Below are 288,358 nucleotides of genomic sequence, written 5' to 3' on the forward strand. Positions count from 1 at the left end.
CCAAAGCTGGACCAAAGCCTGAAACTGAGTGATTATACTGCAAAGGAAATGGTCACTAGAAGCGGAAATGCCTTGAAAATTTGGTGGATAAGAAGGATGGCAAAGTGAACAAGGGTATATTTGATATACATGTTACTGATGTGTACTTTACTAGTGTTTATAGTAGCCCCTGAGTATTTGATACTTGTTCGGTTGCTAAATATTAGTAACTCGAAACAGGAGTTACAGAATAAACAGAGACTAGTTGAGGGTGAAGTGACGATGTGTGTTGGAAGTAGTTCCAAGATTGATATGATCATCATCGCACACTCCCTATACTTTTGGGATTAGTGTTGAAACCTAAATAAATGTTATTTGGCATTTGCGTTGAGCATGAATATGATTTGATCATGTTTATTGCAATAATTGTTGTTCTGTTTACATGAATAAAACCTTCGATGGTAATACAACCAATGAAAATAGTTTATTGGATCTCAATCGTAGTGATACACATATTCATAATATTGATGCCAAAAGATGCAAAGTTAATAATGATAGTGCAACTTATTTGTGGCACTACCGTTTGGGTCATATCGGTGTAAAGTGCATGAAGAAACTCCATAAAGATGGATTTTCAGAATTATTTGGTTATGAATCATTTGATGCTTGCGAACCGTGCCGTTTGGGCAAGATGACTAAAACTCCGTTCTCCGGAACAATGGAACGAGCTACTGATTTATTGGAAATAATACATACCGATGTATGCGATCCAATGAGTGTTGATGCTCGTGGCGAGTATCGTTATTTTCTGACCTTCACAAGATGATTTGAGCAGATATGAGTATATCTACTTAATGAAGCACACGTCTGAAACATTTTAGTTCAAAGAATTTCAGAGTGAAGTGAAGAATCATTGTAACAAGAAAATAAAGTTTCTATGATTTGATCGCGGAGACAAATATCTGAGTTACGAGTTTGGCCTTCATATAAAACAATATGGAATAGTTTCACAGCTCATGCCACCTGGAACACCAGCATTATGGTGTGTTCGAACATCGTAACCGCACTTTATTGGATATGGTGCGATCTATGATGTCTCTTATCGGTTTACCACTATCGTTTTGGGGTTATGCATTAGAGACAGCTGCATTCACGTTAAATAGGGCACCATCTAAATCCGTTGAGACGACACCGTATGAACTATGGTTTAGCAATGAACCTAAGCTGTCGTTTCTTAAAGCTTGGGGTTGCAATGCTTATGTGAAAAAGTTTCAGCATGATAAGCTCAAACCCAAATCGGAGAAGTGCGTCTTCATAGAATACCCAAAAGAGACTTTTGGGTACACCTTCTATCACAGATCCGAAGGCAAGATCTTTGTTGCTTAATATGGATCCTTTCTAGAGAAGGAGTTTCTCTCGAAAGAAGTGAGTGGGAGGAAAGTAGAACTTGATGAGGTAATTATACCTTCTCCCTTATTGGAAAGTAGTTCATCACAGAAATTAGTTCCAGTGATTCCTACACCAATTAGTGAGGAAGTTAATGATGATGATCATGAAACTTCAGATCAAGTTGCTACCAAACCTCGTAGGTCTTCTAGAGTAAGATTCGCACCAGAGTGGTACGGTAATCTAGTTTTGGAAGTCATGTTACTAGACCATGATGAACCTACGAACTATGAGGAAGCGATGATGAGCCCAGATTCCGCGAAATGGCTTGAGGCCATAAAATCTGAGATATGATCCATATATGAGAACAAAGTATGGACTTTGATTGACTTGCTCGATGATCAGCAAGCCATGTTAAATAAATGGATCTTCAAGAGGAAGACGGACACTGATAGTAGTGTTACTATCTACTAAGCTCGACTTGTTGCGAAAGGTTTTCGACAAGTTCAAGGTGTTGAATACAATGAGATTTTCTCACTCGTATCGATGCTTAAGTCTGTCCGAATCATGTTAGCAATTGCCATATTTTATGAAATCTGGCAAATGGATGTCAAAACCGCATTCCTTAATGGATTTTTTAAAGAAGAGTTGTATATGATTCAACCAGAAGGTTTTGTCGATCCGAAAGGTGCTAACAAAATATGCAAGCTCCAGTGATCCATCGCTGGACTGGTGCAAGCATCTCGGAGTTGGAATATACGATTTGATGAGTTGATCAAAGCATATGGTTTTATACAGACTTTTGGAAAGGCATGTATTTACAAGAAAGTGAGTGGGAGCACTACAGTCTTTCTGATAAGTATATGTGAATGACATATTGTTGATCGGAAATGATGTAGAATTTTCTGGAAAGCATAAAGGAGTTTTTCAAAGAAAGACCTCAGTAAAGCTACTTACATATTGAGCATCAAGATCTATTGAGATAAATCAAGACGCTTGATAAGTTTTTCAATTAGTACATACCTTGACAAGATTTTGAAGTAATTCAAAATGGAACAGTCAAAGAAAAGAGTTATTGCATGTGATGCAAAGGCGTGAAGTTGAGTAAGACTCAAAACCCAACCATGGCAGAAAATAGAAAGAGAATGAAAAGTCATTCCCTATGCCTCAGTCATAGGTTCTATAAAGTATGTTATGCTGTGAACCAGACCTATTGTATACCTTGCCCTGAGTTTGACAAAGGAATACAATTTTGATCTAAGAGTAGATCACTGGACAGCGGTCAAGAATATCCTTAGTGACGAATAAGGAGATGTTTCTCGATTATGGAGGTGATAAAAGAGCCCGTCGTAAAAAGTTACAATGATGCAAGCTTTTACACCAATCCAGATGACTCTAAGTCTCAATCTGGATACATATTGAGAGTGGGAGCAATTAGCTAGAGTAGCTCCGTGCAGAGCATTGTGGACATAGAATATTTGCAAAATACATACGACTCTGAATATGACAGACCCATTGACTAAACTTCTCTCACGAGCAAAACATGATCATACCTTAGTACTCTTTGGGTGTTAATCACATAGCAATGTGAACTAGATTGTTGACTCTAGTAAACCCTTTGGGTGTTGGTCACATGACAATGTGAACTATGGGTGTTAATCATATACAGATATGAATATTGGTGTTAAATCACATGATGATGTGAACTAGATTATTGACTCTAGTGCAAGTGGGAAACTGAAGGAAATATGCCCTAGAGGCAATAATAAAGTTATTATTTATTTCCTTATATCATGATAAATGTTTATTATTCATGCTAGAATTGTATTAACCGGAAACGTGATACATGTGTGAATACATAGACAAACTTAATGTCACTAGTATGCCTCTACTTGACTAGCTCATTAATCAAAGATGGTTATGTTTCCTAACCATAGACATGTGTTGTCATTTGATTAAAGAGATCACATCATTAGGAGAATGACGTGATTGACTTGACCCATTCCGTTAGCTTAGCACTTGATCGTTTAGTATGTTGCTATTGCTTTCTTCATGACTTATACATGTTACTATGACTATGAGATTATGCAACTCCCGTTTACCGAAAGAACACTTTGTGTGCTACCAAACGTCACAACGTAACTGGGTGATTATAAAGGAGCTCTACAGGTGTCTCCGAAGGTACATGTTGGGTTGGCGTATTTCGATATTAGGATTTGTCACTCCGATTGTCGGAGAGGTATCTCTGGGCCCTCTCGGTAATGCACATCATTATAAGCCTTGCAAGCAATGTAGCTAATGAGTTAGTTACAGAATGATGCATTACGGAACGAGTAAAGAGACTTGCCGGTAACGAGATTGAACTAGGTATTGAGATACCGACGATCGAATCTCGGGCAAGTAACATACCGATGACAAAGGGAACAACGTATGTTGTTATGCGGTTTGACCGATAAAGATCTTCGTAGAATATGTGGGAGCCAATATGAGCATCCAGGTTCCACTATTGGTTATTGACCGGAGACATGTCTCGGTCATGTCTACATTGTTCTCGAACCCGTAGGGTCCGCACGCTTAAGGTTTCGATGACAACTATATTATGAGTTTATGAGTTTTGATGTACCGAAGGAGTTCGGAGTCCCGGATGAGATTGGGGACATGACGAGGAGCCTCGAAATGGTCGAGACGTAAAGATCGATATATTGGACGACTATATTTGGACTTCGGAAAGGTTCCGAGTGGTTCGGGTATTTTTCGGAGTAACGGAGAGTTACGGGTATTCGCTGGGGAGTATATGGGCCTTATTGGGCCATACGGGAATAGAGGAGAGAGACCAAAAGGAAGGAGGCATGTGCCCCCCCCCCCTCTGGTCCGAATTGGACAAGGGGCGCAGCCCCCTTTTCCTTCTTCCTCTCCCCCTCTTTCCCCTTCTCCTACTCCAACAAGGAAGGCGGGAGTCCTACTCCCCTTGGCGCGCCCCCTCCTAGGCCGGCCGTCCCCTCCCTTCTTGCTCCTTTATATACGGGGGCAGGGGGCACCTCTAGACACAACAACAATTGATCCCTTGGATCTCTTAGCCATGTGCGGTGCCCCCCTCCACCATAGTCCACCACGATAATATCGTAGCGGTGCTTAGGCGAAGCCCTGCGACGGTAGAACATCAAGATCGTCACCACGCTGTCGTGATGACGGAACTCTCCCTCGACACACGGCTGGATCAGAGTCCAAGGGACGTCATCGAGCTGAACGTGTGCTAGAACTTGGAGGTGCCGTAGTTTCGGTGCTTGATCGGTCAGGCCGTGAAGACGTACGACTACATCAACCGTGTTGTGCTAACGCTTCCGCTTACGGTCTACAAGGGTATGTAGACAACACTCTTCCCTCTCGTTGCTATGCATCACCATGATCTTGCGTGTGCGTAGGAAATTTTGAAATTACTATGTTCCCCAACACGTGCTACTGCTATTTTCCTTTCAGCAGCTCGTTTGGCTATCACGCGCTACTGCTAAGTAGCAGTAGCGTTGTATTTTGAGCAGCGCTGCTGGTAAGTTTCTGTGTATAGGCTTTTCCCTAGTAGTGATATGCCGCGTGATGTGATATGGCCAAAAAGGATGTGATGAATGAAATATATGTGATGTATGAGATTGATCATGTTCTTGTAATAGGAATCACGACTTGCATGTCGATGAGTATGACAACCGGCAGGAGCCATAGGAGTTGTCTTAATTTATTGTATGACCTGCGTGTCATTGAATAACGCCATGTAATTACTTTACTTTATTGCTAAACCGTTAGCCATAGTAGTAGAAGTAATAGTTGGCAAGACAACTTCATGGAGACACGATGATGGAGATCATGATGATGGAGATCATGGTGTCATGCCGGTGACGATGATGATCATGGTGCCCCGAAGATGGAGATCAAAAGGAGCAAAATGGTATTGGCCATATCATGACACTATTTGATTGCATGAGATGTTTATCATGTGTTTACATCTTATTTGCTTAGAACGACGGTAGCATAAATAAGATGATCGCTCACTAAAATTTCAAGAAAGTGTTCCCCCTAACTGTGCACCGTTGCGAAAGTTCGTTGTTTCAAAGCACCACGTGATGATCGGGTGTGATAGATTCTAACGTTCGCATACAACGGGTGTAAGCCAGATTTACACATGCAAAACACTTAGGTTGACTTGACGAGCCTAGCATGTACAGACATGGCCTCGGAACACAAGAGACCAAAAGGTCAAACATGAGTCGTATACAGGGGCGGAGCCAGAAAATTTGGCCGATGGGTTCACCTATTAGCTTATTGTGAGGATTGGGTAAAGTCATTGTAACAAATAGAGATATGATACTCACTGCAAGCCATATTAATTTTGAGAGTACCGATCCATATTAATTGATGCTGGCTTACTACGAAGTTACCAACATCAATTGATATGAACCAGATGGAGTACAATATTACACATAGTATTTACATTAAAAATTGAAGAGTGCAAGACGTACCAGTTTGATGAAATTATAGAACACTTGTTTAAATTTTATAAATAGACTTACAAAAATAGCTCCCTAGCTTTAGGACCAACTTCTCAACTTCCAGAAAAGATTGAAAAAACACACACATTAGTTTGACAAGTTTCAAGTAAACTACCATCAAGCGAAAGATGCATGTAAATTTACTCACATTTCAAAGTGTGCCCTTCGGATCTTTAATAATCTGGAAAAAAAATAGTTTATCTATGCATAAAAGGCTTTGGGAGATCATATAAATTAATTTCTCAGAATAGAAGGTTTGGGGAATTAATCGCAATAAAGCTATCAAAGGAATTTAAAGCACCTACATCTGGTGGGTAGGCTTGAAGTACTTATACATCATTATCTGAATCCGATGATGATCAATTTCTATTTGATAAATATTCGCACCATACCCTAGGTCAATCAAAGTTCAGAGGAAATATAGTTAGAAAACTAGGGCAAAGGTTAATTTCGTGCTAGGATAAGACCTGCACAAGAAGGACGATGTGGTCTCATTACCTTCAGTTTGGATTTCAATTGCCGGCCGCTGCTGACGGCTGACCTGGTGTTCTCAGCTACTCGGCTTGCCGCTGGCCGTCGGTGATCCAGCGCCGCCATGCGCGAACATAGAGACGAGAGACCAAGAGACGATGTAAATCGGGGAATAGATCGTTAGCCCATCCAGCCTACTTTGTGGATGGTACGGTATCCCATTTACTTACTGGCTTTTTTTATCTGTACTTACAGGCTTCTTTTGTTCCTATATAGAAAAAAAAGGTTTGAGCTTCTGGTTGGGCTACTGTTATATAAAAGATTAATGGGCCAAAAGGCTTCTCGCTCGCGTGTTCCAGTTTCGATGGGTTCAACCGTACATTTGTATTGGGTTCATACAAGCGATCGCATCTATACATGTACGTGACATGGAAAACTCGTTGGGTTCAGCTGAACCCAACGCCTACACGTTGGCTCCGCCCCTGGCCGTATAGTAGATACGATCAACATGAAGATGTTCATCGATGATGACTAGTCCGTCTCACGTGATGATCGGACACGGCCTAGTTTACTCGGATCATGTATCACTTAGATGACTAGAGGGATGTCTATCTGAGTGGGAGTTCATCAAATAATTTGATTAGATGAACTTAATTATCCTGAACATAGTCAAAAGGTCTTTGCAAATTATGTCGTAGCTCGCGTTTTAGTTCTACTCTTCTATATATGTTCCTAGAGAAAATTTAGTTGAAAGTTAATAGTAGCAATTATGCGGACTGGGTCCATGAACTAAGGATTCTCCTCATTGCTGTGCAGAAGGCTTATGTCCTTAATGCACCGCTCGGTGTGCTGAACCTCGAACGTCGTCTGTGGATGTTGCGAACATCTGACATACACGTTTTGATGACTACGTGATAGTTCAGTAATGTTAACGGTTTAGAATTGAGGCACCAAAGACATTTTAAAACGTCGCGGAACATATGAGATGTTCCAAGAGCTAAAATTGGGATTTCAGGCTCGTGCCCATGTCAAGAGGTGTGAGACCTCCGACAAGCTTCTTAATCCTGCAAACTAAGGGAGAAAAGCTCAGTCGTTGAGCATGTGCTCAGATTGTCTGAGTACTACAATCGCTTGAATCGAGTGGGAGTTATCTTCCAAATGAGATAGTGATGGTTCTCCAAAGTCACTGCCACCAAGCTACTAGAGCTTCGTGATGAACTATAACATATCAGGGATAGACATGATGATCCTTGAGCAATTCACGATGTTTGATGCCGCAAAAGTAGAAATCAAGGTGGAGCATCAATTGTTGATGGTTAGTAAAACCACTAGTTTCAAGAAGGGCAAGGGAAAGAAGGGATACTTCATGAAACAGCAAATCAGTTGCTGCTCTAGTGAAGAAACCCAAGGTTGAACTCAAACCCGAGACTAAGTGCTTTTGTAATGAGGGGAACGGTCACTGAAGCAGAACTACCCTAGATACTTGGTATATGAGAAGGCTGGCAAGGTCGACAGAAGTATATTGGATATACATTATATTAATGTGTACTTTACTAGTACTCCTAGTAGCACCAGGATATTAGATACCGGTTCGGTTGCTAAGTGTTAGTAACTCGGAATAAAAGCTACGGAATAAATGGAGACTAGCTAAAGGTGAGATGACGATATGTGTTGGAAGTGTTTCCAAGGTTGATGTGATCAAGCATCGCATACTCCCTCTACCATCGATATTGGTGTTAAACCTAAATAATTGTTATTTGGTGTTTGCTTTGAGCATAGACATGATTGGATTATGTTTACCGCAATACGGTTATTCATTTAAGGAGAATAATGGTTACTCTGTTTATTTGAATAATACCTTCAATGGTCTTGCACCTAAAATGAATGGTTTATTGAATCTCGATCATAGTGATACACATATTCATGCCAAAAGATATAAGATAGTAATGATAGTATCACATACTTGTGGCACTGCCATTGGAGTCATATTGGTATAAAACACATGAAGAAGCTCCATATTGATGGATCTTTGGACTCACTCATTTTTGAAAATATTGAAACATGTGAACCATTTCTATTCGTATATATGCATGAAGAAATTCCACACAGATGGATCGTTTGGACTCACTTTATTTTGAATCACTTGAGACATGCAAATCATACCACATGGGCAAGATGACTGAAAGCCTCGTTTTCTGTAACATGGAACAAGAAGGCAACTTGTTGGAAGTAATACATTTTGATGTGTGCAGTCCAATGAGTGCTGAGGCACGCAGTGGATATCGTTATGTTCTTACTTCACAGATGATTTGAATAGATGCTAAGTATATTTACTTGATGAAACACAAGTCTGAATTATTGAAAGGTTCAAGTAATTTCAGAGTGAAGTTGAAGATCATTGTGACAAGAGGATAAAATGTCTATGATATGATCATAGAGATGAATATCTGAGTTGCGAGTTTGGTACACAATTAAGACATTCTGGAAATTGTTTCACAACTAATACCGCCTGGAACACCGTAGTGTGATGATGTGTCCGAACATCATAGATGCACCCTATTGGGTATGGGGCATACCATGATGTCTCTTATCAAATTACCACTATCGTTTATGGGTTAAGCATTAGAGGCAACCACATTCACTTTAAATAGGGCACCACGTAATTCTGTTGAGATGACACCGTGTGAACTATGGTTTAGAGAAACCTAAGTTGTCGTTTCTTAAAAGTTTGGGGCTGCGATGCTTATGTGAAAAAGTTTCATGCTGATAAGCTCGATCCCCAAGCGGATAAATGCATCTTCATAGGACACCCAAAACAGTTGGGTATACCTCCTAATTCAAATCCGAAAGCAAAAGTAATTGTTTCTAGAAATGGGTCCTTTCTCGAGGAAAAGTTTCTCTTGAAAGAATTGAGTGGGAGGATGGTGGACACTTGATAAGGTTATTGAACCATCACTTCAACTAGTGTGTAGCAGGGCACAGGAAGTTGTTCCTGTGGCGCCTACACCAACTGAAGTAGAGACTTATGATAGTGATCATGAAACTTCAGATCAAGTCACTACCAAACCTCGTAGGTCGACAAGGATGCGTACGACTTCAGAGTGGTACGTAATCCTGTCTTGGAGGTCATGTTGCTAGACAAAAATGAACCTACAAGCTGTGGAGAAGCGATGGTGGGCCTGGATTTCGACAAATGGCTAGAGGCCATAAAATCTGAGAGAGGATCCATGTATGAAAACAAAGTGTAGACTTTGGAAGAACTACTTGATGGTCGAAAGGCTATTGGGTACAGATGGATTTTAAAAGGAAGACGAACAATGATGGTAAGTGTCACTATTAAGAAAGCTCGACTTGTCGCTAAGATGTTTTCCGACAAGTTCAAAGAGTTGACTACGATGAGACTTTCTCACTCGTAGCGATGCTAAGATTCTGTTGGAATTATATTAGCAGCTACTGCATTATTTATGCAATCTTGCAGATAAGATCTCAAAACATTGTTTCCTCGACGATTTTCTTGAGGAAATTTTGTATGTGATACAACCAGAAGGTTTTGTCAATCCTAAAAGATGCTAACAAGTATGCAAAACTCTAGCAATCCTTATAAGGACTGGAGTAAGCATCTCGGAGTTGGAATATACACTTTGATGAGATGATCAAAGATTTTGGGTTTATACAAAGTTTATGAGAAACTTGTATTTCCAAAGAAGTGAGTGGGAGCACTATAGAATTTCTGATGAGTATATGTTGTTGACATATTGTTGATCGGAAATGATGTAGAATTTCTGGAAAGCATATAGGGTTATTTGAAAAGTGTTTCTCAATGGAAAACCTGGAATAAGCTACTTGAACATTGAGCGTCAAGATCTATAAGGATAGATCAAAAACGCTTAATAGTACTTTCAAATGAATACATACCGTGACAAGATTTTGAAGGAGTTCAAAATAGATCGGCAAAGAAGGAGTTCTTCGCTGTGTTATAAGGTATGAGTATTGAGTAAGACTCAAGACCTGACCACGGCAGAAAAAAGAGAAAGGACGAAGGTCGTCCCCTATGCTTTGGATGTAGGCTCTACAGTATGCTATGCTGTGTACCGCACCTGAAGTGTGCCTTGCCATGAGTCAGTCAAGGGGTACAAGAGTGATCCAGGAATGAATCACAGGACAACGGTGAGACTTATCCTTAGTAACTAATAGACTAAGAAATTTTCTCGATTATGGAGGTGGTAAAAGAGTTCGTCGTAAAGGGTTACGCCGATGCAAACTTTGACACTAATCCGGATGAATCTGAGTAGTAAACCGGATTTGTATAGTAGAGTAGTTATTTGGAATAGCTCCAAAGAGCGCGTGGTAGCTGCATCTACAAGATGACATAGAGATTTGCAAAGCACACACGGATCTGAAAGGTTCAGATCCGTTGACTAATAACCTCTCTCACAAGCGAGATATGATCAAACCCCATGGGTGTTGATTCATTACAATCACATAGTGATGTGAACTAGATTATTGACTCTAGTGCAAGTGGGAGACTGTTGGAAATATGCCCTAGAGGCAATAATAAAATGATTATTATTATATTTTCTTTGCTCATGATAATTGTCTATTGTTCTTGCTATAATTGTATTAACCGGAAACCGTGATACATGTGTGAATACATAGACCACAACATGTCCCTAGTGAGCCTCTAGTTGACTAGCTCGTTGATCAACAGATGGTCATGGTTTCCTGACCATGGACATTGGATGTCATTGATAACGAGATCACATCATTGGGAGAATGATGTGATGGACAAGACCCAATCCTAAGCATAGCACAAGATCGTGTAGTTCGTTTGCTAAGAGCTTTTCTAATGTCAAGTATCATTTCCTTAGACCATGAGATTGTGTAACTCCCGGATACCGTAGGAGTGCTTTGGGTGTACCAAACGTCACCAACGTAACTGGGTGACTATAAAGGTGCACTACATGTATCTCTGAAAGTGTCTGTTGGGTTGGTACGAATCGAGACTGGGATTTTGTCACTCCGTATGACGGAGAGGTATCTCTGGGCCCACTCGGTAATGCATCATCATAATGAGCTGAATGTGACTAAGTAGTTGGTCACGGGATCATGCATTACGGAACGAGTAAAGTGACTTGCTGGTAACGAGATTGAACGAGGTATTGGGATACCGACGATCGAATCTCGGCAAGTAACATACCGATTGACAAATGGAATTGTATACGGGATTGATTGAATCCCCGACATCGTGGTTAATCTGATGAGATTATCGTGGAACATGTGGGAGCCAACATGGGTATCCAGATCCCGTTGTTGGTTATTGACCAGAGAACGTCTCGGTCATGTTTGCATGATTCCCGAACCCGTAGGGTCTACACACTTAAGGTTTGGTGACGCTAGAGTTGTTATGGGAAATAGTATGTGGTTACCGAAGGTTTTTCGGAGTCCCGGATGAGATCCCGGACGTCATGAGGAGTTCCGGAATGGTCCGGAGGTGAAGATTTATATATGGGAAGTCCAGTTTCAGGCGCCGGAATGGTTTCGAGGGTTATCGGTATTGTACCGGGACCACCGAAAGGTGTCCGGGGGTCCATCGGGTGGGGCCACCTGCCCCGGGGGACTTGATAGGCTGAATATGGGAGGGAACCATCCCCTAGTGGGCTGGTGCGCCCCTCCCCAAGGGCCCAAGGCGCCTAGGGTTGAAAACCCTACGGGAGGGGGGCGCCTCCACCTTGCTTGGGGGCAAGCCTCCCCTCCTAGCCGCCCCCCCCCCCCCCCTCTAGATGGGATCTAGAGGGGCCGGCCCCCTCTCCCCTTCACTCTATAAATAGAGGGGGTGGGAGGGCTGTAGCACCCTTGTTTTTGGCGTAGCCCCTCCCTCCTTCAACTATTCATCCTCCTCCGTAGTGCTTGGTGAAGCCCTGCAGGAATACCACGAGCTCCACCACCACCATGCCATCGTGCTGTCGGAGTTCTCCCTCAACTTCTCCTCTCCCCTTACTGGATCAAGAAGGAGGAGGCGTCCCCGGGCTCTACGTGTGTTGAACGCGGAGGCGCCGTCCGTTCGGCGCTAGGTCGGATCTTTCGTGATTTGGATCGCCGCGAATACGACTCCATCAACTGCGTTCTAGTAACGCTCCCGCTTAGCGATCTTCAAAGGTATGAAGATGATCATCCTCCCCCTCTCTTGTTGCCAGAATCTCCATAGATTGATCTTGGTATTGCGTAAAAAAAATTGAATTTGTGCTACGTTCCCCAACATCGGCATCTTCGGGCATGCATTAATCTTGACGTGAAGCTTCTTCGAAACTTGCATGGGGTGGACGCATTGGTCCACTGTCTTTTACATGTGACATGGTCACCACCGTTTTCGCTCCTCGTTGCTCGCACGAAGGGCATGCGCTCCATGCCTCAGAGTGAGAGGGCAAGCGACCCGTTTCATCAATAGTGTTGTATGTTCGGTGCAACATCGTCCAATGGTTTGCTAAAAGGATGCGCAGTTTCGTTTCTGGTCGGTGGTCTTGGTTGCCTACTGTTAGGTGTGGCTACTCCGGTTTTCTGCTTGATTTTGATTTGATGTGTTCTCATTACTTTCTTGGATGTTGTTTCTATTGGCATGCTTTCTCATCACCTTGTATCGATTTGGCCGTTTGTGCTTTATTTATAGAGGGCGAAAGTCTGTTTCGAGATCTTTTCGCTTTTCAACATCTTCGACCAAAGTGAAGTACGAAGCAGAGTTTTGCTATACCTAGAGACTAATCTTTTAAAGTTAACTTGTGAGATGAGAGGGTGAGGCCTGCAACGTAATTCAGGGGTAATTAGTGAAAACTTAGGGGAGGGATTAATCTCCCGTGGGAAAATCATCCACAAGTATAGGATTTTCAAGTATAACAAAAGTGAGATGACCGTTTCCTTTTTTTTCATGTAAAATGATAACTTTTTCCGTACGGCCAAGCAAAGCCGCATTGCGAACCAACCAGTGGTTGGGTGGTTAGGAGGACATCGGCATCCTCAACCAGCAAGGTTCAAGTTTTAGAGTTGACATTAGTGCTCGCACTTTTCTTGATTTATTTTAGGCTTTCCGGGTCGACTACAAGGTGTTCGTGGTGACTTCGTCAATCTCAAGATGTTATATCTACTCAGTCTATCAGAGATGCTCATAAGGTAAGGTGTGTGCGTGCATTTATATGAATGAGTGTATTCTCGTGTATGTGAGCAACTTTGATTGTGTCGTGTTAAAGAAAACAAAGCCGGATTCCAAATAATCGGGCAGAAGTTCTCCACGTGGCTTTAAATTTCCAGTTTTGCTAGAACTCATCTAGATGAGATATAATTTGGTCTCATTCATTTTTTATAGCCATTGGATATGATGCTATAAGATGCGTGTGTGCTGACGTGGGTTGTATCTGTTCTTTCTTTAAAGTGAATGAGACCAAATTATATCTCATCTAGATGAGTTCTAGGTATTCCCTTAAATTTCACCCAACATTAGTAAGTTGATGTGTTGTGTGACAATCTGCGTCAATCGGAACGATAGTAAGCAGAGGCCTTGACACGGTCACATCTCACATGGCCAAGTAAAACCTGCTTTCTCCGGGTTCATACCTCCCTTTCCATCCTTCTCCACAAGACTGGTCATCTCCACCGGCGGTCCATCGTCCTCTGAACTCACCTCACCGCGTATGCATATATCGGATCAGAGCAACCAACCAGAGGAGACATGTCAAGGATGGCAATCAGCGTACTGCTTCTCCTGATCGTGCTGCATTTGCTGCTGGTGGCGGAGGGGTCGGCTCAGCGCGTGGCGCTGCCGGGGTGCCGGGACAGGTGCGGCAACATCACCGTCCCCTACCCCTTCGGCATCGGCGCAGGCTGCTACCGCGACAGCCAAGGCGGCTTCCAGCTCGAGTGCCACGACGACTCCGGCCGCTCCCCTCCTCGCCTTACCGTCTACGGTTACAACCACCGCCTGGGAGCCCTCTCCCTCGCGTCCGGCGAGGCCCGCGCCTACCTCAACGCGACGAGGGAGTGCTACGACTCCACGGGGGGATCCGTGGACCGGGACACCAGCAGCACGTACATGGCCCTCATCGGCAGCGTCTACATCTTCTCGTCCACCAAGAACCGCCTCGTCGCGCTGGGCTGCCCCAACCTCGGCTACTTCGTCGACGGCGCCGGCTACTACGTCAGCGGCTGCATGTCCGTGTGCCGGCCGTCCCAGAACGCCCTGCCGGGCCCGTGCACCGGCGTCGGGTGCTGCCAGAGCGAGATACCCCCCGGCATCAACTACTTCGAGCCGTACCAGCGCAACTTTCCGCCGGGGCAGAATGGCAATTCTGATTCTGCCTTCATCAACAACGCCACGTCGTGCCACTACGTGTTCCTCGTCGACACCGAGTGGTTCAACTACACCAACCAGGTCTTCCTCAACCGCACCGACAACTTCGACGTGCCGGTCGTGCTCGACTGGGCCGTCCGGAACGTCGGGAACTGCAGCGCCGCGAGGCTCAACGCCACTGACTTCGCCTGCCGAAGCGTGCGCAGCGAGTGCTTCGACGTCACCAATGGCCCCGGGTACCGGTGCAGCTGCTCACAGGGCTACCAAGGCAACCCGTACCTCGACGATGGATGCACAGGTACACATGATTCCTGAGACAGGTCACACAACGTCGGCAAATAATAATACTTCTGAAGTACTGAACTGTCGTGGTCTGTTAGTAGATTTGTGATTTTCCTGATCATATGTTGAAATTGCTTTGCAAACTGAAGACATCGACGAGTGCCAACTGAAAGACGCGTGCCACGGAGTCTGCACAAACACGCAGGGAAGCCATACATGTCGATGCCCTGCCGGGACTAGTGGAAATGCCACCAGGAAGGATGGCTGCCAGTCAATGGACAGGTTCACCTTAGCTCTGAAGGTCGTTACAGCCTTACAGGTAACTTTTTAAAGACAAGTTCACCTTACCTTTTTGCAAACTAAAGACATCGATTGATGGATGCAACATATTCCACTTATCTAGTTCTTGCAAACTGAAGTTCTTTTTTATTTTTTTATTTCTTTTTTGAACAAGAGAGGGATCCCGAAGGATCCCGAACTATTTATTCAGATAAAGAGAAGTACAACGTCTTACACAAAGGACCCTGAAGAAACAACAAACGACGAACAAGTCCTAGGACTTTTGCAAGAAGGACCTCAACCTAAAGATGGAAAACGCGATCAGGTCCACATCGTTCTCAGCGGATACACCTCGCCATCGCCGGGGACGAGACCACTTGGGGCGACGAGGGAGCCATAGCAACCAGCCATGGCGACCGCCGGAACGAAGAACTGCCTCCCAAATGGCTACAAGGCCGGGAGGAATGGAGATGGCCGCCCTTCGGCCAGAAGAAGCAGCAGAATGACGGCGACAACCGGCCATCGACCGCCACAGCAGGCGCCAGCTCCCCCACCGCAATAGCTGCTGCTGTTGAGCTCGAACCCGATCTGACATCTTCAGATGACCGCTCCTCCCAAGCTCCCGCTCCATCACCGCAACGGCTTGAAGAAACCGGGAGAATCGGCTGGCCTTCCTCCAGATCCGGGGCACGAAGACGACGCGCTTATTTAGAGAGCTAGCACCAGAAACATCATCTCCCCTTCGCCACCACCATGGGAGAAGAGCAGAAGATGTCACCGGCGACCACCAGGCGCTGCGCGCAAGCGGCGGTGGATTGCGCTCCATCGGCATGACGCCAAACACCGGCACAAGGCCAAACTCCACAAAGGAAACACCTAGACTAGGCCAACTATTTACAACAGAGCGCCGCGCACCTCTCCCATCTCCTTCCCGATCCAGGATCGGGCCGGGCCCGAGTCGCTCTCGTGGTCGCCTCTCTCGAACAGTAGAGAGAAAGGGGTAGAAAGGACAACCCCCCCCCCCCCCCCCCCCCCCCTCACTCGGTTGAATCAAAAACCGAAGTTCTTTTTTATGGATGCTTCTTCTTGGATATCTAAACTAATGATGCAGTATGCACGGTATCATGTTTAGGAGTCGGCGTCGGGGTGTTCTTGTTGGTGTTCACGTGCTTCTGGCTCTACTTGGGGCTGCAGAAGAGAAAACTCATCAAGGCAAAGCAGAGTTTCTTCGAGCACAACGGTGGCGTCATCCTACAGCAGCAGATTCGTTCCTACAGTGACGCTGCCGGGGGAGGCGGCGTCGGTTTCAAGATATTCTCGGAAGAGGAGCTCAAGAAGGCGACAAACAACTTCGCCGCTGATCAAATCCTTGGTCGCGGTGGCCACGGTATTGTCTACAGAGGTGTTCTGGAGGACAAAACCATAGTTGCCATAAAAAATTCCAAGATGATGGAGGCGACCGAGGCCAAGGAGTTTGCGAGGGAGATGCTCATCCTCTCCCAGATCAACCACCGGAACATCGTCAAGTTGCACGGTTGCTGCCTCGAGGTGGAGGTGCCGATGCTTGTCTATGAGTACGTCTCCAACGGCACCCTCTACCACTACATCCATGGCGGCGAGGGCCTCGACACCAACAAGGCACTCGACACCCGCCTTCAGATAGCAGCGGAGTCTGCCGAGGCCCTGTCATATATGCACTCGTCGGCCTCGCCCCCAATCCTCCACGGCGATGTCAAGACGGCAAACATCCTACTCGACGGCACCCTCACCGCCGAAGTCTCCGACTTCGGGGCGCCAAAGCTACAACCAAGTGATGAGGCTGAGATTGCAACACTGGTGCAAGGGACCTGCGGGTATCTGGACCCAGAGTACCTCATGACATGCCAGCTCAAAGACAAGAGTGACGTTTATAGCTTTGGTGTTGTTCTGCTTGAACTCTTGACAGGGAAGAAGGTGTTGTGCTTTGATGGGCCAGAGGAGGACAGGAGCCTCGTGTCCCGATTCACGACGGCCGTGAAAGCCGACCAACACGACCAGGCCCGGCCCTGAGGGGGGCGGGGGGGGGGGGTGCGGCCGCCCCGGGCCCCCGAAATCCAGGGGCCCCTCCCCCAGGGTGTGTATGCAGGTAGCCTGTGGGCTTGTGCTATGGGCCGTGGCCAGGCGTGGACGCCGGAAGATCTAGCGACGGCTTTGTATTCCTTTCTGCTTTTGCGATTCAATTCCTTCCTATTCCATCACATAGCCATCCTCAAATCATGCGCCATACCTAATTCCAACCGGCATACACCGCCGCCGCCAGTTCACGAAAAATGAAGGAGGGGGAGAGATGCGGAGTAGCCGTCGTCCTGTTCGTGATAACAAACTTGCGTTCCTGCTCCTTTTCTCCTAATTTCGTTTCTATTTCTGATCGGCAGTACGTGGTCTCGCCGATTTCTATTCTGAGGCTTCCCAATCGTGCGAGTGTCCAGCCAGTATTCGTACGCGCTTTGCTCTCCTACCTTTGTGCGCTAGACAAGCACACGCACATCATCGTTGATCCGTGGAGCTCTGGAGCCAGATGCAAACGAGTACACATCGCTGAACGCCCGATCGCCGATGACGCCGACCCATCCGAGGTACTATATTATATTGCCGTTCTCTTTTCGCTACTCTATATATGTAAATTACTAATTAAGTATTTTATCCCTCATATACATGATGCATTGCTCGCATCCTTGAATCATCAACATCAACATCGGTGGAATAATGTTAGTGTTCTTGAGCGTACAGTTAATTCATTGGGGGGCACATGCATAATCTACTAGTGTCGATGAACATCCAGTTTTGCCTTTTTCTCTATTATAAAGATTCTAAAATTCATTTTGACAGATGGTATAATGCTAAAAAAAGATTCTAAAATTCACTTGCCAGATGGTATAATGCTATGGAGATTTTTAAGAATGTCACTGAATTTAATTGTTATCCTAATGTCTCAGGTTTTTTAGAGAATTTCTCTGTTGTATATTGCATCTTATTAACGGTGGCATCAGTTGAACGATGAAGCTTTTCAAAGTTAAAATTATCGAGGAACTATTTGAGGTCAAGAATGACTAATGAGAATTTAAATGGCTTGGCATGTATATGCACCAAGAAGAAATCATTGGAAGAGATTGACATGAACCCCATCACAAGTGACTTTGCATGGAAAAATTATACAAGTTTTTAAGGTATTTAATTATTTCACTTGTATATTGTTTTGGATGGGTTTCAGTGTTCATACGTAAATTTTCATATGTAAATATATTCATTATTATTATATGTTATTTATACTAAGGGCCCCGAATTTTAGTTTCGCCCCGAGCCCCCGAAATATCAGGACCGGCCCTGAACACGACGAGCTACTTGATGACCAGGTGAGAACAGAGATGGGCCCAGAAGCGTTGGAAGAAGTAACACACCTTGTGATGCATTGTGTGAGCATGATCAGGGAGGAGCGTCCATCGATGAAGGAAGTTGCTGAGAAACTGGAGCCTCTAAGGAGGTACCAACGACACCCATGGGGTCAGGCTGGTGCCGATCCGGAGGAGGGGCAAAGCTTGCTTGGCGAAGAGCAACAAAATGATACGTTCAGACCGCAAGATGTTCTTGATCTTGAAGAGGGTAGTACATATACTTTACTTTTAGCTTCTAGCAAAAAAAATGTAGAGCTTTCAATTTGTAGATTGTTCCAATGTTTGGTGGGGACACGTTTTAAAGTTGTACACAAATGTGTAAAATCTTATGGATGAAACAGCATAAATGTAAATTACTTCAATTAGAAAATAATGTTTTTTTTGCGAGAACAGAAGAGCATGTTGATTAACAAAAAAGAAATGCAACTGAAATAACAGATAGAAATGTTCCAAACAAAAAACCAGTTGTAGCGGATGTGCTCCTCAGGAGTAACATAACGGGCCCAAAATCACGCGAGGCCATATGTCAATGCGCAGCCCAAGCCCAATCCTTTGGTCTGGACAAAAGCGAGCGCATGCACATTGATATGGCGGGCAAGTCTACGAAATCATTAATTAAGGAATACTCGTTGCGACAAGTGGCGCGCTGCATGTGCGCCACTTGTCGCAACATGAGAGTTTCCTCATTTATCATAGATCCGTTTATTCAAAATGTTTTATCTCTTAAACCGCGCGTCCAAATCTCGAACCGCTTTCTCCGTTGGATTCTTCGCGTCGAGATCATCAAAACTAGATCCCATGTTGATAGGTTTTGACGAATTTTTTTTTCACGAAAAAAATCGGACGAAAAAACCGAACCGGGAGCACGGGTTTTTCCCTTTCCGAAAGAGGCATGCCCGTGCCTCTGACGAAATCACAACTGTGCCTCTCACGGAAGCAAAACCGTGCCTCTCGCAAAAAAAAACAGAAAACAATTTTTTTTTTCATTTCCGAGGAGGCACGACCGTGACTCTCGCGAAAGCACAACCGTGTCTTTCGCGGAAGCAAAACCGTGCCTCTTGTGAAAGAAAGAAAAAACAGAAAATGCATTTTTTTCTGTTTCCAAGAGGCACGGCCGTGACTCTCGCAAAAGCACAACCGTGCCTCTCGCGGAAGCAAAACCGTACTTCTCGCGAAAGGAAAAAAAATAGAAAACACGTTTATTTTTCCATTTTCCAAGAGGCACGACCATGCCTCTAGCAAAAGCATGACCGTGCCTCTCGCGGAAACAAAACTGTGACTCCCGCAAAAGAAAAAGAAAAAGAAAATGCGTTTTTCTGCGCAAATTTTTTTTTGAATTTTTTTTTGTCAAAAGCTAGGAAAACCAAAACATCGAAAAAAAACCAGAAAAAAACCGTTTAAAAAGCGGAAAACGCGTGCGAAAAAATTAAAAAGAAAATCCGGAGGGATCGCCCAGAGCGCGACATTTGGCAAATCGCTGAGAGCACGCCAAGTGGCGCTGATCGTTGCGAGGCTTCCGAAGGAGCACTCGTTAATTAGTTGCTCTCGCAACTCTATGTCTATCTTTAGCGAGATCGAAGCCGAGCTCGTCTATAGGGGTGCCAGTAGTGGTCCGGTTTATAGGCCTTGTGGTTTCATCATATTTGACGTCATACACGTGTTATTATTATTATTATTATTATTATTATTATTATTATTATTATTATTATTATTATTATTATTATTATTATGAAAATACCGAATACTTGTATTATTAAAGGAATAATTTAGTTAATTTTTTCAAAGTGATCATCGCTAAAAAAATGTTCATGCATCATAAACAATGTCTGCTCAACTTTTGGAAAATGTTTACGCAACTCAAAAATGTATGTTACTTTTTTAAAAATGTTCTAACGTTAAAAAAGTATATACATGACATTCTGCAAAATGGTATGCATTATAAAAATGTTCTTGCAATTCAAAAAATGTTTCGTACCATATTTTATATTTAAATTTGTTCACATGTTTCAAAAATATGTTCGTGACATGTCAAAAATAATCTTTATATATTGTAGAAAGTGTTTGCAGAGTTGAAAAAAAAATCATCTCATTCATTATAATATTTCAAGGTGTATTTGAAAAATATTTAACACATATTCAACAAAATGTTCAAAACATGTATTTGAGAAAATGTTAATCATGTATTGTTTTTTCCATGTGTTAATATGTATTTGGAAAATGTTAAATGATATGTTTTAGATGTATACTAAAAATGTACAATTTGTGTGAAAAAAAAAGACATCAAATCATATATTTGAAAAATAATATCATAAACGTGTACAAAAAGAAAAGTCGTTACAGGTAATATCATGAAAGTCGTTACAGGTAATTTCATAAAGAAAAGTTCATCTTAGCTTTGCAAACTGGAGACACCGATCAATGGATGCGACATATTCCACTTATCCAGTTCACCTTAGATTTGCAAACTAAAGTTCTTTTTTATGGATGATGCTTGGATATCTAAACTAACGATGTAGTATGCATTGTGTCGGGGTGTTCTTGTTGGTGTTCATGTGCTGCAAAAGAGAAAACTCGTCAAGGCAACGCAGAGCTTCTTTGAGCACAACAGAGGTGTCATCCCATAGTAGCAGATGCGTTCCTACAGTGGCGCTGCCGGGGGAGGTGATGGCGGTTTCAAGATATTCTCGAAAGAGGAGCTCAAGAAGGCGACAAACAACTTCTTCGCTGATAAGATCCTTGGTCACGGTGGCCATGACATTGTCTACAGAGGTGTTCTGGAGAACAAAACCATAGTGGCCATCAAGAAGTCCAAGATGATGGAGGTGACCGAGACCAAGGAGTTTTCGAGGGAGATGCTCATCCTCTCCCAGATCAACCACCGGAACCTCATCAACCTGCATGGTTGCTGCCTCGAGGTGGAGGTGCCCATTCTTGTCTACGAGTACGTCTCTAATGGCACTCTCTACCACTAGTCCATGGTGGCGAGGGCCTCGACGCCCGTCTTCAGATAGCAGTAGAGTCTGCCGAGGCGTTGTCTTATATGCAGTCGTCGGCTTCACCCCCAATTGATGTAGGGTAGAACCCTAGACGCCCGATCTTTCACATTTGGAGGGAATCCTACCAAGAACACGAAGAACACGAGAGGGAAAACGAGGGGAACACGAGAGAAAACACAAGAGAATCACTTAAACCAACGAGATCCGGTCACACATATGCTAGATCCTCGAAACACAAAGAGATACACGGTCCGAATCCAACAAAGGACGATACAAGTGGCGGTAGTTCATCTCCGTGAGGAGGTCTTGAGGGTCATCCCATGAATGGGGTCTTGAATCCAAGATGGATCTTGTCCGAAGAGGCTGCGGTCTCTCACGAGGAGTAGATCCGTATGGATGAGCAAAGCTCTATCTCAAATGAGCTAAACCTATGCTAACCCTAACTAGGAGGAGGGGGTGGTCTATTTATAGTCTAAGCCACGAAGTGGTAACACTACTAGGGAAAAGGCTAGCAGCAGCGCGGGTTTTTAGGCTATCAGCAGCGCGGACAGCCGCGCTACCAATAAGGCGCTACAGCTAACTGTTACTAGTAGCGTGGGCTAAACCCGCGCTACTACTAAATGATTAGTAATAGCGCGGGTGCACCCGCGCTACTACTAAGCTAACACCCACACTACTACTAACCTAACTACTAGTAGCGCTCACTTTTAACCCACGCTACTACTAACAATTCAGGAATTAAAAAAAATAAAAGTTAGATGTGGTATTCATGAATGGTAATACGTCCATTGCAAAGCAAACCAACGTCACAGAACCATCTCAGGATTCCATTTAACATCAGACACACAACCATCATCGAAGTACCTCCCCTAGTGGTCCACCACCAACCTAAACAAATCACTTCTCTAGATGTATCTACCAAGGCTTGGAGTTCAGACGCCAATGTACCCGAATCCTCCTTCCCCCGGACGATGGCGTCGAGGACCTCCACCTCGAAGACCTCCGGTGTCAAAATCACCTGGACGTTCATCTGTTCGACGTGGCCACCGTGCTTCACAGCAACGCCCACTGGGCCACGCTAGTCAGCGTCGATCACCCCTGCGCCCACGTCGGGAAAGTGAAAACTTGTTAGTACGCAAATTGCATCAGTTAAACTAATCATATATTACAATTCACAAGACCCATTAAGTTAAGATTCCTTATCATCTAGCAATTTAAAGGGGCTCATGCCGAATATATATGCTTAATTCCTCAGTTCTTATTCAAACTAAATATATAGATTTGGCAAATGCATAGAAAAACATAAAGTCCAAAAGAAACACAGAAATGCATATGTGAACTAAATTACTTTGTGTCTTAGCAGATTTCTTGTTAGGTTATTCACTATATATAGTACCACATCAGGCAGGGTGATGTGTTTACTTCGCGCCGCAATGTTTGGCACCAAGTTCAGTCTTGGAAGACAAATACAATACATTGCTGGGCGGGACAAGGCAAAGAAAAATACAGAAATTTGTAGTTACTAAATCATTAGCATTAATCAGTGCCTTCTGTCGCGGGGGTCATGTGTCAACTGATTTCAAGTATGTTCTTGCAAGCTACAAAGATGTTAAGAATTACTTGTAATCTCGTTTTTGCAAGCCACAAAGTTGTTCAGAATTACTACTTATCTAGTAGTACAAATGTTGAAAACAGATTATGAACTAGTCCAGACTCTACATACACGTATGTGATGAGCATTGAAGCATTCACTCTCCCAGGCTGTTTAGGATCATCAACCTAGTGGATGTCGTCCGGTAATAGAGGAAGTGCATCCTATATAAGGCACCCAACAAAAAGCTAAGTGACGGTTACTGTTTTCTCAGGCAGCGTGTACAAATTTAACAAAAATGAAAGTGCACTAGCACTATAGAGTCCGGTATATCCAGTTGCTAGGGCAAGTACACAGTTACGCTCAAATATTTTGAATTAAATAACCTATCTGGCCGGTAGCACCATCTCAAATTAACCAACTTGGAAAGACACGAGCACGTGTAGCAGCAGTTTTGTTTGGTTCGAGAGAGGCCATCCACTTTCCAGTGTGTAGAGGGTTAGCAGCATTTTGGTTCATTGACAACTTGACATGCAGCAGAACCAATAGTGGTCATGAACTGGAGCTTGGGAAGTAGCATCAGAGCATGCAGGCGTTGACGATTGAAGGTTGGACAAGACACATGCTACCACCGGCGTCTGGTGTCTAACAAAGTTTATGTAGCCAGAGCGCTATTCCCGCAACACAAAAACGCTATAGCGCCCGCAATATCGCTCTGACACACGCAATAGCGGATGAATCATGCCAAAGCCGCTATATCATAACGCAACACAAAAGAGATCGCGCTGGGGGAGTGCTACCGCAATAGCGGGGGTAGCAGCCGCTATTTGAAACCTTGAATCACACTAAACTGAATCCTAATGAGCCCTTGTAAGCGTGAGCGTTGTAAATGCCAGATTTGCTGCCAATCTGCCTGGTTACTAGTCGTAAACGTGTACCCCTAATCTACAAAGTTCCGATCCTAACTAGCTGAAAAAGATTCAGTTGAGAAGAAGCAGAGGAGGAGGAGTTGATTGTCAGTCAGACTCAGAGCGTGGCGGTACCTTGGCCGAGGGTGAACCTGAATGGGGCGTCGCGATCCCGGCTGGAGTCGAACTTGGTGCCGTCCGCCAGCGTCCCTGTGTAGTGCACTGCGGGACAAACGAGGAACCAAGTCAACGCCCAAGTCAACCCAATCGAACCCATCCACGCCGGAGAAGCAGCGAGCGAGGAGGGCGCGTTACCTTCAACCTCGTCGCCGGCGCCGGGGAGCTGCGTCCCCTCCCCCTCCCTGACCAGCCTCTTCCGCAGCCCCTCCTTCCCGATCCCCCTCTCCTCCCCGCCTTCATCGCCGCGACGGCGTACCGCTCGTCGACCTCCTCCTACTCCTCCGCAGGGGCGGGGGCCGTGCCGGCGTAGAGGCTCTTCATGGCCTCCTCGTCCTCGTCATCGCCGGATCCGGCCATGGCGTCGTAGCCACCGGCCCCCGGGAAGCTGGCCATGCCGTTTGGAGAGGAGAGGAGGTGGAAGGAGGCCGCAGTGGAGGGGATCTGGATCGGGGCCGCGGTGGAGGAGGAGCTGGCGCCGCGGCGGGCGGGCACGTGCGCGGCGGAGGGGGCGGGGGCGGGCAGCGGCGCGAGACGGGGAGCGATGGGTGCGCGGCCGCCAATGTGGCGCACGCGGCGGGGGCCATGGGGGATGACGGATGGAGGAGAGGAGGTAGAAGGGAGGCCGGCGGCGAGTGAGTTGGGAGAGGAGAGGAGGTTGGGGATTCGGGCTGTGTGTTTTTTTTTCTGAGACAGATGGGGGGTTGGTGGTGTGGGACGGTTGGTGGGGTGGGAGTGTGGACCGGGTCGGGGTGGACACGCTTATTAGTAGCGTGGGGGTCTTACCTGCGCTACTACTACTTACTTACTAGTAGCGCCGGTTTATACCCCTCGCTACTACTATGGCCTATCCCGGGGGTATTGTTGGAGACCATTTAGTAGCAGCGCGGGTTTATAACCCTCGCTACTACTATCAACTTAGTAGTAGCGCGGTTTTTATACCCCCGCTACTACTAATTAGCAGTAGCGCCCATTTTTAAACTGCGCTACTGATAAACTTCTGTGTATAAGGTTTTTCCTAGTAGTGTAAGTGGGAAAGGGATACATGGGCCCTTGGCCTGTTCACTGTGCACAGACAAGCACTGGATGTCCGGGCTGGGGGCCGGATGTCCGGGGCTTCACGACGGGCCGGATGTCCAGGCTAGGAGGCCGGATGTCCGGGCGGGCAGGGTCCAGCTTCTGTGATGGGGCGCCGGATTTCTGGATTTCCGGGCGCTGGGCCGGATGTCCGGCGACTCGCGACGGGCTGGATGTTCAGGCTGACTTGGCCGACTCTGGTGCTCTCTGGATAGAAGAGAGCCGGATTTCCGGGCGTTGGGCCGAATGTCTGGGCCTGGCCAGATGTCTGAGACATGGCTGGATGTCCGGCTGCTGTAGCAGCTGACTCTTCTTCCTTCTCCTTCCTTCGCTCCCGCGCACACAGGGCCTTGGTCCTTGGGCTCTCCATGATCTCCTTGGGTGTACCTGATGAAGGAAATATGCCCTAGAGGCAATAATAAAGTTGTTATTTGTATATTTCCTTATATCATGATAAATGTTTATTATTCATGCTAGAATTGTATTAACCGGAAACTTAGTACATGCGTGAATACATAGACAAATAGAGTGTCACTAGTATGCCTCTACTTGACTAGCTTTTTAAATCAAAGCTGGTTAAGTTTCCTAGCCATAGACATGAGTTGTCATTTGATGAACGGGATCACATCATTAGAGAATGATGTGATTGACTTGACCCATTCCATTAGCTTAGCACTTGATCGTTTAGTATGTTGCTATTTGCTTTCTTCATGACTTATACATGTTCCTATGACTATGAGATTATGCAACTCCCAAATACCAGAGGAACACTTTGTGTGCTACCAAACGTCACAACATAACTTGGTGATTATAAAGGTGCTCTAAAGGTGTCTCTGATGGTGTTTGTTGAGTTCGCATAGATCGAGATTAGGATTTGTCACTACGATTGTCGCAGAGGTATCTCTGGGCCCTCTCGGTAATGCACATCACTATAAGCCTTGCAAGCAATGTGACTAATGAGTTAGTTACGGAATGATGCATTACGGAACGAGTAAAGAGACTTGCCGTTAACAAGATTGAACTAGGTATTGGGATACCGACGATCGAATCTCGGGCAAGTAACATACCGATGACAAAGGGAACAATGTATTTGTTATGCAGTTTGACCGATAAAGATCTTCACAGAATATGTGGGAGCCAATATGAGCATCCAGGTTCCGCTATTGGTTATTGGCTGGAGACATGTCTCGGTCATGTCTACATAGTTCTCGAACCCGTAGGGTCCGCACGCTTAACGATCAGTGACATTCGGTATTATGAGTTTATGTGTTTTGATGTACCGAAGGTAGTTCGGAGTCCCGGATATGATCACGGACATGACGAGGAGTCTAGAAATGGTCAAGACATAAATATTGATATATTGGATGGCTATGTTTGGATATCGGAATGGTTCCGTATGAATTCGAGCATTTATCGGAGTACCGGGGGGTTATCGGAACCCCTTGGGGAGTCAATGGGCCTTATTGGGCCTTAGTGGAAAGGAGGAGGAGGCGGCCAAGGTGGGGGTGCGTCCCCCCAAGCCTAATCCGAATTGGGAGGGGGGCCGACCCCCCTTTCCTTCTCTCCTTCTCTCCCTTCCTTCCGTCTCCTACTCCAACTAGGGAAGGGGGAATCCTACTCCCGCCGGGAGTAGGACTCCCCCCTTGGGTGCGCCTAGGAGGCCGGCCCTCTCCCCCTCCTCGACTCCTTTATATACGGGGGAGGGGGCACCCCATAGACACACAAGTTGATCATTGGTCTCTTAGCCATGTGCGGTGCCCCCCTTCACCATAATCCAGCTCGGTCATATCGTTGCGGTGCTTAGGCGAAGCCCTGTGTCGGTAGCATCATCATCACCGTCATCACGCCTTCGTGCTGACGAAACTCTCCCTTGACACTTTGTTGGATCGTGAGTTTGTGGGACGTCACCGAGCTGAACGTGTGCAGATCGCGGAGGTGTCGTACATTCGGTACTAGGATCGGTTGATCGTGAAGACGTACGACTACATCAACCGCGTTGTCATAACGCTTCCGCTTTCAGTCTACGAGGGTACGTGGACAACACTCTCCCCTCTTGTTGCTATGCATCACCATGATCTTGCGTGTGCATAGGAAAATTTTGAAAATCCTACGTTCCCCAACAGTGGTATCTAAGCCAGGTTTATGCGTAGATGTTATATGCATGAGTAGAACACAAGTGAGTTGTGGACGATAATCTTCATACTGCTTACTTTGATTCGGCGATATTGTTGGATGAAGTGGCCCAGACCATCATTACGCGTATGCTTACGCGAGGCTGGTTCTACCGACGTGCTTCGCACACTGGTGGCTGGCGGGTGTCAGTTTCTTCAACTTTAGTTGAATCGAGTGTGGCTATGCCCGGTCCTTGTTGAAGGTTAAAACAACACATACTTGACGAAAAATCGTTGTGGTTTTGATGCGTAGGTAAGAACGGTTCTTGCTCAGCCCGTAGCAGCCACGTAAAACTTGCAACAACAAAGTAGAGGACGTCTAACTTGTTTTTGCAGGGCATGTTGTGATGTGATATGGTCAAGACATGATGCTAAATTTTATTGTATGAGATGATCATGTTTTGTAACAGAGTTATCGGCAACTGGCAGGAGCCATATGGTTGTCGCTTTATTGTATGCAATGCAATCTCCCTGTAATTGTTTTTTACTTTATCACTAAGCAGTAGCAATAGTCGTAGAAACAATAGTTGGCAAGACGACAACGATGCTACAATGTCGATCAAGGTGTCGCGCCGGTGACTATGGTGATCATGACGGTGCTTTGAAGATGGAGATCAAAGGCACAAGATCATGATGGCCATATCATATCACTTATTTTGATTGCATGTGATGTTTATCTTTTACGCATCTTATTTTGCTTAGCTCGACGGTAGCATTATAAGATGTTCTCTCACAAAATTTCAAGGTACAAGTGTTCTCCCTGGGTATGCACCATTGCGAAAGTTCGTCGTGCCGAGACACCACGTGATGTTCGGGTGTGATAAGCTCTACGTTCACATACAACGGGTGCAAGCCAGTTTTGCACACGCAGAATACTCGGGTTAAACTTGACGAGCCTAGCATATGCAGGTATGGCCTCGGAACACTGAGACCGAAAGGTCGAGCGTGAATCATATAGTAGATATAATCAACATAGTGATGTTCACCATTGAAAACTACTCCATATCACGTGATGATCGGACATGGTTTAGTTGATTTGGATCACATGATCACTTAGATGATTAGAGGGATATCTATCTAAGTGGGAGTTCTTTAGTAATATGATTAATTGAACTTTAATTTATCATGAACTTAGTACCTGATAGTTTTTTTCATGTCTATGTTGTTGTAGATAGATGGCCGTGATGTTGTTCCGTTGAATTTTAGTGCGTTCCTAGAGAAAGCTAAGTTGAAATATGATGGTAGCAATTACACGGACTGGGTCCGTAACTTGAGGATTATCCTCATTGCTGCACAGAAGAATTACGTCCTGGAAGCACTGCTAGGTGCAAGACCCGCTGCAAGAGCAACGCCGGACGTTGTGAACGTTTGGCAGAGCAAAGCTGATGACTACTCGATTGTTCAGTGTGCCATGCTTTACGGCTTAGAACCGAGACTTCAATGATGTTTTGAACGTCATGGAGCATATGAGATGTTCCAGGAGTTGAAGTTAATATTTCAAGCAAATGCCCGGATTGAGAGCTATGAAGTCTCCAATAAGTTATATAGCTGCAAGATGGAGGAGAATAGTTCTGTCAGTGAACATATACTCAAAATGTTTGGGTATAACAATCACTTAATTCAACTGGGAGTTAATCTTCCTGATGATAGTGTCATTGACAGGATTCTTCAATCACTGCCACCAAGCTACAAGAGCTTCGTGATGAACTATAATATGCAAGGGATGAACAAGACAATTCCCGGGCTCTTTGCAATGCTAAAAGCTATAGAGGGAGAAATCAAGAAGGAGCATCAAGTGTTGATGGTCAACAAGACCACCAGTTTCAAGAAAAAGGGTAAAGGGAAGAAGGGGAACTTCAAGAAGAACGACAAGCAAGTTGCTGCTCAAGTGAAGAAACCCAAGTCTGGACCTAAGCCTGAGACTGAGTGCTTCTACTGCAAAGGGACTGGTCACTGGAAGCGGAACTGCCCCAAGTATTTGGCAGATAAGAAGGATGGCAAGGTGAACAAAGGTATATGTGATATACATGTTATTGATGTGTACCTTACTAATGCTCACAGTAGTGCCTGGGTATTTGATACTGGTTCTGTTGCTAATATTTGCAACTTGAAACAGGGACTACGGATTAAGCGAAGATTGGCTAAGGACGAGGTGACGATGCGCATGGGAAATGGTTCCAAAGTCGATGTGACTGCAGTCGGCACGCTACCTCTACATCTACCTTCGGGATTAGTTTTAGACCTGAATAATTGTTATTTGGTGCCAGCGTTGAGCATGAACATTATATCTGGATCTTGTTTGATGCGAGATGGTTATTCATTTAAATATGAGAATAATGGTTGTTCTATTTATTTGAGTAATATCTTTTATGGTCATGCACCCTTGAAGAGTGGTCTATTTTTATTGAATCTCGATAGTAGTGATACACATATTCATAATATTGAAGCCAAAAGATGCAGAGTTGATAATCATAGTGCAACTTATTTGTGGCACTGCTGTTTGGGTCATATTGGTGTAAAGCGCATGAAGAAACTCCATTCTGATGGACTTTTGGAATCACTTGATTATGAATCACTTGGTACTTGCGAACCATGCCTCATGGGCAAGATGACTAAAACTCCGTTCTCCGGAACAATGGAGCGAGCAACAGATTTGTTGGAAATCATACATACTGACGTATTTGGTCCGATGAATATCGAGGCTCGCGGCGGTTGAGGGAGTCCAGGATTAAGGGGTCCTCAGACAGCCGAACAATATACTTTGGCCGGACTGTTGGACTATGAAGATACAAGATTGAAGACTTTGTCCCGTGTCCGGATGGGACTCTCCTTTGCGTGGAAGGCAAGCTTGGCAATTTGGATATGTAGATCTCCTTCTTTGTAACCGACTCTGTGTAACCCTAGCCCCCTCCAGTGTCTATATGAACCAGAGGGTTTAGTCCGTAGGACAATAACAATCATAATCATAGGCTAGCTTCTAGGGTTTAACCTCTACAATCTCGCGGTAGATCAACTCTTGTAATACTCATATCATCAAGATCAATCAAGCAGGAAGTAGGGTATTACCTCCATCAAGAGGGCCCAAACCTGGGTAAACATCGTGTCCCCCGCCTCCTGTTACCATTAGCCTTAGACGCATAGTTCGGGACCCCCTACCCGAGATCCGCCGGTTTTGACACTGACATTGGTGATTTCTTTGAGAGTTCCACTGTGTCGTCGTGATAAGGCTTGATGGCTCCTTCAATCATCTTCAACGACGTGGTCCAGGGGGAGGTTTTCCTTCCCGGACAGATCTTCGTCTTCGACGACTTCGTACTGAGGGCTAACTCGCTTGGCCATCTGGAGCAGATCGATAGCTACGCCCCTGGCCATTAGGTCAGGTTTGGATGCTTGAATTATACTGTCGACATCCGCGGAGACTTGATCTTTGACGGATTCGAGCCCGTGTCAGGTGTGCCGAACAGTCACGACGAGCATGACTTAGATCTGCCATCGGACACTGTTCAGGGGATCGCACCTGCGGCGGCCCCGAGAATCAATCCGGAGCATATTGTGCCATCCGAGGACGGGTGGATGGACCCTGCCACGGAGGCCGCACACTCATCAGCCTTGGAGCCGAACACTGACCCCACCTCCTATGAGGCCGGTATCATCGGACCCTCGGACTCGTCTCCGGCTACAGAATCCGAACCGCGTACGTCCGTGCCTATCGAATCTGATTGGGCACCGGTCATGAAGTTCACCTCCGCGGATATCTTTCAGCACTTGCCCTTGGGTGATGTGCTAAATTCATTAAGGTCTCTCTCCTTGTCAGGAGACTCTTGGCCGAACTATGTCCGGCTCGAGTGGGAAGTGGACGACGAAGAAATTCGTTCCCCACCCACCACCCACTTAATAGCCACTATTGATGAATTAACCGACGTGCATGACTTCAACTCCGAAGACATTGACGGTATGGACGACGATGTAGGAGAAGAACAGGAACCACCGCCTATAGGGTGCTGGACAACCACCTCATCATATGATATATACATGGTGGACACCCCCAAAGAATGCAATGGCGATGAGGCAACAGAAGATAATCCCCTGGAGAAGCAATCTAGGCACCGGCGTCATAGGCGCTGCTCCAAGCCCCGCCATAGCAAAAATAGTGATACCGGCACAAGAGATGATAACAATCCAGATGGTGCCGAAGACGAAAACAATCCCGCCTAGCCAGGCTTCGAGCAGGCCGGGCAAGAAGATGGGAAAGCTAGCCCTAAGGAACAGGTAACAGATGGAGAATCAGAGGATGATAATTACATAACTCTCTCTGAAGACGAAGTGAGCCTTGGCGATGAAGAATTCATCGTACCTGAGGATCCCGTTGAGCAGGAGCGCTTCAAGCGCCGGCTTATAGCCACTGCAAAAAGCCTCAAGAAAAATCAGCAACAGCTTCAAGCTGATCAAGATCTGGTAACTGATAGATGTCCCAAGGTCCTGGCTGCCAAGGAATACAGACTCGAGCGCCCTACCAAAAGTTACCCAAAGCACAGGTTGCTACCTCAACTCGAGGAGGAGGCATTAAAGCCCACACTACCAGCGCATGATGCGGCTGACCGGCCACCCCGTGGCCGAGATAGAGTGGCGTACCAGCCCGAAGTCAAGACCGCACCCCGTCGCCAATCAAACAATAATACTAAGGCCTGGGGCTACACGAAGGACCTGCGAGACGTATTGGAAAACAAAGCAGGGCAGTCAAGATCGATCTACGGATCACGGGGGCGCGCCACAACGCGTGACGATGACCGTCACGCCGGATACAATAAACAAAAGTCTAGTCGAGCCAAGTACAATAGACCAGACTCATTTGAACTACGTCGAGATGTAGCCCAGCATAGAGGCGCCGCACACCCCCTATGCTTCACTGATGAAGTAATGGATCATGAATTCCCAGAAGGGTTTAAACCCATGAACATTGAATCATATGATGGCACAACAGACCCCGCGGTATGGATTGAAGATTTTCTCCTACACATTCACATGGCCCGCGGCGATGACCTACATGCCATCAAGTACCTACCACTTAAGCTCAAAGGACTGGCTCGGCATTGGCTGAAAAGCCTGCCAGCAAGCTCCACTAGCAGTGGGGAGGACCTGGAAGACGCATTCCTTGACAACTTCTAGGGCACTTACGTGCGTCCACCGGATGCTGATGACTTAAGTCACATAACCCAACAGCTCAGAGAGTCAGCTAGGAAATTCTGGACTCGGTTCCTAACTAAAAAGAACCAAAATGTCGACTGTCCGGATGCCGAAGCCTTAGCAGCCTTCAAGCATAACATCCACGACGAATGGCTCACCCGACACCTCGGCCAAGAGAACCCAAAGTCCATGGCAGCCCTCACGACACTCATGACCCGCTTTTGCGCGGGCGAGGACAGCTGGCTGGCTTGTAGCAACATCACACCAAAAAAACTCCGATGATTCAGACGCCAGAGATAGCAACGGCAGGCCACGACGCAATGGACACAAGCGTCGCAACAATGGCGACAACGCCGAAGACACGACAGTCAATGCCGGATTCAAAGGCTCTAAATCCGGACAGCGGAAAAAGCCATTCAAAAGAAACAATCTGGGCTCGTCCAGTCTGGACCGCATACTTGATCGCTCATGTCAAATTCACGGCACCCCCGCTAAACCAGCCAACCACACCAACAGAGAATGCTGGGTGTTTAAACAGGCTGGCAAGTTGAATGCTGAAAACAAGGAAAAGGGGCTGCATAGCGATGATGACGAGGAGCCCCGGCCGCCGAACACAGGAGGACAGAAGAAATTCCCTCCCTAGGTGAAAACGGTGAATATGATATACGCAACCCATATTCCCAAGCGGGAACGGAAGCGTGCACTAAGGGACGTCTATGCGATGGAGCCAGTCGCCCCAAAGTTCAACCCATGGTCCTCTTGTCCGATCACTTTCGATCACAGGGACCATCCTACCAGTATCCGTCATGGCGGTTCGACCGCATTAGTCCTCGACCCCATCATCGACGGATTCCATCTCACGCGAGTCCTTATGGACGGTGGCAGCAGCCTGAACCTGCTCTATCAGGATATAGTGCGCAAAATGGGCATCGACCCCTCAAGGATCAAGCCCACAAAAAACCACCTTCGAAGGTGTCATACCAGGTGTGGAGGCCTGTTGCACGGGCTCAATCACACTGGAAGTGGTCTTCGGATCTCCGGACAATTTCCGAAGCGAGGAGTTAATCTTCGACATCGTCCCCTTCCGCAGTGGCTATCATGCACTGCTCGGACGAACCGCATTTGCCAGATTCAATGTGGTACTGCATTATGCATACCTCAAGCTCAAATTGCCAGGACCTCGCGGGGTTATAACAGTTAATGGAAACACAGAGTGCTCGCTCCGTACGGAGGAGCACACTGCAGCCCTCGTGGCAGAGGTACAAAACAACCTTCTTAGGCAAACATCCAATTCGGCGATAAAGAACCCGCACACCGTCAAGCGAGTCCGGAGTACCCCGCAACAGGATCATCCGGCACGTCCAGAGCTCTACTAGCAATTTGGCCTCCATCCTAGTCCCAGTCAAGCGACGAAATTTGTGCCGCGTGTACATAACTACGCACTTAAAATACCATGGGCATAGGCGGAGGCACGACTATGACACGACCCACAATGCGGTTCGACCCCCCAGGATTCACGCATCTTTACACCTTTTTTCTTTCAGGCCCCTATCTTTGGGAGGCTCTTCCGATAGACCGACTATCGGACCCATAGCGGTACGGACACACCAAGAAGACAAGAAGCTTTGGCGTACAAGGAAATCCTCAGGTGGTCTCTGATAACGATCGTTATACCTGTTTTACATACCAGCACACAGCTCGCTCCTGGTCAGGATGTGTCAAACAGTCCTATTTTGCTTATCGCACTACTTGTATACGTACGCTTTGACGTATTATTTGAATAACAAGGGAAAATAATGTACAGCGTCAACTTACTATTACATTTATTTACCCCTTTCCTTTACTGCTTATTTATTGCACCCGTGCACTTTGCTACGTCCGGCTCGCCAGGGGCTTCAGTGTACCCCATAACACGGCAAGAAATGTACGAACACTTTCGACAGTGCGGCACCCCGAACTTATAGCATTATATGCATCAGCTCCGAATCAAGTCTTGGGTCAATAGTTGGGTTTGCCCGGCTCCCATGTTTTGGCACCTTACGTTCCGCTATATCGGCTAAGGTAGCACAGGGGGAACTACTACGATTGTGTCCCGGTTCATCCAGACGAGCACCTCAGTAGAGAAAGCCGAAAACTAACTATCATGATGAGGCGAGAGCTGGTCGCTGTTCGAGAGGTCTCAAATCCTTAAAGATTTTTTCCGCTTCAAGCGAGGAATTGGCCTTGTCCGATTTAGGTGTGTATAGTGCCCCAAGTTCGGCCTTCCGAAAACTAGGGGCTTCGCCAAAATTTAAAATTGTAGACTTCTATGGCCAAGTGAGAGTGATAAAGTTGTATAGTCTGATTGCCTTGTTCGCTGTGCTAAACACCTCCTTAAAAGGACCAAAAATTTGGATAAAGAGTGTTTATATTTACCCCAAACACCCCAGTACTAGTTACATGGGGGCAGAAGCCGACGACTGTCCAACTCTCAAGATTTTATAAACAGCCGCACAGAAGGTAATATTTTAAATTAACAAGTGCCGTATAGCGCACATGAACTCGTTTTCATATTACATGATGATATGAGTACGTTCATTCAAATATTACATCCTTAGCACATTCATCCGCCACAAGGCGGGCACCCTTAATGATATTGTCATAGTACTGTTCGGGGTGGCCATGCTCCTTGCCCTTCGGTGGCCCCTCTGTCACCAGCTTCTCGGCATCCATCTTCGCCTAGTGCACTTTCGAACGGGCCAAGGCCCTGCGTGCACCTTCAATGCAGACGGACCGCTTAATGACTTCAAGCCGCGGACAGGCATTTACCATCCGCTTGACAAGGCCGAAGTAGCTGCCGGGCAGGGGCTCGCCAGACCACAGCTAGACTATGAGGTCCTTCATGGCCAGTTCGGCCGCCTTGTGAAGTTCAACCAGTTGCTTCAGCTGGTCGCTCAAAGGCCTCGGATGTTCGGCCCAAATATACTGGGACCAAAACAACTTATCCATCGAGCTCCCTTCCTCAGCTCGGTAGAACTCTACGGCATCAGAGATGCTTTGCGGCAGATCTAGGAATGCTCCTGGAGAGCTTCGAATTCGGGTAAGTAAAAGGAAAGTCTCCTTCACATGCTTGCTTTGCATAATGAATTCCTTACCCGCCGCTATCTTCTTGGCTGCCTCAATCTCCTGGAGGGCCTTCTGGGCTTCGACCTTTGCGTCTTGCACGCTCTGGAGGGCCTTCGCAAGCTCCGACTCTTGCGTCTTGGAGTCACGCTCCAAGGACTCGAATTTTTTGATGAAGTCCTGGACCTCATCAACCCGAGCCTCTTGTTTTTCAAGCTCGGTGCGCTCCTTGGCCGCTTTGTCTTCGTCCTCGGACAACTCCTTCTTAAGGGCCGCCACTTTGGTCGTGGCCCCTATTATATACATGATGCTTCTATTAGCGTCAACATTTTTTCCTTTATATGACATTCAGATGGGGTATCACTTACCTTTGTTCTCCTCGAGCTGCCCCTTCACGAGGCTGAGCTCTTCCTCGGCCCGCCCTAGGTCCCGCTTCAGTCCGGAGACCTCCGTAGTACGGGCGGCAATGGCCGGTAGCAATGCATGCTTATTCACATAGACATAATATGATTAGACTCCTGTGGAGGTTATTTGATCCTCTGTTCGGCCTTTCTTTCCGAACACCAAATAGAGCATCAGGGGCTACTGTCTACACTGTGATATTTTCTCATAATTTAATTACTTACCTCAAAGCCTATTAGGAGGCTGGCGCAGGCTTCGGTCAATCCACTTTTGGCGGACTGAACCTTCGGAATCACCGTACCCATAAGAGTACGGTGTTCTTCATCAATGGAAGCGCCTTGAAGCATTTCCAGCAAGTTGTCCGATGCCTCTGGATGGACAGAGGTCATCGGCACAGGCGGCTCGCCCCCCTTAGCGAGGGGCTGCCTGCCTAAAACCGTAACCACGGGAGGTTCTGGCACAATATCTGGCTAGGGGTCAAGCTTGCTGCGGCCCCCTCATTAGAATCCATGGGGACCTCCCCCCCCCCATGTGCCCGGCATCGGGGGTTTCGCCTTGAGGCACCTCCAGAACTATCTCCCCCTGACCCGGTATCCTCTGAGACAACACTTCGGTGTCATCCGCGGGCCGGGGGGTGGAGGCCGTCGGGAGCGAATCGCTGTTCATCGCCGACGAGCTCAAAGACCCATCTGAGGAGGATAGGTCGATGTGGGCTTTGGACGGACTGCACAAACATATTTTAACATGATAAGAAGCCATAAAGCTAAACATGCCAGAAGTATTATGGTATCCAGATACTTATGACTTCGCCAGGGGCTTGTCCCTGGGTAGCCACTCCTCGTCGCTATAGGCGGCTGTTGCGGAGTGGTCCGGAGGGAGGGTCCTTCCCTTCTTGGACCCTTCGGCCTCTCCGGACAGGGCAGCCTTCCTTTTCTTCCCCCCCTCGGTTTGGGGGAGGGGGTTTTCCTCTTCCTCCTCCTTGTTTTCATTGGAGGAGTGCGCCTTGGTGTCTTCGGACAATGAGTCCGACACCACCTTGCGCCGGAGACCTTTCCTGGTCCCCATGGCCATCTTCTTGGCCTTCTTCTCCGGCACCTCATAGGGCCCCGAAAATAGCATCTCCGTTAGGAGAGCCGTCGCTGGATCTTCGGGCAGTGGATCTAGGCAGTCGATCCACTTTGTTGTCGCCACCCGGTCTTGTCAAGATCGGTGGGAAGGCTTAAATTCCTTTCGCGAATATACTAGGGGAAGGAGCATCTTGTAAAACGTAGAGAACTTACTGGATTGGCGGGGCGCTTTGCGCTGAGGCCGCGATCTTCGGTAATGGGAGGAGGTACCTCGGCGGCCTTGAAAAGCACCTTCCAGACGTCTTTGTGCATCATGTCGAAGAGCTCTCGCAGCATCTGGTGTTCGTCCGGGTCGAACTCCCACATATTAAATGCCCGTCTTTGACATGGGAGGATCCGGCGGAAGAGCATGACCTGGACCACGTTGACAAGCTTGATTTTCTTGCTTATCATATTCTTGACGCAGTTTTGGAGTCTGGTCAGCTTCGTTGGCTCACCCCAGGCTAAACCCTTCCTTTTCTAGGAGGTAAGCCGCATGGGGATGCCAGATCTAAATTCGAGGGCCGCCGCCCAGTTGGAGTCGCGCGGCTCGGTGATGTAGAACCACCCCGATTGCCACCCCTTCACGGTCTCCACATAGGAGCCTTCGAGCCAAGTGACGTTGGGCATGTTGCCCACCATGGCACCTCCGCACTCCGCTTGCTGACCGACCACTATCTTCGGCTTCGTTGAAGATCTCCAGCCACATGCCGAAGTGGGGCTTGATGCGGAGGAAAGCCTCACACACGACGATAAACGCTGAGATGTTGAGGATGAAGTTGGGGGCTAGATCATGGAAATCCAGACCATAATAGAACATGATCCCACAGACAAATGGGTGGAGGGGAAATCCCAGTCTGCGGACGAAGTGGGCGAGAAACACAACCCTCTCGTGGGTTCCGGAGTAGGGATGATCTGCCCTTCGTCCGGGAGCCGGTGCGCGATGTCTGCGGCCAAGTATCCGGCCTCCCAGAGCTTCGTGATGTCCTCCTCCGTAACAGAGGAGGCCATACACTTGCCTCCCGCTCCGGACATGTCTGGAATGGCTTTACGGAGAAGGTGAGAACTTGGGCGCTGGAGCTTGATATCTCTCCAACGTATCTATAATTTTTGATTGTTCCATGCTATTATATGACCCCTTTTGGATGTTTATGGGCTTTATTTTACACATTTATATCATTTTTGGGAGTAACCTACTAACCGGAGGCCCAGCCCATATTGCTGTTTTTTTTTTCCTATTTCAGTATTTCGAAGAAAAGGAATATCAAACGGAGTCCGAACGGAATGAAACCTTCGAGAGCGTGATTTTTGGAACGAACGTGATCCGGAGGGCTTGGAGTGCAAGTCAAGAAGCTCCCGAGGACCCCACAAGATAGGGGGCCGCGCCCCCCATAGGGCATGCCCCCCTGTCTTGTGAGCCCCACGGGCGGCCACCGACGTACTTCTTCCTCCTATATATACCTACGTACCCCGAAAACATCCAGGGGCACCACGAAACACAATTCCCACCGCCGTAACCTTCTTTGTCCGCGAGATCTCATCTTGGAGCCTTCACCGGCACTCTGCCGAAGGGGGAATCGACCACGGAGGGCTTCTACATCAACATCCTTGCCCCTCCGATGAGTTGTGAGTAGTTTACCACAGACCTATGGGTCCATTGTTATTAGCTAGATGGCTTCTTCTCTCTTTTTGGATCTCAATACAATGTTCTCCCCCTCTCTTGTGGAGATCTGTTCGATGTAAACTCTTTTTGCGGTGTGTTTGTCGAGATCCGATGAATTGTGGGTTTATGATCAAGTTTATCTATGAATAATATTTGAATCTTCTCTGAATTCTTTTATGTATGATTGAGTTATCTTTGCAAGTCTCTTCGAATTATCGGTTTGGTTTGGCCTACTAGATTGGTCTTTCTTGCCATGGGTGAAGTGCTTACCTTTGGGTTCAATCTTGCGGTGTCCATACCCAGTGACAGAAAGGGTTGCAAGGCACGTATTGTATTGTTGCCATCGAGGATAGCAAGATGGGGTTTATATCATATTGCATGAGTTTATCCCTCTACATCATGTCATCTTGCTTAATGTGTTACTCTGTTCTCTGTGAACTTAATACTCTAGATGCAGGCAGGAGTCAGTCGATGTGTGGAGTAATAGTAGTAGACGCAAGCAGGAGTCGGTCTACTTGTTATGGACGTGATGCCTATATACATGATCATGCCTAGATAATCTCATAACTATGCGCTTTTCTATCAATTGCTCGACAGTAATTTGTTCACCCACCGTAATACTTATGCTATCTTGAGAGAAGCCTCTAGTGAAACCTATGGCCCCCATGTCTATCTCTTATCATATTTGCTTTCAATATACTTTTATTTGCATCTTTACTTTTTGCATCTATATTATAAAATATCAAAAATATATTTATCTTATCATACTATCTTTATTACATCTCACTTTCGCAAGTGGTCGTGAAGGGATTCACAACCCCTTTATTGCGTTGGTTGCGAGTTCTCAGTTTGTTTGTGTAGGTGCGTGGGACTTTTGAGGAGCCTCCTACTGGATTGATACCTTGGTTCTCAAAACTGAGGGAAATACTTACGCTACACTTGATGCATCACCCTCTCCTCTTCGAGGAAAATCAACGCAAGCTCAAGACGTAGCAAGAAGGATTTCTGGCGCCGTTGCCGTGGAGGTCTTCGCTCAAGTCAAGACATACCAAGTACCCATCACAAACCAATCTCCCTCGCATTTACATTATTTGCCATTTTCCTCTCGTTTTCCTCTCCCCCACTTCACCCTTGCCGTTTTATTCGCCCTCTCTTTCCCAATCTCATCCTCTCTTTTTCGCGTGCCTTTTTCTGTTTGCCGTGTGTAGTTCGTTTACCTTGTCTTTATGGCTAGTCCTCCTATCCTTATCCTCACTCCCGAACAAGAAATTCTTAATTTTAAGCAAAGGGAGAGAGAAAGTTTAAAAGATGCTTGGCATAGAATTTGCAATGCCCAATATAAAGCTACCAGGAAGCTTGCTACTTCCATTCTTCTCTGCGATTTTTATGTAGGCATTACTCCTTGGAATAGATGTGTTCTTGATATTTCTACCGGAGGTGATTTTATGGGTAGCCATACGTTTGATGCTTATAATGCTATGTTAGATTTGTTTGGCCCACCACCTCTTTTGGTTAATGGAACGGTTTTAACTCTAGAGCATGTGATGCAACGGCTTGATATTATCGAAAATAAAATTGCTGCTATTGAGTTGATTGAAAATTTGGATAAAAAGATTCATAATCACATTACCCAATTTGGATCTAGGGTTGGAGCTACTTTGAAAAATCTTAAAGAAAAAGAACCTATAGTCAATGAAAAAATAGATCTAGACTCGGCTAGAATCGGTAAACTTGAGGATATGATTACAAACTTAGGTTCCGCGTTTTCCCCCATGAAAAACACTCCAAAACCCCCTACTAAAACTGCCAAGTTTATTTATGTTCCTAAAAATAAGGGTGAATCTTCTAAGGGAGACGCGGATCTCAAATCCATTTGTGTTCTCCCCAATTGTCTCTCTATCATTAAGGAACCTTTTGCTACCAATGAATTTCTTGAATTTTTGCCTAAAGGTTTAGCCATTACTAAAAAGGGAGAGATCCCTAGAGATCACAATCTCTCTACTTATGAATTTAGTGCCAAAGATGGCACTCGTTAGATCTATCTTCAATTTTATGCCTAGCTAGGGGCGTTAAACGATAGCGCTAGTTGGGAGGCAACCCAATTTTTCTTTATGTTTTTCGCTTTTGCTCCTGTTTAGTAATAAATCTTGCATCTACTCTCTGTTTAGATGTGTTTTTATCTATTAATTAGTCTTTGTGCCAAGTAGAACCTATAGGATAACCTACGATGACAGTTGATTTGATTCTGCTGAAAAACAGAAACTTTGTGCTCACGAGCAAAAAATCAATAAATCACAGAAACGTGCTTTTGCATTGATTCTTTTTGATGCTGATCAATAAACAAAATTTCCAGTACGTCTTATTTTGGTAGGATTTTTAGAGTTCCAGAAGTTTGCATTAGTGATAGATTGCTACAGACTGTTCTGTTTTTGACAGATTCTGTTTTTCGTGTGTTATTTGCTTATTTCAATGCATCTATGGCTAGTAAATTAGTTTATAACCCATAAGGAAGTTGGAATACAGTATGTTTAACACCAAATTAAATAAAGAATTAGTTCATTGCAGTACCTTATGTGGTGGTTTTGTTTTCTTTCACTAACGGAGCTTATAAGATTTCCTGTTGAGTTTTGTGTTGTGAAGTTTTCAAGTTTTGGGTAAAGCTTTTATGGACTATGGAATAAAAGGTGGAAAGAGCCTAAGCTTGGGGATGCCCAAGGCACCCCAAGATATTCAAGAATAGCCAAAATCCTAAGCTTGGGGATGCCCCGGGAAGGCATCCCCTCTTTCGTCTTCGTTCATTGGTAACTTTACTTGGAGCTATATTTTTATTCGCCACATGATATGTGTTTTGCTTGGAGCGTTGTGTATTATATTAGTCTTTGCTTTTTAAGTTTACCACAATCATCTTTGCTGTACACACCTTTTGGGAGAAGCCTATTTGATTAGAATTTGCTAGAATACTCTATGTGCTTCACTTATATCTTTTGAGCTTGATAGTTTTTGCTCTAGTGCTTCACTTATATCTTTTAGAGCACGGTGGTGTCTTAATTTTGAAGAAATTGCTAGTCTCTCATGCTTCACTTATATTATTTTGAGAGTCTTTTAGAACAGCATGGTATTTGCTATTATCATAAAGTTGGTCCTAGAATGATGAGCATCCAAGTTGGGTATAATAAAAACTATCATAGGAAGTGAATTGGATGCTATGATCAACTTGATACTTGATAATTGTTTTGAGATATGGAGGTAGTGATATTAAAGTAATGCTAGTTGTGTGATTACAAATTCAAAGAATGCTTGTGTTGAAGTTAGCAAGTCTCGTAGCATGCACGTATGGTGAAAGTTGTGTAACAAATTTGATACATGAAGTGTACCTGGCTTGTGCATCCTAATGAGTGGCGGTCGGGGATGAGCGATGGTCTTTTCCTACCAATCTATCCCCCTAGGAGCATGCACGTAGTACTTGATTTTTTGATGACTTCTAAATTTTTGCAATAAGTATATGAGTTCTTTTGACTAATGTTGAGTCCATGGATTATACGCACTTTTACCTTTCCACCTTTGCTAGCCTCTTCGGTACCGTGCATTGCCCTTTCTCACATTGAGAGTTGGTGCAAACTTCGCCGGTGCATCCAAACCCCGTGATACGATACACTCTATCACACATAAACCTCCCTATATCTTCCTCAAAACAGCCACCATACCTACCTATTATGGCATTTCCATAGCCATTCTGAGATATATTGCCATGCAACTTTCCACTGTTCCGTTCATCATCATCATGACATACATTACTTTTGTCATATTGCCATTGCATGATCATGTAGTTGACATCGTATTTGTGGCAAAGCCACCATGCATTATTTTTCATACATGTCACTCTTGATTCATTGCACCATCCCGGTACACCGCCGGAGGCATTCATATAGAGTCATATCTTGTTCTAGTTTCGAGTTGTAGTTCTTATGTTGTAATCAATAGAAGTGTGATGATCATCATTATTAGAACATTGTCCAAAGAAAAAAAAAGAAGAAAGGCCAAAAAGAAAAAAAGAAAGTCCGAAAAATAAAAAAAAGAAAAGAAAAAAAAGGGGAAAATAAAGAAAAAAGAATAAATAAATAAATAGGGCAATGTTACTATCTCTTTTTCCACACTTGTGCTTCAAAGTAGCACCTTGTTCTTCATGTAGTGAGTCTCATATATTGTGCTTCAAAGTAGCACCATGTTTTTCATATAGTGAGTCTCATAAGTTATCTTTTTCATACTAGTGGGAATTTTTCATTATAGAACTTGGCTTGTATATTCCTATGATGGGCTTCCTCAAATGCCCTAGGTCTTCGTGAGCAAGCAAGTTGGATGCACATCCACTAGTTTTGTTTTGTTGAGCATTCATTTATAGCTCTAGTGCATCCGTTGCATGGCAATCCCTACTCCTCATGTTGACATCAATTGATGGGCATCTCCATAGCCCGTTGATTATCCTCGTCAATGTGAGACTTTCTCCTTTTTTGTCTTCTCCACACAATGTGGCGCCCCCGATTCAATCGTACACTAATCATACACGCAAACGTGTACGATCAAGATCAAGGACTCACGGGAAGATATCACAACACAACTCTAAAATATAAATAAGTCATACAAGCATCATAATACAAGCCAGGGGCCTCGAGGGCTCGAATACAAGTGCTCGATCATAGACGAGTCAGCGGAAGCAACAATATCTGAGTACAGACATAAGTTAAACAAGTTGCCATAAGATGGCTAGCACAAACTGGGATACAGATCGAAAGAGGCGCAGGCCTCCTGCCTGGGATCCTCCTAACTACTCTTGGTCGTCGTCAGTGGCCTGCACGTAGTAGTAGGCACCTCCAGTGTAGTAGTCGTCGTCGACGGTGGCGTCTGGCTCCTGGACTCCAGCATCTGGTTGCGACAACCAGGTAGAAGGGAAAGGGGAAAAAAGAGAGAAAAGCAACCGTGAGTACTCATCCAAAGTACTCGCAAGCAAGGAGCTACACTACATATGCATGGGTATATGTGTAAAGGGCCATATCGGTGGACTGAACTGCAGAATGCCAGAATAAGAGGGGGATAGCTAATCCTGTCGAAGACTACGCTTCTGGCAGCCTCCGTCTTGCAGCATGTAGAAGAGCGTAGATTGAAGTCCTCCAAGTAGCATCTCCAAGTAGCATCTCCAGTAGCATCGCATAGCATAATCCTACCCGGCGATCCTCCCCTCGTCGCCCTGTGGAAAAGCGATCACCGGGATGTCTGTGGAACTTGGAAGGGTGTGTTTTATTAGGTATCCGGTTCTAGTTGTCATAAGGTCAAGGTACAACTCCAAGTCGTCCTGTTACCGAAGATCACGGCTATTCGAATAGATTAACTTCCCTGCAGGGGTGCACCACATAACCCAACACGCTCGATCCCATTTGGCCAGACACACTTTCCTGGGTCATGCCCGGCCTCGGAAGATCAACACGTCGCAGCCCCACCTAGGCAAAACAGAGAGGCCAGCACGCCGGTCTAAACCTAAGCGCACAGGGGTCTGGGCCCATCGCCCATAGCACACCTGCACGTTGCGAGGGCGGCCGGAAGCAGACCTAGCCTAGCAGGCGTTCCAGTCCAATCCGGCGCGCGCCGCTCCGTCGCTGACGTCTGAAGTGCTTCGGCTGATACCACGACGCCGGGATACCCATAACTACTCCCACGTAGATGGTTAGTGCGTATAGGCTCGTAGCCAACTCAGATCAAATACCAAGATCTCGTTAAGCGTGTTAAGTATCCGCGAACGCCGAACAGGGCCAGGCCCACCTATCTCCTAGGTGGTCTCAACCTGCCCTGTCGCTCCGCCACAAAGATCCACACAGAGGGCCGTCGGGACAAAGGTCCTTTCAGCCCCCAATCCGTGAATCACTCGCGGGTACTCTTCGAGCTGACCCGACTTTAGTCACCATCTGTATAGTATGTATGCATGAATAATATATACCCGTGATCACCTCCCGAGTGATCACGGCCCAATAGTATAGCAAGGCAGACTGACAAGAATGTAGGGCCAATGATGATAAACTAGCATCCTATACTAAGCATTTAGGATTGCGGGTAAGGTATCAATGACTGTAGCAACAATGACAGGCTATGCATCAGAATAGGATTAACTGAAAGTAGTAACATGCTACACTACTCTAATGCAAGCAGTATAGAGGAGAATAGGCGATATCTGGTGATCAAGGGGGGGGGGGCTTGCCTGGTTGCTCAGACAAGGAGGGGTCGTCGGTGATGTAGTCGACCACAGGGGCATCAGCATCGTCACGGGGTCTACCGAAGAGAAGAGGGGGGAAACAGTAAATACATAGCAAGCAAGTGCATAACAGGACAACAGGCAAAGCTAGACATGTTCTAACGCGGTATGAGGTGATACTGGTGAAGGGGGGAAACATCCGGGAAAGTATTCCCGGTGGTTTTGCGTTTTCGAATAGGTGGAACGGAGGGGGAAAGTTGTGTGTTTGCTATGCTAGGGATGTGTGGCGGACGAACGGGTTGCGTATCCGGATTCGTCTCGTCGTTCTGAGCAACTTTCATGTAGAAAGTATTTTCATCCGAGCTACGGATTATTTTATATTAATTTTTAAAGATTTTAAATCATTTTCTAGAAATTAGCATAATTAAATTAATTTAGAAATTGCAATTATGATGTCAGTATGACATCAGCATGATGTCAGCAGGACCAAAGGTTGACTAGGTCAACCCTGCAGGTGGGTCCCGTATGTCATAGGTACAATAACCTAATTAATCTATTAATCAGTTTAATTAGTTAATTAGGTACCTAATGTTTAATTAGTTTAATTAAACAGGATTGATTAAGTTAATTAAGTCAATTAATTAATTAACATTTTATTTACTTATTATTTATCTATTTATTTTTAAGTTCTTTTTTTAATCGTTCTGGGGCGGGGCCCCCTTGTCATAGGCCCCTGGGGGCCTAGCGGGTCGGGCGTGCTACGGGCATGCGAGCGCAGGGGCGCTAGCGGGGCCATTGGGGCCACCGGTCAGCGACCCAGCGGGTGGCCCCGGGCGGTGCCATGTAGGTAGGTGCCGGAGAGAGCTCCGGCAAGCCTCTCCCGCGGCGGCACTTCACCGGAGATGGCCGGAAACGCGGTAAAGGGGGTCTCTGGGCCTGTGGTTTGGACCTATGGGTGCGGTCCGGCATCGTGCATGTGATGGTGACGACGGCCGGCGCCGAGGACGACCGGAGCATCGCTGGCTTTGAGCGAGGCGGATGGCCAGTGCGGGCGACGAAGCGCTGGCTGGCGCGGAGCTGCAGCGCGGGGCGAGGAGCAGCGCAGCACGGGGCGACGAGCACTCGCGCCTGGGCACGCGCGGGGCGCGTCCAGGGTGCGGCCGAAGGGCGCGGGCACGACCATGGTGAGGTGAGCGAGGTACAGAAAGGAGCCCGGACGCGGGGGGTTTTAACGACGGGAGTAGAGAGGGGGAGTAGGGGAGGAGGCGGCTCACAGGGGCCGGACGGGGAGGGCAGCGGGCTTGGGGTGGATGGAATGGCGCCGGCGAGGAGGCATGGTCGAGGCGGCGTGTCTTGATGCGGGCCATCGGGTGTCGAGGTGGTCGATGGGGACGACGGCGTCGGGGGAGGCAGACCGGCGAGGAGGCGTGGTCGAGGCGGCGTGAGGAGGAGACGAGGAGGCGGCGGATTCGTGGCGGCGCAGGGCTCCAGCGATGTGGTACTCTCGGCGGTGTCAGGGGACAACGCAGGCGGCTGCGGCCATGGGCGCGCAGGGGACGAGGGCGGGAGGGGAGGAGGCGTGCGGGGACGGGCGACGGGGTCAGGCCTCTCCCCGATCCAGATGGGATCGAGAGGAGTGGGGGGAGAGGGAGTGGCATCATGGGGAGGGGAAGTGGGTGACGGGGTGGTTAGGGTTTCGGGGGGAATGGATAAGGGGAGGGGGGTGGCCGGTTGGGCCTGCGCCCGAATGGGCCGGCCAACTAGGCCAGTAGGCCGTGGGAGGGGGTTCCCTCTTTTTGTTTTGTTTTGTTAGTTTCTTTCTTTTATTTATTTTCCCTTTCTGTTTTTATTTATTTTAAAATACTTAGGCAGTTTATAAAATTGTGTTTATTACACCATATTGACTTATGTAAAATATGGCATCTCCCAAACACTTTTGTTTTAAATTTTGAAAAACTTTTATTATTTGCTTTGATTTTGAAATTTGAATTCGAACGGGATTGAATCATCGCGAGGTTTACAACAGTAAGAGTGGTGATGAGGCATCATTAGCAGAGGTTACTGTAGCTTGATTATCCGGGCGTCACACACAATCCCCATCATCATATTCTATTCCACCCATAGTGCTATATCCATGGCTCACGCTCATGTATTGCGTGAAGGTTGAAAAAGTTTGAGATTATTTAAGTATGAAACAATTGCTTGACTTGTCATCGGGGGTATAGAAGTTGGGAACATCTTTGTGTGACGAAAATGAAGCATAGCCTAACTATATGATTTTGTAGGGATGAACTTTCTTTTGCCATGTTATTTTGAGAAGACATGATTACTTTGATTAGTATGCTTGAAGTGTTACTATTTCTTTTATCAATATGAACTTTTATTTTGTATTCATTTGGATCTGAACATTCATGCCAAAAATAAAGAAAACTATATTATGAATTATGCTAGGTAGCATTCCACATCAAAAATTCTCTTTTTATCATTTACCTACTCGAGGACGAGCAGGAATTAAGCTTGGAGATGCTTGATACGTCTCCAACGTATCTATAATTTTTGATTGTTCCATGCTATTATATTACCCCTTTTGGATGTTTATGGGCTTTATTTTACATATTTATATCATTTTTGGGACTAACCTACTAACCGGAGGCCCAGCCCATATTGCTTTTTTTTGCCTATTTTAGTATTTCGAAGAAAAGGTATATCAAACGGAGTCCAAACAGAATGAAACCTTCGGGAGCATGATTTTTGGAACAAACGTGATCCGGAGGGCTTAGAGTGCAAGTCAAGAAGCTCCCGAGGACCCCACGAGATAGGGGGCCACGCCCCCCTATAGGGCACGCTCCCTATCTCGTGGGCCCCTCGGGCGGCCACCGACGTACTTTTTCCTCCTATATATACCTACGTACCCCGAAAACATCCAGGGGCACCACGAAACACAATTTCCACCGCCGTAACCTTCTGTATCCGCGAGATCTCATCTTGGAGCCTTCGCCGGCACTCTGCCGGAGGGGGAATTGACCACGGAGGGCTTCTACATCAACATCCTTGCCCCTCCGATGAGTTGTGAGTAGTTTACCACAGACCTACGGGTCCATAGTTATTAGCTAGATGGCTTCTTCTCTCTTTTTGGATGTCAATACTATGTTCTCCCCCTCTCTTGTGGAGACCTATTCAATGTAAACTCTTTTTGCGGTGTGTTTGTCGAGATCCGATGAATTGTGGGTTTATGATCAAGTTTATCTATGAATAATATTTGAATCTTCTCTGAATTATTTTATGTGTGATTGAGTTATGTTTGCAAATCTCTTTGAACTATCAGTTTGGTTTGGCCTACTAGATTGGTCTTTCTTGCCGTGGGAGAAGTGCTTAGCTTTGGGTTCAATCTTGCGGTGTCCTTACCCAGTGACAGAAAGGGTTGGAAGGCACGTATTGTATTGTTGCCATCAAGGATAACAAGATGGGGTTTATATCATATTGCATGAGTTTATCCCTCTACATCATGTCATCTTGCTTAATGCGTTACTCTGTTCTTTGTGAACTTAATACTCTAGATGCAGGCAAGAGTCGGTCGATGTGTGGAGTAATAGTAGTAGACGCAAGCAGGAGTCGGTCTACTTGTTATGGACGTGATGCCTATATACATGATCATGCCTAGATAATCTCATAACTATGCGCTTTTTTATCAATTGCTCGACAGTAATTTGTTCACCCACCGTAATACTTATGCTATCTTGAGAGAAGCCTCTAGTGAAACCTATGGCCCCCACGTCTATCTCTTATCATATTTGCTTTCAATATACTTTTATTTGCATCTTTACTTTTTGCATCTATATTATAAAATATCAAAAATATATTTATCTTATCATACTATCTTTATTAGATCTCACTTTCGCAAGTGGCCGTGAAGGGATTGACAACCCCTTTATTGCGTTGGTTGCGAGTTCTCAGTTTGTTTGTGTAGGTGCGTGGGACTTTTGAGGAGCCTCCTACTGGATTGATACCTTGGTTCTCAAAACTGAAGAAAATACTTACGCTACACTTGATGCATCACCCTCTCCTCTTTGAGGAAAACCAACGCAAGCTCAAGACGTAGCAGAGCTCGAGAGTGCGAGAATGGATGAGCGAAGGAGGAAGAAGGCATGGGTGAAAAAGGGGAATCTCTATCTCTTTATAAAGGCGGTAGAAACTGTGCGCCTCCCCACTTGCCCGTTAAATCGCTTATTCCCCAAGCGCCACGATTGATGGCGCAGTTGGGTTACCCACGCCCGTATTGATGAGAATCCCGCGATAAGGGGACACGATCTCTGCTTCGACAAGATGTGTCAAGGAAACTGCCTCGCAATATGTGCAGTAGCTGGTTGTGAAAAACGGCTCGAATAATGACCAGGTCGTGGCGTGATGTCACGCTATGAGAAGTTGTCAGCAGATTAGATTTGTGGAATATTGTGCTCTCTACGGTGGTATGTGGAATTTGTTTTGCAGATCCGGACACAATTCTTGTGTTCAAAATCTTCTATGGAGTATTCTGAGAAGGAACCCGCCTTGCAATGCCGAAGACAATCTGCGCACCAGACTCATCGTCATTGAAGCCTGGTTCAGGGGCTACTGAGGGAGTCCGGGATTAAGGGGTCCTCGGAGAGCCGGACTATATACTTTGGTCGGACTGTTGGACTGTGAAGATACAAGATTGAAGACTTCGTCCCGTGTCCGGATGGGACTCTCCTTTGCGTGGAAGGCTGATACGTATCTGATACGTCTTCGTCGTATCTAATTTTCCAAACACTTTTGCCCTTGTTTTGGACTCTAACTTGTATGATTTGAATGGAACTAACCCGGACTAACGCTGTTTTCAGCAGAACTGCCATGGTGTTGTTTTTTGTGCAGAAAATAAAAATTCTTGGAATGTCCTGAAACTCCAGGGAACACCTTAGAAAAAATAAAGAAAAATCCTCGCAAAATATGAAGACCAGGGGGCCCACACCCTGCTCACGAGGGTGGGGAGCGCCCCCCTGGGCGCGCACCCCTACCTCGTGGGCCCCCTGGTGGCCCTCCGACGCCAACTCCAACTCCATATATTGGCTTTCAGGGAGAAAAAATCAAAGAGAAGAAATCATCACGTTTTACGATACGGAGCCGCCGCCAAGCCCTAATCTCTCTCGGGAGGGCTGATCTGGAGTCCGTTCGGGGCTCCAGAGAGGGGATTCGTCGCCGTCGTCATCATCAACCATCCTCCATCACCAATTTCATGATGCTCACCGCCGTGCGTGAGTAATTGCATCGTAGGCTTGCTGGACGGTGATGGGTTGGATGAGAGTAATCGAGTTAGTTTTGTTAGGGTTTGATCCCTAGTATCCACTATGTTCTGAGATTGATGTTGCTATGACTTTGCTATGCTTAATGCTTGTCACTAGGGCCCGAGTGCCATGATTTCAGATCTGAACCTATTATGTTTTCATGAATATATGTGTGTTCCAGATCCTATCTTGCAAGTCTATAGTCACCTACTATGTGTTATGATCCGTCAACCCCGAAGTGACAATAATCGGGACCACTCCCGGTGATGACCATAGTTTGAGGAGTTCATGTATTCACTATGTGCTAATGCTTTGTTCCGGTTCTCTATTAAAAGGAGGCCTTAATATCCCTTAGTTTCCAATAGGACCCCGCTGTCACGGGAGGGTAGGACAAAAGATGTCATGCAAGTTCTTTTCCATAAGCACGTATGACTATATACGGAATACATGCCTACATTACATTGATGGATTGGAGCTAGTTCTGTGTCACCCTATGTTATGACTGCTACATGATGAACCACGTCCGGCATAATTATCCTTTGCTAATCCGGTGCCTACGAGTTTTCCATATACTGGTTTACGCTTATTTACTTTTTCGTTGCCACTGTTACAATCATTACAAAATACCAAAAACATTACTTTTACTGTCTTTAATTTTGTTACCGTTACCGCCACTATCATATTACTTTGCTACTAAACACTTTGCTGCAGATACTAAGTTTCCAGGTGTGGTTGAATTGACAACTCAGCTGCTAATACTTGAGAATATTCTTTGGCTCCCCTTGTGTCGAATCAATAAATTTCGGTTGAATACTCTACCCTCGAAAACTATTGCGATCCCCTATACTTGTGGGTTATCAAGACTATTTTCTGGCGCTGTTGCCGGGGAGCATAGCTCTATTCTTTGAGTCACTTGGGATTTTTATCTGCTGGACACTATGAAGAACTTGAAAGATGATCGAACTACTATTTTGCCCTCAACTACGAGGGGAGGTAAGGGGCTGCCATCTAGCCTTGCACTAGATTCTCCTTATGTTATGAGTAAGTTTGCGACACCTAAACCTACTACTGCTATTGATTCTGATATGTCGCATGTTATTGATGATGCCTCTTCTGCTATGCACGATACTTATGATGAAACTACTTCTATGCTTGATACTACTGTGCCACTTGGTGAATATCTTGAAGAGCAAATTGCTAGGTTTAGAGGAAGGGAAATTATTGAACCTAAACACGATGATGTTAGTGATGATGAACCTATGCCTGCTATTCTTGAGGGTTATCTTTTTGATGCAGAATCTTCTGCAACTATTTTTGCTTGCCAGGATAGATATGAACTTAAGAGGTTGCTAGTTAAATGGAGTATTCTATCTCTTAGAGATAGAATGAGACCCGACCCTACTTTTGCTACTTCACCTATCTGTGTTCCCGATAAGGATTATTATGATTTTTCTGTTGATCCAGATATAATTACTTTGGTTGAATCTGATCCTTTTTATGGCTATGAATCTGAAACTGTTGTGGCACATCTTACTAAGTTAAATGATATAGCTGCCCTGTTTACTAATAATGAGAGATCGCACTACCTTTATTTACTTAAGATATTTCCGTTCTCATTAAAGGGTGATGCTAAGATATGGTATAACTCTCTTGATCCTAGTTGTGTGCAAAGTCCCCAGGATATGATTTATTACTTCTTTGCTAAATATTTCCCCGCTCATAAGAAACAAGCTGCTTTGCGGAAAATATACAATTTTGTGCAAATTGAAGAAGAGAGTCTCCCACAAGCTTGGGGGAGGCTTCTCAAGTTACTTAATTCTTTGCCCAATCATCCTCTTAAGAAACCTGAAATATTTGATATCTTTTATAATGGACTAACTGATGCTTCCAGAGATTACCTGGATAGTTGTGCTGGTTCTCTTTTCAGGGAAAGAACACCGGATGACGCTGAAATTCTTTTGAATAATATGTTGGCAAATGAAAATAATTGGGCACCTCCCGAGCTACCTCTTGAGCCAGTTCCTGAGCCAATTACTGAACCTATTCCTAAACCAACTCCAAAGAAGAGAGGTGTTCTATTTCTCAGTCCCGAAGATATGCAAGAGGCAAAGAAATCTATGAAAGAAAAAGGTATTAAAGCTGAAGATGTTAAGAATTTACCTCCTATTGAAGAAATACATGGTCTTAATTTACCGCCTGTTGAAGAAGTATATGATCTCAATTACTTATTTAATGAAGAACCTCCCGATATCCCGACACAGGTAGTAAAGGTAAATTCTCTCTATAGATATGATAAAGCTGAAGTCCCTCCTACTAAAATTGCTAGTCAGTGCTTGGATGAGTTTGATGACTTTATGTTTAAGCAAGACAACTTTAATGCTTATTTTGGTAGACAATTAAAATAGAATACCTTTACGATTAAACGCTTGAGTGATTATATGGCTGATATTAGAGGTGAACTTAAACTTGTTAGCAAGCATGCTTCTATGGTTACCACTCAAGTAGAACAAGTACTTAAAGCTCAGAAAGAAGTGCTTGATGAAATGAATAGTAAGAAAAATGATTATGCTGTTAGAGTGGCTACTAGAACTAGTAGAATGACTCAAGAACCTTTGTATCCTGAAGGCCACCCTAAGAGAATCGAGCAAGATTCTCAGAGAAACAATATTGATATACCTAGTTCCTCTAAAAGGAAGAAAAAGAAAAATGATAGGACCTTGCAAACTTCTAGTGGACGTATCACTAAACCACCTGAGAATCCAAATGATACCTCTGTTTCTGATGCTGAAACACAATCAGGTGACGAACATGAACCTAGTGATAATGTTAATGATAATGTTCATGATGATACTCAACCTAGTAATGATATTGATGTAGAAGTTGAACCTGCTGTTGATCTTGATAACCCACAATCAAAGAATCAACATTATGATAAAAGAGATTTTGTTGCTAGGAAACATGGTAAAGAAAGGGAACCATGGGTTCAGAAACCCATGCCTTTTCCTCCGAAATCATCCAAGAAAAAGGATGATGAGGATTTTGAGCGCTTTGCTGAAATGATTAGACCCATATTTTTGCGTATGCGATTAACTGATGTGCTCAAAACAAATCCTTATGCTAAGTATATGAAGGATATTATTACTAATAAAAGAAAGATACTTGAAGCTGAAATTTCCACCATGCTTGCTAATTACACTTTTAAGGGTGGAATACAAAAGAAACTTGGAGATCCCGGAGTGCCTACTATACCATGCTCCATTAAAATAAATTATGTTAAAACTGCTTTATGTGATCTTGGAGTCGGTGTTAGTGTTATGCATCTCTCTTTATATCGTAGACTTGACTTGAATAAGTTGACACCTAATGAAATATCTTTGCAAATGGCTGATAAATCAACTGCTATACATGTCGGTATTTGTGAGGATGTGCCTGTTGTAGTTGCAAATGTTACTATTTTAAAGGACTTTGTTATTCTTGATATTCCCGAGGATGATAGTATGTCTATTATTCTTGCAAGACCTTTCCTTAATACTGCAGGGGCCGCTATTGATTGCACCAAAGGCAATGTCACTTTTCATGTTAATGGCAATGAGCACACGGTACACTTTCCGAGGAAACAACCTCAAGTTTATAGTATCAACTCTATTGGAAAAGTTCCATCGATTATATTTGGAGGTTTCGAATTTCCTCTCCCTACTGTTAAGAAAAAGTATGATATTCTTATTGTTGGTGATTTTCATATCCCGTTGAGGTAACTTAGTGTTATTCGAAATTTCTCCGGTTCCGGGATTATTCGGAATGAGTTTGTTAACAAGACTTGATCAACCTTGTTAGTGGGTTCATTTTGATGATCACGAGATGGATGAAACTAGAAGCACAACTTTATGTACCCTCTTTTTTATTTTCTGTTATTTAGTAGAAATAAAGTAAAATAGTATTTTTCTGTCTGTCTCCTGACTTATCCGTGCAATATAAAAATATCCCGAAAATAAAAGTCCTCAGAATGCCATGCCAATTTAATATGATTTTTTTGGGAATATTTCAGAATTTACTATGCAAAAATTACTACGGGGGGAGCTGCCACCTGGCCACGAGGGTGGAGGGCGCGCCCTACCCCCCTGGGCGCGCCCCCTTCCTCGTGGGACCAAAGTGGCCCTCCTCCACTTATTCCTGCACCCATCTTCTTCCTCTGCCTCACACAAACACGAAAAACCAACTCAAGCACGAGTTCCAGCCCCCGTTGCTGTGATTTTCGATCTACTTGCTCAAAGCATCTCTCGCAAAACTGCTTGGGGAGATTGTTCCTTGGTATGTGACTCCTCCATTGGTCCAATTAGTTTTTGTTCTAGTGCTTTATTCCTTGCAAATTTGTGCTGCATAGGTGACCATGTTCTTGAGCTTGCATGTCAAATTTATATGGTTCCAAGTAGTTCCAATGCTTTTTATAGGCCCTAGGCACTTATGGGAGTTGTTGCTATCAATTTTATTGAAGATGGTTCACTTTTATTTGAAGTTACTAAAAATTTCAGAAATTTTTCAGAGGAAACAATATGTTTAGGAGGATGTTCCAAGGTGGTCCTTCAAGGAAGCAAGGTCCCAGGCCTGCAATACGTGATGCTGACGAGGAACCACCAAGAGACGCTTCTGTGAGGCCCTGTGAACGGCCGTCAGAAAATTTTATGAATCAAGTGGGAATCAAAGAAGAATTTAGCGCATATTTGAGTAACGCCGGTCTTGAGGACTTTGAAGCTAACAAATGCCCCCAGTATCATGATCTCACAAGTTCATTTGTGAGGAGGTTTGAGTTTTCAACTTCGCGAAATTCTCTTACAGTCATGTTTGACCTTTATAACAAATCCTATACCATGGACTTAGAGGATTTCACTTCTGCTTGCAAACTTCCATCATGGGGTAATGTCAGGGATCCCCCTAAATCTGAATATAGAGACTTTCTTGCTAGAATAACTGTGGGGGAACCTTGAGATATAACAAAAGCCACTTTAGGGAGCATTCACTTTCCTGCTATACATTATCTTGCTCTCTTTATAGGTAGATGTATAAATGCTAAGGATGAAGCATGTCACATGTGTGTCCCTAATCTCAGCATTCTCAGGAGTGCTGTGTTAGGAGACCAATCTTATCATTTGGGAGCCATTATAGCTCGCAGGTTGCATCAGAATAGACACAGCAGAGATTTCTTTGGAGGAATTTATGCAACCCGCTTAGCTAATTTTCTTGAGGTAGACATTTGTGAGGGTGACATGGAGTTACCCCCTTCTTATTTAGATTTCGGTTCTATGGTTTCCCACCAGTTTGTTGAGAGGACTGAATCACCTCTCCAGTATCGACTAATCTTTGACAGACGTCATGTAGTCCATATTGCTCTTCCTGCTCCCGCTTTATTTGATTCACAGGCAAAAAGAAGACATATTATTACCAGAGAGGAGGCATATGAGTACGAAAGGAGAGTGGAGGCTGCTCGACTCCACGCTACAGCTCAGGCGGCGATAGCCGCTGCGTCACAGTATGACCCCAGCTTCACCTATGGATATCCGCCAGGCCATCCGTGGCAATAGACCAACTTAGGCCAAAAGCCTAAGCTTGGGGGAGTACGTATTTCCCACCGACATTACATTTATGTTCACACACACTCATTGCTAGATGTCGATGCTCATACTTTTTCATTGTATTATCCATGCTAGTTTAAATTTCTTCTTCCTGCCTACTTCTTGTGTGTTTGTTAAACTTTTAAGAAAAATCAGAAAAAAAAATAGTGAGTTTACTTTTCATGCTTTTAGTAGAATTAAAAAGAAAACCCAAAAATATTTCCTGTTCTTCTTTTACTTGTTGGGAGCTTTCCCGTGTAAATAGTTTTTATTTCTTTTCCTTTCTTTGGGGGTCGAGAAGACCATATTGAAAATGCTTAGTGGCTCTTATATGCATGATTGTTTATTTAAACTTAGAGCTCATATTACTTGTCTTCTCTCTTGAGTTGAATGCTTGCAAATTCCAGCTTGGTCCAATGCACGTGCACTCTTATTATTATACACACCGTTCGGTCGTGCAAGTGAAAGGCAATGATGATGATATATGATGGACTTATTGGGAAGAGAAAAGCTGGTATGAACTCGACCTCTCTTGTTTTTGTAAATATGATGATTCATCGTTCTTGATTCAGCTATTATGAAGTAAACATATTTGCAATGACATTTAGAGATTATAGTTGCTTGTGCCATGCTTGATTAGCTATGAGTTATAATGGTTTACCTTGCGTGCCAACATGCTATTTGAATGATTATGATGTGGTATGATGAGGTGGTATCCTCCTTTAAATGTATTGAGTGACTCGACTTGGCACATGTTCACGCATGTAGTTGAATCAAATCAACATAGCCTTCACGATATTGTTCATGGTGGATTATATCCTACTCATGCTTGTACTCGGTGTGAATTAATTTTAATGCATGTTTACGACTGTTGTCGCTCTCTCAGTTGGTCGCTTACCAGTCTTTTGCTAGCCTTCACCTGTACTAAGCGGGAATACTGCTTGTGCATCCAAACTCCTTAAACCCCAAAGTTATTCCATATGAGTCCCTACTTATATGCGGTATTTACCTGCAGTTCCAAGTAAATTTGTATGTACCAAACTCTAAACCTTCAAATAAACATTTTGTTTTGCATGCTCGAATAGCTCATATGTCAACTAGAGCTGTCCTTATCTTCCGTGTTAGGCGGGTTATTCTCAAGAGGAGTGGACTCCGCTCCTCATTCACGAGAAAATGGCTGGTATCTGGGATGCCCAGTCCCATCCTTTATGTAAACTAAATCAAAATAGTTGCAAACAAAACTCCCCATGGGACCCGATGAATGTTGGAGGCACTCGTTGTTTCGAGCAAGCCATGGATTGATGCTTGTGGAGGAAGGGGAGTATAAACTTTACCATTCTGTTTGGGAACCGCCTATAATCTGTTTAGCATGGAAGATATCGTCGTCTTTTAGTTGTTATGTTGACAATGAAAGTATGCCGCTCAAAATATAATTTATCTCTATTTCAAAATCGAGCTCTAGCACCTCTACAAATCCATGCTTCCCTCTGCGAAGGGCTTATCTATTTACTTTTATGTTGAGTCATCACCCTTCTTATTATAGAGCACCCACTGGAGAGCACACTATCGTTTGCATTCATTATTATTGGTTTATATTGGGTATGAGTTGACTGGATCTCTTTTACCATAAATTACAATGTTTAGTCAGTCCTTGATCTTTAAAGGTGCTCTACATTTATGTTCTGCGGTCTCAGAAAGGGCTAGCGAGATACCATTTTGTTATATCATGTTATGATTATTTTGAGAAAGTGTTGTCATCTGAGTTTTGCTATTATGGCTCGCCAGCTGATTATGCTATTGATATGAGCAATTGTGAGACCTACGTGTCATTGTGAATATGGTTAGTTCATAATGATTGCTGAGACTTGAATGCTGGTTTTTCATGTTTACAACAACAAGAGCGAACAGAGTTTGTAAAAGTTTTTCTTTTTCTCTTTCAGTTTGTCAACTGAATTGCTTGAGGACAAGCAAGGGTTTAAGCTTGGGGGAGTTGATACGTCTTCGTCGTATCTACTTTTCCAAACACTTTTGCCCTTGTTTTGGACTCTAACTTGTATGATTTGAATGGTACTAACCCGGACTAACGTTGTTTTCAGCTGTAACACCCACAATGCGGCTATATCTCCCACGTGTCGAAGCACGACTTAGAGGCATAACCGCATTGTAGTTTTGTCGCAAGAACATTCATCTTCACACAATCCCATGTAATGAACAAGACTGGGATAAAGTGTTGGCTTACAATCGCCACTTCACACAATGAACATAAATAAATCATACATCATTCAGAGTACACACACATAGTCCGACTACGGACAAAGCCAAAAGAAAAGAAGATAACCCAACTGCTAGATCCCCGATCGTCCCAACTGGGATCCACTACTGATCATCAAGAAAGAAAACATAGCAACAACTAAGATCTTCGTTGAGCTACCATCTAAGCTCGGTTGCATCACCTGTACTGGTATCATCGGCACCTGCAACTATTGTGATAGTATCTGGTGAGTCACGAGGACTCAGCAATCTCAAAACCCGCGAGATCAAGACTATTTAAGCTTATGGGAAAGGAAGGGGTAAAGTGGTGAGGTTGCAGCAGCGACTAAGCATATGTGGTGGCTAACATACGCAAATAAGAGCGAGAAGAGAGCAAAAGGAACGGTCGTGAACTAGCAATGATCAAGAGGTGATCCTAAACTCCTACTTACGTCAAACATAACCCAAAACCGTGTTCACTTCCCGGACTCCGTCGAAAAGAGACCATCACGGCTACACACACGGTTGATGCGTTTTAATTCGGATCTGGTGTCAAGTTATCTACAACCGGACATTAACAAATTCCCATCTGCCTATAACCGTAGGCACGGCTTTTGAAAGATTATACCCTGCAGGGGTGTCCCAACTTAGCCCATGACAAGCTCTCGCGATCAACGAAGGAATAGACCTTCTCCCAGGAAGACCCGATCAGACTCGGAATCCCAGTTTACAAGACATTTCGACAATGGTAAAACAAGACCAGCAAAGCCGCCCGATGCGCCGACAAATCCCGATAGGAGCTGCACATATCTTGTTTTCAGGGCAACACCGGATGAGACTAGCTACGAGTAAAACCAGCCCTCAAGTTTCCCCGAGGTGGCCCCGCAGGCAGCTCAGTTCGGACCAACACTCGAAGGAGCACTGGCCCGGGGGGGGGGGTTAAAATAAAGATGACCCTTGAGTCTGTAGAACCCAAGGGAAAAAGGCTTAGGTGGCAAATGGTAAAACCAAGGTTGGGCCTTGCTGGAGGAGTTTTATTCAAAGCAAACTGTCAAGGGGGTCCCATAAATCACCCAACCGCGTAAGGAACGCAAAATTCGGGAACATAACACTGGTATGACGGAAACTAGGGCGGCAAGAGTGAAACAAAACACCAGGCATAAGGCCGAGTCTTCCACCCTTTACCAAGTATATAGATGCATTAATTAAATAAGAGATATTGTGATATCCCAACATAAACCTGTCCATCATGGAGCAATCTTCAACTTCACCTGCAACTAACAATGCTATAAGAGGGGCTGAGCAAAGCGGTAACATAGCCAAGCAACGGTTTGCTAGGAGGGTGAAAAAGGTTAGAGGCTGACATGGCAATATGGGAGGCACGGTAAACAAGTGATAGGTAGTGTAGCATAGCGATAGAACGGAGCAACTAGCAAGCAAAGATAGAAGTGATATCGAGGGTAATAGTCATCTTTCCTGAAATTCCGATAGGAAGAAGAACGAGTCCATGAAGAAGACAAACGGACGTAGTCGAACGAATCCTCACAACTCCGGAACGAAACCGAAGCTAACGAGAGAAGCAAACCGGAAAGAAGCAAACAATATGGTAAACACACAAGCATAAACATGTCATGATGCACAAACAAGTATGATGCATGTCCGGTTTAATGAGGCATGGCATGGCAAAGTGCAACAAACAATACTACAAATTAAGTGGAGCTCAATATGCAACGAGCTGCATATTGACGGAACACCACATCAATTATTTAGTTCTCTCTTGTTTAAGTTACCAAACAATATTAAATGTTGTTAAGCATGGCAAGAGGTGAAGCATAATTGAACTAACTATTTAGGCAAGTTTAAATGAGGCCGGAAATAAGAAACAACAATTCCGGAAAGTCCCCATGTCATATAGTATTTAAAGCAAACACAGTTTAAACATTTTAAATGTTGTTATCATGATGCGGATGACATATGCAAGTTTTGCAATTTTTATGAAAACGTTAACATGAGCATGATATGAAGCATTTGGTCACCATGGCGGAACGAAAAAGGTGCCACGGCGGTGAAACAAAAATGGTGCCATGGCAACATATCCAAAAATGATGCCACGGCAACATATCCGAAAATGATGCCACGGCAACATATTGGTTCCGATAGCTCATGGAGATACCGGTGCAAATGGAGACGTGCGGATGTGCGCAACATGCAAGATGGTGGGGTGCTCCCAGATTCCGGGTTCCCTCGGGACGGCGGCAATGGCAAACGAGGAACATGCACGAAACAAACGGGCACAGTGCAAACATATCATACAACTCATACATGCAAGGGCATCTCATCGCGGTCGTCTCGGGTTATACCTTTGAAGCGTTCAAACGGGACAGTTCGCGTTTCGTAGAGGGAAGTAGTCGTTCACGGGCCGACGGTAGTGGTACATCTCGTAGGCGTTCACGGGCAATAGTGGAGGTAGACGTTCACGGGTCGTCGTGGGAAGTAGTCGTACACGGCGTAGTGGAAGTAGTCGTACTCGTGTCGACGGTAGTGGTACATCTCGTAGTGGAATTAGTTGTTCATGTCCCGTGGATGTTCGGGGTCCACGGGGTCTTCGAGGGTCGACGGTAGTTGAAGTAGTGGTACACGGCGGCGGCGGTAGTGGTACACGTTTTCGTAGATGTTCAGGTCGACGGTAGTGGTACACGCGACGTCGGGGAACTTGTCGGTCCGGTCTTGGCGGTGTAGATGTACACGGCAAACGTAGTGGAACTTGGCGGTCCATGTACTCAAACTTGGCGCGTCCAAAGGGGATGACCGGCTGGGCTGCTACTCCGGTTGGCGTGACAGCGAGGCAAAGGAGCTCGTGCTCCTTGGCAACGGGAGGCTCGGGGCATGAGCAGGGTCGAAGAGGGCCGAGGCAGGAAGGCGATGCAGGGGCGACGACCGCGGGACTTGGCGTGTGGAGGAGGCTGGTTCCGAGCGGGACTGGCCTGGACAAGGCCGGAGGTCGGGGAGGGAGCGGCCGATGGCGGCCGGACCAGGAGTCGAGGCGGCGTAGCTCCTGCTCGGCGTGGAGGACGACGAGGAGGAGGGTTGAGGGCGGAGGTGGAAGGCAAGGCGCAGTGGGGGACCTGCAAGGCGGGAGAAGGTGGAGGATGGAGCAGGTCCGGCGAGGTGGAGGCGCAGTGCAGCGGAGCACGGCGTGGCGACCATGGACGACGGTGAGGCTCTGCTCCTCTCTGCGTGTCGCAGCGCAGGAGGAGGACGATGGGCAAAAGGGATCGAGAGGAGGGGGGGTCGAGCGATGGGAGGTCGAGTGCGGGCGAGCGGAGATGGGGCGGCGTCGGGCGCACAGGGCGAAGAGGCAGATGCGGGCGAGCGAAGGGGATCGAGGACTGGGGCTGCGAGAGGATCGGGCGCAGGGCTCTCCCTGTCGATGTGCATGCGCGAGGGGAACGAGAAGAAGGTGGCGGCGCTGGCAGGGAGGGGACGAGAGAACGAGAGAGAGAGATGTGTGGGGGCTGGGCTAGGGTTAGAGGCGGCTGGGCCTTGGGCTGGGCCTTAGAGGTTAGGAAGGCTGGCCTGGCTGCAGGGCTTCTTCTCCCTCTCTTTTATTTTCTGAAAATAGAAAATAAATCAAGGAAGAAAAGTAGAAGAAAGGAAGGTAGAAATAGAATTTTGGGCAAGGGGATTATTTTCCCGGACTCGCAAAAATAAGCTCAATCCAGGAAAAATAGAAAAGAGGCACGAATGCAAGATTTAAATTCAAACTCATTTGAATTTAATTCAAATGGGTTTGAACTAGGACTTGATGAAAGGAAGGTCCAAAAATGTTCGGATTTTTGGTGGAGCTCCGGAAAATGATGAAATAATTATTGGCAAGGTTGGAGACCAAACTTGAAGCAGAAAAGGAACAAAATTATTTTGCAAGTGTGTGTTGGTGATTTCCGAAATAAAGAAATATTTAATATAGCTCCCTAAATATCGGGAGGGTATGTTATAAAGAGAAGTCATCCTTCCCTCGATTTAAATGGACCAAAGATCCATACGATTTTATTTAGTTGAGTTTTAAAAATTAAATGGCATGATGGCATGATGACATGATGCAATGCAAAAATAAAAGAGCAAACACAAAAGAAACACACGGCGAAACTCGGAATAGCTGGAAGTCTTCTGAAGCACCGGTCTCGGGGCGTTACATCAGCAGAACTGCCATGGTGTTGATTTTTGTGCAAAAAATAAAAATTCTCGGAATGTCCTGAAACTCCACGGAATACCTTAGAAAAAATAAAGAAAAATCCTCGCAAAAGATGAAGACCAGGGGGCCCACACCCTGCTCACGAAGGTGGGGGACGCGCCCCCCTGGGCGCGCCCCCTACCTCGTGGGCCCCCTGGTGGCCCTCCGACGCCAACTCCAACTCCATATATTGGCTTTCGGGGAGAAAAAAACCAGAGAGAAGAAATCATTGCGTTTTACGATACGGAGCCGCCGCCAAGCCCTAATCTCTCTCGGGAGGGCTCATCTGGAGTCCGTTCGGGGCTCCGAAGAGGGGATTCATCGCCGTCGTCATCATCAACCATCCTCCATCACCAATTTCATGATGCTCACCGCCGTGTGTGAGTAATTGTTGGAAATATGCCCTAGAGGCAATAATAAAAGTATTATTATTATATTTCCTTGTTCATGATAATTGTCTTTTATTCATGCTATAACTGTATTATCCGGAAATTGTAATACACGTGTGAATACATAGACCACAATATGTCCCTAGTGAGCCTCTAGTTGACTAGCTCGTTGTGATCAACAGATGGTCATGGTTTCCTGGCTATGGACATTGGATGTCGTTGATAACGGGATCACATCATTAGGAGAATGATGTGATGGACAAGACCCAATCCTAAGCATAGCACAAAGATCGTGTAGTTCGTTTGCTAGAGCTTTGCCAATGTCAAGTATCTCTTCCTTTGACCATGAGAGCGTGTAACTCCTGGATACCGTAGGAGTGCTTTGGGTGTATCAAACGTCACAACGTAACTGGGTGACTATAAAGGTGCACTACAGGTATCTCCGAAAGTATCTATTGTTTTATGCGGATCGAGACTGGGATTTGTCACTCCGTGTAAACGGAGAGGTATCTCTGGGCCCACTCGGTAGGACATCATCATATGCGCAATGTGACCAAGGAGTTGATCACGGGATGATGTGTTACGGAACGAGTAAAGTGACTTGCCGGTAACGAGATTGAACAAGGTATCGGTATACCGACGATCGAATCTCGGGCAAGTAAAATACCGCTAGACAAAAGGAATTGTATACGGGATCGATTGAGTCCTTGACATCGTGATTCATCCGATGAGATCATCGTGGAACATGTGGGAGCCAACATGGGTATCCAGATCTCGCTATTGTTTATTGACCGGAGAACGTCTCGGTCATGTCTGCATGTCTCCCGAACCCGTAGGGTCTACACACTTAAGGTTCGATGACGCTAGGGTTATAAAGGAAGCTTGTATGTGGTTACCGAATGTTGTTCAGAGTCCCGGATGAGATCCCGGACGTCACGAGGAGCTCCGGAATGGTCCGGAGGTAAAGATTTATATATAGGAAGTCCTGTTTCGGCCATCGGGACAAGTTTCGGGGTCATTGGTATTGTACCGGGACCACCGGAAGGGTCCCGGGGGCCCACCGGGTGGGGCCACCTGCCCCGGGGGGCCACATGGGCTGTAGGGGGTGCGCCTTGGCCTACATGGGCCAAGGGCACCAGCCCCAAGAGGCCCATGCGCCTAGGGAACCCTAGAAGGAAGAGTCCTAGGAGGGGAAGGCACCTCCTAGGTGCCTTGGGGGGGAGGGAATCCTCTCTTGGCCGCCGCACCAGATGCCATTTGGAGGCTGGCCGCCGCCCCTTGGGGTGGGAAACCCTAAAGGGGGCGCAGCCCTCCCCTTCCCCTATATATATGAGGCCTAGGGGCTGCCCATAACACGCGATTTGATCTCTCGTTGGTGCAGCCCTGCCCCTCTCCCTCCTCCTCTTTTCCCACGGTGCTTGGCGAAGCCCTGCGGGATTGCCACGCTCCTCCACCACCACCACGCCGTTGTGCTGCTGTTGGATGGAGTCTTCCTCAACCTCTCCCTCTCTCCTTGCTGGATCAAGGCGTGGGAGACGTCACCGGGCTGTACGTGTGTTGAACGCGGAGGTGCCGTCCGTTCGGCACTTGATCATCGGTGATCTGAATCACGACGAGTACGACTCCATCAACCCCGTTCACTTGAACGCTTCCGCTTAGCGATCTACAAGGGTATGTAGATGCACTCCCCTTTCTACTCGTTGCTGGTCTCTCCATAGATAGATCTTGGTGTTACATAGGAAAATTTTTGAATTTCTGCTACGTTCCCCAACAGTGGCATCATGAGCTAGGTCTATTGCGTAGATTCTTTGCACGAGTAGAACACAAAGTAGTTGTGGGCGTTGATGTTGTTCAATATGCTTACCGTTACTAGTCCAATCTTGTTTCGATGGTATTGTGGGATGAAGCGGCCCGGACCGACCTTACACGTACTCTTACGTGAGACAGGTTCCACCGATTGACATGCACTTGGTGCATAAGGTGGCTAGCGGGTGCCAGTGTCTCCCACTTTAGTCGGAACGGATTCGATGAAAAGGGTCCTTATGAAGGGTAAATAGCAATTGGCATATCACGTTGTGGTCTTGCGTAGGTAAGAAACGTTCTTGCTAGAAACCCATAGCAGCCACGTAAAACATGCAAACAACAATTAGAGGACGTCTAACTTGTTTTTGCAGGGTATGCTATGTGATGTGATATGGCCAAAAGGATGTGATGAATGATATATGTGATGTATGAGATTGATCATGTTCTTGTAATAGGATTCACGACTTGCATGTCGATGAGTATGACAACCGGCAGGAGCCATAGGAGTTGTCTTTATTTTTTGTATGACCTGCGTGTCATTGAAGAACGCCATGTAACTTACTTTACTTTATTGCTAAACGCGTTAGCCATAGAAGTAGAAGTAGTCGTTGGCGTGACAACTTCATGAAGACACGATGATGGAGATCATGATGATGGAGATCATGGTGTCATGCCGGTGACAAGATGATCATGGAGCCCCGAAGATGGAGATCAATGGAGCTATATGATATTGGCCATATCATGTCACAACTATATAATTGCATGTGATGTTTATTATGATTATGCATCTTGTTTACTTAGGACGACGGTAGTAAATAAGATGATCCCTTACAAAATGTCAAGAAGTGTTCTCCCCTAACTGTGCACCGTTGCTACAGTTCGTCGCTTCTAAACACCACGTGATGATCAGGTGTGATGGATTCTTACGTTCACATACAACGGGTGTAAGACAGTTTTACACAGCGAAAGCACTTAGGGTTAACTTGACGAGCCTAGCATGTGCAGACATGGCCTCGGAACACGGAGACCGAAAGGTCGAGCATGAGTCGTATAGTAGATACGATCAACATGAAGATGTTCACCGATGATGACTAGTCCGTCTCACGTGATGATCGGACACGGCCTAGTTGACTCGGATCATGTGATCACTTAGATGACCAGAGGGATGTCTATCTGAGTGGGAGTTCATAAGATGAACTCAATTATCCTGAACATAGTCAAAAGACCTTTTGCAAATTATGTCGTAGCTCACGCTATAGTTCTACTGTTTTAGATATGTTCCTAGAGAAAATATAGTTGAAAGTTGAAAGTAGCAATTATGCAGACAGTAGATAGCTTATGTCCTTAATGCACCGCTTAGTGTGCTAAACCCCAAACGTCGTTTGTGGATGTTTCGAACATCGAACATACACGTTTTGATAACTACGTGATAGTTCAGTGAAATGGTTTAAGTAGAGGCACCAAAGACGTTTTTGAAACGCCGCGGAACATATGAGATGTTTCGAGGGCTGAAATTGGGATTTCAGGCTCGTGCCCATGTCAAGAGGTATAAGACCTCCGACGATTTTCTTAGCCTGCAAACTAAGGGAGAAAAGCTCAATCGTTGAGCTTGTGCTCAGATTGTCTGAGTGCAACAATCACTTGATAGTGATGTTTCTCCAAAGTCATTGCCACCAAGCTGCTAGAGCTTCGTGATGAACTATAACATATCAGGGATAGATATGATGATCCTTGAGGTATTCGCGATGTTTGACACCGCGAAAGTAGAAATCAAGAAGGAGCATCAATTGTTGATGGTTGGTGAAACCACTAGTTTCAAGAAGGGCGAGGGAAAGAAGGGATACTTCATGAAACGGCAAATCAGCTGCTGCTCAAGTGAAGAAACCCGAGGTTGAACCCAAACCCGAGACTAAGTGCTTCTGTAATAAGGGGAACAACCACTGGAGCAGGATTACCCTAGATACTTGGTAGATGAGAAGGCTGGCAAGGTCGATAGAAGTATATTGGATATACATTATGTTAATGTGTACTTTACTAGTACTCCTAGTAGCACCAGGGTATTAGATACCAGTTCGGTTGCTAAGTGTTAGTAACTCGAAATAAAAGCTACGGAATAAAACGGAGACTGGCTAAAGGTGAGCTGGCGATATGTGTTGGAAGTGTTTCCAAGTTTGATGTGATCTAACATCGCACGCTCCCTCTACCATCAAGATTAGTATTAAACCTGAATAAGTGCTCTTGCACCTAAAGGAATGGTTTATTGAATCTTGATCGTAGGGATACACATTTTCATGCCAAAAGATATAAGATAGTAATGATAGTACCACTTACTTGTGGCACTGCCATGTAAGTCATTATGGTATAAAATGCATGAAGAAGCTCCATGTTGATGGATCTTTGGACTCACTCATTTTTGAAAAGTTTGAGACATGCGAACCATGTCTATTGGTATATATGCATGAAGAAACTCCATGCAAATGGACCGTTTGAACTCACTTGATTTTGAATCACTTGAGATATGCAAATCATACCACATGGGCAAGATGACTGAAAAGCCTCGTTTTCAGTAAGATGGAACAAGATAGCAACTTGTTGGAAGTAACACATTTTGATGTGTCCAATCCAATGAGTGCTGAGGCATGCAGTGAATATCGTTATGATCTTACTTCACAGATGATTCGAGTAGATGTTGAGAATATTTACTTGATGAAACACAAGTCTGAATTATTGAATGGTTCAAGTAATTTCAGAGTGAAGTAGAAGATCATTGTGACAAGAGGATAAAATGTCTATCATATGATCACAGAGATGAATATCTGAGTTACGAGTTTTGGCACACAATTAAGACATTGTGGAAATTGTTTCGCAATTAATACCGCCTGGAACACCATAGTGTGATGGTGTGTCCGAACATCATAGTTGCACCCTATTGGATATGGTGCGTACCATGATGTCTCTTATCGAATTACCACTATTGTTCATGGGTTAGGCATTAGAGACAACCACATTCACTTTAAATAGGGCACCACGTAATTCAGTTGAGATGACACCGTATGAATTATTGTTTAGAGAAACCTAAGTTGTTGTTTCTTAAAGGTTTGGGGCTGCGACGCTTATGTGAAAACGTTTCAGGATTAAGCTCGAACCCAAAGCGGATAAAATGCATCTTCATAGGACACCCAAAACAGTTGGGTATACCTCCTAATTCAGATCCGAAAGCAATATGGATTGTTTCTTGAATCGGGTCCTTTCTCGAGGAAAGGTTTCTCTCGAAAGAGTTGAGTGGGAGGATGGTGGAGACTTGATGAGGTTATTGAACCGTCTCTTCAACTAGTGTGTGGCAGGGCACAGGAAGTTGTTCCTGTGGCACCTACACCAATTGAAGTAGAAGCTTATGATATTGATCATGAAACTTCGGATCAAGTCACTACCAAACCTCGTAGGACGACAAGGACACGTACTACTTCGGAGTGGTAAGGTGATCCTGTCTTGAAGGTCATGTTGCTAGACAACAATGAACCTACGAGCTATGGAGAAGCGATGGTGGGCCCGAATTCCGACAAATGGTTAGAAGCCATGAAATCCGAGATAGTATCCATATATCAGAACAAAGCATGGACTTTGATGGACTTGCCCGATGATCGGCAATCCATTGAGATAAATGGATCTTTTAAGAAGAAGACGGACGTGGATGGTAATGTCACCATCTATGAAGCTCGACTTGTGGCGAAGTGTTTTCCGACAAGTTCAAGGAGTTGACTACGATGAGATTTTCTCACTCGTAGCGATGCTTAAAGTCCGTCAGAATCATGTTAGCATTAGCTGCATTTATGAAATCTGGAAGATGGATGTCAAGACAAGTTTCCTTACTAGTTTTCGTAAGGAAAGGTTGTATGCAATACAATCAGAAAAGTTTTGTCGATCCTAAGGATGCTAAAAGGTATGCTAGCTCCAGCGATCCTTTTATGGACTGGAGTAAGCATCTCGGAGTTGGAATGTACGCTTTGATGAGATGATCAAAGATTTTGGATTTATACAAAGTTTATAAGAAACTTGTATTTCCAAAGAAGTGAGTGGCAGCACTATAGAATTTCTGATGAGTATATGTTGTTGACATATTGATGATCAGAGATGATGTAGAATTTCTAGAAAGCATATAGGGTTATTTTGAAAGTGTTTTTCAATGGAAAGCCTGGATTAAGCTACTTGAACATTGAGCATCAAGATCTATAAGGATAGATCAAAATGCTTAATAATACTTTCAAATGAGCACATACCTTGACATGATCTTGAAGGTGTTCAAGATGGACCAGTCAAAGAAGGAGTTCTTGCCTGAGTTGTAAGGTACGAAGTTAAGACTTAAAGCTCGACCACGGCAGAATAGAGAGAAAGGACGAAGGTCGTCCCCTATGCTTAAGACGTAGGCTCTTCAGTATGCTATGCTGTGTACCGCACCTGAAGTGTGCCTTGCCATGAGTCAGTCAAGGGGTACAAGAGTGATCCAAGAATGGCTCACAGGACAGCGGTCAAAGTTATCCTTAGTAACTAGTGGACTAAGGAATTTTCTCGATTATGGAGGTGGTAAAAGAGTTCGTCGTAAAGGTTACGACGATGCAAGCTTGACACCTATCCGGATAGCTCTGAGTAGAGAGACCGGATACATATAATGGAGCAATAATTTAGAATAGCTTCCAAGTAGAACAGTTGTTTGGAATAGCTCCAAATAGAGCGTGGTAGCTGCATCTAGGAGATGACATAGAGATTTGTAAAGCACACACGGATCTGAAAGGTTCAGACCCGTTGACTAAAACCTCTCTCACAAGCAACATGATCAAACATAAAACTCATTGAGTGTTAATCACATAGTGATGTGAACTAGACTACTGACTCTAGTAAACTCTTGGGTATTAGTCACATGGCGATGTGACCTGTGAGTGTTAATCACATGGCGATGTGAACTAGATTATTGACTCTAGTGCAAGTGGGAGACTGTTGGAAATATGCCCTAGAGGCAATAATAAAAGTATTATTATTATATTTCCTTGTTCATGATAATTGTCTTTTATTCATGCTATAACTGTATTATCCGGAAATCATAATACACGTGTGAATACATAGACCACAATATGTCCCTAGTGAGCCTCTAGTTGACTAGCTCGTTGTGATCAACAGATGGTCATGGTTTCCTGGCTATGGACATTGGATGTCGTTGATAACGGGATCACATCATTAGGAGAATGATGTGATGGACAAGACCCAATCCTAAGCATAGCACAAAGATCGTGTAGTTCGTTTGCTAGAGCTTTGCCAATGTCAAGTATCTCTTCCTTTGACCATGAGAGCGTGTAACTCCTGGATACCGTAGGAGTGCTTTGGGTGTATCAAACGTCACAACGTAACTGGGTGACTATAAAGGTGCACTACAGGTATCTCCGAAAGTATCTATTGTTTTATGCGGATCGAGACTGGGATTTGTCACTCCGTGTAAACGGAGAGGTATCTCTGGGCCCACTCGGTAGGACATCATCATATGCGCAATGTGACCAAGGAGTTGATCACGGGATGATGTGTTACGGAACGAGTAAAGTGACTTGCCGGTAACGAGATTGAACAAGGTATCGGTATACCGACGATCGAATCTCGGGCAAGTAAAATACCGCTAGACAAAGGGAATTGTATACGGGATCGATTGAGTCCTTGACATTGTGGTTCATCCGATGAGATCATCGTGGAACATGTGGGAGCCAACATGGGTATCCAGATCCCGCTGTTGTTTATTGACCGGAGAACGTCTCGGTCATGTCTGCATGTCTCCCGAACCCGTAGGGTCTACACACTTAAGGTTCGATGATGCTAGGGTTATAAAGGAAGCTTGTATGTGGTTACCGAATGTTGTTCGGAGTCCCGGATGAGATCCCGGACGTCACGAGGAGCTCTGGAATGGTCCGGAGGTAAAGATTTATATATAGGAAGTCCTGTTTCGGCCATCGGGACAAGTTTCGGGGTCATCGGTATTGTACCGGGACCACCGGAAGGGTCCCGGGGGCCCACCGGGTGGGGCCACCTGCCCCGGGGGGCCACATGGGCTGTAGGGGGTGCGCCTTGGCCTACATGGGCCAAGGGCACCAGCCCCAAGAGGCCCATGCGCCTAGGGAACCCTAGAAGGAAGAGTCCTAGGAGGGGAAGGCACCTCCTAGGTGCCTTGGGGGGGAGGGAATCCTCTCTTGGCCGCCGCACCAGATGCCATCTGGAGGCTGGCCGCCGCCCCTTGGGGTGGGAAACCCTAAAGGGGGCGCAGCCCTCCCCTTCCCCTATATATATGAGGCCTAGGGGCTGCCCATAACACGCGATTTGATCTCTCGTTGGTGCAGCCCTGCCCCTCTCCCTCCTCCTCTTTTCCCATGGTGCTTGGCGAAGCCCTGCGGGATTGCCACGCTCCTCCACCACCACCACGCCGTTGTGCTGCTATTGGATGGAGTCTTCCTCAACCTCTCCCTCTCTCCTTGCTGGATCAAGGTGTGGGAGACGTCACCGGGCTGTACGTGTGTTGAACGCGGAGGTGTCGTCCGTTCGGCACTTAATCATCGGTGATCTGAATCACGACGAGTACGACTCCATCAACCCCGTTCACTTGAACGCTTCCGCTTAGCGATCTACAAGGGTATGTAGATGCACTCCCCTTTCTACTCGTTGCTGGTCTCTCCATAGATAGATCTTGGTGTTATGTAGGAAAATTTTTGAATTTCTGCTACGTTCCCCAACAGTAATTGCATCGTAGGCTTGCTGGATGATGATGGTTTGGATGAGATTTATCATGTAATCGAGTTAGTTTTGTTAGGGTTTGATCCCTAGTATCCACTATGTTCTGAGATTGATGTTGCTATGACTTTGCTATGCTTAATGCTTGTCACTAGGGCCCGAGTGCCATGATTTCAGATCTGAACCTATTGTGTTTTCATGAATATATGTGTGTTCTAGATCCTATCTTGCAAGTCTATAGTCACCTAGTATGTGTTATTATCCGGCAACCCCGAAGTGACAATAATCGGGACCACTCCCGGTGATGACCATAGTTTGAGGAGTTCATGTATTCACTATGTGCTACTGCTTTGTTCCGGTTCTCTATTAAAAGGGGGCCTTAATATCCCTTAGTTTCCAATAGGACCCCACTGCCACGGGAGGGTAGGACAAAAGATGTGATGCAAGTTCTTTTCCATAAGCACGTATGACTATATACGGAATACATGCCTACATTACATTGATGAACTGGAGCTAGTTCTGTGTCACCCTATGTTACGACTGCTACATGATGAACCACATCCGGCATAATTATCCATCGCTAATCCGGTGCCTACGAGTTTTCCATATACTGGTTTACGCGTATTTACTTTTTCGTTGCCACTGTTACAATCATTACAAAATACCAAAAATATTACTTTTACTGTCTTTATTTTTGTTACCGTTGCCACCACTATCATATTACTTTGCTACTAAACCCTTTGCTGCAGATACTAAGTTTCCAGGTGTGCCTGAATTGACAACTCAGCTGCTAATACTTGAGAAAATTCTTTGGCTCCCCTTGTGTCGAATCAATAAATTTGGGTTGAATACTCTACCCTCGAAAACTGTTGCGATCCCCTATACTTGTGGGTTATCAGTATCCAACGTATCTATAATTTTTGATTGTTCCATGCTATTATATTACCCCTTTTGGATGTTTATGGGATTTATTTTACATATTTATATCATTTTTGGGACTAACCTACTAACCGGAGGCCCAGCCCGTATTGCTGTTTTTTTGCCTATTTCAGTATTTTGAAGAAAAGGAATATCGAACGGAGTCCAAACGGAATGAAACCTTCGGGAGCGTGATTTTTGGAACGAACGTGATCCAGAGGACTTGGCGTGCAAGTCAAGAAGCAGCCAAGGCGGCCACGAGATAGGAGGGCGCGCCCCCTATCTCGTGGGCCCCTCGGGCGGCCACCGACGTACTTCTTCCTCCTATATATACCTACGTACCCCGAAAACATCCAGGAGGCAGCCGAAACACAATTGCCACCACCATAACCTTCTGTATCCGCGAGATCCCATCTTGGAGCCTTCGCCGACACTCTGCCGGAGGGGGAATCGACCATGGAGGGCCTCTACATCAACATCCTTGCCCCTCCGATGAGTTGTGAGTAGTTTACCACAGACCTGCGAGTCCATAGTTATTAGCTAGATGGCTTCTTCTCTCTTTTTGGATCTCAATACAATGTTCTCCCCCTCTCTTGTGGAGATCTATTCGATGTAATCTCTTTTTGCGGTGTGTTTGTCGAGATCCGATGAATTGTGGGTTTATGATTAAGTTTATCTATGAATAATATTTGAAACTTCTCTGAATTCTCTGATGTATGATTGAGTTATCTTTGCAAGTCTCTTCGAATTATCAGTTTGGTTTGGCCTACTAGATTGATCTTTCTTGCCATGGGAGAAGTGCTTAGCTTTGGGTTCAATCTTGCGGTGTCCTTACCTAGTGACAGAAAGGGTTGCAAGGCATGTATTGTATTGTTGCCATCGAGGATAACAAGATGGGGTTTATATCATATTGCATGAGTTAATCCCTCTACATCATGTCATCTTGCTTAATGCGTTACTCTGTTCTTTGTGAACTTAATACTCTAGATGCAGGCAGGAGTCGGTCGATGTGTGGAGTAATAGTTGTAGATGCAGGTAGGAGTCGGTCTACTTGTTATGGACGTGATGCCTATATACATGATCATGCCTAGATAATCTCATAATTATTCGCTTTTCTATCAATTGCTCGACAGTAGTTTGTTCACCCACCGTAATACTTATGCTATCCTGAGAGAAGCCTCTAGTGAAACCTATGGCCCCCGGGTCTATCTCTTATCATATTTGCTTCCAATCTACTTTTATTTGCATCTTTACTTTTTGCACCTATATTATAAAATACCAAAATTATATTTATGTTATCTTACTATCTCTATCAGATCTCACTTTTGCAAGTGACCGTGAAGGGATTGACAACCCCTTTATCGCGTTGGTCGCGAGTTCTCAGTTTGTTTGTGTAGGTGTGTGGGGCTTTTGAGGAGCCTCCGACTGGACTGATACCTTGGTTCTGAAAAACTGAGGGAAATACTTACGCTACTATTGCTGCATCACCCTCTCCTCTTCAAGGAAAACCAACGCAAGCTCAAGATGTAGCAAGAAGGATTTCTGGCGCTGTTGCCGGGGAGGTCTTCGCTCAAGTCAAGACATACCAAGTACCCATCACAAACCCATCTCCGTTGCATTTACATTATTCGCCATTTGCCTCTCATTTTCCTCTCCCCGCCTTCACCCTTGGCGTTTTATTCGCCCTCTCTTTCCCAATCTCCTCCTCTCTTTTCCGCTTGCCTTTTTCCGTTTGCTTGTGTGTTGGATTACTTGTTGCCATGGCGCAAGATAATAACAAATTGTGTGATTTCTCGAATACCAATAATAATGATTTCCTTAGTACTCTGATTGCACCTCTTAATGATGTTGAGTCTTGTGAAATCAATGCTGCTTTGCTGAATCTTGTTATGAAAGATCTATTCGCCGGCCTTCCTAGTGAAGATGCCGCTACTCATCTAAACAACTTTGTTGATTTTTGTGATATGCAAAAGAAGAAAGATACGGATACCAATATTGTCAAATTGAAGTTATTTTCATTTTCTCTTAGAGATCGTGCTAAAGTTTGGTTTTCGTCTCTGCCTAAAAATAGTATTGATTCTTGGAACAAGTGCAAAGATGCTTTTATCTCTAAATATTTTCCTCCCGCTAAGATCATCACTCTTAGGAATGATATTATGAATTTTAAATAACTTGATCATGAGCATGTTGCCCAGTCTTGGGAAAGAACGAAATTGATGCTTCGCAATCGCCCTACTCATGGTTTGAATTTATGGATGATCATACAAAAATTTTATGCTGGTTTGAACTTTGCTTCTAGAAATCTCTTAGATTCGGCTGCGGGAGGCATGTTTATGGAAATCACATTAGGAGATGCTACAAAACTTCTTGATAATATTATGGCTAATTATTCTCAATGGCACACCGAAAGATCTTCTAGTAAAAAAGTGCATGCTATAGAAGAAATCAATGTTTTGAGTGGAAAGATGGATGAACTTATGAAATTGATTGCTACTAAAAATACTCCTCTTGATCCCAATGATATGCCTTTGTCTTCCTTGATTGAGAATAACAATGAATCTATGGATGTGAATTTTGTTGGTAGGAATAGTTTCGGAAACAATGCTTATAGAGGAAACTTTAATGCTAGACCTTTCCCTAGTAATTCCTCTAATAATTATGGAAATTCCTACAATAATCCTTATGGTAATTTTAATAATATGCCCTCTGATTTTGAGAATAGTGTGAAAGAATTTATGATTTCTCAAAAGAGTTTTAATGCTTTGCTTAAAGAAAAATTGCTCAAAGTTGATGATTTGGCTAGGAACGTTGATAGACTTTCGCTTGATGTTGATTCTCTTAAACTTAGATCTTCTCCTCCTAAGCATGATATCAATGAGTCTCTCAAAGTAATGAGAATTTCCATTGATGAGTGTAAGGAAAGAACTGCTAGATTGCGTGCTAAAAAAGATAGCTTTATAAAGGCGTGGTCTTCTACTTTCCATGAAAATAATGATGAAGATCTTAAAGGTATGATGCGTCTCCTATTAGATCTATGTTTTTCAATATGAATTTTGATGATTATGGGACTGATGATGAATCAACTTTGCCTAGAAGGCGTCCAAAAACTGAGTCTTTAGATCTTGATGCTAAATTTGGTAAAAGTGAGATTGGAGAAGTCACAACTTCAAATAACATTGAACCTACTATCTCGGATTTCAAGGAATTTGATTATGATAATTTTTCTTTAAAAGGTTGTATTTCCTTGTTGCAATCCGTTGTTTATTCTCCTCATGCTTATAGTCAAAACAAAGCTTTCACCAAACATATTGTTGATGCCTTGATGCAATCCTATGATGAAAAACTTAATTTGGAAGTTTCTATACCTAGAAAACTTAATGATGAGTGGGAACCTACTATAAAGATTAGAATTAAAGATTATGAGTGTTTTGCTTTGTGTGATTTGGGTGCTAGTGTTTCCACGATTCCGAAAACTTTATGTGATATTCTAGGTTTCCATGATCTTGATGATTGCTCATTAAATTTGCACATTGCGGATTCCACCATTAAAAAGCCAATGGGAAGGATCAATGATGTTATTATTGTTGCAAATAGAAATTTTGTGCCTGATTTTATCGTTCTTGATATAGATTGCAATCTTTGTTGCCCTATTATTCTTGGTAGACCTTTCCTTAGAACGATTGGCGCGATTATTGATATGAAGGAAGGGAATATTAGATTCCAATTTCCATTAAAGAAAGGCATGGAGCACTTTCCAAGAAAGAAAGTCAAATTACCTTATGAATCTATCATGCGGGCTAATTATGAATTTAGTGCCAAAGAAGGCACTCGTTAGATCTATCTTCGCTTTTATGCCTAGCTAGGGGCGTTAAACGATAGCGCTAGTTGGGAGGCAACCCAATTTTTCTTTATGTTTTTTGTTTTTTCTCCTGTTTAGTAATAAATCTTGCATCTACTCTCTGTTTAGATGTGTTTTTATCTTTTAATTATTGTTTGTGCCAAGTAGAACCTATAGGATAAACTATGATGATAGTTGATTTGATTATGCTGAAAAACAGAAACTTTGCGCTCACGAGAAAAAAATCAATAAATCACAGAAACGTGCTTTTGCATTTATTCTTTTTGCTGCTGATCAATAAACAAAGTTTCAAGAACGTAATATTTGTTTTAGAATTTTTAGAGTTCAGAAGTTTGCGTTAGTTACAGATTGCTACAGACTGTTCTGTTTTTGACAGATTCTGTTTTTCGTATGTTGTTTGCTTATTTTGATGCATCTATGGCTAGTAAAATAGTTTATAAACCATAGAGAAGTTGGAATACAGTAGGAAACCAAAATAAATAAAGAATGAGTTTATTACAGTACTTTATGTGGTGGTTTTGTTTTCTTTCACTAACCGAGCTTATAAGATTTTCTGTTGAGTTTTGTGTTGTGAAGGTTTCAAGTTTTGGGTAAACCTTTTATGGACTATGGAATAAAGTGTGGCAAGAGCCTAAGCTTGGGGATGCCCAAGGCACCCCAAGATATTCAAGTATAGCCAAAATCCTAAGCTTGGGGATGCCCCGGGAAGGCATCCCATCTTTCGTCTTCGTTCATTGGTAACTTTACTTGGAGCTATATTTTTATTCGCCACATGATATGTGTTTTGCTTGGAGCGTCGTGTATTATATTAGTCTTTGCTTTTTAGTTTACCACAATCATCCTTGCTGTACACACATTTTTGGAGAAGCCTATTTGATTAGAATTTGCTAGAATACTCTATGTGCTTCACTTATATCTTTTGAGCTTGATAGTTTTTGCTCTAGTGCTTTACTTATATCTTTTAGAGCACAGTGGTGTCTTAATTTTGAAGAAATTGCTAGTCTCTCATGCTTCACTTATATCTTTTTGAGAGTCTTTTATAACAGCATGGTATTTGCTATGGTTACAAAATTGGTCCTAGAATGATGAGCATCCAAGTTGGGTATAATAAAAACTATCATAGGAAGTGAATTGGATGCTATGATCAATTTGATACTTGATAATTGTTTTGAGATATGGAGGTAGTGATATTAAAGTCATGCTAGTTGGGTGATTATGAATTTAAAGAATGCTTGTGTTGAAGTTAGCAAGTCCCGTAGCATGCACGTATGGTTAAAGTTGTGTAAGAAATTTGAAACAGGAAGTGTACCTGGCTTGTGCATCCTTATGAGTGGCGGTCGGGGACGAGCGATGGTCTTTTCCTACCAATCTATCCCCCTAGGAGCATGCGCGTAGTACTTGATTTTTGATGACTTCTAAATTTTTTCAATAAGTATATGAGTTCTTTTCACTAATGTTGAGTCCATGGATTATACACACTTTTACCTTTCCGCCATTGCTAGCCTCTTCGGTACCGTGCATTGCCCATTCTCACCTTGAGAGTTGGCGCAAACTTCGCCGGTGCATCCAAACCCCATGATACGATACGCTCTATCACACATAAACCTCCTTATATCTTGCTCAAAACAGCCACCATACCTACCTATTATGGCATTTCCATAGCCATTCCGAGATATATTGCCATGCAACTTTCCACCGTTCCGTTTATCATCATCATGACATACTTTACTTTTGTCATATTGCCATTGCATGATCATGTAGTTGACATTGTATTTTTGGCAAAGCCACCATGCATTATTTTTCATACATGTCACTCTTGATTCATTGCACCATCACGGTATACCGCCGGAGGCATTCATATAGAGTCATATCTTGTTCTACTTTCGAGTTGTAATTCATATGTTGTAATTAATAGAAGTGTGATGATCATCATTATTAGAGCATTGCCCAAAAAGAAAAAAAAGGAAAAAAAAGAAGAAAGGCCAAAAGGAAAAAAGAAAGGCCCAAAAAAAGAAAAAAAAGAAAAAGAAAAAAGAAAAAAAGAAAATAAATAAAAAGGGCAATGTTACTATCTCTTTTTCCACACTTGTGCTTCAAAGTAGCACCTTGTTCTTCATGTAGTGAGTCTTATATTTGTGCTTCAAAGTAGCACCATGTTTTTCATATAATGAGTCTCATAAGTTGTCTTTTTCATACTAGTGGGAATTTTTCATTATAGAACTTGGCTTGTATATTCCTACGATGGGCTTCCTCAAATGCCCTAGGTCTTCGTGAGCAAGCAAGTTGGATGCACACCCACTAGTTTTCTTTTGTTGAGCATTCATTTATAGCTCTAGTGCATCCGTTGCATGGCAATCCCTACTCCTCATGTTGACATCAATTGATGGGCATCTCCATAGCCCGTTGATTATCCTCGTCAATGTGAGACCTTCTCCTTTTGTCTTCTCCACACAATCCCCATCATCATATTCTATTCCACCCATAGTGCTATATCCATGGCTCACGCTCATGTATTGCGTGAAGGTTGAAAAAGTTTGAGATTATTTAAGTATGAAACAATTGCTTGGCTTGTCATCGGGGGTATAGAAGTTGGGAACATCTTTGTGGGACGAAAATGAAGCATAGCCTAACTATATGATTTTGTAGGGATGAACTTTCTTTTGCCATGTTATTTTGAGAAGACATGATTACTTTGATTAGTATGCTTGAAGTATTACTATTTCTTTTGTCAATATGAACTTTTATTTTGAATCATTTGGATCTGAACATTCATGCCACAATAAAGAGAATTACCTTATAAATTATGCTAGGTAGCATTCCACATCAAAAATTTCTTTTTTATCATTTACCTACTCGAGGACGAGCAGGAATTAAGCTTGGGGATGCTTGATATGTCTCCAACGTATCTATAATTTTTGATTGTTCCATGCTATTATTTTACCCCTTTAGGATGCTTATGGGCTTTATTTTACACATTTATATCATCTTTGGGACTAACCTACTAACCGGAGGCCCAGCCCGTATTGCTGTTTTTTTGCTTATTTCAGTATTTCGAAGAAAATGAATATCAAACGGAGTCCAAACAGAATGAAACCTTCGGGAGCATGATTTTTGGAACGAACGTGATCCAGAGGACTTGGAGTGCAAGTCAAGAAGCAGCCGAGGCGGCCACGAGATAGGAGGGCGCCCCCCCCCCCTATAGGGCGCGCCCCTGTCTCGTGGGCCCCTCGGGCGGCCACCGACATACTTCTTCCTCCTATATATACCTACGTACCCCGAAAGCATCCGGGAGGCAGCCGAAACACAATTTCCACCATCGTAACCTTCTGTATCCGCGAGATCCCATCTTGGAGCCTTCGTCGGCACTCTGCCAGAGGGGGAATCGACCACGGAGGGCCTCTACATCAACATCCTTGCCCCTCCGATGAGTTGTGAGTAGTTTACCACAGACCTACGGGTCCATAGTTATTAGCTAGATGGCTTCTTCTCTCTTTTTGGATCTCAATACAATGTTCTCCCCCTCTCTTGTGGAGATCTATTCAATGTAATCTCTTTTTGCGGTGTGTTTGTCGAGATCCGATGAATTGTGGGTTTATGATTAAGTTTATCTATGAATAATATTTGAATCTTCTCTAAATTCTTTTATGTATGATTGAGTTATCTTTGCAAGTCTCTTCGAATTATCAGTTTGGTTTGGCCTACTAGATTGATCTTTCTTGCCATGGGAGAAGTGCTTAGCTTTGGGTTCAATCTTGCGGTGTCCTTACCCAGTGACAGAAAGGGTTGCAAGGCACGTATTGTATTGTTGCCATCGAGGATAACAAGATGGGGTTTATATCATATTGCATGAGTTTATCCCTCTACATCATGTCATCTTGCTTAATGCGTTACTCTGCTCTTATGAACTTAATACTCTAGATGCAGGCAGGAGTCGGTCGATGTGTGGAGTAATAGTAGTAGATGCAGGCAGGAGTCGGTCTACTTGTTATGGACGTGATGCCTATATACATGATCATGCCTAGATAATCTCATAATTATTCGCTTTTCTATCAATTGCTCGACAGTAATTTGTTCACCCACCGTAATACTTATGCTATCTTGAGAGAAGCCTCTAGTGAAACCTATGGCCCCCGGGTCTATCTCTTATCATATTTGCTTCCAATCTACTTTTATTTGCATCTTTACTTTTTGCATCTATATTATAAAATACCAAAAATATATTTATCATATATTGCTATCTCTATCAGATCTCACTTTTGCAAGTGGCCGTGAAGGGATTGACAACCCCTTTATCGTGTTGGCTGCGAGTTCTTAGTTTGTTTGTGTAGGTGCGTGGGACTTTTGAGGAGCCTCCTACTGGATTGATACCTTGGTTCTCAAAAAACTGAGGGAAATACTTACGCTACTATTGCCGCATCACCCTCTCCTCTTCGAGGAAAACCAACGCAAGCTCAAGACGTAGCAAAGGCAAGCTTGGCAATTTGGATATGTAGATCTCCTTCTCTGTAACCGACTCTGTGTAACCCTAGCCCTCTCTAGTGTCTATATAAACCGGAGGGTTTAGTCCGTAGGACAACAACAATAATAATCATAGGCTAGCTTCTAGGGTTTAGCCTCTATGATCTCGCGGTAGATCAACTCTTGTAATACTCATATCATCAAGATCAATCAAGCAGGAAGTAGGGTATTACCTCCATCGAGAGGGCCCGAACCTAGCTAGGTAAACATCGTGTCCCCCACCTCCTGTTACCATTAGCCTTAGATGCACAGTTCAGGACCCCCTACCCGAGATCCGCCGGTTTTGACACCGACAACGGTATCATTATTTTCTCACCTTCACAGATGATTTAAGCAGATATGGGTATATCTACTTGATGAAACATAAGTCTGAAACATTTGAAAAGTTCAAAGAATTTTAGAGTGATGTGGAAAATCATCGTAACAAGAAAATAAAGTTTCTACGATCTGATCGTGTAGGAGAATATTTGAGTTACGAGTTTGGTCTTCATTTGAAACAATGCGGAATAGTTTCTCAACTCACGCCACCCGGAACACCACAGCGTAATGGTGTGTCCGAACATCGTAATCGCACTTTATTAGATATGGTGCGATCTATGATGTCTCTTACTGATTTACCGCTATCATTTTGGGGTTATGCTTTAGAGACAGGTGCATTCACGTTAAATAGGGCACCATCTAAATCCATTGAGACGACGCCATATGAACTGTGGTTTGGCAAGAAACCAAAGTTGTCATTTCTGAAAGTTTGGGGCTGCGATGCTTATGTGAAAAAGCTTCAACCTGATAAGCTCAAACCCAAATCGAAGAAATGTGTCTTCATAGGATACCCAAAGGAAACTATTGGGTACACCTTCTATCACAGATCCGAAGGAAAGATATTCGTTGCTAAGAATGGATCCTTTCTAGAGAAGGAGTTTCTCTCAAAAGAAGTGACTGGGAGGAAAGTAGAACTTGATGAGGTAACTGTACCTGCTCCCTTATTGGAAAGTAGTTCATCACAGAAATCAGTTCCTGTGATCCCTACACCAATTGTGAGGAAGCTGATGATAATGATCATGAAACTTCAGATCAAGTTACTACCGAACCTCGTAGGTCAACCATAGTAAGATCCGCACCAGAGTGGTACGGTAATCCTATTTTGGAGGTCATGTTACTTGACCATGACGAACCTACGAACTATGAGGAAGCGATGATGAGCCCAAATTCCGCAAAATGGCTTGAGGCCATGAAATCTAAGATGGGATCCATGTATGAGAACAAAGTGTGGACTTTGGTTGACTTGCCGATGATCGGCAAGCCATCGAGAATAAATGGATCTTCAAGAAAAATACTAACACTGACAGTAATGTTACTGTCTACAAAGTTCGACTTGTTGAGAAAGGTTTTCGACAAGTTCAAGGAGTTGACTACGATGTGACATTCTCACTCGTAGCGATGCTTAATTCTGTCCGAATCATGTTAGCAATTGCTGCATTTTATGATTATGAAATTTGGCAAATGGATGTAAAGACTGCATTCCTGAATGGATTTCTGGAAGAATACTTGTATATGATGCAACCCGAAGGTTTTATTGATCCAAAGGATGCTAACAAAGTGTGCAAGCTCCAGCGATCCATTTATGGACTGGGGCAAGCCTCTCGGAGTTGGAATAAACCTATTGATAGTGTGATCAAAGCATATGGTTTTATACAGACTTTTGGAGAAGCCTGTATTTACAAGAAAGTGAGTGGGAGCTCGGTAGCATTTCTAATATTATATGTGGATGAAATATTATTGATTGGAAATGATATAGAATTTCTGGATAGCATAAAAGGATACTTTAACAAGAGTTCTTCAATGAAATACCTCGGTGAAGCTGCTTATATATTGGGCATTAAGATCTATAGAGATAGATCAAGACGCCCAATTGGACTTTCACAAAGTACATACCTTGATAAAGTTTTGAAGAAATTCAAAATGGATCAAGCAAATAAAGGGTTCTTGCCTGTGTTACAAGGTGTGAAGTTGAGTCAGACTCAATGCCCGACCACTGCAGAAGATAGAGAGAAAATGAAAGATGTTCCTTATGCTTCAGCCATAGGCTCTATCATGTATGCAATGCTTTGTACCAGACCTGATGTGTGCCTTGCTATTAGTTTAACAGGGAGGTACCAAAGTAATCCAGGAGTGGATCACTGGACAGTGGTCAAGAATATCCTGAAATACCTGAAAAGGACTAAGGATATGTTTCTCGTTTATGGAGGTGACAAAGAGCTCATCGTAAATGGTTACGTCGATGCAAGTTTTGACACTGATCCGGATGACTCTAAGTCACAAACCGGATACGTGTTTTTATTGAATGGTGGAGCTGTAAGTTGGTGCAGTTCTAAGCAAAGCGTCGTGGCGAGATATACGTGTGAAGTGGAGTACATAGCTGCTTTGGAAGCAGCAAATGAAGGAGTCTGGATGAAGGAGTTCATATCCGATCTAGGTGCCATACCTAGTGCATCGGGTCCAATGAAAATCTTTTGTGACAATATTGAAGCCATTGCCTTGGCGAAGGAATCCAAATTTCACAAGAGAACCAAGCACATCAAGAGACGCTTCAATTCCATCTGTCATCAAGTGTCGGAAGGGGACATAGAGATTTGCAAGATACATACGGATCTGAATGTTGCAGACCCGTTGACTAAGCCTCTCTCACGAGCAAAACATGATCAACACCAAGACTCCATGGGTGTTAGAATCATCACAATGTAATCTAGATTATTGACTCTAGTGCAAGTGGGAGACTGAAGGAAATATGCCCTAGAGGCAATAATAAAGTTGTTATTTATATATTTCCTTATATCATGATAAATGTTTATTATTCATGCTAGAATTGTATTAACCGGAAGCTTAGTACATGTGTGAATACATAGACAAACAGAGTGTCACTAGTATGCCTCTACTTGACTAGCTCGTTAATCAAAGATGGTTAAGTTTCCTAGCCATATACATGAGTTGTCATTTGATGAACGGGATCACATCATTAGAGAATGATGTGATTGACTTGACCCATTCCGTTAGCTTAGCACTTGATCGTTTAGTATGTTGCTATTTGCTTTCTTCATGACTTGTACATGTTCATGTGACTATGAGATTATGCAACTCCCGAATACCAGAGGAACACTTTGTGTGCTACCAAACGCCACAACATAACTGGGTGATTATAAAGGTGCTCTACAGGTGTCTCTGATGGCGTTTGCTGTGTTGGCATAGATCAAGATTAGGATTTGTCACTACGATTGTCGTAGAGGTATCTCTGGGCCCTCTCGGTAATGCACATCACTATAAGCCTTGCAAGCAATGTGACTAATGAGTTAGTTACAGGATGATGCATTACGGAACGAGTAAAGAGACTTGCCGTTAACAAGATTGAACTAGGTATTGGGATACCGACGATCGAATCTCGGGCAAGTAACATACCGATGACAAAGGGAACAACGTATGTTGTTATGCGATTTGACCGATAAAGATCTTCACAGAATATGTGGGAGCCAATATGAGCATCCAGGTTCCGCTATTGGTTATTGGCTGGAGACATGTCTCGGTCATGTCTACATAGTTCTCAAACCCGTAGGGTCCGCACGCTTAACGATCAGTGACGTTTGGTATTATGAGTTTATGTCTTTTGATGTACCGAAGGTAGTTCAGAGTCCCGGATATGATCACGGACATGACGAGGAGTCTCAAAATGGTTGAGACATAAAGATCGATATATTGGATGGCTCTGTTTGGATATCAGAATGGTTTCGGATGAGTTCGGGCATTTACCAGAGTACCGAGAGGTTATCGGAACCCCCAGGGAGTCAATGGGCCTTATTGGGCCTTAGTGGAAAGGAGGAGGAGGCGGCCAAGGTGCCCCCCCCCCCAATCCCAATCCAAATTGGGAGGGGGGTCGGCCCCCCTTTCCTTCTCTCCTTCTCTCCCTTCCTTCCCTCTCCTACTCCAACTAGGGAAGGGGGAATCCTACTCCCACCGGGAGTAGGACTCCCTCCTTGGGTGCGCCTAGGAGGCCGGCCCTCTCCCCCTCCTTCACTCCTTTATATACGGGGGAGGGGGCACCCCATAGACACACAAGTTGATCATTGATCTCTTAGCCGTGTGCGGTGCCCCCCTCCACCATAATCCACCTCGGTCATATCGTTGCGGTGCTTAGGCAAAGCCCTGCGTCGGTAGCATCATCATCACCGTCATCACGCCGTCGTGCTGACGAAACTCTCCCTCGACACTCTGCTGGATCGTGAGTCCATGGGACGTCACCGAGCTGAACGTGTGCAGATCACGGAGGTGCCATACGTTCGGTACTAGGATCGGTTGATCATGAAGACGTATGACTACATCAACTGCGTTGTCATAACGCTTCTGCTTTCAGTCTACGAGGGTACATGGACAACACTCTCCCCTCTTGTTGCTATGCATCACCATGATCTTGCATGTGCATAGGAAATTTTTGAAATTACTACGTTCCCCAACACCTGAGTATGCACAAGGTCCGTGCTTGAGGTAGCATCCATGTCTTACATGCGGAAAGGGAAGATTCGAAAAGGAGCGAGTTCACCTTAGGTCCAATGGCGTATGCTTGAGGTCTCAACATGTAGGCACTTGGGGCTTGTGGAGTAGTCGTGGTGTACATGGGGATGATCGTAGGATGCTCCGCATCATCTTCCCTCCCTTGGGAAAGATCCGACCTCGGATCGAAAACCTCATCACCATGGAAACGGTTGTCGTTGACGGACTTGTAGTCGGATGGAGTTGAAGACATTGCGCAAGCCAAGTACTCCAAGGTGTCTCCGAAGTGGTATACATGCAAAAAGAGCAAACACAAGCGACACTCGGAAATACAATGGTTAGTGCACACAAGGTGTCCATCAAGTAAGTATGAGTCTGGTCGACAAGATTGTTTGTGATAAAGCGCATGAAGGTTATCAAGATGGTATAGAATGATATGCAAAGCATTCATGGAAGGAAAAACATTCATTGTGCACACAAATGTGTGAATATGAGCAATGCAACCATTGTGCAAAATGATGCCATAATGGGACGGTGTATCAAAAGCATGAACATGGTAATTGGTGCTCAATGTGAGTATGTGATCATGCAATTGATAGTGGGCAATGTGATCATTATGGATGAATATGCCATCGAGGTATATCACAACAAATTTGCTAAGGAAATGCACAAGCTCATATATCATGGATGGCATGGAATTTGATGCAACAAGCCAAGCATATTGTGAGTCAAACCATGCATAGGGTGCAAATTTGCGGTGAGTGTGATATGTCCATCGAGCATGGCATGTGGAAGCACAATCAACAAATATGGAGGTGTGAGTGCAATGTGCCAAAAGGAGTGTTGATGTACCAATGCTCGATGTCGTGGCAAGAGTGGAAGTCCGAAGGTGCATCCAATAAGTCCGAGCGCTCCTCAATGTAAAGGTCCATAGAGCCAATCTCCAATGTTGCTCCTCCATTCGCGAGATGTATCATGTAGACAACAAGAAGGAAACAACAATGAAAGAATGACCCATCCAATATGTGTACTTGAGGATGGCTCAAAGGGAAGGAGTTCACCTTATGAATGTTCCCGAAGATGTTGGATTTGCACATCATGTATGCCTTCACATAACCAATATGTTTCATGACGGTAATGCCTTGTGAATCCTTCAAAATGAAAGAACATGACAAACACTCGGAAAAACAAATGAGGTTAGCAGGAGTGCAAAACCTATCATTCGTGTGGTAAGATACCCAACAAGTGTATGCATCATGCTCATCATAATAAAGGACAAGGGAGCATTTCATAGTATGGAGGCATATGATGCAAGAACAACTAAATACATAGGCTCAAGTAAACAAACATGCTTCACAAGTAATATGTCCAAGTCTCCACGATCAATAAGCATAAATGCAACTATTGGAGGCAAGTGACAATGAGCAAGATATATCATGTGAGAGGCATGAGCATATATGTCATCAACCCAAGAAAGCGAGTAAGAGTGGAACATGTGTGATGCAACATAACAAGCAATCATAGTGATCAAGTCAAGCAAGCTAGTAGTGTGAAGATGCAACCTACTAGAGGGAATCATGGCAAGCATGTCATGTGTGCAAATAGTGGGCGTGAATAATGCACATGTCATAGCACAAGCATGAAAGCAAGATATGAGAAAAATATCATCAATGTATTGGTGAGAGGCCATATGTGAATAGCAATGGGACATCATGACTCTCCCAACACAACAAGCATCAATAGCATGGGGCACAAAGAGATCATGGCAATAGCTACTAGTATCTCCACCAAGCATGCAAATACACATAGAAGTAGCATAATGGTGAATCATGGGTAGATGCAAGCAAGGGTCACACTTGCATGGCAAAATCATGTAAAGAGGCATAACATGCAAAGTGAACACGATAGTATGGGCATAATGTGACAAGGGGTAAATAGCCCATAGCCGTGTGAGAGCCAAGTAGAAGAGATGTGTGTAGTCTTTGCGTGAAGGGAATAGTGGTAAGGATAATCCACGGGATCCCAAGTCATCATTGCTCTCAAGAGCTCGTTTCGTCAACTCTTGGGATTGAGAGGTTGACGAGTATATGTGAGTACCTACACAAAACAAAGACAAAGGGAAAATTGTGTGTGCATGGTATATGTACACATCATCCATCATGATGCGCACGTGCTTGTGTTGGTTAGCACAAAATATCCAATGCTCAAATAAATGAGATGCGTGATATATAAACATGTCATCCATCACGAGAGGTTTGTTATTATGTATGACATAATGGAGACTCAAATTGTGTAATGCATCGCGAGCAATATCTAGAGCATTGTTATTCATGGAATGCATATGGTGCACACAATCATGGGAATCATGCAAAGTATGGAATGCATCAAAATCTCCTAATATGTATGAGAAAACTATGGGGGTCTCCTCATGAGCATTAATGGAAACATCACATGGAGAATATTGACAACATCCAAAACAATGCATATTCAAAACAATGTGATCATGGAATGTCATAGTAGATTAATTGCGCAAATCATGTAAAGGAGGCATGGCAATATCATCACAAGAGAAACAAAAGCCAATGACCATCATCTCGTCATCTATGCCATAAGTGCAAATGGGATTTATTTTAATGGGGCATGCATAGTTACTATGTTGAGATTGAAATGATGCAATATGGGAGATCTCACTCATAGCATATGACAAGTTTAATGGATTGTCAAACATGATGTGACCAAAAGAATTTTCACATGATATCCTATGGAGCATAGCATCACAACTAGGCAACTCAACATGCTCATCATCATATTTATCATAAATAGGTAAGTCAAGACATGTGGAAGTTGCACTAGCATGAAGCATGGGAATAGGTGGGTCAACATCATGCAAGCAATCATTGTCAATGTAGTCCACTGGTGGGACAAGAGAAGCACCATCACCTATGTTACCTTTGGAGCATTGCTCATGTGTTGTAGGTGAGGTGCCGAAGATCCACTCGGTGTCATATTCATCTTGATGGAACCATGTGGGGGTGCATCTTCGTCCACGATGGCCATCATCGTCTCCTTTGGAGGGATGGACTCATCGAGGATAGGCATGTCGTCATGTAGGAGACCTAGCACCAAAGAAGAAAACACACTAGGAGTAGAGGTTAAGTCGTTAGAAATCATAGTGGCCTCACATGTCGTGTCAACTACCTCACTCGCTAAGTATTCTGGCTCACTCACTCCCTCAAGGATGCTCTCACTCATATGGTTGATGGAGCCACTCAAATGGCACTCAACCTCACATAGGATGTGTGGAATTCTCTCATGTGTGGGGATAGTGGTGGTCACACTCATCCTCTCATAGGAAATGCTCTCAATGTCATATATGGTGGAGTCACTCATGTCACTCATGTGGTGTGGCTCTCCTCACATGGCACTTGGGGCATCTCGACATATGTGGGTGCCGGAGAGATGTGGGTGCAAATGTCTCCATGCTCAACTCTTATCGCCGCCGTGGTTGAAGGGATAGTGCCATGCTCAACCTTCTTGTAACCGTCTTGGTGTTGGAGGCCATATGATGTGGCACCTCGTAGCTCGTCTCCATGACCGAAGGTAATTTCCCATGCTCGGCCATCTTCCTTGAGGGGCTTCCAAAGATGGAAGTGTCGCCCTCACTTGTAGGTGGTTGCCTTGGACTTGATGAAGTCGTTGTAGGCATACCCGTGGGAAGTAGGCAAAGATGCCATACGTCCAAAGGCGAAGATGCCTTGATAGCACTTGGCGAAGATGCCGAAGTGGTTGGTGTAGTCGTAACTCCGTCTTGGTGGTGCTCGTCTCGCGGTCTTCTCTTTTGCTCATGAAGCTTCGACAAGTAGGGCTTTTTGGGACTTGTGCATTTGCCCTTGTGGAGCGTCTTCATGATGATGATGTCGTTGTCATGCTTGAGCTCGTAGTAGATGTCATTCGTCGTCGTCGTGCACATGTTGCTTGGAGGTGACTTTCCCTTCATGACGATGTTGATCACGATCGTGATGGTGGTCGCCATGTAGATGTGGACGTGGACGAATTGCGCTTGCATCGTTTTCGCGCTCCGAAGACTTGTGGCTTGAACGTCGCTGCCTCGAAGATGACGAAGGGGAAGAAGACTTGATCAAGGCCCTAATCTCCTCCATCCTTGCATCTTGCTCCTCTTTTTGTGCGGAAAGCTTCTTGTCGATGTAGTCCCTTTTCCTTGCTTCGGAGTGACGAATGTCGATGGAGATGTTCTCGATGCGCTCTCGCAATCTTGATTGTGCACCTTGTATTTGTCGTTGTAGATTGAAGATGGGCACTTTGGTGATGTAGTTGTTCGCGTCGTCATTGTTGTCGAAGACCGGAGATGAAATGCCTTTCCTATCCATCACAAGACTCGAACAGATATGAGTGGGAGAAAGGAGAGAACTATACCAAATGTACCTTGACCGATGTTGAAAATGGATCAATGATCACTCAATGATGTAACAAGGAAATAGCACAATTTGTACTAATCTCGTTAACTTCTCACACCTACACAAATAAGGCTTTTGGTGGATCTCGGTGAGGATAGTGGCACAAAAAATTTGATGCAAAATGTTAGCAAGAGTCAAAAATGTTGAAAGAGATTCACAAATTCACAAGTGAAACAAATGGACCAATAGCAATATGGGTGGCACACGGAAACACACACACGGATAGATAAATGGGGTCGTGCAACCAAGGAATGAGCACAAAATGTGGAATCCACAGAAAACACTCGTGTTGCACAACTCAAGAGAGACGCTAGCACGATTGCTCAATAGGCGGATACGACACTTGTGCAAAACTATAAGATGCAAAATGTAGCAACTTATATCCCAAGTATGCTATGTATATATGGTTCCCGGTGTTTCTCACAAGATGATCCAAGATGATCGGATATGACAATCTTATATGCAATGTGGTATGATGCTATGACACTTGCTTACAAGCTTCTTTGCTCTCTTTCTTTTGCTTACAAGCTTTTCTTTTTCTTTTTCTTTTTTTGTATGGCCACTTTTGCACCAATGCACAAACCAAGATAGCAATAGTGTATATGCAGGAACAAACTTATGACACAAAATATGATATGATAGCAAGATGATACCAACATGACATGGTATATATGCAATAAGAGGTGTAGACCAATGAGCACTAATGTGCACAAGTAACGTTGCCGGCAATACTCAATGGCTAGTCTCGATAGGCAAGTGACGCAAAATGGGCTAGGGGTTAACAATGCAATTGCAAGGGTAATATACAATGGTTTCGTTGAGGTTACCATCCTTGTTGATGATGAGAGGCGGTGTTGCCGATGTCGAACCGTCCCTAATTAGCAGAAACACCTTAGGAAACAGAAAAACCACAAACTCAAAATCTCCAAAGGCAAAATGTCAAATGGAGGTAGCGGAAAAGCGGTGGTGGTTTGCACTCGGCAATGCGGAAGTGGAGTGATGGGCTATACACGTGTCGGAGTTGAAGTTGTCGTCCCTAAGTAGCCGAAACACCTTAGGAGATACAAGCCACAACTCAAACAAGCTCAAACAAAATTGGGTTAAGTTGGGTTGTCGGAAGTGTATGGTGGGCAAGGTTATGTGGAAGTGGAGGTGTTCGTTGATGAAGAAGCAACCATCCCTAAGTAGCCGAAACACCTTAGGAGACTCGAATCACTACTCAAGCAACCACTAAAGCTATATGAATCAAAATGGGTTAGGTTGCGGAATGCTATGGTGGTTATGCGGATGATATGGTGGAAGGCCTAGGCAAAGATGCCAATGTTCCAAAAAAATTGATGGAGTCAAATGATGATGGTAGTATTTTTGTGGGATGGGGGATGTCAATAGCTTCAAAACGAGCTAAAGAACGTCAAAATCGGACACCGGATGAATTAGTTATGGTCAAAACGGTGAAACACGGAAGGCTGAAATGCCAGGGGTCGGACATCCGGGGGTGGGAGCCGGATATCCGGGGGTTAATGTCTAGAACCGTGCGGATTTTGTGCTCTAGGAGCCGGATGTCCGGGGTGGCTGGATGTCCGGGGGGTCGGGCCGAATGTCCGTGCTCCAAATCCGAGAATGAACTCGAGGAACTCGATTTTGGGGCGGAAATTGATGATTTCGGGGGCAAAATTGGAGAGATTTCGTTGATCGAAAGTGGGGAAACTTGGGGGAAAGATATATCCACTAGTAACACAATGAATCCACGCATCAAAATCAACAAAACTTCATTTCACCAACAAATCACAAAAAAAGTTGGGGCTATTTTTGGTGGGGTTTTTGAATTTAGGCAAGAACACGCAAAATTAGGCTAGAAAAAGAGGGGGTAGGGGCTCCAAATTCATGATCAACCTTGCTCTGATCCAAGATGATGTAGGTTAGAACCCTAGACGCCCGATCTTTCACGTTTGGAGGGAATCCTACGAAGAACACAAAGAACACGAGAGGAAAAACGAGGGGAACACGAGGGAAAACACAAGAGAATCATTCAAACCAACGAGATCCGGTCACACATGCTAGATCCTTGAAACACAAAGAGATACACGGTCCGAATCCAACAAAGGACGATACAAGTGGCGGTAGTTCATCTCCATGAGGAGGTCTTGAGGGTCATCCCATGAATGGGGTCTTGAATCCAAGATGGATCTTCTCCGAAGAGGTCGTGGTCTCTCATGAGGAGTAGATCCTTATGGATGAGACAAGCTCTATCTCAAATGAGCTAAACCTATGCTAACCCTAACTAGGAGGAGGGGTGGTCTATTTATAGTCTAAGCCACGAAGTGGTAAGTGGGAAAGGGATACATGGGCCCTTGGCCCGTTCACTGTGCGCAGACAGGCGTCGGATGTCCGGGCTGGGGGGCGGATGTCCGGGGCTTCACGACGGGCCGGATGTCCGGGCTGGGAGGCCGGATGTCCGGGCTGGGAGGCCGGATGTCCGGGCTGGCAGGGTCCAGCTTCTGTGATGGGGCACCGGATTTCCGGGCGCTGGGCTGGATGTCCGGCGGCTCGCGACGGGTCGGATGTCTGGGCTGACTTGGCTGACTCTGGTGCTCTCTAGATAGAAGGGAGCCGGATTTCCGGGCATTGGGTCGGATGTCCGGGCCTGGCCGGATGTCCGGGACATGGCTGCATGTCTGGCTGCTGTAGCAGCTGACTCTTCTTCCTTCTCCTTCCTTCGCTCCCGTGCACACTTGGCCTTGGTCCTTGGGCTCTCCATGGCCTCCTTGGGTGTACCTGAGTATGAACAAGGTACGCGCTTGAGGTAGCATCCATGTCTTACATGCGGAAAGGGAAGATTCGGAAAGGAGCGAGTTCACCTTAGGTCCAATGGCGTATGCTTGAGGTCTCAACATGTGGGCACTTGGGTCTTGGGGAGTAGTCGTGGTGTACATGGGGATGATCGTAGGATGCTCCGCATCACCATTCCTCCACGACGATGTCAAGACGGCAAGCTTCCTGCTCGATCGTAGCCTTTACCGCCATTGTCTCTGACTTTGGGGTATCGAAGCTAGCACCAAGTGATGAGGCTGAGATTGCAACATTGGTGCAAGGCACATACGGGTACCTGGACCCGGAGCACCTCATGACATGCCACCTGAGGAATAAGGGTGGTGTGTATAGCGTTGGGGCCATTGTTCTCAAGGTCTTCACAGGGACGAAGATGCTCTGCTTTGATGGGCCAGAGGAGGACATGAGCGCCGTGTCTCGATTCGCAATGGTCATGAAAATGGGCCAACACGACGAGCTCCTTGACGGCCAGGTTAGAGCGGAGATGGCCTCCGGGGCGTTGGAATAAGTAACGCACCTCATGATGCGGTGTGAGAGCATGATCAGGGAGGAGCGTCCGTCGATGAAGGAAGTTGCGGAGAAGCTCGAGGCATTGAGGAGGTACCAACGGAACCCATGGGGTGAGGCTGGTGCTGATCCGGAGGAGGAGCAAAGCTTTGGCAGGGATCAACAACGTGATATGAATTATAAGTTGAGATCGCAAGATGTTCTTGATCTTGAAGATGGTTGTGCATACACTTTTAGCTTGTAGTACTTTTTCTGCTAGAGCTTTTAGTTTGTAGATTGTTCCAATGTTTGGTGAGGACTCTATCTAAATCAACACAAATGTGTGATGTCTTTTGGATGTAATAGTAGAAATGTAAATCAATTCCATTCTCGTCTACAGCGATGCTTCTTCAACAACAGTTCTAACAAAGTATTTTCAGGAGAGAAGCAGATTGTACTTCAAGAGAACAAAGAGATAGAAGAACAGAAGGAACATGTTGAGCACAACAATAACATTTAGTAGCCAGTTGTTAGAGAAACTATTCATCGAAATATCTGTATTACAGAAAAAAAAGATATAATACTTTAATTTTACAATGCGAATAGAGATATATGAGAAGCGATACACGGTTGCGAATATAAGAAATAGAACCCCAAATTTCTAAATCTTTACATAGATCGGCGGCCCACAAACTGCGTGCCCTAAATCCCGTCGTTTGTATTGTGTTAAAAAAACGGTAATGATAACTTCCGGACGTTCGGGAGTTAAGCATGGCAACCAGAACAGGTTTAGATGGCAAGTTTAGTTTGTGTGAGATTAGGGAAACATGGCAATTTTCTGACAAAAAAACGAAAAAGGACGAAGTTGCCATCCCATATGAACTAAAGTTTCCATGTAAAAAACGTTCGAGACGAAATGCTCAATATCCGAACTGTTCGGGAGTTATTGGATTCCTAAAAAAATCACGCGGGGAGGCTGAAACAGACCTGACCGTAGCATGTTGAAAAATCTACGCAACATGAAAAAGCGTAAATTGACTGACCTGACACGCCAACATTTGACGCTAAGTGGCCCAATCGGGGTGTCTGGCAACGAACCCAACTGCTCAAGCTGTTTCCTCAGAAAAAACTGCTACTGCTCAAGCTGTGTGAGCCAGATCCGGTGACCCTCGTTGTTCCAACATCTGTTAGAGCTCTGTGTCACGAACTCGAGCTTAAGGTGTTCACGATGCTCCGGAGGAAAGAGACGCAGGGAAGCAGAGTGCAGAAGGCTGAGATGCTCGCGAGGGAAAGTAGGAGGAAGAGGTCAGAATGGCAGGTGGTTAGGGACACATCGGGGGAGCAGTTGAGACGAAGCAGAGTGTGAGACAATTTGGGTCAGTTGCCAACTTGGGGTGGAATATTGGTCCACTTGACAACTTGGGCGAATCAACAATGCGGGCACGCCATGGAAGACCTGCCAAGTCAAGCCTACGTGGTCTCCTCTCCCAGTTCGGTACATGCATCTATCTCCTTCCTCCCTTCTTGGCATGATCCTAGTCGAGACTGGTCACTGGTCGTCGCCTTCCATCAATCGTCGGTCCATCAATCATCGTTCACTGAACTAGCCAATGTGTAAGTGTATATAGTACTGTGTATCGGAGCAGAGCAACCAACGAGAGAGAAAGAGGAGCATCTCGAGAATGGCGACCACCGTAGTGCTGCTGCTGATCCTACTTCACTTGCTGGTGGCGAAAGCGACGGCGGCGGCTCAGCGGCAGCTGCCCGTGGCGCGGCCGAGGTGCCGCGACAGGTGCGGTAACATCACCGTTCCCTACCCCTTCGGCATCGGCGCGGGCTGCTACCGCGACGAAGCCGGCGCCAACAGCTTGCGCTTCGAGCTCGAGTGCGACGACGGCCGCTCCCCTCCGCGCCTCGTGGACGCCAACCAAAAGAACCAACTCGCGGACCTCTCCCTCGATGCCGGCGAGGCCCGCGCCTACCTCAACGCGACACGCCACTGCTACAACTCCACAGGGGGGTTCGCCGGGCGGAACACCAACAAGGCGTACATGACCCTGTTAGGCACCCCCTTCCTCTTCTCGTCCACCAAGAGCCGCCTCGTCGCGCTCGGCTGCCCCAACCTCGGCTACTTCGTCCATGGCGACGGCTACTACGTCAGCGGCTGCATGTCCGTGTGCCGCCCCTCGCAGGAAGCCATGCCGGGCCCGTGCACCGGCATTGGGTGCTGCCAGAGCGAGATACCCCCCGGCCTCCATTTTTTCGAGCCTACCATTCGCAACTTTCCGCGGGGGGGTGAGGACTTCTCCTTCTACTCCAACAGCACGCCGTGCCGCTACGTGTTCCTCGTCGACAAGGAGTGGTTCAGCTACACCGATCGCGTCTTCCTCAACCGCACCGACGACTTCGATGTGCCCGTCGTGCTCGACTGGGCCATCCGGAACGTCGGCAACTGCAGCGCCGCTAGGCAAAACACGACGGACTTCGCCTGCCGAGGTGGGGCGCGCAGCGACTGCTTTGACGTCGCCAATGGCCCCGGGTACCGATGCAACTGCTCCCAGGGCTACGAAGGCAACCCGTACCTCGACAATGGATGCATAGGTAAACATTCTGAATTTCTGATTCATTACATGTCACACGACTGTGTTCAGTTACTTAGTAGTAGATTTGTAATTTGTCTGATCAAATGTGTTGAAACTGCATTGCAAACTGAAGATATAGACGAGTGCGAACACAAAGAAAATTACTCTTGCTACGGAGTCTGCACAAACACAATAGGGAGCTACACATGCCAATGCCCTCCGGGTACTAGTGGAGATGTCAAAGTCAAGAGTGGCTGCCGGCCAGATGACAAGTTTACATTAGCTCTGAAAGTCGTTACAGGTAACTTCTTGAAAACAACTTCACCTTAGCTTTGCAAACTGAAGATATCAATAATGCAACATATTTCACGCTTGTATCGTTGGCTCTTCCTGCAATTTATTCTCGGGGGTCCTTTTCTACAAATGGTGTTCTTCCTGGAGATCTAAACTAATGATGGAGCATAGGTGTCAGCGTCGGGGTGTTCTTGTCGGTGTCCATGTGCTTCTGGCTCTACTTGGGGCTGCAGAAGCGGAAGCTCATCAAGGCAAAGCAGAGCTTCTTCGAGCACAACGGAGGCGTCATCCTGCAGCAGCAGATGCGTTCCTATAGTGGCACCGCAGGAGGTGGCGGTGGCGGATTCAAAATATTCTCCGAAGAAGAGCTCGAGAAGGCGACCAACAACTTCGCCGCCGATCAGATCCTCGGGCGGGGCGGCCATGGCATCGTGTACAAGGGTGTCCTCGAGGACAAGACGGTGGTGGCCATCAAGAAGTCCAAGGTGATGGAGGCGACCGAGACCAAGGAGTTTGCGAGAGAGATGCTCATCCTCTCCCAGATCAACCACCGAAACGTCGTCAAGCTGCACGGCTGCTGCCTCGAGGTGGAGGTGCCAATGCTGGTCTATGAGTACGTCTCCAATGGCACCCTCTACCACTACATCCATGGCGGTGAGGGCCTCGACAATAACAAGGCACTCGATACCCGCCTTCGGATAGCGGCAGAGTCTGCGGAGGCGCTGTCATATATGCACTCGTCAGCCTCGCCCCCGATCCTCCACGGTGATGTCAAGACGGCGAACATCCTGCTTGACGACAACCTCACTGCCAAAGTCACGGATTTCGGGGCGTCGAAGCTGGCACCAAACGACGAGGTTGAGATTGCGACATTGGTGCAGGGAACTTGCGGGTACCTGGACCCGGAGTACCTCATGACATGCCAGCTGACGGACAAGAGCGACGTGTACAGCTTTGGCGTCGTTTTGCTGGAGCTCCTTACAGGGAAGAAGCCGATCCGCTTCGACGGGCCAGAGGAGGGAAGGAGCCTCATGTCCGGGTTCATGACAGCAGCGAAGGTTGGTGGACACTACGAGCTCCTAGACAACCAGGTGAGAAATGAGATGGGGCCAGAGGCATTGGAAGAAATCACACACCTCATGATGCGATGCGTGAGCATGAGCGGCGAGGAGCGACCGTCGATGAAGGAAGTTGCCGAGAGGTTGGAGGCGTTGAGAAGGTACCAGAGGCACCCATGGGGCCAGGCTGGTGCTGGTGATCCGGAGGAGGGGCAAAGTTTGCTTGGTAGAGAGCAACAACGTGATGTGAATTATAAGTTCAAACCGCAGGACGTGCTTGATCTCGAAGAGGGTAGCACATACACTTTTAGCTTGTAGATTTTTTTTTGCAAGGCCTTTTAGTTTGTAGATTGTTCTAATGTTTGGTGGGACTCCTTTCAAGTCTGACACAAATTTGTAAACTATTTTGGATGTACCTCCCGAAAAAACTGTATCTCGCTCCTGTAGTCCTGTGTCGCTTGTGGGCGACACCGGATACACTTCAAACACGTTTCAATCTCTTAATTTCACTCAATATATTTCAGTGTGTGAAATAGCTTATTTGTGAAGTTGCTATCTTCAGTGCGTGCAACTGATGTTTTGTGGAATATACTGAACTTGAAAATGATATTTGTGTAGCTGCTTATTTCAGTACATGTTTAATGAGTTTGCGTATTTCACTCATTCCCATTTCAGTTATATTACATAAATCTCAGCTTCTTGAAATGAGTGAAATTAGGTTTTTGAAATGAGAAAAAATAGATTTTTGAAATGAGTGAAATTAGCTTTTGAAAATAACTGAAACATGCTTTAAATTGAAATGAGTGATAAATCTATTCTGAAAAAGACATAAATTAGGTTTTACAAATGAGTAGTTCTACTATTTATTTGAGATGGATGAAATTATTATTTTAAATTGGTGAAATCAATCATTTAAATTAGTGAAATTAGTTTTATGAAATGAGTGAAATCGGTCTTTGAAATGAGCAAAATTAGTTTTCCAAAATAGTAACCAGCAAGACAAGCCTGCCTATTTTCTCCCGGTTCGATATGCATGCCTCTCGTGAACTCCATCACCAGTCCACCATACACCAAACTCCATCGCCCCGTATGCAGTATGCTACTCCCTCTGTCCCATAATATAAGAACGTTTTTTACAGTTGGGATGAGCAGAGCCAGCAACCAGAGAAGAACATGTTGAGAATGGTGACCACCGTACTGATGCTGGTCGTGCTGCACTTGATGGTCGTGGTAGCAGCGACTCAGCGGCAGTCGTCGCCCATGGCGCTGCCGGGGTGCCCCAACAGGTGCGGCAACGTCACCGTCCCCTACCACTTCGGCATCGGCGTAGGCTGCTACCGCGACCTCGGGGGCTCCCAGCTCGAGTGCGACCACTCCGATTCGGGCGGCTCCCCTCCGCGCCTCACCATCTACGGCTTCAGCAACCGCCTAGCGTGACGGAGGGAGAAGAAGCTATAGGATTCAACAGACTTTAGTTAGCTCTGCGGCCGAGGATATATACAGTTCACAGAGTGATCGTGTGTCACTACCAGGGCCGATTGTGGGCTAACATCGTGCCCCACTACTCACGCGCGTGCACTGACCAAAGGGCGTGCCACATACGCAGATAGCAGATTATACATAGGTATACTATACGTACACTCTAACCCCCTGCAATCTTGGGGTCGGCCGGCGCGACACAAAGACTGGGCCGGAACTGAGGACGAGGACCGATCCACCGGCGTCCGCGGTGCCGAAGCGTGTTCTGCGTCTCCGTGACAAGCACACCGGCTCAAGACGATCCAGCAAGGCCTATCAGGGAATGTCTGAAAAAATAGAAAAGGGAAGGGGCGGGAGCTCGGACGAGCTGTTAATAGCAATTGCAGCGAAAGACGACGAGAAAAAAGATGTGAATTATACAAACTGAAAAAAGAATGAGAAACGAGTGGATGCTGCTGGGACAGAGACAAGAGGCGGTCGGGGCCCACCAGCATGTGCGTCGTGGGTGCTGCGCACGCGACCGGCGCGACGCGCGGCCGGTCAGCCGGTTTAGCATTAATGGGCCCACTTGACAACCGAAGACCAGCCAAGTCAAGCACTCGAGCCTCTACTCTCGCCTCCTCTCCTTGCACCATTCACGGAACTCGCCCCGTATGCACATCGGAGCAGAGCAAGAGCAACCAGCCAGAGAAGAGCATTTCATGGATGGCGAGCACTATACTGCTTCTCCTGATCGTGCCGCATTTGCTGGGGGCGGCGGCGGCGACAGCTCAGCGCGTGGCGCTGCCGGCCTGCCGGGACAGGTGCGGCAACATCACCATCCCCTACCCCTTCGGCATCGGCGCCGGCTGCTACCGCGACGAGGGCTTCCAGCTCGAGTGCAACATCTCTGGCCCCGGCAGCTCCCAGTCGCGCCTCACCATGTTCGGTTACAACCACCGCCTCGGTGCTGTCTCCCTCGCATCCGATGAGGCCAGCGCCTACCTCAACGCGACGAGGGAGTGCTACAACTCTACTGGCGGGCTCCTTGACCGGAAAGACACGTACATGTCCCTCGGCGCCAGCCCTTACCTCTTCTCCGACGCCAAGAACCGCCTCGTCGCGCTTGGCTGCCCCAACCTCGGCTACTTCATCGACGGCGCCGGCTACTATATGTCAGCGGTTGCATGTCCGTGTGCCGGCCGTCTCAATACGCCCTGCCGGGCCCGTGCACCGCTGTCGGGTGCTGCCAGAGCGCGATACCTCCCGGGATCAGCTTCTTCGAGCCCCACCTGCGCAACTTCCCGCCGCAGCAGGAAGACAACTCCGCCTTCATCAGCAACGCCACGTCGTGCCACTACGTTTTCCTCGTTGAGGCGGACTGGTTCAGCTACAGCGACCGTTTCTTCCTCAACTGCACCGACGACTTCACTATGCCCCTCGTGCTCGACTGGGCCGTCCGCAATGTTGGGAACTGCAGCGCTGGCAGGCGCAACGCCACCGACTTCGCCTGCCGGAGCACGCACAGTGAGTGCTTAGAGTATCTCCAGCCGCGCCCCCAACAGACCCCAGGATGACTTTTTGGACGCCGGCGCCGAAAAAAAACCCAGCCGTGCCCCCAAGACGCCAAAATCCGCCGGCTCGGCCCATTTTTTAGCCCGGCGATTCCAGGCCGAACCCAACGCGCTAGGGGGTGCTCGGGGGCTCCGGCGGAAGGGAAAAACACGCCTGGGCCACACTGTCTGGCGAAAAGTCAAGGAAATCATTCAGATTCGCCTCCCCACCCCAGCGCGCTCGGTCACCACTCCTGCCGCCCCCCCCCCCCCCGGCCACCGCCCAGCACCGCTAGATAGGCCATTCCCCGTCGGAAAGGAGAGAAGTTTTCGCTGCGGCAACCTCTTCACCACCTTCCAGGTGAGTTGTTCAGTGCCCCGGCCACGTAGGGCGGCATACCGGCGGCTGTGCGCCTACGACGCCCGCCAGGTGTTCGGCGATTTGTCTGCCCGGCCCAACGATGGACTCGGAAGACGAGGAGGCGCTTGCGGCGTTGCTGGAGGAGGAAGCCGAAGCTGATGTCTAGGAGGAGGAGCATCTCATGGTCCTCGTCGCCCTCGCCGGCCTGCTCGCGAGCAATGAAAAGCCGTGGCAAGGTGGCTCGGCGCCGGGGCGGCTGAAAGCAAAGAACCGACATCGTCTGGAAGGCTACTGCATGCTCTACACCGACTACTTCACCGATGCTCCATTGCACGGGGAGAAAACATTTCGGCGTCGTTATCGGATGAGCCGAAAGCTTTTCCTCGAGATTGTGAATTCCACCCGGGAGTTCGACAGCTACTTGAAGTGAAGAAGGATTGCACCGACGCACTTGGATTCGCCTCAATCCAGAATTGCACGACAGCTATGAGGATGCTTGCATATGGAGCTTCTGGTGATTCACTCGATGACTATGGGCACATGGCCGAGTCCACGACCATTGAGTGTTTCTACAAGTTCTGCAGGGCAATGGTGGCAGTGTTTGGACCGTAATACTTGCGATCACCCAATGCTGAAGATACTGCTCGGATCCTAGCACAGAGTGCGGCAAGAGGATTTCCTGGGATGTTTGAAAGCATCGACTGCATGCATTAAAAATGGAAGAACTATCCATTTGCTTGGCAGGGGATGTATAAAGGTGCCAAAGGCGGTTGCAGTGTGGTACTTGAGGCGGTGGCCACACAGAACCTCTGGATTTGGCACTCTTTCTTTGGGATGCTAGGAACTCACAATGACATCAACGTCCTACAGTGCTCCCCTGTCTTTGCCAAGCTTGTTGAAGGTCATTCTTCTCCGGTGAACTTCGAGGTCAATGGGCGGCACTACAACAAAGGGTACTACCTAGCTGATGACATCTATCCGAGATGGTCTACATTTGTGAAGACTATCTCAAACCCTACGCCAGGAGGCAAGAACTCACACTTTGCGAAGCTTCAGAAGGCTTGCAGGAAGGATGCCGAGCGGGCATTTGGTGTGCTCCAATCTTGATTTGTTGTTGTCCGGTACCCTGCTCAGACCTGGTCGAAAGATCACATGTGGGAGATCATGACTTGTTGTGTCATCTTGCACAACATGATCATTGAGAGCGAGCAGGAAGAGCCAGTGTTTGACATTGTACCATATTACAGGCAGGGTCCTCTTGCGCAAGTTGATTACCAGCTACCAGCAACCTGGACTATCTTCCTCAATATGCGCCAGGAGATCCGAGACTCACAGGTGCATCAACAACTGCAGCACGATCTGGTGGAGTACCTATGGAGACTCAAGGGCAACGCCTAGCTCGATGTGTGATGAAATAAGAGTTTTCATTTGTTGAGCTTAATTTGTATTGAATTATTTACCCAACAACGGCGAACAATGGCCAATTTGCGCCGATATCGGGCCGTTTTGTCGCTGAAACTGGGCCGAAAAGCAGGCGCTTTGCAAAACAGATGGGCCGATATCGGTGCTTGGGGACGACCTGGGGGGCGGCGACTGGGAACCCAATTGTCCCCAGCGCCGATTTTTGCGCCGGCTCGCCCCCAGGCGACGATTTTCAGGCCTCCTGGGGGGGGGCAACTGCTGGAGATGCTCTTAGACGCCACCAAAGGCCCTGGGTACCGGTGCAACTGCTGGAAGGGATACGGCGGTAACCCCTACCTCGATGGTGGATGCCAAGGTATACGTCCCGATTCCTGAGTTCTGACACGAGCCACAAAATACCCGCAAAAACTAATGCTGAAATCTTGTCTTCTATTACAACAATTGTGATTTGTCTAAACAAATGTTGAAGTTGCCTTGCAAACTGAATACATCAATGAGTGCCAACTAAGAACGTCTCTAGTCGATTCTCATAACTTAGATTGCTCGTAGTTAAAATTTAAAAGTATCATACATTAATATCATATAAATGTGACATATTATACTACCTTAAAGGCTTAAACTGCAAAATTGTCTTACATTAAATTACCGAGAAAGTAGCTTCTTTATTTCATCTTAGAGCTTGTGCAATGGTTGTTGGTTTATATGCATACAATGATACAACCTTACTTTCACTCTTCACTTATTACATGCCATGTCATAGACAAAATCTATGTGAAAAATTTAACAACAACCATCTCACGACTATTCGAGATGCCGATAGATTCAAAGACATGTCTCCAAAGAAGTGTAGATTTTCAAACCCGGAGGGTAGGCGACATGGTGTCCGTTGGATCCGGGCCATGCGCAGAACTAATCTACTACTTGAACATAGCCTGTAGACTAACATTTTTTGGTTTTACATTTGCATGCATTGTTTTGTCGGCCCGTGAACCTGGTCGTAGAATGGAGCAAGTGTGTGCGTTTTCTGAATTTTTTGCATATATAGACGCTGCGGGTCGGACACTAGGTAGTAGAACAAAGGAAGTGGGCTTATACATGCTTTTGCATGCTCAGTTTCGACAGTTAAATTCAGAAATATGATATGATGTTCAGTTTCGACAATTTTATAGTAAGTTTAGTTTGATTGCCCCATTTTAGGTCAGATGTTGGAGACGGCGTCTTGTTGTGCCAAAAAAAGTTGTTTTCGTGCCCAATTACAACACCCTGTTAGTATTAGGAAAAAGCCTAATAGCAGTTTGGGGTAATGGACTAGTAGCCACCCCACGCTACTACTACGTCAACTAGTTGCAACGCGGGTGTCACCCATGTTACTACTAGTTATCTGTAGCGCGGGTCAGTTACCCCGCGCTACTACTAACTAACTAGGAATAAAAAAATCCATCCATGGATGTTGCTGCTATTGGGCATCATCGTCCTCTCCATCCACGGCTAATGCTGGTCCTAGAGGAGATGAAAAGTCGTCCATGGTGATAGTGCTTCCCCACCCAACTTGTCCCCACACCTATCCTTTGCTGCTTCTTCAAAAGAAGAGAAAACGATTAGAGGAGGGGGAGGGAGGGAGAGAGAGAGAGAGAGAGAGAGAGAGAGGAGTAGGAGGAGCAACTCGCTGGTAGCCGACGGAGTTGGAGCCGACACCCGAAACCCTAGATGACGCCTGGGACCTCATGTCCTCATGAGGCATTGTCCTGACGAGGAAGGGCAAGTGGTTGCGTCCATGGCGGATCTAGCAATCGCCATGGACGACGCTCCGCTGGATCTCTCTCTCCTTCTAGCAGCGGAGAAGGAGGAGGAAGAAGGAGGAAGGAAGGGGGTTGCGGTGGGAGAGGAGGTCGACGAATTTGGGGGAGACGCCGAGGTGCGAGACCGGTAGTGGCAGTGGGTGAGGAAGGGCATCGCGGGTGGGAGAGAGAAGGCGAATCGAGGGAGTGTGGGTTTGGGCTTGGGCCTTCGCGCACTATGTGTACACATGTGTTGGTTAGCCGATAGTAGTAGCGTCGGGTTTATATCCCACTCTATTACTATGGCCTGTCCCGAGGGGCACGGTGGAGACTACTTAGTAGCAGCATGGGGTCTATACCACCCGAAGGGGGAGGGGGGCACGGTCGAGACCACTTAGTAGCAGCGTGGGGTTTATAGCTCGTGCTATTACTATCAACTTAGTAGTAGTGTGGGGTCTATACCCTGCACTACTACTAATTAGTAGTAGCACGGCCCATATACCTATCGCTACTGCTAAGCATCTATCTATAAGGTATTTTCTAGTAGTGTGTTTTCGTGCCAAAAATAGGGCAGCTATCGAAGATGCATAACATTTCTAGCTAGTGTTGCTTGGGAATATTGTGTTTGTTTGAATGTTTTTCTTTCAATTCCCAACTTACCAACGGGTCCTTCTCTTGCAGATGTTGACGAGTGCCTTGATAAAAACATTTGTGATGGGACCTGCCACAATGCCGTCGGAGACTTTGTTTGTTGCCCTCACAAAGAAAAGTATGATCCAAAGAAAATGCAGTGCACCACATCCAAACCGAAAAATCTCATCATAGCCTCATAGGTACATACATACCTTGCCATTTATATTTGATCATAGGTACATACAGCCGAAACTTATGGGGTATATGGTTACACATTTGCACATCGAGTAATAAGAATACTGGTTCACCTCCAGCCTCCTTAGCCGCTTGGTGTTCCTAGCCGTTGGATCTGCGCGCTTGATGGAATCTGAGCCGTCGGATTGAGCCCTGGAGTGACCTCGTCCGTAGGATAAAAATAAGTTACGGCTGGAATGAACAGTTTCACGAGGACCGTGCCACCGCGCGGAAATAGCCTGCCCCGCCGGGGACATTTTCATCATTTCACGCTTATGCGTATAAAATGCAGCCGCTCCCGTGGAGATGACCTAGCCGCCTCTCTCTCCCGCACTCGCGCAGCCCCTCGCCTCTTCCTCCCCCTCCTGCCCACTCGCTCGATCCGCCGTCACCACCTCGGTCGCCGGCCGATTCCGGCCGCTCCGGTGAGCTCCGGCTCCGCCCAACACACGCACGACTGCTCCTCGATGAGCTCTACCACCTTCACCGCGCCGATCTACTTTTCCTCGCCTCCTGTGGTCGCCCCTTCGATTTCCCCCGCTAGGGTTTCAGTGGTGGAGGTGGACCTCGCCTCCGGCGACCGCCTGCTCGTTGCGCCGGTCATCTCCGCCCCCGTCAAGGTCGCCCCTCGGAGCTGCTCCTGATCCACCGGGGGAGGCGAGGAGCACCGACAGACGAGGACCGTCATGGCCGGCGGACTGCTGGTCGTTGATCCGGCGCTTCGGCCTCCCACAGCTTCTTCGACCACTACTCCCGACGAGGACCTGGCCGAGGTATTCCCTCCTCTCCTCTCCTTCCGTCCCCTGCGCAATTATAAGTGCTTAAGAAAATCTGGTGATGGGAACGAGCGGGAGGTGGGCAGTTGTGTGGTGTTGTTGTGGTGAGAGACAGAGAGAGATTGGGAAGCAGCATGTTGTGAGAGATCGAGGGATGAGAGACGCTTACGCTGGGATTGGGGTTTCTACTGATTAGCTATTCCGAGTCCTGGAAGTAGCGGGAAGCTGCTGTTTTATCGACTGTTGCTATAGCAGAGGGATGAATCACTGGGTTATATCCCCACCTTCCACAGGTTGCTGAGATTAATTCCAAATCCGAATTGCCCCTGCCCCTCCTGCAATCTCCTGTTAAGCACACTTGATTTCACAACAGAATATGGACATTTTAATTTTAGAAGATAGGTATGCTACATATCCTATGGTTACTGAGCACAATATATATGCTTATATAAATATTGTTAATTGAAATATTGTGCTCCCAGTTTATGCATATGAAAATTTTCGACAATTTTATTTTTTCTGGACATCGGGCAGACATATATTATGATCAAGTTTGATGGTGTTCAACATAGTTCTGTATGCACTTGACTTCTCTCTGTTTTGGCTCTTGATTTTTGTCCCGGTTCATATCAAACCAATATTCGCATATAGGTTGGTGAGATTATGTCTTGCTTAGAGATGGTCTTTTTGCTGGGGATCTTGCGGCTGCTAGCCGTCCCTTGAGATCCTTATTAATTATGTTTAAAATGTTAGTTTTGTGGATACTTCTACCACTGCATTAATCTTGTGATTTTAGTCCAACCCCCGCTGAGATTTAGAACAGATCAATGATGTGAAAGTAGAATGTGGGCAGGTCGACTCAAGCTTACCATCCATATCTATAAGTAAAACTAGTGGTCGGGGCGCCACCTGGTGGCGCCGCCTGAGGGAAGTTGGGGCGGTGTCAGGTTGGGAAACGCCTCTTCCACTTTCTTGTTTGTATGAAGGCGTGTTATTTCATCACTCAAAGTACATGCATAGTTAGTATTGGTACGTGCAAGTATCTAAAATTTTAAGATGGATATTTACAAAAGCAACTCACTCAAAGAATGTATTCTTAGAGGTTACATGACATCTTCTCGTCAAGAGGAAGACGGGGAAGTCGTGCAACTCAATGATGTCTGCCCAATCAATCTGTCAAGGAGGTTGGATGTCGATGGCAACTGGTGACCATCACTCGATCGATCCCTCGAGGAGGGTGGGCGTCAAGGGCAGGTGGCCATGGATCTGGCCGGAGAAGCGCCTCCTCCTTTGGCCGCCATGGAAGAACACCTCTTCATCCTAATCTAAACTCTTTAAAACAAATCTCCCAATAGTTCAGACATTATGCAAAGTGCTCTAGAACAAAAACCAAGTAACATCTAAGTATAGTGCAAAAATAGTTTCAGTCATTGAGATGTAATTATCTCAATTATGTGTCAAAGTAGTCTAGATACCTGTCTCGGAAACAGGGTCAAAGACCATGGTACAAACAACTTGTCAGTACATAGATCATAACATCAAACACACAAACGCCACCAAATAAACATGGGAAGATCAAATAGTTCTTCTAAAATTAGTGTGTTGCTTAACAAATAGTCAAAGAATGTAGCAAACTAACAAGGAATATGTCACTAATTGACAAAAATTTCTCTGCGTAATGTTAAATGCATATGCAACAGATTGATATCTACGGTAGGATGAAAGACCAAAGAAAAATAAATAATCTTAGCGAGTTCATATAGAAGATGTGAATCCAACATACAAAGAAAATATTAGTACATGGTAATATTACGGTCTAATAGATCCGACTCCGTATAAGAGAGCATGGGAATGAAAAGAACAGAAGCTTTATAAAATTCCCATCAGGGATGATCCCACAGAAGTTATTTTGCAGATGGAATAGGTGCACAGGCAATAAAATATATAGATTTCAAAAGTTTTTGGTGTTTTATTGAATGCCATATATCCTTCTAAAGCTACATAATTATCTTATCTACACTCTGAACAAGTTCTCAAGGAAACAATGGCTAAACGTAGCAGCAACTATAAACTAACCAATACAAGGAAGATGATCCAAAGAAGAGCTCTTCAAATTCTGTTTCGAGCAGCAAGGGCAATATGGCAGAACTGATCTTCTGAAGATACTTCCAAATGAATTGGGTGTGTGGCTTTGTCACCTTGGTGAATCATCTAAATTTTAAACAGAAGAAATGATATTTACATCACTGCTGTACAAGATCTAAGTTTTATCAGAGAAGCATGTTACTACATAACCATCCAATGCAAGGCAATAAATGACAATAACATAACAACAACCTCTTATTGGATAGAAAGAAAATAATATGCTAATGGTGCACTAACAAAATCTCTTATACCATTTGGATATTACAAGGAACAACCAGTGGTTGTACTACAGACTTCACAAAAAATGGCAATATGGGATATGCATCCAAACGACCATTGTTGGAAAGAAGCATATATACACATTTAAGTGGGCAAATGACATACAAACAATTGTATGGATACACGCGGACAGAGATGGGAAAAAGGTAAGGATCTGATCCCATGCCAGCATTTCTGTCATCTATGTCCTCGAAAGAAACGAACGGGACTGCAGCAGCTAGCTCACTGGAAAAAGAATAATCGCGTCCAACATAGATGTAAGCATAGCCGACACACATGCACAAAAGAAGATCAAGGGATAGAAGAATCAGCAACCTGTAAACCCAGGTAGCAAGTTGCAGAAAGATCATCACCTGCAAATAAGAAACTGGAGCACCAGAGCAACCAGATTAGTCAAAAATCTAATAGAAAAGGACTAAAATAATGAGCTCCGAGAACAATGGTAAAGAAATAATCATTTTAATTAATTCATGACGTTCAATATACAATGTGTGCCTTAAATCGTATAATAATGTAGAAGCCAGAGAACAACGGTAAATAAATAATCATTCTAATTACTTCATGAAGTTCAATATATCATGTGTGCCTTAAATCGTATAATAATGTAGAAGTAACTACAACCGAGAGGAAGACAAGACACACCTTGGGATAGAAGATGAGCTCCGAGCATTCGTCCTAAACCAGTGACATCATAAGTCAAATTAGTAGAAGCATGACTCAAAATATGCAAATCCAAGTGTATCAGCGGTAGAATGTAGGGCATAAAAAATAACACTACGATTCCACGATGTTGCTACCTAGAGCAATTGGATCAAACATAGTTTGCGGAAAATTATCTCATCTAGGAGACATCCGCCATAAATACTTGCTGATTGATGTTCTTCCAATTCATAATACGAATGCATGCCCCATAAACACCTGTAGGTCATTATCAAGATCAGGCCATTAGACCATTTAAGCATCCTTCATGGACAAGTGGAAGTCAAAACTACAAACAATTCAGAAAATCAAGACGCGGTTTAAGGAAGGGAGAGATGAGGTCTACCGTTTATTCAGAGTGTAATTATTGACCTGTTGCTATCTATCCATCTAAAATGATCTGTAATTAAGATGAAAATGCATTAGAATCATTTTGACCCAATCGATGCATCAAGTAGCGGTCAGACTTCATAGAACGCAGAAAATGAATATATAAGTGTCTAAAAGTTAATGTACCATTTGTACTGGTACTTCAAATTGGACTAATAGGCGAAATGTTCGACGACATAAGACTGCAGATAAGTGTTTCAAACCAAAATGAACCTGCAAATCAATACCAGCTGGCAGGTGGCGACAAACGTACCAGAGATCTTGACCCATGTAGCTAGAGCCTCATGGATTTCTGATTGGAAAGTCGATCTCCTCCACGGAATATCTCATCACTTTTGTATGATGTAACCCAAAGATTATGCTTTAAAAATCCAGCTCGTCTCTGGAACTTTGCCTCTGGCAGGCAGAATGGCAGACAATTTGAACCAGGTATGAGCTTGTAACCTGTTGGCTGCCCAGTACGATTTACGGTCCTTGTGTTCCTTACCTGATCAACATGCAAAGAACATCTTATCAAAGCAAAATATATAGGCAACAACGTAACAAAAAAGTTAAATATCCAAATTCTTTATGTGTGGTTCAGAGACGGAAAATAACAGACTGAGATGTCGCACATGCCCTCATACATACACACATGCTTGTGAGTGATCAATAACTGGAAAAGGAAAGACTGTTTAGCACGCATACTGTTCCTTTTCTGTCTTCTCAAAACCTTATTGGCAAGGGAACAAAACCTAAAAGAGGATCCATGAGTATATTTTGACTTGCTTAATGTTTATGATGATAGCAATTACTTGCAGCTTATCAAAAAAGAGATGAAATACAAGCATAGAACTTGGATGTCCCTCCCATCCAGAAGGTGTGCTGCAATAACACAACCTTCATAATCGATCTTGTCTCGTACTGCCCCGATTTTATTATAGCAATAGCAAAAAGATGGCAGGGCAGTACCATAAAAAGGCAGCGGCAAGCAAACCATTTTGCAATTCAGATGAAAAGGAAACATTAGCAGCTGTTTGCAGAGCAGTATCCACAGCAGAGGGAACAAATTCAAAAGTTCTGTACAGTGCACAATCCTCAGCAAGGCTCTCTCCCTACCTGCTCAATCTGATAATAGCAACCCCTCGACCCTCCACTCTCAGTTTCATATCAGATCAAGAGAGAGAGGACACACCTGGGAAAGAGCGCACACGGACAAAACCCACGCCAGCCCTCTAATCCGTCACCGAGGGGTTGCCTCCTGTTCAGGTCAGGCGAAAAGAACGACCGTCCAAGTGGCGCACATCTGTCAGATAAACCAATTAGAAATATTATCTTCCTGCATCACCTCTTACATATCCTCTGTTGAGTTAATATAACATAACTAATGATGGCACGTCATTGCTACCTTGCAAAGGACAGCTCCCAAAGCCAAATGTCAAGAACTTGCAACGCCTCCTGAGGTGCTTCTGCGTGCTTCCCGGCCACAAACATCCCAAACTTAATCACCACCTTAAATTTCCTCTACCGCATGAATCAAAAGGAAAAGAAAAATACATTAAGAACACTGAACACATACAAACCAGCCGGGGATAAAATATTGATTGTGAAATAGTTGACCTCTGGGAGTCAGAGCCATCATCATCGTCAAGCAGAGTGATATGAAACTCTTTGGCAGTGAAATGCAACGGGTCTGCCGTGTACATGCTCTTCCTGCCATCGTACACCGGCAGCCCCCCGCCGAGATAAGACGCCCTATGCAGGTTCACCGGCTTGTTGATCACTGCTCGGCTGAGGACGCGCGCAATGTGACTTCGAGCTCACCGAAATTTCCTTTTTCATTCCAGAACTTGTACCAATTGTGTCAGCAACATTTCAAGTGCACTTATAACTCGCATAGAAAGGAGATAAATATGTTTTACAGAATCAATGGTACATAAAGAAGCATGCCCAGGAAATGCATGCACACAACTTTCATGCCTGGAGAGATCAGTTGTCCTATCAACCTGTGCAGGTGCAAAACGAGTCAGCGAGTAGATATGAACTGAATAATGCTTAAAAATGTAACCAAAACAAGGCCCTAACTATAACACAGGTTATGACAGGAGTATGTACAATAACAATTTGAAGGAGTCAAGTACATGCAGTAGAAAATTCGTATATTGGAACAGTAAATCTTCTTTCTAAAAAAGTGAACTTGTAATGTGGCCAGCCTATCCACAATCATGGACGGCAGTACATTATATTTTGAAGATGAGCCAGAAACACATTAAAAATCAGACTTACATCAATATCCTTGGCTTTCATACTCTTTGGTTTCACCAGGTTTGTATTGCCAATCTCGATGACACCTACGCAGTGCCTTTCTGTTTCTGATAAAGTAAAAACAGAAGCAGATTGTCACGTAAAATAAATAATGTATACGTTGAAGGACTGAAGGATCTAGATAGAGTTCAATGTAAGTTTTTCAGGAAGAGAATAACTTCGGTCTTCTCAACCTCTTCATCGCTTTCCTCCTCAATTGACTCTTTCCTTCTGTTAGATACCTCTTGCTTTTGTTTGGTTTACAAATACAAGCGTAGAGCCAAAACACGCATATATGAGATAGTCTAGTTAAACTGATCTTACTGATATTGTAATTGGGAAGAAAATGATGCATGCAAACCTTCTTAGAAAAGGTCTTTGGACGATCTGCTGAAGTACCAGCCTCTGCATTCAGTTTCACATGAAAACTATTGAGAAGAGATTTGCAAAAGGACCAATTCATAGGTACCCCCTCCGATCCGTAATCCTTGCTGTCGTTTTAGTTCAAAACAACGACAAGAATTATGGAACGGGGGTAGTACAAAATACTGAAAGGAGAATAAAAACTGTTCCAGCGGATGGTGCTTCATTTGTTTAGGAAAGTAAGTGCAGCAAAGCAGGAACATCTACTTGTTCTAATATAATTATCGTGCAGCAACACAATGCAAGCATAACGTCAGATTTCCACCTTAATTTCAACTTGGGCAAAGTGTTGACGGTTTTCACCTACTATTGAAGTTGCCAAAACCATGCCCCAGGATTACAATGTTCCAGTTTACAGGAATCTTCACAAGAGCATACACAGATAAATAGGAACATTTACCCACAGAGAACATTGCAAAACTAATATACCCACATTGCACAATGAATCTGAATGGAAGATTAGGAGACACACGCACACGCATGCACACATGATTTTCTTTAGGACAAGAGAGTGTTGCTGATTAATCATGGGGATAATAGAAGAACAAGAAACACACATCGTAGAGGTGGATGTCCTTGTCCAGCAGTTGGGCGATGAAATGGTTGGGCATGACCAGGTGCTTGGTGCCTAAGCTGCCCTTGCCCGGCTGGAGGGGGAACCATATCACCTTCGTCAATGCTGGAATTACGGTCTGGCCGGTGGAAGCCTTGGCTTGCGCAGGCACAGGCACGGCCGGCAGCGGCTCCGAAGGGTGTGTCTGCGTCGGCCGCGGCGGCGAGTGATGAGGAAGCTCTTCCATTGCTTGCGCAGCTCGGGAGCCATACGGCCCAACGGCGGCAGCAGAGGAGGGGGCGGTCTCGCGCGTCAAGCAATACAGAGAGACAGAGAATGTGAGGATTGGGAACTCACCTTGCCTGATGCCCTCTCGACTTCTCCCTCTGTTGCTGTTTCCGGCGGTTCACGCTCATGGGCCAACAAGGAGGAAGGGACGGAGCGCAGGCCGAGGGCGGAGGAGATGGAGCTCGGGGGGAAGACGGAGGGCACGAGCGTGGGGGAGGGCAGCGGCGGCGGTGGTAACACTAGCAGGGAGGAGTCGCTCGCCCAATCCGACGCTCGAGGAAATTATGTTTTGTTTCTTTCTTCGTTCGCTCGATATAAGAGCAAGGATAATAACAGCGTCGACAGCCGGCTGTAAGCCTGTGCCATATCATCAAAGAGCCAGCTTAAAGCCGAGCCATATAATAGGCTAGCTATACATCGGCTGTTAAGTGGGCTTCATTAAAGCTTTGAATTATTAGTTCTTTAAGCTGGGTATAAACACGATTGGGTGGAATCTCCTAGCGTCGGCCTAGCGCCAGCGGTGTGAGCTGCAAGCCGGCTGCTCTGCTCGTACTGCTTGCTATAGCCGGGCGACTGCAGGAGAGCCCGCTCCATTCTCTTTCCTGCTTTCTCTCTCTGCCACGTAGGATGTGGATGAGCTGGCAAATGCTATAGCCTGATGAGTAAGCCTTATTATACATGCTCTAAAGTGCGCCTCTCTCGTCATTGGCTGCGCCGCTGTGATGATGTGGCATAGACGAGGGGGCGCCATTTGCGCGACGCTAAATGTGTTCGATGTGATGTGTTCATTTATTTTCTGGGTTTCCAAGCATGGAAGCACATTTTTTCAGTCATCTTTTGTTTAGCTCCATTCTATTTTTTACCACATACTATATGTTGATTAATCCTATATGTTTTCTTGTGCAGGGTGCTCAAGGGGCTCGGCCAAGTCGGATGCCAGGTGGTGCGCGCAGCCGAGGAGCGCCAGCCGCTGGCGCTTGATGTGGCGCTCCCCCCGTCGCTACCGCTCGTTCGCGGCTCCTCCCCCCCCCCACCCCAACGGATCGCGACCGAGCCTTCCTTGTGCCAGCCCCTCGTGGCCATGAAGGGTGGCTGAGCCATCGGGAGCGACGGCGGCGGCCTGCTGCGGACGCTGCTGTGGCTCCCTCTTCTTCATCGATGGCTTCTACCTGTTTGTGTCGACGACATGTACATCCTGTCCTCCCCGTGCTTCTGCTTGCCCGGGACGCAACTCTTTGGTGTGCTCGAGAAGGTCTGTCTTCTCCCAGTTTCTCTCTCTAATCCCCAGTGCTCACACTTGGTCTACTCTTGTCTTGTAGATGTGCAAGAAGAAAAGGGCCACTGGATTGTACAGGAGGAACGGGATGCTGTTCTCTGCTACTCGACCTAGCCTTGCTGCTCGACCACACTCGACCTAGCCTTGCTGCTCGACCACACTCGACCTAGCCTTGCTGCTTGACCACATTGCCCCTGGTAAGCTCGTTGCTCTCCCTCCTCCTAGATTCATATGTGTCTGCTACTAAAACAAAAGTCACCACCGATTAGCCTAGCACATGCCACTATTTATGTAGTTAATTGCTGCACTCAACTTTTTTACATGGTTTCTTAATCCTGGTTCGGCTCAATTCATTGATTCAGGCAGATCATGGAGACCGGTTCCTTGTCTGGATCCTGCTAGGCTTTAGGTTTTTTTGTTCATATGCATACGGATTCTAGGTGCTTTTGTTCTTTTCTTTGTTTTGTTTATTATCTTTTTTGGCTTTATACCAATAGCCTGCTGATTTGTTGGTTTGTCCTGCTCGTCCTGTATCGTGATATTGAGGCATGTAAGTTTCAGTTTAATCTGGTCCATTTGAGTTAGGCTGCTTAATTTTTGTCCGCTTGGCCTGCTTGTTTCGGGCTGTCATATTTAGGTTCATTTACTATGTTAATTATTAGCTCCTTCGGATTGTTTTATTTGATGGATTTTGGATGTACGTGTCTTTGCTACCTATTCAGTCAATGAACTGCTCGGCTTAGTTTCTTTGGGCATGTGCTTTATATAACTGATGGTAGGCGTCACTCTGGATTGTAGAAAACATGATAAGAGCATGGAGATGGATTGCTGCATATATATGCTGCCCACTCTGCCATTTTCTTGATCATGTGTGTAAATTTGAGCCACTGGTTTCATATGTCCTTTATTGTTGTTCCTTTTAATCTTCAGATGAGATAGAACATTCTGGTTGTGCTCTATTAACATGCTTGGATTTTGTGTGTGTTTTGCAGAAAACATGGTAAGGGCAAGGATGGATTTATGCAAATTCACGTCGTTGATGCGGGATCGCGCCGGCCCTCCCTTGTGCTAGCCAGCCATCAGGAAGCTCCTGGTGGTGCTCCTGGATGTGCTATGCATCACCTCATCCTCGTGCTCATCGGTGGGACGATGCAAGGCGCAACTCCAATGCAGCGGCGTGGATGTGCGGTGTAGGAAGCGGTTCCTCGCCAGCTGGATGGCGTTCAGGCGCAACCCCGGCGCCCACTGAGTACTGCCTCGGCTACAACCTCCCTCGGTGAGCTCCATCTTCCTCCTGCTCTGCTTCGGCTACTGCATGGGACATGGCCAGGGCTACGATGATCAGTTATGGCTGGTATAGGCATGCTCTCGAGCAATTGTGGCACTTGTGGGTATTAATTTGGATCCCCCTCATTTCTTTGAGCCATTTTGATCACGTTCTTATTTTAGTGGCTCTGTCCTTGGATGGTCATTTCTGATGAGTGATAACCAGGGCAGTTTCACCGTCGTAAGAACATATTGATCTGGTGATCCATCGAGAAAGAAGAAACGAAATACCTCACCTGGCTCCTCAGAGCTCAGACACTTTCGGCCGTCGGATCGGTTTCCTGATGCGATTCTGGCTGCCGGATCTCGCTCCGGATTGATCTCGGCCGTAAGATCGAGCCCGAGCTCCTGTAGCCACAAATAGTTACTCCTACGGTGAGATATCTCGTGCCACCACGTTTGAATCATGTGCCCCATTGGTCGGAAGCCATTCTTGCTAGGGCGATGATGATTAGCCGTGGCTGAAATAAGTGTGCCTTTGAGCAATCGAGGCACCTATGGGTATCAAGTTGGATCCTCCTCCTTGTCTCTAGAATCCTTTTTGATCCTTTGATACTTATTGTTCTGTCCTTGGATGGTCATTCTTGTTGAATGATAACCAGGGCAGCTCCACTGTATAAACAGATTAATATGGTGAAAGAGATGATGGGGGTAGATTATATGATCGAGGAAAGGCGAATCTGAGCCCACTATGCATTGAACCCTGAACCCTTCTTATTTGTATTTAAAGGTGTTGCTTATTTATGCTCCAGTGTTTATAGTTGTCTTATGTAAAGATTTCTTCTCTCTCATACCTTTGATATTTTATTATTTGTTGTTGGTCCTTGATCTAATCTGGTTAAGAGTAAGTTGCACTTTGTTATTCTAGGATAAGCGATGGTTCAGGGTCCTACTTATTTCGGATTATCCTGACTATATGCTTGAATAGAAAATCTACGATGTCTCAGGCATGTAAATCTAGCTCTTTTAGGCTTATCCTAACCATCACCACCGGACTCGCGGGCTATGCCTACGGCTGCCGTCGGCATATCCCCGTCGGCGTAGATCACGTCAGCGTAGATGTGTCAGACCGTTGGCGTAGTATAGCCGTCGGCATAGGAGCATATACCGACGGCCGTGGGAGAGCCGTCGGCATAGTTTAGCCGTCGGCGTTGTTTTCTGTCTGACGGCAACGGATGGCGCCGTCAACAGCGCTGGCGATTCAGGGGACGACACGTGGCGCAGGTATGCTGACGGCTAGGCCGTCGGCATAGATTTCCATCTATGCCGACGGCCTAGCCGTCAGCATACCTGCGCCACGTGTCGTCCCCCGGCTTCTCATGGCGGCAGGGCTATGCCTACGGCAAAGCCGTCGGCATAGATGGAAATCTATGTCGACGGCTTTGCCGTAGGCATATCTCTGCCACGTGGCAGCTCCTGGTAACTCCTGGGCGTATATATGCCGACGGCTTTGCCGTAGGCATAGTTTTTTTATTTTTTTTTCTTTTCCCTGTTTTCTCTTTTCCAATTCATTTGACAGCATTTCAAAACAGAACAATATGAAATTATGCAGAAATATGACAATTCATCATGTGAACATACTCAAGTTCATCTAAACATACTCAAGTTCACCATCATCATCTAAACATACTCAAGTTCATCACATCATCTAAAGATCATCACCGATGGAAGTTCATGAACATAAAAGTAGTGCAAGACATGAAACATGATAAAAGTAGGAATATGAAAGGCATGGCGCGATGGCCACATGCACGGAATCATCAAGCAAGAGCACCCCCGCCAAAACCACCACCTCCGCCAAAACCACCACCACCACCTCCGCCAAAACCACCACCACCACCTCCGCCAAAACCGCCATCGCGACCACCACCACTCTGCCAGATCGGAGTGACTGGGGTCGACGGAGCAGGAGTCGAGCCACCGGTCCCCTGCATGTTTCAGAAAAGATTCTAACGGTAAATATGATATGATAGTGTTTCATGAACGAGAACTAGTTTGCTAGTAGTTAGGCAAATGTACTAACCGGACCATCACTGCCTAGTGCCACCCATTCATCGAACGTGGGCACGTGTGGGGGTTCTCCCGCAGGTGGTGGTGGGGGTCCCATTTGTGGTGGATCCGTGCGGTTAGTCCAAGACGCCAACATAGCCTGAATGTTAGTTAAACAAGCAAACTAGAAGATCAGAAGGAATGAAAGTGCAAAATTTTAGGTTGGTTTTAAGAGGGCAAAACTAACCGTCATCATCTGACGGTTGTAATCATCGTTTGCCTTCACTCGTTTCAAGTACTCCCGCACCTCGAGATTCCTATGCTCGACAAACTCCTTATATGCCTACATAATTTAGGTTGTTTCTAAGTGAGCAATGCTGAAAATAAACTGAGAATGCAAGATAGAAAAAGATAAAGAGGAAGTACTTACAGCATGCTGGCGGGCTAAGGGAGTCTATGAACGCCCCGTACTCTCTAACTGGCTCGGGTTGCTAGCCCGAGGCCGTGTGTACGAGATCGAAGGAGTGATCAAGCCATCGAAACACGGATACCGGCCATTCTTCTTCCCCTGGATGGCCACCACCGCTGTGTCGTCGATCTGAGACTGGGCGACCTCAGCAACAGGAACATCCGGATGCAACTCCTGATAGTGATGAATGTAAGACCCCAGGTGCTCCTCGGTCTTGCCGTAGTACTGGCTCTCGCCCTCCTTGCGATGACTCCGCTCGCGGGCCAGCTTCCACGACTCCATGTCTGAGAGCGGCCTCTTCAACTTGTCCTCCTACAACGTCAAATAGAAGTCAGCCATACATAAGAACATGACGTAAAGAAGAACAAAAATGCATCATGCACATAGATATACCTTCATGGCCTTGAAGCCCCAGTGGTTCCTGTTTCCTTGGCCGTGTGTCCCGTCGTCTACACGGTTAGCCCGGGCCTTGATGCTCTTGGCAGCAAACTCTGCATCGGCGCCGAGCCACCTATCCACCAAACTCGCCCATCCGTCATGCCTTCCGTAGCACCAACGAGGAACAACCTATGCAAATTTTGGAAGCATGACATGTGAGCACGAAACATATAGTTGACTGCTTGAAACAATGAAAAGTTAGTAATAGTTACCATCATGAACTGCTCCTTGCTCAAGGTAAGTCGTAGCTTCTGCGCTTGAGTTTTGGGCATCTTTTGTTGCAGGTAGTAGTGGTAGTACTGCGAGACGGCAACCCAGCGCACCTCGTACTGCAACTGACGAGCTTTCTTCTTCGCAGCCGCAAGCAAGACCACGTCGGCTCTGGCCTTGTGCTCGTCAAGAACTCTATAGAGTTGCTGCAATCATGCAAAAACCAGAAGTAAACAAGGCATGAGTTGAGTGTTTCAATGATAAACTATGAACGAAACTGAAGACAAGTGATTCAGAAGAGAACTTACCCAAAATTTGGTGATCACGACCTTAGCGGTCGTCCCGTACTCCACGTTGCTGCAAGCCTCGTAGTGGGCCCAGCTCATGGCCAAAACCCGCTGCTGCGGGTCCCTGTCTGGCCGCATACTATTGTAATGATCATTAAAAGAACTTACATTTTCTAGAACCCATATGAATCATCACTATTGTAATCTATTTGTGGACCGGTCTCATCATCACTATCACGCATATCTTCTTCGTTGTCTGACGGAGGTGGAGGCTCTTCCTCATCGTCAGCGTCTTCATTTAACTTTTCAAGCATAATTATGTCTCTTTGATTCACAACTGCCTCACCATCAATCCGTGCGTCGTCGTCGTTTGGGTCCAGGTCAACATAACCCAAGTCATCATCCTCGTTGCTTCGGACCACGTCATCATGTTCCTCTTGACAGAACACTCCCTCGTATGTCATGGGGTTTATGTTGTAGTAATCATCATCGTTCGGGTCCGGTAGCTTACCATGCGGCGACACCTTGAACACAACTTCCCAACCCTTTAGGTACTCTTTCTGGCATGGGTAAGGCAGATAATATACTTGTGTGGCCTGGGTAGCAGCGATAAAGAGATCAGCTCCGGCATAGACGGTTGATGGTTTAACTTCAACTAAACCAACAGAAGGCGTATGTCTCAGACCCTTTTTGGGGTCGAACCATCGGCATTTGAACACAATGAGACTTAGGTGTTCGCGGCCACGTTTGAATGTAAGCTCGTATATTTTTCCTACCCTTCCGTAGTAATCTACTTTATTATCTCCTTCAGTGAAGACTCCGGTATTTATGGTTTTGGGATCAGGCCGACTGTTCTGGTGCTCCTCTGCATGGAAGCGATACCCATTCACATCATACTTTTCGCATGTCATGATGACGGGATCAAAACCCATAGAAACCCATCTCAATTCTTCATCCATTGATCCGGTCGGATCATTTCCCTACAAGTTTAATTGAAATTATAGGGTGCATGAGTTTAATTGAAATTATAGGGTGCATGAGTTTAATTGAAATTATAGGGTGCATGAGTTTAATTGAAAGTGTGAAAATTTACTTTCTCCATGAACCACGCAACGAAATTTTTCCTTCCATCAGCACCCTTTCGGAGAAGAGCAAGTGCCTCCGCTTTAGTAGGAGGCAGCATTCCTGTCCATTCTTCTTCAACGAATCGACTACAATAAGAAAAGCGGTATAAGAACTAGGCAAAGTGAACATAACGAATTGACTCAAAGAATGGTGCTAAGGTATTACCTCATCCACTCATCCTCAACTTCCTTGATGTTGTGCAAGATATAGAACATGACATCCTCCCACTCATCTCGTGGCATGAGATAAGGTTTCGAGCATCCAGCCCTACCACCTTGCCCGATGAATAGAGGCAACTTGGGTTTATACTTGGGTTCTTCTGTATTGTATCGGGACACCTTATTGTGCAACGTGGGAACATGGTCCGGATAGTAGGTTGTCCTGAGGTCTGCCACCTCCTCTAGGATAACTGCCTCAGCTATGGAAGCTTCAATCTTAGCTTTGTTTCCACATTTCTGTCTCAGATGCTTGTTCTGTCTCTCAGGGCCATACTGCCAACGATTCTGCACAGGGCCCCCCAACAATACCTCGTTCGGGAGGTGCAAAATGAGATGTGTCATCGGAGTAAAGAAGCCTGGTGGGAAGATCTTCTCTAGCTTGCATATCAACTCTGGCGCCTTCTTATGCATTTCTTTTATCTTCTCAGGACATACTTCTTTAGCACAAAGCGTGCGGAAGAAATGGCTTAACTCCGCAAGCACACGCCAGACACGCTCGGGAACATAGCCCCGAACCATCACCGGCATAATCCGCTCAATCCATACATGATAGTCATGACTCTTGAGCCCGGTCACTCTGCCCGTTGAAAGATTGACCCCCTTACTTATATTCGACGCATAACCATCAGTGAACTTCACGACGTGTTTCAGCCACTTGAATACCTCCATCTTATGATCCTTTTTAAGTACGAAGTCAGCATCTGGCTTGAACCAAGATTTTCGACTGCCTGTGGGAGGCTGCATGTGTAGACGTGGTCTATCACAAATATTCTGTTGATCAACTCTAGCATTAACATTATCCTTTGTCTTATCAGGAATGTTGAGGATCGTGCGAAAAAGGGACTCTGCGACATTCTTTTCGGTGTGCATCACGTCTATGTTGTATGGAAGTTTGAGGTCCTTAAAATAGGGAAGCTGCGTGAAGGGGGTAATGTGAGTCCAGTTGTGCGTCTCACCATATCCTTCAAAAAATTTCCCTTTACCTTTCCCTTTTCCTTTGCCCTCGCCCTCGTCTTCGCCTGTGGCTTTGCCTTTGCCTTTGCCTTTGCCTTTCCCTTCACCTGCAGGCTTAAGAGCTTTCAGCTAAGCAAGCACATCCGCACCAGAAAACATTGGAATCTCGTTTACTTCATGGACAACTTTGCCTTTTGTGAAGTTCTTCTTGTCTTCCCTATCAGGATGGTCTGGAGGGAGGAACTGTCGATGCAGGTCAAATGCAACATACTTGCCACCCTTCTTCAGCCAAATGAAAATCAAGGCCTGCATGCACACTGGGCAAGGCATCTTTCCACTTGTACACCATCCGCAGAACAAGGCATAACCGGGAAAGTCATGCATGCAATATTGTAGCCAAACTTTCATCAAGAAATTTTTCTGCAGATGTCGGTCGTATGTCAACCTCGGGAAGTACCAAGAATGGTGCAAATCATCCACCAACGGCTGCATAAACACACTCAAATTCTTCCCCGGATATTCAGGCCCCGGAATTATAAGCGACAGGAACATGGTCTTGCGTTGCATTATGGCGCCTGGAGGGAGATTCAGCGGAATAACAAATACGGGCCAACAGCTGTATGGATTAGACGACATACCATATGGATTGAACCCATCACCTGTTATAGCAATTCTGACATTCCCAGCCTCGGTTGCTTCCTCCGGGTACTCTATATCGAATGACTTCCATGCTTCACCTCCTGATGGATGTACAATTTTTTTTGGATTGTACCTTTTCCCTTCCTTGTGCCACTTCATCATTTTGGCAGACTCCTCGGTGATGAAAAGGCGCTGCAGTCTTTTTATAAAATCAAGATACCGAAGAACCTTCACAGGGATTTTTAGCTGCTGCTTCTGATCATGCTTATCGACCACCTCAATATACCGAGAGGAACCGCACTTCCTACAGTACTTGTCATCCGCATACTCATGCCTAAACAAAAGGCAATTCTTTGGACAAACATGTATTTTCTCATAGTCCATCGAGAGCGCCTTCATGATTTCCTTCGTACCGTACATGGTTTTCGGCAGTTCATGGCCCTCAGGCAGGCTGTTAGCCCATACTCCCAGAAATGCTTCGAAGCAACCTCGGCTACAGCCGTACTCAGCCTTGACTGCCATCAGTTGCGATATGGCATCCAACACAGACAGCTTGGCACCCTCATAGAGAGGTTTCTTTGACGAGGCCAAGATTTCCAGGAAGGCCTTTGCGGTTTCCTCCGGCTCCTCCGGTTCATTCGCTGAATGTGACAGAGGTGTCGGTTGTGCAGCAAAGACATCATCTAGCATGTCTCTAACCCCATCGTCCTCATAACCAGCGACGCGTTGTCGTATCACATCCTCTCTACCATGGTCCCGCTGGGCAAAGTTTATCGGCATATTAAAGTTGGGCATAAATCCATGCGTGCGAAGGTGCTTAGTCATCTCACTCTTATCTCTGCGAATACGCCTCTTACATCTGGCACACGGGCATTCTGGCACCATCCTCATTGGACTACGGAATATCTCTTTCAAAAACACATCAGTTTTCTCGACCCACTCTGTTGTTACTTGATTCCGACGGAAAAACCCACTATACATCCACTGATTATCTGCTATCTCTGCTTTATTGGAAGCCACACAACAAAATTAAGGATTCATTTAAATTACTCACATCAATATTTTATTTTTTACAAGGTTGACGAGAAACGACATTTAATCCACCTACATCTCTAATAGGTAAAGATGGGTCCTAATCCCACCCGAGAATGTGTAGATTGAGTACATTGTCCATGCTCTACCCCATTCCGAGACAAAATTTCGGCAGCACCTCCCCACTGTTCTCCAAATACACGTCTCGGCAAAATGTCGAGAGAATGTGCATCCGGAGAACAACAGGGAGGCGCCACCGAAATCCTGTCTCGGAACGGGGTAGAGCATGAACAACGTACCCAATCTACACATCCTCGGGCTGTCCGTGGAAAGCGCTGGACAATCCGAAAGAGCTGCGGTGATAAATATGCAATTGAATGCATATTTATCGATGCAACCCTTTCGGACGGGATACCTAGGTTACGCGACTTGACGTGAAAATTTAATCTAGTGACATGAAAAAAAAGTGGACGAGGTCATGGAATTGTTGCTCACCCTCCGATGTAGTCGATCAAAGGAGACGGACGATCGTGGACCAACACCTCCAACATCGACAATCACTCCACGAAGATGGAACACCACAAATCCTGTTAATTACACCGAGTGAAAAAAATTTAGGTCATCACCTCACATTAAGCATTGACACTTTTAACTATGAAAAAAAATCATGTTTCGTCAAGTGTCAAATTTTGTCCTTCAATTTTTTTGCAACATCATCATGATTAAATAACCACTGATCATATCATAATTTTGCAGCACATCTCACATAGCTACTTAACATTAAGCACTGACACTTAAAACTATGAAAAAAAAATCTTATTTTGTCAAGTGTCAAATTTTGTCCGGTTCAATTTTTTGACAAGATCATCATAATAAAAATAATCACTCATCTTATACCAATTTTAGAGCACATCTCAAATGACAAGATCATCATGATAAAAATAATGCAAACTAACAACCTAACATCCTAACATCCAACATTCAACTATATATCAACCTAACAACCTAACATCTAACATCTAACCTAACAATCTAACATCCAACATCCATCCATGCATTCATTCATCCATCCAACAGTAGAAAAAAATGGAAAAAAATGAAAAAAAAACGTAGCTCACCGAGAGGGGCGTGGCAGGGGGCGAGGCGGTGGAGGGGATGGTGAGGCAGGGGCGGTCGGGGACGGGAGGGACGGTGCCGGACGGAGCCGCGACCGGCTCTAGGAGCCGCGGCCGGCGGGGTCGGGAGAGGCCGGGGCGCCGGGGTCGGGGGAGGCCGGCGCAGTGGTGGGGTCGGGGAGGCCGGTGCAGCGCGTGGTCAGGGGAGGCCGGGGCGACGGTGGGTGGAGACGGCGGCGTCGGCCGGTGTGGAGGCGGGGGCGGCAACGCGGCTGTGGAGGCGGGGAGGGCAGCGGGCGTGGTGGAGGCGGGGAGGGCGGCGGCGGCAGGGGGAGGTGGAGGCGGGGAGGGCGGCGGCGGCAGGGGAGGTGGGGGGTGCGGCGGCGGCGGCAGGTCAGGGTGGGGGGTGCGGCGGCGGCGGCAGGTCGGGGTGGAGGGTGCGGCGGCGGCGCAGGTCGGGGTCGGGGGGTGCGGCGGCGGCAGCTAGCTCGGGGTGTGGGGAGACAGTGAGTGGATGGGGGGTAACGCGAGTGGATAAGGTCAACTATGCCGACGGCTAAGCCGTCGGCATAGCTCAGGGCGCCACGTGGCACCTATGCCGACGGCTTAGCCGTAGGCATACTTTTTTTTCTTTTTTATTAACCACGTCACCGATCCGCCTACAAGCTTCCCTATGGCCGCAGCTTTGCCGTCGGCATATTTTTATTTTTTACTTTTCTTATTTTGTATAAATTTTATAATGTTTTCTTATTTTTTATAAATGTTTTAATGTTTTCTTATACATATTTTTTACATGCAGAACATTATTTAAGATGTACCATACATTTTCTTTAATGATTTGAAACATTATTTTTAATGACATGATCTTTTTTATATTGTACAACAATTTTCTAAAATATCACGTATATTTTTTTCTATGGTCTCGTGAAAGGTGATACATAGGAGAGCAACTGACTGAGGGGTACCGTTACCGAGTGCCTGATCCGGTAACTATGCGAGTGCCTCATCCGTCTACTACCGTGTCATCGTCGTCCGTTAAGGGGGGCCACGCCCCGGAGACGCGTGCCGCCTCTTCGGACATGCCACCGCACCACACTGCATGTATGAGGGCCCGGTGCGACGCTCCGGTGGCATTGCTACCCCCCAGGGCCCCCGACCCGCCTAACCCTGTAGCGTTTGACCACGGGATCTAGCCCTTTGACTTTGCACGGACGGGATTTGACCAGTGGACCTCTCCACCCGGTTGTGTTAGGTCAGCTCAGAGGGACACCTGGGAGCAACATTCGGGCCAAACCGACAGCTACATCCCCTCCGTGTAAACCCGATGCGTCCGTTTTCCCCCTTCAGGTGACGGCGGCGGCGCCGTCCGTGAGGGGGGGCACACCCGGACACGTGTGCCGGGCGTTTGCAACCACCATAACACTTCCAAACACATGAGAGGCTGCCTACGCAAGATTTGGTGGCATGCTAGCCCCCGGAGGCCGCCGGCCACAGCCGTAGACGCGCGAAGGGCAATCCGCGTAGAGGGGATTTTTCGGATACTTCTCCATCACCAAAAAATATTAAAAAAATATTATCGTTCCTATAGCACATGTGCACACGTCGTGCAAAAAAAACTCATGATTTTATCGCGCTCCGAGTATTTAATAATATTCACGCCGCATCGTTACCGCAGAATGGCCACTATCGTGTCATCGCCGTCCGTTAGGGGGGGCCACGCCCCGGAGACGCGTGCCGCCTCTTCGGACATGCCACCACACCACCCCGCATGTATGAGGGCCCGGTGCGACACTCCGGTGGCATTGCTACCCCCCCCCCCCCAGGGCCCCCGACCCGCCTAACCCTGTAGCGTTTGACCACGGGATCTAGCCCTTTGACTTTGCACGGACGGGATTTGACCAGTGGACCTCTCCACCCGGTTGTGTTAGGTCAGCCCATAGGAACACTTTGGAGCAACATCCGGGCCAGACCCACAGCAAGATCCCCTCCGTGTAGACCCGACGCGTCCGTTTCCCCCCTTCAGGTGCCGGCGGTGGCGCCGTCCGTGAGGGGGGCCAAACCCCGGAGACGCGTGCCGCCTCTTCGGACATGCCACCACACCACCCCGCATGTATGAGGGCCCGGTGCGATGCTCCGGTGGCATTGCTACCCCCCAGGGCCCCTGTCCTGCCTAACCCTAGAGCGGTTGACCACGAGATCTTGCCCTTTGACTTTCCACGGACAGGCTTTGAACAGTGGACCTCTCCACCCGGTTGTGTTAGGTCAGCTCAGAGGGACACCTGGGAGCAACATCCGGGCCAAACCGACAGCTACATCCCCTCCGTGTAGACCCGATGCGTCCGTTTTCCCCCTCCAGGTGACGGCGGCGGCGCCGTCCGTGAGGGGGGGCACACCCGGACACGCGTGCCGGGCGTTTGCAACCACCACAACACTTCCAAACACATGAGAGGCTGCCTACGCAAGATTTGGCGGCATGCTAGCCCCCGGAGGCCGCCGGCCACAGCCGTAGACGCGCGAAGGGCAATCCGCGTAGAGGGGATTTTTCGGATACTTCTCCATCACCAAAATTTATGAAAAAAATATTATCGTTCCTATAGCACATGTGCACACGTCGTGCAAAAAAAAACTCATGATTTTATCGCGCTCCGAGTATTTAATAATATTCACGCCGCATCGTTACCGCAGAATGGCTACTACCGTGTCATCGCCGTCCGTTAGGGGGGGCCACGCCCCGGAGATGCGTGCCGCCTCTTCGGACATGCCACCACACCACCCCGCATGTATGAGGGCCCGGTGCGACGCTCCGGTGGCATTGCTACCCCCCCAGGGCCCCCGACCCGCCTAACCCTGTAGCGTTTGACCACGGGATCTAGCCCTTTGACTTTGCACGGACGGGATTTGACCAGTGGACCTCTCCACCCGGTTGTGTTAGGTCAGCCCATAGGAACACTTTGGAGCAACATCCGGGCCAGACCCACAGCAAGATCCCCTCCGTGTAGACCCGACGCGTCCGTTTCCCCCCTCCAGGTGCCGGCGGTGGCGCCGTCCGTGAGGGGGGCCAAACCCCGGAGACGCGTGCCGCCTCTTCGGACATGCCACCACACCACCCCGCATGTATGAGGGCCCGGTGCAATGCTCCGGTGGCATTGCTACCCCCCCAGGGCCCTTGTCCTGCCTAACCCTAGAGCGGTTGACCACGAGATCTTGCCCTTTGACTTTCAAAGGACAGGCTTTGAACAGTAGACCTCTCCACCTGGTTGTGTTAGGTCAGCTCAGAGGGACACCTGGGAGGAACATCCGGGCCAAACCGACAGCTACATCCCCTCCGTGTAGACCCGATGCGTCCGTTTTCCCCCTCCAGGTGACGGCGGCGGCGCCGTCCGTGAGGGGGGCACACCCGGACACGCGTGCCGGGCGTTTGCAACCACCACAACACTTCCAAACACATGAGAGGCTGCCTACGCAAGATTTGGCGGCATGCTAGCCCCCGGAGGCCGCCGGCCACAGCCGTAGACGCGCGAAGGGCAATTCGCGCACAGGGGATTTTTCGGATACTTCTCCATTACCAAAATTTATGAAAAAATATTATGGTTCCTATAGCACATGTGCACACGTCGTGCAAAAAAAACTCATGATTTTATCGCGCTCCGAGTATTTAATAATATTCACGCCGCATCGTTACCGCAGAATGGCTACTACCGTGTCATCGCCGTCCGTTAGGGGGGGCCACGCCCCGGAGACGCGTGCCGCCTCTTCGGACATGCCACCACACCACCCCGCATGTATGAGGGCCCGGTGCGACACTCCGGTGGCATTGCTCCCCCCCCCCAGGGCCCCCGACCCGCCTAACCCTGTAGCGTTTGACCACGGGATCTAGCCCTTTGACTTTGCACGGACGGGATTTGACCAGTGGACCTCTCCACCCGGTTGTGTTAGGTCAGCCCATAGGAACACTTTGGACCAACATCCGGGCCAGAGCCACAGCAAGATCCCCTCCGTGTAGACCCGACGCGTCCGTTTCCCCCCTCCAGGTGCCGGCGGTGGCGCCGTCCGTGAGGGGGGCCAAACCCCGGAGACGCGTGCCGCCTCTTCGGACATGCCACCACACCACCCCGCATGTATGAGGGCCCGGTGCGATGCTCCGGTGGCATTGCTACCCCCCAGGGCCCCTGTCCTGCCTAACCCTAGAGCGGTTGACCACGAGATCTTGCCTTTGACTTTCCATGGACAGGCTTTGAACAGTGGACCTCTTCACCCGGTTGTGTTAGGTCAGCTCAGAGGGACACCTGGGAGCAACATCCGGGCCAAACCGACAGCTACATCCCCTCCGTGTAGACCCGATGCGTCCGTTTTCCCCCTCCAGGTGACGGCGGCGGCGCCGTCCGTGAGGGGGGCACACCCGGACATGCGTGCCGGGCGTTTGCAACCACCACAACACTTCCAAACACATGAGAGGCTACCTACGCAAGATTTGGCGGCATGCTAGCCCCCGGAGGCCGCCGGCCACAGCCGTAGACGCGCGAAGGGCAATCCGCGTAGAGGGATTTTTCGGATACTTCTTCCATCACCAAAATTATGAAAAAAATATTATCGTTCCTATAGCACATGTGCACACGTCGTGCAAAAAAAACTCATGATTTTATCGCGCTCCGAGTATTTAATAATATTCACGCCACATCGTTACCGCAGAATGGCTACTACCGTGTCATCGCCGTCCGTTAGGGGGGGCCACGCCCCGGAGACGCGTGCCGCCTCTTCGGACATGCCACCACACCACCCCGCATGTATGAGGGCCCGGTGCGACGCTCCGGTGGCATTGCTACCCCCCAGGGCCCCCGACCCGCCTAACCCTGTAGCGTTTGACCACGGGATCTAGCCCTTTGACTTTGCACGGACTGGATTTGACCAGTGGACCTCTCCACCCGATTGTGTTAGGTCAGCCCATAGGAACACTTTGCAGCAACATCCGGGCCAGACCCACAGCAAGATCCCCTCCGTGTAGACCCGACGCGTCCGTTTCCCCCCTCCAGGTGCCGGCGGTGGCGCCGTCCGTGAGGGGGGCCAAACCCCGGAGACGCGTGCCGCCTCTTCGGACATGCCACCACACCACCCCGCATGTATGAGGGCCCGATGCGATGCTCCGGTGGCATTGCTACCCCCCGAGGGCCCCTGTCCTGCTTAAGCCTAGAGCGGTTGACCACGAGATCTTGCCCTTTGACTTTCCACGAACAGGCTTTGAACAGTGGACCTCTCCACCCGGTTGTGTTAGGTCAGCTCAGAGGGACACCTGGGAGCAACATCCGGGCCAAACCGACAGCTACATCCCCTCCGTGTAGACCCGATGCGTCCGTTTTCCCCCTCCAGGTGACGGCGACGGCGCCGTCCGTGAGGGGGGCACACCCGGACACGCGTGCCGGGCGTTTGCAACCACCACAACACTTCCAAACACATGAGAGGCTGCCTACGCAAGATTTGGCGGCATGCTAGCCCCCCGGAGGCCGCCGGCCACAGCCGTAGACGCGCGAAGGGCAATCCGCGTAGAGGGGATTTTTCGGATACTTCTCCATTACCAAAATTAATGAAAAAATATTATGGTTCCTATAGCACATGTGCACACTCGTGCAAAAAAAACTCATTATTTTATTGCGCTCCGAGTATTTAATAATATTCACGCCGCATCGTTACCGCAGAATGGCTACTACCGTGTCATCGCCGTCCGTTAGGGGGGGCCACGCCCCAGAGACGCGTGCCGCCTATTCGGACATGCCACCACACCACCCCGCATGTATGAGGGCCCGGTGCGACGCTCCGGTGGCATTGCTACCCCCCCATGGCCCCTGACCCGCCTAACCCTGTAGCGTTTGACCACGGGATCTAGCCCTTTGACTTTGCACGGACGGGATTTGACTAGTGTACCTCTCCACCCGGTTGTGTTAGGTCAGCCCATAGGAACACTTTGGAGCAACATCCGGGCCAGACCCACAGCAAGATCCCCTCCGTGTAGACCCGACGCGTCCGTTTCCCCCCTCCAGGTGCCGGCGGTGGCGCCGTCCGTGAGGGGGGCCAAACCCCGGAGACGCGTGCCGCCTCTTCGGACATGCCACCACACCACCCCGCATGTATGAGGGCCCGGTGCGATGCTCCGGTGGCATTGCTACCCCCCCCAGGGCCCCTGTCCTGCCTAACCCTAGAGCGGTTGACCACGAGATCTTGCCCTTTGACTTTCCACGGACAGGCTTTGAACAGTGGACCTCTCCACCCGGTTGTGTTAGGTCAGCTCAGAGGGACACCTGGGAGCAACATCCGGGCCAAACCGACAGCTACATCCCCTCCGTGTAGACCCGATGCGTCCGTTTCCCCCTCCAGGTGCCGGCGGCGGCGCCGTCCGTGAGGGGGGGCACACCCGGACACGCGTGCCGGGCGTTTGCAACCACCACAACACTTGCAAACACATGAGAGACTGCCTACGCAAGATTTGGCGGCATGCTAGCCCCCGGAGGCCGCCGGCCACAGCCGTAGACGCGCGAAGGGCAATCCGCGTAGAGGGGATTTTTTGGATACTTCTCCATCACCAAAAATTATGAAAAAAATATTATCGTTCCTATAGCACATGTGCACACGTCGTGCAAAAAAAACTCATGATTTTATCGCGCTCCGAGTATTTAATAATATTCACGCCGCATCGTTACCGCAGAATGGCTACTACCGTGTCATCGCCGTCCGTTAGGGGGGGGCCACGCCCCGGAGACGCGTGCCGCCTCTTCGGACATGCCACCACACCACCCCGCATGTATGAGGGCCCGGTGCGACGCTCCGGTGGCATTGCTACCCTCCCAGGGCCCCCGTCCCGCTTAACCCTGTAGCGTTTGACCACGGGATCTAGCCCTTTGACTTTGCACGGACGGGATTTGACCAGTGGACCTCTCCACCCGGTTGTGTTAGGTCAGCCCATAGGAACACTTTGGAGCAACATCCGGGCCAGACCCACAGCAAGATCCCCTCCGTGTAGACCCGACGCGTCGTTTCCCCCCTCCAGGTGCCGGCGGTGGCGCCGTCCGTGAGGGGGGCCAAACCCCGGAGACGCGTGCCGCCTCTTCGGACATGCCACCACACCACCCCGCATGTATGAGGGCCCGGTGCGAGCTCCGGTGGCATTGCTACCCCCCAGGGCCCCTGTCCTGCCTAACCCTAGAGCGGTTGACCACGAGATCTTGCCCTTTGACTTTCCACGGACAGGCTTTGAACAGTGGACCTCTCCACCCGGTTGTGTTAGGTCAGCTCAGAGGGACACCTGGGAGCAACATCCGGGCCAAACCGACAGCTACATCCCCTCCGTGTAGACCCGATGCGTCCGTTTTCCCCCTCCAGGTGACGGCGGCGGCGCCGTCCGTGAGGGGGGGCACACCCGGACACGCGTGCCGGGCGTTTGCAACCACCACAACACTTCCAAACACATGAGAGGCTGCCTACGCAAGATTTGGCGGCATGCTAGCCCCCGGAGGCCGCCGGCCACAGCCGTAGACGCGCGAAGGGCAATCCGCGTAGAGGGTATTTTTCGGATACTTCTTCATCACCAAAATTTATGAAAAAAATATTATCGTTCCTATAGCACATGTGCACACGTCGTGCAAAAAAAACTCATGATTTTATCGCGCTCCGAGTATTTAATAATATTCACGCCGCATCGTTACCGCAGAATGGCTACTACCGTGTCATCGCCGTCCGTTAGGGGGGCCACGCCCCGGAGACGCGTGCCGCCTCTTCGGATATGCCACCACACCACCCCGCATGTATGAGGGCCCGGTGCGACGCTCCGGTGGCATTGCTACCCCCCAGGGCCCCCGACCCGCCTAACCCCGTAGCGTTTGACCACGGGATCTAGCCCTTTGACTTTGCACGGACGGGATTTGACCAGTGGACCTCTCCACCCGGTTGTGTTAGGTCAGCCCATAGGAACACTTTGGAGCAACATCCGGGCCAGACCCACAGCAAGATCCCCTCCGTGTAGACCCGACGCGTCCGTTTCCTCCCTCCAGGTGCCGGCGGTGGCGCCGTCCGTGAGGGGGGCCAAACCCCGGAGACGCGTGCCGCCTCTTTGGACATGCCACCACACCACCCCACATGTATGAGGGCCCGGTGCGATGCTCCGGTGGCATTGCTACCCCCCAGGGCCCCTGTCCTGCCTAACCCTAGAGCGGTTGACCACGTGATCTTGCCCTTTGACTTTCCACGGACAGGCTTTGAACAGTGGACCTCTCCACCCGGTTGTGTTAGGTCAGCTCAGAGGGACACCTGGGAGCAACATCCGGGCCAAACCGACAGCTACATCCCCTCCGTGTAGACCCGATGCGTCCGTTTTCCCCCTCCAGGTGACGGCGGCGACGCCGTCTGTGAGGGGGGGCACACCCGGACACGCGTGCTGTTTGCAGAGCAGTATCCACAGCAGAGGTAACAAATTCAAAAGTTCTGTACATAGCACAATCCTCAGCAAGGCTCTCTCCCTACCTGCTCAATCTGATAATAGCAACCCCTCGACCCTCCACTCTCAGTTTCATATCAGATCAAGAGAGAGAGGACACACCTGGGAAAGAGCGCACACGGACAAAACCCACGCCAGCCCTCTAATCCGTCACCGAGGGGTTGCCTCCTGTTCAGGTCAGGCGAAAAGAACGACCGTCCAAGTGGCGCACATCTGTCAGATAAACCAATTAGAAATATTATCTTCCTGCATCACCTCTTACATATCCTCTGTTGAGTTAATATAACATAACTAATGATGGCACGTCATTGCTACCTTGCAAAGGACAGCTCCCAAAGCCAAATGTCAAGAACTTGCAACGCCTCCTGAGGTGCTTCTGCGTGCTTCCCGGCCACAAACATCCCAAACTTAATCACCACCTTAAATTTCCTCTACCGCATGAATCAAAAGGAAAAGAAAAATACATTAAGAACACTGAACACATACAAACCAGCCGGGGATAAAATATTGATTGTGAAATAGTTGACCTCTGGGAGTCAGAGCCATCATCATCGTCAAGCAGAGTGATATGAAACTCTTTGGCAGTGAAATGCAACGGGTCTGCCGTGTACATGCTCTTCCTGCCATCGTACACCGGCAGCCCCCCGCCGAGATAAGACGCCCTATGCAGGTTCACCGGCTTGTTGATCACTGCTCGGCTGAGGACGCGCGCATTGTGACTTCGAGCTCACCAAAATTTCCTTTTTCATTCCAGAACTTGTACCAATTGTGTTAGCAACATTTCAAGTGCACTTATAACTCGCATAGAAAGGAGATAAATATGTTTTACAGAATCAATGGTACATAAAGAAGCATGCCCAGGAAATGCATGCACACAACTTTCATGCCTGGAGAGATCAGTTGTCCTATCAACCTGTGCAGGTGCAAAACGAGTCAGCGAGTAGATATGAACTGAATAATGCTTAAAAATGTAACCAAAACAAGGCCCTAACTATAACACAGGTTATGACAGGAGTATGTACAATAACAATTTGAAGGAGTCAAGTACATGCAGTAGAAAATTCGTATATTGGAACAGTAAATCTTCTTTCTAAAAAAGTGAACTTGTAATGTGGCCAGCCTATCCACAATTATGGACGGCAGTACATTATATTTTGAAGATGAGCCAGAAAGACATTAAAAATCAGACATACATCAATATCCTTGGCTTTCATACTCTTTGGTTTCACCAGGTTTGTATTGCCAATCTCGATGACACCTACGCAGTGCCTTTCTGTTTCTGATAAAGTAAAAACAGAAGCAGATTGTCACGTAAAATAAATAATGTATACGTTGAAGGACTGAAGGATCTAGATAGAGTTCAATGTAAGTTTTTCAGGAAGAGAATAACTTCGGTCTTCTCAACCTCTTCATCGCTTTCCTCCTCAATTGACTCTTTCCATCTGTTAGATACCTCTTGCTTTTGTTTGGTTTACAAATACAAGCGTAGAGCCAAAACACGCATATATGAGATACTCTAGTTAAAGTGATCTTACTGATATTGTAATTGGGAAGAAAATGATGCATGCAAACCTTCTTAGAAAAGGTCTTTGGACGATCTGCTGAAGTACCAGCCTCTGCATTCAGTTTCACATGAAAACTATTGAGAAGAGATTTGTAAAAGGACAAATTCATAGGTACTCCCTCCGATCCGTAATCCTTGCTGTCGTTTTAGTTCAAAACGACGACAAGAATTATGGAACGGGGGTAGTACAAAATACTGAAAGGAGAATAAAAACTGTTCCAGCGGATGGTGCTTCATTTGTTTAGGAAAGTAAGTGCAGCAAAGCAGGAACATGTACTTGTTCTAATATAATTATCGTGCAGCAACACAATGCAAGCATAACGACAGATTTCCACCTTAATTTCAACTTGGGCAAAGTGTTGACGGTTTTCACCTACTATTGAAGTTGCCAAAACCATGCCCCAGGATTACAATGTTCCAGTTTACAGGAATCTTCACAAGAGCATACACAGATAAATAGGAACATTTACCCACAGAGAACATTGCAAAACTAATATACCCACATTGCACAATGAATCTGAATGGAAGATTAGGAGACACACACACACGCATGCACACATGATTTTCTTTAGGACAAGAGAGTGTTGCTAATTAATCATGGGGATAATAGAAGAACAAGAAACACACATCGTAGAGGTGGATGTCCTTGTCCAGCAGTTGGGCGATGAAATGGTTGGGCATGACCAGGTGCTTGGTGCCTAAGCTGCCCTTGCCCGGCTGGAGGGGGAACCGTATCGCCTTCGTCGATGCTGGAATCATGGTCTGGCCCGTGGCAGCCTTGGCTTGCGCGGGCATGGGCTCGGCCGGCGGCGGCTCCGAAGGGTGTGTCTGCGTCGGCCGCGGCGGCGAGTGATGAGGAAGCTCTTCCATTGCTTGCGCAGCTCGAGAGCCATACGGCCCAACGGCGGCAGCAGAGGAGGGGGCGGTCCCGCGCGTCAAGCAATACAGAGAGACAGAGAATGTGAGGATTGGGAACTCACCTTGCCTGATGCCCTCTCGACTTCTCCCTCTGTTGCTGTTTCCGGCGGTTCACGCTCATGGGCCAACAAGGAGGAAGGGACGGAGCGCAGGCCGAGGGCGGAGGAGATGGAGCTCGGGGGGAAGACGGAGGGCACGAGCGTGGGGGAGGGCAGCGGCGGCGGTGGTAACACTAGCTGGGAGGAGTCGCTCGCCCAATCCGACGCTCGAGGAAATCATGTTTTGTTTCTTTCTTCATTCGCTTGATATAGCAAGGATAATAACAGCGTCGACAGCCGGCTGTAAGCCTGTGCCATATCATCAAAGAGCCAGCTTAAAGCCGAGCCATATAATAGGCTAGCTATACACCGGCTGTTAAGTGGGCTTCATTAAAGCTTTGAATTATTAGTTCTTTAAGCTGGGTATAAACACGATTGGGTGGAATCTCCTAGCGTCGGCCTAGCGCCAGCGGTGTGAGCTGCAAGCCGGCTGCTCTGCTCGTACTGCGTGCTATAGCCGGGCGACTGCAGGAGAGCCCGCTCCATTCTCTTTCCTGCTTTCTCTCTCTGCCACGTAGGATGTGGATGAGCTGGCAAATGCTATAGCCTGATGAGTAAGCCTTATTATACATGCTCTAAAGTGCGCCTCTCTCGTCATTGGCTGCGCCGCTGTGATGATGTGGCATAGACGAGGGGGCGCCATTTGCGCGACGCTAAATGTGTTCGATGTGATGTGTTCATTTATTTTCTGGGTTTCCAAGCATGGAAGCACATTTTTTCAGTCATCTTTTGTTTAGCTCCATTCTATTTTTTACCACATACTATATGTTGATTAATCCTATATGTTTTCTTGTGCAGGGTGCTCAAGGGGCTCGGCCAAGTCGGATGCCAGGTGGTGCGCGCAGCCGAGGAGCGCCAGCCGCTGGCGCTTGATGTGGCGCTCCCCCCGTCGCTACCGCTCGTTCGCGGCTCCTCCCCCCCCCACCCCAACGGATCGCGATCGAGCCTTCCTTGTGCCAGCCCCTCGTGGCCATGAAGGGTGGCTGAGCCATCGGGAGCGACGGCGGCGGCCTGCTGCGGACGCTGCTGCGGCTCCCTCTTCTTCATCGATGGCTTCTACCTGTTTGCGTCGACGACATGTACATCCTGTCCTCCCCGTGCTTCTGCTTGCCCGGGACGCAACTCTTTGGTGTGCTCGAGAAGGTCTGTCTTCTCCCAGTTTCTCTCTCTAATCCCCAGTGCTCACACTTAGTCTACTCTTGTCTTGTAGATGTGCAAGAAGAAAAGGGCCACTGGATTGTACAGGAGGAACGGGATGCTGTTCTCTGCTACTCGACCTAGCCTTGCTGCTCGACCACACTCGACCTAGCCTTGCTGCTTGACCACATTGCCCCTGGTAAGCTCGTTGCTCTCCCTCCTCCTAGATTCATATGTGTCTGCTACTAAAACAAAAGTCAGCACCGATTAGCCTAGCACATGCCACTATTTATGTAGTTAATTGCTGCACTCAACTTTTTTACATGGTTTCTTAATCCTGGTTCGGCTCAATTCATTGATTCAGGCAGATCATGGAGACCGGTTCCTTGACTGGATCCTGCTAGGCTTTAGGTTTTTTTGTTCATATGCATATGGATTCTAGGTGCTTTTGTTCTTTTCTTTGTTTTGTTTATTATCTTTTTTGGCTTTATACCAATAGCCTGCTGATTTGTTGGTTGGTCCTGCTCGTCCTGTATCGTGATATTGAGGCATGTAAGTTTCAGTTTAATCTGGTCCATTTGAGTTAGGCTGCTTAATTTTTGTCCACTTGGCCTGCTTGTTTCGGGCTGTCATATTTAGGTTCATTTACTATGTTAATTATTAGCTCCTTCGGATTGTTTTATTTGATGGATTTTGGATGTACGTGCCTTTGCTACCTATTCAGTGAATGAACTGCTCGGCTTAGTTTCTTTGGGCATGTGCTTTATATAACTGATGGTAGGCGTCACTCTGGATTGTAGAAAACATGATAAGAGCATGGAGATGGATTGCTGCATATATATGCTGCCCACTCTGCCATTTTCTTGATCATGTGTGTAAATTTGAGCCACTGGTTTCATATGTCCTTTATTGTTGTTCCTTTTAATCTTCAGATGAGATAGAACATTCTGGTTGTGCTCTATTAACATGCTTGGATTTTGTGTGTGTTTTGCAGAAAACATGGTAAGGGCAAGGATGGATTTATGCAAATTCACGTCGTTGATGCGGGATCGCGCCGGCCCTCCCTTGTGCTAGCCAGCCATCAGGAAGCTCCTGGTGGTGCTCCTGGATGTGCTATGCATCACCTCATCCTCGTGCTCATCGGTGGGACGGTGCAAGGCGCAACTCCAATGCAGCGGCGTGGATGTGCGGTGTAGGAAGCGGTTCCTCGCCGGCCGGATGGCGTTCAGGCGCAACCCCGGCGCCCACTGAGTACTGCCTCGGCTACAACCTCCCTCGGTGAGCTCCATCTTCCTCCTGCTCTGCTTCGGCTACTGCATGGGACATGGCCAGGGCTACGATGATCAGTTATGGCTGGTATAGGCATGCTCTCGAGCAATTGAGGCATTTCTGGGTATTAATTTGGATCCCCCCTCATTTCTTTGAGCCATTTTGATCACGTTCTTATTTTAGTGGCTCTGTCCTTGGATGGTCATTTCTGATGAGTGATAACCAGGGCAGTTTCACCGTCGTAAGAACATATTGATCTGGTGATCCATCGAGAAAGAAGAAACGAAATACCTCACCTGGCTCCTCAGAGCTCAGACACTTTCGGCCGTCGGATCGGTTTCCTGATGCGATTCTGGCTGCCGGATCTCGCTCCGGATTGATCTCGGCCGTAAGATCGAGCCCGAGCTCCTGTAGCCATGAATAGTTACTCCTACGGTGAGATATCTCGTGCCACCACGTTTGAATCATGTGCCCCATTGGTCGGAAGCCATTCTTGCTAGGGCGATGATGATTAGCCGTGGCTGAAATAAGTGTGCCTTTGAGCAATCGAGGCACCTATGGGTATCAAGTTGGATCCTCCTCCTTGTCTCTAGAATCCTTTTTGATCCTTTGATACTTATTGTTCTGTCCTTGGATGGTCATTCTTGTTGAATGATAACCAGGGCAGCTCCATTGTATAAACAGATTAATATGGTGAAAGAGATGATGGGGGTAGATTATATGATTGAGGAAAGGCGAATCTGAGCCCGCTATGCATTGAACCCTGAACCCTTCTTATTTGTATTTAAAGGTGTTGCTTATTTATGCTCCAGTGTTTATAGTTGTCTTATGTAAAGATTTCTTCTCTCTCATACCTTTGATATTTTATTATTTGTTGTTGGTCCTTGATCTAATCTGGTTAAGAGTAAGTTGCACTTTGTTATTCTAGGATAAGCGATGGTTCAGGGTCCTACTTATTTCGGATTATCCTGACTATATGCTTGAATAGAAAATCTACGGTGTCTCAGGCATGTAAATCTAGCTCTTTTAGGCTTATCCTAACCATCACCACCGGACACGCGGGCTATGCCTACGCCCAGGGCCGTCGGCATAGGTCCATTGCCGTCGGCATAGATCTATGCCTACGGCTGCCGTCGGCATATCCCCGTCGGCGTAGATCACGTCAGCGTAGATGTGTCAGACCGTCGGCGTAGTATAGCCGTCGGCATAGGAGCATATACTGACGGCCGTGGGAGAGCCGTCGGCATAGTTTAGCCGTCGGCGTTGTTTTCCGTCTGACGGCAACGGACGGCGCCGTCAACAGCGCTGGCGATTCAGGGGACGACACGTGGCGCAGGTATGCTGACGGCTAGGCCGTCGGCATAGATTTCCATCTATGCCGACGGCCTAGCCGTCAGCATACCTGCGCCACGTGTCGTCCCCCGGCTTCTCCTGGCGGCAGGGCTATGCCTACGGCAAAGCCGTCGGCATAGATGGAAATCTATGTCGACGGCTTTGCCGTAGGCATATCTCTGCCACGTGGCAGCTCCTGGTAACTCCTGGGCGTATATATGCCGACGGCTTTGCCGTAGGCATAGCTTTTTTTTTTCTTTTCCCTGTTTTCTCTTTTCCAATTCATTTGACAGCATTTCAAAACAGAACAATATGAAATTATGCAGAAATATGACAATTCATCATGTGAACATACTCAAGTTCATCTAAACATACTCAAGTTCACCATCATCATCTAAACATACTCAAGTTCATCACATCATCTAAAGATCATCACCGATGGAAGTTCATGAACATAAAAGTAGTGCAAGACATGAAACATGATAAAAGTAGGAATATGAAAGGCATGGCACGATGGCCACATGCACGGAATCATCAAGCAAGAGCACCCCCGCCAAAACCACCACCTCCGCCAAAACCACCACCACCACCTCCGCCAAAACCACCACCACCACCTCCGCCAAAACCGCCATCGTGACCACCACCACTCTGCCAGATCAGAGTGACTGGGGTCGACGGAGCAGGAGTCGAGCCACCGGTCCCCTACATGTTTCGGAAAAGATTCTAACGGTAAATATGATATGATAGTGTTTCATGAACGAGAACTAGTTTGCTAGTAGTTAGGCAAATGTACTAACCGGACCATCACTGCCTAGTGCCACCCATTCATCGAACATGGGCATGTGTGGGGGTTCTCCCGCAGGTGGTGGTGGGGGTCCCATTTGTGGTGGATCCGTGCGGTTAGTCCAAGACGCCAACATAGCCTGAATGTTAGTTAAACAAGCAAACTAGAAGATCAAAAGGAATGAAAGTGCAAAAATTTAGGTTGGTTTTAAGAGGGCAAAACTAACCGTCATCATCTGACGGTTGTAATCATCGTTTGCCTTCACTCGTTTCAAGTACTCCCGCACCTCGAGATTCCTATGCTCGACAAACTCCTTATATGCCTACATAATTTAGGTTGTTTCTAAGTGAGCAATGCTGAAAATAAACTGAGAATGCAAGATAGAAAAAGATAAAGAGGAAGTACTTACAGCATGCTGGCGGGCTAAGGGAGTCTGTGAACGCCCCGTACTCTCTAACTGGCTCGGGTTGCTAGCCCGAGGCCGTGTGTACGAGATCGAAGGAGTGATCAAGCCATCGAAACACGGATACCGGCCATTCTTCTTCCCCTGGATGGCCACCACCGCCGTGTCGTCGATCTGAGACTGGGCGACCTCAGCAACAGGAACATCCGGATGCAACTCCTGATAGTGATGAATGTAAGACCCCAGGTGCTCCTCGGTCTTGCCGTAGTACTGGCTCTCGCCCTCCTTGCGATGACTCCGCTCGCGGGCCAGCTTCCACGACTCCATGTCTGAGAGCGGCCTCTTCAACTTGTCCTCCTATAACGTCAAATAGAAGTCAGCCATACATAAGAACATGACGTAAAGAAGAACAAAAATGCATCATGCACATAGATATACCTTCATGGCCTTGAAGCCCCAGTGGTTCCTGTTTCCTTGGCCGTGTGTCCCGTCGTCTCCACGGTTAGCCCGGGCCTTGATGCTCTTGGCAGCAAACTCTGCATCGGCGCCGAGCCACCTATCCACCAAACTCGCCCATCCGTCATGCCTTCCATAGCACCAACGAGGAACAACCTATGCAAATTTTGGAAGCATGACATGTGAGCACGAAACATATAGTTGACTGCTTGAAACAATGAAAAGTTAGTAATAGTTACCATCATGAACTGCTCCTTGCTCAAGGTAAGTCGTAGCTTCTGCGCTTGAGTTTTGGGCATCTTTTGTTGCAGGTAGTAGTGGTAGTACTGCGAGACGGCAACCCAGCGCACCTCGTACTGCAACTGACGAGCTTTCTTCTTCGCAGCCGCAAGCAAGACCACGTCGGCTCTGGCCTTGTGCTCGTCAAGAACTCTATAGAGTTGTTGCAATCATGCAAAAACCAGAAGTAAACAAGGCATGAGTTGAGTGTTTCAATGATAAACTATGAACGAAACTGAAGACAAGTGATTCAGAAGAGAACTTACCCAAAATTTGGTGATCACGACCTTAGCGGTCGTCCCGTACTCCGCGTTGCTGCAAGCCTCGTAGTGGGCCCAGCTCATGGCCAAAACCCGCTGCTGCGGGTCCCTGTCTGGCCGCATACTATTGTAATGATCATTAAAAGAACTTACATTTTCTAGAACCCATATGAATCATCACTATTGTAATCTATTTGTGGACCGGTCTCATCATCACTATCACGCATATCTTCTTCGTTGTCTGACAGAGGTGGAGGCTCTTCCTCATCGTCAGCGTCTTCATTTAACTTTTCAAGCATAATTATGTCTCTTTGATTCACAACTGCCTCACCATCAATCCGTGCGTCATCGTCGTTTGGGTCCAGGTCAACATAACCCAAGTCATCATCCTCGTTGCTTCGGACCACGTCATCATGTTCCTCTTGATAGAACACTCCCTCGTATGTCATGGGGTTTATGTTGTAGTAATCATCATCGTTCGGGTCCGGTAGCTTACCATGCGGCGACACCTTGAACACAACTTCCCAACCCTTTAGGTACTCTTTCTGGCATGGGTAAGGCAGATAATATACTTGTGTGGCCTGGGTAGCAGCGATAAAGAGATCAGCTCCGGCATAGACGGTTGATGGTTTAACTTCAACTAAACCAACAGAAGGCGTATGTCTCAGACCCTTTTTGGGGTCGAACCATCGGCATTTGAACACAGTGAGACTTAGGTGTTCGCGGCCACGTTTGAATGTAAGCTCGTATATTTTTCCTACCCATCCATAGTAATCTAATTTATTATCTCCTTTAGTGAAGACTCCGGTATTTATGGTTTTGGGATCAGGCCGACTGTTCTGGTGCTCCTCTGTATGGAAGCGATACCCATTCACATCATACTTTTCGCATGTCATGACGACGGGATCAAAACCCATAGAAACCCATCTCAATTCTTCATCCATTGATCCGGTCGGATCATTTCCCTACAAGTTTAATTGAAATTATAGGGTGCATGAGTTTAATTGAAATTATAGGGTGCATGAGTTTAATTAAAAGTGTGAAAATTTACTTTCTCCATGAACCACGCAACGAAATTTTTCCTTCCATCAGCACCCTTTCGGAGAAGAGCAAGTGCCTCCGCTTCAGTAGGAGGCAGCATTCCCGTCCATTCTTCTTCAACGAATCGACTACAATAAGAAAAGCGGTATAAGAACTAGGCAAAGTGAACATAACGAATTGACTCAAAGAATGGTGCTAAGGTATTACCTCATCCACTCATCCTCAACTTCCTTGATGTTGTGCAAGATATAGAACATGACATCCTCCCACTCATCTCGTGGCATGAGATAAGGTTTCGAGCATCCAGCCCTACCACCTTGCCCGATGAATAGAGGCAACTTGGGTTTATACTTGGGTTCTTCTGTATTGTATCGAGACACCTTATTGTGCAACGTGGGAACATGGTCCGGATAGTAGGCTGTCCTGAGGTCTGCCACCTCCTCTAGGATAACTGCCTCAGCTATGGAAGCTTCAATCTTAGCTTTGTTTCCACATTTCTGTCTCAGATGCTTGTTCTGTCTCTCAGGGCCGTACTGCCAACGATTCTGCACAGGGCCCCCCAACAATACCTCGTTCGGGAGGTGCAAAATGAGATGTGTCATCGGAGTAAAGAAGCCTGGCGGGAAGATCTTCTCTAGCTTGCATATCAACTCCGGCGCCTTCTTATGCATTTCTTTTATCTTCTCAGGACATACTTCTTTAGCACAAAGCGTGCGGAAGAAATGGCTTAACTCCGCAAGCACACGCCAGACACGCTCGGGAACATAGCCCCGAACCATCACCGGCATAATCCGCTCAATCCATACATGATAGTCATGACTCTTGAGCCCGGTCACTCTGCCCGTTGAAAGATTGACCCCCTTACTTATATTCGACGCATAACCATCAGTGAACTTCACGACGTGTTTCAGCCACTTGAATGCCTCCATCTTATGATCCTTTTTAAGTACGAAGTCAGCATCTGGCTTGAACCAAGATTTTCGACTGCCTGTGGGAGGCTGCATGTGTAGACGTGGTCTATCACAAATATTCTGTTGATCAACTCTAGCATTAACATTATCCTTTGTCTTATCAGGAATGTTGAGGATCGTGCGAAAAAGGGACTCTGCGACATTCTTTTCGGTGTGCATCACGTCTATGTTGTATGGAAGTTTGAGGTCCTTAAAATAGGGAAGCTGCGTGAAGGGGGTAATGTGAGTCCAGTTGTGCGTCTCACCATATCCTTCAAAAAATTTCCCTTTACCTTTTCCTTTTCCTTTGCCCTCGCCCTCGTCTTCGCCTGTGGCTTTGCCTTTGCCTTTGCCTTTGCCTTTCCCTTCACCGGCAGGCTTAAGAGCTTTCAGCTGAGCAAGCACATCCGCACCAGAAAACGTTGGAATCTCGTTTACTTCATGGACAACTTTGCCTTTTGTGAAGTTCTTCTTGTCTTCCCTATCAGGATGGTCTGGAGGGAGGAACTGTCGATGCAGGTCAAATGCAACATACTTGCCACCCTTCTTCAGCCAAATGAAAATCAAGGCCTGCATGCACACTGGGCAAGGCATCTTTCCACTTGTACACCATCCGCAGAACAAGGCATAACCGGGAAAGTCATGCATGCAATATTGTAGCCAAACTTTCATCAAGAAATTTTTCTGCAGATGTCGGTCGTATGTCAACCTCGGGAAGTACCAAGAATGGTGCAAATCATCCACCAACGGCTGCATAAACACACTCAAATTCTTCCCCGGATATTCAGGCCCCGGAATTATAAGCGACAGGAACATGGTCTTGCGTTGCATTATGGCGCCGGGAGGGAGATTCAGCGGAATAACAAATACGGGCCAACAGCTGTATGGATTAGACGACATACCATATGGATTGAACCCATCACCTGTTATAGCAATTCTGACATTCCCAGCCTCGGCTGCTTCCTCCGGGTACTCTATATCGAATGACTTCCATGCTTCACCTCCTGATGGATGTACAATTTTTTTTGGATTGTACCTTTTCCCTTCCTTGTGCCACTTCATCATTTTGGCAGACTCCTCGGTGATGAAAAGGCGCTGCAGTCTTTTTATAAAATCAAGATACCGAAGAACCTTCACAGGGATTTTTAGCTGCTGCTTCTGACCATGCTTATCGACCACCTCAATATACCGAGAGGAACCGCACTTCCTACAGTACTTGTCATCCGCATACTCATGCCTAAACAAAAGGCAATTCTTTGGACAAACATGTATTTTCTCATAGTCCATCGAGAGCGCCTTCATGATTTTCTTCGTACCGTACATGGTTTTCGGCAGTTCATGGCCCTCAGGCAGGCTGTTAGCCCATACTCCCAGAAATGCTTCGAAGCAACCTCGGCTACAGCCGTACTCAGCCTTGACTGCCATCAGTTGCGAGATGGCATCCAGCACAGACAGCTTGGCACCCTCATAGAGAGGTTTCTTTGACGAGGCCAAGATTTCCAGGAAGGCCTTTGCGGTTTCCTCCGGCTCCTCCGGTTCATTCGCTGAATGTGACGGAGGTGTCGGCTGTGCAGCAAAGACATCATCTAGCATGTCTCTAACCCCATCGTCCTCATAACCAGCGACGCGTTGTCGTATCACATCCTCTCTACCACGGTCCCGCTGGGCAAAGTTTATCGGCATATTAAAGTTGGGCATAAATCCATGCGTGCGAAGGTGCTTAGTCATCTCACTCTTATCTCTGCGAATACGCCTCTTACATCTGGCACACGGGCATTCTGGCACCATCCTCATTGGACTACGGAATATCTCTTTCAAAAACACATCAGTTTTCTCGACCCACTCTGTTGTTACTTGATTCCGACGGAAAAACCCACTATACATCCACTGATTATCTGCCATCTCTGCTTTATTGGAAGCCACACAACAAAATTAAGGATTCATTTAAATTACTCACATCAATATTTTATTTTTTACAAGGTTGACGAGAAACGACATTTAATCCACCTACATCTCTAATAGGTAAAGATGGGTCCTAATCCCACCCGAGAATGTGTAGATTGAGTACGTTGTCCATGCTCTACCCCATTCCGAGACAAAATTTCGGCAGCACCTCCCCGCTGTTCTCCAAATACACGTCTCGGCAAAATGCCGAGAGAATGTGCATCCGGAGAACAACAGGGAGGCGCCGCCGAAATCCTGTCTCGGAACGGGGTAGAGCATGAACAACGTACCCAATCTACACATCCTCGGGCTGTCCGTGGAAAGCGCTGGACAATCCGAAAGAGCTGCGGTGATAAATATGCAATTGAATGCATATTTATCGATGCAACCCTTTCGGACGGGAGACCTAGGTTACGCGACTTGATGTGAAAATTTAATCTAGTGACATGGAAAAAAGTGGACGAGGTCATGGAATTGTTGCTCACCCTCCGATGTAGTCGATCAAAGAAGACGGACGATCGTGGACCAACACCTCCAACATCGACAATCACTCCACGAAGATGGAACACCACAAATCCTGTTAATTACACCGAGTGAAAAAAATTTAGGTCATCACCTCACATTAAGCATTGATACTTTTAACTATGAAAAAAAATCATGTTTCGTCAAGTGTCAAATTTTGTCCTTCAATTTTTTTGCAACATCATCATGATTAAATAACCACTGATCATATCATAATTTTGCAGCACATCTCACATAGCTACTTAACATTAAGCACTGACACTTAAAACTATGAAAAAAAATCTTATTTTGTCAAGTGTCAAATTTTGTCCGGTTCAATTTTTTTGACAAGATCATCATGATAAAAATAATCACTCATCTTATACCAATTTTAGAGCACATCTCAAATGACAAGATCATCATGATAAAAATAATGCAAACTAACAACCTAACATCCTAACATCCAACATTCAACTATATATCAACCTAACAACCTAACATCTAACATCTAACCTAACAATCTAACATCCAACATCCATCCATGCATTCATTCATCCATCCAACAGTAGAAAAAATGGAAAAAAATGAAAAAAAAACGTAGCTCACCGAGAGGGGCGTGGCAGGGGGCGAGGCGGTGGAGGGGATGGTGAGGCAGGGGCGGTCGGGGACGGGAGGGACGGTGCCGGACGGAGCCGCGACCGGCTCTAGGAGCCGCGGCCGGCGGGGTCGGGAGGGCCGGGGCGCCGGGGTCGGGGGAGGCCGGCGCAGTGGCGGGGTCGGGGGAGGCCGGTGCAGCGCGTGGTCAGGGGAGGCCGGGGCGACGGTGGGTGGAGACGGCGGCGTCGGCCGGTGTGGAGGCGGGGGCGGCGACGGGCTGTGGAGGCGGGGAGGGCAGCGGGCGTGGTGGAGGCGGGGAGGGCGGCGGCGGCAGGGGGAGGTGGAGGCGGGGAGGGCGGCGGCGGCAGGGGAGGTGGGGGGTGCGGCGGCGGCGGCAGGTCGGGGTGGGGGTGCGGCGGTGGCGGCAGGTCGGGGTGGGGGGTGCGGCGGCGGCGCAGGTCGGGTCGGGGGGTGCGGCGGCGGCAGCTAGCTCGGGGTGTGGGGAGACAGTGAGTGGATGGGGGGTAACGCGAGTGGATAAGGTCAACTATGCCGACGGCTCCCGTCGACATAGCTCAGGGCGCCACGTGGCACCTATGACGACGGCTTAGCCGTAGGCATACTTTTTTTTCTTTTTTATTAACCACGTCACCGATCCGCGTACAAGCTTCCCTATGGCCGCGTGCCGCCTCTTCGGACATGCCACCACACCACCCTGCACGTATGAGGGCCCGATGCGATGCTCCGGTGGCATTGCTACCCCCCCCCCCAGGGCCCCCGACCCGCCTAACCCTGTAGCGTTTGACCATGGGATCTAGCCCTTTGACTTTGCACGGACGGGATTTGACCAGTGGACCTCTCCACCCGGTTGTGTTAGGTCAGCTCAGAGGGACACCTACGAGCAACATCCGGGCCAAACCGACAGCTACATCCCCTCCGTGTAGACCCGATGCGTCCGTTTTCCCCCTTCAGGTGACGGCGGCGGCGCCGTCCGTGAGGGGGGGCACACCCGGACACGCGTGCCGGGCGTTTGCAACCACCACAACACTTCCAAACACATGAGAGGCTGCCTACGCAAGATTTGGCGGCATGCTAGCCCCCGGAGGCCGCCGACCACAGCCGTAGACGCGCGAAGGGCAATCCGCGTAGAGGGGATTTTTCGGATACTTCTCCATCACCAAAAAATAAAAAAAAATATTATCGTTCCTATAGCACATGTGCACACGTCGTGCAAAAAAAACTCATGATTTTATCGCGCTCCGAGTATTTAATAATATTCACGCCGCATCGTTACCGCAGAATGGCTACTACCGTGTCATCGCCGTCCGTTAGGGGGGCCACGCCCCGGAGACGCGTGCCGCCTCTTCGGACATGCCACCACACCACCCCGCATGTATGAGGGCCCGGTGCGACGCTCCGGTGGCATTGCTACCCCCCCCAGGGCCCCCGACCCGCCTAACCCTGTAGCGTTTGACCACGGGATCTAGCCCTTTGACTTTGCACGGACGGGATTTGACCAGTGGACCTCTCCACCTGGTTGTGTTAGGTCAGCCCATAGGAACACTTTGGAGCAACATCCGGGCCAGACCCACAGCAAGATCCCCTCCGTGTAGACCCGACGCGTCCGTTTCCCCCCTCCAGGTGCCGGCGGTGGCGCCGTCCGTGAGGGGGGCCAAACCCCGGAGACGCGTGCCGCCTCTTCGGACATGCCACCACACCACCCCGCATGTATGAGGGCCCGGTGCGATGCTCCGGTGGCATTGCTACCCCCCCAGGGCCCCTGTCCTGCCTAACCCTAGAGCGGTTGACCACGAGATCTTGCCCTTTGACTTTCCACGGACAGGCTTTGAACAGTGGACCTCTCCACCCGGTTGTGTTAGGTCAGCTCAGAGGGACACCTGGGAGCAACATCCGGGCCAAACCGACAGCTACATCCCCTCCGTGTAGACCCGATGCGTCCGTTTCCCCCCTCCAGGTGCCGGCGGCGGCGCCGTCCGTGAGGGGGGGCACACCCGGACACGCGTGCCGGGCGTTTGCAACCACCACAACACTTCCAAACACATGAGAGGCTGCCTACGCAAGATTTGGCGGCATGCTAGCCCCCGGAGGCCGCCGGCCACAGCCGTAGACGCGCGAAGGGCAATCCGCGTAGAGGGGATTTTTCGGATACTTCTCCATCACCAAAAATTATGAAAAAAATATTATCGTTCCTATAGCACATGTGCACACGTCGTGCAAAAAAAACTCATGATTTTATCGCGCTCCGAGTATTTAATAATATTCACGCCGCATCGTTACCGCAGAATGGCTACTACCGTGTCATCGCCGTCCGTTAGGGGGGGCCACGCCCCGGAGACGCGTGCCGCCTCTTCGGACATGCCACCACACCACCCCGCATGTATGAGGGCCCGGTGCGACGCTCCGGTGGCATTGCTACCCCCCAGGGCCCCCGACCCGCCTAACCCTGTAGCGTTTGACCACGGGATCTAGCCCTTTGACTTTGCACGGACGGGATTTGACCAGTGGACCTCTCCACCCGGTTGTGTTAGGTCAGCCCATAGGAACACTTTGGAGCAACATCCGGGCCAGACCCACAGCAAGATCCCCTCCGTGTAGACCCGACGCGTCCGTTTCCCCCCTCCAGGTGCCGGCGGTGGCGCCGTCCGTGAGGGGGGCCAAACCCCGGAGACGCGTGCCGCCTCTTCGGACATGCCACCACACCACCCCGCATGTATGAGGGCCCGGTGCGATGCTCCGTGGCATTGCTACCCCCCAGGGCCCCTGTCCTGCCTAACCCTAGAGCGGTTGACCACGAGATCTTGCCCTTTGACTTTCCACGGACAGGCTTTGAACAGTGGACCTCTCCACCCGGTTGTGTTAGGTCAGCTCAGAGGGACACCTGGGAGCAACATCCGGGCCAAACCGACAGCTACATCCCCTCCGTGTAGACCCGATGCGTCCGTTTCCCCCTCCAGGTGCCGGCGGCGGCGCCGTCCGTGAGGGGGGGCACACCCGGACACGCGTGCCGGGCGTTTGCAACCACCACAACACTTCCAAACACATGAGAGGCTGCCTACGCAAGATTTGGCGGCATGCTAGCCCCCGGAGGCCGCCGGCCACAACCGTAGACGCGCGAAGGGCAATCCGCGTAGAGGGGATTTTTCGGATACTTCTCCATTACCAAAAATTATGAAAAAATATTATCGTTCCTATAGCACATGTGCGCACGTCGTGCAAAAAAACTCATGATTTTATCGCGCTCCGAGTATTTAATAATATTCACGCCGCATCGTTACCGCAGAATGGCTACTACCGTGTCATTGCCGTCCGTTAGGGGGGACCACGCCCCGGAGACGCGTGCCGCCTCTTCGGACATGCCACCACACCACCCCGCATGTATGAGGGCCCGGTGCGATGCTCCGGTGGCATTGCTACCCCCCCAGGGCCCCCGACCCGCCTAACCCTGTAGCGTTTGACCACGGGATCTAGCCCTTTGACTTTGCACGGACGGGATTTGACCAGTGGACCTCTCCACCCGGTTGTGTTAGGTCAGCCCATAGGAACACTTTGGAGCAACATCCGGGCCAGACCCACAACAAGATCCCCTCCGTGTAGACCCGACGCGTCCGTTTCCCCCTCCAGGTGCCGGCGGTGGCGCCGTCCGTGAGGGGGGCCAAACCCCGGAGACGCGTGCCGCCTCTTCGGACATGCCACCACACCACCCCGCATGTATGAGGGCCCGGTGCGATGCTCCGGTGGCATTGCTACCCCCCCAGGGCCCCTGTCCTGCCTAACCCTAGAGCGGTTGACCACGAGATCTTGCCCTTTGACTTTCCACGGACAGGCTTTGAACAGTGGACCTCTCCACCCGGTTGTGTTAGGTCAGCTCAGAGGGACACCTGGGAGCAACATCCGGGCCAAACCGACAGCTACATCCCCTCCGTGTAGACCCGATGCGTCCGTTTCCCCCTCCAGGTGCCGGCGGTGGCGCCGTCCGTGAGGGGGGGCACACCCGGACACGCGTGCCGGGCGTTTGCAACCACCACAACACTTCCAAACACATGAGAGGCTGCCTACGCAAGATTTGGCGGCATGCTAGCCCCCGGAGGCCGCCGGCCACAGCCGTAGACGCGCGAAGGGCAATCCGCGTAGAGGGGATTTTTCGGATACTTCTCCATCACCAAAAATTATGAAAAAAATATTATCGTTCCTATAGCACATGTGCACACGTCGTGCAAAAAAAACTCATGATTTTATCGCGCTCCGAGTATTTAATAATATTCACGCCGCATCGTTACCGCAGAATGGCTACTACCGTGTCATCGCCGTCCGTTAGGGGGGGCCACGCCCCGGAGACGCGTGCCGCCTCTTCGGACATGCCACCACACCACCCCGCATGTATGAGGGCCCGGTGCGATGCTCCGGTGGCATTGCTACCCCCCCAGGGCCCCCGACCCGCCTAACCCTGTAGCGTTTGACCACGGGATCTAGCCCTTTGACTTTGCACGGACGGGATTTGACCAGTGGACCTCTCCACCCGGTTGTGTTAGGTCAGCCCATAGGAACACTTTGGAGCAACATCCGGGCCAGACCCACAGCAAGATCCCCTCCGTGTAGACCCGACGCGTCCGTTTCCCCCCTCCAGGTGCCGGCGGTGGCGCCGTCCGTGAGGGGGGCCAAACCCCGGAGACGCGTGCCGCCTCTTCGGACATGCCACCACACCACCCCGCATGTATGAGGGCCCGGTGCGATGCTCCGGTGGCATTGCTACCCCCCAGGGCCCCTGTCCTGCCTAACCCTAGAGCGGTTGACCACGAGATCTTGCCCTTTGACTTTCCACGGACAGGCTTTGAACAGTGGACCTCTCCACCCGGTTGTGTTAGGTCAGCTCAGAGGGACACCTGGGAGCAACATCCGGGCCAAACCGACAGCTACATCCCCTCCGTGTAGACCCGATGCGTCCGTTTCCCCCCTCCAGGTGCCGGCGGCGGCGCCGTCCGTGAGGGGGGCACACCCGGACACGCGTGCCGGGCGTTTGCAACCACCAGAACACTTCCAAACACATGAGAGGCTGCCTACGCAAGATTTGGCGGCATGCTAGCCCCCGGAGGCCGCCGGCCACAGCCGTAGACGCGCGAAGGGCAATCCGCGTAGAGGGATTTTTCGGATACTTCTCCATCACCAAAAATTATGAAAAAAATATTATCGTTCCTATAGCACATGTGCACACGTCGTGCAAAAAAAACTCATGATTTTATCGCGCTCCGAGTATTTAATAATATTCACGCCGCATCGTTACCGCAGAATGGCTACTACCGTGTCATCGCCGTCCGTTAGGGGGGGCCACGCCCCGGAGACGCGTGCCGCCTCTTCGGACATGCCACCACACCACCCCGCATGTATGAGGGCCCGGTGCGACGCTCCGGTGGCATTGCTACCCCCCCAGGGCCCCCGACCCGCCTAACCCTGTAGCGTTTGACCACGGGATCTAGCCCTTTGACTTTGCACGGACGGGATTTGACCAGTGGACCTCTCCACCCGGTTGTGTTAGGTCAGCCCATAGGAACACTTTGGAGCAACATCCGGGCCAGACCCACAGCAAGATCCCCTCCGTGTAGACCCGACGCGTCCGTTTCCCCCCTCCAGGTGCCGGCGGTGGCGCCGTCCGTGAGGGGGGCCAAACCCCGGAGACGCGTGCCGCCTCTTCGGACATGCCACCACACCACCCCGCATGTATGAGGGCCCGGTGCGATGCTCCGGTGGCATTGCTACCCCCCCCAGGGCCCCTGTCCTGCCTAACCCTAGAGCGGTTGACCACGAGATCTTGCCCTTTGACTTTCCACGGACAGGCTTTGAACTGTGGACCTCTCCACCCGGTTGTGTTAGGTCAGCTCAGAGGGACACCTGGGAGCAACATCCGGGCCAAACCGACAGCTACATCCCCTCCGTGTAGACCCGATGCGTCCGTTTTCCTCCTCCAGGTGCCGGCGGCGGCGCCGTCCGTGAGGGGGGGCACACCTGGACACGCGTGCCGGGCGTTTGCAACCACCACAACACTTCCAAACACATGAGAGGCTGCCTACGCAAGATTTGGCGGCATGCTAGCCCCCGGAGGCCGCCGGCCACAGCCGTAGACGCGCGAAGGGCAATCCGCGTAGAGGGGATTTTTCGGATACTTCTCCATCACCAAAAATTATGAAAAAATATTATCGTTCCTATAGCACATGTGCACACGTCGTGCAAAAAAAACTCATGATTTTATCGCGCTCCGAGTATTTAATAATATTCACGCCGCATCGTTACCGCAGAATGGCTACTACCGTGTCATCGCCGTCCGTTAGGGGGGGCCACGCCCCGGAGACGCGTGCCGCCTCTTCGGACATGCCACCACACCACCCCGCATGTATGAGGGCCCGGTGCGACGCTCCGGTGGCATTGCTACCCCCCAGGGCCCCCGACCCGCCTAACCCTGTAGCGTTTGACCACGGGATCTAGCCCTTTGACTTTGCACGGACGGGATTTGACCAGTGGACCTCTCCACCCGGTTGTGTTAGGTCAGCCCATAGGAACACTTTGGAGCAACATCCGGGCCAGACCCACAGCAAGATCCCCTCCGTGTAGACCCGACGCGTCCGTTTCCCCCCTCCAGGTGCCGGCGGTGGCGCCGTCCGTGAGGGGGGCCAAACCCCGGAGACGCGTGCCGCCTCTTCGGACATGCCACCACACCACCCCGCATGTATGAGGGCCCGGTGCGATGCTCCGGTGGCATTGCTACCCCCCAGGGCCCCTGTCCTGCCTAACCCTAGAGCGGTTGACCACGAGATCTTGCCCTTTGACTTTCCACGGACAGGCTTTGAACAGTGGACCTCTCCACCCGGTTGTGTTAGGTCAGCTCAGAGGGACACCTGGGAGCAACATCCGGGCCAAACCGACAGCTACATCCCCTCCGTGTAGACCCGATGCGTCCGTTTCCCCCTCCAGGTGCCGGCGGCGGCGCCGTCCGTGAGGGGGGGCACACCCGGACACGCGTGCCGGGCGTTTGCAACCACCACAACACTTCCAAACACATGAGAGGCTGCCTACGCAAGATTTGGCGGCATGCTAGCCCCCGGAGGCCGCCGGCCACAGCCGTAGACGCGCGAAGGGCAATCCGCGTAGAGGGGATTTTTCGGATACTTCTCCATCACCAAAAATTATGAAAAAAATATTATCGTTCCTATAGCACATGTGCACACGTCGTGCAAAAAAAACTCATGATTTTATCGCGCTCCGAGTATTTAATAATATTCACGCCGCATCGTTACCGCAGAATGGCTACTACCGTGTCATCGCCGTCCGTTAGGGGGGGCCACGCCCCGGAGACGCGTGCCGCCTCTTCGGACATGCCACCACACCACCCCGCATGTATGAGGGCCCGGTGCGATGCTCCGGTGGCATTGCTACCCCCCAGGGCCCCCGACCCGCCTAACCCTGTAGCGTTTGACCACGGGATCTAGCCCTTTGACTTTGCACGGACGGGATTTGACCAGTGGACCTCTCCACCCGGTTGTGTTAGGTCAGCCCATAGGAACACTTTGGAGCAACATCCGGGCCAGACCCACAGCAAGATCCCCTCCGTGTAGACCCGACGCGTCCGTTTCCCCCCTCCAGGTGCCGGCGGTGGCGCCGTCCGTGAGGGGGGCCAAACCCCGGAGACGCGTGCCGCCTCTTCGGACATGCCACCACACCACCCCGCATGTATGAGGGCCCGGTGCGATGCTCCGGTGGCATTGCTACCCCCCAGGGCCCCTGTCCTGCCTAACCCTAGAGCGGTTGACCACGAGATCTTGCCCTTTGACTTTCCACGGACAGGCTTTGAACAGTGGACCTCTCCACCCGGTTGTGTTAGGTCAGCTCAGAGGGACACCTGGGAGCAACATCCGGGCCAAACCGACAGCTACATCCCCTCCGTGTAGACCCGATGCGTCCGTTTCCCCCTCCAGGTGCCGGCGGCGGCGCCGTCCGTGAGGGGGGCACACCCGGACACGCGTGCCGGGCGTTTGCAACCACCACAACACTTCCAAACACATGAGAGGCTGCCTACGCAAGATTTGGCGGCATGCTAGCCCCCGGAGGCCGCCGGCCACAGCCGTAGACGCGCGAAGGGCAATCCGCGTAGAGGGGATTTTTCGGATACTTCTCCATCACCAAAAATTATGAAAAAATATTATCGTTCCTATAGCACATGTGCACACGTCGTGCAAAAAAAAACTCATGATTTTATCGCGCTCCGAGTATTTAATAATATTCACGCCGCATCGTTACCGCAGAATGGCTACTACCGTGTCATCGCCGTCCGTTAGGGGGGGCCACGCCCCGGAGACGCGTGCCGCCTCTTCGGACATGCCACCACACCACCCCGCATGTATGAGGGCCCGGTGCGACGCTCCGGTGGCATTGCTACCCCCCAGGGCCCCCGACCCGCCTAACCCTGTAGCGTTTGACCACGGGATCTAGCCCTTTGACTTTGCACGGACGGGATTTGACCAGTGGACCTCTCCACCCGGTTGTGTTAGGTCAGCCCATAGGAACACTTTGGAGCAACATCCGGGCCAGACCCACAGCAAGATCCCCTCCGTGTAGACCCGACGCGTCCGTTTCCCCCCTCCAGGTGCCGGCGGTGGCGCCGTCCGTGAGGGGGGCCAAACCCCGGAGACGCGTGCCGCCTCTTCGGACATGCCACCACACCACCCCGCATGTATGAGGGCCCGGTGCGATGCTCCGGTGGCATTGCTACCCCCCAGGGCCCCTGTCCTGCCTAACCCTAGAGCGGTTGACCACGAGATCTTGCCCTTTGACTTTCCACGGACAGGCTTTGAACAGTGGACCTCTCCACCCGGTTGTGTTAGGTCAGCTCAGAGGGACACCTGGGAGCAACATCCGGGCCAAACCGACAGCTACATCCCCTCCGTGTAGACCCGATGCGTCCGTTTCCCCCTCCAGGTGCCGGCGGCGGCGCCGTCCGTGAGGGGGGCACACCCGGACACGCGTGCCGGGCGTTTGCAACCACCACAACACTTCCAAACACATGAGAGGCTGCCTACGCAAGATTTGGCGGCATGCTAGCCCCCGGAGGCCGCCGGCCACAGCCGTAGACGCGCGAAGGGCAATCCGCGTAGAGGGGATTTTTCGGATACTTCTCCATCACCAAAAATTATGAAAAAATATTATCGTTCCTATAGCACATGTGCACACGTCGTGCAAAAAAAACTCATGATTTTATCGCGCTCCGAGTATTTAATAATATTCACGCCGCATCGTTACCGCAGAATGGCTACTACCGTGTCATCGCCGTCCGTTAGGGGGGCCACGCCCCGGAGACGCGTGCCGCCTCTTCGGACATGCCACCACACCACCCCGCATGTATGAGGGCCCGGTGCGATGCTCCGGTGGCATTGCTACCCCCCAGGGCCCCCGACCCGCCTAACCCTGTAGCGTTTGACCACGGGATCTAGCCCTTTGACTTTGCACGGACGGGATTTGACCAGTGGACCTCTCCACCCGGTTGTGTTAGGTCAGCCCATAGGAACACTTTGGAGCAACATCCGGGCCAGACCCACAGCAAGATCCCCTCCGTGTAGACCCGACGCGTCCGTTTCCCCCCTCCAGGTGCCGGCGGTGGCGCCGTCCGTGAGGGGGGCCAAACCCCGGAGACGCGTGCCGCCTCTTCGGACATGCCACCACACCACCCCGCATGTATGAGGGCCCGGTGCGATGCTCCGGTGGCATTGCTACCCCCCCAGGGCCCCTGTCCTGCCTAACCCTAGAGCGGTTGACCACGAGATCTTGCCCTTTGACTTTCCACGGACAGGCTTTGAACAGTGGACCTCTCCACCCGGTTGTGTTAGGTCAGCTCAGAGGGACACCTGGGAGCAACATCCGGGCCAAACCGACAGCTACATCCCCTCCGTGTAGACCCGATGCGTCCGTTTCCCCCTCCAGGTGCCGGCGGCGGCGCCGTCCGTGAGGGGGGGCACACCCGGACACGCGTGCCGGGCGTTTGCAACCACCACAACACTTCCAAACACATGAGAGGCTGCCTACGCAAGATTTGGCGGCATGCTAGCCCCCGGAGGCCGCCGGCCACAGCCGTAGACGCGCGAAGGGCAATCCGCGTAGAGGGGATTTTTCGGATACTTCTCCATCACCAAAAATTATGAAAAAAATATTATCGTTCCTATAGCACATGTGCACACGTCGTGCAAAAAAACTCATGATTTTATCGCGCTCCGAGTATTTAATAATATTCACGCCGCATCGTTACCGCAGAATGGCTACTACCGTGTCATCGCCGTCCGTTAGGGGGGGCCACGCCCCGGAGACGCGTGCCGCCTCTTCGGACATGCCACCACACCACCCCGCATGTATGAGGGCCCGGTGCGATACTCCGGTGGCATTGCTACCCCCTAGGGCCCCCGACCCGCCTAACCCTGTAGCGTTTGACCACGGGATCTAGCCCTTTGACTTTGCACGGACGGGATTTGACCAGTGGACCTCTCCACCCGGTTGTGTTAGGTCAGCCCATAGGAACACTTTGGAGCAACATCCGGGCCAGACCCACAGCAAGATCCCCTCCGTGTAGACCCGACGCGTCCGTTTCCCCCCTCCAGGTGCCGGCGGTGGCGCCGTCCGTGAGGGGGGCCAAACCCCGGAGACGCGTGCCGCCTCTTCGGACATGCCACCACACCACCCCGCATGTATGAGGGCCCGGTGCGATGCTCCGGTGGCATTGCTACCCCCCAGGCGAAGGGCAATCCGCGTAGAGGGGATTTTTCGGATACTTCTCCATCACCAAAAATTATGAAAAAATATTATCGTTCCTATAGCACATGTGCACACGTCGTGCAAAAAAAAAACTCATGATTTATCGCGCTCCGAGTATTTAATAATATTCACGCCGCATCGTTACCGCAGAATGGCTACTACCGTGTCATCGCCGTCCGTTAGGGGGGGCCACGCCCCGGAGACGCGTGCCGCCTCTTCGGACATGCCACCACACCACCCCGCATGTATGAGGGCCCGGTGCGACGCTCCGGTGGCATTGCTACCCCCCAGGGCCCCCGACCCGCCTAACCCTGTAGCGTTTGACCACGGGATCTAGCCCTTTGACTTTGCACGGACGGGATTTGACCAGTGGACCTCTCCACCCGGTTGTGTTAGGTCAGCCCATAGGAACACTTTGGAGCAACATCCGGGCCAGACCCACAGCAAGATCCCCTCCGTGTAGACCCGACGCGTCCGTTTCCCCCCTCCAGGTGCCGGCGGTGGCGCCGTCCGTGAGGGGGGCCAAACCCCGGAGACGCGTGCCGCCTCTTCGGACATGCCACCACACCACCCCGCATGTATGAGGGCCCGGTGCGATGCTCCGGTGGCATTGCTACCCCCCAGGGCCCCTGTCCTGCCTAACCCTAGAGCGGTTGACCACGAGATCTTGCCCTTTGACTTTCCACGGACAGGCTTTGAACAGTGGACCTCTCCACCCGGTTGTGTTAGGTCAGCTCAGAGGGACACCTGGGAGCAACATCCGGGCCAAACCGACAGCTACATCCCCTCCGTGTAGACCCGATGCGTCCGTTTTCCCCCTCCAGGTGCCGGCGGCGGCGCCGTCCGTGAGGGGGGGCACACCCGGACACGCGTGCCGGGCGTTTGCAACCACCACAACACTTCCAAACACATGAGAGGCTGCCTACGCAAGATTTGGCGGCATGCTAGCCCCCGGAGGCCGCCGGCCACAGCCGTAGACGCGCGAAGGGCAATCCGCGTAGAGGGGATTTTTCGGATACTTCTCCATCACCAAAAATTATGAAAAAAATATTATCGTTCCTATAGCACATGTGCACACGTCGTGCAAAAAAAACTCATGATTTTATCGCGCTCCGAGTATTTAATAATATTCACGCCGCATCGTTACCGCAGAATGGCTACTACCGTGTCATCGCCGTCCGTTAGGGGGGGCCACGCCCCGGAGACGCGTGCCGCCTCTTCGGACATGCCACCACACCACCCCGCATGTATGAGGGCCCGGTGCGACGCTCCGGTGGCATTGCTACCCCCCAGGGCCCCCGACCCGCCTAACCCTGTAGCGTTTGACCACGGGATCTAGCCCTTTGACTTTGCACGGACGGGATTTGACCAGTGGACCTCTCCACCCGGTTGTGTTAGGTCAGCCCATAGGAACACTTTGGAGCAACATCCGGGCCAGACCCACAGCAAGATCCCCTCCGTGTAGACCCGACGCGTCCGTTTCCCCCCTCCAGGTGCCGGCGGTGGCGCCGTCCGTGAGGGGGGCCAAACCCCGGAGACGCGTGCCGCCTCTTCGGACATGCCACCACACCACCCCGCATGTATGAGGGCCCGGTGCGATGCTCCGGTGGCATTGCTACCCCCCAGGGCCCCTGTCCTGCCTAACCCTAGAGCGGTTGACCACGAGATCTTGCCCTTTGACTTTCCACGGACAGGCTTTGAACAGTGGACCTCTCCACCCGGTTGTGTTAGGTCAGCTCAGAGGGACACCTGGGAGCAACATCCGGGCCAAACCGACAGCTACATCCCCTCCGTGTAGACCCGATGCGTCCGTTTTCCCCCTCCAGGTGCCGGCGGCGGCGCCGTCCGTGAGGGGGGGCACACCCGGACACGCGTGCCGGGCGTTTGCAACCACCACAACACTTCCAAACACATGAGAGGCTGCCTACGCAAGATTTGGCGGCATGCTAGCCCCCGGAGGCCGCCGGCCACAGCCGTAGACGCGCGAAGGGCAATCCGCGTAGAGGGGATTTTTCGGATACTTCTCCATCACCAAAAATTATGAAAAAAATATTATCGTTCCTATAGCACATGTGCACACGTCGTGCAAAAAAACTCATGATTTTATCGCGCTCCGAGTATTTAATAATATTCACGCCGCATCGTTACCGCAGAATGGCTACTACCGTGTCATCGCCGTCCGTTAGGGGGGGCCACGCCCCGGAGACGCGTGCCGCCTCTTCGGACATGCCACCACACCACCCCGCATGTATGAGGGCCCGGTGCGATGCTCCGGTGGCATTGCTACCCCCCAGGGCCCCCGACCCGCCTAACCCTGTAGCGTTTGACCACGGGATCTAGCCCTTTGACTTTCCACGGACGGGATTTGACCAGTGGACCTCTCCACCCGGTTGTGTTAGGTCAGCCCATAGGAACACTTTGGAGCAACATCCGGGCCAGACCCACAGCAAGATCCCCTCCGTGTAGACCCGACGCGTCCGTTTCCCCCCTCCAGGTGCCGGCGGTGGCGCCGTCCGTGAGGGGGGCCAAACCCCGGAGACGCGTGCCGCCTCTTCGGACATGCCACCACACCACCCCGCATGTATGAGGGCCCGGTGCGACGCTCCGATGGCATTGCTACCCCCCCCCCCCAAGGCCCCTGTCCTGCCTAACCCTAGAGCGGTTGACCATGAGATCTTGCCCTTTGACTTTCCACGGACAGGCTTTGAACAGTGGACCTCTCCACCCGGTTGTGTTAGGTCAGCTCAGAGGGACACCTGGGAGCAACATCCGGGCCAAACCGACAGCTACATCCCCTCCGTGTAGACCCGATGCGTCCGTTTTCCCCCTCCAGGTGCCGGCGGCGGCGCCGTCCGTGAGGGGGGGCACACCCGGACACGCGTGCCGGGCGTTTGCAACCACCACAACACTTCCAAACACATGAGAGGCTGCCTACGCAAGATTTGGTGGCATGCTAGCCCCCGGAGGCCGCCGGCCACAGCCGTAGACGCGCGAAGGGCAATCCGCGTAGAGGGGATTTTTCGGATACTTCTCCATCACCAAAAATTATGAAAAAAATATTATCGTTCCTATAGCACATGTGCACACGTCGTGCAAAAAAAACTCATGATTTTATCGCGCTCCGAGTATTTAATAATATTCACGCCGCATCGTTACCGCAGAATGGCTACTACCGTGTCATCGCCGTCCGTTAGGGGGGGCCACGCCCCGGAGACGCGTGCCGCCTCTTCGGACATGCCACCACACCACCCCACATGTATGAGGGCTCGGTGCGATGCTCCGGTGGCATTGCTACCCCCCAGGGCCCCGACCCGCCTAACCCTGTAGCGTTTGACCACGGGATCTAGCCCTTTGACTTTGCACGGACGGGATTTGACCAGTGGACCTCTCCACCCGGTTGTGTTAGGTCAGCCCATAAGAACACTTTGGAGCAACATCCGGGCCAGACCCACAGCAAGATCCCCTCCGTGTAGACCCGACGCGTCCGTTTCCCCCCTCCAGGTGCCGGCGGTGGCGCCGTCCGTGAGGGGGGCCAAACCCCGGAGACGCGTGCCGCCTCTTCGGACATGCCACCACACCACCCCGCATGTATGAGGGCCCGGTGCGATGCTCCGGTGGCATTGCTACCCCCCAGGGCCCCTGTCCTGCCTAACCCTAGAGCGGTTGACCACGAGATCTTGCCCTTTGACTTTCCACGGACAGGCTTTGAACAGTGGACCTCTCCACCCGGTTGTGTTAGGTCAGCTCAAAGGGACACCTGGGAGAAACATCCGGGCCAAAGCGACAGCTACATCCCCTCCGTGTAGACCCGATGCGTCCGTTTTCCCCCTCCAGGTGACGGCGGCGGCGCCGTCCGTGAGGGGGGCCACGCCCCTGAGATGTGTGCCGCCTCTTTGAACATGCCACAACACCACCTCGCACATGTATGAGGGTCCGGTACGATGCTCCGGTGGCATTGCTACCCCCCCCCCAGGGCCCCCGTCCCGCCTAACCGTGGAGCGGTTGGCCACGAGATCTAGCCTTTTGACTTCCCACGGACGGGCTTTGACCAGTGGACCTCTGCACCCGGTTGTGTCAGGTCACCCGTAGGGACACCCGGGAGCAACATCCGGGCCAAACCCACAGCTACATCCACCGTGTAGACCCGACGCGTCCGTTTCCCCCCTCCAGGTGCCGGCGCCGTCCATGAGGGGGGCACACCGCGGACGTGAGGGGGGTCACACTCTGGAGACGGGTGTCGGGCGTTTGCAACCGCCACAAAACTTTTGTCGGCATAGCTGTTTTTGATTTTAATAAAATATAATGATCTATATTCAAAAGAACATGACCGCACATTATTAACGTGCTCGAAAAAATACAAACCATATATATATATATATTCATAATATATGAAAAAAATACAAACTACATATATATTCATATGTATGTTTATATTTAACATGCTACATGTTAGTTTATATAATAATACATAAAAAAGCTTAAAAAATACATATGAAAAAAAGTCTACCTATGCCGACGGCTATGCCGTCGGCATAGAGACGGCCAGGTTTTAGGCGGCGGGCGGCGTGCCGCGGATCGCTGACGTGGCATGTATGCCGATGGCAGCCGTCGGCTTAGCTCATGGACGGTGCGCCGCGGATCTATGACATGGCATGACGATATATGCCGACGGCCGGCCGTCCAGGCCGTCGGCATAGATTTGACGACGTTAGCCGCTGGTCACGGGCGGGGTCGCCGGGCCCACGGGTATGCCGACGGCCTGGTTATGCCGACGGCTGCTGTCGCCATGTTCGCAGCTGGGCCGACGACATATGTATGCCGACGGGTGCCGTCGGCTTAGCTCGTGGTAGCCCGACGGCCAAGGTACGCCGACGACCAAGACGTGGCTGTCGGCATAGCGCAAAGTAGGCCGACGGCAGCCGTCGGCATTGATTTGGCCGTCGGGGTAGGGCCAGTTTCCGGTAGTGCATAGATTTATCCTAATCATATGTTCAGATAAAATAGTTCAGGTTCATATCTATGCTCAATTTGAAATTAAATATGGTATGTGCCTTTTGAATCTGCAATAGTTTCAGCCTGTAGGCTTTACTTTGCTTTTGAATCTGTAGTATTTTCAGCTTGGTTTTGGTTATATGCTTGAACATAATAACTCAAGTTTGTATTTATGTGTGGTTACAAATAAATAAGAGAAGCATTCTTGTAGGCTTTACTTGTGCTTTCAAATCTGTAGTATTTTCAACTTGTTTTTGTTGTATGCTTGAACAGAATAACTCAAGTTTGCATTTATGTGTGCTAACAAATAAATAAGAGAAGCATTTGTTATGTTTGAAGCAACAACAGACTGTACAAGCCGGGGTGATTTTTGTCGTACCATACAAAATCAATGAGACAAACCGTTTGTTTTCAATCTCGCTTGTGCATTTCTTGTGTCTTATCTTATAGTCGTCGTTGCTATATGCTTTACTTTGAGAACAGATGGACTCTTTTATGTTGATCTTGAGAGAAATTTCCTTTTTAGTTTTTCTTAGATGTACTTTGATCTGCTGTGAGTCTTGTGGTCCCAATCACTATGTTTATTTTATCTTAATTACGAGTTGTCCTGAATCCGACGTTGTCCGCACAACTAGGAGGGGGGTGGAGATGAAATGGGGCCAAATGATCCCGCGGCAACAATAGCAGATCTAAATTCATGTTGCTAGGGTGCAGACTGACCTGAATTCGAGGAAAAATATGGGGATGAAAGTGCCATTTTTCCTGCCAATTCCATATTTCAACAGCTTTCAGAGACACATCTTCCTTTTTCAGCAGCGTGCCTCTGCGTCATACAGCGGGCCTCTGTTTCGGAATAGTCATAGAAGATGATTTTTAGATTATTTATTTGGAAACATATATTGCGCATACAACTGAAATCTCCTTATGTTCAAGTTGATTTCAGCCACCCTTGGATCCCTTAGTATGACTACTTACATAACCTCATGTTGGAAGCAAGTTTTTTTGTTTCCCTTCAGTCATTTTCGTCATGTGAGATGAGCCGCTCTAAACTGTAATGTAGCTTGAGTATTTATCTGTACTTGAAGTCTACAAGTGTTTTCTTAAGTATACCATAACCACCTGACTGAGAATAATTAATTTCACAATTGGTAAATAAACTGAATTAAGCATTTCTTAGATTTTTTGGTTCAGAGCTTTTATTGTCTCTTTGGTAATATGTTGGAGTTTACTTTTCCTATGGCATCCATTTATTTTGGAAGTTATTTGCATGTATACTGGTATGCGGTTGTCTGTGTGCCCCCTTACAGCTGCTTATTATCTGTAAGTGGTGAAAAATATTTTCTTGAGTTTAATTGTATGTATCAAGCCACTTGGTGGAAAGACCTCTTTTGTGTCCTGACATGTGAATTGAATGATGTGGTTATATTAACATTGCTCTTTGTTTTGCTGTCCGATTCTTTATTTCCCTTTGGATGGACGCTCACGTCGGCGTGCCCCCTTTGGATGGACGCTCACGTTGGCGTGGGGTATGGCGGCCGTTGAGGGAGCCGAGCCGGCGGATGTGGAGGCTGCCGGGCGGCAGTGCTCGCGTGAAGGAGGAATATGATGATGCATGGAGTGGCGTGGAGTGCCAACCATCTCCATCGAGCGGCGGTGCTCGCATGAAGGATGAGTTCGTGTTAGTCCCCCTATCCCGATTTGGATTTTATGGATCTTTCAAAAAAAGTTCTTGTTAGGGATTTGAGTTTTTTCCATTTAACATGCTCTCATGCTAGGGTAGCAGCACTCCCCTGGCTGTGGCTGCGCATTCGACTGGCCAGTCAAGGAGCTCTGGCAAGCAGGTCCGCCTACTCTCCTTTCCCCTGAGCTCCTGCAACAACAACAGCTTATGTGTAGTATCAGCCAGAGAACTACACAAATCATGTTCCTGGTACTTTCTCACTTTTGGTTCACAGACTATGTATTGTAGTTAGTTCTGGTGATTATCAATTGATCTAAGACCACTGTACGTGCATATCTCAGACTTGAGAAGAATGCACATAGCCTTGCTGAGAACATAATAATGTTTTGATGATTATCTTGTTCATGTACTTGTTTGGATAAAACACAGAGGTTATAGAGGAATTGAAACATGTTACATTGAAATCAGAGTGCATGTTCCGTTAATCGTGGATGTTACTGTATACCTTGAGATTCAGGTAGAAGCAATAGAATCAAGGGAAAAAACCCTACCTGCATGTGTTCCGTATATGATGTTTTTCACCTGCAAGCTCTGCACTTTTTTCCTTTCAACTTTATTTCTCTTACTTTATTTCATGAATATATTCCTCTTCTCATTTCATCATTCAGTCTGTTCGTTACTTATGATGCATTATTATATGCAATCATCCGACAGTAAATTAGTATAGTTAAAAGTTCCGAGGACACCTTCTGTTCGATCTCTTTGGAAGGTTCAGTTCAATTTAATCATCACTTGGCTTCAGTGTTGTGTATCTCTATACATATCAAATTACCATCTTTAGAGAGAAAAAAATGTGTTCTAAGACAGAATGCTACCAAGAATTAATTTAGATCAAGATTCATCATGTTCATATAAGGAAAGGAGTAAAGAATTTAGCCTGGCGCTAGAAAAACTTAGATTAAAACAGAGTAGTGATAAGGAGGATAACTAATTAGATGGATCTGCCTATACTAGCACATCCACATCATTTCTAGGAAGGCACGTGTGAGATATTTCCAAGAAGTTATTTGTAATACTTTTCTAGGAGAACATTCTAATGCAAGAAACCATGACATCTTTTTATAATGGTATGTCTCCACATACACAACCATCAGGCAGTGTGTATAGTTTTTCTCACGTATGCAAGAGGGGTGTCACAAGCAGATGTCTAAGGAATCATTTTACCAAAGAACATTGGTTGCTGACATATCTGAAAATATAGCTGAAAATGTATGCATATATCTGAATTTGTACACATTGCTATCTCTGCAGAGAAACATGCATCTGAACTAGGGGTTGTAGAAGCTCACGGATAGTAGTAAGAAAATAGTGCCATTTAGATCCAGGCAGTGTGATGGTTTAAATTATGTTTCTCTGACGTGCTCTTGATGTAGTTAATAGCTTTGTAGATGTTTCCTCAGTTGATTAGATGTTGTCTAGGACTGCATTTTCTTTGGAAAGACCAAGCAATGTGCATGCCAATCAGATCTGTGGCTTTGAACAATAGGTGACAGGTTGTGTTTTCAATTGATTCATGGTCTGTTGTTTTTTAAAAACGCTTGGCACATCCTCAACAAAATCCTGATTAAACGATAGGCTTGGCATATCTTATTTATCACTGTGGTTGCTTTTATCCGCAACTGATTTCTCTGATTCCTCTCCCATGCTGAATTGTTTTGGGCAATTCCCGAAGGCCTTATGTTTTATGTTATTGGGAACTGCAGGACACCCAGCGAGTGTTTAGGATCCCAGACAGGGCAGTTCTTGACATGCTCCTGGCACACCTTGGACTATCACCAGCTCTTTTGCACATACATGTGATGTGGTACATTCTTTCTCTTCATGTTTTAAGAAATTACTTTAGGATACTTCATGTTTTACTGTTATTCTCTATGATCATTAGATTTTCATTTTGCATTGTTATCCTGTCACTAGATAGTGTCTTGTAGCCTGTTTTCCTGATGTTTATTTGAATATGTTTTCTTTTATCCACAGATGAAGCCCATCCATTTGTCCGTTCTTCGTCAGGGTCACAAAGTCTTTGTGCCAGGATTCTTCCCTTTGTAAATATGAAAGCGTGTATGATCTATTCACAGACTTGCTCTGCTGCTTTGTAGCCCAACTGATTATGTACTCTTGATCGTCCTCATGGCATCTGTCAACTCCATTGTGAATCATCTCTTTATCCTAAGGCTGTACTCGCTATGCTAGAATGATAGATGATATAGTAAATACATCTTTTCTTTTTACAAGGCTCATATCGTAAGGATTGTCGTGTCCTGTGAACCAAGTTCAGTATGTTGTCTATTAGATATATTCCTATTTCTTGTTTAGAATGTGATGCTCCAGTTCAGATAATCAGTACTGCATATTTTGGCTGATATTTCTACTACAGAGCACTTGGTGGCGATGGATAAGTGTCGGACGCGATGGGTTTCTTGTTTGAAGAGATTTGCATTGTTGACTATTATAGACTTTTTCTGTGTAACTTAAAAAGTGTTAACATATTTTTAAAATATTACTATAAATTTGAAATCTGTTCACATGTTTCAAAATTGTTCGTTCAATTTTAGAAGTGTCTGCACATCTATATCGCGCTCATATCATATTCTTCACTGCATGTTATCTATTATGATTGCATATATTAAACTTGGGTTAATACTGACTTAGAATTACCTGTTTCGAAAATGTTGGGACCGGCACCCTCGCGCCAGGGCGCAAACCCGATCTAGTAGGTGTTATGGTTGGACTGGGCGCTGCCTTGGGAATGCTACTTGTTGGTTTGAGTGGGGTATTCTTTTTCTATAGATGGAAAAGAGGTATCAGGAAACAACGACGCAGGATGTACTTCCGTAAAAACCAGGGCCTTCTGTTGGAACAACTCATATTGTCTGATGAAAATGCAAGTGATAGGACAACGATCTTCTCCTTAGAAGAGTTGGAGAAGGCAACAAACAATTTTGATGATGCTCGAATTGTCGGACGTGGAGGGAATGGCATGGTATACAAAGGCATCTTATCTGACCAGCGTGTGGTAGCTATAAAAAAGTCAAAACTTGTTGAGGAAGCTGAGATCAATGAGTTTATTAATGAGGTTGCAATCCTCTCTCAGATAAATCATCGAAATATCGTGAAGCTCTTTGGATGTTGTCTTGAAACAGAGGTGCCCCTGTTGGTGTCTGTTTTTATCCCTAATGACTCTTTATTTGATGTCCTGCGTGGTGAGTCAGTCAGTGGGCACTCTCTATCCTGGGACGACTGTTTGAGGATTGCTCTAGAATCTGTTGGAGCTCTATGTTATTTACATACATCTGCTTCCATATCAGTTTTTCATCATGATGTCAAGTCCTCTAATATATTGTTGGATGCATATTACACCGCTAAAGTTTCGGATTTTGGTGCGTCGAGAACAGCTCCAATTCACCAAACTCATGTGACTACAAATGTACAAGGAACATTTGGATACTTGGATCCAAAATATTATCAAACCGGTAAACTAAACGAGAAAAGTGATGTGTATAGTTTTGGTGTGTTACTCCTAGAGTTGCTCACAAGAAAAGAGCCAGTTTTCCGAAGCAATGCAGGTGGAGAGTGTTATCAAAACTTGTCCATCTACTTCATTTCAGAGATCAAAGTGAGGCCAGTAAGAGAGGTGGTGGCTACTCAAGTTCTTGAAGAAGCAACTGAAGATGAAATTAATACCATTGCCTCTCTTGTGGAGATGTGTTTGCGTCTCCGGGGAGAAGAAAGGCCTACCATGAAGCAAGTGGAGAGTACATTACAATATTTGCGAACAAAAAGGTTGACCTCATGTCAAATTGGTGAAGGAAGCGACGAAGAGATCCAACCATTAGTCACTAACTGTCAACCACCAACTGTCCCTAGTTATCAACCTTTGGCCATTCAAATGGCCGACAAAGGCCATTCCCAATCCTCTACTACTTTCTTCAGTCTGGAGTGACAGTTCATGTCATATGCTGATCTGGTTCTCAAATATTTCTGGAATTCCGAGTTATAACTTTGTAGTGGAGATGCTGAACAGTACTGCAGTGAAGAGTTTAAGAGTTATTCTATGTTTTTCCTTTAGAATTACAGTGAAGAGTTTAAGAGTTATTCTATGTTGTTGTTTTTCCAGAATTTTTATTTTCATACAAGAGTTCTTTCAAGAATTTGCTACTCAGAATAAATTCAACTCTCACAAATTGGGTTGCTTTCTTCAAATTTTAGTTGTCTTGATAGTCAATCTTGGATAATCTTTTTGTACACATGTTCTACTATGTCAAGGTATACATGTGCCATTTTTGTCCATGCTTTTGGATTCCAGTGAGTCGAGGGTGGTCAAACCGCTTTGCTCATTGAACACAGTCTTGCATTGCCAGCACCCAGCAGCACTAAACTTAGTATCTGGAAAATGCATGAAGCATGATGGTATTTCTTTAACAATGAAACTAAAATATCTTCACAAAACTCAGTACGGGATAAGGCTAATTCTTGATACCTTCCGTTCTCAGTGGCTACCGTGATATAACTCCGATGACAATAGACTACAGAAAATAAAATTAAAAAAACAAGATTTCTAGGCCTTCGGCCCAATCGCATGACTCTGTTCCAGTGTGGTGTGAATATGACGGTGCAGAGCAGAGGACTCTGTTTCCATGATTTGGTTCAAGAAAAAGTCTGAGCCCAAGTAAAGCATATGGTCCTTTTTGTTGGTAACCTTTTGGGGGGATGTCGCATGGTACTTCCGAGGAGCATATCCCCTACAGTTGTTGTTGTTGTTGTTTCATAGAACATTTCTCTCTTATTCTTTTCGTTGCATTTATCTTTTGTTAATGAACATTCTTTTCTGTTCTCACAAAAAAGAAGATTCCTTTCCCAAGTAACTCTTGTGCATTTCTGTCGTTACACCCAAAAGACTTTACACATCTGTGTCGACTTTAAGAAACAGTCCCGGCAACGCCTTGTAGAAAACTTACAAGCTAAAAGTATATGTACTACCCTCTTCAAGATCAAGCACGATCTTGCGGTCTCAACTTATAATTCACTTCATGTTGTTGCTCACCGTCTCTGCCAAGCAAGCTTTGCCCCTCCTCCGGATCAGCACCAGCCTGACCCCATGGGTTCCGTTGATACCTCCTCAGAGCTTCCAACTTCTCTGCAACTTCCTTCATCGACGGACGCTCCTCCCTCATCATGCTCACACACCGCATCACGAGGTGTGTTACTTCCTCCAGTGCCTCCGGGCCCATCTCCAATCTCACCTGGTCGTCAAGGAGCTCACCGTGCTGGCCAGCTTTCACGGCCGTCATGAACCGGGACACAAGGCTCCTGTCCTCCTCTGGCCCGTCAAAGCAGAGCACCTTCTTTCCCATCAAGAGCTCGAGCAGAACGACGCCAAAACTGTACACGTTACTCTTGTCCGTTAGCTGGCATGTCATGAGGTACTCCGGATCTAGGTACCCGCAGGTGCCTTGCACCAGTGTCGCAATCTCGGCCTCGTCACTTGGTGCTAGCTTCGACGCCCCAAAGTCAGAGACTTTGGCGGTGAGGCTGCCGTCGAGCAGGATGTTGGACGTCTTGACATCACCGTGGAGGATCGGTGGCGAGGCCGACGAGTGCATGTACGACAGCGCCTCGGCCGACTCTGCCGCTATCCGTAGGCGGGTGTCGAGTGCCTTGTTGGTGTCGTGGCCCTCGCCGCCATGGATGTAGTGGTAGAGAGTGCCGTTGGAGACATACTCATAGACCAACATAGGCACCTCCACCTCGAGGCAGCAACCGTGCAGCTTGACGACGTTTCGGTGGTTGATCTGGGAGAGGATGAGCATCACCCTCGCGAACTCCTTTGTCTCTGTGGCCTCCATCATTTTAGACTTCTTGATGGCCACAATGGTCTTGTCCTCCAGAACACCTCTGTACACAATGCCGTGGCCGCCGCGACCGAGGATCTGGTCAGCGGCAAAGTTGTTGGTGGCCTTCTTGAGCTCCTCTTCCGAGAATATCTTGAACCCGCCACTGCCTCCCCCGGCGGCGCCACCGTAGGAGCGCATCTACGGCTGCAGGATGACGCCTCCTATGTGCTCGAAGAAGCTCTGCTTTGCCTTGATGAGTTTTCTCTTCTGCAGCCCCAAGTAGAGCCAGAAGCACATGAACACTGACAAGAACACCCCCACGCTGACTCCTAGATATGACACATTGCATACTCGATCATTAGTTTAGATTCATTATTATCTATAAATTGCACGACGAACCAACAAGCTAAATGAATGTGTTACCTGTAAAGATCTTCAGAGCTAAGGTGAACTTGTCCTTTGGCCGGCAGCCATCCTTCCTGGTGGCATCTCCACTTGTCCCGGGAGGGCACTGGCAACTGTAGCTTCCCTGCGTGTTTGTGCAGACCCCGTAGCACGGGTATTCGCCTTTCAGTTGGCACTCGTCGATGTCTTCAGTTTGCAAAGTCATTTCAACATTTGATCAGGCAAACCACAAATGTAGTACGTAATAGAGCACATCGTCGCACTCGAGCTGGAAGCCCTGCTGGCCGTCGTCGCGGAAGCAGCCGGCGCCGATGCCCAAGGGGTAGGGGACGGCTGAGGCAGCTGCCGCCCGCAAATGCAGCACGATGAGCAGCAGCAGTATGGTGGTAGTCGCCATCCTAGCTTGACATGGTCTCCTCTGTTGGTTGCTCTGCTCGGATATATACATAGGCGGTGAGTCGGTGACGTGAGCTCAGTGGACGATGGAGATGGACCGATGGTGGATGTGAATGCGATGAGCCGATGAGCATCAGGCAGGTTTGACTTGGCTGGTCTCGCAGAAAGTAGTCAAGTGGATCAATATTCAATTGCCTATTGCCAATTATCCATGTGACCGTGTCAAGGCATCTGCTTAGTGCTTACTAATGTTCAGCTTCATGCGAACAATAAAATAAACTGCAAAAAGTAAAGTAAAGTGGCATGAGACGTGAATAACTGTTGTTGGAATAGATAGGACTAACTTGTTCCAGGGAGTTCGGAATCCCCGCTAGTATGTACTTCCTCAGTTCCATATTATTCGTCGCTGATTTCTGTACTAAATCAGCGACGAGTAATATGAAACGGAGGGAATATCTAACATGACCGATACCTAAGCATAATTCTAAGTCGGGTTTCTAAAGCGGTCTTCTTTTATCCCCTATTGCAACCCTCAGGGAGGAGGACCCCATCACTAATCTATCTCTGTAAGGCTAGTCACAGTGGGGAGTATCATATACTAATATCATGCATATGATACTACCTCCATAGTGCATAGTATCATAAAGTAGTATCATAGATGATCATATTTATTGTCATGCATGACACAAAGTAGCATAGCATTTAACATGATACGGTATCTACCTATGTTACTCTAACCCTCTCTCTCTTCTTTAATTGTGTGCCCGGTTATGTTACCCCCACTATAGCCAGCCTAACCAACCATCATGCCTACAGTAATTACTTTCTGTCCAAAAGAGGCATATCTTGGATAATCGACTTCACTCAACATCAAGAATATTACTAACACAAACATATAAAGAGGATATCAAATTCTATTACCAAACGATCATAAACATACCAGGGTTCCTCCATATCCCCGAGAACTAGGGAATCTACTCACACATCACACATCGAGAGTACAAGCATCGCGGGATGAATTGTAATAAACACGGTAATAGCGTTGGAGTAATACACAAGTGGAGACACACCAGCTAACGTATTACAAAGTGATGGAGATGGGGTGGTGATGACAGTGACGGATGAAAATAGTGTCCTCTCATGCGGTGACGCGGTGGTGGGGTCCTCCAATCAATTCCCCCTCTCGAATCCTTCCAGAGAGGGTTCTTCGTTTTGGGCGTGTTTTTGGATGCGTTCTGTATCTCCTCGTTGATCCGTGTGCACGGGGGCTAAATAGTTGACCTAACAGAGTCAACGGTGGCTGGTACAACCACTGGTACTAGCGTAGCGGACGCCGTCGATCGCCCGAGAGCCTCCTACGTGGTTTGTTTCTTCTCTCATTTGCTTTGCTTCTTTATGGTAATATGGTATTTCATTTATTAGGGTGATTTATCATCATAAGTTGGCCTTCTTTCCTTAGACTCCGTATAATTTTCGTACATAACGTCCTGGCGGAAACATGTAGAAAAAGGTGCGTGAATGCAATAAAATCCAAAGAATTCTACACTACTGAATGAAATAAAATATGCAAATTGTCGCATAAATTGGACTCACCAGTGAGCATGAGCGGCGAGGAGCGACCATCGATGAAAGAAGTTGCCAAGAGGTTGGAGGCATTGAGGAGGTACCAGAGCCCAGAGGCACCCATGGGGCCAGGTTGGTGCTGGTGATCCGGAGGAGGGCCAAAGCTTACTTGGCAGGGAGTAACAATGTGATATGAATTGTAAGTTCAAACCATAGGACGTACTTGATCTTGAAGAGGATAGTACATACACCTTTTAGGGCCTCTTTCATTTGCGGGTCTTAAAAACATACAATTGGGGAAACATGAGAATATGGTAGAATTTTATGTGCAAAACAAACGAAAATTGCTTTTGGAGGCTGAGCTCCATGGAGGCCTCCATTTGCAAAATTCATATTTTTACATTTCAAAAACTTCTGAAGAAATTACATATATACATGAAGGCATAATGTACATGTGTGTAAATGTTCAAGACAAAATACATTGAAATGAGAGCTGTGCAAAAAAAAAACAAATCTAGGGCTTTTCAACACATGATACTATTCACCCTCAAAGTCCATGAATTTGTCTTTTTTGTACAAGTCGCATTTCAATGTATTTCGTCCTGAATTTTTATGCACACATACATTTCATCATTGTATACTTGCATAATTTTTTCAGATTTTTTTAAATAGGAAAGTTTGAATTTTCAATTTTTCAAAAATAAAGGGCTCCATAGAGCCCGGTCATCAAAATGCCCCACTTCAAAATGAAGGATTATGAAAACACAACCGCTGAGTGTTTGATTTGTAAGAATAGGAAAACACACAGGCATCTAAAACACATGATCAAATTGAGGTTAAAACAGCAAAAATAAGAAAAGGTTAATATTATATTATATGTTGTTTTTGCTTTGTTCTTTGTGCATATAAATATAAAAATAAAGACATTTGACTGGATTGTGTAATTCATTTGTTTTTTTCTTTGACATTCGAACCAAAGGTAACATTTCACCATTTTTCTTATGACCCCCTCCTTTGATTCAAATATGATAACTAGTGTCACTGTACGGAAAAAAAATCATCCCTATATTTGCCTTGCACCGTTCATATGAATCGAAGAGGCCCTTAGCTTGTTGATTCTTCTAATAAATCTTGCAAAAGTAGAGAAACCATGTGTGTGCTTGGGCCGCCCTATTTCCCTGTCCATGTTAGATTTTGATTTTCTTGATATGAGATGGACCCTCCTATGTTGCGCGCATTCAAATCGGGGCTCCAGTCAACCCCAACTTTCACTATGAGTTGCTTTCAGCTCACCAAGAAAATATGGGGGAACCTGACATCTATTTCTTCTAACTTTTGGTGGGGTGAAGCTAATGGTGAGAAAAAGGTTCACTGGATCGCGTGGAAGAAAATGTGTGAGAGCAAGCAGGAGGGAGGGATGGGGTTTCGAGACATTGAAGCGTTCAATCAGGCCCTACTTGCTAAACAAGCATGGAGACTGCTGCAAGTCCCTTCTTCTCTGTGTGGACGCGTCCTCAAAGCACGCTATTATGATCATGGATCTATCCTCAATGCAACATGTCCGGGGGGGGGGTGCATCATACACCTTCAGAAGTATTCTGCATGGCAGAAATCTGCTTTTGGACGGACTAATATGGCGAGTGGGCGATGGTTCCACCATCCGCATTGATCATGATAATTGGATCCCCCGCAAAGGTAGCCTACGGCCACTGGGCCAGGTGTATATGTCGGGGATTACAAGGGTGAGCCATCTACTAAATGATGAGGCTACAAGTTGGGATCGACACAAGCTAGAAGCAATGTTCATCGATGGGGATGTACAGGATATCCTACAGATTTGTGTCGGCGGACCGGGTACTGAGGACATCGTAGCTTGGAATTTTACGAACGATGGAAAATTTTCGGTGAAGTCAGCTTACCACCTATGCATGGAGAAGAAGAAGGCGAGAACCGGACAGTCGGGCTCGTCCTCAAAGGCGGTGAACCACCGGAGTTGGCTAGCACTTTGGGGCACCAACGCGCCAGGGAAAGTGTTGATCCATGTGTGGCGGCTGACCAAGAACAACTTGGCGGTGGGCTCAAAACTTCTTCGTAGAAGGATCAAGCCCGGCGTCTTTTGCCCGGCTTGTGGTCATGAGGAAACTTTGTATCACAGATTTTGGGGCTGCTATCATTCCATGCTTTTCTAGAAGGAGCTGAACTCGGTATTGGGTGCAAGGGTGGAGATCCCACCTCGATCTATGTGCACCGAGAGTTTGGTTGCATCATGGATGCTTCAGTGGATGTCGGATGCCTCAGAGGACGACAAGTCGGCGATGGCCCAGGGCTTATATGCGATATGGCTGGCAAGAAATGACACCCGTGATGGAAGAAGAATCGAAGAGGCCAACATGGTGGCGAGGAGAGTAGCAGCGCTCATGGAAGAATGGAAGAAAGTCCGGGGCCAGACGGAGACCTTGTCATCACCTACCCAACGTGCAAGCTGGGAACCACCAGCGTCGGGTTGGCTCAAGGCCAACGTCGATGGAGCTATGTCTCGGTCGAGGCAAGGAGGAGGTGGTGGTGTTCTGTTCAGAGATGAAGATGGAACCTTCAGAGGTGCGGATGTTGTTCTTCTTCCAGATATCACATTGGCAGAAGTGGCGAAGCTGCTGGCATGCAGGAGGGCGGTCGATCTAGCTCTGCAAAGAGGTGTGCCCAAACTCCATCTGGAGACCGATTGCCTTAACGTGGCCAGGATGCTAAATGAGCAAGATCGAAATTTGTCGTCGGTGGGTATCTTGGTGGAAGAAATCAAAATGATGGCCACAAACATAGGGGAGTTCAGAGCTACTTGGGTGAGAAGGGAGGCGAAGAAAGCGGCTCATGAGATTGCCCGTTTCGGTTTTTGTAATAGCATTTCGGTTTCTTGGGAGATGTCTCCCCCAGATTGTATTCTCAGTATTGTTTCTGACGAACTTCCTAATTTAGCTTAATAAAGTGGGGAAGTGACTTTAAAAAAGAAAAGAAAATTGCCGATAGTCTAACCATACCGTACGGAGGTAAAGAAGAGCCGCTCTTATAAGAGGAAAGTCTAGTTTTCACCATAAAATCCTTCTTGATGGATCCATACCCCACCCCCCCAGCCCCCCCCCCCCCCCCCCCGACTCCAAAACCAAATTATTTGCACCCTAAAATTTACAAAATTAGGTCAATGTGGCCCTTGAGTGGTTTTGTGTCATATCCGTAGTGTGTTTTGATTCTAATGGTGTTGCGGATGTGACCTATAAGATGAGGTGGTAGTTAACGGTAAGGGGTGAAGTTTTTCATTTCCGCAACGAATCCTATTAGATGGCACCGTCCTTCGCTAGCTCGTCCACCAGCCGCCCTTCCTCTTCGCCAACCATGGTGTAGTTGTCGTAGTCGTCGGTGCCGTACCGGGAGGGCTAATGGAGTACGAGACGGACCAGCTCTGTCATTACTGTGTGAAGGCGCCTCGATTGATTTCGTCGAGTGTGATGAATGCTGGTCGGAGGTACTACAACCGCGCGAAATCTAATTAAGGTAACGTTCTATGCTTCCCTTTTCTATGTTTTGGCCATCGGCTTTGACCCGTCTGTACAATACAAAAGATCCAAAATTTGTGTTAAGGTGTGGATTGTTGTTTCTTCATGTCTCAGGATGATCCAAACATCCAGTTTGTCAACTGGTTGATTGGTAATTTGTGTGGTGATGTGAACCGTCTAATGGCCGACGTAAGGAATCTGAAGATTCAGAACCAACAACTTGAGCGTTCACCGATGGAGGCCAAGTACACCATTTTTGTTATTGTTGTTTATGCCCTTAATTTTCAAGCAAAACATGATGAAGAAGTGGCTGGACCGAATAAGGATGTTGAGACAATGAAATTCAAGTTCATGTGTGTTGTCTTTTGTTGTATTGTCAGTGTGATTTATATGGCTTAGAAGTGATATTGGCGTATGTTGTCAATCTTAGTTTGGAGAATACTGGAGAGCAGAACATGTTCTACTAGACGCTTTGAAATGAATGCAACTTGTGATGCTCTGAAATTCAGAAGCATGCTTGTGCCGCTTGCTCTAGTTGTATGTTTACATGTGTGTTTCCTCCTTTTTTCAGTTTGCAATGAAGTAAATATAATATAAGTTATATACACAAGTTACTCAGCTCTAGAGCATCTTTCATACCACCAGAACATATGTAACATGCTTAAGTTACTCGGCTCTAGAGAAGAACTAGAGCATAGCACATTGATGCAAATGAACCTTCTTTTTTTAGTCACTAAACTTGTTAAGTTATCATCAAAATCAGTCGAAACACCATAAGCCATCATGCGCAATGCGACTGTCACCTTCTGGATGGTGCTATGTTCAAGATTTCTAGCGCAATTCCTTCTATGCTCTAAGTATTGATCATGTTGTTCACACAGTTGGCAATGTGGTGGAACAAATTCGAAGACATTCTAAACCAGCATCAAAAGTATCGCTTTGGATATGTTGAAGCTGGACCAAAGTAGAGGCGCATCAATCAAGCATGAGCCTCTTGCTTGTCCCTCTGAATTACCTCACGCCCATAAATGGAACCACCATGCTTCGGCTACTTGTTCTTGTGCATCATCGTGATCAAAGGAACGCCTGTCATGTCATATTTTTCTTTGGACGAGGAATCTTTCAATGAAGAACCAATCACATGAACTCATCTACAATGCAATAATTTGAATTACCATCTACTCATTTGTTCATGACAAAAATGAAAGATAGCAAAACAAATTACCTTGTACACAATTCGTCAAGCACCTAGAGTGTGAGGAGGAGCAGACCAGCCGGCGGCGTGTCAAAGACTATGTGTTAGTTGTGTTGGGACTAATCGGCTGCATGGACGTCGGGAAGGGACTCATAGCCGCCGGTAGGTGAACGTCTTGGGGGAAAAAGCGGCGCGGCTCGATGGCGATGTTGCGAGGCAGCAGCAGCCGCACGATAGCTACTAGTCCGCGCCGGGGTCTCCAGCAGGGCGACGAGCTCCATTACATGCGGCCAAGGGTAGCTCGCAGCCGGACTCGCTCTGGATGGTGGTGCAGTGGCGGAGCTCAAATCCCAATCATTTGGCAAATATAAAGCACTAGGAATTCACTTTGGATTGGGATAAATCTCATCTAAGTTGAACGACTGGGATTTAACTCATGTGCCAAGTTTTAGGCGCCCCATTGGAGATGGCCTAATATGTATAACATTCATATGATCGAGAAATAAAATTCAAGTAAGAGCACATGCATTTTTATGGTCATTGGCTTAAGTGCTTACCGCTATTCTCGCAAAAATGTGTTTACTGTTATTGTTAATTGTGTTAGCTTTTTCTCTAATAAAGTTTAACGAATCTTGTAAACTCGATAAGAAATCAGCAAATTAAGAATGTCAAACACAAATAAAATACAATAAATATGTGTTCATGTGCCATTGGCCAGTTGTTATATCCCCGTGAAGAGGAACAATGAAGTTGACCATGGAAGAACCAAGAGACGGGCACTTCGACATTTAAGGACAAACCACTTTTTGACACCTTACACACTCTTAATAGCATCTCACTTGACAGTTTTGTACTCTAGAGAACTCTATCAACCTATTGTGTACTCTTTTTTTTCAAACACTCCTAAGATAGTCAAGGATACAACAAATGCAATCATATATAAACATGTTGTAGTTCATTAAATGGCGTGCATTAATTTATGGATGATTGAATTTTTTTATTGCTTTGCTTATATTTATGGTGAAACTCGGTGAAATCTTTTATTCCAAACTAAATTTAAAAAGTAAAATAGTTTTGTGATAGAGTTTTTCACAATAAAATGTACTTATAATGATGAACATGAGAATATAAAAATGATAAGATCTCTTAATAATTCTTATAATTATTTTAGAAAAAACAGTAGATAGTATAGTGAACCATATGTGAATGAGAATCATAAAAAGTATGGAGAAATAAAAAAGTTTGGTACAAATAAAGAAGGATTAGTACTAATTGAAAAAACTAGCGATTTGCACAATCGGTGTTGTACAAACAAACCAAAGAAAAATGATTGTTGAAGCCCAATAAAACGTTCAGTTTTGTATACGACAATGAGAAGATATGTTTAGGGTTTTTCAATTACCATATACTAGATGCATCATCACGTCGGGTAGAATCAAACGCACAATCTCCTTGTTTTTCAGACAGCTGACGTGACACTACCCCTTTCCCTGTCTACTTCTCTTGGCCAAGCCCCGCAATGAACTGGAGATAGCTTGGAAGGAGAGGAGAATAGAATGAACGGTGTGTTTGTTGCAAAACTTGCTTCTAACCACGGCAACCACTGCCCTCTTTATCTCGACCTTTTGCATGCCTTTAGGATTGCTGCCTCGCATTGATTGCTTGTAGTATAGCTATCTCTTCGTTTGTATTCAGAATCATGTATTCATCCACTATGTCCATGTTCTGGTACATGTACTGGCCTAGTATGCAGACTAACGCGGATAGTTTCATGGACCAAGTTTGGTCCCGATCCCGGCCAACTATCACACTGTGTGTGGCAACTGGACGATATTAATCAATCCTCCCCCGCGGTCAATATGTGAAGTTTTGGTGCAACAAATAATCTGACCCCTCATTGAAAACCAGCGTTTTTTTACCGCTGAACTGATTTTCTTTTTATGTTAATGCAAAACAATCAAACATAATCAAAATAGCCCACCACTCCCATTGCACGATATGCCTGCATATGCAGCAACTTCTGTGCGTCACATTTTTTTGCTTTTGTTTTTATTGTTGCATGACATATTTTGCCCCCAAATGTTTCTATGTAATTCATTTAGTTCAAATCAATCAATAGCTTGCTTTCCTAATCACCCACGTTTATTCGTCAGGTGTGGTTAGAGCACACCTAATATTTTATTGTTTTTACTGTTCTAGAAGGAAACAACCAGGCCAGCCCGTTCATACCCCCACCCTGATATTACTAACCGGGTGGGGCTAAATTTCGTGTTTTGACCCTTTTTCGATACCTATTCGAAATATGACCCTAGTTTGAAATTTTTTCGAGATCAGACCCTTTTGCTACCGCCAGGGTCCATGGCGGTAGGGTATAAGAGCCTACCGCCAAGGTCCCTGGCGGTAGGGTTGCATGCCCTACCGAAAAATCCTGCTAAGTATTGAACACAGTGCCTGCTCGTGCCTACCGCCGAGCACCTTGGCGGTAGGGTTGTATAGGCTACCGCCAATCTGTTTGGCGGTAGGGATGTTTTCTACCGCCAAGGTCCCTGGTGGTAGGCTGTTACACCCTACCGCCATTGACTCTGGCGGTAGCAAAAGGGTTAGATCTCGCCGCCATTGACTCTGGCTGTAGCAAAAGGGTCAGATCTCGAATTTTTTTCAAACCAGGGTCAGATCTCGAATAGGTTTCAGAAAAGGGTCAAAACACGAAATTCTTGTTTTGACCCTTTTCCCAAACATATTCGAGATCTGACCCCAGTCTGAAATATTTTTGAGATCAGACCCTTTTGCTACCGTCAGGGACCATGGCGGTAGGGTATAACAGCCTACCGCCGAGGACCTTGGCGGTAGGGTTGCATGCCCTACCGTCAAAAACCTTCTAAGTATTGAACATAGTGCGTGCTCGTGCCTACCGTCAAGCACCTTGGCGGTAGGGTTGTGCAGGCTACCGCCAGCCCGTTTGGCGGTAGCGATATTTCCTACCGCCAAAGTCCCTGGCGGTAGGCTGTTAGACCCTACCGCCATAGACTTTGACGGTAGCAAAAGGGTCAGATGTCAAAAAAAAAACAGACTAGGGTCAAATCTCGAATAGGTTTCAGAAAAGGGTCAAAACACGAAATTTCCGGGTGGCAGCCACACACCTATGCACCCATCATCCCGCTTCTGCATTTACCGTTCTTTTGATTATTCAGTAGATGGTGTTGTAGACCGATCTAGTTCACCATCTATCGCCATCCATGTCGATGAACTCCATGACTCCGGAGAATTATGGTGTTTGTGATATATAGGAGCTTTCGTTCTACTGACACCGACATATACATGCATGTCGGGATGTGCTGGGCCGGTCATTTCGATGTTTGTTGGGGCAGTCATTACTGGTACCCCCATTAGTCGCATGGCTAGTACTTGTAGTTGGACGAACCGTCCAAGACCAGGTCCATGTGCCAAGCACCACTACTCAACTATGGGAGCTCTGTCTTGGACCGCTATCGTACCGAAGAGGAACCAAGTACTACTATTGTGAGCATTTCCAGAAGCAGGTACTTACAGGCTGGCACATGATGTACTAATCTCAGAGCAGCATGCAACATACCAGATAAAGTGCACCACTGACGCCGTGCACTGAAAGTGTGTTTTAGTGTTTGTTGGGTTTTTTGTTGTCTTTAGCTCCAGAGAAATAGTTGTAGGGAAGTACAACAAAAATAAGGGAGGGAAGGAAATAATGAAAATCAGACCGGAAAACGTTTACTATCAATATATCGTGTTTCTCATTTGGCAGCCTTGTTGCAAGTCGTTTTCTCTTCTTCATCGTTGTGCTCGGTACTTCGACATGGACAAAGCTTTGCGGCTCTATCATGTCAAGCCCGGAGAAACATCGGCCCGAGGGGAATGATGTCAAAATGTCATCAGATCTAACACCCATGGGCTCCGGCTAGCCGGATCCTTCACGGGCGAGGCCGGCATAAAAGTTGAGGATCAATAATTTTAAGGCTCGTGTGTGTTTCGATACAAACAAATGGGTGACATGATGCAGTGAATCTGTGGTGTCTGTTTCAAATACTGTATTTTTCTACGCTGCTACAAGCATTGGCTTCCATGTTGCATACGCGTCTTGGCAAATAATGTGAACAATCTTCATTTGTTTCACACACATAAAAAATTGCTACATTTGTGTTCCTTAAATGTTATGACTTTTTTCTACATGTTTTCACGTTGTTTTACCCATGTGAAAGATATCAAAACTCCAATAGACTCAAACATGGGTGGATTAGTAAGTTGCTCGTGCTCGCTAAGGCTTGGCTTATAAGCTCGGTAAGCTTGACGAGAGAGAGGAAAATACCTACCCAGCTCGGTTTGTTTGAAGCTCGTTAAGCTCCCGAGCGCTTATTGATAGGCCTTACTCGATCTCTTTTGCTACGCGGTGTTGGTACCTATGGGACGAGAGTGCGGCTAGCTGATTATGGGAGGGGGTGTTCTAGTTGCTACATCCTATAGGCCGAGTTGGGTTGATCAGATTGAATGGTTGAGTTTAGGTGACATGAAACATTCTAAAAAGTTCACGAGTTTTAGAAAAGGTCATCAACTTAAAAAAGGTTCGAAAAAGTTGATTGATTTGAAAAAGCTTTCATCAATTTTGAATTAAAATATCTCGAATTTGAAAATAATTCATGGGGTTACAAAAAAGTTCATTGATTTTGAATTAAAAAATTACGAATTCAAAAATAGTTCATTTGGTTTTGCAAATAAGTTCACTGATTTTGATAAAAAGTTCACAAATGAAAAAAAAGTTCATCGAATTTGGCAAAAAGTTCAATTATTTGAATAAAAGTTCATCAAATTTGAAAAAAGTTCATACAATGTTTTTAAAAATTACATCAAAATAAAAAAGTTCATCGACCTTGAATTGATTTCTCTAATTTAAAAAAAAGGTCATTAAAATTGAAAAAAGTTCATCCATTTTGAAAAAAGTTCTTCAATTCTCAAAAAAAGTTCACAAATTTGAAAAAAGAGTTCATCGTATCTTTAAAAAAATACAAAAATTAAGGAAAGTTCGCGCATTAGCAAAATAAAAAGGAAACAAAAGAGAAACATAGAAAAAATAAGAATAAGAAGAAAAAAACGTGGGCATCGTGATCTGTAGAAACAATAAAAAATGGAAATCGAAATAATTTGTCACTTGCGGCTTGTTGTCCGAGTGGTAGCTGCCTTGCTCTGCGAAGCTGTAGATCTCAGGTTCGAATCCGGTTCAACCCTCTGGTTTCCCTCTCAGTTTTAAAGAAAGAAATTGCAAGATGGGTCGAGCCCAACTGGCCGGCCCTGCAGGCGCCCGCTTGTGCGCCAAAATAGGATTCGCCGGCTCGGGATCCCCAACATGTAGATCATGGGACGGGCAATGCACGCGCAGTGGGCTTGGCAAGCGCGCGACCATGAATACTACTGGAACGGGCGAGGAGTGCAAGCCCTAATGGTTATGTTTCTTAACTGGCTTGCAGTTAGCCCAGTCCATTTAGCACCTGATATTTTTTCTCAAGAAACTGAAGAAGTATGTACATTATGATGATAGTAATACAAATAAAGCTCAACTATTCATGTGTTATAGAGGCTCTGCATCAAACTAAAATAACCAGCATTTAAAAAATGTTCATATACTTTTAAAAATATTCACATATTATTTTAAAATCACTCATATTAGTAAAATAATATACATGAATTAAAACCATGTTTGTCTAATAAAAAGTAATAAATATATTCAACATTACAGTTTGTAAATATTATTTGAATTATTCAAATATTTGAATAACTATACACATATATTTATAATTCATAATTATTTTGTTAACGAAAATGTTTGTGTAACTTAAAAACACTTGAAATTTAAAATGTTTATATGATATTCACTCATGTATTTATTTACATTATATAACTTTTTTGAATGTAAGCCACGAGTGAAATTATATACCAATGAATATTCATAATATTTAGTAGAATAGTATTTTAGAAATAATAGGTAATGTTACAAAAGTTACAAGAACATTTTATTAAGTTACTTTATGGCAAACCTTTATGTATTAATTTGTGTGCACACAAATATTTGTGTACCACGAGGTTATTACTTATGTAACACAAACATTCATAACCGACAACATGGCATGGAGCCTTGTTTTTTATTGTTTTTTAAAATAATATGTTCGCACAGATATTTTTTGACCACGAGGTAATTATTAATAACACATGAATATTTGAATCTAACTTTTATTACTATGATCATTATTTACATACTTTTTGTTTTTAAGGACATAATGTGTACTAAATGGGCCGCACTGACTGCAGCCCATTTAAGTACCATAACCATTTTCAAGTACACTTTGTAACAAAACCAAGTCGTCGTTTCCCTCAAAAAGAAAACAAGTCGTCGTTGCGGCCAGCACACTCCACCAGTGAAATGTAGGTCGCGGGTTAGAGACTGGTTTGCACCATTTTTCATTTTAATTCCCCTGACAGATGGGGCCCACTACGCATAGACATTTATATATATAGTGCCAAAATAATCCTGTTTCGTTGCTACAAGTGGGCCCCATGCCACGCCAGCCATATACGGTGCCACATCATCATAGTTTATGTATATGGATTCGATTAGCAACATATATAGTTCAAAGGCACCTACTTACTCTTAATACGTGCATGAATAGTAGGAACCGTGTCAAAAGACAGGATGGCGAGTGACGTTCGTTGGCCAGTCCGCTACGCGGCCGACTTCGGCACGGCGAGGCAGGTTCGATTCGACGACGGCGAACTGTGGCTCCGATCTAGGGCTCTCAGGATCGTCCTGCTCGACGCCACGTGTTGCACGGTTGATGCGTGTTTCCTCAAGGAGGGTGAGTTCGTCGATATTGGCGGTATCGTTCCTTTTCCGTGCCATTTCGCGAGGGTTTTGGACAGGATTCCGGCGATCTCCGCATTTCCCGGCGAGGGTGCATCGATTCACGCCGCGGGATCGTCACGTTCGGGGGATAGGGCCACTGCGGTACACGGACACGAGCGCGGGCGCACGTCCCTGGGGGCGCGTCGCCATCCACCTCCCGTGACAGATGGACCCGGGGTCCTCGGGCGCGCGCCGAGCTGCCATGGCCCTGATGCGCGACACGTGGGGGAGGGCGCATCCGACCGCCATGAACGCGGCGGACCTAGGGTTACCGGGGGCGCCGCGCATATAAAGCCCGCATCCACCGCCCCTTCTCCCATTTTGGATCTAGACGAGGGTTCGCTCACTTCTGGAGCGCTCCGCCTCCTGTCAGATCTAGGGTTTGTCATGTTGGAAATATGCCCTAGAGGCAATAATAAAAGGATTATTATTATATTTCCTTGTTCGTGATGATTGTCTTTTATTCATGCTATAATTGTATTATCCGGAAATTGTAATACACGTGTGAATACGTAGACCACAACATGTCCCTAGTGAGCCTCTAGTTGATTAGCTCGTCGATCAACAGATAGTCATGGTTTCCTGACTATGGACATTGGATGTCATTGATAACTGGATCACATCATTAGGAGAATGATGTGATGGACAAGACCCAAGCCTAAGCACAACACAAGATCGTGTAGTTCGTTTTGCTAAAGCTTTTCCAATGTCAAGTATCTTTTCCTTAGACCATGAGATCGTGTAACTCCCGGATATCGTAGGAGTGCTTTGGGTGTACCAAACGTCACAACGTAACTGGGTGACTATAAAGGTATGCTACGGGTATCTCCGAAAGTGTCTGTTGGGTTGACACGGATTGAGACTGGGATTTGTCACTCCGTATTACAGAGAGGTATCACTGGGCCCACTCGGTAATGCATCATCATAATGAGCTCAAAGTGACCAAGTGTCTGGTCATGGGATCATGCATTATGGTATGAGTAAAGTGACTTGCCGGTAACGAGATTGAACGAGGTATTGGGATACCGACGATCGAATCTCGGGCAAGTAACATACCGATTGACAAAGGGAATTTTATACGGGGTTGCTTGAATCCTCGACATCGTGGTTCATCCGATGAGATCATCGAGGAGCATGTAGGATCCAACATGGGTATCCAGATCCCACTGTTGGTTATTGACCGGAGAGCCGTCTCGGTCATGTCTACGTGTCTCCCGAACCCGTAGGGTCTACACATTAAGGTTCGGTGACGCTAGGGTTGTAGAGATATGAGTATGCAGCAAACCGAAAGTTTTTCGGAGTCCCGGATGAGATCCCGGACGTCACGGGGAGTTCCGGAATGGTCCGGAGGTAAATAATTATATATGGGAAGTCGAGTTTCGGCCATCGGGAAAGTTTCGGGGTTCACCGGTATTGTACCGGGACCACCGGAAGGGTCCCGGGGGTCCATCGGGTGGGGCCACCCATCCCGGAGGGCCCCATGGGCTGAAGTGGGAGGGGAACCAGCCCCTGGTGGGCTGGTGCGCCCCTCCTGGGCCCCCCTCCGCACCTAGGGTTGGGAACCCTAGGGGAGGGGGCGCCTCCACTTGCCTTGGGGGGCAAGTCTCCCCCCTTGGTCGCCCCCCGCCCCTAGGAGATCCCATCTCCTAGGGCCGGCGCCCCCCTGGGGTCCCTATATAAAGAGGGGGGTGGGAGGGCAGCCGCACCCTGACACCTGGCGCCTCCGTTCCCCCCTTGCTACACCTCTCCCTCCCGTAGTCGCTTGGCAAAGCCCTGCCGGATCCCTGCTGTGTCCACCACCACGCCATCGTGCTGCTGGATCTTCATCAACCTCTCCTTGCCCCTTGCTGGATCAAGAAGGAGGATACTTCGCGCTGACTGTACGTGTGTTGAACGCAGAGGTGCCGTCCGTTCGGCGCTAGGATCTCCGGTGATTTGGATCATGACGAGTATGACTCCCTCAACCCCGTTCCCTTGAATGCTTCCGCTCGCGATCTACAAGGGTATGTAGATGCACCCCTCTCTCTCGTTCTAGATGAACTCATAGATTGATCTTGGTGAACGTAGGAAATTTTTTATTTTATGCAACGTTCCCCAACAGTGGCATCATGAGCTAGGTCTATGCGTAGTTCTCTATTGCACGAGTAGAACACAAATCTGTTGTGGGCGTAGATGTTGTCAACTTTCTTGCCACTACTAGTCTTATTTTGCTTCAGCGGTATTGTTGGATGAAGCGGCCCAGACCGACCTTACACGTACGCTTACGTGAGACAGGTTCCACCGACTGACATGCACTAGTTGCATAAGGTGGCTAGCGGGTGTCTGTCTCTCCCACTTTAGTTGGAGCGGATTCGATGAAAAGGGTCCTTATGAAGGGTAAATAGAAGTTGACAAATCACGTTGTGGTTATTCGTAGGTAAGAAAATGTTCTTGCTAGAACCCTATTGCAGCCACGTAAAAGATGCAACAACAATTAGAGGACGTCTAACTTGTTTTTGCAGCAATTGCTTTGTGATGTGATATGGCCAAAAGTTGTGATGAATGATGAATGATATATTGTGATGTATGAGATCATGTTCTTGTAATAGGAATCACGACTTGCATGTCGATGAGTATGACAACCGGCAGGAGCCATAGGAGTTGTCTTAATTATTGTATGACCTGCGTGTCAATGATTTAACGCCATGTAATTACTTTACTTTATTGCTAAACCGTTAGCCATAGTAGTAGAAGTAATAGTTGGCGAGCAACTTCATGGAGACACGATGATGGAGATCATGATGATGGAGATCATGGTGTCATGCCGGTGACGAAGATGATCATGGAGCCCCGAAGATGGAGATCAAAGGAGCTATATGATATTGGCCATATCATGTCACTACTATTTAATTGCATGTGATGTTTATTATGTTTATGCATCTTGTTTACTTAGAACGACGGTAGTAAATAAGATGATCCCTCATAATAATTTCAAGAAAGTGTTCCCCCTAACTGTGCGCCGTTGCTAAAGTTCGTCGTTTCGAAGCACCACGTGATGATCGGGTGTGATAGATTCCTACGTTCACATACAACGGGTGTAAGACAGTTTTACACATGCAAAAACACTTAGGTTAACTTGACGAGCCTAGCATGTACAGACATGGCCTCGGAACACAGAGACCGAAAGGTCGAACATGAGTCGTATGGAAGATACGATCAACATGGAGATGTTCACCGATGATGACTAGTCCGTCTCACGTGATGATCGGACACGGCCTAGTCGACTCGGATCATGTAACACTTAGATGACTAGAGGGATGTCAAATCTGAGTGGGAGTTCATTAAATAATTTGATTAGATGAACTTAATTATCATGAACTTAGTCTAAAATCTTTGCAAAAATGTCTTGTAGATCAAATGGCCAACGCTCATGTCAACATGAACTTCAACGCGTTCCTAGAGAAAACCAAGCTGAAAGATGATGGCAGCAACTATACGGACTGGGTCCGGAACCTGAGGATCATCCTCATAGCTGCCAAGAAAGCATATGTCCTAGAAGGACCGCTAGGTGAAGCACCCATCCCAGAGAACCAAGACGTTATGAACGCTTGGCAGTCACGTGCTGATGATTACTCCCTCGTTCAGTGCGGCATGCTTTACAGCTTAGAACCGGGGCTCCAAAAGCGTTTTGAGCAACACGGAGCATATGAGATGTTCGAGGAGCTGAAAATGGTTTTCCAAGCTCATGCCCGGGTCGAGAGATATGAAGTCTCCGACAAGTTCTATAGTTGTAAGATGGAGGAAAATAGTTCTGTCAGTGAGCACATACTCAAAATGTCTGGGTTGCACAACCGCCTGTCCCAGCTGGACATTAACCTCCCGGACGAGGCGGTCATTGACAGAATCCTTCAGTCGCTCCCACCGAGCTACAAGAGCTTTGTGATGAACTACAATATGCAGGGGATGGTGAAAACTATTCCTGAAGTATTTTCAATGCTGAAGTCGGCAGAGGTAGAAATCAAGAAAGAACATCAAGTGTTGATGGTCAATAAAACCACCAAGTTCAAGAAGGGCAAGGGTAAGAAGAACTTCAAGAAGGACGGCAAGGATGTTGCCGCGCCCGGTAAGCCAGTTGCCGGGAAGAAGTCAAAGAATGGACCCAAGCCTGAGACTGAGTGCTTTTATTGCAAAGGGAAGGGTCACTGGAAGCGGAACTGCCCCAAATACTTAGCGGACAAGAAGGCCGGCAACACTAAAGGTATATGTGATATACATGTAATTGATGTGTACCTTACCAGTACTCGTAGTAACTCCTGGGTATTTGATACCGGTGCCGTTGCTCATATTTGTAACTCACAGCAGGAGCTGCGGAATAAGCGGAGACTGGCGAAGGACGAGGTGACGATGCGCGTCGGGAATGGTTCCAAGGTCGATGTGATCGCCGTCGGCACGCTACCTCTACATTTACCCACGGGATTAGTTTTAAACCTCAATAATTGTTATTTAGTGCCAAGTTTGAGCATGAACATTGTATCTGGATCTCGTTTAATACGAGATGGCTACTCATTTAAATCCGAGAATAATGGTTGTTCTATTTATATGAGAGATATGTTTTATGGTCATGCCCCGATGGTCAATGGTTTATTCTTAATGAATCTCGAACGTAATGTTACACATATTCATAGTGTGAATACCAAAAGATGTAAAGTTGATAACGATAGTCCCACATACTTGTGGCACTGCCGCCTTGGTCACATTGGTGTCAAGCGCATGAAGAAGCTCCATGCTGATGGACTTTTAGAGTCTCTCGATTATGAATCATTTGACACATGCGAACCATGCCTCATGGGCAAAATGACCAAGACTCCGTTCTCCGGAACAATGGAGCGAGCAACCAACTTATTGGAAATCATACATACTGATGTGTGTGGTCCAATGAGCGTTGAGGCTCGCGGAGGATATCGTTATGTTCTCACTCTCACTGATGACTTAAGTAGATATGGGTATGTCTACTTGATGAAACACAAGTCTGAGACCTTTGAAAAGTTCAAGGAATTTCAGAATGAAGTAGAGAATCAACGTGACCGAAAAATAAAGTTCTTACGATCAGATCGTGGAGGAGAATATTTAAGTCACGAATTTGGTACGCACTTAAGGAAATGTGGAATCGTTTCACAACTCACGCCGCCTGGAACACCTCAGCGTAACGGTGTGTCCGAACGTCGTAATCGCACTCTATTGGATATGGTGCGATCTATGATGTCTCTTACCGATTTACCGCTATCATTTTGGGGATACGCTCTAGAGACAGCTACATTCACTTTAAATAGGGCTCCGTCTAAATCCGTTGAGACGACACCGTATGAATTATGGTTTGGGAAGAAACCTAAGCTGTCGTTTCTAAAAGTTTGGGGATGCGATGCTTATGTCAAGAAACTTCAACCTGAAAAGCTCGAACCCAAGTCGGAAAAATGCGTCTTCATAGGATACCCTAAGGAAACCATTGGGTATACCTTCTACCTTAGATCCGAAGGCAAGATCTTTGTTGCCAAGAACGGATCCTTTCTGGAAAAAGAGTTTCTCTCGAAAGGAGTAAGTGGGAGGAAAGTAGAACTCGATGAAGTACTACCTCTTGAACCGGAAAGTAGTGCAGCTCAGGAAAATGTTCCTGTGGTGCCTACACCGACTGGAGAGGAAATTAATGATGATGATCAAGGTACTTCGGATCAAGTTGCTACTGAACTTCGTAGGTCCACAAGGACACGTTCCACACCAGAGTGGTATGGCAACCCTGTCCTGGAAATCATGTTGTTAGACAACGGTGAACCTTCGAACTATGAAGAAGCGATGGCGGGCCCAGATTCCAACAAATGGCTTGAAGCCATGCAATCCGAGATAGAATCCATGTATGAAAACAAAGTATGGACTTTGACAGACTTGCCCGATGATCGGCGAGCGATAGAAAACAAATGGATCTTTAAGAAGAAGACGGACGCGGATGGTAATGTTACCATCTATAAAGCTCGACTTGTCGCTAAGGGTTATCGGCAAGTTCAAGGGGTTGACTACGATGAGACTTTCTCTCCCGTAGCGAAGCTGAAGTCCGTCCGAATCATGTTAGCAATTGCCGCATACTATGATTATGAGATATGGCAGATGGACGTCAAAACGGCATTCCTTAACGGCTATCTTAAGGAAGAACTGTATATGATGCAGCCGGAAGGTTTTGTCGATCCTAAGAATGCTAACAAGGTATGCAAGCTCCAGCGATCCATTTATGGGCTGGTGCAAGCATCTCGGAGTTGGAACATTCGCTTTGATGAGATGATCAAAGCGTTTGGGTTTATGCAGACTTATGGAGAAGCCTGCGTTTACAAGAAAGTGAGTGGGAGCTCTGTAGCATTTCTCATATTATATGTAGATGACATACTTTTGATGGGAAATGATATAGAACTTTTGGACAACATTAAGGCCTACTTGAATAAGTGTTTTTCAATGAAGGACCTTGGAGAAGCTGCTTACATATTAGGCATCAAGATCTATAGGGATAGATCGAGACGCCTCATAGGTCTTTCACAAAGCACATACCTTGATAAGATATTGAAGAAGTTCAATATGGATCAGTCCAAGAAAGGGTTCTTGCCTGTATTGCAAGGTGTGAGATTGAGCTCGGCTCAATGCCCGACCACGGCAGAAGATAAAGAAGAGATGAGTGTCATCCCCTATGCCTCAGCCATAGGATCTATTATGTATGCCATGCTGTGTACCAGACCTGATGTAAACCTTGCCGTAAGTTTGGTAGGAAGGTACCAAAGTAATCCCGGCAAGGAACGCTAGACAGCGGTCAAGAATATCCTTAAGTACCTGAAAAGGACAAATGACATGTTTCTTGTTTATGGAGGTGACGAAGAGCTCGTCGTAAAGGGTTACGTCGACGCTAGCTTCGACACAGATCTGGATGACTCTAAGTCACAAACCGGATACGTGTATATGTTGAATCGTGGAGCAGTAAGCTGGTGCAGTTGCAAGCAGAGCGTCGTGGCGGGATCTACATGTGAAGCGGAGTACATGGCAGCCTCGGAGGCAGCACATGAAGCAATATGGATGAAGGAGTTCATCACCGACCTAGGAGTCATACCCAATGCGTCGGGGCCGATCACTCTCTTCTGTGACAACACTGGAGCTATTGCCCTTGCCAAGGAGCCCAGGTTTCACAAGAAGACCAGGCACATCAAGCGTCGTTTCAACTCCATCCGTGAAAATGTTCAAGATGGAGACATAGATATTTGCAAAGTACATACGGATCTGAATGTCGCAGATCCGTTGACTAAACCTCTTCCGCGAGCAAAACATGATCAACACCAGAACTCTATGGGTGTTCGATTCATCACAATGTAACTAGATTATTGACTCTAGTGCAAGTGGGAGACTGTTGGAAATATGCCCTAGAGGCAATAATAAAAGGATTATTATTATATTTCCTTGTTCATGATAATTGTCTTTTATTCATGCTATAATTGTATTATCCGGAAATCGTAATACACGTGTGAATACATAGACCACAACATGTCCCTAGTGAGCCTCTAGTTGACTAGCTCGTTGATCAACAGATAGTCATGGTTTCCTGACTATGGACATTGGATGTCATTGATAACGGGATCACATCATTAGGAGAATGATGTGATGGACAAGACCCAATCCTAAGCATAGCACAAGATCGTGTAGTTCGTTTGCTAGAGCTTTTCCAATGTCAAGTATCTTTTCCTTAGACCATGAGATCGTGTAACTCCCGGATACCGTAGGAGTGCTTTGGGTGTACCAAACGTCACAACGTAACTGGGTGACTATAAAGGTATGCTACGGGTATCTCCGAAAGTGTCTGTTGGGTTGACACGGATCGAGACTGGGATTTGTCACTCCGTATGACGGAGAGGTATCTCTGGGCCCACTCGGTAATGCATCATCATAATGAGCTCAAAGTGACCAAGTGTCTGGTCACGGGATCATGCATTACGGTACGAGTAAAGTGACTTGCCGGTAACGAGATTGAACGAGGTATTGGGATACCGACGATCGAATCTCGGGCAAGTAACGTACCGATTGACAAAGGGAATTGTATACGGGGTTGCTTGAATCCTCGACATCGTGGTTCATCCGATGAGATCATCGAGGAGCATGTGGGAGCCAACATGGGTATCCAGATCCCGCTGTTGGTTATTGACCGGAGAGCCATCTCGGTCATGTCTACGTGTCTCCCGAACCCGTAGGGTCTACACACTTAAGGTTCGGTGACGCTAGGGTTGTAGAGATATGAGTATGCAGCAAACCGAAAGTTGTTCGGAGTCCCGGATGAGATCCCGGACGTCACGAGGAGTTCCGGAATGGTCCGGAGGTAAAGAATTATATATGGGAAGTCGAGTTTCGGCCATCGGGAAAGTTTCGGGGTTCACCGTATTGTACCGGGACCACCCGAAGGGTCCCGGGGGTCCACCGGGTGGGGCCACCCATCCCGGAGGGCCCCATGGGCTGAAGTGGGAGGGGAACCAGCCCCTGGTGGGCTGGTGCGCCCCCCCTGGGCCCCCTCTGCGCCTAGGGTTGGGAACCCTAGGGGAGGGGGCGCCTCCACTTGCCTTGGGGGGCAAGTTTCCCCCTTGGCCGCCGCCCCCCTAGGAGATCCCATCTCCTAGGGTCGGCGCCCCCCTGGGGTCCCTATATAAAGAGGGGGGTGGGAGGGCAGCCGGACCCTGACACCTGGCGCCTCCCTTCCCCCCTTGCTACACCTCTCCCTCCCGTAGTCGCTTGGCGAAGCCCTGCCGGATCCCTGCTGCATCCACCACCACCTCGTCGTGCTGCTGGATCTTCATCAACCTCTCCTTCCCCCTTGCTGGATCAAGAAGGAGGAGACGTCACGCTGACTGTAGGTGTGTTGAACGCGGAGGTGTCGTCCGTTCGGCGCTAGGATCTCCGGTGATTTGGATCACGATGAGTACGACTCCCTCAACCCCGTTCCCTTGAACGCTTCCGCTCGCGATCCACAAGGGTATGTAGATGCACCCCTCTCTCTCGTTGCTAGATGAACTCATAGATTGATCTTGGTGAACGTAGGAAATTTTTTATTTTATGCAACGTCCCCAACACGTCAGTCCTTCACCTGGTGGGAGGGCAAGATTCATGGTGATAGTCGATCGTTTGCTCAAGTAGTTGCCTCTCCCCATCCCACAAATCCACCTGTTCTCCCTAGAGCTGTTGAGATGAGAGGAGAGGGCTTCGGTGCAGGCCGCCATGGCCGCGGGGCTGGTCGCTTCGACCACGGTCGTGGCCGTGGATTCGACCATGGGTGGAAGCGCAAGCCGCAGGTGGTGCACTCGTCCTCAACCAGAGCATCTGGATCTGAAGGATCTGGATTCGACAAGTGGGATGAGGCCGCCGGCGAGCGCCATGCCATTGTTCGTCAGTCCCGCTGGGAGGGCAACACGGAGGCAGGTCAGATGCATGTCGAGGTGGAGGCGACGGGGAAGCTGACGGCCCCTTCCTCGCATGGGAGGCAGGGAGCCCTGGGTAGCGACGACATGGATCCGCGTGCCTCCACCAAGAACAAGGCCGCGGCAGGGGATCGAGATCTTCACACTTCCTCTGGTACTCATGCTCCCTCTGTTGATGTCTGTCAGATCTGCAATACTCCTGGCCACTTCACTACTAGATGCCCACAAGCTCTCTGTGATCGCTGCAAGAAGAGGGGTCACCTGTATGTTGTGTGCAATGAATTCTTTCCATGGGAATACATCCCTGCGATGTGTGCTTTCCAGTCCAAAGGGCAAGGTTTCTTTTACATCCCTGACTTTGGTGTTGATAGGCAACCTAGAGAGCGCATTTTCAATATCGTTGTCACTATCACTGAAGGGTCCGCTCCTACCAAAGATATCGAACATGAGCTAAGTGTGTACGTGGGTCAGGGGTGGAGATGTTCGGCTAGATTCTTTGCTCCACAAAAATTTGTTATGAGAATGCCGAACCCTAGAGAGGTTGATAGAGCTCTTTTCGTTGAACATGTTAGACTTAAACAATGTGGAGTTAGTGTGAAATTCTCTCCCTGGTCTGAGGATATTGATTCTGAGGGGCTTATGGAAGTTGCGTGGGTCAGTATCGGTAAGATTCCACCTAACAAAAGATCGGATAAAGTTGTATCTTTTGTAGGAGCTTTGGTTGGGATCACCCTGGAAGTAGATGTGTCAACCATTAACCGCCCTTCCTCTGTCAGAGCAAAAAATGGATGCAGATCTGTGTCCTAACTGCCTGGCACTACTGAAGGTGTTCTTGGGGGGCGTTTCTATAAATTCACTTATGAAGTTGAAGAGATCCTTGTTAAAAATCCTGTTGATGAGGAGCTTGTGGAACCTGTTGCTGATGACAAGAACAATCCTGAATACACTCCTAAAAGGAAGCGTACATATCAGGAGAAAAAGGAGAGCCCACCTGATAAGTATAGGTCTGGCAAAAATGATTACTCCTATCATGGGGGCAAGGCCTGTCGCCTGCTGCCTATCGATAATGAAGAAATTGAGGAGGAGGCATCGTCTGATAGTGGGGCAGGCACTTCCCTTCTCATTGAAACTATGCAGAAGGAGATTGATGATTGTGCTAGAGAGGAGAAGCTGAACTCCTCCAGGTGGATAGTGCCCATTGATACTACTAAATCTGTGACTGGTTCACAAGATGTTCAGGTGAATATCGATGCTTGTAATGTTGATATCTTAAATTCTGTGGCCACTGCTACTAATGTTGACCAGGTTGTGGAGGTGGTGGGTGAAACAGATCCAGGCATGAAAATTTCAAGTGACTATGTGGTACAACTCCCATCCCAGATCATTTTGAGGAGTTTGTCCTCACGCCTCCTCTTGCAACTGAAGCTACACTCGGGTTCAGCAAGTGTAACGCATCCAGAATGCAGGACAAGATGGAAGATAGGGCAGTGAAGCTGGCCTACAAAAAAGACCCTGAAGGTACTTTAAAACATGCTTGTAAAAATTCTTTTGCTATCTTATCCAATTATGAGCTAGTAAGTAGAGCTAGTAAAATGGGGGTGGATATTCCTGATGATTCGTTCACTTATGTGGATATTATCAGAGAGTTAGAGACCGTGAGAGGGGAGTTAGTTTACAAGAGCAAGATTGAATCCATTGCTCAGGAAATGAATGAGGATATTGTGATAGTTGATGGGTTGGGTAGAAGTAATCCTGTGGATCTAGAATGGCTTGATCAAGAAGAGCATATTCTAGAAAAGATCTCTTCCAGTAAACCTAAGAAGAATAATAAAAGGAAAGCTGGTATCAAAACTTCTAGACCTGTGACTAGAAGTCAAAAAAGTTGTGCCCTAGAGAAAGATATGATCTGTAACCCTACAATACCTCCTGGTAGGGTTACTCGGTCCAATTTTCATAAGAAATGTTCCAAATGAGAGGCCTCATTTGGAACTGTCGAGGGGTGGGCAAGAAAGGGATGGCCACCTGCCTCTCGAACATGATTAGTGACCATTCCCTTGACTTCCTGGGACTACAAGAAACTATGAAGAAGAATTTCTCCCCTAAGTGCTTGAGGAGAATTGACCCCTTTGGATCCTTCCAGTGGAACTGGATCCCTTCTGTTGGGAAATCTGGCGGCATCTTATGTGGTGTGAGGAGTGACAAGCTAGAAATCATTTCCTGTGTTAAGGGGGAACATATGCTACAATTAGTGTTACTGGACAGACCTAGTAAGCTGAAGTGGGGTTTAATAGTAGTTTATGGACCAGCCCATGAAGAATTGAAAGGGGACTTTTTTGGTCGAATTAGCTGCTACTTGTATTGGGATGCATGTACCGTACATTGTTGGGGGCGATTATAATATCCTGAGACACTCTGGTGAAAAGAACAAGAAGCTCAACAATCACAAGTCTTCGGACCTGTTTAATTCTATCATCAATACCTTAGCTCTTCGTGAGATCCACATTAATGGAGGTAAATATACCTGGACTAACCAACAGGCCCTCCCCACTTTGGAAAAACTGGATTGTATCCTCATGTCCGAAGAATGGGAAGACATGTTTCTGCTTGCCTCTGTTTGGAAACTAGTTCGCGAGATATATGATCACAATCCTTTGCTTATCTCCACGGGAGAGGAGGGGAGAGATGCCCCCAAGCCAAGGGAGTTTCGTTTTGATCTTTCCTGGGTCAAATACGATAGATTTCTGTCGCTAGTCAGACAGATCTGGACTAGGAAAGTTAAAGCTTCTGATCCCATAGACATCCTGAATATCAAACTGAAAAGATCCAAAACCTTTTTCAAAGGGTGGGGTTCGGATAGATATGGTCATAATAAGAAGAGGAAGGAGGACCTTAGAATGGAGCTATCCATGCTCGAAGAGCTAGAAGAAGATGGACCACTTCCTCCTGAGCTCTACACTAGGAAGATGGATGCCAACCTTGAGCTACACGAGTTGCTTGTCAATGAAGAGATCTTCTGGCTGCAACAATCACATGAGCGTTGGCTCCTGAAAGGGGATTTGTATACAGACTACTATCATAAGATTGCTAATGGTCGCAAACGTAAAAACACCATCCATTCTCTTAAGGTGGGGGATGATGTTACCATAGAGGGTACTAATAATCTGATTGCCCATGCCATTGGTTTTTACAAAGATCTTTTCGGCCCAGCTCCTAGTAACTTGTTTCATCTTAACCCTGAGACATGGACTGATGATGAGAAGCTTTTGGTAGAGGATAATAGGGATCTCTGTGGAGAATTTACAGAACAGGAAGTTAAGGATGCCCTGTTTGACATGGCTCCAAACAGGGCCCCCGGGCCTGATAACATACCTGTTGAATTTTATCAGGTCTGTTGGGATATAGTTAAGGGCGATATTATGGCCTTGTTTGACCATTTTCATCAAGGTAAGCTTGATGTTAAACGTCTCAACTATGGGATTATTACCCTTCTGCCCAAATTGTCTAGTGCTGACAGAATTCAGCAATTTAGGCCAATTTGTTTACTCCGTTGCCCATATAAGCTCATAACTAAAGTGCTCGACCGTAGGGTTGCAGTTTACGCTGATAAACTAATCAGCCTTACCCAAAATACTTTTGTGAAAGGGAGGAATATCATGGATGGAGTGCTTTCACTCCATGAGATCCTCAACTATACACATGTCAAGAAGAAAGTGGGGATTGTCCTTAAGCTTGATTTCGAAAAAGCCTATGACAAAGTAAACTAGGATTTCCTCCTTGAATGTCATAAAATGCGTGGTTTCAATGAAACCTGGTGTGGATGGATTAAACAAATCCTTTACGAGGGGACAGTTAGCATCAAGTTGAATAACTATACGGGCCCATACTTTCAGAGCGCCAAAGGGGTCCACTAAGGGGACCCCCATTCTCCTTTTTTGTTCAATTTAGCTATGGAATGCCTCACCAAGATGATCAAAAACGCCCAGAAAAATAAGTTGATCGTGGGTTTAGCATCTGACCTCATTCCTGAGGGGGTGGCTGTTCTGCAGTACGCAGATGATACCATTGTTTGTTTGGACGATGATATTGATAAGGCAGTTAACCTCAAGTTGCTGCTATATTTGTTCGAGATGATGTCTGGGCTAAAAGTCAACTTCCAGAAAAGTGAAATTCTCACTGTGGGGGGGATGAGAACACTGTTAAGAAATATGCGGAGTTATTCAGCTGTGAGATAGGCAACTTTCCCATCAAGTATTTGGGCATGCTTGTGAGCTATACAAACCTGAAAAACTCTGATTGGGAGTTCATTGTGGGGCAAGTACTTGAGGAGGTTCGAGGCTTGGATCGGCAATGCGGCCTTGATGGGGGGGAGACATACCCTGCTAGATTTTGTGGTTACACAAATCTCTCTGTATCATATGTCGATGTGGCTTATGAATAAAATTTTTATTGAGAGATTGGATAAATATAGAAGGAGATTCTTCTGGCAAGGGTGTAATAAGAAAAAGAGATACCACCTTGTAAGGTGGAGTATAATTTGTAGATCCAAGGATAAGGGTGGTCTGGGTATCAAGGACCTGCGGAAACAAAACATTAGCCTGATGGTCAAGTGGTGGTGGAAACTTGAAACACAAAAAGGTCTATGGCAGCATATTGTCCAAGCCAGATACCTTCGCAAAAAAATTGTTGCGGATGTCACTGCCAGATTTTCTGATTCGCCCTGCTAGAAATCACTACTCAAAGTCAAAAATGTTTATATGTTGGACAGAAAAATAGAAACAAAAACGGGGGACGTCGCTAGGCTGTGGAAAGATTCAATTAATGGGTCTCCTGCTCTTCAGGAACAGTTCCCTCAGCTCTTTGATATTTGTAATTTTCCTGATTGTACTATGTATAAGTTGGTGGGCGAAGATGCCAGCTCCTTCTTTAGACGCAGGCTTACCCCTGATCTGCTTAAGCAGTGGGAAGCGGTGCGATCTATAATCAATAACATACCCCTTGCCAAAATTAGTGATGGTGACAAAGTTTTCTGGGGGCTTAACCAAAACGGCAAGTTTTCTACTAAATCTGTGTATAAGATGCTGGAAAAACCTCTCACTGGGTGTAGTTATAAGTGGATATGGAAAGCTAAAATTCCTCTCAAAATCAAAAAAAATTTGTGGCAGTTATCTCAGGACGCAGTATTAACAAGACAAGTAATGAGAGAACAAAAATGGCCAGGGAATCCTCGTTGCTCTTTCTGCAGGGAGGTAGAAACCTCTAAACACCTCTTTTTCACTTGCCCTGTTGCCAGGGTTGTTTGGAGATCGATTGGAGTGGTGCTGGGCACTGATATGTGTCCCAATAACTATTGGCAATACTTTGTCTGGTGTAGCAAATTTCTTCCTGGCAAAGAAACCTTCTATACTGTGGGCCTAGCTGCTACTTGTTGGGCCATCTGGTTGGCGCGTAACCGAGCTACTTTTGAGAAAAAACAGATTAAGACTCCTTTTGAGATTGTTTTCTCCCTTTGTTCATTTCTATTATATTGGACAGGTTTACAGAAAGGAGAAGCGGCTGGAGAACTTCGCGCAGGTGCAGAGATGATCAGGAACGGCATGTTGCAGCTGATGAAACTGTGTGACCCTGTCAAGCAAACAATCCAGACATGAAGACCAAGTTGCAGCCTCGGCGTGGTGTAATTCTGAAGCCGGAGGCAATCTTCTCCATCCTCTCGTGCTATCTGTTACTTTTGCATAGTCTTTTCTAGTTCGGGCGGTCTGATGTGTGGTTTGCGTCTGTTCTGGTCGTTCTTTTGGCTGGCTGTAATAGACTTGATATTGGTGTTACCAGGTTTTCGCCCCATGGCATCCATTTCTATGTCGGGCGGATGTGGTGGGTTTCTTGGTAATGCTTGAACTCGCTCTACCCTCTTTCCCTCCTCCTGTCATCTTGAACTGGTTGTATTTCCGTTCTTAGTAATGGAAAGGGGTAAAGCCTGGTTCAAAAAAAATATGCACGTTCATGCCAAGTTTTAGAACCAATTCGACGTATTTTCAAGTTTAGGCACTAAACTTAACATTCATGGCAAGTTCAAACAACACTCGTGTGTTTATTACTGGAACTTGGTTATCTTTTTTATTATTATAGTTTTATTATTTTTGGTTTTTTATTTTACATTTTTTTTGTATTTATCCCTTTGGTATTTGCTTGAAACATTTCTCTATTTTTAGTTGCATTTCTCTTCTGTTGTTGAACATCCTCTTCAATTCTAAACAAAATTCTTCTATGAAGGAATTAATCCAGATTTATGATGTTACATCCTAAATACTTTACATATTTGTGTGGATTTAAAAAGGAGTCCCGCCAAACACTAAAACAATCTAGAAACCAACAGCCCTAACAAAAACAATCTACAAGCTAAAAGTGTATGTACTACCCTCTTCAAGATCAAGCACGTCTTGCGGTCTGAACTTATAATTCACATCACGTTGTTGCTCTCTACCAAGCAAGCTTTGCCCCTCATCCGGATCAGCACTGGCCTGACCCCATGGTTTCCATTGATACCTCCTCAGAGCTTCCAATTTCTCTGCAACTTCCTTCATCGACGGATGCTCCTCTCTGATCATGCTCACACAGCGCATCACAAGGTACGTTACTTCTTCCAGCGCCTCCGGGCTCATCTCCAATCTCACCCGACCATCAAGGAGCTCGCCGTGCCGGCCTGCTTTCATGGCCGTCGTGAATCGGGACACGAGGCTCCTGTCCTCCTCTGGCTCATCGAAGCAGAGCACCTTCTTCCCTGTCAAGAGCTCGAGCAGAACAACACCAAAACTGTACACATCACTCTTGTCCGTCAGCTGACATGTCATGAGGTACTCCGGGTCCAGGTACCTGCAGGTGCCTTTCACCAATGTCACAATCTCAGCCTCGTCACTTGGTGCTAGCTTCGATGCCCCGAAGTCATAGACTTTGGCGGTGAGGCTGCGGTCGAGCAAGATGTTGGTCATCTTGACATCGCCATGGAGGATCGGTGGCGAGCCGACGAGTGCATGTACGACAGCGCCTCGGTCGACTCCGTCGCTATCTGCAGGCGGGTGTCGAGTGCCTTGTTGGTGTCACGGCCCTCGCCGCCATGGATGTAGTGGTAGAGAGTGTCGTTGGAGACGTACTCATAGACTAGCATTGGCACCTCTACCTTGAGGTAGCAGCCGTGCAGCTTGACGACATTCCAGTGGTTGATCTGGGAAAGGATGAGCATCTCCCTCGCGAACTCCTTTGTCTCTGCGACCTCCATCATTTTAGACTTCTTGATGGCCACAATGGTCTTGTCCTCGAGAACACCTCTGTAGACAATGTTGTGGCCGCCGCGACCGAGGATCTGGTCTGAGGCAAAGTTGTTGGTCGCCTTCTTGAGCTTCTCTTCCGAGAATATCTTGAACCCACCACCGCCTCCCCCGGCGGCGCCACCGTAGGAGCGCATCTGCTGCTGCAGGATGATCCCTTCGTTGTGCTCGGAGAAGCTCTGCTTTGCCTTGGTGAGTTTTCTCTTCTGCAGCCCCAAGTAGAGCCAGAAGCACATGAACACTGACAAGAACACCCCCACGCCGACTCCTGGACATGACACATCGCATACTCGATCATTAGTTTAGATTCCCGGGAAGAACATTATTATCTATAAATATTTTTTTAGAGGAAAAGGGCTCCTGCCCCGGTTCCATTACTTAAAATGAAACCACATAATCAATCTTCATTACAGCCCGCGGGAGAGGTTTTAACGCTCTCCGGCATAAAAATCCATCATGAACCTGCTATAAACCTCATACACTCCCAGCTACTCAATAGTCTACTGACAAGAATTTAAAGACTAATTCCACAACTCGGGGGAGGCTTGGAATCTCCATCATCTCTTCTCATCATGCCATGAGTAGCTCTCCCTCAATACCGCACCATCCTTCCGTCTTCTTCTTCTGATAATATTTCACCCACAATTCCTTCTTCCTCATCCTGGCTCTGGCTAGAGAAGTAGAGGCGGCCGCTTGGACAGCTCCCACAGAGATGATGTTAGGATCTCCACGCGCTCTCTTGTAGCTCCTTTGCATAGGATCTTCCATTGGTTGCAGAATCCTGCAATTCTCCTCAGGATCACCTGCACTCCCAACCATGGGGAATTGTTAAAGCACATATCATTTCTACATCTCCAGATAGCCCAGAGAGTAGCAGAGACAAACATATTCTCAGTTTGTAGGGACTTATGTTTATCCCACTTGTCAGTCACAAAATTCAATCCAGGCTGGGGCATACATCCCACAACCTCATGAATATTTTTCCACACTTCAACAACCACAACACATTCAAAGAAAAGGTGGCTACTAGTCTCTTTTTCACAGCAAAATAAGCAACTAAGATCATCTACGTGCTGCCTCTTGTTCAGGTTACTCCTAACTAACAATTTATCCTGAGCAAAAAACCACAAGAAAATATGAATGTTAGGTGGGACATACAGTTGCCAAACTTTTGGAATATGCACAGGGGTAATCCCCCTAAAGTTTATCATGGCATACAGGGATCTCACTGAGTATCTCCCATTATGCTCAAGTTTCCATATAATGGCATCATCATCATCATTAAGAATGACTGACTGCACAATACTCAGCAAGTCAAACCAAAGATGCAATAGCCTATTGTCTACACATCTTCTGAAAGAAATCTTAAGGTTTGTTCCATCCCAAACCTCGGCAATAGTTTTATTGTGCTCATTGGCAATACTATACAACTCCCAAAATTGAATGGATAAGCTACAGGACCCAAACCAATGATCTTCCCAAAATTTAGCTTTCCTACCATTCCCCACTTTCCATTGGTAGCCCATCTTTGCTGCTTTAGCAGCCCAGAGGACTCCTTTCCAGAAGGGGGAATAGGCATTACTCTCTCGACAAGAAAGAATATTAGGATTACTAGTCCTATATTTGGCATCCACAATTTTCTTCCATATTTTTTGCTCACCTCTTTGATACTTGTCCACCCACGCAGCAAGCAAGCAAAGGTTCATGTCAGCAATATTTGGGATCCCCAAACCACCATACTGTTTTTTTGATTCAAAAGACCCCAGCTTGCTAGGTGGTATTTATGGTGACCCTCATAGTTGTCCCAAAAATAGTGGGCCATTTGTGAGTTGATCAAATTAATAGCCCATTTAGGGAATTTAATCATGCTCATCAGATAGGCAGGGATGCTAGCTAAGCAAGATTGAACTACAATCAGCTTCTTCTCATAGCCTAGCAGCCCCCCCTCCACCCAGCTGCCTTTTTTAGGACTTTATCAACCACAGGTTGCAAATCCTCTCTCCTTAATTTGGAGTGGTGGAGAGGGAATCCAAGATATTTCAAAGGAAAAGATCCCAGGCCACAAGAAAAAGCTTGGGCAACACATTGGGTACCCTCCTCATCAACATTAATGGGAACCAGATCACACTTGTGGAAGTTGATCCTTAGCCCAGACATTTGCTCAAAGAAAGTAAGTAGCCATTTTAAATTCTTGGCAGACTCCAAATTATTTTCTACAAATAACAGAGTATCATCTGCATACTGCAAACTAATTATCCCTTGTGGGAAGATGTTACTCATCATCCCTGTCAACATATTCTTATTAGCAGCTTTATTGAGCATTCTACTGAATACATCTACCACTAGATTAGAGAGCATTGGAGAAGCAAGACCCCCTTGCCTGACTCCTTTAAAGGTTTCAAAAAACACACTATTACAATCATTTATCCTAACCCCTACTGAACTCTTATATAACAGGGATTCCACCTTTTTCATCCATTTAGGGCTAAACCCTCTTTGATACATGATCTTCAGGAGAAATTCTTTACTGACCCTATCATAAGATTTTTCATAATCAAGCTTAAAAACAAAACCCTTCCCTACTGTTGGTTACAGCATCATGAATTATCTCATGAGCTGTCAGCACACTTTCAACTATGTATCTCCCTTTAATAAAAGCTGTTTGATTTTGGGAAATGATCTCATCCCCAATATCACCTAGCTGATTAGCCAAGCATTTAGCAAAGATTTTAAAACTACAATTTGTTAAAGCAATAGGCCTAAATTTTTGAATAGTATCAGCATCAGACTCTTTAGGAATTAATGTTAACAAAGAAAAATTTAATATATAAAGGTCCAAGGAATCATTATTCCAAGCATCCACCAACAGCATTAGGTCAGCCTTAATAGTGTCCCAAAAATGTTGATAGAAGAGGAAAGGGAAGCCATCAGGCCCAGGGGCTCCTTCAGCATAGGACCCAAAGACATCTGCCCTGACATCTTCCTCAATAATATTAGCTTCTAATTTCCTATTATACTCATTAGACACCTTCTCAGAAGGGTCCCAAAAGTCATCATCTAGAGTAATATCCAGGGTTTCCTCCCTACCAAATAGTTGTTTGTAGTAATCTACAGCAATGTTTATAATACTCTTGGTATCCTCTACAGGTCCATCTGGGCCTTTTAACACACTAATCTGCTTCTTCCTCCTTCTTTGATTAGCCAAAGCATGGAAGTAAGCAGTATTTCTCCCCCCCCCCTCCAGTATATTTCTTTCTCTGGATCTTTGCCTAGATTTAATCTCCTCTAATCTCCAAATATCTTGGAGATCTAGGGCAATCTTATCCATCCTAGCTTTAGAGGGTGGAGAGAGCACTTTTGTTTCTGAATCTATATCTAAAAGGTTATACTCAGCCACTAGCTGCTGCTTATTCCTATTCTTAGAGGCCTCATAGTTGGCACTCCAGCCTTTACAAATTCTTCTAAGCAGTCTAATCTTAAACTGCCATCTGTCCATAGGATCTATAATAGAACAAGGTTTGTTCCAAGTGATCTTGACCATCTCCACAAATCCCTCTACTTGGAGCCACCACTTTTCAAACCTAAACTGTTTATCTTTTGGTGGCTTAATGGCTCCAGTGTCCACAATTAGGGGGGTATGATCACTCCCCACCCTAGGCAGGACATTTAGTTGCACAGCTGGGAATAAACTCTCCCAACAAGTGGAAATAAACACTTTATCAATATTAGCCATCACCAGATTATCCTGGTTGTTGGCCCAGGTGAACTTCCTAGTATAATTCTTTAATTCAATCAGGCCATATTTATTGACCCAATCATTAAAAAGATCCACCCAATGCAAATTAACAGCTCCAGTACTCTTCTCCTCCCTATTTCTCACCAAGTTTAAGTCCCCACCAATAATAGTAGGACCCAGCCAGGTCTCCATAGTATTGTGGAGTTCATTAATAAAATCTACTTTAAAATTATCATAAGCAGTTCCATACACTGTAATAAATCTCCACACATTACCATCCTTTTTATTTTTAATTATGCAGGCAACAGTGTATTGGAGGATATCCACAGACAAGATCTCATAATCATCATGTCTGATTCCCACCAAGATGCCACCTGCTGTGCCAGTAGCTGGCATCCAATTCCAAGTGAACTCCTCATTTTGATCTAAAGTTTTAAGCTAAAAGCTAGTAAAAGTTTCTTTCTTAGATTCAGAAAAACCTATCAAGTCAGCATGGGTCTCTCTAATGAGTTTCCCCACTTCACTTAGTTTATCAGGCTTGTTAAGCCCTCTAACATTCCATATCAGTCCTACTACCATTATTAAAATCCAATTTTCTATAGCTACTTTTTTTACCTGACACCACCTCAGCCCAAGTAGGGATATCACCTGCTGCATCAGTCCCGTGAGCACAGCTAGGTCCTACATTTGGTGAGATTTCCTTGTTACTCCCCTCAAAACTAATATCTAGGTTAATAGGGAGAAAACATTCAGGGTGTGACTCTTTAAAGCTAGATATCCTATCATTCTCAATCAGCCTAATGGCTTGTATATTGTGTGAAATAGTTTCCACATCATCACCTAAATTAAGGCCAGCCTTCCTGGCTTTTGATAACAACTCCTCATCATTAAAAGTAGAGAATGAGATGCAATTTATATTACCTTTAGGCAGCTCCAGATCTTTCCTCTTCTTGAGGTCCTTAGCTTTTTGGATTGCTGTCCTCCCATCTCTTCTGATCCTAGTGCTCATCCTGGGCGCCACAATAGGGCCCCAATTTTTTCCTTGTCCCCCTTGTGTTGTCTGCTGGATTGGTATTTCTGTTGATCCTTCCTCTTCAAATTCTTCATTAAATTGTTCAAGTAACTGAACTCCAATATTTTCTCCAGGCAGATTCTTCTGAACAATTTTCTTGATATTTCCATCACTCTTCATACCCTGAATCACACTCTGCACCCTCTTCTCCAGTGAATCCATCACTTCCATAGGGTTTTTTGACTGTGTTAGGGCTCTTTGAGAGTTTTGGGATTTTTGGCCAGGGCCTTTTGCAAACCCCTTTTTGTTCTTGTCTTTGTCTCATCAGTATCCATTTCTTTGGGCCCCTGCATTTGCAAATCTTTGTCAGGATTTCCTTCCAACAAGTCTTCATCTGATTTCTCTGATCCATCTTCATTTTGAGTAGCAGCCTCTAAATGGGGTGTTGTGTCCACCAAGAAAGAAATGAGGAAGAGTTCCCTGTCAATCTCTACCAGCCTCTCAGTTGGTATTTTGGAGATATCTCTAACAGCAACTTGCACTTTCACCTTTTCATAAAAACTTCTGAAAATCTCATGCCAGTCCACATTGACAAGGATTCCCAATATGTATGCAATCTGAGAAATTACTTTCCATGAGAGCTTGTTGACTGGTATTCCCATCATAGTAACCCACACTTCCTGCAGCTCAGCATATGCCACCTCTTCACCATCCCATTTATCAAAAGAGACAGTCACTCCTTTCTTTTTGAGGTTGATAGATGGGAGCTCAAACAGGTCTTTAACTTTCTTGTGGGGTGGGAATCTGACCAGGAACCTTTTCTCTGTCAATTGTCTCACTTGCCACGGCCAATTGGTCTTCCAAATTTGTGAGAAGTTGTGCTTCACCTCTTGAGTAGTGATATCCCCCTCCTCAATCACAGCCACACAAACATTGTTTAAGTTTAGCCACTTTGTAGCCTCCTGGCCTTCAGACTCAATATGGAAAAAGCCCATCCCAGCATTGCCACTCCCAAAATATTGTGCTGTGACTTGAGGTTTATGCCATTCCAGGCAGTTGTCCATATCCTGCCTTGTGACAGATGAAGCAATTTTTTGGAATAGGAAAAGTGATACGTCTCCGTCGTATCTATAATTTTTGATTGTTCCATGCCAATATTCTACAACTTCCATATACTTTTTGGCAACTTTTTATATTACTTTTGGGACTAACATATTGATTCAGTGCCCAGTGTCAGTTCCTGTCTGTTGCATGTTTTTTGTTTCGCAGAAACCCAATATCAAACGGAGTCCAAACGGGATAAAAACGGACGGAGATTTTTTTTGGAATATTTATGATTTTTGGGAAGTGGAATCAACGCGAAATGGTGTCCAGGGTGGTCACGAGGTATGGGGCGCGCCCTATCCCCCCCCCAGGCGCGCCCATAACCCTCGTGGTCCACCCGTAAAGCGGTTGACGCTCTTCTTTTGGCGCAAGAAATCTAATTTTATGAGAAAGATCTGGGCGAAATATTCACCCCAATCGGAGTTACGGATCTCCGGATATTTAAGAAATGGTGAAGGGGTAGAATCAGAAAACGCAGAGAACGCAGAAACAGAGAGATAGATCCAATCTCGGAGGGGATCTCGCCCCTCCCAAGCCATGGGAGCCAAGGACCAGAGGGGAAACCCTTCTCCCATCTAGGGAGGAGGTAAAGAAAGAAGAAGAAGAAGAAGGGGCCCCCTCTCCCCCTTGCTTCCGGTGGCGCCGGAGCGCTGCCGGGGGCCATCATCATCACCGCGATCTTCACCAACACCACCGTCATCTTCACCAACATCTCCATCACCTTCCCCCTTCTATATCCAGCGGTTCACTCTCCCGCAACCCGTTGTACCCTCTACTTGAACATGGTGCTTTATGCTTCATATTATTATCCAATGATGTGTTGCCATCCTATGATGTCTGAGTAGATTTCTATTGTCCTACCGGTGATTGATGAATTGCTATGATTGGTTTGAGTTGCATGTTTTATTATTGGTGCTGTCCTATGGTGCTCTCCGTGTCGCGCAAGCGTGAGGGATTCCCGCTGTAGGGTTTGCAATATGTTTATGATTTGCATATGGTGGGTGGCGTGAGTGATAGGAGCACAGACCCGAGTAAGTAGGTTGTTTGCGTATGGGATAAAAGGGGACTTGATACTTTAATGCTATGGTTGGGTTTTACCTTAATGAATCTTTAGTAGTTGCGGTTGCTTGCTAGAGTTCCAATCATAAGTGCATATGATCCAAGTAGAGAAAGTATGTTAGCTTATTCCTCTCCCTCAAATAGAATTGCAATAGTGATTACCGGCCTAGTAACATAGTCAATTGCCTAGGGACAATTCCACAACTCCTACCACCATTTTTCCACACTCGCTATATTTACTTTATTTGCATCTTTATCCAAACAGCCCCTAGTTTATGTTTACATGTTCTTTATTGTCTTTCAAACCTATCCTATCACACCTACAAAGTACTTCTAGTTTCATACTTGTTTCCGGTAAAGCGAACATCAAGCGTGCGTAGAGTTGTATCGGTGGTCGATAGAATTTTAGGGAGTATTTGTTCTACCTTTAGCTCCTCGTTGGGTTCGACACTCTTACTTATCGAAAACTGTTGCGATCCCCTATACTTGTGGGTTATCAAGACCTTTTTCTGGCGCCGTTGCCGGGGAGTCATAGCGTGGGGTGAATATTATTGTGTGTGCTTGTTTGCTTTATCACTAAGTAATTTTTATTTGTTGTTCTTAGTTGTTTTCTATCTTTAGTTATGGGTAGGAAACGTAAAATACCAAAAAAATTAGTTGTACCTACTGCACCAATGGTTAAAGAACCACTCAAAATCTATCACACTTTTGAAGCCTTTTACTTGGATCATCTTCGATCCCTTTTGTGCTCGTGCTGAAGCCCCAACTAGCTTAGTTGAGGGCACATCTTTAGATGAGCATGCTTGTTATGTGCGACACCGTATATCTGAAAAGGGGAAACTATTATGGGGTCAAATTCAACGTTTACAATGCTATGCTTGGAATTTATGTTGGGAATATGATTTTACTTGTTGTTCTGAAAACCCTAAAAAACACCTCCCCTACCAATGTGAGTTTATTGATAATGGGATCTTATCTTTGTATGCTAAGGGTGTTTATAGTTACTATGATGTTCAACAAATTGAAGAATTTGTTGCTTTTAAGGGTGCTTTTGAAATTGTTATTTTGATTGAAAAGTATGATACTACTCTTTACAAATCTGAAAATTTTGCCATACTTGAATATTTCTATGAGAATTATGCTTCTAATGCCTATGTTAAACAATTTATTGAGGAAGTCTCCATTGTCCAAAAAGAAACTAATATTTTGCAGGAAGCTATGGAAGAAGAAATTGATGAAACTATGAGCTCATTGGATGAAAAAGATGATGAGGAGAGCGAAGAACAAAAGAGAAAGAGCGGATTGATCACCCGTGCCCACCTTCTAATGAGAGTAACTCTTCAACTCATACATTGTTTAATTCCCCTTCGTGCTTACCGAAGGATGATTGCTGTGATGACTGCTATGATCCCTATGATTCTTTTGAAATATCCCTTTTTGATGATGCTTGCTATGCTTGTGGCCAAGATGCCAATTATGTAGATGAACTTGCTATAGTTCCTTATGTTAAACATGCAATTGTTGCTATTGCACCCACGCATGATAGTCCTATTATCTTCTTGAATTCTCCCTACTACACTTTATCGGAGAAGTTTGTGCTTATTAAGTATTATATTGATGGGTTGCCTTTTATCATTGCACATGATGATTTTGATGAATGTAATATGCATGTGCTTGCTGCTCCTACTTGAAATTATTATGAGAGAGGAACTATTTCTCCACCTCTCTATGTTTCCCATACTATGAAATTGCAAGAAACTGCTTATACTATGCATTGGCCTTTACTTGGTGTGCACGAATTGTTCTGTTATGACATGCCGATGCATAGGAAGAGAGTTAGACTTCGTTGTTGCATGATATATGTTACTTTGTGCTCACTACTAAATTACAAATCATTGTTAATTAAAATTGGCTTTGATATACCTTGGGATCCGGGTGGATTCATTACTTGAGCACTAAATGTCTAGCTTAATGGCTTTAAAGAAAGCGCTGCCAGGGAGACAACCCAGAAGTTTTAGAGAGTCATTTATTTCTGTTGAGTGCTTTTATATAGTTTAAAAACACAAAAATAAAGAGGGGAACCTAAAAACTTTTCAGAAAGGAAAGTGAAAGTAAGAAAGACAAGCATTGTTGAAGTGGGAGAGCTCCTTGAACTTTGTTCATGCTCAAGGAAACTTTGTGAATCTTCATTACAGAAACTTTTCATCAAAAATAATTATCCCCTTGTACAATTACATTGTATTATAAAAATAATGTGCTAAGGTTTGCCTTTAGGATGTTTACAATGCTTGTTGGTTTGTACGGTGCAGGACAGAAACTTTATCTGTAGTGCACGATTTTACATTTTTACCTGGAACGTCAATTGGTTCTGATTCCTTTTGCACTGTCTTGCTATACAACTTTTTTATTTTTCCTAATTTTGGTAGAATTTCTGGGGTACCATAAGTATGGTGGATGTTCAGATTGCTACAGACTGTTCTGTTTTTGACAGATTCTGTTTTTGATGCATAGTTTGCTTGTTTTGATGAATCTATCAATTTATACTAGTGGATTAAGCAATGAAAAAGTTATATTACAGTAGACACAGTGCAAAAACAAAATATGAATTGGTTTGCAACAGTACTTAGAGTGGTGATTTGATATATTATACTAACGGATCTTACCGAGTTTTCTATTGAAGTTTTGTGTGGATGTAGTGTCTAATCGAGGATGTTTCGATGTGAGAAGAAGGAAGAGAGGCAAGAGCTCAAGCTTGGGGATGCCCGAGGCACCCCAAGTAAATATTCAAGGAGACTCAAGCGTCTAAGCTTGGGGATGCTGGGGAGGCATCCCCTCTTTCTTCAACAAGTATCAGTATGTTTTCAGATTCGTTTCGTTCATGCATTATGTGCAAGTCTTGGAGCGTCTTTTGCAATTAGGTTTTTATTTTTCTTTTATGCACCATGCTGGTATGAGATAGTCCTTGGTTAATTTATAAGAATGCTCTTTGCACTTCACTTTTATCTTTTGAGTATGGCTTTATAGAATGCTTCATGCGCTTCACTTATATCATTTGAAGTCTGGATTGCCTGTTTCTCTACACATAGAAAACCGCCATTTGTAGAATGCTCTTTCGATTCACTTATATTTGTTAGAGCGGGGGCATATCTTTTGTAGAAAGAATTAAACTTTCTTTCTTCACTTATATCTATTTAGAGAGATGACAGGAATTGGTCATTCACATGGTTAGTCATAAAATCCTACATAAACTTGTAGATCGCTGAATATGATATGTTTAATTCCTTGCAATAGTTTTGTGATATAAAGGTGGTGATATTAGAGTCATGCCAGTGGGTGGTTGTGGATTGTAGAGACACTTGTGTTGAGATTTGTGATTCCCGTAGCATGCACGTATGGTGAACCGCTTTGTGATGAAGTCGGAGCACAATTTTATTTATTTATTGTCTTTGTTATGAGTGGCGGTCGGGGACGAGCGATGGTATTTTCCTACCAATCTATCCCCCTAGGAGCATGCACGTAGTACTTTGTTTTCAATGGCTTGTAGATTTTTGCAATAAGTATATGAGTTCTTTATGACTAATGTTGAGTCCATGGATTATACGCACTCTCACCCTTCCATCGTTGCTAGCCTCTTCGGTACTGTGCATTGCCCGTTCTCACCTCGAGAGTTGGTGCAAACTTCGCCTGTGCATCCAAACCCCGTGATACGATACGCTCTATCACACATAAACCTCCTTATATCTTCCTCAAAACAGCCACCATACCTACCTATCATGGCATTTCCATAGTCATTCCGAGATATATTGCCATGCAACTTCCATCATCATCATATACATGACTTGAGCATTCATTGTCATATTGCTTTGCATGATCGTAAGATAGCTAGCATGATGTTTTCATGGCTTGTCCGTTTTTTGATGTCATTGCTATGCTAGATCATTGCACATCCCGGTACACCGCCGGAAGTATTCATATAGAGTCATATCTTTGTTCGAGATATCGAGTTGTAATATTGAGTTGTAAGTAAATAAAAGTGTGATGATCATCATTATTAGAGCATTGCCCCAGTGAGGAAAGGATGATGGAGACTATGATTCCCCCACAAGTCGGGATGAGACTCCGAACTTTATGAAAAATAAAAGAGGCCAAAGAAGCCCAAATAAAAAAAGAGGCCAAAGAAGCCCACCAAAAAAAGAAAATAAAAAAATGAGAGAAAAAGAGAGAAGGGGCAATGTTACTATCCTTTTACCACACTTGTGCTTCAGAGTAGCACCATGTTCTTCATAGAGAGAGCCTCCTATGCTTTCACTTTCATATACTAGTGGGAATTTTCATTATAGAACTTGGCTTGTATATTCCGATGATGGGCTTCCTCAAATGCTCGAGGTCTTCATGAGCAAGCAATTTGGATGCACACCCACTTAGTTTCAGTTTGAGCTTTCATACACTTATAGCTCTAGTGCATCCGTTGCATGGCAATCCCTACTCACCCACATTGATATCTATTGATGGGCATCTCCATAGCCCGTTGCTACGCCTAGTCGATGTGAGACTTTCTCCCTTTTTGTCTTCTCCACATAACCCCCACCATCATATTCTATTCCACCTATAGTGCTATATCCATGGCTCACGCTCATGTATTGCATGAAAGTTGAAAAAGTTTGAGATTATTAAAGTATGAAACAATTGCTTGGCTTGTCATCGGGGTTGTGCATGATTAAATACTTCGTGTGATAGAGATAGAGCAATAGCCAGACTATATGATTTTGTAGGGATAACTTCCTTTGGCCATGTTGTTTTGAAAAGACATGATTGCTTTATTGGTACGCTCGAAGTATTATTGTTTTTATGTCAAAAGATAGACTATTGCTTTGAATCACTCGTGTCTTAATATTCATGCCATGATTAGACATATGATCAAGATTATGCTAGGTAGCATTCCACATCAAAAATTATCTTTTTTATCATTTACCTACTCGAGGACGAGCAGGAATTAAGCTTGGGGATGCTGATACGTCTCCGTCGTATCTATAACTTTTGATTGTTCCATGCCAATATTCTACAACTTCCATATACTTTTTGGCAACTTTTTATATTATTTTTGGGACTAACATATTGATACAGTGCCCAGTGCCAGTTCCTGTCTGTTGCATGTTTTTTGTTTCGCAGAAACCCAATATCAAACGGAGTCCAAAGGGGATAAAAACGGACGGAGATTTTTTTTTGGAATATTTATGATTTTTGGGAAGTGGAATCAACGCGAAACGGTATCCGGGGTGGTCACGAGGTAGGGGGCACGCCCTACCCCCCCCCCCCCCCCATGCGCGCCCCTGACCCTCATGGTCCACCCGTAAGGTGGTTGACGCTCTTCTTTTGGCGCAAGAAAGCTAATTTTATGAGAAAGATCTAGGCAAAAGATTCACCCCAATAGAAGTTACGGATCTCCAGATATTTAAGAAACGGTGAAGGGGTAGAATCAGAAAACGCAGAGAACGCAGAAACAGAGAGATAGATCCAATCTCGGAGGGGCTCTCGCCCCTCCCAAGCCATGGGAGCCAAGGACCAGAGGGGAAACCCTTCTCCCATCTAGGGAGGAGGTCAAGGAAGAAGAAGAAGAAGGGGGCCCCTCTCCCCCTTGCTTCCGGTGGCGCCGGAGCGCTGTCGGGGGCCATCATCATCACCGCGATCTTCACCAACACCGCCGTCATCTTCACCAACATCTCCATCACCTCCCCCCTTCTATATCCAGCGGTCCACTCTCCCGCAACCCGCTGTACCCTCTACTTGAACATGGTGCTTTATGCTTCATATTATTATCCAATGATGTGTTGCCATCCTATGATGTCTGAGTAGATTTCTATTGTCCTACCGGTGATTGATGAATTGCTATGATTGGTTTAAGTTGCATGTTTTATTATTGGTGCTGTCCTATGGTGCTCTCCGTGTCACGCAAGCGTGAGGGATTCCCGTTGTAGGGTTTGCAATATGTTTATGATTTGCTTATGGTGGGTGGCGTGAGTGACAGAAGCACAGACCCGAGTAAGTAGGTTGTTTGCGTATGGGATAAAAGGGGACTTGATACTTTAATGCTATGGTTGGGTTTTACCTTAATGAATCTTTAGTAGTTGCGGATGCTTGCTAGAGTTCCAACCATAAGTGCATATGATCCAAGTAGAGAAAGTATGTTAGCTTATGCCTCTCCCTCAAATAGAATTGTAATCGTGATTACCGTTCTAGTAACATAGGCAATTGCCTAGGGACAATTCCACAGCTCCTACTATCATTTTTCCACACTTGCTATATTTACTTTATTTGCATCTTTATCCAAACAGCCCCTAGTTTATGTTTACATGTTCTTTATTGTCTTGCAAACCTATCCTATCACACCTACAAAGTACTTCTAGTTTCATACTTGTTTCCGGTAAAGCGAACATCAAGCATGCGTAGAGTTGTATCGGTGGTCGGTAGAACTTTAGGGAATATTTGTTATACCTTTAGTTCCTCGTTGGGTTCGACACTCTTACTTATCAAAAACTGTTGCGATCCCCTATACTTGTGGGTTATCAGCAAGTCCAACAAAGTGAGCTGGTTCTCCACAGTTATAGCATATCACATCTTTCAACTTGGGATCATAGTTGATAACAGCCTCTTCCTTTCTGCTTTGACTACTGTCAGCTTTGTCAACATTGCCTGATTTCCCCTGCTGCTCCTTCTGGGAATTAAAGCTCTTGGTCTTCTTCTTCTGTTGATTCTGGAAGGTGCTTGACTGCCCTTCTCCAAAACCCTGGAATTGAGGCCCAGGTTGGAACTGAGCAGGAGAAGGACCATACGACTGCTGCTGTTGTTGCATAACTGGCATTGCAGGAGGGAACTGCTGCGGCCACTGGTTGAAATGGAGGAATTGGACCCCCTGCCACGGCTGCATTCCTTGCACCCCCCTGTCCATGAAATTGCTGGATGGGGACAAAGTTACCTTGATGTGCTTGTATGCCGGGGGGGCTTGATGGTGGAAGCCGCCCATCTGTTGTGGCATCTGCTGGATCTGCCCCTAATATGAAGAACGGCTCTGGTCACTAGTCGCGCGAGATGAATCTCCTCGACCAGCTCCCCCTCCACCACCACGACGGCCACCTCCTCTGTTCCCCGTCACCCCCATCACCACCTCAGTGTATGTTGCTCTGCCCGATCCCTTCTTCCACAGATCCTTGGAGAAGCTGAACCTCTTTGGCTGCTGTTGACGCTTATCTGCTTCTCTAGCTGGGTAGCAGTCGCTCGCATCAAAGCTCTTGGCTAGGAACAAATCCTTGCGGATCCAAACTAGCCTGCCGCCGGCGGCAGGAACCCTAACCTTCCTTGGTGATGGAACGGACCAGAGCTGCCCATATATATCCACCAACTCCTCGTCATCACTCCGCGGACACGCCTTCCGCAATTGCGCCTCCTTTATCTGAAAGCGAATCTCCTGGTCCAATCCAACTTTATCCAACTCCTGCGTGCTGACCTGTGGGGCCCTTCTCTGTCCTGGATCCCCAACGGTCCTCGAATCCATGGCTGCATCTCGCCAGCGTAGTTGATTCTTCACCGGAGCTGCTTTGAACGGAGAAGGGCGGCAAGGTGACCCATATCTGGCTACCACTGGAATATACACACTCCCAATTGCGATCTCCATTCGGCCCCCTTCCTCCCTCCTCTGCTTCACCATGGATCTCGTCGGAACAGCCGCCATCTCGTCCTTTAAACGCGCGATGTGGACGACGCCTCTGCAGCCGCCCAATCCAGCACCTGATCCGGCTCGAGGTGTTCCCCTGACTGGAATAGCTGATCCGCCTCCTATTCCGTCACTCTCGCCATGATACGCTCGACGAGAGCCAGCTTGGCCTCTCTCGCCTTCTCCGCCGCGCGCACCGCCGCCTTCTCCGCCTTGTTCGCCGCCCGCAGCAGCGCCACCAGGTCTTCGTCCGGCGGTCTCCTCTCGCTCGAAGCGCCTCTCATCCCGAACTGGATCTGGATTCAAAACGACCCCAAACCGACTCCGAGACCAGAGCGACCGAGCGAGCAGGTCCGCGCGCTCGCGCCGGGGAGCGCGCTACCGGCCGACCTAGGTGGGTAGCGGTGGTTGGCGGCAGCCGCCGGCGTGGATGTGAGAGGCGGGGGCGAGGGCGGTGGCGAGGGCGGGGGAGAGGGAGACGCGGTCATAGACGCGGTGTCAAACATCCGGTCCTTATTATCTATAAATTGCAGGACGAACCAACAAGATAAGTGAATGTGTTACCTGTAGCCGGCTGCCATCCGTCCTGGTGGCATCTCCACTTTTCCCGGGAGAGCACTGGCAAGTGTAGCTTCCCTATGTGTTTGTGCAGACCCCGTAGCACGGATATTCGCCTTTCAGTTTGCACTCGTCGATGTCTTCAGTTTGCAAAGTCATTTCAACATTTCTAGGGTGTGTACCTGTGCATCCACCGTCGAGGTAGGGGTTGCCCCTGGAGCAGTTGCACCGGTACCCGGGGCCGTTGGGGACGTCGAAGCATAAAAAGACGAATGGCCCAGTCGAAGTCGTCGGTGCGGTTGAGGAAGACACGGTCGCTGTAGGTGAACCAGTCCGCATCCACGAGGAACACGTAGTGGCACAACGTGGCGTTGCTGATGAAGGCGGAGTTGTCGTCGTGCTGCGGCGGGAAGTTGCGCTGGTGCGGCTCGAAGAAGCTGATCCCGGGCGGTATCGCGCTCTGGCAGCACCTGACGCCGGTGCACGGGCCCGGCAGGGCGTACCGGGACGGCCGGCACACGGACATGCAGCCGCTGACGTAGTAGCCGGCGGCGTCGACGAAGAAGCTGAGGTTGGGGCAGCCGAGCGCGACCAGGCGGTTCTTGGTGGACGAGAAGAGGTAGGGCTGGTGCCGAGGGACATGAACGTGCCTTTCCGGTCAAGGAGCCCGCCGGTGGAGTTGTAGCACTCCCTCGTCGCGTTGAGGTAGGCGCGGGCCTCGCCGGACGCGAGGGACAGGGGCCCCAGGCGGTGATTGTAACCGAACACGGTGAGGCGTGGCGGGGAGCTGCCGGGGCCGGAGACGTCGCACTCGAGCTGGAAGCCCTGCTGGCCGTCGTCGCGGTAGCAACCGGCGCCGATGCCAAAGGGGTAGGGGACGGTGATGTTGCCGCACCTGTCCCGGCACCCCGGCAGCGCCACGCGCTGAGGCGACGCCGCTGCACCCAGCAAAGGCAGCACGATGAGCAGCAGCAGTATGGTGGTGGTCGCCATCCTAGTTTGACATGGTCTCCTCTGGTTGGTTGCTCTGCTTGTGCTCCGATATATACATACGCGGTGACGTGAGCTTAGTGGATGATGGAGATGGACCGATGGTGGATGTGAATGCGATGAGCCGATTCAGGCAGGTGACTTGGCTGGTCTTCCATGGCGTGTTCGCAGAAAGTAGTTAAGTAGATCAATATTCAATTGCCTATTGCCAATTAGCCATGTGACCGTGTCAACTCATCTGCTTACTAATGTTCGTACTTTTTTCTTAAGCGTGTTTGCTAAACAATGGGAAATTTTTAAAAGTGTCCAATGAACAATGCAAGTTACTGCAATAACCCACAATGTTCCTTAGGTGAAAAATAGAGAAACCCTTAATATTTCTGTCATGTATCGATCTTTGTTGGGGTGTATATAGAGTACAATGGTAGGAGAGACTTGGACTACAAGACACGTATTACATGATGTAAACCAATTCTATCTCTATTTCTCCTTATCTCTAACCGAACTCAATTGTACTTTTAACACCATTCCTGGGTCATTGCAAAAGCAAAGCGGGGGATTGTGAGTGGATTTGAAGTCTTGCGCTTCTGTCATCTTCTCCACTTCGCCGTCATCAACTAAATCTTTGATAGCTGATGGGTCGACACTTCGGGCGATGACCGTGTCCCCTTCGGGCATGCTTTAGTGATGTCATGGTGGAGGAGAAGCTGGTGTCGGTGCTAAAACCGGCGGATCTCGGAAGGGGGCCCTGAGCTGGTGATCTTCGTAGGATGGTTAACAGGAAGTAAAGGGACACAATTTTACCCAGATTCGGGCCCTCTCGAACAGGTAAAACTCTATGTCTTGCTCATATAATATCGATTGTGGATGGGATACAAAATACAGGATGATCTACCTCGTGATCGTATTAGTGAGTTCTAATCTCCTAAACCCTTGAACATGTGCCTCTATAGACTAAACCTCTTGGCTTATATAGGCGACGGAGTATCTAGGGTTTACGCATGGCTAGTTACAATCTTAGGGATAAATATGCCAATCATTCAAATACGCCTTGGAGTGTACGCCAAGTCTCCAGAGAATTCCATCTTGTGTACTTGAGTGCCACGGCATGTGGGGCCCATTCTTCAATTGTGGATGGGTCCTCGGTCCGGCCCATGAATGCCAGACCAACGTGGTGTGCATCCTTCAATCCAAGACACCGTCAGCTAACGCCTCCTCCTCCTCCTGCGCCCGGTTGGCGTAGGAGGAGGAGCGGTACAACCACTCACTACTGGAATCGACGGCTTTGCCGAGTGCCGTAAACACTCGGCGAAGGCCCCAAAAAACTCGGCAAATCCTTTGCCGAGGGTTGCACTCGGCAAAGGACACCAGGCGTACAGCCTTTCGGCAAATAGAATTTCACCGAGAACCAACCATCGCGCACTCGGCAACGCCTTTGCCGAGCGTTTTTTGGGTACTCGGCAAATATTGGGACTCGGTGAAACATAACTAACGGACAACGGAAACGGCAAAAATTGGTACGGTTGCACTTGGCAAAGGTGATGGCTTTCCCAAGTTGTACACTCGGTAAAGATGTTTAGCAAAATTTAAAAGAAAATGCCGCCGTCAATGGCAACGGCGATTCATGCCCGCGAGTTATAGTGGCCCCCAGCTCGCGAGTCACCACTCGTGTGAGCAATGCCCTCTCCTCTGCCAAGCTAGCCGGTCCGCTGCTTGTGTGCTAGCTTGGCCGGTGGCTTGCCGGAGAGTGCGGGTGCTGCTGCTCAGCAAGAAGACGCGTCTATGCGAGATAAGTCTGGCCGCCGCTCTTGGTGGCGCCGCCGATGACGCATGTGGCTCGTGGCCTCTATGGTTGTTGGCACCGCCACTCGCCGGCGTGTGGTTGGTGAGCTGCTACCTTCCGGCCGTGTGCATGTGCTGCCACTTGCAGCTCCCTCGCATCTGCTGCTTCGCTGCTACATGCATGAGGGAGCTTGGTGGCCGGCCGCCGGCGTACGTGCTGCTAGCTGCTGCTGCTTTGCTCGGGCGAGCCGGTGAACGAACGGTGCGCACCTGAAGCAGGAGGTGCTCAAGAACTACGCTGGCAGGCTGCTGCAGCTGCTCGAGTCCTCCGCCATGCGTGCTTCGAGTTCTCCATGGATGTGTGCCTGTGTATGGGTGTGTGGATGTGTGAGACGGTGAGAGAGATGAGAGGGATAGAAGATAAGAGCATCTCCAGCCGCGCCCCCAGAACGGGCAATTTCTATTTGACGCGCGCGGGCGGCAAGCTGTCGAGGAAACGCTCGCAGCTGTTTCGTTCGCGTGCATGTTGGGCCGGCCCACTACGGGGTTCGCGTGCTTCTTTTTCCTTTGCTGATGTTTCTTTCGTTAGTTTTTTTTCTTTCACGTTTGGTTTTATCTCTTGTTTTTTTCTTCTGGTTTTGTTCCGGTTTTCTTCTTCTAGTTTTGTTTACGTTTCTTCTGGTTTGGTTTTCTCCTGTTTCTCTACTGGTTTTTGGTTTCTGTCTTGTTTTCCTCTTTTGGTTTTGGTTTTTCTCTTTTAGTTTTGTTTTTTCAACGAATATACAAATTTTCACTATGTTTCTTAATTTTGTTCACTGTATATTACACAAATGTTCAGTGCGTATCCGAAAATAGTTCAGCGGGTATATTCATCTTTTCAAAAATGTTCATCATATGGAATTGCCCTCTGAAGATAAATGTTCAATGTGTATTTTTAAATTGTTCAGGTTATATCACAAAAATGTTAAATATGTATTTTCAAATTGTACAGCTATATCACAAAAATTTTAAATACGTATTTTCAAATTGTTCAACATATATCACAAAAAAGGTTCAATGGGTATTTGAGAAATGTTCATTGTATATTACAAAAATGTTCAACGTATATAAAAAAATGTTGAATGGTCAACTATTTATTTTTGGATCAGTCAGTAAATATAGTTCTTAAGCAGTCACACATCATTTTGATTGCAATGATGCAGCAGCTTGAGTGGTAAGGAGCGCTAACTCTCTTATCGTTGGGTTGGGAGTTCGATTCCTACGTACAGCATTGTCTTTTGGGATTTTTGGCACTGGCTCGCCTCTTCTTGACGCACGCGAGCGTCAGCTAGGGGCTCCCCCAGAACGGCCTCCCCAAGTAATTTTTTTGCGCCGGCGCCGAAAAAACAGCACAGTCACGTCCCAGGAGCCCAATTTTCATCGGTCTAGGCCGAAATCAGCGCCGACGGACCCAGGCCGAAACCGGCGCGCTGGGGGGCGCCGGGGCGAGTGGATATGGCACGAAACAGCCGCGGGCCCGCCGAGTCAGCAAGACGGGCACTTCGTCGCCCTCATCGCCTCGGTTCCCGTGGGAACCAATGCCAAGGTTGCCGCGCTGCCGCCGCCGGTCAGCCTTGCCATTGATTCATCACGGGCGACGCGTCACGGGGCGGCGCGGTGACACCTCCCCTCCCGCCACGCGTACACACGGGCGCGGCTATATAAGCCGATGGCCTCCCTCGCTTTTGGCCACACCAGCCCTAGCCGCCGAGCTCTCCCTCTCCCGTGCGCCGCCGCTGAGCCCTCCCTCTCCCTCTCCCGTGCGCCGCCGCCGAGCCCTCCCTCACTCCGACAAGCGATGGCCGCACGTTTCCCCGGTGACGCTGCGTCGGCCAATGGCTTTGTCCGCCGCTCGCTCCATAAATATGAGTCGTGGCTCCTTGATAACCCGCAAGTATATGGGATCGCAACAGTTTTCGATAAGTAAGAGTGTCGAACCCAACGAGGAGCTAAAGGTAAAATAAATATTCCCTGAAGTTCTATCGACCACCGATACAACACTACGCACGCTTGACGTTCGCTTTAACTAGAACAAATATGAAACTAGAAATACTTTGTAGGTGTGAAAGGCTAGGTTTGCAAGACAATAAAGAGCATGTAAATATAAACTAGGGGCTGTTTAGATAAAGATGCAATGAAGTAAATATTAGTAGAGAGCCTTTTGTTACGAGAAAGTTATTTGTCCAAGGCAATCGATAACTAGACCGGTAATCATTGTTGCAATTCTATTTGAGGGAAAAGCATAAGCTAACATACTTTCTCTACTTGGATCATATGCACTTATAATTGGAACTCTAGCAAGCGTCTGCAACTACTAAAGATTCATTAAGGTAAAACTCAACCATAGCATTAAAGTACCAAGTCCCTTTTAACCCATACGCAAGCAACCTACTTACTCGGGTTTGTGTTTCAGTCACTCACGCAACCCACCATAAGCAAATCATAAACATATTGCAAACCCTACAGCGGGGATCCCTCACGCTTGCGCGATATGGAGGGCACAATAGGACAGCACCAATAATAAAACATGCAACTCAAACCAACCACGATCATCAATTAACCCATAGAACAAAACGGATCTACTCAAACATCATAAGATAGCCATACATCATTGGGGAATAATATATAGCGTTGAGCACCATGTTTAAGTAGAGATTACAGCGGGTAAGAGATAGGTTACACCGCTGCATAGAGGGAGGAAGAGTTGGTGGAGATGTTGGTGAAGATGACGGCGGTGTTGGTGAAGATTGCGGTGATGATGATGGCCCCCGGCAGCGCTCCGGCGCCACTGGAAGCAAGGGGGAGAGAGGGCCCCTTCTTCTTCTTCTTCCTTGACCTCCTCCCTAGATAGGAGAAGGGTTTCCCCTCTGGTCCATGGCTCCCATGGCTTGGGAGGTGCAAGAGCCCCTCCGAGATTGGATCTATCTCTCAGTTTCTGTGTTTTCCTGCATTCCCTGATTCTACCCCTTCACCGTTTCTTAAATATCTGGAGATCCGTAACTCCGATTGGGGTGAATCTTTCGCCCAGATTTTTCTCATAAAATTAGCTTTCTTGCGGAAAAAGAAGGGCATCAACCGCCTTACGGGTGGCCTGCGAGAGCCCAGGGCGCGCCCAAGGGTAGGGGGCGCGCCCCCTGTCTCGTGGCCACCCCAGACACTGTTTCGCGTTGATTTTACTTCCCAAAAATCATAAATATTCCAAAAAAAATCTCCGTCCGTTTGTATCCCGTTTGGACTCCGTTTGATATTGGGTTTCTGCGAAACCAAAAACATGCAACAGACAGGAACTGGCACTGGGCACGGGATCAATATGTTAGTCCCAAAAATAATATAAAAAGTTGCCAAAAGTATATGAAAGTTGAAGAATATTGGCATGGAACAATCAAAAATTATAGATACGACGGAGACGTATCAACATCCCCAAGCTTAATTCCTGCTCGTCCTCGAGTAGGTAAATGATAAAAAAAAGATAATTTTTTATGTGAAATGCTACCTAACATAATCTTCATCATATGTCTAATCATGGCATGAATATTAAGACACGAGTGATTCAAAGCAATAGTCTATCATTTGACACAAAAACAATAATACTTCGAGCGTACCAATAAAGCAATCATGTCTTTTCAAAACAACAAGGCCAAAGAAAGTTATCCCTACAAAATCATATAGTCTGGCTGTTGCTCTATCTTCATCACACAAAGTATTTGATCATGCACAACCCCGATGACAAGCCAAGCAATTGTTTCATACTTTAGTAATCTCAAACTTTTTCAACTTTCACGCAATACATGAGCGTGAGCCATGGATATAGCACTATAGGTGGAATAGAATATGATGGTGGGGTTTATGTGGATAAGACAAAAAAGGAGAAAGTCTCACATTGACTAGGCGTATCAACGGGCTATGGAGATGCCCATCAATAGATATCAATGTGAGTGAGTAGGGATTGCCATGCAACGGATGCACTAGAGCTATAAGTGTATGAAAGCTCAAACTGAAACTAAGTGGGTGTGCATCCAACTTGCTTGCTCATGAAGGCCTCGGGCATTTGAGGAAGCCCATCATCGGAATATACAAGCCAAGTTCTATAATGAAAATTCCCACTAGTATATGAAAGTGATAACTCAAGAGACTCTCTATATGAAGAACATGGTGCTATTCTGAAGGATAGTAACATTGCCCCTTCTCTCTTTTTCTCTCATTTTTTCTTTTTTTTTCTTTTTTTTATTATTTTTTTCTTTTTGGTGGGCTTCTTTGGCCTCTTTTTTTATTTGGGCTTCTTTGGCCTCTTTTATTTTTCATAAAGTCCGGAGTCTCATCCCGACTTGTGGGGGAATCATAGTCTCCATCATCCTTTCCTCACTGGGGCAATGCTCTAATAATGATGATCATCACACTTTTATTTACTTACAACTCAATATCTAGAACAAAGATATGACTCTATATGAATGCTTCCGGCGGTGTACCGGGATGTGCAATGTTCTAGCATAGCAATGACATCAAACGGACAAGCCATGGAAACATCATGCTAGCTATCTTACGATCATGTAAAGCAATATGACAATGAATGCTCAAGTCATGTATATCATGATGATGGAAGTTGCATGGCAATATATCTCGGAATGACTATGGAAATGCCATGATAGGTAGGTATGGTGACTGTTTTGAGGAAGATATAATGAGGCTTATGTGTGATAGAGCGTATCGTATCACGGGGCTTGGATGCACCGGCGAAGTTTGCACCAACTCTCAAGGTGAGAAAGGGCAATGCACAGTACCGAAGAGGCTAGCAATGATGGAAGGGTGAGAGTGCGTATAATCCATGGACTCAACATTAGTCATAAAGAACTCATATACTTATTGCAAAAATCTACAAGCCATTGAAAATAAAGTACTACGCGCATGCTCCTAGGGGGATAGATTGGTAGGAAAAGACCATGGCTCGTCCCCGACCGCCACTCATAAGGAAGACAATCAATAAATAAAATTGTTCTCCAACTTCATCACAAAGCGGTTCACCATACGTGCATGCCACGGGAATCACAAACCTCAACACAAGTGTCTCTATAATCCACAACCACCCACTAGCATGACTCTAATATCACCACCTTTATATCGCAAAACTATTGCAAGGAATCAAACATATCATATTCAGTGATCTACAACTTTATGTAGGATTTTATGACTAACCATGTGAATGACCAATTCCTGTCATCTCTCTAAATTGATATAAGTGAAGCAAGAGAGTATAGTTCTTTCTACAAAAGATGTGCCCACGCTCTAACAATTATAAGTGAAGCAAAAGAGCATTCTACAAATGGCGGTTGTCTATATGAAGAGAAACAGGCAATTCAAACTTCAAATGATATAAGTGAAGCACATGAAGCATTCTATAAAGCCATACTCAAAAGATTTAAGTGAGGTGCAATGAGCATTCTATAAATCAAACAAGGACTATCTCATACCAGCATGGTGTATAAAAGAAAAGTGAAAACTAAATGCAAAATATGCTCCAAGATTTGCACAAAATGCATAAACGAAACGAATACGAAAACATACTGATACTTGTTGAAGAAAGAGGGGATGCCTTCTGGGGCATCCCCAAGCTTAGACACTTGAGTCTCCTTGAATATTTACTTGGGGTGCCTTGGGCATCCCCAAGCTTGAGCTCTTGCCTCTCTTCCTTTTCCTCATATCGAGACATCCTCGATTAGACACTACATCCACACAAAACTTCAACAGAAAACTTGGTAAGATCTGTTAGTATAATAAAGCAAATCACCACTCTAAGTACTGTTGAAAACCAATTCATATTTTGTTTTTGCATTGTGTCTACTGTAATATAGCTTTTCCATGGCTTGATCGACTGATATAAATTGATAGATTCATCAAAACAAGCAAACTATGCATCAAAAACAGAACAGTCTGTAGCAATCTGAACATCCACCATACTTCTTGTACCCAAAAATTCTACCAAAATTAGGAAAATAAACAAGTTGTATATCAAGACAGTGCAAAAGGAATCAAAACCAATTGACGTTCTAGATAAAAATGTAAAATCGTGCACTACAGCCAAAGTTCCTGTCATGCACCGTACAAACCAACAAGCATTGTAAACATCCTAAAGGCAAACCTTGGCACATTATTTTTATAATACAATGGAATTATAAAGGGGATAATTATTTTTGATGAAAAGTTTCTGTAATCAAGATTCACGGTTTCTGTGAGCATGAACAAAGTTCTAGGAGCTCTCCCACTTCAACAATGCTTGTCTTTCTCACTTTCACTTCCCTTTTCGAAACGTTTTTAGGTTCCTCTCTTTATTTTTTTCATTTTTAAACTATATGAAAGCACTCAACAGAAATAAATGACTCTCTAAAACTTCCGGGTTGTCTCCCTGGCAGCGCTTTCTTTAAAGCCATTAAGCTAGGCATATAGTGCCCAAGTAATGAATCCACCCGAATCCCAAGGTATATCAAAGCCAATTTTAATTAACAATGATTTGTAATTTAGTAGTGAGCACAAAGTAACATATATCATGCAACAACGAAGTCTAACTCTCTTTCTATGCATCGGCATGTCATAAAAGAACAATTCATGCACACATAGTAAAGGCCAATGCATAGTATAAGCAGTTTCTTGCAATTTTATTGTATTGGAAACATAGAGAGGTGGAGATATAGTCCCTCTCTCATAATAATTGCAAGTAGGAGCAGCAAGCACATGCATATTACATTCATCAAAATCATCATGTGCAATGGTAAAAGGCAACCCATCAATATAATCCTTAATAAGCACAAACTTCTCCGATATAGTGTAGTTTGGAGAATTCAAAAAGATAATAGGACTATCATGCGTGGGTGCAATAGCAACAATTTCATGTTTAACATAAGGAACTATAGCAAGTTCATCTCCATAAGCATAATTCATATTGGCATCTTGGCCACAAGCATAGCAAGCATCATCAAAAAGGGATATTTCAAACAAATTCAAGGGATCATATCAATCATCATAACAATCATCCTTCGGTAAGAACGAAGGGGAATTAAATAATGTATGAGTTGGAGGGTTACTCTCATTAGAAGGTGGGCACGGGTAGCTAATCCGCTCTTCCTCCGTTTGTTCTTCGCTCTCCTCATCATATTTTTCATCCAATGAGCTCACTATTTCATCAATTTCTTCTTCCATAGCTACCTGCAAAATATTAGTCTCTTCTTGAACAGTGTTGACTTTCTTCATAAAAGCCTTAATATAGTAATTGTATTCATAATTTTCATAGCAATATCCAAGTATAGCAAGATTTTCCGGCCTATAACGGTCATCATCAAAAGCTTCATACTTTTCAAACAAAGCTTCAATATCATAGGCAGCCTTAAAAGCAACAAATTCTTCTATTTGTTCCACATCATAGTAATCACATATACCATTAGCATAGGAAGCTAAGGTTTCATTATCGTTAAATTTGCATGAAAAGGGGAGGTGTGGAGCCTCCATCCTAGAGCAACAAGTAATATCATATCTCAAGCATAGATTCTAGGCATACCAACGCAACATAATAAATTGATCCCATAATAGTTTCCCTTTTTGTGTCGAGCGATAATCCCTAAAGTATTCACGTTGATCCAACGTGTCTCTCATTATAAAGTTGAATGGGGATTTCTCAGGATTATCAAAGTAGTACATATTATCTTTCGCATAATGAGAATCGAGGGTTTTAGGAGTTACCCCATCTTCATGAGTAGCAAGTACAGCTAATTTTTTTGGTATTTTGCGTTTCATATCCATAACTAAAGATAGAGAACAACTAAGAACAGCAAATAAAAATTACTTAGTGATAAAGCAAACAAGCACACACGAGAATATTCACCCCACGCTATGACTCCCCGGCAACGGCGCCAGAAAAAGGTCTTGATAACTCGCAAGTATACGGGATCGCAACAGTTTTCGATAAGTAAGAGTGTCGAACCCAACGAGGAGCTAAAGGTAGAATAAATATTCCCTCAAGTTCTATCGACCACCGATACAACTCTACGCACGCTTGACGTTCGCTTTACCTAGAACAAGTATGAAACTAGAAATACTTTGTAGGTGTGAAAGGCTAGGTTTGCAAGACAATAAAGAGCATGTAAATATAAACTAGGGGTTGTTTAGATAAAGATGCAATAAAGTAAATATTAGTAGAGAGCTTTTTGTTACGAGAAAGTTATTTGTCCAAGGCAATCGATAACTAGACTGGTAATCATTGTTGCAATTCTATTTGAGGGAGAGGCATAAGCTAACATACTTTCTCTACTTGGATCATATGCACTTATGATTGAAGCTCTAGCAACCATCCGCAACTACTAAAGATTCGTTAAGGTAAAACCCAACCATAGCATTAAAGTATTAAGTCCCCTTTTATCCCATACGCAAACAACCTACTTACTCGGGTTTGTGTTTCAGTCACTCACGCAATCCACCATAAGCAAATCATAAACATATTGCAAACCCTACAGCGGGAATCCCTCACGCTTGCGCGACACGGAGGGCACAATAGGACAACACCAATAATAAAACATGCAACTCAAACCAATCACAATCATCAATTAACCCATAGGACAAAACGGATCTACTCAAACATCATAAGATAGCCATACATCATTGGGGAATAATATATAGCGTTGAGCACCATGTTTATGTTGGGGAACGTAGTAATTTCAAAAAAATTCCTACGTACACGCAAGATCATGGTGATGGCATAGCAACGAGAGGGGAGAGTGTTGTCCACGTACCCTCGTAGTCCGTAAGCGGAAGCGTTATGACAACGCGGTTGATGTAGTCGTACGTCTTCACGATCCGACCGATCCAAGTACTAAACGTACGGCACCTCCGAGTTCAGCACACGTTCAGCTCGATGACGATCCCTGGGCTCCGATCCAGCAAAGCTTCGGGGATGAGTTCCGTCAGCACGACGGCGTGGTGACGATGATGATGCTCTAACGGCGCAGGGCTTCGCCTAAACTCCGCGACGATATAACCGAGGTGGAATATGGTGGAGGGGGGCACCGCACACGGCTAAGGAACGATCCGTAGATCAACTTGTGTGTCCTAGGGTGCCCCCTGCCCCCGTATATAAAGGAGCAAGGGGGGAGGCTGGCCGGCCCTAGGAGGGGGCACGCCAAGTGTGGAGTCCTACTAGGACTCCCTAGTCCTAGTAGGATTCCACCTCCCTTGTTGGAGTAGGAGAAGGGGAAAGAGGGGGAGAGGAAGAAGGAAAGGGGGGCTGCGCCCCTTGTCCAATTCGGACCAGAGGGGGGGCGCAGGCCTCCTTCCTTTTGGCCTCTCTCCTCTATTCCCGTATGGCCCAATAAGGCCCATATACTCCCCGGCGAATTCCCGTAACTCTCCGGTACTCCGAAAAATACCCGAATCACTGGGAACCTTTCCGAACTCCGAATATAGTCGTCCAATATATCGATCTTTACATCTCGACCATTTCGAGACTCCTCGTCATGTCCCCGATCTCATCCGGGACTCCGAACTCCTTCGGTACATCAAAACTCATAAACTCATAATATAACTGTCATCGAAACCTTAAGCGTGCGGACCCTACGGGTTCGAGAACTATGTAGACATGACCTAGAACTATTCTCGGTCAATAACCAATAGCGGAACCTGGATGCCCATATTGGCTCCTACATATTCTACGAAGATCTTTATCGGTCAAACCGCATAACAACATACTTTGTTCCCTTTGTCATCGGTATGTTACTTGCCCGAGATTTGATCGTCGGTATCCAATACCTAGTTCAATCTCGTTACCGGCAAGTCTCTTTACTCGTTCCGTAATGCATCATCCCATAACCAACTCATTTGGTCACATTGCTTGCAAGGCTTATAATGATGTGCATTACCGAGAGGACCCAGAGATACCTCTCCGACAATCGGAGTGACAAAACCTAATCTCGAAATACGCCAACTCAACATGTACCTTCGGAGACACCTGTAGTACTCCTTTATAATCACCCAGTTACGTTGTGACGTTTGGTAGTACCCAAAGTGTTCCTCCGGTAAATGGGAGTTGTATAATCTCATAGTTACAGGAACATGTATAAGTCATGAAGAAAGCAATAGCAATATACTAAACGATCAAGTGCTAGGCTAACGGAATGGGTCATGTCAATCACATCATTCTCCTAATGATGTGATCCCATTAATCAAATGACAACACATGTCTATGTTTAGGAAACATAACCATCTTTGATTAATGAGCTAGTCAAGTAGAGGCATACTAGTGACTATATGTTTGTCTATGTATTCACACATGTATCATGTTTCCGGTTAATACAATTCTAGCATGAATAATAAACATTTATCATGAAATAAGGAAATAAATAATAACTTTATTATTGCCTCTAGGGCATATTTCCTTCAGTCTCCCACTTGCACTAGAGTCAATAATCTAGTTCACATCGCTATGTGATTTAACACCAATATTCACATCTGCACGTGATTAATACCCACAGTTCACATCATCATGTGATCAACACCCAAAGGGTTTACTAGAGTCAATAATCTAGTTCACATCGCTATGTGATTAACACCCAAAAGAGTACTAAGGTATGATCATGTTTTGCTCGTGAGAGAAGCTTAGTCAACGGGTCTGTCATATTTAGAGCCGTATGTATTTCGCAAATATTCTATGTCCACAATGCTCTGCACGGAGCTACTCTAGCTAATTGCTCCCACTTTCAATATGTATCCAGATTGAGACTTAGAGTCATCTGGATTGGTGTAAAAGCTTGCATCGTTGTAACTTTAACGACGGGCTCTTTTATCACCTCCATAATCGAGAAACATCCCCTTAGTCCTCACTAAGGATATTCTTGACCCATGTCCAGTGATCTACTTATTAGATCAAAATTGTATTCCTTTGCCAAACACAGAGCAAGGTGTACAATAGGTCTGATTCACGGCACAGCATACTTTATAGAACCTATGACTGAGGCATAGGGAATGACTTTTCATTCTCTTTCTATTTTCTGCAATGGTCGGGTCTTGAGTCTTACTCAACTTCACACCTTGTAACATAGGCAAGAACTCCTTCTTTGACTGTTCCATTTTGAACTATTTCAATAATTTATCAAGGTATGTACTCATTGAAAAATCTTATCAAGCGTCTTGATCTATCTATATAGATCTTGATGCTCAATGTGTAAGCAGCTTCACCGAGGTCTTGCTTTGAAAAACTCTTATTCAAGTATCCTTTTATGCTATCCAGAATTTCCATATCATTTCCAATTAACAATATGTCATCCACATATAATATTAGAAATGCTACAGAGCTTCCACTCACTTTCTTGTAAATACAGGCTTCTTCAAAAGTCTGTATAAAACCATATGCTTTGATTAACTCATCAAAGCATATATTCCAACTCCGAGATGCTTGCACCAGTCCATAGATGGATCGCTGGAGCTTGCACATTTTGTTAGCACCTTTAGGATTGACAAAACCTTCTGGTTGCATCATATACAACTCTTCTTTAAGAAAACCATTAAGGAATGCAATTTTGTTTATCCATTTGCCAGATTTCATAAAATGCGGCAATTGCTAACATGATTCAGACAGACTTAAGCATAGATACGAGTGAAAAACTCTCATCATAGTGAACACCTTGAACTTGTCGAAAACCCTTTGCGACAATTCTAGCTTTGTAGATAGTAACACTATCAGTGTCCGTCTTCCTCTTGAAGATCCATTTAATCTCAATGTCTTGCCGATCATTGGGCAAGTCAATCAAAGTCCATACTTTGTTTTCATACATGGATCTTATCTCAGATCTCATGGCCTCAAGCCATTTTGCGGAATCTGGGCTCACCATCACTTCTTCATAGTTCGTAGGTTCGTCATGGTCTAGTAACATAACTTCCAGAACAGGATTACCGTACCACTCTGGTGCGGATCTTAGTCTGTAAGACCTACGAGGTTCTGTAGTAACTTAATCTGAAGTTTTATGATCATCATCATTAACTTCCTCACTAATTGGTGTAGTAGTCACAGGAACAGATTTCTATGATGAACTACTTTCAAATGAGGGAGCAGGTACAGTTACCTCATCAAGTTCTACTTTCCTCCCACTCACTTCTTTCGAGAGAAACTTCTTCTCTAGAAAGGATCCATCTTAGCAATGAATAACTTGCCTTCGGATCTGTGATAGAAGGTGTACCCAATAGTTACCTTTGGGTATACTATGAAGACGCACTTCTCCAATTTGGGTTCGAGCTTATCAGGCTGAAAACCTTTTTTCATATAAGCATTGCAACTCCAAGCTTTAAGAAACGACAGCTTAGGTTTACTGCTAAATCATAGTTCATACGGTGTCGTCTCAACGGATTTAGATGGTGCCCTATTAAACGTGAATGCAGTTGTCTCTAATGCACAACCCTAAAACGATAGTGGTAAAACCGATAAGAGACATCATAGATCGCACCATATCCAATAAAGTGCGGTTACGACGTTCGGACACACCATAACGTTGTGGTGTTCCAGGTGGCGTGAGCTGTGAAACTATTCCACATTGTTTTAATTGAAGACCAAACTCGTAACTTAAATATTTGTCTCCGCGATCAGATCGTAGAAACTTTATTTTCTTGTTACGATGATTTTTCCACTTCACTCTGAAATTCTTTGAACCTTTCAATTATTTCAGACTTATGTTTCATCAAGTAGATATACCCATATCTGCTCAAATCATCTTGTGAAGATCAGAAAATAACAATACTTGTCACGAGCATCAACACTCATTGGATCGCATACATCGGTATGTATTATTTCCAATAAGTCAGTAGCTTGTTCCATTGTTCCGGAGAACGGAGTTTTAGTCATCTTGCCCAAATGGCACGGTTCACAAGCATCAAATGATTCATAACCAAGTGATTCCGAAAATCCATCTTTATGGAGTTTCTTCATGCGCTTTACACCGATATGACCCAAACGGCAGTGCCACAAATAAGTTGCACTATCATTATTAACTTTGCATCTTTTGGCATCAATATTATGAATATGTGTATCACTATGATCGAGATCCAACAAACTATTTTCATTGGGTGTATAACCATCGAAGGTCTTATTCATGTAAACAGAATAAGAATTATTATCTAACTTTAAATGAATAACCGTATCGCAATAAACACGATCAAATCATGTTCATGCTCAACGCAAATGCCAAATAACATTTATTTAGGTTTAATACTAATCCCGAAAGTATAGGGAGTGTGCGATGATGATCATATCAATCTTGGAACTACTTCCAACACTCATCGTCACTTCCCCTTCAACTAGTCTTTGTTTATTCTGTAACTCCTGTTTCGAATCACTAATTTTTTTAGCAACCGAACAAGTATCAAATACTCAGGGGCTACTATAAACACTAGTAAGGCATACATCAATAACCTGTATATCAAATATACCCTTGTTCACTTTTCCATCCTTCTTATCCACCAAATATTCAGGGCATTTCCGCAGTGACCATTTCCTTTGCAGTGTAAGCACTCAGTTTCAGGCTTTGGTCCAGCTGTGGTCTTCTTCGCGGGAGTGACAACTTGCTTGTCATTCTACTTGAAGTTCTCTTTCTATCCCTTTGCCCTTTTCTTGAAACTAGTGGTCTTGTCAATCATCAACACTTGATGCCCTTTCTTGATTTCTACCTTCGTTGATTTCAATATCACGAAGAGCTCGGGAATCGTTTTTGTCATCCCTTGCATACTATAGTTCATCACAAAGTTCTAGTAACTTAGTGATGGTGACTAGAGAATTATGTCAATCACTATCTTATCTGGAATATTAACTCCCACTTGATTCAAGCGATTGAAGTACCCAGACAATCTGAGCACATGCTCACTAGTTGAGCGATTTCACTAGTTGAGCGATTCTCCTCCATCTTTTAGCTATAGAACTTCCTGGAGACTTCATATCTCTCAACTCGGGTATTTGCTTGAAATATTAACTTCAATACCTGGATCATCTTATATGGTCCATGACGTTCAAAACGTCTTTGAAGTCCCGATTCTAAGCCGTTAAGCATGGTACACTAAACTATCAAGTAGTCATCATATTGAGCTAGCCAAACGTTCATAACGTCTGCATCCGCTCCTGCAATAGGTCTGTCACCTAGCGGTGCATTAAAGACATAATTCTTCTGTGCAGCAATGAGGATAAACCTCAGATCACGGATCCAATCCGCATCATTGATACTAACATCTTTCAACACAATTTTCTCTAGGAACATATCAAAATAAACATATGAAAGCAACAACGCAAGCTATTGATCTACAACATAATTTGCAAAATACTACTAGGACTAAGTTCATGATAAATTAAAGTTTAATTAATCATATTATTTAAGAACTCCCACTTAGATAGACATCCCTCTAATCTTCTAAGTGATAACGTGATCCATATCAACTAAACCATGTCCGATCATCACGTGAGATGGAGTAGTTTCAACGGTGAACATCAATATGTTGATCATATCTACTATATGATTCACGCTCGACCTTTCGGTCTCCGTGTTCCGAGGCCATATCTGTATATGCTAGGCTCGTCAAGTTTAACCCGAGTATTCCGCATGTGCAACTATTTTGCACCCGTTGTATTTGAATGTAGAGCCTATCACACCCGATCATCACGTGGTGTCTCAGCACGAAGAACTTTCGCAACGGTGCATACTCAGGGAGAACACTTCTTGATAATTAGTGAGAGATCATCTTAAAATGCTACCGTCAATCAAAGCAAGATAAGATGCATAAAGGATAAACATCACATGCAATCAATATAAGTGATATGATATGGCCATCATCATCTTGTGCTTGTGATCTCCATCTTCGAAGCACCGTCGTGATCACCATCGTCACCGGCGCGACACCTTGATCTCCATCATAGCATCGTTGTCGTTACGCCATCTATTGATTCTACGACTATCGCTACCGCTTAGTGATAAAGTAAAGCAATTACAGGGCGTTTGCATTTCATACAATAAAGCGACAACCATATGGCTCCTGCCAGTTGCCAATAACTTCGGTTACAAAACATGATCATCTCATACAATAAAATATAGCATCACATCTTGACCATATCACATCACAACATGCCCTGCAAAAACAAGTTAGACGTCCTCTACTTTGTTGTTGCAAATTTTACGTGGCTGCTACGGGCTTAGCAAGAACCGTTCTTACCTACGCATCAAAACCACAACGATAGTTCGTCAAGTTAGTGTTGTTTTAACCTTCACAAGGACCGGGCGTAGCCACACTCGATTCAGCTAAAGTGAGAGAGACAGACACCCGCCAGCCACCTTTAAGCACGAGTGCTCGCAACGGTGAAACCAGTCTCGCGTAAGCGTACGCGTAATGTCGGTCCGGGCCGCTTCATCTCACAATACCGCCGAACCAAAGTATGACATGCTGGTAAGCAGTATGACTTGTATCGCCCACAACTCACTTGTGTTCTACTCGTGCATATGATATCTACGCATAAAACTAGGCTCTGATACCACTGTTGGGGAACGTAGTAATTTCAAAAAAATTCCTACGTACACGCAAGATCATGGTGATGTCATAGCAACGAGAGGGGAGAGTGTTGTCCACGTACCCTCGTAGACCGTAAGCGGAAGCGTTATGACAACGCGGTTGATGTAGTCGTACGTCTTCACGATCCGACCGATCCAAGTACCGAACGTACAGCACCTCCAAGTTCAGCACACGTTCAGCTCGATGACGATCCCCGGGCTCCGATCCAGCAAAGCTTCGGGGATGAGTTCCGTCAGCACAACGGCGTGGTGATGATGATGATGCTCTACCGGCGCAGGGCTTCGCCTAAACTCCGCGACGATATGACCGAGGTGGAATATGATGGAGGGGGGCACCGCACACAGCTAAGGAACGATCCGTAGATCAACTTGTGTGTCCTAGGGTGCCCCCTGCCCCCGTATATAAAGGAGCAAGGGGGGAGGCCGGCCAGCCCTAAGAGGGGGCGCGCCAAGTGTGGAGTCCTACTAGGACTCCCTAGTCCTAGTAGGATTCCAGCTCCCTTGTTGGAGTAGGAGAAGGGGAAAGAGGGGGAGAGGAAGAAGGAAAGGGGGGCTGCGCCCCTTGTCCAATTCGGACCAGAGGGGGGCGCAGGCCTCCTTCCTTTTGGCCTATCTCCACTATTCCCGTATGGCCCAATAAGGCCCATATACTCCCCGGCGAATTCCCGTAACTCTCCGGTACTCCGAAAAATATCCGAATCACTCCGAACCTTTCCGAACTCCAAATATAGTCGTCCAATATATCGATCTTTACGTATCGACCATTTCGAGACTCCTCGTCATGTCCCCGATCTCATCCGGGACTCCGAACTCCTTCGGTACATCAAAACTCATAAACTCATAATATAACTGTCATCGAAACCTTAAGCGTGCGGATCCTACGGGTTCGAGAACTATGTAGGCATGACCTAGAACTATTCTCGGTCAATAACCAATAGCGGAACCTGGATGCCCATATTGGCTCCTACATATTCTACGAAGATCTTTATCGGTCAAACCGCATAACAACATACTTTGTTCCCTTTGTCATCGGTATGTTACTTGCCCGAGATTTGATCGTCGGTATCCAATACCTAGTTCAATCTCGTTACCGGCAAGTCTCTTTACTCGTTCCGTAATGCATCATCCCGTAACCAACTCATTTGGTCACATTGCTTGCAAGGCTTATAATGATGTGCATTACCGAGAGGGCCCAGAGATACCTCTCCGACAATCGGAGTGACAAAAACCTAATCTCGAAATACGCCAACTCAACATGTACCTTCGGAGACACCTGTAGTACTCGTTTATAATCACCCAGTTACGTTGTGACGTTTGGTAGTACCCAAAGTGTTCCTCCGGTAAACGGGAGTTGTATAATCTCATAGTTACAGGAACATGTATAAGTCATGAAGAAAGCAATAGCAATATACTAAATGATCAAGTGCTAGGCTAACGGAATGGGTCATGTCAATCACACCATTCTCCTAATGATGTAATCCCATTAATCAAATGACAACACATGTCTATGGTTAGGAAACATAACCATCTTTGATTAATGAGCTAGTCAAGTAGAGGCATACTAGTGACTATATGTTTGTCTATGTATTCACATATGTATCATGTTTCCGGTTAATACAATTCTAGCATGAATAATAAACATTTATCATGAAATAAGGAAATAAATAATAACTTTATTATTGCCTCTAGGGCATATTTCCTTTAGTCTCCCACTTGCACTAGAGTCAATAATCTAGTTCACATCGCTATGTCCGGCGCCATCGGAAGCAAGGGGGAGAGAGGGCCCCTTCTTCTTCTTCTTCCTTGACCTCCTCCCTAGATGGGAGAAGGGTTTCCCCTCTGGTCCTTGGCTCCCATGGCTTGGGAGGGGCGAGAGCCCCTCCGAGATTGGATCTATCTCTCTGTTTCTGCGTTTTCCTGCGTTCCCTGATTCTACCCCTTCATCATTTTTTAAATATCCGGAGATCCGTAACTCTGATTGGGGTGAATCTTTCGCCCAGATTTTTCTCATAAAATTAGCTTTCTTGCGGCAAAAGAAGGGCATCAACCGCCTTATGGGTGGCCCACGAGAGCCCAGGGCGCGCCCAGGGGTAGGGGGCGCGCCCCCCTGTCTCATGGCCACCCCGGACACCGTTTCGCGTTGATTTTACTTCCCAAAAATCATAAATATTCCAAAAAAATCTCCGTCCGTTTTTATCCCGTTTGGACTCCGTTTGATATTGGGTTTCTGCGAAACAAAAAACATGCAACAGACAGGAACTGGCACTGGTCACTGGATCAATATGTTAGTCCCAAAAATAATATAAAAAGTTGCCAAAAGTATATGAAAGTTGAAGAATATTGGCATGGAACAATTAAAAATTATAGATACGACGGAGACGTGTCACTCCTGTTCGAGGCCAACATCCCGGCGCCGACGGAAATGCGCGTCGGGCCGATGGGGTGGAGGCTCGGCAACGGGGGAGTGCCCGTTCCCCCGTTGCCCGACGCCGTGGCGTGCCCCCCTACTTCGCCACCGAGGTCGAGCTCTTGCGCGCCTCCCTCACCGACGAGCAGCTCGCCCTCCCCTAGTACGCCATCGACAACCACGCGGCGTGGGCGGTGTACTTCGAGCGCCGTCAGGAGCAGAGGCTGGCGTCCACCAATGGGGCGCCGGTGGTGGGCGGCACAAAGAACAGTGAGGGGCGCCGCTGTGGTGGGGCATCCCCGGCCGCACGCTCGAGAGCGTGCTGGCACACCTTGAGGGCGACAACGACCTGCTGCTGGCATACCCACCCCCGGTGGCCCCGGGCCACCGCCGACGCACCGGGCAATGGATGCCCAGGAGGTTCGTCTCTTCCTCGCACTCCTCGTTGCGATCTTCTTCCCACTCCTCCGGCTCTCCGGCGCTGCTCGGCGTCAAGGCTGAGCCCGCAGCGGAGACGCCGCTCGGCCGGCGCACTCGCAGCGCCGGCATCGTCATCAACGAGGGCGGCCGTCGCGCCTCCTCGTCGGCTCCTCCGCGCTTCGTCAAGCCAAAGATGGAGCCGGGGCTCGCAGCGGTGCAAACGGATCCGGGGCTCCCCGCCGTGAAGACGGAGCCCGGCGATGTGGAGCTCGACGACGAGGCGGCCCTGAAATGGGCGCACAAGGACTTCCTGAAGATGGAGAGGGAGCGCCAGGTCGCCGCCATGCGGCGCTTCGAGCAGCGCCGCCGGGGCCGCGACGAAGGAGGAGTCGTCGTCCTCGATGACAGCGACGACGAGGACGCGCCGCCGCCGCCGCCACCAATCCGCCATGGCGACGCCGGGCAGGGGTCCAGCAGGGACGGCCGCGTCAAGGAGGAGAAGGGCGATGACGATGATGGCGGTGAGGATGGCGGCGACGACGGCGACTACTCCGTGTTCAACGATTTCTTTTTTTAGTTATATTTGCTATGTAACGCGTCGCGAACATGTCTAATATATGCCAAAGTTTGCCGAAATTTAGCCGTGTTTAAACGAACTTCGTTGAAAGTTTTTTTTAAATGGACGCGCCTGGGGGCTGCCCTATGGCCGGCGACTGGGGACCAACTCGCCTTCAGGCCATTTTTTGCGCCGGCTCACCCCCAGGCGGTGATTTTAGACGCACCCTGCGGGGCCAACGGCTGGAGATGCTCTAAGGTGTTTGTGGTTGTGCGTGGCATGCATGTGTGTTTGTGTTTGCTTGTGATAGAGACGTGTGTGGTTGTGATGCATGGAAAGAGAGCAGGAGATACGAGATGTGTGGTTGTCTGCTTGTCATGTCATCGATCTGTGGCACTAGCTTTCAACCAATCAGAGACAGGCACTAATTATGGTGGTGCCATTTTGCACCCTTATTTTTGTAGTTGCTTCACAAAAAACACCCAGTTTAAACACTTAGAAAATGAAAATTGATTTTTTGTAAAAAAGGAAGAATAGAAAACTCTATTTAGCAACATTGTTTGTAATGTTAAGATGCACCTTTGTGCCTAATTTGGGAACATTATAATAAACTATGCAATGAATATGGCCATCATCTTGGTCATTTCAGACCATATTTATATTTAGGATGCCAAAAAGTGTAATTAATATGGCTTAAATGAAAAAGGTTTTAAGGTGAAAGTTATCCGTCTCGTCAAAATGAACAAATTTGATTTTTGGACCATCTTCATCCAAGGTCGTATGCAACCTGTATAGCTAAAACCATGCAGTTTGGCAAAAATCCCCTTTTGCCAAGTGTGGCACTCGGTAAAGACCCCCTTTTGCCGAGTGTGACACTCGTTAAAGCCCTGTCTGCCTTGTTTTGTTGATTTACCGAGTGTTTTATTCACAACACTCGGCTAAGTGCCTGTTTGCCGTGTTCTGCATTTTTGCCGAGTTAGGTACTCGGCAAAGATACTATTGCCGAGTGTCTGATATAATGCACTCGGCAAAGAGAAAAATTCCAGTGGTGACTCCCTCCTCGAGAAGCGTCGGCTGGCAGAGGGCCAAATCTACGGCGAGCGTGTGACCTAGGAGGCCGTGGCGACAGAGAATCCCAACTTCATCACCCAGTAGCGCGCGCTCTATGAGGCCGCACGCGCTCACACCGCTCGCAATGCGGTCTCGTGGCAGCCGGGCATGGAGGCGGCGCCACCAACGACACTTCGTTGGCGTTGGTGGAACCACGAGCGTGTCGCCCCGTCCATGTCCATCGTCGACCTCACGTCCATCGACGACGAACAGGTCGCAGACTCCGATGAGGAGGAGTAGTGCATGGGAGGCGGCGGGACCTCAAGTCCCAAGTGGGCTGGTCTGTGTCCTACTATTCCTCGCCGACGACCGCAACTTCACTTCACGGGTCTCATCTCTGCCAGACATGAACACGGCCAACACCGGAGGGGAACAACAAGGACTTTGGACGATGGATGTTGCCGTAGATTTAGACTAGGTTTAGGTTCGTTTGCTTTTTTAATGAAATATGTCGAAATATAATGAATATTATCCGGTTTAGATAAAAATCCTCTGGTTTGCATGTAATTTGTCCAGTTTGTTGAAATCCAGTTTTAAATGTATGCAGACACTGTTGGATGGCCGACTCTCGCATCACCATCTGTGGACTGATCCAGACCAGTCCACGGACGAATGCGGTGTCCGATTTCAGGGTCAGTGTTGGAGATGCCTTTATATATACTAGGTGATTTCTTTGCAACACATAGGAGAACAATTATTGTTTTGTTTTATGTGAAAGAGGTTGTTTTCTTATCAGATAATATGTCAAACCAGCAAAATTCTTTAGGATATAACTCATGTCCTACAATCAATTAGTTGGAGAGCAAACGCCATACTCATTGATCTGTACGTGACGGCTCATATTCAAACAGAACAAAGAATTCAAATAACCTTTTCTTTCTCTATACACAAAGAACAAAGCAAAGACCACATATAGCATAATATTAACCTTTTCTTATTTTGCATATGTTTTAACCTTAATTTTACTATGTGTTTTAGGATGCATGTGTGTTTTCCTATTCTTACAAGTCCAACACTCAATTCTTGTGTTTTTATAATCCTTAGTTTTGCATATACAATTCTACCATATTCTCATGCTTTACCTAATTCTATGTTTGGATGAAAGAGGCCCTTCATGCGTAGGCCTAACTCTATGTTTTTTAAGACTAGCGGATGATTGGGGGTGCGAATTAAGTGTTTATTGTTATTGTTAATCGTGTTAGATTTTTCTCTAGAAAAGTTTAGCCAATCTTGCAAACTTGGTTAGAAATCGATAAATTAAGAATGCCAAGAACAAATACAATACATTAAATTTGTATTCATATGCCATTCGGTATTTGTTTTATCCTTGTGAAGAGGAACCACTGAGTTGACTATGAAAGAACCAAGAAACAAGCACTTGGGCATGCGAGGACAAACCACCTTTTGACACCTTGCACACTCTAAAAATACATATTTAATAGCATCTCACTTGACTCTAGAGCACTCTATCAAACTATTTGTTACTCCTTTGTTTTCAAACACAAACACTCCCAAGAATTAAGGATACTGCGAATACAATCATACATAAACATGTTGTAGTTCATTAAGTGTTGTATATTAATTTGTAAAGAAATGTGATTTTCATATATTTATGGTAAAGCATAGTGCAATATTCTGTATCAAACTAAATAAGAAAAGTAAAATAGTATTGTGATAAACTATAGTTGTCGTTTATCGCAAAAAAATGTACTTATAATGGTGAACATGAGAAACATATAAAAATGATAAGGTATCTTAATATGTTAGAACACACTTACATGGTTAATTCTTCTGCTTGTAATAGGAAAAGTATTAGTAGATACTATAGTGAATCATACGTGAATGATAAACACACACACACACACACAGAAATACAAAAGTTTAGTATAAATAAAAAATAGCTAGTGATTTGCACATACAGTGTTGTACAAACAAACCAAAGAAATATCCTTCTTGAAACCTGATGTAATGTACCGGTTTGCACATGGGAATGAGAAGACCCGTTTAGTCCGTGTTGCAGTCTGTGTTGAATTGATCAAAAGTGTTGAATCAGAAGAGTTTGAGTAGACCAATCTATCTTGGAAAATTGATCTGTCCAGCAGCACGTTCTAGAGACTCCGAGGAGCGCAGAGGTCGAGCAAGAGGACGGCGGTGCAGACCGCAGTATCCACGACGAGCAGCAGCCCGTTCTGGAGACTACGAGGAGTGCCGAGGCTGAGTAGGAGGACAGCAGGGAGCAAACCCCTCGCGCCGACCGCATCATCCCCATCGGGTAGCAGCCCGATCTAGAGACTTCGAGGAGCTTCGAGGACGAGCAGGAGGACGGCGGGGCGCAGACCCCGCGTGTGGACCACGTGCTAGACACCCAGCAGTAGCTCAGGCCGCAGACCCCTAGTGCTAGATTCGCCACCCCACTGTCGTTCAACACCGAGGACCACGACGCCACCGCCGGCCCGGAGCACCCGCTCAAGTACCGCCTAGTGAGCTACCTGAAGGACTAGGTCACACGACATGTTGACCTGGTCCAGGTACATCGCTAGCAGTGTGACGAGTTATCTGTGTAATTATTTGCTCTTAGAGTTGCGATTGCAGTACGAGACTCAGCTGAGAGTTGCCTAGCAATGTGATAATTTATGTGTTTAATTATTATCTTTCGAGGACCTGCCAAGCAGTGTGTGAGGCTTATCTAGCTGAGGCCATACCCGCATAATTATTTATCTTTGGGACCTGCTGTGGGGACCCCAACTCATAAGTCGAGATCACTGAATGCACGTGTACAGTGATCCCAGAGATCAGTGCTCACTGAACACACAGAAGCTGAATAACAAGAGTCTTACATCCATACATACCGTCTTACACAAATCATGACCATTATGGTCATGTCTTACATTGATAAGCCTTAAGGGCTGAACATCAAATGAAACATAAGCAGCGGAAATCTTCGTCGATAAGTAGAACCCATGCCATCTACCTTAACCCTATAGGCATTCTGACTGGGAAAGCATCCTAGTTCGCATGTTCGTCTCCAAAGAACTCTTCTTCAAATTCCTGCTCTTCCATGCCTGGCCAATTAAATAACTAGTGGCAAGCCAATGAGTACTTTGAATGTACTCACAAGCAACCCATGATTTGGTTCAAAGTAACAGTGCAATTGTACAACAAGTAAGCAACCTAGCTTCAAGCTAGTTGAGATGTCCTATCAACTTGTGAGATATGCATCAATGAACATGGGTAACCTTGAGAACAGGTTACAGATATCAACATAGATAGAGTTTGAATCAATGCCATTTCATTCAACATGTCAAGTCACCACCTTGACACAATTAGTTCTCTTCTACACACACATGCACCGAGATTTAAAATGTCTGTACATAGTTTAAGTAGCACCTCCAACTGTCCATGACCGTGGACACGGCTATTCGAATAGTTTGACACTCTGCAGAGGTTGCACACTTTACCCACAAGATCCGGAAAGCTTTTGTGTCATCCACGATCCCGCGGTACCTCACGTACTCGGGGGAAGCACCCGATCATTACCTTTCCCTAGACGACACTAACATAGGGTCCACTCGTTGGTACACAACCCTCGTGTATAAGCAAAAGATCGTGGAACTCTGCCCTTTTTACATTATCACGCATACACGAAGGGACCAACAGTGTGTCCGGTGCCCTGTGAAAACAGTCATGGCTGCCTATCCAAGCATGACCCCGTCCCGAGAGTGACCTCAAGTCACCCCCATCACTTGTAATGTGGGCACCATGCTAGTATCAGCCTAAGTAATCAATAATGCCCCGTCCCTTAAAGGGGTAGAGTGGTTGCACATGTTTGGTTGGGACGGTAATCACACATAAATCTAATCCATCATTTTACACACACACACCAAAAGCTCTCTTTGGTACACCACTTCTTCCTCAAGTGGTGACCTTAGTTCAACATCTCCCAAGAGCATTAGGGGCACCCGATGGGGTTTTCGAAAGAATGTAACCATGAAGAGTTCATGGTACACATGCATCATTATGCATCAACTAGTCTTTTGACATTAGTTTCATGAACAAGGTAAAGTCATGAGTAGGGGTATGCATCATGTGGTGGTTCACAACAAGTTTACCACCGTCATATTTCATCATCATGCAATCGGAAAAGGGTACCAATGAACAAGAGGGGTGTCATGGTCAAATGGTTGCTTGCCTGGTTCATCAGAGTCTTCCAGTCTTCTGGTCCTTTTCCAAGTACTCCGTCTACTTCATCAACTAACGTCGGAAACAATCACAATAAGCAACACAACAAGGCAAAAATAAAAGTGCTCTAAAAATGTGAATGTGAATTTTCTAGCATACCTTTGGTCATATGAGGAATGACCAAAGTGGTTTCATTGGGATTTTATCTATTGATATCTCTGAACATTTCAATATGATGGAATCAGGGGATTTGTGGATTTGCAAGAAGTGTACAGAAACATTATTTTTTTAAATGAGAAAAGACACCCATTTAACAATGAATGATTTTATAAGCCCCTAGGAGTTTGTTTCACTAGATTTGGAGTTCAAACGATTTTTTATGAGTTTGCAAAGTTGGTTATACATGGAGAAATGGACCAATATTTGATGTGTCATAGAATGCATAAGGAAAAATGTTCATAAACTAAGTTATGAACTCATATGTATATAGAAATTTGAACCATTGCATTGGGATTAAATTTGAGCCCTATGTGATTTTCCAAAGTTTATCACAGAAATGGAAAAATGGGATTTGATAATTATTTGTGAAAGAGACATTTCTTGGAAAATGTGCCAATAGCACCATGTGGTAGGGCACTATTTATGGAGTCACAAGAAATTTGAATCATCAAATTTGGAGTCCATTTGAATACCTGGGAGATTTTACAAACTTGCATAAAAAGAAAAAGAAAAGGTTTTACCTAATGGGATGGATCTAGGGAGGCAGCAGCGTGCTCTGCGCGAGATTTAGCGGGGCAGTGCACTGGGCCTGGCCCAGCCTCTTGCGCGCGCCCGCTGCGAGGCCACGTCGAAGGCGGTGTCCTGGGAGGCGCCTTCGCTGCGGAGAGGCGGAGCATGTCGAAGCCGTCTCCACTTACCAGCTGGGCCCGGCCCAACGGTCACTGACACGCGGGCCCTGCCTGCACGTCGTCTCCTTCCTCGCGTCTGGGGCAGAGGAGGCCGACCGAGCGAGCTGTCAGCGCCCTTCCCAGCGACTCCGGCTGTCCCCGACGATGTCCGGCATACCAACGGACTCGGGAGGCCGAGCCGCGCCCATCCATTGGTCTCATGCAGGCTGGGGAAGACCGATACAATGGTGGCCCTGACGCCGGCGGGTGGGGCTTCGGGAGAAGATGGATGCGGCGCCATGGGGCACCAGAGCAGGAGAAAAAGAGTGGGAGAGCTCCGCCGATCTGCTTCGGTTCTCCTGGTGGCCAAAGGAGGGGAGCGGAGGCCCTGGTTTGCCGGAGCCGGGTGGAGGCCGACGGCGACAATGGCGGCGATGGAGAGGCAAGGAGAGAACGAGGGGGAGACAGAGCTTGTCCGGGAGGTTTCTGGGGGAGAGGGAGAGCGGGGAGAGGCCAGAGTGGTGCTCGGGTGGCCTTATATGGGTGTGGCTGCGGTGCACCATGGGCAGCATCCATGGACGCGCTCGGGCGAGCTTGCGGAGGGGAGAGGAGAGAGGTTCTGGAGGGGCCCGACATCTTGGCGTGCTGCGGACGTCGAGGCGGCCTAGACGGACATGCTGGCCCTACCCAATGCCGCCTGGTTACCTCGGGAGGGCCGAGCAACAGTGCTTTGGCGCACTATAGCGCGCGCGACTTTGGATGGAAGGGGCATGTCTTTTGCATCTTGGCCGTGTCCTCCTGTGTCCAACGACTCTAGGGGGTTGTAAACAATGTAGGAGTGGCATTGGATGACCTAGAGATCCACTGGAGGGGAGAGGGAGTTGAGAGAGAGTGGAAATGGTGATGTCCAGAGAGGGAAAAAGAGCTTTTCACTCCCATCATCATGGCTCCTCGGGCAGGGAAAGATGCAGGGGTTAGAGGAGGACCAGATGAGGCTGTGGGAGAAAGTTTAGCTCATGGAGATTAGTGGAAATGGCCAAAACATGTATTTTAAATTTCTGCCAGAAGGTGTTTGATGGTGGTTTGGGCAAGCAAATGGATACCAATTGATATGAAAATTAACAGGATCAAATGGAACATAGAACTGAGGTTGTTCACCGATTTTGAGCTCATTTGAAGAAAGTTGACAATGCAACTTTGGTAAACCCTAGAAATCAAAATAAATGGATTTTTCATGATTTAGTCATGAAAATCTATTCTCCTTGATGCACCACTTGGTGTAGTCTCATTATTTGAGGTTCTGAACATGTACACAAAAATTGAGACCAAAAGGAGAAAATTACCAATGTAGAGTTGTTCAAATTTGGTTCTGGACAGGAAGGGTTTGGGGACACTTTGATCAAGATATACTTCTCTCCAACTTGTTCCATTTGGTCTATATGCATAACTAGACCATTTGAGCATGTGGACCAAGTTTGATAGCACACCACAACCATGGAAGCTTCCGGAGGAACTTGACCACCTAGGCCACTTCACACCCTTCCCCGGAGCACACCACAAAAGGAAGCTTCCATAGTAACCTTGGCCACCTAGGCCTCTTCACAAACTTCTCAAAGATCTCACCAAACTATCTAGGAGGCGAAGCCTCCAAGAGTAATAAACTCACGGGCTCTCACTCTAACAAATCGATTCGGGGAGCTCAAACCAATGCACCAAATGCAATGCAAGGTCAAGCAACAAATCCTCAACTCACTCTCCCAATCTCACAAGATGCAACTCAACAAAGTGGGAGATTGAAGAGAGGGGATGCAATGGAGGAAATCAACAAATGACTCCAAGATCCATCCACAAATCCCCCTTCACTTAGAGGGGAGATAGGGGTTTGGGAGAGGTGGTAAGAGGCTCAAAATGATGTTTAGAATGTGAACCAACAGCCCCCAAACCGGTGGGGAGGAAGGGCTCTTTTATAGCCAACTTCCAAAACTAGCCGTTGGGGCTCCAACGGACACTTCCTGGACACCCCGTGCCCACGGGAGTTTAGACCCCATACCCACGGGGTCCCATGCGCACGGTACAAGCCCGTGTGCACGGGGCCCCGTGCCCACATGGGTCAAAAACCTCGTGCCCACGGGGTACCCAGGACAGCCTGCAGCAGCCCACTAAAACATTCATAACTTTGGCATACGAACTCCGAATTCAATGATCTTGGGCTCGTTTTGAAGCTATGGAAAAGACCAAGGTCCTCACATAGAGAACCACCCAAGATCAACAAGAAATAATGATGCAAGCAATGCAAAGTTTTGAGCTCTCTACATGCAACGTGATCAAGCTACTTGCCCGAGAGTCCCTCTTGATAGTACGGCTATCAAACCTACTATCCGGTCTTCCATCAAGCACTATGAGACCAGCAAAACTAGGAAAACCTAGCTAAGTTATAACTTTGCCTTGCATATTCAACTTGAGCTTGGTGATGACTCCAATGCTTGTCTCAAGTTGGAATCCCTTTCTTGTCCACAACCACTTGGTGAAGATGCTCGAATTGTTTCCTCATATTGCAATGAGGGAAGCCTTAACTTAATCCCATCTTCACATGAGCATTATCATGATGTGGACCGCAAGCTTCAAAGCATATAACCTCCGGCTTCTCATCTTGCACTTGGACTCCTTGAACCCGATGACCATCACCACTTGATGTCATCCACACATAGGCTACTTGAGATCTTTCCTTTTGATGCAAGCCCATGAGAAACACCTAACCCACATAGACATAACAAACACATAGCATGGGTCAGGTAACAAAGCACAATTCACAATTACTTACCATACCACTAGATCACTTGATCCCACGTGGTACAATGTTTGCGCTTTGAGAGTTGACCATCTAGATATAATCTTCGAGCTTCATCTTGGTCAACCAACATCTTTACTCCAAGCTCCATCTTGTTTTCTTGAAAGCCACAATGAACTCTTCATTTCCCTTCATTGCTTCAAGACAATATCACCAAAGACTTTCATGACCATATCAAGTTCCTCTATAAATATCATCTTGGTCACCACTTACCCTTCTAAAAACTCCCATCATAATCTCTTGAGAGGCATAATGAATTCTTCACTCTAGTTGCTTGCTTCAAGACTTGATCAACCTAAACCCAACACATGAGCTCACCATGATCTTGTCTTGAAACCATAACTTGAATTCTTCTCTTTGATTATTCTCTCAAGCCCTTGATCCTTAAAAGCCCAAATATGTCAGTCTTTGAGATCCTCCAATGAACTCCACCATGAACATAATTAGATTAGGCATAGAAATCAATCTTGATGGATTCAATAGAAGTACTCGAAGACCAACATGAAACCTCACTAGATATGGGATCTCGAGAGCCAACACCTAGGCCCCGTGATCATGGGGTATCCAGAGAGTTCACACTCGACCCTGTGCGCACGGTACAAGCCCGTGTGCATGGGGTATCCAGAGAAGGATACCATGAGGACTTCTTTAGATGCTTTGATGGCAGACTTCACAAAACAACCCAATCCACTTCAAGCATCACTATGTAACATATCTTCATATAAGATTCAATGCACTTGATGCTCCATAGGAATTGTCACTTAACTCCAAAGCATAGAGAAAATATATCTTCCATATATATGGACTTCATCCTTGATTCCATCCAATATCCTTGAGGCACTATCTTCATATATATGGACTTCATCCTTGATTCCATCCAATATCCTTGAGGCACCATCTATGGACAAAACCTTCAAATATATCTCATTGAGAAACATTAGTCCACAAAGATTGTCATTTAATTACCAAAACCACACTTAGGGGCTACATGCCCTTTTAAATATGTTCACACAGATATTTGTTGACCACGAGGTAATTATTAATAACACATGAATATTTGAATCTAACTTTTATTACTATGATAATTATTTACATACTTTTTGTTTTTAAGGACATAATGTGTACTAAATGGGACGCACTAAATGCAGCCCATTTAAGTACCATAAACAATTTCATGTACACTTTGTAACAAAACCAAGTCGTTGTTTCGCTCAAAAACAAAACGAGAAAGCTAAATTTCTGCCGACTGTAATTTTGTAACAGATCCGCACGATTCAGATGCCGTTAGATTTGGATCGAACGGATAATCTGCATGCTTCCCGCTCCCGCTTCGCACGTCCCGTGACTCCTGCCCAATCCCGCTCCCTTTCGGGACTTTTTTTCATCCGCGTTGCCCGCTTCCCCTTTTCCTTCCTGAAAAGAGTAAAAGTTTGGGAGAAAATGGAATCGAACCCAATACCTCCTTGGTATCTTGCCGTGCCCATAACCACCAGGACTAGATTCAGATTGTGACTACATTCAGATTTTGTAATTTTTGTACCTGTAAAAAACGTGGCGTGATTAATAAAGTCTCCTTTTTCTTCTTTTCTTTTTTTCACCGATTTTTCCTTCTTTTTCCTACTGTTTTTTCTTCATTTTAATAGTCAAATGGCTTGACTGCTCTGTTAGTATTTTTAGGTTGAGGCCTTTTTAACCCCAAATTTCTTGCGTTTAGTAGGAAGAACACTTACAAGAAAACAAATGCATAATATTGGGTATAAAAGCTATCAGTTCATCATGATTTTTTGCTACATTTCTCCATTGTATCATTCACATGGTACATACACTTTGTTGTACCCCCTTGAACACTACAATGATAATGAGGACAATTTCTCGATGAGCCAATGAGGCGTACAAACACTATGATAACTTTTGACCCGGGAAAATTGTTGACGTATACGCTGTAATTTCTATGTAAGTAGCATTATAATATAGGAACCGCGGACCTGATAACTTATGTACAAATACCGCGGTAACTTCAACCGCGACCCCCAGTGGGGGGAGGGGGGTTGAAAACATATCCCTATAACTTTTTTGTGAAGAGCATGATAATTCACGCATCACACACCCGATAACTTATGTACTAACACAATGATAACTTTGCCGGGGGTGGGGGTTCTGTTGGGGAACGTAGTAATTTCAAAAATTTCCTACGTACACGCAAGATCATAATGATGGCATAGCAACGAGAGGGGAGAGTGTTGTCCACGTACCCTCGTAGACCGTAAGCGGAAGCGTTATGACAACGCGGTTGATGTAGTCGTACGTCTTCACGATCCGATCGATCCAAGTACCGAACGTACGGCACCTCCGAGTTCAGCACACGTTCATCTTGATGAAGATCCCCGGACTCCGATCCAGCAAAGTGTCGGGGATGAGTTCCGTCAGCACGACGGTGTGGTGACGATGATGATGCTCTACCGGCGCAGGGCTTCGCCAAAACTTCGCGACGATATGACCGAGGTGGAATATGGTGGAGGGGGGCACCGCACACGGCTAAGGAACGATCCGTAGATCAACTTGTGTTGTCCTAGAGGTGCCCCCCTGCCCCCGTATATAAATTAGCCAGGGGGAGGGGTCGGCCGGCCAGGAGGGGCGCGCTAGGAGGAGTCCTCCTCCCACCGGAAGTAGGACTCCCCCCTTCCTTGTTGGAGTAGGAGAGAAGGAAAGAGGGGGAGAGGAGGAAGGAAAAGGGGGCTGCACCCCTTGTCCAATTCGGACCAAAGGGGGGCTGTGCACCTCCTTCCTTTCGGCCTCTCTCCTCTATTCCCGTATGGCCCAATAAGGCCCATATACTCCCCGGCGAATTCCCGTAACTCTCCGGTACTCCGAAAAATATCCGAATCACTCGGAACCTTTCCGAACTCTGAATATAGTCGTCCAATATATCGATCTTTACGTCTCGACCATTTCGAGACTCCTCGTCATGTCCCCGATCTCATCCGGGACTCCGAACTCCTTCGGTACATCAAAACTCATAAACTCATAATATAACTGTCATCGAAACCTTAAGCGTGCGGACCCTACGGGTTCGGGAACTATGTAGACATGACCTAGAACTATTCTCGGTCAATAACCAATAGCGAAACCTGGATGCTCATATTGGCTCCTACATATTCTACGAAGATCTTTATCGGTCAAACCGCATAACAACATACGTTGTTCCCTTTGTCATCGGTATGTTACTTGCCCGAGATTCGATCGTCGGTATCCAATACCTAGTTCAATCTCGTTACCGGCAAGTCTCTTTACTCGTTCCGTAATACATCATCTCGTAACTAACTCATTAGTTACAATGCTTGCAAGGCTTAAGTGATGTGTATTACCGAGAGGGCCCAGAGATACCTCTCCGACAATCGGAGTGACAAAACCTAATCTCGAAATACGCCAACCCAACATGTACCTTCGAAAACACCTGTAGAGCACCTTCATAATCACCCAGTTACATTGTGACGTTTGGTAGCACACAAAGTGTTCCTCTGGTAAACGGGAGTTGCATAATCTCATAGTCACAGGAACATGTATAAGTCATGAAGAAAGCAGTAGCAACATACTAAACGATCGTGTGCTAGGCTAACGGAATGGGTCAAGTCAATCACATCATTCTTCTAATGATGTGATCCCATTAATCAAATGACAACTCTTTTGTCCATGGCTGGGAAACTTAACCATCTTTGATTCACGAGCTAGTCAAGTAGAGGCATACTAGTGACACTATGTTTGTCTATGTATTCACACATGTATTATGTTTCCTGTTAATACAATTGTAGCATGAATAATAAACATTTATCATGAAATAAGGAAATAAATAATAACTTTATTATTGCCTCTAGGGCATATTTCCTTCAGTCTCCCACTTGCACTAGAGTCAATAATCTAGTTCACATCACCATGTGATTTAACATCAATATTCATATCTGCACGTGATTAATACCCATAGTTCACATCGTCATGTGATCAACGCCCAAAGGGTTTACTAGAGTCAATAACCTAGTTCACATGGCTATGTGATTAACACCCAAGGAGTACTAAGGTATGATCATGTTTTGCTCATGAGAGAAGTTTAGTCAGCAGGTCTGTCACATTCTGAGCCGTATGTATTTTGCAAATATTCTATGTCCACAATGCTCTGCACGGAGCTACTCTAGCTAATTGCTCCCACTTTCAATATGTATCCAGATTGAGACTTAGAGTCATCTGGATTGGTGTAAAAGCTTGCATTGTTGTAACTTTTACGACTGGCTCTTTTATCACCTCGATAATCGAGAAACATGTCCTTAGTCCTCACTAAGGATATTCTTGACCGCTGTTCTAGTGATCTACTTTTAGATCAAAATTGTATTCCTTTGCCAAACTCAGAGCAAGGTATAAAATAGGTCTAGTACACAGCATAGCATACTTTATAGAACCTATGACTGAGGCATAGGGAATGATTGTTCATTCTTTTCTATTTTCTGCCAGGGTCGGGTTTTCAGTCTTACTCAACTTCACACCTTGCAACACAGGCAAGAACTCTTTCTTTGACTGTTCCATTTTGAACTACTTCAAAATCTTGTCAAGGTATGTACTCATTGAAAAATCTTATCAAGCGTCTTGATCTATCTCTATAGATCTTGATGCTCAATGTGTAAGCAGCTTCACCAAGGTCTTTCTTTGAAAAACTCCTTTCAAACACTCCTTTATGCTTTCCAGAAAAATTCTACATTATTTCCGATCAACAATATGTCGTTCACATATACTTATCAGAAATGCTGTAGTGCTCCCACTCACTTTCTTGTAAATACAGGCTTCACCGCAAGTCTGTATTAAAACTATATGCTTTGATCAACTTATCAAAGCGTATATTCCAACTCCGAGATGCTTGCACCAGTCCATTGATGGATCGCTGGAGCTTGCACATTTTGTTAGCACCTTTCGGATCGACAAAACCTTCTGGTTGCATCATATACAACTCTTCTTTAAAAAATCCATTAAGGAATGCAGTTTTGACATCCATTTGCCAGATTTCATAAAATGTGGCAATTGCTAACATGATTCAGACAGACTTAAGCATAGATACGAGTGAAAAACTCTCATCGTAGTCAACACCTTGAACTTGTCGAAAACCTTTTGCGACAATTCTAGCTTTGTAGATAGTAACACTATCAGCGTCCGTCTTCCTCTTGAAGATCCATTTAATCTCAATGTCTCGCCGATCATTGGGCAAGTCAATCAAAGTCCATACTTTGTTTTCATACATGGATCTTATCTCAGATCTCATGGCCTCAAGCCATTTTGCGGAATCTGGGCTCACCATCGCTTCTTCATAGTTCGTAGGTTCGTCATGGTCTAGTAACATAACTTCCAGAACAGGATTACCGTACCACTCTGGTGCGGATCTTACTCTGGAAGACCTACGAGGTTCTGTAGTAACTTAATCTGAAGTTTCATGATCATCATCATTAACTTCCTCACTAATTGGTGTAGTAGTCACAGGAACAGATTTCTGTGATGAACTACTTTCAAATAAGGGAGCAGGTACAGTTACCTCATCAAGTTCTACTTTCCTCCCACTCACTTCTTTCGAGAGAAACTCCTTCTCTAGAAAGGATCCATTCTTAGCAACGAATGTTTGCCTTTGGATTTGTGATAGAAGGAGTACCCAACAGTTTCCTTTGGGTATTCTATGAAGACGCACTTCTCCGATTTGGGTTCGAGCTTATCAGGTTGAAACTTTTTCATATAAGCATCGCAACTCCAAACTTTAAGAAACGACAACTTAGGTTTACTGCCAAACCATAGTTCATACGGTGTCGTCTCAACGGATTTAGATGGTGCCCTTTTAAACGTGAATGCAGTTGTCTCTAATGCACAACCCCAAAACAATAGTGGTAAAACCGATAAGAGACATCATAGATCGCACCATATCCAATAAAGTGCAGTTACGACGTTCGGACACACCATAACGTTGTGGTGTTCCAGGTGGCGTAAGCTGTGAAACTATTCCACATTGTTTTAATTGAAGACCAAACTCGTAACTCAAATATTCGTCTCCGCGATCAGATCGTAGAAACTTTATTTTCTTGTTACGATGATTTTTCCACTTTACTCTGAAATTCTTTGAACCTTTCAATTATTTCAGACTTATGTTTCATCAAGTAGATATATTCATATCTGCTCAATTCATCTTGTGAAGGTCAGAAAATAACGATACCCGCCACGAGCATCAACACTCATTAGACCGCATACATCGGTATGTATTGTTTCCAATAAGTCAGTAGCTCGTTCCATTGTTCCAGAGAACGGAGTTTTAGTCATCTTGCCCAAAAGGCATGGTTCGCAAGCATCAAATGATTCATAACCAAGTGATTCCGAAAATCCATCTTTATGGAGTTTCTTCATGCGCTTTACACCGATATGACCCAAACGGCAGTGCCACAAAATAAGTTGCACTATCATTATCAACTTTGCATCTTTTGGCATCAATATTATGAATATGTGTATCACTACGATCGAGATCCAACAAACTATTTTCATTGGGTGTATGACCATCAAAGGTTTTATTCATTTAAACAGAACAACAATTATTCTCTGATTTTAAATGAATAACCGTATTGCAATAAACATGATCAAATCATATTCATGCTCAACGCAAACGCCAAATAACATTTATTTAGGTTCAACACTAATCCCGAAAGTATAGGGAGTGTGCGATGATGATCATATCAATCTTGGAACCACTTCCAACACTCATCGTCACTTCCCCTTCAACCAGTCTCTGTTTATATAACTCCTGTTTCGAGTTACTAATCTTAGCAACTGAACAAGTATCAAATACTCAGGGGCTACTATAAACACTAGTAAGGCACACATCAATAACCTGTATATCAAATATACCCTTGTTCACTTCGCCATCCTTCTTATCCACCAAATATTCAGGGCATTTCCGCTTCCAGTGACCATTTCCTTTGCAGTGTAAGCACTCAGTTTCAGGCTTTGGTCCAGCTGTGAGCTTCTTCGCGGGAGTGACAACTTGCTTGTCATTCTACTTGAAGTTCCCTTTCTATCCCTTTGCCCTTTTCTTGAAACTAGTGGTCTTGTCAATCATCAACACTTGATGCTCTTTCTTGATTTCTACCTTCGTCGATTTCAACATCACAAAGAGCTCGGGAATCGTTTTCGTCATCCCTTGCATACTATAGTTCATCACAAAGTTCTACTAACTTAGTGATGGTGACTAGAGAACTCTGTCAATCACTATCTTATCTGGAAGATTAACTCCCACTTGATTCAATCGATTGTAGTACCCAGACAATCTGAGCACATGCTCACTAGTTGAGCGATTCTCCTCCATCTCTTAGCAATAGAACTTGTTGGAGACTTCATATCTCTCAACTCGGGTATTTTCTTGAAATATTAACTTCAATTCCTGGAACATCTCATATGGTCCATGACGTTCAAAACGTCTTTGAAGTCCCGATTCTAAGACGTTAAGCATGGTGCACTAAACTATCAAGTAGTCATCATATTAAGCTAGCCAAACGTTCATAACGTCTGCATCTGCTCTTGCAATAGGTTTGTCACCTAGCGGTGCATCAAGGACATAATTCTTCTGTGCAGCAATGAGGATAAACCTCAGATCACGGATCCAATCCGCATCAAAATAAACACATGAAAGCAACAACGCAAGCTATTGATCTTACAACATAATTTGCAAAATACTACCAGGACTAAGTTCATGATAAATTTAAGTTCAATTAATCATATTACTTAAGAACTCCCACTTAGACAGACATCTCTCTAGTCATCTAAGTGATCACATGATTCAAATCAACTAAACCATAACCGATCATCACGTGAGATGGAGTAGTTTTCAATGGTGAACATCACTATGTTGATCATATCTACTATATGATTCACGCTCGACCTTTCGGTCTCCGTGCTCCGAGGCCATATCTGCATATACTAGGCTCGTCAAGTTTAGCCCGAGTATTCCGCGTGTGCAAAACTGGCTTGCACCCGTTGTAGATGGACGTAGAGCTTATCACACCTGATCATCACGTGGTGTCTGGGCACGACGAACTTTGGCAACGGTGCATACTCAGGGAGAACACTTCTTGATAATTAGTGAGAGATCATCTTATAATGCTACCATCAAACAAAACAGAATAAGATGTATAACAGATAAACATCATATGCAATCAAAATATGTGACATGATATGGCCATGATCATCTTGCGCCTTTGATCTCCATCTCCAAAGTACTGTCATGTTCTCTATCGTCACCGGCACGACACCATGATCTTCATCATCTTGATCTATATCAATGCGTCGTCACATGGTCGTCTCGCCAACTATTGCTCTTGCAACTATTGCTATCGCATAGCGATAAAGTAAAGCAATTATTTGGCACTTGCATCTTATGCAACAAAGAGACAACCATAGAGCTTCTGCCAGTTGCCGATAACTTCAACAAAACATGATCATCTACAACAACTTATATCTCATCACGTCTTGACCATATCACATCACAACATGCCCTGCAAAAACAAGTTAGACGTCCTCTACTTTGTTGTTGCAAGTTTTACGTGGCTGCTACGGGCTGAGCAAGAACCGTTCTTACCTACGCATCAAAACCACAACGATAGTTCGTCAAGTTGGTGATGTTTTAACCTTCTCAAGGACCGGGCGTAGCCACACTCGGTTCAACTAAAGTTGGAGAAACTGACACCCGCTAGTCACCTGTGTGCAAAGCACGGCGGTAAAACCAGTCTCGCGTAAGCGTATGCGTAATGTCGGTCCGGGCCGCTTCATCCAACAATACCGCCGAACCAAAGTATGACATGATGGTAAGCAGTATGACTTGTATCACCCACAACTCACTTGTGTTCTACTCGTGCATATAACATCAACGCATAAAACCTAGGCTCGGATGCCACTGTTGGGTAACGTAGTAATTTCAAAAATTTCCTACGTACACGCAAGATCATGGTGATGGCATAGCAACGAGAGAGGAGAGTGTTGTCCACGTACCCTCGTAGACCGTAAGCGGAAGCGTTATGACAACGCGGTTTATGTAGTTGTACGTCTTCACGATCCGACCGATCCAAGTACCGAACGTACGGCACCTCCGAGTTCAGCACACGTTCAACTTGATGACGATCCCCGGACTCCGATCCAGCAAAATGTCGGGGATGAGTTCCGTCAGCACGACGGCGTGGTGACGATGATGATGCTCTACCGGCGCAGGGCTTCGCCTAAACTCCGCGACGATATGACCGAGGTGGAATATGGTGGAGGGGGGCACCGCACACGGCTAAGGAACGATCTGTAGATCAACTTGTGTTGTCCTAGAGGTGCCCCCCTGCCCCCGTATATAAAGGAGCCAGGGGGAGGGGTCGGCCGGCCAGGAGGGGCGCGCCAGGAGGAGTCCTCCTCCCACCGGGAGTAGGACTCCCCCCCTTCCTTGTTGGAGTAGGAGAGAAGGAAAGAGGGGGAGAGGGGGAAGGAAAAGGGGGCTGCACCCCTTGTCCAATTCGGACCAGAGGGGGGCTGCGCACCTCCTTCCTTTCGGCCTCTCTCCTCTATTCTCGTATGGCCCAATAAGGCCCATATACTCCCCGGCGAATTCCCATAACTCTCTGGTACTCCGAAAAATATCCGAGTCACTCGGAACCTTTCCGAACTCCGAATATAGTCGTCCAATATATCATTCTTTACGTATCGACCATTTCGACACTCCTCGTCATGTCCCCGATCTCATCCGAGACTCCGAACTCCTTCGGTACATCAAAACTCATAAACTCATAATATAACTGTCATCGAAACCTTAAGCGTGCGGACCTTACGGGTTCGAGAACTATGTAGACATGACCTAGAACTATTCTCGGTCAATAACCAATAGCGAAACCTGGATGCTCATATTGGCTCCTACATATTCTACGAAGATCTTTATCGGTCAAACCGCATAACAATGTACGTTGTTCCCTTTGTCATCGGTATGTTACTTGCCCGAGATTCGATCGTCGGTATCCAATACCTAGTTCAATCTCGTTACCGGCAAGTCTCTTTACTCGTTCCGTAATACATCATCCCGTAACTAACTCATTAGTTACAATGCTTGCAAGGCTTAAGTGATGTGTATTACCGAGAGGGCCCAGAGATACCTCTCCGACAATCGGAGTGACAAAACCTAATCTTGAAATACGCCAACCCAACATGTACCTTCGAAAACACCTGTAGAGCAACTTTATAATCATCCAGTTACGTTGTGACGTTTGGTAGCACATAAAGTGTTCCTCTGGTAAACGGGAGTTGCATAATCTCATAGTCACAGGAACATGTATAAGTCATGAAGAAAGCAGTAGCAACATACTAAACGATCGTGTGCTAAGCTAACGGAATGGGTCAAGTCAATCACATCGTTCTCCTAATGATGTGATCCCGTTAATCAAATGACAACTCTTTTGTCCATGGCTGGGAAACTTAACCATCTTTGATTCACGAGCTAGTCAAGTAGAGGCATACTAGTGATACTATGTTTGTCTATGTATTCACACATGTATTATGTTTCCTGTTAATACAATTGTAGCATGAATAATAAACATTTATCATGAAATAAGAAAATAAATAATAATTTTATTATTGCCTCTAGGGCATATTTCCTTCAGGTTCTTGTAATACATCCCCAATAACTTCTGTGTGAATAGCATGGTAATTATGCACCGTATACATGATAACTTATGTGCAAGATGTTTGATAACTTTTGACTTATGAAAACAAGGTTGAAGAAACATGTCCCCGGTAATTTTTTGTGAATTACATGGTAATTTATGCACCGCAGCCTGATAACTTACGTACAACCACGATGATAACTTTGACCTGATAACTCATGATTAAATAACATTATGATATATGCACAATTGACTTGATAACTTACTTAGTCTAGGTGTGATAACTTTTGACCCGGGGGGGGGGGGGGGGGCTTGTTGAAAAACACCCTTCGACAACTCGTGTGTGAATAGCATAGTAATACACACACAAGAGAGCTGATAACTTAGTTAACCCAGGTGAGGGGGGGAGGGGGTTGAAAACATATCCCTATAACTTCTGTGTGAAGAGCATGATAATTCACGCACCACACACCCGATAACTTATGTACTAACACAATGATAACTTTGCCGGGGGTGGGGGTTCTTGTAATACATCCCCGATAACTTCTATGTGAATAGCATGGTAATTATGCACCGTAGACATGATAACTTATGTGCAAGATGTTTGATAACTTTTGACTTATGAAAACAAGGTTGAAGAAACATGTCCCCGGTAATTTTTGTGCGAATTACATGGTAATTTATGCACCGCAACCTGATAACTTACGTACAACCACGATGATAACTTTGACCCGATAACTCGTGATTAAATAACATTATGATATATGCACAACTGACTTGATAACTTACTTAGTCTAGGTGTGATAACTTTTGACACGAGGGGGGGGGCTTGTTGAAAAACACCCTTCGATAACTCCTGTGTGAATAGCATAGTAATACACACACAAGAGAGTTGATAACTTAGTTAACCCAGGCTTGATAACTATTTGACCAAAAGAAGTTGTCGAAACATACCAACATGAGATCTAGTTTTGAAGGTCTCATCGCAACGAATTTTTTATGTGAAAATGATTTTTGTGTCAGAGCGACTGTTTGAGTTACAAAACATTTTTTTTTGAGTTTCGGTAAGATCCTCCCTGACATTACATTTTTCGTTCCCTAGGGCACGAATGTGTTTGTGTGGAGAATGTAGAAGAAATTATTTTTTTATGCCCCGGTAAGTTGTGTGTAAACAACACGATAACTTATGCTCAACTGGCATGATAACTTGTGTTGTAGTGGTAATTTTTTATCTGGAAAAAGTCGTTGGAACATGCCAACGTGGGATCTAGTTTCGAAGATCTTGTTGTGACGGATCTTTTATGTGAATTTTTTTTATCAAAGCAACGGTTTGAGCTATAAAATATTTTGAAAATTTAAAATAGGGAGAATTTAGAATGGCATCTTAGTTTTGTCGTCTAGTGCATATATGCATGTGTACGTGGAAAGAAAAGTTGGAAGACCATCTTTAATTTCATACCTGGTAGTTACTATGAAAACAACTTGGTAACTTGTGTGTCGCAGTTGTGATAACTTACGTTGCACATGCCTGGTAACTTTTATCCGAAAAAAATCATCAAAAGATACCAACATGGGATCTAGTTTTGAAGGTCTCGTCACGACGGATCTTTTATGTGCAAACAATTTTTCAATCTGAGCGACGGCTGACCTACAAAACATTTTAAAATTTTAAATTTGATGGAATCTTCAATGAGATCAACAGTTTTGTCCTATATGCATGTATGCAACTATTAGGGAAAAGATTAAACTGAATGTGTTTATTTTTGTATTAAAAAAGAAATCAACACTCAGCAACAGCAGCCCGAGCTACCAAAGATGAATCATGCGGATCTATCGCTTATAGTCCATACGTATGGACACTAGCACAGTCCAAAATAAAAAACAAGTCGTCGTTGTGGCCAGCACACTCCGCCAGTTAAATGTAGGTCGCGAGTTAGAGACCGGTTTGCACCATTTGTTGTTTTAATTCCCCTGACAGGTGGGCCCACTACGCATAGACATATATATATATATATATATATATATATATATATATATATATATATATATATATATATATATATATATAGTGCCAAAATAATCCTGTGTCGTTGCTACAAGTGGGCCCCATGCCACGTCAGCCATATACGGCGCCAAATCAGCATAGTTTATGTATATGGATTCGATTAGCAACGTACATGCACGTTCATGTCAAGTTTTAGAACCAGTTCGACGTATTTTCAAAGCACTATACTTAACATTCGTCGCAAGTTCAAACACCACTCTTGTGTTTATTACTGGAACTTGGTTATATTTTTTATGTTTGTGGTTTTATTATTTTTTTGGTCTTTTATTTTAATTTTTTTTGTATTGATCCCTTTGGTCTTTGCTTGAAACATTTATCTTTTTTTAGTTGCATTTCTCTTCTGTTGTTGAACATCCTCTTCAGTTCTAAATAAAATTCTTCTATGAAGGAATTAATCCACATTTATGACATTACATCCTAAAGAATTTACATATTTGTGTGGATTTAAAAAAGAGTCCCACCAAACACTAGAACAATCTAGAAACAAACAGCCCTAACAAAAACAATCTACAAGCTAAAAGTGTATGTACTACCCTCTTCAAGATCAAGCAAGTCTTGCGGTCTGAACTTATAATTCACATCACGTTGTTGCTCTCTACCAAGCAAGCTTTGCCCCTCATCCGGATCAGCACCAGCCTGACCCCATGGGTTCCGTTGATACCTCCTCAGAGCTTCCAATTTCTCAGCAACTTCCTTCATCGACGGACGCTCCTCCCTGATCATGCTCACACACCGCATCACGAGATACGTTACTTCTTCCGGCGCCTCCGGGCCCATCTCCAATCTCACCCGGTCATCAAGGAGCTCGCCGTGCCGGCCGGCTTTCAAGGCCGTCCCGAATCGGGAAACGAGGCTCTTGTCCTCCTCAAGCCCGTCAAAGCAGGGCACCTTCTTTCCAGAGCTCGAGCAAAACGACGCCAAAGTTGTACACGTCACTCTTGTCCGTCAGCTGTCATGTCATGAGGTACTCCGGATCCAGGTACCCGCAGGTGCCTTGCACCAGTGTCGCAATCTCAGCCTCATCGGCGCCAGCTTTGACGCCCCGAAGTAAGAGACTTTGGTTGTGAGGCTGCCGTCAAGCAAGATGTTTGCCGTCTTGACATCGCCGTGGAGGATTGGTGGCGAGGCGGACGAGTGCATGTACGACAGCGCCTCGGCCGACTCCGCCGCTACCCGTAGGCGGATGTCGAGTGCCTTGTTGGTGTCGTGGCCCTTGCCGCCATGGATGTAGTGGTAGAGAGTGCCGTTGGAGACGTACTCGTAGACCAGCATCAGCACCTCCACCTCGAGGCAACAACCATGCAGCTTGACCACATTCCGGTGGTTGATCTGGGAGAGGATGAGCATCCCCCTCGCGAACTCCTTGGTCTCGGTGGCCTCCATCATCTTGGACTTTTTGATGGCCACTATGGTCTTGTCCTCCAGAACACCTCTGTACACAATGCCGTGGCCGCCGCGACCGAGGATCTGGTCAACGGCGAAGTTGTTTGTCGCCTTCTTGAGCTCCTCTTCCGAGAATATCTTGAACCCGCCACTGGCGGCGCCACTGTAGGAGTGCATCTGTGCTGCTGCAGGATGACGCCTCCGTTGTGCTCGAAGAAGCTCTGCTTTGCCTTGATGAGTTTTCTCTTCTGCAGCCCCGAGTAGAGCCAGAAGCACATGAACACTGCCCCCACGCTGACTCCTGGATATGACACATTGCATACTCGATCATTAGTTTAGATTCCCGGGAAGAAAATTATTATCATAAATTGCAGGACGAACCAACAAGATAAGTGAATGTGTTACCTGTAACGATCTTCAGAGCTAAGGCGAACTTGTCCTTTGGCCGGCAGCCATCCTTCCTGGTGGCATCTCCACTTTTCCCGGGAGAGCACTGGCAAGTGTAGCTACCCTGCGTGTTTGTGGCTTTGTGCAGACCCCGTAGCACGGGTATTCGCCTTTCAGTTGGCACTCGTCGATGTCTTCAGTTTGCAAAGTCATTTCAACATTTGATCAGGCAAATCGCAAAAAGGAATTCGTAACAGAGCACAACACTTGAGTATTGATTCAGGAATCAGGGTGTGTACCAGTGCATTCACCGTCTGAGGTAGGGGTAGCCCCTGGAACAGTTGCACCGGTACCCGGGGCCGTTCGCGGTGTCGAAGCACTCGCTGCCCGCGCTTCGGCAGGCGAAGTCTGTGGCGTTACGGCTGGCGGCGCTGCAGTTGGCGACGTTCCGAACGGCCCAGTCGAGCACCACGGGCACGTCGAAGTCGTCGGTGCGGTTGAGGAAGACGCGGTCGCTGTAGCTGAACCAGTCCGCCTCGACGAGGAACACGTAGTGGCAGGACGTGGCGTTGCTGATGAAGGCGGAGTTGTCGTCCTGCTGCGGCAGGAAGTTGCGCTGGTGCGGCTCGAAGAAGCTGACCCCGGGCGGTATCGCGCTCTGGCAGCACCCGACGCCGGTGCACGGGCCCGGCAGGGCGTACCGGGACGGCCGGCACACGGACATGCAGCCGCTGACGTAGTAGCCGGCGGCGTCGACGAAGAAGCTGAGGTTGGGGCAGCCGAGCGCGACCAGGCGGTTCTTGGTGGACGAGAAGAGGTAAGGGCTGGTGCCGAGGGACATGTACGTGTCTTTCCGGTCTAGGAGCACGCCGGCGGAGTTGTAGCACTCCCTCGTCGCGTTGAGGTAGGCGCGGGCCTCGCCGGACGCGAGGGAGAGGAACGAGATCCTCTGACGTAAGAGCAAACTACTGCCGAGGGACGTACTACGACCATGGCCGTTCATCTAGCATCCGACGACACTGGCTACAAACCGAAACCAGCGCCATCTTTCCGTCGCGTGGACACGAAAACAAGCCAGCCCATTCGGCCCAGTGTGCCCACTACTCCTAGCTCTCGCCTCGCTGTAGGGTTCACTCCGCCGCCGGGGAAGAGCAGCCGCTGCTCCGCCGTCAGGGCGCGATGACGCCTAGGGCGAGCCCCGGATTCGAGGAGCAAGAGAGTCGTTGACGCTGCCGAGTTGTCGAGGCCATGAAGCCCACTCGGCTGTCTCCGTCAGGCCGCGACGCGCCTAGCCGTGGAGGCGGCGGAGCCAGCTGCTGCCCCGCAACGCCCCGGTGCAAGCGTCGCCGCCGCCGCCGCTGCCTAGGTGTCGAGGCCACGAAGCCAACGCCGCCGTCTGCTCAGTTGATTGACTTGCATTGCTCTGTAGTCTGTACTGTCGCTGGTTGAGTGAATGGTTTGACTGAGAATGCAAAATTCAGGGTTGTATACTGATGCAAATTGTGATTGCTAAGAAATATTGGATGTGAATTACTTAAGTTACGTGTACTGTGATCTGAGATTGTTAGTTTGAGAGTATGGCTTTCAAAGTCACAATGCTTGCTTAGTTGCTTTGGTTGTTGAATGTACAATGAACATAAAAAGTGACACTTCAACCTGTAGATGCATTGAACAAAAGAAATGCCAAACCGGACAGTATATCTCTCGAAGGAATGGCAAAAGGTTGAGCATTTTAATTGTTACTTGTACATGAGCATAATTGGAGGGGAGGCCGCTTTCTGTTGGTGTGGCACCGTTTGTAAATCAAATTTCAACCATCAATTTCTTATATGACAAAAGGGAAAGCTTGAACAAGTTAAAAGTAATGTGATGATTGATCTAATTGTATGAGCCCTTCATGAGGAAGACAGAAATACTGAGAGGAGGGTACATCGTCCTGATGGCGATCGTTTTCTTCAGCCAAGGGGAGGCCGCTTTTCTGTCGTGCGCGCCCTTTTTTTTTCTTTCTGGCGCCTTTTCCCTCTTCCATCACGTTGGACTGGGCTGCATCGTCGTGTGGGCTGATTGGGCTCGCTAGGTCCGCTGTTGGCTGTACTTCGCGGCACGCGCCATCGGATGCTGGATGGACGGTGCTGGGCGATCTACGTCCCTCGGCAGTAGTTTCTCTTACGTCAGAGGATCTCGTTCCGAGGGAGAGGGCCCCCAGGCGGTGATTGTAACCGAACACGGTGAGGCGCGGCGGGGAGCTGCCGGGGCCGGAGACGTCGCACTCGAGCTGGAAGCCCTGCTGGCCGGCGTCGCGGTAGCAGCCGGCGCCGATGCCGAAGGGGTAGACGACGGTGACGTTGCCGCACCTGTCCCGGCACCCCGGCAGCGCCACGCGCTGAGTCGAGGCCGCCGCCACCAGCAAATGAAACACGATGAGCACCAGCTGTATGGTGGTGGTCGCCATCCTTGACATGTTCTCCTCTGTTGGTTGCTCTGCTCGGATATATACATAGGCGGTGAGTCGGTGACGTGAGCTCAGTGGACGATGGAGATGGACCGATGGTGGATGTGAATGCGATGAGCCGATTAGCATCAAGCAGCTGACTTGGCTGGTCTTCAATGGCGTGCTCACAGAAAGTAGTCAAGTGGATCAATATTCAATTGCCTATTGCCAATTAGCCATGTGACCGTGTCAACTCATCCGCTTACTAATGTTCAGCTTGACACAGATTGTCACAGTTCCAACGTACTGTTTTCTTAAGCGTGTTTGCTAAACAATGTGAAAAATTGACAAAGTGACGAATGAACAATGCAAGTTACTGTAATAACCCACAATGTTCCTTAGGTGAAAAATAGAGAAACCCTGAATATTTCTGTCATGTACCGATCTGAGCTTCGTAGTGGTATATATAGAGTACAATGGTGGGAGAGACTTGGTCTACAAGACACGTATTGTATGATGTAAACTAATTCTATATCTATTTCTCCTTATCTCTAACCGAACTCAATTGTACTTTTAACACCATTCCTGGGTCATTGCAAAAGCAAAGCGGCGGATTGTGAGTGGATTTGAAGTCTTGCGTTTCTGTCATCTTCTCCACTTCGCCGTCATCAACTAAATTTCTGATAGCTGATGGGTCGACACTTCGGGCGGTGACTGTGCCCCCTTCAGGCGCGCTTCACTGATGTTATGGTGGAGGAGAAGCCGGTGTCGGTGCTAAAACCAGCGGATCTCGGAAGGGGGCCCTGAGCTGGTGATCTTGGCAGGATGGTTAACAGGAAGTAAAGGGACACAATTTTACCCAGATTCGGGCCCTCTCGAACAGGTAAAACCCTATGTCTTGCTCATATAATATCGATTGTGGATGGGGTACAAAGTACAGGATGATCTACCTCGTGATCGTATTAGTGAGTTCTAATCTCCTAAACCCTTGAACATGTGCCTCTATAGACTAAACCTCTTGGCTTATATAGGCGACGGGGTATCTAGGGTTTACGCATGGCTAGTTACAATCTTAGGGATAAACATGCCAATCATTCAAATACGCCTTGAAGTGTACGCCAAGTCTCCAGAGGATTCCATCTTGTGTACTTGAGCGCCACGGCATGTGGGGCCCATTCTTCAATTGTGGATGGGTCCTCGGTCCGGCCCATGAATGCCAGACCAACGTGGTGTGCACCCTTCAATCCAAGACACCGTCAGCTAATGCCTTCTCCTCCTCCTGCGCCCGGTTGGCGTAGGAGGAGGAGCGGTACAACCACTCACTACTGGAATCGACGGCTTTGCCGAGTGCCGTAAACACTCGGCGAAAGCCCAAAAAAACTCGGCAAATCCTTTGCTGAGGGTTGCACTCGGCAAAGGACAACAGGCGTACAACCTTTCGGCAAATAGAATTTCGCCAAGAACAAACCATCACGCACTCGGCAACGCCTTTGCCGAGCGTTTTTTTGGTACTCGCCAAATACTGGGACTCGGTGAAACATAACTAACGGACAACGGAAACGGCAAAAATTGGTACGGTTGCACTTGGCAAAGGTGATGGCTTTCCCGAGTTGTACACTCGGTAAAGATGTTCAGCAAAATTTAAAAAAAAATGCCGCCGTCAATGGCAACGGCGATTCATGCCCGCGAGTTATAGTGGCCCCTAGCTCGCGAGTCATCACTCGTGTGAGCAATGCCCTCTTCTCTGCCAAGCTAGCCGGTCCGCTGCTTGTGTGCTAGCTTGGCCGGTGGCTTGCCGGAGAGTGCGGGTGCTGCTGCTCAGCAAGAAGACGCGTCTATGCGAGATAAGTCTGGCCGCCGCTCTTGGTGGCTCCGCCGATGACGCATGTGGCTCGTGGCCTCTATGGTTGTTGGCGCCGCCACTCGCCGACGTGTGGTTGGTGAGCTGCTACCTTCCCGCCGTGTGCATGTGCTGCCGCTTGCAGCTGCCTCGCATCTGCTGCTTCGCTGCTACATGCATGAGGGAGCTTGGTGGCCGGCCGCCGGCGTACGTGCTGCTAGCTGCTGCCTGCTGCTGCTTTGCTCGGGCGAGCCGGTGAACGAACGGTGCGCACCTGAAGCAGGAGGTGCTCAAGAACTACGCTGGCAGGCTGCTGCAGCTGCTCGAGTCCTGCGCCATGCGTGCTTCGAGTTCTCCATGGATGTGTGCCTGTGTATGGGTGTGTGGATGTGTGAGACGGTGAGAGAGATGAGAGGGATAGAAGATAAGAGCATCTCCAGCCGCGTCTCCAGAATGGCCTTCCCAGGCGATTTTTTTTTGCTGGCGCCGTAAAAATGAAACAGTCACGCCCCAGGAGCCCAATTTTCACCGGCCTGGGCCGAAATCAGCGTCGGCGGACCCAGGCCGAATCGGGCGCGCCCGGTTCGCTGGGGCGAGTGGATATGGCGCGAAACAGTCGCGGGCCCGCCGAGTCAGCGAGACGAGCGCTTCGTCGCCCTCATCGCCTCAGTTCCCGCGGGAATCAATGCCAAGGCTGCCGCGCTGCCGCCGCCGGTCAGCCTTGCCATTGATTCCTCACGGGCGGCGCATCACGGGGCGGCGCGGCGACACCTCCCCTCCCGCCACGCGTACACACGGGCGCGGCTATATAAGCCGATGGCCTCCCTAGCCTTTGGCCACACCAGCCCTAGCCGCCGAGCTCTCCCTCTCTCGTGCGCCGCCGTCGAGCTCTCCCTCTCTGAGGGAGTCCTGGATTAGGGGGTGTCCGGATGGCCGGACTATGACCTTTGGTCGGACTCTCGGACTATGAAGATACAAGATTGAAGACTTCGTCCCGTGTCCGGATAGGACTTTCCTTGGCGTGGAAGGTAAGCTTGGCGATACGATACGTAGATCTCCTCCCATTGTAACCGACTCTGTGTAACCCTAACCCTCTCCGGTGTCTATATAAACCGGAGGGTTTTAGTCCGTAGGACGAACAACAATCATACCATAGGCTAGCTTCTAGGGTTTAGCCTCTCTGATCTCGTGGTAGATCTACTCTTGTACTACCCATATCATCAATATTAATCAAGTAGGAGTAGGGTTTTACCTCCATCGAGAGGGCCCGAACCTGGGTAAAAACATCGTGTCCCTTGTCTCATGTTACCATCCGCCTAGACGCACAGTTCGGGACCCCCTACCCGAGATCCGCCGGTTTTGACACCGACATTGGTGCTTTCATTGAGAGTTCCTCTGTGTCGTCACCTTTAGGCCCGATGGCTTCTTCGATCATCAACCACGACGCGGTCCAGGGTGAGACTTTTCTCCTCGGACAGATCTTCGTATTCGGCGGCTTTGCACCGCGGGCAAATTCGCTTGGCCATCTAGAGCAGATCGAAAGCTACGCCCCTGGCCATCAGGTCAGATTTGAAAGTTTAAACTACATGGCTGACATCCGCGGAGACTTGATCTTCGACGGATTCGAGCCATAGCCGAGCACACCGCACTATCACGATGGGCATGATCTAGCTCTGCCGCCGGATAGTGCCCAGAAGGCCGCTCAGGTGTCCGCTCCGACCCTTAGCACGGAGCCGACTACGCCAACCAGGGATGGATGCTTGGACACCGCCTCGGGGGCTGCAATCTCTATGGCGATCGAGCCGAATACCCGCCTGGTCCTTTGTGAGGCTCGTGACTCCAAGGTGTTGGACTCCTTTCCGGACTCCGAATCCTCCGCACCCCTTCCGATCGAACCCAACTGGGTCCCGATCATGGAGTTCGCCGCCGTGGACATCTTTCAGTACTCGCCCTTTGGCGACATCCTGAATTCACTAAAGTCTCTCTCTTTGTCAGGAGAGCCCTGGCCGGACTATGGTCAGCAAGGTTGGGATGCGGACGACGAAGAAATTCGAAGCCCACCCACCACCCACTTCGTAGCCACTGTCGATGATTTAACCGACATGCTTGACTTCGACTCCGAAGACATCGACGGTATGGACGCCGATGAAGGAGACGACCAAGAGCCAGCGCCTATAGGACACTGGAAAGCCACCTCGTCATATGACGTATACATGGTGGACACCCAAAAAGAAGGAGATGGCAATGGAACAACGGAGGAGGACCCCTCCAAGAAACAGCCTAATCGCCGGCGTCAGCAGCGCCGCTCTAAATCCCGCCAAAGTAAAAACGGCGAGTCCGGCACCGGAAACAATAACACCCCTCGGACTGTGCCGAAGACAACCCCCTCCAGCAAGATTCGGCGCAGGAGGATGGAGAAGCCAGCCCTCATGAGAGAGCGGCAGACAGAGAGGTCGAGGACGACAATTATATGCCTCCCTCCGAAGACGAGGCAAGCCTCAACGACGACGAATTTGTCGTGCCTGAGGATCCCGTCGAACAAGAGCGTTTCAAACGCAGGCTTATAGCCACGGCAAGCATCCTCAAGAAAAAACAGCAGCAGCTTAGAGCTGACCAAGATTTGCTAGCCGACAGATGGACTGAAGTCCTGGCGGCCGAAGAGTACAAACTCAAACGCCCCTCCAAGAGCTACCCAAAGCGCAGGCTGCTACCCCAATTAGAGGAGGAAGCAACTACACCTACATCACCAGCGTATGATGCGACCGATCGGCCACCCCGTGGCCGCGACAGAGAAGCCTTTCGGCCCTCAACTCAAGCCGCACCCCGGCGCCGCTCAAAAAGTACCAAGGCACGGAGAAACGCGCCAGACCTGCGAGACATACTGGAGGACAAGGCCAGGCAAACAAGATCGATCTACGGATCGCGTGGGCGCCCCACGACACGTGACGGTAACCGTCACACCGGATATGGCAAATACGTCCAGGCCGGATAGGGCAGGCAAAGCTCATATGAGCTACGTCGTGATATAGCCCAGTACAGAGGCGCCGCACACCCACTATGCTTCACAGATGAAGTAATGGATCATCAAATCCTTGAAGGGTTTAAACCCGTAAACATCGAATCATACGATGGCACAACAGATCCTGCAGTATGGATCGAGGATTATCTCCTTCATATCCACATGGCCCGCGGTGATGATCTACAAGCCATAAAATACCTCCCACTCAAGCTTAAAGGACCAGCTCGGCATTGGCTTAACAGCTTGTCAGGAGAGTCAATTGGTTGCTGGGATGACTTGGAAACCTCATTCCTTGACAACTTCCAGGGCACTTATGTGCGACCACCGGACGCCGATGACCTAAGCCACATAATTCAGCAGCCAGAGGAATCGGTCAGACAATTCTGGACACGGTTCCTAACCAAGAAAAACCAAATAGTTGACTATCCGGACGCAGAGGCCCTCGCAGCCTTCAAACATAATATCCGTGACGAATGTCTTGCCTGGCACCTTGGACAGGAGAAGCCAAAATCCATGGCAGCCCTCACAACACTCATGACCCGCTTTTGCGCAGGAGAAGACAGCTGGCTAGCTTGCAGTAATAACATGACCAAGAGCCCTGGTAATCCGGATACCAAGGAGAACAATGGCAGGTCGCATCGCAACAAGCACAAGCGCCGCATTAACGGCGACAATATTGAGGATACGGCAGTTAATGCCGGATTCAGAGGCTCTAAACCCGGTCAGCGGAAAAAGCCATTCAAAAGAAATACTCCGGGCCCGTCTAGTTTAGACCGGATACTCGACCGCTCGTGCCAGATACACGGCACCCCCGAACAACCAGCCAATCACACCAACAGGGATTGTTGGGTGTTCAAGCAGGCAGGCAAGTTAAGTGCCGAAAACAGAGACAAGGGGCTGCATAGCGATGACGAGGAGGAGCCCCGGCCGCCGAACAACAAAGGACAGAAGGGCTTCCCCCCACAAGTGCGGACGGTGAACATGATATACACAACCCACATCCCCAAAAGGGAACGGAAGCGTGCACTCAGGGACGTATATGCGTTGGAGCCAGTCGCCCCAAAGTTCAACCCATGGTCCTCCTGCCCGATCACTTTTGATCGAAGGGACCACCCCAATAGCATTCGTCACGGCGGATTTGCCGCATTGGTTCTAGACCCAATCATTGATGGATTTCACCTCACTAGAGTCCTCATGGACGGCGGCAGCAGCCTGAACCTGCTTTACCAGGATACAGTGCGGAAAATGGGCATAGATCCCTCAAGGATTTAAACCCACAAAGACGACCTTTAAAGGCGTCATACCAGGTGTTGAAGCCAGCTGCACAGGCTCAGTTACACTCGAAGTGGTCTTCGGATCCCCGAATAATTTCCAAAGCGAGGAGTTAATCTTTGATATAGTCCCGTTCCGCAGTGGCTATCACGCCCTGCTCGGACGAACCGCATTTGCAAAGTTCAATTCGGTGCCGCACTACGCATATCTCAAGCTCAAGACGCCAGGCCCTCGTGGAGTCATTACAGTCAATGGAAACACCGAACGCTCTCTCCAAACAGAGGAGCACACGGTAGCCCTCGCGGCGGAAGTACAAAGTAGCCTTTTAAGGCAATTCTCCAGTCCGGCTGTTAAACGTCCGGACACCGTCAAGCGCGCCCGGAGTAACCTACAACAAGACCGTCTAGCACGTTACGAGCAAGCATAGCAGTGCGGCCCCAACCCCAGCCCTCGTGAGATTGTGAAACCAGTACCACGCGTACATAATTACGCTCTGGAAATACCATGGGCATAAGGGGAGGGGCACAACCACGGCATGCCCAGAATGCGGCTCAACCGCACTAGGGGCTCCCGATTTTGTCATTTCCATTTTCTTACTTTCAGGACTCCGCTCTTAGGAAGGCCTGTCCGACAGTACGCTCGCCGAACACACGATGCAACAGCCAGGGAGATAGCGAGCCACGTCGAAAGTCCAGGTGGTCTCTATAACGAGCTAAATACCTATCTTACTTAAAAGTCTCACAGCTTGCCCCTGGAGGGGGACATGTCAAATAATCCCATCTCTTGCTTATCGCACTATTTGTATCGATTTGCTTTCATAGCAGCCCTTTAATAAACAATACATAGCTCTTGTCTATTATTGCATTCATTTTTCATATAAATATGTTCAGTCATGACATTATGCAACCGTACACTTTGGTACGGCCAATACACCAGGGGCTTCAGCACCCCAGAATACGGTGTGAGAAGACCGAACACTCTCATGAGTGCGGCACCCCGAACTTATAGCATTATATCCATCGGCTCCGAATCATGTCTTTGGTCAATAGTTGGGTTTGCCCGGCTCCCATGTTTTGGTACCTTACGTTCCGTTATATCGGCTAAGGTAGCGCTGGGAGAACTACTGTGATTGTGCCCCAGTTGAGCTGGGTTAACACCTCAGTAGAGAAAGCTAAAACTGACCGTCGTGATAGGGCGAGAGACCGGTCGCTGTTCGAGAGGTTTTTCGAGTCCCTAAAGACTTATGCCGCTTAGAGCGAGGAGCTGGATTTATCCGGCCTAGGCGTGGATAGCGCCCCGAACTCGGTCTTCCGAATACTAGGGGCTTCGCCGAAATTTAAAATTATAGAATTCTATGGCTAAGTGAGAGTGATAAAGCATTATAAGTCTGATTGCCTTGTTCGTTGTGCTGAGCGCCTCCCTCGAAGGACCCAAGAATGGGAACAAGAGCGCTCAGGTTTATCCCGAACACCCCAGCACTCGTGGCATGGGGGCAGAAGCCGACGACTTGCATCTCTCAGATTTAATAAAAGGCCGTATATAAGGTAATATTTTAAATTCAATAAGTGTTGCTTAGCGCATATGAACAAGTTTTCAGCGCATAGGATAAACACAAGCGAGTTAACTCAATAATTACATCCCTGGTACATTCATTCGCCACAAGACGGGCACCCTTCAGGACGCCCTCATAGTACATCTCAGGCCTCCGATGCTCCTTCCCCTCCGGTGGCCCTTCCTTGGCCAGCTTCTCAGCATCCAGCTTGCCCCAGTGCACTTTGGCACGGGCAAGGGCCCTACGGGCGCCTTCGATGCATACGGAGCGCTTGATGACTTCAAGCCATGGACAGGCATCCACCAGCCGCCGCACCAGCCCAAAGTAGCTCCCAGGCATGGCCTCCCCAGGCCACAGCTGGCCTATAAGGCCCTTCATGGCCTGTTCGGCTGCCCTATGGAGCTCGACCAGCTGCTTCAGCTGGTCGCTCAGGGGCACCAGGTGTCCGGCCTCAGCATACTGGGACCAGAACACCTTCTCCGTCGAGCTCCCTTCTTCGGCTCGGTAGAATGCGGCGGCGGCGGACACACTGCAGGGCAGATCTGTGAATGCTCCTGGAGAGCTCCGGACTCGGGTAAGTAACAGGTAATTTACTTTCACATGCTTGCTTTGCATAAAGAATGCCTTACCCGCCGCTATCTTTTTCACCGCCTCAATTTCCTGAAGGGCCTTTTGGGCTTCGGCCTTGGCAGACTTGGCGCTTTCAAGTGCCGAGGCAAGCCCGGACTTTCGCGTCTTTGAGTCAAGCTCTAAACTCTCGTGTTTCTTCACGAGAGCATCAAGCTCTTGTCGCACCTCCGCCACCCGCGCATCTTGCTTTTCTCGCTCAGTGCGCTCCATGGTCGCATTGTCTTTGGCCTTGGACAAGGCTTCCTTCAGGGACGCCACCTCGGTTGTGGCCCCTGCAACATTCATGTTGGTCCTGTCATTATTTGCAACCAGGTATTTTTTTATATACTTACATAAGGTATTACATACCATCCTTATCCTCGAGCTGCTTCTTGGCACGGCCAAGCTCGTTCTCGGATCGCTCGAGGCTCTGCTTCAATGTATCGACCTCCGCAGTCAGTGCGGCAGAGGTCAGCAGCGTAGCCTGCATTCCCATATTGACATATTTATGTTAGACTCCTGCGTATATCTTTTTTAGACCCTCAGCCCGGCTTTTCTTTCCGAACACTAAAAATGAGCATCAGGGGCTACTGTCTATGCGGTAACATTTTTACATGTTTTAAAATACATACCTCGAAGCATGTTAGAAGGCTGGTACAGGCTTCTGTCAGCCCGCTCTTGGCGGACTGAACCTTTTGAATCACCGCACTCATAACAGTGCGGTGCTCCTCGCCGATGGAGGCGCCGTTGAGCACCTCCAGCAAATTGTCCGGCACTTCCGGTTGGACGGAGGCCGCCGGCGTCGTAGGCTTGCCCTTCTTGCGAGGGGGCCGCCTGCCGGACTCCGGAATCACTGAAGGTTCTGGAGCGGTGTCCGGCCCAGGGGCGGACTTAGATCCCTCTGGGGCTTCATCCCCTTTGGGCCTGGAGTCCAGGAGGTCGCCTTGCGGCTCCTCTAGGACCACATCTCCCTGGTTTAGCCCCTTTTGGGACTCCACCTCGGCATTGTCCATAGGGCGAGGGGAGGAGGCCGTCGAGAGTGCTATTCACATCCGACGAATCCAGGGAGCCACTTGACGAATCGCCGAGCGGAGCCTTGCGCGGACTGCATGATTAAATTCGGCGTCAGAAGGTACTGTACAATAGAGGTACGGCATAAGTTATTCTGGTATCCGGATACTTACGATTTTGCCAGGGGCTTCGCCCTGGATGGCCATTCCTCTCCGCCTCGTCGGTGTCGGAGGCGTAGTCCGGAAGAAGGGTTTTCCCCTTCTTGGACCCTCCGGCCTCCCCAGTTGGGGCAGCCTTCCTTTTCTTTCCTCCTCCCGCTGGAGGGGGGAGGCTTCTTCTTCCTCCTCCTCGTCTTCGGAGGCGGAGGGTGCTTCGGGGTCGTCGGGCGATGAATCCGACACCACCAGGCGCCGGGAACTCTTTCGAGTCCCCGTGGCCTTCTACTTGGCCTTCTTCTTCGGCACCACGTGAGGTGCCGGAACCAGCAGCTTCGTCAAGTGGGCGTCTGCTAGGCCTTCGGGCAAAGGAGCCGGACAGTCGATCTGTCCGGCCTTCTTCTGTCAGTCCTGTTAAAGGAATGGGAGTTTAGATCCCGCGTAGAGTCAAACTATGAAGAATCAGTACCCTATAATGGGTAAACTAAGCTTACCGCACTGGTTGGGCGCTTCGCGCAGAATCCGCGATCCTCGGTGATGGGAGGGTGAACCTCGGAGCCCTTGAAAAGCACCTTCCAGGCGTCTTCGTGCGTTGTGTCGAAGAGCCTGGACAAAGTTTGGTGCTGGGCCGGGTCGAATTCCCACAAATTAAAAGCCCGTCGTTGACACGGGTGGATCCGGCGGAAGAGCATGACCTGGACTACGGTGACAAGTTTGACCTTCCTGTCGATTAGGTCTCTGACGCAGGTTTGGAGTCCGGTCACCTCTGCCGAATTACCCCACGGTAGGCCCGTCTCTTTCCATGAGGTGAGTCGTGTGGGGATGCCAGATCGGAATTCGGGGGTCCCTGCCCATTCATGGTCACGCGGCTTGGTGATGTATAACCACCACGATTGCCACCCTTTGATGGTTACCACGAAGGCGCCCTCGAGCCATGTGACGTTGGCCATCTTGCCCACGATGGCGCCTCCGCACTCTGCTTGCCGGCCGCCCACGACCTTCGGCTTAACGCTGAAGGTCTTTAGCCATAAGCCGAAGTGGGGTTTGATGCGGAGGAAGACCTCACACACGATGATAAACGTCGAAATGTTCAGGATAAAGTTTGGGGCCAGATCGTGGAAATCTAGGCCGTAGTAGAACATGAGCCCCCGGACAAATGGGTGAAGAGGAAAGCCAAGTCCGCGGAGGAAATGGGGGAGAAACACCACCCTCTCATGGGGCCTAGGGGTGGGGATGAGTTGCCCCTCATCTGGGAGCCGGTGCGCGATGTCGTTAGACAAGTATCCGGCCTTCCTCAACTTCCTTATTTGCCCCTCCGTAATGGAGGACACCATCCACCTGCCTCCCGCTCCAGACATGATTGGAGAAGGTTGAGGTGGGAAGTGCGGACTTGGGCGCTGGAGCTCGAGTGCACGAAAATGAGTAAGCAAAGGAGGAAGAAGGCGTAGATTGAAAGGGCGGATCCTTATCACCTTATATGGGCGGCCGAAACTATGTGCCCCCACCAGCCTAGTGAAACTCGCTTATCTCCCAAGCGCCGCGATTAAAGGCGCGGTTGGGTTATCCACGCCCGTTGAGGGAGTCCAGGATTAGGGGGTGTCCGGATGGCCGGACTATGACCTTTGGCCGGACTCCCAGACTATGAAGATACAAGATTTAAGACTTCGTCCCGTGTCCGGATAGGACTTTCCTTGGCGTGGAAGGCAAGCTTGGCGATACGATATGTAGATCTCCTCCCATTGTAACCAACTCTGTGTAAGCCTAACCCTCTCTGGTGTCTATATAAACCGGAGAGTTTTAGTCCGTAGGACGAACAACAATCATACCATAGGCTAGCTTCTAGGGTTTAGCCTCTCTCATCTTGTGGTAGATCTACTCTTGTACTACCCATATCATCAATATTAATCAAGCAGGAGTAGGGTTTTACCTCCATCGAGAGGGCCCGAACCTGGGTAAAAACATCGTGTCCCTTGTCTCCTGTTACCATCCGCCTAGACGCACAGTTCGGGACCCCCTACCCGAGATCCGCCGGTTTTGACACCGACATTGGTGCCTTCATTGAGAGTTCCTCTGTGTCGTCACCTTTAGGCCCGATGGCTTCTTAGATCATCAACCACGACGCGGTCCAGGGTGAGACTTTTCTCCCCGGACAGATCTTCGTATTCGGAGGCTTTGCACTGTCGGCCAATTCGCTTGGCCATCTAGAGCAGATCGAAAGCTACGTCCCTGGCCGTCAGGTCAGATTTGGAAGTTTAAACTACACGACTGACATCCCCGGAGACTTGATCTTCGATGGATTCGAGCCACAGCCGAGCACACCGCACTATCACGATGGGCATGATCTAGCTCTGCCGTCGGATAGTGCCCAGAAGGCCGCTCAGGTGTCCGCTCCGACGCTTAGCTCGGAGCCGACTGCACCAACCGGGGATGGATGCATGGACACTGCCTCGGGGGCTGCAATCTCTACGGCGATCGAACCGAATACCCGCCTGGTCCTTTGTGAAGTTCGTGACTCCAAGGTGCCAGACTCCTTTTCGGACTCCGAATCCTCCGCACCCCTTCCGATCGAACCCAACTGGGTCCCGATCATGGAGTTCACCGCCGCGGATATCTTTCAGTACTCGCCCTTTGGAGACATCCTGAATTCTCTAAAGTCTCTCTTTGTTAGGAGAGCCCTGGCCGGACTATGGTCAGCAAGGTTGGGATGCGGACGACGAAGAAATTCGAAGCCCACCCACCACCCACTTCGTAGCTACTGTCGATGATTTAACCGACATGCTCGACTTCGACTCCGAAGATATCGACGGTATGGACGCCGATGAAGGAGACGACCAAGAGCCAGCACCTATAGGGCACTGGAAAGCCACCTCGTCATATGACGTATACATGGTGGACACCCCAAAAGAAGGGGATGGCAATGGAACAACGGAGGATGACCCCTCCAAGAAACAGCCTAAGCGCCGGCGTCAGCGGCGCCGCTCTAAATCCCGCCAAAGTAAAAACAATGAGTCCGGCACCAGAGACAATAACACTCCGGACAGTGCCGAAGACAACCCCCTCCAGCAAGATTCAGTGCTGGAGGACGGAGAAGCCATCTCTCATGAGAGAGAGGCAGACAGAGAGGTCGAGGACGACAATTATATGCCTCCCTCCGAAGACGAGGCAAGCCTCAACGATGACGAATTTGTCGTGCCTGAGGATCCCGTCGAACAAGAGCATTTCAAACGCAGACTTATAGCCATGGCAAGCAGCCTCAAGAAAAAACAGCAGCAGCTCAGAGCTGACCAAGATTTGCTAGCCGACAGATGGACTGAAGTCCTGGCGGCCGAAGAGTACAAAATCGAACGCCCCTCCAAGAGCTACCCAAAGCGCAGGCTGCTACCCCAATTAGAGGAGTAAGCAACTACACCTACATCACCAGCGTATGATGCGGCCGATTGGCCACCCCGTGGCCGCGACAGAGAAGCCTTTCGGCCCTCAACTCAAGCCGCACCCCGGCGCCGCTCAAAAAGTACCAAGGCATAGGGAAACGCGCCAGACCTGCAATACATACTGGAGGACAAGGCCAGGCAAACAAGATCGATCTACGAATCGCGTGGGCGCCCCACGACACGTGACGATAATCGTCACACCGGATATGGCAAATACGGCCAGGCCGAACATGGTAGGCAAAGCTCACATGAGCTACATCGTGATATAGCCTAGTACAGAGGCGCCACACACCCACTATGCTTCACAGATGAAGTAATGGATCATCAAATCCCCGATGGGTTTAAACCCATAAACGTCGAATCATACGATGGCACAACAGATCCTGCGGTATGGATCGAGGATTATCTCCTTCATATCCACATGGCCCATGGTGATGATCTACACGCCGTAAAATACCTCCCACTCAAGCTTAAAGGACTAGCTCGGCATTGGCTTAACAGCTTGCCAGCAGAGTCAATTGGTTGCTGGGAGGACCTGGAATCCACATTCCTTGAAAACTTCCAGGGCACTTATGTGCGACCACCGGACGCCGATGACCTAAGCCACATAATTCAGCAGCCAGAGGAATCGGCCAGACAATTCTGGACATGGTTCCTAACCAAGAAAAATCAAATAGTTGACTGTCCGAACGCAGAGGCCCTCGCAATCTTCAAACATAATATCCGTGACGAATAGCTTACCCGGCACCTTGGACAGGAAAAGCCGAAATCCATGGCAGCCCTCACAACACTCATGACCCGCTTTTGCGCGGGAGAAGAAAGATGGCTAGCTCGCAGTAATAACATGACCAAGAGCCCTGGTAATTTGGATACCAAGGACAACAATGTTAGGTCGCATCGCAACAAGCACAAGAGCCACATTAACAGCGACAATACTGAGGATACGACAGTTAATGCCGGATTCAGAGGCTCTTAACCCGGTCAGCGGAAAAAGCCATTCTAAAGAAATACTTCGGGCCCGTCCAGTTTAGACCGGATACTCGATCGCTCGTGCCAGATACACGGCACCCCCGAACAACCAGCCAATCACACCAATAGGGATTGTTGGGTGTTCAAGAAGGCAGGCAAGTTAAGTGCCGAAAACAGAGATGAGGAGGAGCCCCGGCCTCCGAACAACAGAGGACAGAAGGGCTTCCCCCCACAAGTGCGGATGGTGAACAAGATACACACAACCCACATCCCCAAAAGGGAACGGAAGCGTGCGCTCAGGGATGTATATGCATTGGAGCCAGTCGCCCCAAAGTTCAACCCATGGTCCTCCTGCCCGATCACTTTTGATCGAAGGGACCACCCCACTAGCATTCGTCATGGCAGATTTACCGCATTGGTTCTACACCCAATCATTGACGGATTTCACCTCACTAGAGTCCTCATGGACGGCGGCAGCAGCCTGAACCTGCTTTACCAGGATACAGTGCGGAAAATGGGCATAGATCCCTCAAGGATTAAACCCACAAAGACGACCTTTAAAGGCGTCATACCAGGTGTCGAAGCCAGCTGCACAGGCTCAGTTACACTCGAAGTGGTCTTCGGATCCCCGGATAATTTCCGAAGCGAGGAGTCAATCTTCGATATAGTCCCGTTCCGCAGTGGCTATCACGCCCTGCTCGGACGAACCGCATTTGCAAAGTTCAATGCGGTGCTGCACTACGCATATCTCAAGCTCAAGATGCCAGGCCCTCGCAGAGTCATTATGGTCAATGGAAACACCGAACGCTCTCTCCGAACAGAGCAGCACACGGCAGCCCTCGTGGCGGAAGTACAAAGTAGCCTTTTAAGGCAATTCTCCAGTCCGGCTGTTAAACGTCCGGACATCGTCAAACGTGCCCACAGTAACCTATAACAAGACCGTCTGGTATGTTCCGAGCAAGCATAGCAGTGCGGCCCCAACCCCAGCCCTCGCGAGATTGCGAAACCGGTACCACGCATACATAATTACACTCTAGAAATACCATGGGCATAAGGGGAGGGGCACAACCACGGCATGCCCAGAATGCGGCTCAACCGCACTATGGGCTCCCAATTTTGTCATTTCTATTTTCTTACTTTCAGGACTCCGCTCTTAGGAAGGCCTGTCTGGCAGTACGCTCGCCGAACACACGATGCAACAGCCAGGGAGATAGCAAGCCACGTCGAAAGTCCAGGTGGTCTCTATAACGAGCTAAATACCTATCTTACTTAAAAGTCTCACAGCTTGCCCCTGGAGGGGGACATGTCAAATAATCCCATCTCTTGCTTATCGCACTATTTGTATCGTTCTGCTTTCATAGCAGCCCTTTAATAAACAATACATAGCTCTTGTCTATTATTGCATTCATTTTTCATATAAATATGTTCAGTCATGACATTATGCAACCGTACACTTTGGTACGGCCAATACTCCAGGGGCTTCAGCACCCCAGAATACGGTGTGAGAAGACCGAACACTCTCATGAGTGCGGCACCCCGAACTTATAGCATTATATGCATCGGCTCAGAATCATGTCTTTGGTCAATAGTTGGGTTTGCCCGGCTCCCATGTTTTGGTACCTTACTTTCCGTTATATCGGCTAAGGTATCGCTGGGAGAACTACTGCGATTGTGCCCCAGTTGAGCTGGGTTAACACCTCAGTAGAGAAAGCTAAAACTGACTGTCATGATAGGGCAAGACACCGGTCGGTGTTCGAGAGGTTTTTCGAGTCCCTAAAGACTTATGCCGCTTAGAGCGAGGAGCTGGATTTATCCGTCCTAGGCATGGATAGCGCCCCGAACTCGGTCTTCCGAATACTAGGGGCTTCGCCAAAATTTAAAATTATAGAATTCTATGGCTAAGTGAGAGTGATAAAGCATTATAAGTCCGATTGCCTTGTTCGTTGTGCTGAGCGCCTCCCTCGAAGGACCCAAGAATGGGAACAAGAGCGCTCAGGTTTATCCCGAACACCCCAGCACTCGTGGCATGGGGGCAGAAGCCGACGACTTGCATCTCTCATATTTAATAAACGGCCGCACAGAAGGTAATATTTTAAATTCAATAGGCGTTGCTTAGCGCATATGAACAAGTTTTCAGCGCACAGGATAAACACGAGCGAGTTTACTCAAAAAGTACATCCCTGGTACATTCATTCGCCACAAGACGGGCACCCTTCAGGACGCCCTCATACTACATCTCGGGCCTCCGATGCTCCTTCCCCTCCGGTGGCCCTTCCTTGACCAGCTTCTCAGGATCCAGCTTGCCCCAGTGCACTTTGGCACGGGCAAGGGCCCTACGGGCACCTTCGATGCATACGGAGCGCTTGATGACTTCAAGCCATGGACAGGCATCCACCAGCCGCCGCACCAGCCCAAAGTAGCTCCCAGGCATGGTCTCCCCAGGCCACAACCGGCCTATAAGGCCCTTCATGGCCTTTTCGGCTGCCTTATGGAGCTCGACCAGCTGCTTCAGTTGGTCGCTCAGGGGCACCGGGTGTCCGGCCTCAGCATACTGGGACCAGAACACCTTCTCCGTCGAGCTCCCTTCTTTGGCTCGGTAGAATGCGGCGGCGGAGGACACACTGCGGGGTAGATATGCGAATGCTCCTCAAGAGCTCCAGACTCGGGTAAGTAATAGGTAATTTACTTTCACATGCTTGCTTTGCATAAAGAATGCCTTACCCGCCGCTATCTTTTTCACCGCCTCAATTTCCTAAAGGGCCTTTTGGGCTTCGGCCTTGGCAGACTTGGCGCTTTCAAGTGCCGAGGCAAGCTCGGACTCTCGCGTCTTTGAGTCAAGCTCTAAACTCTCGTGTTTCTTCACGAGAGCATCAAGCTCTTGTCGCACCTCTGCCACCCGCGCCTCTTGCTTTTCTCGCTCAGTGCGCTCCATGGCCGCATTGTCTTTGGCCTTGGACAGCGCTTCCTTCAGGGCCGCCACCTCGGTTGTGGCCCCTGCAACATTCACGTTGGTCCTGTCATTATTTGCAACCAGGTATTTTTTATATACTTACATAAGGTATTACATACCTTCCTTGTCCTCGAGCTGCTTCTTGGCACGGCCGAGCTCGTTCTCGGACCGCTCGAGGCTCTGCTTCAATGCATCGACCTCCGCAGTCAGTGCGGCAGAGGTCAGCAGCGCAGCCTGCATTCCCATATTGACATATTTATGTTAGACTCCTGCGTGTATCTTTTTTAGATCCTCAGTCCGGCTTTTCTTTCCGAACACCAAACTGAGCATCAGGGGCTACTGTCTATGCGGTAACATTTTTACATGTTTTAAAATACATACCTCGAAGCCTGTTAGAAGGCTGGTATAGGCTTCTGTCAGCCCGCTCTTGGCGGACTGAACCTTCTGAATCACCGCACTCATAACAGTGTGGTGCTCCTCGTTGATGGAGGCGCCGTTAAGCACCTCTAGCAAATTATCCGGCGCTTCCGGTTGGACGGTGGCCGCCGGCGTTGTAGGCTTGCCTTCCTTGCGAGGGGGCCGCCTGCCGGACTCCGGAATCACTGAAGGTTACGGAGCGGTGTCCGGCCCAGGGCCGGACTTAGATCCCTCTGGGGCTTCATCCCCTTTGGGCCCGGAGTCCGGGACGTCGCCTTGCGGTGCCTCCAGGACCACCTCTCCCTGGTTTAGCCCCTTTTGGGACTCCACCTCGGCATCGTCCGTAGGGCGAGGGGAGGAGGCCGTCGAGAGTGAAGCGCTATTCACATCCGACTAATCCAGGGAGCCACTTGACGAATCGCCGAGCGGAGCCTTGCGCGGACTGCATGATTAAATTCGGCGTCAGAAGGTATTGTACAATAGAGGAACGCCATAAGTTATTCTGGTATCCAGATATTTACGATTTTGCCAAGGGCTTCGCCCTGGATGGCCATTCCTCTCTGCCGTCGTCGGCGTTGGAGGCGTAGTCCAGAAGAAGGGTTTTCCCCTTCTTGGACCCTCCGGCCTCCCCAGGTGGGGCGGCCTTCCTTTTCTTTCCTCCCCCGCTGGAGGGGGAGAGGCTTCTTCTTCCTCCTCCTCATCTTCGGAGGCGGAGGGCGCTTCGGGGTCATCGGGCGATGAATATGACACCACCAGGCGCCGGGAACTCTTTCGAGTCCCCGTGGCCTTCTTCTTGGCCTTCTTCTCCGGCACCACGTGAGGTGCCGGAACTAGCAGCTTCGTCAAGTGGGCATCTGCTGGGCCTTCGGGCAAAGGAGCCAGCAGTCGATCTGTCCGGCCTTCTTCTGCCAGTCCTGTTAAAGGAATGGGAGTTTAGATCCCGCGTAGAGTCAAACTATGAAGAATCAGTACCCTATAATGGGTAAACTATGCTTATCGCGCTAGCTGGGCGCTTCGCCCAGAATCCGCGATCCTCGATGATGGGAGGGTGAACCTCGGAGCCCTTGAAAAGCACCTTCCAGGCGTCTTCGTGTGTTGTGTCGAAGAGCCTGGACAAAGTTTGGTGCTGGGCCGGGTCGAATTCCCAGAAATTAAAAGCCCGTTGTTGACACGGGAGTATCCGGTGGAAGAGCATGACCTGGACTATGGTGACAAGTTTGACCTTCCTGTCGATTAGGTCTCTGACACAGGTTTGGAGTCCGGTCACCTCTGCCGAATTACCCCACGGTAGGCCCATCTCTTTCCATGAGGTGAGCCGTGTGGGGATGCCAGATCGGAATTCGGGGGTCGCTGCCCATTCATGGTCACGCGGCTTGGTGATGTAGAACCACCCCGATTGCCACCCTTTGATGGTTACCACGAAGGCGCCCTCGAGCCATGTGACATTGGCCATCTTGCCCACCATGGCGCCTCCGCACTCTGCTTGCCGGCCGCCCACGACCTTTGGATTAACGCTGAAGGTCTTTAGCCATAAGCCGAAGTGGGGTTTGATGCGGAGGAAGACCTCACACACAACGATAAACGTCAAAATGTTGAGGATAAAGTTCGGGGCTAGATCGTGGAAATCTAGGCCGTAGTAGAACATGAGCCCCCGAACAAATGGGTGAAGAGGAAAGCCCAGTCCACGGAGGAAATGGGGGAGAAACACCACCCTCTCATGGGGCCTAGGGGTGGGGATGAGTTGCCCCTCATCTGGGAGCCGGTGCGCGATGTCGTTAGACAAGTATCCGGCCTTCCTCAACTTCTTGATTTGCCCCTCCGTAACGGAGGAGGCCATCCACCTGCCTCCCGCTCCGGACATGATTGGAGAAGGTTGCGGTGGGAAGTGCGGACTTGGGCGCTAGAGCTCGAGTGCGCGGAAATGAGTAAGCAAAGGAGGAAGAAGGCGTAGATTGAAAGGGCGGACCCTTATCCCCTTATATGGGCGGCCGAAACTATGTGCCCCCACCAGCCAAGTAAAACTCGCTTATCTCCCAAGCGCCGCGATTAATGGCGCGGTTGGGTTACCCACGCCCGTATTGATGAGAATCCCGGAATAAGGGGACACGATCTCTGCTTTGACAAGACGTGCCAAGGAAACCGCCTCGCTAAACACGCTGAGGTGGGACATTAAAATGATTCGAATAAAGGCTTGGCCGTGGCGTGATGTCACACTACGGAATACGTCAGCAGATTAGATTTGTGTAAATATTATTCTCTCAACGGTGGTATGTGGAACTTATTTCGCAGAGCCGGACACAATCCTTGTGTTCAACATCTTCTATGAAGTATTCGGAGGAGGAACCCGCCTTGCAATGCCGAAGACAATTTGCGCGCCAGACTCGTCGTCATTGAAGCCTGGTTCAGGGGCTACTGAGGGAGTCCTGGATTAGGGGGTGTCCGGATGGTCGGACTATGACCTTTGGCTGGACTCCCGGACTATGAAGATACAAGATTGAAGACTTCGTCCCGTGTCCGGATAGGACTTTCCTTGGCGTGGAAGGCAAGCTTGGCGATACGATATGTAGATCTCCTCCCATTGTAACCGACTCTATGTAACCCTAACCCTCTCCGGTGTCTATATAAACCGGACGGTTTTAGTCCGTAGGACGAACAACAATCATACCATAGGCTAGCTTCTAGGATTTAGCCTCTCTGATCTCGTGGTAGATCTACTCTTGTACTACCCATATCATCAATATTAATCAAGCAGGAGTAGGGTTTTACCTCCACCGAGAGGGCCCGAACCTGGGTAAAAACATCGTGTCCCTTGTCTCATGTTACCATCCGCCTAGACGCACAGTTCGGGACCCCCTACCCGAGATCCGCCAGTTTTGACACCAACACCCGTATTGATGAGAATCCCGGAATAAGGGGACACGATCTCTGCTTTGACAAGACGTGCCAAAGAAACCGCCTCGCTAAACACGCTGAGGTGAGACAGTAAAACGATTCGAATAAAGGCTTGGTTGTGGTGTGATGTCACACTATGGAATACGTAAGCAGATTAGATTTGTGTAAATATTATTCTCTCTACGGTGGTATGTGGAACTTATTTTGCAGAACCGGACACTATCCTTGTGTTCAACATCTTCTATGAAGTATTCGGAGGAGGAACCCGCCTTACAATGCCGAAGACAATTTGCGCGCCGGACTCGTCATCATTGAAGCCTGGTTCAGGGCCTACTGAGGGAGTCCTGGATTAGGGGGTGTCCGGATGGCTGGACTGTGACCTTTGGCCGGACTCTCGGACTATGAAGATACAAGATTGAAGACTTCGTCCCGTGTCCGGATAGGACTTTCCTTGGCGTGGAAGGCAAGCTTGGCGATACGATATGTAGATCTCCTCCCATTGTAACCGACTCTGTGTAACCCTAACCCTCTCCGGTGTCTATATAAACCGGAGGGTTTTAGTCCATAGGACGAACAACAATCATACCATAGGCTAGCTTCTAGAGTTTAGCCTCTCCGATCTCGTGGTAGATCTACTCTTGTACTACCCATATCATCAATATTAATCAAGCAGGAGTAGAATTTTACCTCCATCGAGAGGGCCCGAACCTGGGTAAAAACATCGTGTCCCTTGTCTCCTGTTACCATCCGCCTAGACGCAACCCGAGATCCGCCGGTTTTGACACCGACACTCTCCCTCTCCCGTGCGCCGCCACCGAGCCCTCCCTCACTCCGACAACCGATGGCCGCACGTTTCCCCGGCGACGCTGCGGCGGCCAATGGCTTCGTTCGCCGCTCGCTCCACAAACAGGAGTCGTGGCTCCTGTTCGAGGCCAACATCCCGGCGCCGCCGGACATGCACGTCGGGCCGACGGGGTGGAGGCTCAGCAACGGGAGTGCTCGTTCCACCGTTACCCGACGCCGTGGCGTGCCCACCCTACTTCGCCGCCGAGGTCGAGCTCTTGCGCGCCTCCCTCACCGACGAGCAGCTCGCCCTCCCCCAGTATGCCACTGTCAACCACGCGGCATGGGCGGCCTACATCGAGCATCGTCAGGAGTAGAGGCTGGCGTCCACCAATGGGGTGCCGGTGGTGGGCGGCACGAAGAACAGCAAGGGGCGCCGCTGTGGTGGGGCTTCCCCGGCCGCATGCTCGAGAGCATGCTGGCGCACCTTGAGGGCGGCAACGACACGCCGCTAGTATACCCACCCCCGGCGGCCCGGGCTACCACCGATGCACCGGGCAATCGATGCCCAGGAGGTGCGTCTCTTCCTCGCACTCCTCGTCGCGATCTTCTTCCTACTCCTCCGGCTCTCCGGCGCTGCTCGGCGTCTGATACATCTCCAACGTATCTATAATTTTTGATTGTTCCATGCTACTATATTATTTGTTTTGAAGGATTATGGGCTTTATTATACACTTTTATATTACTTTTGGGACTAACCTATTAACCGGAGGCCCAGCCCATATTATTGTTTTATTGCCTATTTCAGTATTCCGAAGAAAAGGAATATCAAACGGAGTCCAAACGGAACGAAACCTTCAGCAGCGTGATTTTTGGGAAGATTATGATCCAGGAGACTTGGAGTTCACGTCAGAAGAGCCTCGAGGAGGCCACGAGATAGGAGGGCCCCCCCTACAGGGCGCGACCCCCTGTCTCGTGGACCCCTCGAGCACCTCCCGACCGACTTCTTTCGCCTATATAAGCCTGCGTACCCTAAAACCATCGAATATCAAGATAGATCGGGAGTTCCGCCACCGCAAGCCTCTATATCCACAAAAAACCTCTCGGGAGCCCTTCCCAGCACCCTGCCGGAGGGGGGATCCTTCACCGGTGGCCATCTTCATCATCCCGGCGCTCTCCATGACGAGGAGGGAGTAGTTCACCTCGGGGTTGAGGGTATGTACCAGTAGCTATGTGTTTGATCTCTCTCTCGTGTTCTCTCTCATGTTCCCTCTATGGCACGATCTTGATATATCCCGAGCTTTGCTATTGTAGTTGGATCTTATGATGTTTCTCCCCCTCTACTCTCTTGTGATGAATTGAGTTTTCCCTTTGAAGTTATCTTATTGGATTGAGTCTTTTATGAGAACACTTGATGTATGTCTTGCCGTGCTTATCTGTGGTGACAATGGGATATCATGTGCCTCTTGATGTATGTTTTGGTGACCAACTTGCGGGTTCCGCCCATGAACCTATGCATAGGGGTTGGCACACGTTCTTGACTCTCCGGTAGAAACTTTGGGACACTCTTTGAAGTACTTTGTGTTGGTTGAATAGATGAATCTGAGATTGTGTGATGCATATCCTATAATCATGCCCACGGATACTTGAGGTGACAATGGAGTATCTAGGTGACATTAGGGTTTTGGTTGATTTGTGTCTTAAGGTGTTATTCTAGTACGAACTCTTGAATAGATTGATCCGAAAGAATAACTTTGAGGTGGTTTCGTACCCTACCATAATCTCTTCGTTTGTTCTCCGCTATTAGTGGCTTTGGAGTGACTCTTTGTTGCATGTTGAGGGATTGTTATATGATCTATCTATGTTATTATTGTTGAGAGAACTTGCACTAGTGAAAGTATGAACCCTAGGCCTTGTTTCCTATCATTGCAATACCGTTTACGCTCACTTTTATCACTCGCTACCTTGCTGTTTTTATTATTTCAGATTACAAATACCTTTATCTACTATCTATTTTGCACTTGTATCACCATCTCTTCGTCGAACTAGTGCACCTATACAATTTACCATTGTATTGGGTGTGTTGGGGACACAAGAGACTCTTTGTTATTTGGTTGCAGGGTTGTTTGAGAGAGACCATCTTCATCCTATGCCTCCTACGGATTGATAAATCTTAGGTTATCCACTTGAGGGAAATTTGCTACTGTCCTACAAACCTGTGCACTTGCAGGCCCAACAACATCTACAAGAAGAAGGTTGTGTAGTAGACATCAAGCTCTTTTCTGGCGCCGTTGTCGGGGAGGTGAGTGCTTGAAGGTATATCTTTAGATCTTGCAATCGAGTCTTTGTGTTTCTTGTTTTATCACTAGTTTAGTTTATAAAAGAAAAGTACAAAAAATGGAGTTAAGTTTGTCTCGTACGCTTCGTCTTTTTAATATCTTTCGTGAGTTTGATGGAAAGGAAAATTGTGCTCAAGTGCTAGAAGAAGAATGCATTAGAATGCTTGATACTAAATCTTTGAATGATGAGCATGATTGCAATGTTGTTAGTTTGAACTCCTTGAATATCCATAGTATTAATGATGATTGCTCTAGTCATGATGAAAATATCTCTTATGAGCATGTCAAATTTTGTGGAGTGCATGTTTGCATGAACACACCTAATAGAGAAGATATTTATTGCAAGAGGCATAAGCATTTAGAAACTAAATGGTTGCAAGAAAGGCTAGATGTGAGTGCTGAAAATTTAAAATTCCTTTGCCGTACTTGTGAACTTTGCAATGAACGTGGTCATTTACATCTCCAATGCAAATTGTTTCATGATCGAATCGTGTCCAAAAATTGTGATGATTTGATCTCCCCTGCACATTACAATGAACTTAGTTTACTTTTGGGTTATGAAGAATTGAAACGTTTACTTAAGGATCTTCCAGAATTTTCCCATAAGAAATTCCTTGATATTGATCTAGAATAGATTTATATGTTTTGTGCGGAGAATTGCATTGAAAATCCTTATATTGCCAATTACCTAAAGAAAAGAAAGCAAATAGAAGATGATGAGAATACTAATGAAAGGGAAGAGACTTCCCAATATCCTCCTATTATTTCTTATGATGAATCAGGCAACGAGGAGGAGCTTTCTATTCAACCAATCTCATCAATAAGGAGCTCAAAGAGGAAGGTTGAACCTACACATAATGTGAAGAAGAAAAAGAAAATAAGGAGCAACAAAGGTAGAAAGGCATCCCTCCCAAATGATGTTGCTCCTACTACTCATTGTGATGATGATAATTGCTTTACTATTGGTGTTATCCATATTTTTAATGATAAGAGTGACTATGCTTATGATATGAAAGAGCCCAAGCTTGGGGAATGTTTGATGAGGATGAAATATTTGAGAATATATTTGCTGAAATTGATTTTTCTTCCAAGCTTGGGGATGCTATGTTTAATGAAGATGATATTTTTAGCATCCCAAGTTTTGATATGCAAAGTTGTTATGATGATAGCATGCCTCCTACCTATGATGATTATATTGATAAAAGTGGGTTTGGAAGAGTGTCAACTTTAGGAATTAGTGATCCCACTATTTTGGAAGATGTTGAATCTTATTGTGATGAATATGAAAGTGGATTTGGAAGAGTGTTAACTTTATTTAGTGATTCCACTATCTTGGGAGAGGTTTCAATCGATTATGATGAGAACGAAGTTGCTACTTATGATGATTATTGTGATGAAACTTATGCTATAAAAAGTAGCAATGATTATATTTATAAAACTTGTCATGATTATGATTACCCTTTAATGTGGAAACAATTTTTAGTGTTCAGGTCTCTTATGATACTCTCACTATTCCGAATGAGAAGAATTTTGCTTATGTGGAGAGTAATAAATTTTCTATGCTTGTAGATCATGAAAAGAATGCTTTAGGTGCTGGTTATATTGTTGAATTCATTCATGATGCTACTGAAAATTATTATGAGGGAGGAACATATGCTTGTCGGAATTGCAATAATACCAAGTTTCCTCTCTATGTGTTGAAATTCTTGAAGCTATGCTTGTTTTACCTTCCTATGCTAGTTGATTATTGTTCCCATAAGTTATTTGCTCACAAAATCCCTATGTATAGGAAGTGGGTAGACTTAAACGTGCTAGTCATATTCTTCATGATGCTCCCGTTATGTTTCAATTCTTATCTTTTATGTGAGCATCATTGCCATCATCATGCCTAGCTAGAAAGGCATTAAAGAAAAGCGCTTGTTGGGAGACAACCCAATATTTATCCTTACTATTTTTGTGTGTCCACATGATTCTTCTACTATAGTAATCATGTTTTATAGCTTTTGTTTCAATAAAGTTCCAAGTAGAACCTTTGGGAAGACTTGGGTGAAGTTTATGTGATCTTGCTGTAAAAAAACAGAAACTTTTGCGCTCACGAGAATAGCTGCCATTTTTTACTGGAGAGTGATTTTAGGTTGATTTATTTTGCAGATGATTAATAGACAAATTAATCAGATCCAGCATTTTATTTCATAATTGTTGGGGTTCCAGAGGTATACGTTTGATACAGATTACTACAGACTGTTCTGTTTTTGACAGATTCTGTTTTCTATGTGTTGTTTGCTTATTTTGATGCATCTATGGCTAGTATTAAGTGGTATGAACCATATAGAAGTTATAATACAGTAGATTTTACACCAATATGAATTTAGAATGAGTTCATTACAGTACCTAAGTGGTGGTTTTATTTTCTTATACTAACGGAGCTTACGAGTTTTGTTTTGAGTTTTG

General features: G+C 46.9%; 2 protein-coding genes, 3 long non-coding RNA genes and 4 pseudogenes across 6 annotated transcripts; 6 read left to right on the plus strand and 3 right to left on the minus strand.

Annotated features, from left to right (window-relative positions):
• Positions 1-14,100: 14,100 nt before the first annotated feature.
• On the plus strand, positions 14,101-93,540 carry LOC123139662 (wall-associated receptor kinase 1-like; annotated as a pseudogene).
• A 1,325-nt stretch (positions 93,541-94,865) lies between these two features.
• LOC123139458 (wall-associated receptor kinase 5) lies at positions 94,866-97,723 on the plus strand. Its single transcript, XM_044559259.1, has 3 exons — positions 94,866-95,876; positions 95,991-96,158; positions 96,323-97,723. Exons 1-3 carry the CDS (start codon positions 94,958-94,960, stop codon positions 97,525-97,527), a joined length of 2,292 nt encoding a protein of 763 aa, XP_044415194.1. The 5' UTR covers positions 94,866-94,957; the 3' UTR covers positions 97,528-97,723.
• A 1,670-nt stretch (positions 97,724-99,393) lies between these two features.
• LOC123139461 (wall-associated receptor kinase-like 8) lies at positions 99,394-167,282 on the plus strand. Its single transcript, XM_044559262.1, has 2 exons — positions 99,394-99,786; positions 166,436-167,282. Exons 1-2 carry the CDS (start codon positions 99,394-99,396, stop codon positions 167,048-167,050), a joined length of 1,008 nt encoding a protein of 335 aa, XP_044415197.1. The 3' UTR covers positions 167,051-167,282.
• LOC123139463 (uncharacterized) lies at positions 104,968-115,877 on the plus strand. 2 transcript variants are annotated; one of them, XR_006469583.1, is made up of 4 exons: positions 104,968-105,421; positions 113,391-113,736; positions 113,804-113,957; positions 114,753-115,877. It is a non-coding gene; the product is annotated as an uncharacterized lncRNA (long non-coding RNA). The 2 variants fall into 2 exon arrangements; XR_006469584.1 differs by lacking the exon at positions 114,753-115,877 and adding an exon at positions 114,123-114,736.
• Positions 135,690-137,767, plus strand: LOC123139464 (uncharacterized). The gene is made up of 3 exons (XR_006469585.1): positions 135,690-135,764; positions 135,832-135,957; positions 136,753-137,767. It is a non-coding gene; the product is annotated as an uncharacterized lncRNA (long non-coding RNA).
• LOC123139462 (uncharacterized) lies at positions 161,033-165,369 on the plus strand. The gene is made up of 4 exons (XR_006469582.1): positions 161,033-163,047; positions 163,153-163,299; positions 164,814-164,914; positions 165,085-165,369. It is a non-coding gene; the product is annotated as an uncharacterized lncRNA (long non-coding RNA).
• Positions 167,283-168,061: 779 nt separating the features above from the next.
• On the minus strand, positions 168,062-169,743 carry LOC123139663 (putative wall-associated receptor kinase-like 16; annotated as a pseudogene).
• A 29,074-nt stretch (positions 169,744-198,817) lies between these two features.
• On the minus strand, positions 198,818-215,920 carry LOC123139460 (wall-associated receptor kinase 2-like; annotated as a pseudogene).
• A 43,054-nt stretch (positions 215,921-258,974) lies between these two features.
• Positions 258,975-273,484, minus strand: LOC123134940 (wall-associated receptor kinase 2-like; annotated as a pseudogene).
• Positions 273,485-288,358: the final 14,874 nt, after the last annotated feature.

The sequence above is a fragment of the Triticum aestivum genome, chromosome 6B (assembly GCF_018294505.1).
Source record: "Triticum aestivum cultivar Chinese Spring chromosome 6B, IWGSC CS RefSeq v2.1, whole genome shotgun sequence".
NCBI classification, from domain to species: domain Eukaryota; kingdom Viridiplantae; phylum Streptophyta; class Magnoliopsida; order Poales; family Poaceae; genus Triticum; species Triticum aestivum.

Excerpts from the sequence above, each read along its gene's own strand:
- LOC123139461 (XM_044559262.1), top strand. The coding sequence starts at position 99,394 with ATGGCGAGCACTATACTGCTTCTCCTGATCGTGCCGCATTTGCTGGGG. Across the intron at positions 99,787-166,435 it reads CCGACGCCAAGAACCGCCTC|TCCTCTAATATATTGTTGGA; the intron begins GTCGCGCTTGGC and ends CATGATGTCAAG.
- LOC123139458 (XM_044559259.1), top strand. The coding sequence starts at position 94,958 with ATGGCGACCACCGTAGTGCTGCTGCTGATCCTACTTCACTTGCTGGTG. Across the intron at positions 95,877-95,990 it reads CCTCGACAATGGATGCATAG|ATATAGACGAGTGCGAACAC; the intron begins GTAAACATTCTG and ends TGCAAACTGAAG. Across the intron at positions 96,159-96,322 it reads AGCTCTGAAAGTCGTTACAG|GTGTCAGCGTCGGGGTGTTC; the intron begins GTAACTTCTTGA and ends GATGGAGCATAG.